Genomic DNA, 288,358 nt, shown 5'->3' with positions numbered 1-288,358 from the left:
TCCTATGCTGTTTGAAACACTGTGACATCAGAATCTACTCTGAAGTAGGATTAGTGACTGGTTAAAAATGCTAGCAGCTGATCTACAGTATCACTACAACTGCAATCAAATGGAGGGGGGGATGCAAATTTCACTACACATAGCAGAAACCTATATAGTGATATCTGCCTGTGTACTTTACCTTCTGAAATTATCTAGATGAACAACTCTAACACAAATTGACCAGTCTTTCCCCACAACTCTGACAAAGTACCTTGTTTAGACCCCCTGAACATCGGTTTTCAGAGCTCTTGCTTGCCTGTCATAGGCAATTGCTCAGATCTAAATATAATCCTGGTTATGTTCTGCATATTCAGCTACAGTTATGTTCTATAATGGTAACTTCGTGTATTCTTTCCCTGTATACCCTCATTACTACACGTTTGGACCTATAGAGCTATCTATTTTGCTTATTTTCATTGTTTGTGGGCTTGGGTTTACTTTAAGGTTAATGCATGTGATTACAGGGTAGCCCTTAGTTTTAGTACAAAGGGTATGCGAAGAGGAGAAGAAACTTTGGACAGAAGTTATTCCAAGAATAGCTTTGTCACTCATCTACTCCTCAAGAAAAAAAAGCTGGTGAGCACAAATTGCCATAGCAAGTTCAGGTAGAAATCTGATATTCACTGTAGCTAAAAGGGCTTAAAATCCCTGAGCTTGCTGTCGAAATAAGACAGGGTCTAAAAAAGCGGGGTTTGCATAGGAAACGTGAAAAGGAACAATGAATGAACAGCAGAGACCCCTGGTCATGTGGAGGAGTAGTGGTGACCCCTGGCGGCGGTGACCCCCGGAGGCAACAGCCAAAGCAACAATCACTGGTGGCGCTCAGCATCAAAGTGGTAGCAACTCTGGTTTTTGTTACTTCAGCTTGTATACCACAGAGGACTCTAACAATATCTTCAAGAGTGCTCCTTAACTTCTACATGTGTTCCTATTTCCCCTGCTTTAAAATAGGATATGAAAAACTGGGTTTCTTTGATTCAGCATTCTCTCTTTCCCCATCTGCTAAGTCTACCTTCTAACCTTTTTGGTGACGAGATAATCTCTTGCTGTTTTCAGGTTCAGCCTCTGTTGGAACAAGCCTCCAGTTTCACTACTGCAGTACAAACAGTAATATTCTTACTATGCAGCTGTTGAACAGGCAAATACAAGGTTAGATTGGTCAAAATGCCATCACAATTTTTTCCATAGAAATTGGCCTCACGTAATAAATCTCTCTGATTCTTTGACAGTGGCTGGCGTATATAAATCTTTGCACGTCCATCTCATTTGCTGAGCACACAGTGAGGACAGGAGTATTATGTGGAATTATTTCTGTGCTAGTGGTAAAACTCACACTGACTTGAAGAGAACTTGGCATGCTTCCTTTTCTATTCATCCAAAAGCTCCACAGATTATTCACCTTTTTTTCTAACAGATCCTTATTCCCATGGAAAGTTCTGCAGCATAGTAGAACTAAGCAGCTTTGCTCACCCTTACAAAATAGTCAGATCTAGGATTTAGGAAAGGACAGTGAAGATGGTGTGGTGCATCATCACAAATAACACAACACATATTTTTCTCCAGTTAAAGGGAAACTAAAATCTTTACAAACACAGTGGGGAGCTAGCATTATATCATTCAGTTTAAGATCAAAGCAAAAGCAGCTATTGGAACGTGCATTTATCTGCTACAGTATATATAAAGTTTAAAAAAGACAACAAACTAGGCAAAATAGTCATAGGGTCCTGTAACATTACTGCTGTAGTTAAAAGTACATTGCTTATTGAAATCCATAAAACCAAATGTAGCTTTCCTGTTTTGAGAGTACTTTCAACACTGTCAGTCATTTCTATATGTGAGTTAATATTATCACACCTGATCTAAAGTTATTAACTAGAGCTAAGTCCACAACTAGAGATGTGAAATAGAAGAGACACATTACCAAATCTCAGGAAAAAGGATAATTTGAATAGTGAAATATTAAAACCATTAAACAGGATAGATGAACATTAACAACTGTGGAGTGCAGAGAAATTAACAGGAATCAAGAGACGATAATGAGCCATGATGTCAATGAACTCTCACCGCATTGCCTCAATAGAAATGCTGATGCCCCTCCCAGGCAGTTTGGGTGGAGCAAGAATCAAAGGGAAACTCCCTCTCCCCCACCCTCCTCTCCAGATCCACCCCTCCTTGCAAACATATGAAGCTGTGTACACACCTCTCTGCACCAGGAGAAATTAAGATGGAAGTAGGAGCCAGGAGTATTTACTGTACTGCCATCCTGGGGTGTTCTACCTGCAGAAATACTTTGTCATTACCTGCCAGGGCTTTGCAGCAGATCAGTTAGCAGATACTGCCTTAACAGGCTTGGATTACACCCATGTGCCTGGTAACCAGTGCCAATCATCTCTGAGGCTATGCTATGTGGCCCTCAGCAGAGAAGGGATAAACACCATGCAAAGTCACATCGCTTCTTTTGGTGGAGCTGCTGCCTTACAGGCCACATATGGTGTTGGGAGCTAGAGGGAGGGCTGGCAAAACATGGCCCACAGGCCAGATCTGGCCTACCAACTGACTGGATCCAGCCCATGGAGGGGACCCATCAATTGACTGGATCTAGCCTGCAGCTGCAGCTGTCCCTGAGGCGTTCCACCTAGGGCCAAGCCCGGCCTGGGACAGCCAGCATTGTGCTGCTGCCACTGTCTGCCAGCCCTGGCCACAGCAAGTGCGCACAGCTTCTAGTGGGAATGCTCCCAGTGTGATTGCAGCCCTGTGGGTGCTGCTCAGCTCCCTTGACCTCCAGTGGCAGCTTCTCCTCCTACCTTTGTTGCACTGCTCTGGGCCAGGGAGGCAGCTGCAGATGGGAGGCTCCTGTCTCAGCATGCCAGGCTCTGGTTCCAACTCCCAGCCACCTTCCACCCATACTGCCCACCCGGTGCAATGAGCAGCCACCTGTGGGTGGGCAGAGCACGTGGAAGGCAACTGGGAACTGGAGCTGAAGCCAGACCCCCATGTGCTGAGGCTAGAGCTGCCTGGCTGAAGCTTCCCCCCCTGCCAAGAGCAGTGCAGCAGAGGTAGGAGCAAGAGGAGGAACCACTACTAGAGATGAGAGGAGCTGCCACACCAGGGGCAGCCCAGCCAGTAAACTGCCTGCTGGCCAGGGCATGGCCAGCAAGTAAATTGCAGTACAGGCTGCCTTGGGTGGGAGTAGCCCCATGCAGAGCACTGCAGACTGCACTACCCAGATGAGCTCTGCTGCACACAACCCCACACCCTCCTGCCTCCCCTCATTCCCCGCCTCCCCTCATTCTCAGCTCCCAAGACCTAGCACCCAGGCGGGTCCCCCTCCCCACACACATACACACATGTGCACAACCCCCACACACACACACAGCCCCCACAATCCCCACAGGCAGGGGTGTGCATTGCCCATCCTGCTCCCAAACATCAGTCCCCACCTACCCACCTGCCTATGGCCCCATCCCATGTAGGGAGTTTTGATGAGTTGTTGCACAAAGAGCGGGGAGGATGGGTGTAGTGCTGACCCAGCCTGCCACAGCTCATCAAAACTCCCTATGTGGCCCTGGGCCCAAATAATTGCCGGCCCCTGAACTAAAGGAATTCAGGCCTTGGATTTTCTCAACAATAGCAAACCCCTTCATTTCTACCTCTCCCAAAATAGATCACTATACAATAGGCTGAAAGTACACTGGCTTGTTCCCTGAGAAAGGTACTCCAAAAATGGATCAAAATTTGAGAATTATAAACTGCATTCAACTGCCCCAATCAAATCCATCTGAATTTTCAGAGACAATTCTTTTCTCCATGTCACAGACCAAGGGACTGAGATGCATGTGTGTGGTATATGGAATGTATGTTTAAGGGGCTAGTAGTGGGATGACTCAGTCTCTCCCCCTGATGCCCTGTGGTGGTGGGTAGTTGTAGTTCTCCCTGCAAGCTGTGAGCATGTGAGTTGATTAATCCTGTTCCTAATAAAGATAAAGCTGTTTACCACCTCACCGGTCTCTGCTGAATGGTGACTCAAGGACAGAACCCCAAAAGCATGGAGGTCTGAGTGAGTACCCCATCCCTATGCAACCCTGGCAAGTTGAAGCCTGCCCTCAAAATGCTGGAAGCTGTGGGAGTCATTACAAAGGTGACTAAACCTATGCCCTGGGTCAATAGCCTTGTGTTCACACAAAAGAAGGATGGCTCACTATGACTTTGTCTAGATCCACGAGACCTCAACAAGGCAGTGCTGAGGCAGCACCTTTCGTTCCCACTGTAGAAGATGTGCGGAAGAGCTTATCAGGTAAGAAGCTGTTCACCATTCTTGATGAAAAGGATGGCTACTGGCAAGTCAAATTGGACAAGGAATCAGCAGAGTTGTGTACCTTTAACACCCCATGGAGCAGTACCACTTCAGTCGCCTTCCCTTTGGTGTTAAGTTAACTAGCGAAGTATTCCAACAGAAGAATTATGAGTGCTTTGGTGACATTCCAGGAATCCACATAATCACGGATGACATGCTCATTGCAGTGGCTACCAAAGAGGACCATGACACTATCCTGAAACAAGTCCTGGAGAGAGCACATCTGAAAGAAGTAAAGTTTAATAAGAACAAAATACAGATTTTGTTGACAGTGTTTGGTATATGGGCCATATCTTCTCAAAAGATGACAAAGTGGAAGCCATCAACAGGATGCCCGCACCAACAGACAAAAAGGCCTTCAGAGATTCCTCAGAACCATTCAGTACTTGGCACAATACATTCCACATGAGTCAAGCCTGACAGCCCCACTTAGAGTGCTTCTCAGGAATGACATTATTTGGCAATGGGGACCCGAGCATCAGGCAGCCCTGGATACGCTCAAGCAAACCATCACAACAGCACCTGTGCTCAGGTACTTCAACCCAGCAGAGTGGCTGGAAATCCAAGCTGATGCATCCAAAGACAACTTAGAGGCATGTCTGTTTCAGCAGAATCAACCAATTGCATAAGCTTCAAGGGCTCTAACACAATCCGAGAGAAATTATGTTCAGATTGAAAAAGAACTCGCAATTGTCTTCGCCATGACAAAGTTCCACCAATATGTGTATGGCACCCAAGTACGGGTTCAGTCGGACCATAAACCCCTGGAAGCGATTTTTGCAAAGCCCATAGGAAAGGCTCTGGCACAGCCACAGAGTATGCTGTTACAGCTCCAAAAATATGACATCCAGATTCACTGTACCAAAGGCAAAGACATGTTAGTGGCTGACACACTTTCTAGAGCCACAATGGTCACTCCTCCTCCTGACCCTGATCTTTTCCACTCAAAAGGTGATTCACAGTCTGATGGAAACAGAGCCACTCAGTGACCAGTTACTCCAGCAGTTACAGGAGCACACGAAGTCTGACAAGGAACTACAAGCCCTGAGAGCACAGCATCTTAATGGATGGGCAAGCAGGCAAAAAGTTAAACCTGAACTAAAGCTCTACTGGCCTCTCAGAAACCAAATCCAGATTCAGGATGATTTGCCTGGGCTGAAAATAATCATTCCAAGTGGTGCGAGGACCAACATATTGACATTGCTTCACTCGCCCCATCGAGGCGTACAAGGGTCAAAAGTGTGAACATGACAAATCATGTATTGGCCTAAAATGAATGCCCACATCGAGCAATGGATTACAAATTGCACCTTGTCAAGAGCTCCAAGCCAGTAATGAGAAAGAGCCCGTGATTTCACATGAGATCCCAGACCTGCCTTGGCTAAAACTGGCAGTGGACATTTTTGACCTACGGGGACAGTCTTATTTGATTATAGTCAACTATTACCCTGAAGTTTTGCACCTGCCAGACAAAACAGCTGGCATGGTAGTATCCAAAATGAAGTCTGTGTTTGCTCACCATGGCATACCTAAAGAGATTGTCTCTAAGCATGTGTCATTTCCAAGCCACGCGATGAAACAATTTGTGACTGCCTGGGGCATAACCATCACCCATTCTAGCCCAGGTTCCCCACAATCCAATGCTGAATGCACAGTTCAGACCAATGTTTAAGAAGACTTTGCAGGACAGCTGTGATCTATATCTGGCTTTACTCAATCTAAGGAACACGTCCATTACCAGTCTTGAGTATGGTCCAGCTCAGCTTCTGATGGGGAAATTTTGTGCAGTATCCCCCCGCTACAACGGCAGTGCTAACTCCAAGACTACCATCAAATGCCTCCCACAAGTTGCGGAACCTTCAAAGATGCTAAAAGGAGCACTGTGACCGCACGGCTGCATTCTTGCCAGCTCTACGAGAGGGAGAGAAAGTAAAGATACAAACAAGTACAGCTTGGACACCAGCATCCGTCACCGCAAAAAGGGATTAACTTGTCACGCTCCAGCTGGACTCTGCCAGCTTTACCCAGCAACAGATGCCGTCAGCACTCTCCTCACAATCTGGAAAGCCCCTATTTGGCTTGCTGCATAGCCGTGGCCATGTGCTGGGGAAACCCCCGTCCCCTGTGGAAAACCCCTCAAACATTTTAGCGCAAAAATGAGACCAATCGGGGCTTGAAATTTGTGCTTGTCATCTGGCCTATAAAAGCTAGGGTTGAGTTTTCTCCCAGAGAGAAGCCAGAGCATTCGCTGCTCAGTGGGTAGGCCTGGCCAGCTTCCCACAGCTTCTCCTGCCTCCGGAACCCATAGGCAATCGTTTGTGCACTCATTTCACTCATTTAACCACTCGTTCATCGTCGTTTTCAGGCTCGGATTCATCGTTCTGTTTTCCGTTCCTTCGTCCCTCACCCGAACCGGGACGGATCCAAGTGTAACCACCTGCGCAGCCACATCCACACCAGTGGTGCATAAGTAAGAAATCAAATAAAATTTCCTGGAACCTTTACGAGTCTACCCCTCCCTCTCACAAACTAACATTAGGGGATAGAACCCACCGGGGCAATAGTTACAACCTGGCTCGCGCCCCGAACAGAACTGTGCTCCTATGCAGTAAAAATCCCCAGCGGCAATATCTACAGGAGGAACAGAAAGGATTACTTGTCACTACTAGCAAAACATGTCGATGTACCTCAGGAGACGGCAGCAGAACAAACTTCAGAAAAAGAACCAGACCACCACGAGCAAGAGTTTCATCACATTCCAGAGAATCCACCAGTACCCACAGAGGAACCTGTTGACACTACGCAAACTAAGAGTAACCATGTGGTGAGACTGTCTGCGAAGTACAAGGACTATATAATGGGATAGCAGTAAAGGCTAGACCCCACTGGTGAGCCAAGTGCTAGCAACCTCTGGCTCCACGATCCTGAAACATTCTGTGTAAAAGTAGCACCTGATGAACATCCAACTATTTAAGAGGAAGCTCCCAGAGTAGAGAAGGGGGGTGTGCTATATGGAATGTACTTTTAAGGGGCCAGCAGTGGGATGAACCAGTCTCTTCCCCTGATGCCCTGTGGGTGTGGTTCGTGGTGGTGGGTAGTCGTAGTTCTCCCTGCAAGCTGTGAGCATGTAAATTGATTAATCCTATTCCTAATAAAGATAAAGCTGTTTACCACCCCACCAGTCTCTGCTGAATGGTGACTCAAGGACAGAACCCCAAAGGCATGGAGGTCTGAGTGAGTGTCCCATCCCTGGAACCCAATGGCATAGAGTCAACATTATAATGTGGGAGATGCAATGTCTCCCTCCCTACAAAGACACTCTACAGCCACTATGGCAAACTCAAGGATGCAGTCACATCCAAACCAACAGTACCTACCCACTCCCAGGTGTAGAAAAACAGTGACCCAAGTTTCCTCTCAGTAATAAACCTTTCCCCAGGTCACACCGTCTTGATGAAAGTGCTGGGGTGATGGCACGCAGTGAGTCCCACAGGAGCTCTGCTCCACAATGTCTGTGGTCACCCCTATACAGACTATCAGAATGTTGCCCTTTCACCACTTCCAGTGCTGTCAAGAACCTCTACACCTGCAAGTGGTTAAGGGAAAGAGCAACATTAGCCATGAGCAGCCATGAACATGAACAGCCATCAGGAGGTGTGGGTTCAGTGAGGACAGCTGTTGCATAAAAGAAAAAAAGTAACACTCACACAAACACTATAAAATCTCTCCTAGTTCCTACTCCTGGAGACATAACACTTAACACATTGTCTATGACCACATCATTCAGCTCAGATATGAAAGAGCCTCATTATATACTGCAAAAGAGGAGTAAACGACAGTACAGAGTATCAGCATAACTAGCACACATAAAAGACACTCTTGTGTAAATAAATTAATAAAGGGACAACAAATGGTAGAAGTTATAAAGGAGGGAACTTGGCTGGATATATGATAAATATGTTCATAAACACAGACATTGTACAAAATAGCTTTGTAATATCTTTGGGGTAGCACTCAGATGACCACTGTTCCTTTAGCACAATGAAAACATGGTGCCCCATTCTGAATAGTAACAAATACTGCTGTTCTGTTCAGTTTTCGGTGGTGCCTCCCACCCATTGTGCAGTCCTTGAGCATGTCTGTCAGATCTGAAGTGTTATTTGCACTAAGGTGAAATGTAGCTCAACAGGAAATCAACAGTGTCCATGAAATAGCAAAAGGAGCAGAGATGAGAACGTATGTGCCACCGCCCTCCTTCCTTATCCTTTCTCAGATTCCGATCTCAGGTCCAGAGGTGGCCCTCCTCTTTCTTTTGATCTAAGATAGATCCCAAACTGCAGGGACCTGTGTAAACCTCGTATCCTCAGCCCAACTGTTGGAAGTGCTTCCAACACTCCACTATTTCTGATCCAGCTTTATCCAAGCTGAAATTGGTTTCAAATGAGCAAATCAAGCTTCTGGTGGAAAACTACTGAAGTCACTGGATATGCAGATCTCCTACTGGATTCAGCAGGTATTGTGTGCCTGTCTGTAGGATTGGGTCTCAATTGTGCATCTGAACTTTATTCAAAGCATGTAAAACTCTTGGACCTACAAAACTAGACTGGAAATCTCATGAGAAGAGGCTTCCCCGTGAGATTTCAAGTATTTCCTGCTTCCAGTTGGGCTGGAAACAACACAAGAACAGCTTTAACTGTATTTTGGCTCTTACATTCTTGGTCTCAGCCAAAGGCAGGAAGTTTAGAGGCATGCAAAGATTTGAAAAAATGATGGCAGTGAGGGAAGTGAATTGACTGAGTTGAATTTTGGGTACCTCAGAAAAATTGGGGCAGTTTTGACTTACGACATTTACTCATTCTGAACTGCTCAGCTAATCCATGTGGCCCTCCACACAACACCCAGGTTTCTCTCAGGCAAGGGTGGCGACCTGCAACACATGTGCCACAAGTAGTACAGGCAACCTCTGTGTGTGGCTTGCAGCATATCAGGGAGGGGGCAGGCAACACAGCAGGTAGTGAGGAGAGCAGAAAGCTGAACAGACGATTGGGCAGGAAGCGCATGGCAGGGAGCAGAAAGCAGAGCTGCAGTTTGGGCAGGGGAGGGGGATCAAAGTGGCACACAGGGAGGGCATGGGGCTTGATTTGTGGCACTTCTGCCAGAAAGTTTGGCCCCCATTACTCTAAGGGAATCAGACTTCTGCTTCTGTGGCTGTTTTGTACCCTTAGAATAACACTAAATGCTCAGGCCAGTCCTGGGATCTGGCCATGTGTTATTCTTTTTTTTCTGGTCACTGTAGGCTTAATTCTCCCTTCCCTTATCCCAGTAAGATCAGGAGACTTTTTTTTTCCCCAAGTCAACAGAGCAATTCATTTTAAATGCAAGCATGACAGTTCCCTTACTCTTTTGCAATTATTCCAGCAGTTAGAAAGCAGAGGGGCAGCATGTGTGTTAGCACAGACCCATACACTTTCGAGGCATCTGAAATAAAAACATAACTCACCCTTGGAACTCATTTTGCACGTACATCTGGAAACAGAAAATGTTTACTTTAAGAGCTGCAGACTGTTGTTGCTTATGAATTTAGCAAATTCTACTATAAACGTATATGATCAAGGGAATGACTGCAGCCTAGCTGTATGTAATATAATTTGTACACGCTTTCTCAACTACTGGTAACATTGTGTAATAGTAGTAGCACCATGCGAAACAACAGGCATTACAATTTTCTAATAATAGACAAGCTGTTCATATCACACCCCACTGTGTTTGAACACAAATCTTACAAGACACTGTACATAACATGCTTTTTTTAAAAAAAACAAGCAAACCCTCAAACCTCCTAAATACTGATGTGGTTATTCATAGAACAGATTAGAGTGTCAAACCTTAAATACCTTAAGACTTTGGTAACTTCTCTGAGACTCATGAAAATGTTCAACAACTTTACCTGACTCCATTTGGTGTAATTCCTGTTAAGTACCAGAGGGTACTGTACCTAACCAGTTCTCTACCACACCAGTTCCCTGAAAGGGATATCCTTCTGTCTAAACCAGAGGTGTCAAACTCACCCTGTGCCCTGGGCTGGATCTGGACAGTGGAGCTCTTTGCAGGAGAAAACCACAGGGCAAGTGGCAGGGGTAGCAGGGGTTGTAGCTGTGGCTGTGGCAGGGTGAGCACCAACTGTGGTGGTGCAAGGACAGTAGGAGCAAGGTAAGCAGCCACAGGGCAAAAGTATCAGCACTGCCCTCACTGAAACTGGTGCCACCAACAACCACAGCAAACAGAGCCCTATAGCACGGGATTCTGCACCAAGCCCTGCCCCCTGCTAACCCAGCCCCTAGACCCATTAAGAGCCCCACAAGCCAGATCTGGCCTGCAGGCTGTATGTTTGACACCCTTGATTCAAACCATTCTGTGACCCAAAGCTCAATGTAGAGACAGTAAAAAAGGAACAGAAAAGCACTCACAAGTATGAAAGAAGTGAATCCCACAACACAGATAACTGAGGAGGCTACAACATTAGTACTTCCAACACAAGGGATATTGATGGGGATTTGACCTCAGTCATGCTGGTGTACATATATCAAATGATATCAGTGGAATCACTCTGGACTTACACCAACATAACTAAGAGTAGAATTAGGCCCGCTATATTTATACCAAAAGTACTTGGGGTTTTATTGTTTTATGATAACAATCTCCTAATGCAATTTAAAACAATGCCCTCACATTTATGTAAAGTATGTAACCAAACATGTGTGTACCATTCCTACTGTCAATCTGGGTAAAATTTCAACTCTGTTGCAATAACTGGTGATGTTTTTTGAAAAAGTCATAAAATCAGAAATATTGATAACATAATTTTTTCTCATGTTTTATACATATGTTTTATACACACAAATACACATGTTTATACATACATGATAAAATACAAACATATATATATGCACACACATGTGTTACATATGTATATTTTTTATTTTTCAAATTAAAATTTAAAAAAATGTCATCAACTTTACTCTCAGTCAAAAATAGAGAAACACCGGCAATTTTTGTGACATTTCCCAGTAAGGGGGCTTGATAAAAATGGGTTATGGTTCTCAACTACCCCAAGTTTTGGTTTTACCAGCACCAACTAAAAGTTTTTGCAAACAATTGCACAGATGCCAGTTTTATCCTCCCTGTTTGTAACAAAGATTGGCCAAACCCCAAACCACTTGATTGGGACCTGAAGCCAAAAACTACCCTGATTTGGGAGTCTACAAATCAAAACATGAACATTTTTTTTATTTTGTACTTCTCGACTGCCTTAGAGTGCTTAAAACTACAGCACTCAAAGGATGAGGAAGCACAAAGTCTCTCCCTGACTGTGATCTTTCTGTAGAGTTTTCATTTAAGAAGACCTTGATTTAGTTCTTCTTGCTACAAACTTCAGTACTACTTTATATCTACTATATTTTTTCTCAAATAAAATTACCACTACTACAGTGGCCTTGCAAAGCCTTTGAGCAGATACCAAAGTCGGTGCCTTTTCTATGACTTTTAACACATATGTGTCTCCCACGTAGATCTATGGTGTTTATTTAATAAGCAGCACCACTTTTTACACTTCTCACTTCTGTTCCCTGGTCTCACTCGTACCAAACTCTTGTCTGGTAATCAAATCTCACTGCAACCCACCCTTCAACTCAATCAAAATGGAAAGCAATGATTCAGTTTTATTTCTCCCAAGCATGACAGTCCTTTATCAAAGGGAATTTTTTTCTTAATATGTTTCACTAGTAAGTTCTTCTGGGTCCTCACTGTCTTTGTAGGCACTAGCCTTGGTAAATCTTCTTCCTTTCTGCCTCAGTGCTCTTCCCTTTCCCACTCCAGCACTTGCCATCTGGAGGCATGTCCAAATAAGCACGTATGTGAGGTTTGTGGTGACATAGACCCATCTGCCGCACCGCTACTGCACATGCCACACATGCAGGTGTTCGCTGTTCCGATAATTTGCAACATAGTGGGGTTTTTTGACACCAGGATCCCCCAGAGTAAAAAGACCCCACACCTGAAAAAAACAGGGTGGTACACATGGCAGCAGTGTACGCTGCTCAAAACTGGAGCCTGGCTGGCTGGAGCCACGCTCCAGCTGCCAGCAAGGCTCTGTGCACTGGATCACTGCCACTGGAGCCCCGGGAAGCCCCTAGGGCCTCAGATAAGGTTGCTGGGGCTAGCCCAGGTGTTGACCTCAGCCTTCCCTACTCCACCCAGGGCAAGTTGCCGAGAACCAGAGTGTACGTGAGTAAGTGTTTCCTGGGAACAAGTAGCAGTGGCACAGCTATGTGCTGCTATTGTTGTCCATGGGGAAATGCAACTGCACAGTCATCTGGACATGCCCTTGGAGACCTTATCTCTTCCTATACCTTCTTCTATTGTTTCTGTATTTACACCTCCCAAATCTTCTCCTCGACCTGGCCCAATCCCCTTTGTTCATGTTCATGTCATCAGAAATACCCTGTTACTTTAATAAATGAATTGGCAAAAAACAAATTTTCATCTTACATTCAAAATCTCTTTTCTGCCTGCTTCCCTTTCTCCACTACGCTTCCTGGAACATAAGACTGCCTATACACATGCTTGGAGGTTCAGGGAAGGAGAGTTTTAATTAGACAGTTTCTGGGCAGCCACTCTAATTAAAACACTGCAGCATCACATGTATTAAGTCCCCAAATTTAAAAATGGCTGTGGGATGCTTTATCTAAACCTCATTCAATTAGGTCTAATTAAAGTGCCCCACAGCCATTTTTAAAGGCATGGAAGCTTAATACATAAGATGCTGCAGCAGTGCTGCAGCATTCTAATTACAATACAAAGCAGACACAATTAATTGTCCTGTATAAGCAGCCTAATCTTACAACTGCATGATACCCTGGACTGCATCCTATATACTGTCTTTTATTCCTCTTTTAAATACAGGCTGTCAGTACCATAGCAAGGAAGTTTGGCTCCCAGGGCAAGGTTGCAGTGGCAGCCCACCCTCATGTCGGGCACAGATCTGGGGGGCACACATCCCCACATGCTTGCCCTGGAATGCACACAGAGGCGGGAGCTGCCCTTCCCACCCATCCCCATGCCCCCCACAAATGAGCCACTTGCAACTCCATTCTGCATCCCACTCCAGCTGGGCAGCGCCTATTGGCACACCTTCACTTTGGCACCCTGGGTGCTTGCCTCCACGCCCCGCTTGCTACCATACTGCCGGTTGTCATCAGATCTTATTGCCTCTTCCTGTGTAAAGTTTCTAAAATTCTTCTCTTCCACACAGGCAAGCCCCTAGCTCCTGACATGGCACTCATTCTTATCTGGACTCTCTAACACCTTTGTCTAAGACTGCTGGGGCCTTTTAGAGAGTTAGGCTTAGTCTTCACCTTTGGCTAATTAGCTGCCTCCTAGGTGATGGGTTTGAGGGAAGGGAATAGAGGATATCCTTAAGAGAAAGCCAATAAGAAGCTCAGGAGGACATTCCTGCATGTGGTTTTCTGCAGTGAGAGGCCAGAAGCTTGAGCAGAAGCCTGCACAAAGCCTGAATATGGGGAAGAAGACTGTTGAACCTAATTCTGCTATGTCTTCAGTACACAGTTGGAGAAAGGCCTGTTTTGATTTAAGTTGTCATTTGAACTTTGAAATTGTGTTTAGACAGCAGAATGAAGAAGACCTATTACAGGACTACCAAGAGTGTGGGTGCTGTTTCTGACAATCCTGAGAAGATCCTTGGGCACACCACATCGAGTATCCTGGTTCCCATTGGCACCAATCCCGTGGGTGCTCTAGGGCTCAAGCACCTTCCAAAATAAATTAGTGGGTGCTGTATGCCCAAGGAGCACTGTTTACAGACATTTAAAAAATGTGCTTTACTAGAAGAAGTAGCATGTTACTTCAACCCAGCTCTGCAGCATCTGTAAAGATTGGGTGCTTCAGCAAGGCTTTTTGGCACTTTCAGCTAAAGCTGATTCAATCAGCTATTAGATAATATTGCCCAAAAAGTCCCACTAAAGCATCCAAACTTGTAACAGACATTGCAGAGCCAGGTTGAAACTGGGTTGAAGTAACTCAGGAACATGCTGAGTTCAAAGTAAAGTGGCATTTTTTTATTTTATTTTTCCACTCCTTTCCCTCCCCACCCCACCACATTTTTTTATTTTATTTTTCCACTGCACTCTAGCATCCTTGACTCAACCTGTTCAGTAGCAAATATGAACCTCCTTCTCTTCTGGTCCTGGTGAGTCTCTTCTTTGGATGCACTTCTGTTTCCATGGAAACATCATGCATGTCCCCTTCTTCACTTTTAAAATGATCTGGACAGAGCCCTGCTTTTACCTCAGTCTCATTCATGATCTCCCACTGACCTCCAAACTTCGCTACTCCCTTTTTCTCTGCCTCCTAAGACCTTTTTCATGCTGTTTAACTGTACCTAAAACATCTCTCTCCTCATTTGCCAAGCTCCCCTTCCTTTTCCTCTTCCAAGCCTCTCTTCAAAACCCACTTAATGTGACCTATTTCTCATCACTGACATCTACTTCTGGGCTGTTTGCTTCTCCTTTCTCACCTTAGTTTAGTCCCTTCTTAAAATATCAGAGTAAATTATTTCCTTAATATACATGATTCACATTCTTTTTAAATCATTTTTCATTCTCATCTTGCTTTCCCTATCAATATCCTCAGAGACTAATTACATTGTTTGCTCTTCTCCCCCCACACTTTTGTTTTAGGTACTTCACTATGCAAGTAGTCCTATTGAAATCAATGGATGCCTTCAGAAATACAATAGCTGATGTGAGTATAGAGAGCAGAATAAAAAGTTTCCTTAGGTTGAAAACTCTTCTGGTGAGGGTCCAGGTTCTTTCTGTTTATCTCTGAAAAGTATCATGTACAATCACCAAAGCTTACTCATAAAAAAAATTCTAAAATATTTTTCCAGCAACCACTTCCAAACTTAGAAAAAAGAAAAGAATGATAGAAAAGCAGGGCTGGAAGGGCCTGCATGAGATGATCAACTCCAAGCCCCTGCTCAAGACAGGATTGTCCCCATGAAAATTATTCCAGAGTAGTTAGCCATGTTAGTCTGAAGTCAGGCAAAAGGCAGGGCAGGGCTGCACCTTAGGACACTTTTACACTTACTTCAGAGATGGGAGCAGGGTGAGGGGAACACTTAATTAGAGTGGATCCAGAAGCCACTCTAAAGCACCGCAGTCTTGTGTATCAGCCTCCTTGCACTTTAAAATGGTGGCAGAGGCACTTGAACTAAAGTTTGCTTGACAAGCTTTAGTTCAAGCACCCCCACCATCACTTTGAAGCACAGGAACAGTGATACACAAGATACAGATAATTAGTTGATTAATCAAGTCTGCTCCGATGCAGTATAATAACAGCACATCAGAGCAGACTTTGCACTTGTGTACAGGCACCTTTAAGAACTAACTGGCTGAGAGCAGCATGAGCACCCACAGGTCTCAAAAAAGGCTATGGATCCTTATTCCATTACCTGGACTAGCTTTTATAACCCCTATGTCCCTCAGTGGGTTAATTGCTTTGTTTATCCCTACTGACCTATTCAACTCACCATCATCTCAGTGGTGCTCCCTTCCTTTATCTTTCATATTTAAATCTTCTTCTATTTAGAACCTTTACTTTCAGCAAGTCTATTCACAGCATCTGACAAAGTGGGCTGTCACCTACTATAGTTTATGCCTTTCTCCACTATTTAAGCTAGTCCAGACAGGTGTCTTACTTGCTCTGAACTTCCACAGATAGAGACAACAGCCTGTCTAGGTAATCTGTTCCAATTAACCACCTTCATCATTAAAAAGTTCTTTCTAATATCCCACCTAATTTTCCCTTTTTTGCAATTTAAGACCACTACACTTCATCCTATCCCTATGTAGCCATAGGGAATAGTCACCATTCAAGTATTTGAAGAATGGTATTAAGTTTTCCCCTCCATTTTCCCTTTACAAACTAAATAATTCCAGTTCTTACAGTCTTTTCTCACAGGTCATGTTTCTTAGACCTCTCTTGTTTTAGCTGCTCTTAGCTGGACTGCTTCTAATTTGTCCACTTCTTTATTTGCAGTGTGGTATCCAAAATGGACACAGTACTCCAGGTGAGGCCTCACCAATGCTAAATAGAATAAAAGAATCAGTTACCTTGACTTGCAAGTGACAGTCCTGTTAATACAACCCAGTGGGCACATCTACATGAGACGCTTAATGCCCACTGGACTAATTCTACTGTGCATTAGCAAAGTAGATCAGTCCAATGAGCATTGTCACAAAAAAGTGTTTCTTTGTGCTAATGCACAGTAGACTTAATCCAATCAGCACAAAGTGTCATAAAAAAGTGTTCATATGTGCTAATGTGCAGTAGTGCCCATTACAGTGCATTAAATTAGTACCTGTTATTACAGGGCATTTCTACACATACATTTTCATGCCCGGATGTGCTGGAGATTGGGCACATCAGAGAAGACTCGATTAATCAGAGAAAATGGTGGCAGTGCACTTTTGAACTAAAACACCTTCAGTGCATTTAAGTCAAGAGTGCACCACCACCATTTTCTGCACACTAATGCACATTTTGCCATTTATACAACTGCAAGTGACACAGCGCTAGGCACTTTTCAAAGCACACAGACCTGCAGTGCTTGGATGTGTAACAATGCCCATAGATACTAAACTTAATGCACCGTAATTATGGCACATTAATAAACATGTAGACACAGTATGTTTCAGGCTTTTTTGCAAGAGCCCACTGTTAACTTCTATTCAAATTACAGTCTACTATAATTCCCAAGTCCTGTACTGCAGTACAGCCAGTGATTCCCAAGTCTGTATTTGTGCATGTGTTTATTAGTCATTTATCCACATAATTTCACTCACCAACTTCTTTTAATTCTATTTGGTATCTCCATTTCCATGTCTTAGTTTTAAACCATGTATGCAAGTTTTCACTTTCATGCAGAGGAAGCACTGGTTTCACTTGATCTGCACTTTTCTTTTCTCCTCAAAGGCCAAAGGATCTCATCCTCTCCGTGGTCTTACATAGAGTTTGCCATCCATCAAACTATACAATTCAAAGACCTGGCCTTCATTTTTAAATCATCTACATACTGAACTATTGTTTCTGCAGGAGTCTGATATCTAGTAATAAATTAAAAGAGACATTCAAATGTCAATTTTTTCTTGAGGCTGAAATAATTCTGGAACAGCTCCATTAGCAGAGTCAACTTTATGTTAGCCTTTTACATTACAAAGCTGAATAGACTTCCAATACATCACACCCAGTCACATGAAGGAAAGCAGATGCTTGTCATTTCTTTCTTCACCTCCTTACTTACACATGAGTACAATTCAAACATTTGTCTCTAACTTCTCCTGTTCTAGGATAAAGTTCTGTACAAAAGTCAAGACTTTTCAGGATGCTACTGCTCTGGCCTTGTTACTATTGGCACAACACAATGACTGCCCAGTTATATCAGCTTCTGTTACCTGGCTGAGCTACACTTGGTGCAGGAGCCAGGTTGGGGCACTGGAAAAATGTGGTCATTGGCCACTATTTGTGGTTGTGGGGCTGGCCTTAAGATGGTCAGGTCCCTGGCATAAGTTATTGATGTTTTTCATGGTACCTTGCTACAGTCATATATGTTGTCATATTCACGCAGCTTGTCTGTGCTAGAAGAGTAGATTATGTTAGAACATGACCCAAAAGAGTTCTGACCAGTAACACACTTTTAAACACTCACCACAGACAGAGGCTGTCATGTTTAATACTCTGGCAGCCGATCAACCCTAAGGCTTAACCACAACCAGCTGATGTGATGTTAAACATAACAGTCCCTGCCTATGATTAATGTTTTAACAGCATGTTTATCATTGTATTAGTTACCATGAATGCTTGAGGTTGCTCCAACAGGCTAGTGCTTTAGGACAAAAGGAAACTTAAGTTATTGCATAAAGTGGCTTCTTTATACCTACAAGAGGAGAAAGAAAGTCTAGATCTAATCCTGAAAAACATACACAACCTGGTTCAAGAGGTATCTGTGAGCCACTCTGTAATAGTGATCATAATATAATCAAATTCATCATCTTAGTGTCAGGGAATAAGCCTAAAAAAAAAAAAGGAGTCCACCATGAAACTTTGGAGGAGGAAATTACACAAAAATGAGGAAATGTCATAGATGTTAGGGGCTGGAAGAGACTTTACAAAATCAATGAGTCCAGCCCCGCCTGCACTTGAGCAAAAAACACTGCTGCAGCATCAAGACACTTTTTGAAGATTTCTAGGGTTGGTTTGAAAGAAGTTAAAAAGAGCAGTCAAAAATGTAAAAGGAGGAAATGCAGTCTGGAAGCTGTATTAAAACACCAAACTAGGAGCTCAGGAAAAGTACTTACTGGGGCATCTACACGTCTCTGTGTTGATGACAATAATATTACTTACTATTTGTGCACTTTCCTGTTTTCCCCATTAGAGCATGCCTTCTATTTTTGAACAATACCTTTTTTGCCCTGCATAACCTCCTTAACTTTGCTGTTAAGCCATGCAGGGTTTTTATTAGACTGCTGGGTGCCTTTTTTGATTTGTGCTGGGTGTGTCTACACATGATGCTACGTAGCAATGCACTATGGTGGTGTAGCATCCACAAGCGTCTACACGTGACCAGCAGCTACTTTGCCACAGTGATGCACTCCCCTGGTATAGCATGCTGCTACAGCAAAGTAGCTGCTAAAAGTAACCATACAGCACAGTATGGACTGTTACTGCTGGGCTGTCCAGAAGGAAGCCTAAATCACAAAGCAGTAACAGCCCATACTGTTACTGAATCAATTCGGGACAGGGATTCAAATCACTGAAAATGAACAGGAAATGTTCTGAGTTACAACAATCTCCTGGACCAAACAGAAGTTCACTGTTGGTTCCAGGGAGAAGGGGAATCTAGCTGCTGGCTGGGAGCCTGAAGGCTGGTTTCCTCTAGCAACAGCCCCTCCCCTCTCCCAGCCTGTCCTTGTTTCAGAATGGGAGGAGGAAGGGATGAGAGGGGTCTTGACTAACATGCAATCCACGCCTCCTCCCTGGCCACCATTCCTGCCATTACTCTTGCTGCTAGGGCCTTCAAGGTCTCTGGGCTACCTCTTCTGTTCCAGCTTCTGCTTCCATCCCCTGTTCCAGGGTAGGCCTGTGCAAAGTGGCTAGTATTCGCTTCGGATTCAGCCAATTCGGGGGACAGTGATTCAATTTGATGATTTGAATCACTGACCTGAATGGATTTGGCCGAATCTGATTTGGAGATTCAGCTGCTTCTGAATCAGCTGAATCTTTGAAACACACAGGCCCCATCCCCTGCCTGCTCTCCCAACACCCCCATGGCTGCCCCGCCTGCCCCAGCTCCCGGCCCTTTCAAAAAACCCCAAAAAAGCCCTGGATTCACCGGTTCCTGCCCAGTGGTGGGGGGTAGTGATTCCCGATGCCTTGCACTGTCCAGCACTGTGTGGGGGGCTCTGCCACAAGCCCCCAGAGGCCCTGAGGCAGCCAGTGAGTCTAGGGTTTTTGTTTTTGTTTTTTTTTAAAGGGCTGGGAGCTGGGGAGGGCGAGGCAGCCATGGGGCCTGGGAGACTGGGCATGGGTCGGGGCACTTGGGGTGGCTGGGGAAGCAGGCAAGGGATGGGGCCTAGCAGAGGTGCCCCCATAGCCCCTCCCCACTCCCCTAGCCCCCCCCCCCCCCCCGCACCCTACTTACCAGCATGGAGTCCGGGTCCAGCTCCCTGCTGCAGCCAGCGGGGACAGCCCAAATCACCAAGCTCTCCAAATCTTTTCTGAATCAATTCGGAGAGCTTTGAATTGATTCAGACCTTTTAATTGGCCCCCTGATTCAATTCAGATTTGGAGATTTGGCCACTGAATCAGGCTGAATCTCCTCCAAATCAAATCAGCACCCAAAGCTTTGCACAGCCTTACTCCAGGGTAGTACAGGGTAGTACAGTCAGAGGGTGGTCTGGGATGGGAAGCCAGGCAGTCCACAGCATATGCACAGCTGAGAAATGAACCAGGCTGTGTATGTAACCAAAAGAGCTGGGTTGTCTGGGCTGTTTATAAAGCCACAGAAGAGCCAAGGTGTCCATGTAGCACATGTGTCGGGGAGAGGAGCTTGCTTTCCACGCTCTGCATTGACTGGGAGAGGATCTGAGCTGTCCAACCTGTGTGCAGGCAAAAGGGAGGGTGGGCTACCTGAAGAGCAAGGCGGGTTGGGAGAGGACTGGAGAGGGCCACCCACAGAGTCTGTGGCCCTTGGAGTGTTTGGCTCCTTGATGCCCAGAAGCTGAACAGCCCTACCCTAACTACTTACTCTAAGAGAGGGACCCTCTCCCAATGTTCAACTTCCTGAATCATCTGAGTTAGGGATCTCTAAATTATCATTCTGAACACTACACAGAGAAAGGCAACAAAGAAGATCAGGGGTATGGACCTGCTGTCATATTGGGAGAGACTGAAACAGCCAGAGCTCTTCAGTGAAGAAACACATCCTTCAGAATGGATTGATAGCAGATTTTTTCCATTAGGGGTCCTCTGTTCTAGAATTATTTCCACACAGCACATCTTTACTGGCCTTCAGGACATGATGGAAAGACATATTGATTCCCTTTATTTTTTTCTGAAGAGGAAGGGTTGATTTAATAGTTGTTTGTGGGAAGCTATTTCATTGTTGGCTAACTGGCACTGGGGCTGTTGCAGTTGAGCAAATTAAAATAACATGGGTTTTCATCCATGGTGTTGTATATTTTAAATAATCGTACAAATGCTTAGATTCACTGTGATTGGAACTTTTAAAATAAATATGAGGAAATCAATAAAGATAAACATATTATATCATCTCATAAATTGCAGTTTACACACTTATTGGCAGCCTTCTTGCAGATGATTAAGGAACAGAGCTGACCAGCCCCAAAATAAACTTTGAAAAAGTTTGGATATGGATCAAAAGCGAAATTTTGTAACTGGCCCTCTTATCAGTTAAAGAGTAAACTAAGTTCTGGATCAGGGCATCCCTGAAATATGAGATGTGATCCTCTCTGTGATGTTTGATCCTCTCTGTTCTTCAGTCTTCCTCAGCAAGAATGGCATAGAACGAAAAGTGATGACTTGAGGATTATAGAGCTGCTCTGCAGAGTGAAAGGATGCTTATGTTCCTGATGCAGATGCAGAACACTTCTCAATGACCTAATACATTCAACTACAAAATTATGGAAAGGTTTTAAGCTCCTTTCTTTCCGTTTCTCTTGCTTAATATACTATGAAAGTTAATTAGGGGGGAAAGGCTATGCTAATTAAATGCGACGGTTAAGGAATCAGGCAGATGAGGATCTTTAGATAGATGTGATATCTTTTATTAGACCACCTAAATAGTTGGGAAAATTGTGCTTTGCAAGCTTTTGGGCATAAACACCCTTCTTCAGACATAAAGAGAGAGAGAGTTAAAGACTTAGACATTCAAAATGAGGAAATGTGAAAAAAGACTGAATAAATTAACCTTACTGTGTCCAATGTGTGGTGTCATACTGGCTTACAGTTCTACACACACAGCCCACCTTTGATATACAAGCCATTTTCAAAGCACTGAAAGCATTGTCTAATGGAAAAATTGTTTCTAGTTATGTATTTGTAAGATATTGTCTATGCAAAATAGAAATTATGCTGAGCCATCGGCTTCATAGAAACCAACCTGAGAAAACTTTTCATTCAAGCACCAAGAGTTCTACAAGACACAACAGACTTACTCGATGAGATGCAGAATGTCAACAACCTTCTGAGAAGCCATGCTTGCAACTGTAGATGTCACCAGCCTGTATACTAATATCCCATACCATGAGAGTACAGGTGCCTGCCTGAAATACCTACAAGAACACAGAGTACACTCATCTGCAACTACAACACTGAAAATCATCCACTTCATTCCTACAACAACTTTACTTTCAACAATCAACAGTTCCTCTAAACTATGGGCACAAGGATACCCCCTCCCCCGTATGCCAACCTTTTCATGAGGCTCCTGGAAGAAGAATTTTTAGAACACTGCATCACCAAACCTGCACTATGCATTACATAAATGATATTTTCATCATATAAACTGAACATCTTACCGACTTCCACCACAGGTTCAACAACTACTACCTTTCAATTGAATTCTCCCTGGAATACTCTTACACTTATATCAATTTTCTAGATATTATGAGCCACATACAGGATGGCACCCTACAAATCACTATATACAAAAAAAACCATAGACCATCATGCTTACATTCACAAAACCTGCATTCTCACAAACACACCAAGAAATCTGTAATCTATAGTCAGGTCCTTCAATACCACATCTGCTCTAAGGAGAATACTTATAATCAGAAGTCCTGGTTTTCTTTGATAAAAAAAAAAAACCCTCCAATTTTTGGATTTAAATAAGTAACCCAAAATCCACATTTTTCCATGATCAAAATGAAACACCTCTCTCTCTCTAATATATATATATATATATATACAAAATTGTATATTACAAGATATATATATATGATTAAAAAGAAATGCCACATATATATCTATCCTTCTATCTATCTATCTGTCTGTCTATCTATCTATCTCCTTATATATGTGTGGCATTTCTACAGAACACGTGGGAACAAAAATTCAAGAGCACTAAAAAACAGACTAAACATACAAATACTGACTTGATAGCTATAATCTACCTGTTAATCTCTCTGCACTCCACAGATGATAATGACCCTCTTCCCTCTTGAATGGTATTGCTCTTCCAGTAAGCAGGTTATCCTTCATACTGCACTTCTCTTGTCTGTTTTTTCCTATTTTGCAGCCCTCTTTGCATTCCTTTAAGTAATTATTTGCTATTGTTTACATATAGAGTTTTACACAGGTTATTGTTCTATCTGCTACTTAGCTCAAGCTGTGGCTGCATCTCTTCCAGATGTGAGGAAGGGTACTTTGTTTTCCAACACTTGTCTAAAATCTCTCGCAACTCTATAGGTGGTTCAACAAAAGATATCATCCCCCAAAACCCTTCTATCTCACATATTCCTGGACCATCCTGGACCACTGCTACAACATCACTCCAACACTATACAAAATAGGGCAGAGCCAGCCATGCATGCAAATTTAACTTTGGCATTTCCTAGTTTCTGAATACGGCTGGCCAAAGGATGGTCATAGGTTTAATCCAAAACCCACTGAACTCAGAAGAAAACTTCTAATTACACCAGTGGGCTTAATGATTTTAAGCGCTTCACAACAATGTGACTATATAGTCAATTGTGTTTTTTATTCCTCAGTTGTTTACCCAGTTCAGGATGCTGGACAAGTAATAACTGTTCACTAATATTTATATATTTTAATATTCATTAATATATTAATAGTATTAATTTTTCTCCAGGCTTTACTTTGATTGCTTAAATAGACTTCAACAGAAGCTACTAGTTGCCAAGTACTATAGAAACTCAAGCCACTCATTTAGAAACTTAAATATATACTGAAAACATTACCATGTGCACCTATTTTTTAAAATCTTGGCCATATGGCGATGACACAATGTACATAGTACACTACATGTTCCATTCTAGTCATTTACATCAACATAAATAGTTATCTGCCAGCTCAGACTTCCCACACTACTAGTGTCACTTATAGACCTACATCATTGTGGTCGACATCCACTAAAACTCTCAAAACCCAAGCCATAAAGAAGGACTTACGTTAAGAGTGATGACGCCTCATGTCTTTCCACAAGAGACAAGTCAGACAGTGGCTGGGCAAGGCAGCCAGCTACATATGCCATTAAAAAGGACTGGTTCTAGGAGAGGATGAGACTGAAATAGCAGTTTTAAAAAAAAACGACATTCTGGTCAATTAAGTAGAAGAGAATGTTTGATTTATTGAACAGTTACATTTCCATCAAAGATCTTGCCTGCAGGAAGCACACAAAAGCAGTTATCGAAAGGTCAGTTTGAGTTGAAGAGCAAGAGTGGAAGCTATGTAATATAAAAAAAATTTTTTTCCTGGAAGACCCACATTCAGAGCTGCCAAAAAGCAGGCAAACTCTTGCCTCCAAAAATAAAAAATGATTATACTCTCTGTAACCAAGTCTGCCCTTAACTACACTACTGTCTATCACAAAGAGAAAGAAAGAGATGTATTTTATGGTACCATTTTTGAAAAATTTTTATTTGAGAGTTAACGTGAATAATGTGAGTGTATTGCTGGTGGTGAATTGATGGCCTTGTTACACCTTACACTGTGAGCCACACAAATGCTGATTGGTGTTAGTGCTAGCTTGGAGTTTGAAGCAGTCACACCTTTAGTCTAGAAGCCATCCCTGACTGGCCCCCACCTGCACAGCTTTGACTTGCCACTAGAAGCCTGGTTAGCAGGGACAGGACAAGAAGCTGGAGCTGTGAGTTGTCACTAGAGGGCTGGTGAGCCAGGACAGGCTTCTATCCCTGTTCTATGGGTGGGTGTGTGAGAGATCTTGAGATACTGGAGGACTTCAACTTGGGCAGTGCATTTGTGGGGAGTACCCACACCTTAACGGAACAGGAGCTTGGTAGTGCAGATCAGAGATAACCCTGTCCTGGAGTGGCATAACTTTGAGCCATATAACGAGTGCTTAAAACTACCTTAAGGTGTTAATGTGTGAACAACCTAGAGGTTAAGAGCTCCAGGAGCCACCCAGACTTACTGTGTAATAAGGCCCTGAATATCTTAATGGAAAAAAACTGTTTCACAGAGTATAAAGAGGTATCTTAATGTTTTCCATGTGCTCTGAAAATAGATTTTCTCCCATTAAACATCACTAAAGACAGTGAGAAAGTCACTTTTCTTATCTGGACATGGAGCTAAACATATCTTTTCAAGCCTCCTGATTTCTTATTGAGCTACTGAGAAAGTATAATCACCCTCAAGTCACTGAGTATCAGTGCCTGAATCCACCCATTAGGGCATTCCGTTTCAATTTCCATTTTGACGTTTCAACAGGACAGTGTTTTGTTTCAAGTTTCATTTAATTTCAAAACCACTGTTCTGTTTGATTTTGTCAAAACTGTTAAGCTGTTTTGACGCTGTTTCAACATTTTGTCCATAGGCTATAATAGGGAAGCATGAAACTGCCTATAACTTTGTAATTTCTTGCCTGATTCAGATAAAGCTTGCAGGGGAGGTAGCTCCTTCTGAATCCATGAAACCTGCTAAGTTTCAAGGAGATAGGTGCAGGTATATCTGGGAAACTGCACCTTAAATCTTGAAAGCAAAACTCATGTCACGTGTGTGTTAAGGTGCAGCACAGTGAAAACTGAAGGCATCTTAGCCCCTTCTGAGACCATAAATCTTCCCAGTTTTCAAGGAGATAGGTTCACAGATTTCTGACACCTCAGGCTGCTGACAAGCAAAACTCATGACATGGGTGATACCATGTGTGTGTTAAGGTGCACCCTCACCCTTTGACGCCTCCATTTCTATTTACACTGACTGGCTTTCTTGCCTGCGTTACATGCCAGCCTCTGGCTTCTTTACTATTCCTTCCATCCAGGAACAGCACACACACACACAGGTGCTTCTTCAGTCTGACAAAAGGTTTTTCAGCCTGAAAGCTGGCATCCCAGGCAGCTAAGCTGAGATCACCTGGAGCCTCACAGCTCTAGTGCAACCAGCAAGCATCAGGCCTGTCACAGATGTGACAGGTCTGGGCTTTCCCCAAACAGGACTCTGTGTGTGTGTGTGTGTGTGTGTGTGTGTGTGTGTGTGTGTGGTAGCTGGAGGTTATGGCACCTCCTACCCGCCTTTCACCAGGGGAATTCTTGGTCCTGGCATTTCCTGGGGCTGCTGCACCAACAGCAGTCCCATCAGGCCTCCCCAACCCTGGCAGAATACAGTTTTAGTGGTCATGCCCAGGACCTGAGGCCTCCTCCTTCCCCACATTCCCAGCTCATACCTCCAAGTTCATCCTCGCATGGAAGCTCATAAGGGACATGTTCTTCCCCTACTGGCTGGTGATGCACTGAGTGCCCCCTCCAGGTCTGAGAGTGGGGCATTAAATGGCTTTTAAAAAATGAAAAAAGGAAACAGGTGCAGACAGAGTGAGGACGGTAGCATTCACTCCATCTGCACCTGGATCTTGGGGAACCCCAGCAGCAGGAGGTTCACCTTTAGGAACATCAGCTATTCCACCAAACCAGAATCCAAGCAGGTGTGGTGGGGTGTCACTACATCCCCAGCAGTGCTGAACACCCTCTCACCCAGAACACTGGTCAATAGATAGGACAGGTGTTCATGTGCAACCGAGGCCAGATCCAGCCACATCTTGCTACAGCTTGCCCAAGGGGTCACACAGCAATGGCTCCACATCCTTGGCAAGATAGGCAGCCACCAAGGCCTGAGTGCTACCTGCCTGTTGGTGGGGTTTGGTGCCTCTGGACCCCACCATGGAATCCATGCCCTTGGCACACATTGGCAGCACCTGTGGTGGAGGAGGAGACTGACTGGAGGATGGCATGCTAGCATGAGACAGTGGTTCTCCCTCTTCCATGTCCCCCTGCCTCCGCTGTTCTGCCTCCCTGACTCTCTTCACCAGCCTCCATCCACTGATTCAGGCTTTGGCTGCTGCATATGCTGCCTTTCACCCTCGGCTCACACATGGTGACTGGACTGCAAGGGATCAAGCCATTTCCTGATGCCCTCCTTCAGCCGCCTCACCAGTGCTTCAATGTCTGGTGACAGCAGCTTGCCCCAGGCAGGAACATTAAGCCCCTGGAAGCTCTCCGTTTGGCTGTGAAGTTCCCTCACTATGGGGATCACCTGGCTAAGGAGGGCATCACCAGTGTTGAGGGCCTCAGTGGCCTCGAGGAAGGTCTTGAGCACCACCCAGATCTGGGAGATGGTATCCCACTCAGCTCTGTTAAGGCAGCCACTGATCCCAATCTCCCCAAGCAAGGTTATCTCATGGATGACCCTCTGTTGCTCCACCAGCATCTCAAGCATCAGGTATGTGGAGTTCCACTGAGCCTCCACATCGTGCATGATTTTGTGCTGCAGGATGTTCAGCTCTGCCTGTTTCTCCAGCTGCATCTGCCCTCCTTGATACTGCAGTAGAAGTAGCCTGCCACCTTCCTGTATTTTTAAATCAGCTGGTGATGGCACCATCACCAGCAGCCCTGTCCCCCAGTGAATCACCCCTGCACCAAGTGGTTCATGGCCCCATAATTGGCCAAGGTCATTGCAAGACCCCTGGCACGGCTTTATGAGCACTCGTGGTGCTCAGGAGTGGTGCTGGAGGACTGGAAGAGGGCCAACATGGTTCTCATCTTCAAAAAAGGGAGGAAGGAGGACCCGGGAAACTATAGGCCAGTTAGTCTTACCTCGATCCTAGGCAAGCTGTTCAAGAAAATTATTCTGGCACACATCCAGGAGGGGCCAGCAGGGGACTGCATGCTTAGGGGCAACCAAAACGGGTTCATCAGTGGCAGGTCCTGTCAGACCAACCTGGTAGCCTTTTACGATCAGATCACCAGATCATTAGATGCAGGGGTAGCAGTGGACATAGTCTTCCTGGATTTCCGGAAGGCTTTTGACACTGTCTCTCACCCCGTTCTCATTCAGAAACTGGGGGGCTGTGGTATAGACATCCACACAGTCAAATGGGTCGCCAACTGGCTGGAGGGCCGCACCCAGAGGGTGGTAGTGGATGGGTCCTTCTCAACCTGGAAGGACGTGGGCAGCGGGGTTCCGCAGGGCTCTGTCCTCGGGCCTGCACTGTTCAACATCTTCATCAGTGATTTGGACGAGGGGGTTAAAAGCACCCTGTTCAAATTTGCTGATGACACTAAGATGTGGGGGGATGTGGGCACACTAGAAGGAAGCAACAGGATACAATCAGACCTAGACAGGTTACAAGGGTGGGCGGATGAGAATAGGATGGGATTCAACACAGACAAGTGCAAGGTGATGCACCTGGGTAGGAACAACCGGTACCATACCTACAGGTTAGGGAACTCCCCTCTTGTCAGCACGGAGGCGGAAAAGGATCTTGGAATCATAATTGACTCCAAGATGAACATGGGCCGGCAGTGTGGGAAGGCAGTCAGGAAGGCCAACCGCACCTTGTCATGCATCCACAGATGCATCTCGAGCAGGTCCAAAGAGGTGATCCTCCCCCTCTATGCAGCACTGGTCAGGCCACAGTTGAAGTACTGCGTACAGTTCTGGGCACCACACTTCAAGAGGGATGTGGACAGCATGGAGAGGGTCCAGAGGCAGGCCACTCGCATGATCAGGGGACAGCAGGGCAGGCCCTATGAGGAGAGGCTACAGGACCTGAACCTGTTCAGCCTCCAAAAGAGAAGGCCGAGGGGGGATCTTGTGGCCTGTTATAAACTAGTCAGGGGGGATCAGCAGGCATTGGGGAAGTCACCGTTCCCCTGAGGACTGCCAGGAGTGACCAGGAATAACGGTCACAAGCTGGCAGAGGGTAGGTTTAGGTTAGATATCAGGAGGCGCTACTTCACGGTCAGGGTGGCTAGGGTCTGGAACCAGCTTCCAAGAGAAGTGGTGCAGCCTCCTACCCTGGGGGTTTTTAAGAGGAGGTTAGATGAACACCTTGCTGGGGTCGTTTGACCCCAATACTCTTTCCTGCTATGGCAGGGGGTCGTTCTAGATGATCTGCTCAGGTCCCTTCCGACCCTAGAAACTATGAAAGTATGAAACTATAATCTCAGTTGCCATGTGGGACTCATCCATCACCTCAGCTTGAAGGAGAGCCCTCCAACAGCCTCACTGGTCACACCAGTGTCCTGTGAGGGACAAGTAAGTGTGATCTCTACCATAGCTGCTCCAGATATCTGAGGTGAAGTGTAAGGCCACTTGTGGACCTGCCTTGCACAGCTCCTCCCCCAAGTACTCCCTGCATGCCTCATACAAGGAGGGCACCACTGTCCTGCTGAAGTTGGTATGTGCGGGCACATGGTAGGATGAGGCCATGAGCACCATGAGTTGCCTGAACCCTGGCTGCTCAACTAAGGAAAAGGGCTGGCCATCGACAGCAAGCATTCCCCAATGCTCTGAGTTATTTCGTTCACCCTTGCAACATGCTCTCTTTTCTATCCACCTTTCCCCCACTGTTCCAGGGTGGCTTGCCTCTGCTTTGGGGGACAGGGGCTTTGGGCAAGAGGGGCATCCCTTTGGGCATGCTCTCACTGGTGCCAGACTGAGGAGGAGCAAGGGAAAGGGGATGGTGCCTGCGGAGATGCATCAGCATTCCCGTGGTGCTCATGTGTGTTGTTCCCTTGCCCTGGCTAGTTTTGACTTGGCAGTGCAGGCAGATAGCATACTTGGGATCATCTGCCAGCTCAAAAGTTTCTCAGACCACACTACCTACTCCCTTCTGGGGTGTGGGTGCGTGTGTGGAAGCTGCAATTTCCCCCTCCTCAGCAGGCAGAGGCACAGCAACAGGAGGAGCAGACTCAGCTGAGCCACTTGCCTCCGCAACCTCTACCTCAGCCTCCTCTGAAGTGCCTTCTCAGGAAGGAGACCTGCTCTATGGGAAACTTCAGGGGTGTGGAGTGGAGCACAAACTCATCTGATTCCCCTTCCTTCCCCAGAATTTCCCTTGCTAGGGCACTCAAATCCAGCTCCAGCTCTTCCTCTAGCACTGGAAGGCTCAGCATGGGAAGTGAAATGGGGGTGGAGGAGACTGTCATGCTGGTGCTGGTGCTTGTTGTCATGGTAGTGGTGGCGGGGTTATGGCTGGTGCCCTTGGACAGAATGCAATCTCAGCCACAGGCAATGGCACTGGCACTGTTCCCCTCTTCTTGATGTTTCTGAAAGCCCCATCCCTGCTAGTTGTAGGAAAGAGTCTGCATCTCAGTTTGGGGAAGAGGGGAGAGATTTACACCTTTCCCTTTACCCCCTCTTCCACCCCTGCCTGAAGGTTTGCCAGCTGCATTTCCACCACGCTTCATGGTGTGTTTCATAGTGTCTTGTTTTTATTCAAATATATTTGCATTCCAATATAAATGCTATAAGGTGTGTAGTACATGCTGCAATGTATAAGTGCATCTCCCTTCCTATATAAATTCTATAATGTATGTATATGCCTCAATGTATAAATGTATAGAAATAAAAGATAAATGCATCTCCCTTCCTATATAAATTCTAAAGTGTAATATCCAATATAATTATAACACTGAAAAAAATAAATCACTTAATATAATAATAAAATTAAAAGGTCTAGAAGAAAGCAAAAGGTATTGTGGAATCCCACTTGCTAAGCTAGGCTAGCAAGTAGGAAATCATTCAAATCAATGCTAGTAGTAGCCTTCATTGTCTAACACTCTGGAGCTGCTAGAAGACAGAGTTCAGTAACTGTCAGACCCCAAGGCAGAAAGCAGGCCAGTTTAAACAATGCTGCCTTTTATGCTGTTTTTCCATCCCTCCTCCAGAGCACTGGGATTGGAAGGGACCTCAGGGAAGGATCACAGTCACTGGCCAGCTACACAGTCAATCATTCCCCACTCTTCCTCCCTCTTCCCCTCCCTCTCCTTATTTTCTGTTTCCGGGCAGGCAAGCCCAGCTTGAGCTTCAAAACTTTTGAAATGTTTTGACTGCCCTCGTTTCATTTTGAGGCTATTTTGAAGCCCTTCATTTCATTACAATTTCTGTTTCAAGCGCAAAATGAGTCGAAATCGCCAGTGAAATTTCGCACAACCCTACTACCCATCTCCCATACACTTGGTTTTCTGTAAACGTGCTTTTGTTCAATCTGGTAGCCTTCCTTGGCTGTCACTCCACAAACAGGCAACCCCCATTTCAAGTTTATCCACCCTTTCCCAGTACCGAAAAACTATTCCTCTCTAAAAGCTGGATCCAACTGAAATCCAAAGCAGCCTTTCCACTGACTTCAATGTGGAGTTAGAACAAAATTCTAAAAATTTCTAACAGAAATTTCTATTGCAGAAATTCTCTCTTAATAGACTAAGTGTTAAAATAAAGAATTCTGGATTATTAGCATGGCTAAAGAGCAAGTGTCAGGGTGGTATTGTGCTACAAGAGCCTCTCAGTACTAACTACATGATTGATAGTTCCCCAAAGTTCTCCTTCTAGGCCACATTTTACCTCTTTTCTGTTACACAAGTTTTCATTCTTCTCCATAGCATTGGCATTAACAAAAATAATCTTTGGTCCAACTTCCAGCTGGTAGGGGGATTGAGTCAACTTTGAATAGTAATATTGTAAACATTGGGACAGAACAGTTAGGCAACTCAAAGTCATTGATTTTCTATGAGTATTTCTGTATGAATACCTACATTCTAGCCTATGTACAGTGAAACTTGTAAGTAAAAAGTTCTACATCCCATTGAAAGTCAGTATTCAACAAAACAAATACTACCTGAGCTCATGTTAGAATTGGCCCAAACCAAAAAAATGGATCTAAACACCCATGAACTTTGGAGAAATTCAGATCCAAACCTGAATTCAAGCTGTGTTCCAAAACAGAAAAAGGGCTAAAAACACTTCTTTATGTTCTGCCATGTCCCTAGATTTTTTTTTCCTTCCTGCATGCAATAATCATCTGCATTCAGGGAATGTCTGGTGACCACTACCGTTCACGAAATTATTAGTTAGCAGGTCAGTTTTTCAAGTTTTTTGAACATCTATTCTTGTTTTTGAAAAACAGCATGTTTATCAAAATGAAGAAACAGTCTTTTATACCTGTCCTTAAACAAGCTTTGGGACAAGCTATTGTGAATAATAGAACAAAATTTTTTAGCTATCCCCACAGCACTTTTCACATTTTGAAAATCTTCACCAAAGATTGCTAATAATGTTGACTTGACAAGCAAGATCAATGCTCGGGATCTCGCTGTATTAGGCAGGAAGGCATGACACAAAATTATATACACACATACAAACTGCACATACAGAACTACCACTCCGTACACATACACACACATAAACAGGCACTTTGGTGGCCATGTGTAAACACTAGGGGGAGCTTGGTGACTAGGGGGACACTTGGGGGCGCTTGGGGCCCCAGATATAGGCAAGGGAAAATCTGGAAGACAGAGAAGCCAGGAGGCCAGGGTGGTAGAGGAGCAGAGCCAGGGAGAAAGCCAGGGTGGCAGAGAAAGCCAGGAGGCAGACAGAGCCTGGAGGTCAGGGGTTGAGAGGCAGCAGAGTGGCAGTGAGCAGAGGCAGAAAGCCAGCAAAGAAGCCGGGTGGTGGGGAGGTGGAGGAGTGGTGGTGAGCCAGGGGAGAAAGCTGGCAAAGAGGCCTGGAGGTTGGGAGGTGGAGAAGCGACAATGAGCCAGGGGGAGAAAGCCAGGAGGCAGAGAAAGCCAGGAGGTCAGGAGATGGAGGAGCAGTGGAGTGGTGGTGAGCTGCAGGAGAGAAAGCCAGATCAAGAGGGAGAGGAGCAGAGGTGAGTAGGGAGGAGAAAGCTGGATGGCAGAGAAAGCCAGGAGGTCATGAGATGGGGGAACAGAGCTAAGGGAAAAAGCTGGAGGAACAGAGCTAAGGGAAAAAGCTGGAGGAACAGAGCTAAGGGAAAAAGCTATGCATTATCTTAATGCACATTAACTTTAAGCCCACCTAAATTCACGTGTAGATATGCCCACTGACTCTAAAAACATTGGGTGGGTTTTTGACAAGGGTTCAACATTAGTCTAAATCTGCTTCTACTGAAGTCACTGAGGGGAAAAATGGAAGTTATTTACATGTACTTATAGAAAAGATTCAGCCTAAAACTATGATTAAACAGTTATTATTTAATTCCTGTTTCTCTAATGTGTAGTTTGAAGGCATCAACTTGATGCTTTTGAGATACAGCAAGATCCAGTGAATCAAATATTAGTGTATGGATCAAGTGACCAGTTTTCTAATTCTGGCTCTGCCTCTAAGTATCTGTGTAGCTTTGGGCAAGATAACTCTATGTGTCGGTTTCCCATCCCTCACCCTCAATCAATTTGTGAGGTCTGCAGGCTACAGGGTTCCAGTAGGCTATGGTTCATTCAAATGAAAGAAAAGTTTTCTTTGTCAAGAAGGTGCACTGCATTCTGCAGTTTGGGTCTTCCTCTCTACTAAAAATTGGAACAAAATGTAGACTGCATTATAGAAGTTAATGGATCACATTTGCCTTTTCAGCAGCAATCCACATTTTGCCAGCCATGAAAGAAAATAGCTTTCATATAAATATTAGATTTATGATTCTGCTTAATTACTATAGAAAAAAAGCAAGTCATGAATGAAATAATGCAAAACTGTCCATTTGTGTTTTATATATTTCTCACAAAGAAATGAGGGATACAACCTTATGATGGTCTCACCTGTAACTGCAGTGTAGCTTACAGATACCAAGCTAACTTGTAGTAGACACGCTGCAGAAGCATAAAAATGAGTGTGAGCAAATTTACCCTGCTTCCCAAGTGGGTTTTGTCATGCTGAGGTATGTTTTACCTTGTCTAGGCTACTACCAGTACGCAAGCTAGCAAGTTTAATTACAATGCAGTACCTGAAAATGTTGTTTCTTTGGTGGTTCTTTTAGAGGGGAAGTCTCCATTTGCAAATAATGCATTGGCCTGTGGACACAAAAGAGGAAGGTTCATTTTTTCTCTCTTCCACAGACTTCGTGTGTGATCTTGGATCAAATCATTGTATCTCACTGCATTTCAATCCCTATCTGCAAAAGGAGAATAAAAATATTCCCCCCATTACCTATTTATCTATTTAGATGGCAAGCTCTTTGGGGAAGGAAATAGCTGTTGCTACTACTCTGTCTCTTATCTCTGTCAAGTTTCTAAGCTGGTCCAATGAAGATAGTAACTTAGACTCAAAAAAAAATTACTACTCTTTGTTTTTTATGGGAGTTTATGAACTTGATTCAGAATTCAAAGTCAAAAATAGTTCCAAAAACAGGCATAATTCAACCCTTGCAAGTTTCACGTACTTGCTTTAGGTAACATTGTATTATTGTAATGGAGAAAAAAATCCTCTTTGTGCAAAGTAGTGGTCATTTTTTCCTGCAAACAATTACCTCCTGTTTAGTGAAACAACATTTTGGTTTTGATGAAACAGGCAGGCAAAGAGCCCCAAACAAAATAGGAAACAGCATTAAACATTAATTTTCCACAAATGCTTAGTTCTAGTTTTCATAACTCAAAAATATCTTCTTAGTAATGATGCTAAGTGGCTTTTGATTTGCTCATAGCAATCTTCCTACATCTTGACTGTTACTAGTTTATTAGCAAGACTGTTCTTTGGGGAGTTTTCCTTTATGCCACTATTTCTGGAAAAATATATTCTTTCATTATATTTTAAAGGTCACCAGTGATACAATGATATGCTGAATTTTGAACTAATTGCTATGAGCAACCAATTCTTACATTTTTACATCTTGTCTGCATACAAAGTTGCATTTGTTTCTTTAACTGTTTTAAAATCAATTTAGTTGAACCACTGTATATAGTCAAATCTATTTAAAATTACTTTATGCTTTATGATTTAGCTTAACTTGGTAAGGAAATGACTTAAGCGAAATTGAAATAGAGCAGATTTAAAACAATTTGGGTGCCTGCACAAGAGTTTTGCACCAGGCTAACTAAATCATTTTAATAAAGTCAATTTTAGTGAAACAAAGGTAATTTTTATGTGCAGAGGATCCCACTTCTGTGCTAAGGAACTTGAGCTGAAGGGACAAATGGAATAACCAGATAAAGGAATGGCAAACACCAAGGATCTGATTTACCACAGCAACTCTCCAGTGTAACTCCACGGCCGAACTGGAGTCATGCCCAGTATGTTAAAGCTGTGGTAAGATGCATGAGGGACTGTGTTTCAAATTCATTCTCCTCCGAGCTTGTAATGAGATTTCCAAGCCTAACCTAGGACTACCTATTTTGGAAATGTCTTTCTTTTTATATACTGAAGTTCTCAGATCCACTAATCTTTTGAGATGCATTTTCACTTCTAACTTTTTATTTAAAAGTCTTGAAAATATCTATCACTTGAGGCACAGGAAAGATAATACTGCTAAGCTGGACTCATTCCTTTTAAGAATTATTACTTTCCAAACAGGGTTGACAGTCTTTCCTTTCTTATATGAATGAGGTAAGCCCATTTTTATAAATAGTATGGTTCCATCCAAGTTCTGTTGATTTAATTTCACATAGGAAAGAAAAAAAAGAAAAAGGATATTGCATTTTTAAATAAAATTCCTCCAAATAAAATCCTAGAAAAGCTTAAAGTCTGAGTGGGTTTCTTGCAGTGCCTTTATATTGTAAACTGTGAGGTTTTAGATTACTTATATGAGCTTCAGTCACCAATAGAGCTGGCATAGAAACCAAAGAACACTGAAACAGCTGTAGCACTGTATATGAGTCATTTGGACCATGACAGAGATGTGGACAGTGAAGGAGGAGCTCCATTGTTCTGCTAACTTCCAATACTCTTTACAGTTAAGTTCAGCTGCCAGACAAAGAATGAATAATGTCTGCTAATCTCATAATAAATTCCGTGCTACTGAAAACCTAGTGAAGCATACAAGTGTATTATTAAGACAGGTGTTTACCAATATAAAATAAGTTAAATAATCCTTACGTTATTCTCAACAGGCTAAGAGAGTTGCTGGGTAGGACACAAATGACATATGTTTTAGAAGCAGAGCTAAATGCTGGATGGTCCAATTTGATTACCTTAATTTGGATCAGGGACACTCATTTAAAAAAGGGTCTGTACTTGGGGAATGAAAAGAAGATAATTTCCATCAAGTCATATCTTCAAAAAGTTTCTTCCAAACTGGCACATGTGGCTCTTTCACATATATTCCCTTGGCAATAATTGCGATGGAAAACTCAGATTTGGAAGCAGTGAACATGCTGTAGTGTTGACTTCAAGATACATTTGTAACTGGGAGCTGGTACTTGTTTACCAGGAATTGCAATCCTTGCTGTCAGGTGGCAATGATATTCCCCTGCTGGATGCATTCACTTTTTAAAAATATTCTGTATAAACTCTCTGTTGGGGGCTCGGGGAGGAGCCCTTACTGAATACCACCCCTGCTACCAAAAATGTGAGTGATTTGGCAGGAGTTTTGTTTGGCACATGCAAATTGGATTAATGATATTTCAGACATACGGCAGTACCACTAAACACATGCATTTTCTGGAGACAGAATACAAGTTATGTCATCCTGCTCTGAAGTGCTTATCAGGGAGCCTGATTTTTGTCTCGTGTTAGCAAGCAAACATTAGGATTAGCACTGCCAGGTAAACCAATGCAAATAACCAAGACTGAGAAGTGCAACAGATTAACAGATGATGTGAAATAAATTTATACTGTGCACTGCAGCATATTGTAAAGATACCCAAGTTAGCTCACATATCTTCCAGAAGCAGTGGAACTGTAGAGCTCCATGAAGGCTAATTTACCTTCCAACTCGGGTACCTCTGCTTAACACTATGGTGTGTAACATGGACATACTCTTGGAAAAGTAACATTGACATGTTTCTCTAGACATCAAAGGCTTCTTTTTCCATTTTCCTGAGAAACGCTGGTTATTAGATGCAGCCAAGGCTGGGGACTTTGACTTGGTGGGTATCAGTGTTCTTGCTGGGAATAAAACCCAGAGGTTCCTAGCTAAAGGGTCTTGCCCCTCTACTCAGGGTCAGACTGATCACCATATTTGAAGTGAGGAAAGAATTTTACCACATGGGCAGACTGGTACAGACTGTGGGCGTTTAGGCCTTCCTCTGTAAAGAGGGCATGGCCCTCTTCCTTGGATCTCTTGAGTGTATGTTAACAACCCCTGCAGTGATAGTGTCCCCTTGCCCTACTTATGGCAGATTAGGGTACTATGCATTATGGTTGTGACAGGGTTGATTGACCATGTAGTTTTAGTAACAGGTTAGATGAAGATTTGTATGGCAAGGTTTGTATAGGGATGCTTCAGCCAGGGGGTTGGACTAGATGATCTTCCAGGGCTATTTTTCTATGATTCTATAATTAGTCAAATAATCCTCTACAAAGATGGAAAGTCCCCTTCTGGTCCCAGTGCCTAGACATGAGGCTCTCAGTAGTTTCACTAGCATGGTAGCTGTACAGTGTTGCCAAAAAGAGATGGTTTTTCACTATGTAAAACTGGGCCAGACTTTCCTGACTCCAAACTTATGCCCATGTATGAATGTTGAGATCAACATATGTATGAATGTTGGTCTCCTGCTCAAGAGGCAAAGTCTGTCCACAGACACAAATGAACAAATAAAATATCCCAACATGCCTCAGGATTTGTATACAGAGATGCACAGGAAAATTAATATAAATGAACTAAAGGTGCAAATCTGAAGCAAATTAGCTAAACTGTGTTAAACCCCTAAAGAAACACATTTATTAAAATTAAAGTAGCCTTAATTTAAGATACCTTATCTTACTTTAATTTGGGCCACTTTATTTCTAAATAATTGTATCTACATTGGGGTTTAACTAATCCAGTCTATAAATTGAAACGGACAGTTTTCTGAATGTCTCTTTGTAGACAATGATTCTTTTCTAAGGTGTTCTTCTTTTTATTGTTAGTAAATCTGTGCTATGCATAGTAAATATATGTGTTCCCTCTAAAACTTTATATCTTCTTAAAACCCATTTCCCAAGGCTTCTGGACATTAATGCCTTTCCCTAACATTTTCTGGAAAGTCATAGACTGAAACCCCACAACTCCTCACCCATACCAGTAGCTGTAAAGGATCATCCATTTTATCCTCCCCCTCTCCCTTCCACTCCTCCCCTCTCTCCTATTCACCTTTTCTTCAGATATCTTAAAAGGCAACTCTTAAGTCAGAGACTCCCACTGCTGCTTCTGCTTGGCTATCAGTTTTACTCTTATAGCTCTTGGGGCTGGATAATCCCTGTTCAGGAGTAGATCCAGGAGTGGGGTGCAGTGGTGCAGATGCATACCTCTTCTGCCACTGCCATTACTCTCCCCAGCTGATCGGGACACAGGGAAACCCTAGACCCACTCCTGCCTCACTCCAGCTTCAGGGTGCAGCAATGCAGGTTGCCAAGCTCAGGGAGACCATCCATCCTGCCTGTTTCTGGCCAGCAAGGACACTTGTAGGGGAAGGAAGCAAGCAAGAAGCAGGAATGATGACACTGTGCTGCTGCTGGGGTCCCCTGGATACCTGACCTCATTATGGTGTTCTGGACACCTGACCCAGCTAGCCTCCTTACCTCATTCCCTAACTGACTCTGGCAGGGCACCCCTACCACTTTAAGGGTAGAAAACAGGCAGCAGTCACGTGCCTGATGAGGGCAGCCATTTTGGCCCAGGGATATAAACTGGGTTGCAGTTTGCTGCAGGAAGGAAGGAGGAAACATCGGGCTGAGAGGCTGCTCTGGCCAGAGTTCAGGAGGTAAGGGCAGGGGCTATGAGAAGCAGGTGACCCTTTTGTCCTGGGTAAGACATAAAACTGCACCCTGCTAGGAAAGGGTGGTCTGGTGGGGCTCCTAGTAGTGTGGGAGCCCCCAGGAAATGTCAGGCCAGTTACCTCCCCAGTGCAAGGTGGGTCAGGACACCTTAATAACCCCATCCCACATTCCTGGTGGTATTCTAGCAAGCAGGGGGCACCTAGGGCTCAGTTAAGGAGCCCTGAGGCAGAGCCCAGGCTGGAGGAGGGACCTGGGGCTGCACCCAGTTACAAGTAAGACCCTGCATGAGAGAGGCGATGGTTAGTGAGACCCTGTGGAGAGGGCCGATGAGTGAAGTGGCCCTGTGAGTGTGGGTGAGTGAGGAGACCCAGTGGCAGCATAGTGGCCTAGCAAGGGGCTAGGAATGAAATAGACCTACAGTTGTACAATTGCTCAGTCAACACTCAAGGGAGCATAGCAGGAGACACCCAACAGACTGCACCGGGGCTGACCAAGGTGAGAAGAGCTAAGCCTGAAGCCAGGTGAGGCCGGGCAGGATGAGTGTGGCCCCAGAGAGAGGGTGGTATAAAAGAGGCTGGCTGAGAGCTGGTGGAGTGAGTGGGACTATGGTGAGAGAGGGGTGGCATGAGAGTGGTCCTCCAGGCTGTAGAAAAGAGCTACAACTGTGTGCCCAGTTTGCTACGCCCATAGGCTGGAGAAGTAACATCAGAGAAACATCTGCAAGGCATGGGACCCATAGAGGGGAGGTTGGAGAGGGTATTAGGTCCTTGTCAGCAGGGAGAGTAATGGGTAGCATCCCACCTTAGTAACAACTCTCATATTTTTCCATCAAGGCATGGTAGGTGAGCAAAACGGGCAGTTACCCCAGGAGCAGGGTAACCGACGAAGACCTGATGAGGAGGCCATCCTGTTACACTGACCCTCTGGACTCAATTCCTCAACTGGATCTTCTGGTTTTAGGCTTCCTGGCTTTCCTACACGTGGACTCATTACACTCCCTCCAGACCTGGCCACCTATGACCCAGCATGACAAAAGCAGCATCAACACATGGGCAGATAGTTTGTCACCCTTGATGTATTGTTACTTCTCAGTGACTGGCAGGAAGGACATCATACAGAGACTAGCAACTGCATGAGCAGCAGTGGAAGATACAGGAACCATACAGGAGAATGAGTCAGGTGTCTTCTGAGCCCATTCCCAGAAATTAAGGATGAAGGAGTGAGCAAAACACTCATCCTGGCCTGGATGCCTATTGGCAACAGAAAGTGTTGAAGATGAAAATTTTGCCAAGATTTTCCGAAGTTAGCAATGGTTTTGAGGGGTTCACCGTATGACAGCCCAATTGAAAAGACCTAATATGGGCCTATTTCTTAGAAAGCAAATGCTCAGCACTTCCTGCAAATCAGGCCCCTTTCAGGGGCCTCATATTGGGCACCCAAAATTGAGGTACAGAATCCTTTGATATTTTTTTAAATGATTTGGCCTTAGAAAGTAGCATAGGAAGTGGAATTATGATGTGTACTGTTTTAGAGGCAGAACATGGGGGGGAGAGAGGCTATCATCCATCCACTCCAATTAAAAACAGAGCTCCTTTGAATCTTTTATGATCATGTAAATACCATTGTCGATGATGGATATTTATTTCCTAAACTACTTGGATATAAATAAGAATTTTCTTGTGTGTTACTGAGGCTGGAGTTGGTTCAGTTTTATCTTCTTACATAGTAGAATTTGCCTGGCATTACTTCAAGTTCCCCACCTGTCTGATTATACCCTAATGTATTCAGGAGAGTCCAACAGAAGCTATTTTAATTCATTTTCACAGACCTTTGTGGGAGGGAGGGAAAGAGGGAGGAGAAAACTTTAACAAAGGTCAAAGTGGGAGGCAAGCCAGTGATTGGCCAGAGATACCTGCTGTGATTTGGACTAGTTCCCTGCATGACCCTAAAAACAATTAGGGTATAGGGAGTTTGGCAGGATGAGAATTATTGAGGACGGAGCACAGTTTAGGTTGGTAACCTGAAAGTCTCTCCATAAGACTTGCGTATGCTTATTTAGACCAAATTTTGAACCTGGAAAATTTCCCTCTCGATTCTTTTATGTATCTTTTTTTCCAATAGCAATGAGGAATGCTTTTGGTTTTCTACATTTCTGTTTAAATGTAGTGTTACAGTAATGAGACTAAGTTCATGCCTGCTTTTCAGCTATAAGCTTACAGTTTTGAGACAAGCTTACAAAGCAGGCTGTTTTGCTCTGGGAAGGCTGGTTTCTTTTCCCTGCTGTATGTAGTCCTGTTGAGTTAGTGCTGAGATGAGCATTGGTTTGGTTCAGGCTAATTTATTTTCTTGTCCCCTGGTGATAAAAGCAGGACAAGAATTATTGAAAGGGGAGAAACACTGAAGTATAAAAATGAGCAAGGGAGCTTGGAGAAGAGTAGAATATTCCATCTTCTTATAGACCATAGATATGAAAATCATTTGCCTTATCCCATTTCTGTTTTCTTTGTAGATGAACAAGTTATATTTGGCTGCTCCTTTAGTATCTGATCCAAAGTCTATTCTAGTCGATAAAAGACTTTCCACTGACCTGGGTTTGAATCAAGACCTAGCCATTAATCTCCTACTACATTCCTCAGACAACAGATAAGTGGGTACAGTCCCATTTTGCCTTGGTTCCCATTACTTTAATCAAATTATTTATATGTTAAATCTATCAATGAAACGCATTATATTCTGTAGTCTAAAAAAATCTGTAATATGCTGCTGAGGATATCTGTTTCTGCTGCCTAATATTTTGTTTGTTGATTTGCTTTTGATGACCCTGCAAGGCTAATTTATTTTCCAAGGTACCTCAAGTCATAATGTGTAGGTGTTGGAGAGGCTACTTGTGTAGAGGATGGAGATAAACATACATAGATTTTGCTGACCAATTTCAGCCTGGCTCCCTCAATAAATTTCATGTAGATGGACCCCTGCTACTGTACAAGTCCCAGGAAAGTCAATGGGAAATGCTGACAAGATAAGAGTCTTAAGTTTTCAATGATTGTATGACAACATTGAAGCCCCTGAACAGATGCTTTTATTCATATGAATTTGATTCATGAGTAAACTTCTAGTTCTGCATGAAATTTTGCAAATCTTGAACTTCTTACAAAAAAGTCTCTTTCTCTGTTATGTTTCAGCCTTGAAATATTCCATCACCACAAATCTTTAATATAAGAGTAAAAAGGTTAGGGAAACCTGAGAAATACCTTCTACTGCACCCCTCTTCCAATTTTTGTTTTCAGGTTAAATCCTAAACAAGAAAATCACTTTACTTCTGTCTAGCTCTATTGAAGAGTTCATGGTCAAAAAATGAAAATATGTCAGGTGAGAAAAAACAGTCTATGAAAAACTTGTTAAAACTAAAAGGTAATAACTTCACAGACTTTTTTTTTTTTTTCAATTCATCAAGTAAAATTGGTAATTCTGACTTTTTTTGTTTTTGAAAAATTCTTAAACACTCAAATCTTCTTATGTTGAAGTAATTTTCTATCTTTGCAATGAGAGGAAATTCACTACAATAAAATTAAAACAATGAGGTGTTTGCACATTTCCCAGAAGTTAGTGTACATGAGTGAAAGGCTTCTAAAATTCTTCTAGAAGTAGATAAATATTTTTACTATAAGTTACTTTGTCAAAATCATAAAACTGTCACCTTTTGTAACGCTTGCTTTAAAAATCTCCTTTAATTCCAAAGGCAAGCCCTTCTATTTTCACCCTTCCACACTTTATACAAAAGAATTGGATAGCTAGCAAAATAGTCCTGCTGACTTCACACACGCAAACTTGCCTACGTACCTAGCAGTTTCAGGATCAGTCTCATACTCTGCCCACAATGTCACATTTAATCTGTCCCTAAAAGCTAGAGACAATGATCCATTTTTCCTATTTATGTTTTCCTAATTTCTAAGAGGTTTCTGCCAGAAATGTGCTGGAAATTGTGCAGAAATTGGGAGCAAAACTCTTTTCTACAGCTCCCACTGTGCTTGTCAGAAGGTGGGGACATGTTTCTGTGTATACAGCGACTGCTAAAACTAATGGTGTGTTGCTGTGCAGACTTTCTTACCAGCTGCAACTTGCTATTTGTAAGACCCTGTTATTACTGGCTCATACTTTATTTTAGGGACATTAACCTGCCTGTATGCTTCTGCTGGTGCCTTACTGGTAACCTTCTGTGCTATGCCAAGCTTAAGACTCCTCAGTGAAAGATTCTTTGTGAGTCTTCTTTTTTAACTTTTTTTTTAAAACCCTTCCTGCTCTCTCTCTCTCTCTCTCTCTCTCTCTCTCTCTCTCTCTCCCTCCCTCTCTCTCTCTCTCAGTGGTGGCCGCCCTGTCAGAGAGGGAACTCGTATTGGGAGTAGAGTAAGGTCATATTGCCTTTAGACATACTGCTGTAAGAGAACTTCTGCGGTTTCCAGAGTGTACCAAAGTCACAGATTCAAATCTACGGAAACGGCCTAGATAGCAGGCTCTTCTTAAATTGTGAAGTAGGGTTCCAGCAACCAGCCTCATGTGTAACTAGGTCCCTATGGGTTGGAAAGAGAATTAATAACTAAGAAAATCACCTCATCCTACCATCACTAGACTAACAATCTACAGTATCTAGTTATCTGAAAAGGAAAGAATTTGTGAATGTACACATCAAAATCACCATGACCTCAAAGATCTTTCTTTTCTCTCCCCATGGGACCCACAGTTAGGTCCCCTCCTCCCTCCATCTGCTCTCCCCCATCCCCCGCCCTACTTTTACAGTTCCTTTTTTCTGGTGTGGGAATGCCATAAAAATAAGAAAAACAAGCCCCTGATTTTTTTCCAGGTTTTTGTCAAATGCTTTCAGATTACTTAACACCTTTGTTAAATTTTTTCATTTAAATGATTTCTTTCAAGCTTCCAAAGTCCCAAACACAACTTTGCTGATTCAGTGTGGTAGAAAGAAATAATCTGGGTATTTGTTCTAGAGAACAGAGCAGGAGAACTAGGTGCTATACCTGGCTCTGCCAACAAGATTTGAGATATGAGCTGTGTGACCTTGGACATGTCACTTCTCTCAGCACTGCTGCACACTTGTTTAGAGCTACTGTTTGACTCGTTTAGACCTACTGTAAATTCCTCGGGGCAGTCTTGCGCTCTATTGGTTTTTACATTGCCTAGCACAGGACAAGACAGCAAGCAGGCAATTAGAAGGATTGAATCCCAGGCAAGGCTAAAATTCACAAAAGGGTTGAAACATCTTGCTTTGTAGGGAGACTTATTGCCAACCCCAGTTGAAATTTTGTGGCAAAACATCATGCTAGTTGGATATGCTCTAAACTGGCAGTCTATTTGAGCATACTTATGGGAACCTAGATAAGAAATTATGTTATCAAATCAGGGAACAGAAACAATACCACATGGCTTACATTTGAAAGAAGTCCACTAAATGGAGTTAAGAAAAATCTTAATCTACCTAAAGAGGTTCCAGAAGTGGGGTCTGTTAAATAAATTATGCACTGTGAATTTTTATCTCAGCATTATTTAGTGTTACATATCAATATCAAGAAGTAAAAGAAAAGAGAGAGAAAGGAAATTCCCCTCCCACACACTTAGAAGATGTATCATTTCTGGATCACTTCAAACTGAAATAAACCCAATAATTATGATTTTGTATTTCCAAGAGAAATAAGACCAGTCCCACACAAATAGCCTCACTATAGTAATATGCTGCTAGCCACTCATGCTAATCCTGAACATGCTGTAAAGAACTGACCCAGCAGGCTACCACTGCTAATTCTGGTTGTGGCTAACCCTTATGTGCTCATTTTTCCTTAACCCTATATTGTATGGTGTGGAAATATTAAGTGCCAGCATTTTCTTCAGTTCATCTGTTATTTTTTTTAAACCCTTGGCATTCTCTCCTTGATATGACCTTAACTGTTAAAATATAGCCTCTATGTGCATGTGTACAGGTGTCTGCATGTGTATTAAAAAAGTCCCAAAATATGAGTAAATTCAGGAGTGTCAAATGGTGGTACTTAAAAATGATGACACCTTGTATATTTCATGCAGTGATATTTCTCATCAATAAAAAACTTTGATCCTACTGCACTTACGTCAATAGCAGAACTCCAAATGGCTTGAGTTGGGACAAAATTGTCTGCTCAGAGGGAAAGGACAATCTTTGGCTAACACAGTCAGAAGATATGGGTTCTATTTCCAATAAGGATGTAAACGGCATTTAAAAATATCTGTTTAACCTACTCTAATTATATCAGTTAAATGGTTATCCAATAATCCATACCTACTTTAGTGACCTCTGGCAGGAATGACCCTGGCCCCAGCTCCTTATGTCTTTGCCATACACCAGTGGGGGTGGGGTGCCATGGGCACAGCCAAGCCACTAGGGGATGCTGCCCAGATGTGGAGCTGCGGCTTCCCCTCATCTTCACGGGCAGGGCCTGGCAATGTGAATGAAGCCGAGGTTATGGACTTCTCCTGTGCCTGGATCCCACCACCACAGGGAGAGAGGGAGAGAGGTGCTGCTCCCCCCCACCCCGGGAGTTGGGCAGAGCATTCCAACAACAGCAGCAAGATTCCCAGATCCACGGTGAGCCTGCTTGGACTTATCACAGCAGTGGGGTCTGGGCAGGATAATAGGCTCCTTGTACCTCCCACCATGCTTGTGCCACCACAGCCCAGGCTTAGAAGTCTCCTCTGCACTGCCAGGCCAGGCCCTTACCAGCTCACCCCAAAGGAAGGGAGAGTCCAGTCCTTCCTCCTCCCACCCATGGTGCTGGGGCCATATGAGGCCTGGCCCAGCCCTGACGCAGGGCTGACTGCATGGCCAGTTCTGTCCACAGCCCCAGCCCCTACCCAGCTGCCCTCACCAGCCCCAACCTGTGGCTCCCTGCCTGTAGCCTGGGGTCCACACAGCACCAGGTGCACAGTGAAAACATAAGAGGCGCATCTACATGAGATGCTTTATCTTGCAGCAGACTACTTTGCTGCACAGTAAAGCATCACTGCCTACACGTGTGTGGCAATTAGAGTGCAGAAGACTAATTTACTGTGCTGCTGGATAATTCCCTCAGATGCAAGCGGTATCCGGCAGTGCAGTAAATTACTGCACGTAAACTCACATGTAGATGGTAACGCGGGGATTAGTTTACTCCAGCTCAAATTGACCCAGAGTATATTCAGTTTCATTAATTCCACGTGTAACCATGCCAAATGGCAGGGGCAGGGGCCGGGGCTGGGGCCATTCCTGCTGGAAACGGTAAACAGTAAGCAGTAAGTGGTATAAATATGATGATCATTTCACTGCTTAACCATTTACATCCCTAATTTCCTAATCAAGGATGTTATGAGGCTGAACACAGTAATATTTTTAAAAGTGCATGATACTACTTTTATACTGAAAGTAATATAAAGGTCTACAGTGCTATTATAAAACAGTTGCATAGATTTATTAACAGCCTATTTAGACATGAAATCTTGCTGCTGTTGATTAGCAACAACAAAAAAGACAAAGGGAAAACTCTGAGATTGTTTTATGTTATTAAGAGAGAGAAATTTTTCTGGTTGCTGCATAATCTGGTTGCTACATGATTCTGTAAATACCAAAGCTCCAGGCAAAAGCTGGCTCATTTCAGCTATACAGGTGGAGTTCAAGCAGTATGGACAATGTTATACTAATGTAAAAGGGTTTTTACTGGTATTAAAGGGGCCTTAAATCAACATACCTTTTAAGATATACTGATATAAGGCAACTTTACAATTGTCTGACTATGTCTACACCAGAAGTTTTCCAGGTATACCTAATGTGGTAGGAAATCCCATTCTTAATCAATACATTTAAATCTGTGCATAGACAGGACTTAATAATATGCATAACTTTATGGATTCAAGTAATGTCACTGGGCACTTTTACATATGTTTCAGGGGTGAAGAGGGCAGCACTTTAATTAGAGCAGTTCTGAGAGCTGCTCCAGTTAAATCACTGCCACGTTTAATGAGCTTTAGCTCAAGTGCCCCTGCTGGCAGGGACACTGATACAAGAGACACAAAGGGCTGCTGGAGCACGGCAGTTGCCACACTCCACCAGACTCGATTAACTGACCCTGCTCTGACACACTGGAATTCCATTGACTATATTCATGAATAATTTAAACATAAATTCAGCTGGTTCTGTGATTGAGGCCTAAATCTCTACATATTAGAAGTCAAAATATTCTGCCAAAGTCCAAAGATATCCAAGCGGTAACACAACACATACTCTTTTGTATTAATATTGCGTCAATATCCCTGCACATTCAGTATCTCTCCACAAAAACTCCTATCTGATAGAATGCCACAACAAAGAGAAACACAGAGATTTTTATGACTTTTGTCATCTTTTAATATTATTTTATGAACTGTGGTTATAGAAGTTTCAAGTTGAAGCCACTGCTTGCTGCTTTTTTTTTTTTTTTTTTTTACTTAACGGGATGCCAAGCCAAAACTACAAGTAAAGCTTGCACGTTTGACATATTTCATCTAGGCTAGAGAAAAAGCTTGTAACTGACTGGGAAGGAAAGGTTGCTTTTTTTTCTTCAGATATTGCTTTTACATAATTATCATTCAAAAGCAATGGTGCATGTCTCTGAGGCTGAATGGTGTAGCTGAACATTGCACAGGCTAGTGTATGCCTCTGATGTGCTAAACACTGATATGTCCTTATAATGATCTGTTAATGTAAGGGGAGTGATTTTGCAAAATTTTATGCCTTATTAAGGAAATGATTCAAGCCCAGGAAATGTGCGGGTTAAGTACTTGCTTTCATAAACATGGGTTACCGTGGAAAAAGATTTTAGATATTATGTGGAAAAATGCAGTAAAAAGCGCTGAATTTGCCCATTCCATTACATTGAATTGTTCAGCAATTATGGTCATCCCTGGGCCTAGAAAATTAAAGTATATGATGAAAACCCAATCTAAAGATATCCACTGCTGTGCTACTGAGGACACGGCATATCATGTTTAAAAGGCATTTAGAATTTCAGTGACCAGAAAAAGTTAGCTGAGGAGTGAGTGTAACTTTATGTGATCATTCAGCCAACAAAGAAACCAGGCCCCACCCAACCCCCTCTGCACTTCTTACAGTCTCTGCTCCTGAAACCACAAAAGTAAATAGGAATTTTGCCAGACTAAGACGTGTCCTCTTCTATTTAAGCTCTTCCATAAACTAATTGTTGCAAAGTGCGGGCACTATTTTACACATTTTAGTCAAGAATGACACTGTTTGAAGTTGGTGGATGCTTTCTGCCAGAGTATAGAGTGCAGGATAAGGGCTGTCAAAGAGCATTAGACTCTTGTTATGAGTCTTGTTTGGAAAGAAAAATGCATTAGGATTTGAGCAGGGTGGAGTGCAACCAATTATTTCCAAGTATTAGTTTGAAACTGAAAGTAAATTAACGTATATTCACAACTCCATTGTGTTCACTTATTACAAGTGTGCCATTGCTAGATGTTAGAGTGCTGATGAAAAGCAATTTTTTGTTCAGTTCCTCAAACAGGGTCTGAAAGCACACTGAATACCTGTTTGTAGTGTGAATTGTGAAAGATCAGTTTAGCAAATTTCAGCTTTGCCTCCATGCAGAGTAGTCAACTATCTGTTTATAGTGTTCAGAGATCAGAAGAAATATGGTGCTTTCTTCGTAAAAGAAGTGACAAAGATAGTAAGAAGTTTTAGAAATTGAAAATGAAGAAATTAAGAAACTAAAAGGTGTTAGTGTTTGCAGACAATCTGGAGGATAAGAAATGTTTTCTGGGCCAGTTTATGACTGTATTTTAGAATCCCTTCACATGCATTTCATGAACAGAAAGAGACAAACATCCTCACATACATTTTTTGTTAAAAATTATTCTCTCAGCTTTACAATCTAGAGTTTACTGAAGACATTCACAGCTACTGTATATTAGTTTAACAGATCTCTTTCGGTGTTAAAAGCCACTATCCTTTTCCTCCCTTTCATTTCCCTCTCCCCAAAGTTTGAAACAGTAACATTAGCCAGAGTCCCTTTTTCCCCCTAAATTTAAAAATAATAACGTGGCTCCTCACTATAAAATGTCTGTCTCCTCCACTCCCAGCCTCCCGGGGGCTGCCGTAGGCATGGTCTGTAAATTAAGTGGAGGCACTCAGCTCTCAGCTCAGTTCTAGTCAAACATTAGCTGCAGTGTTTACCCTTGTGTAATCTTCAGTTTTGCATTAATTTAATACCGCTCAGCACTTTTTCTAACATATTCAGCAAATCCATGGCGCACAGTGCTTTGTGTCTGTATCCTCCCCATCAAACCAAGTTTTGATTCTTAACCAAACTCATCAAAGTAAACTTCTTACAATATTTTTCTCCCCCTACTTTGATCTTTACTTAGAAAAAATGTTGCTTTATGTGGTAATTCAGCTATACTCAAAGAGCTTTTCCCCCCCTTCACTTCAAAGACAGCAGAGGGCAAATTGTTTTCATTTTAATTTAACATTGCTGTTTCAGTTGTTTGCAAGCAACACAAGATAGTAAGCAACTTTAATTAATAACTCCCAGATAAGAGTGAGGGTTTCTGATGTACAAATCTGAAAAAAACCTGTCAAAAAAAAAACCCCTCAGAAAGTCTGGCCAAATGACAGTTACAAAACAGCATAAAATCACTTCATAATTCACAATTAACCTTTGGTCTTTGAACCTTCGCCTGGTACCCCCTGAACAACATGAATAAAAGCAAGCTCTGCCCATTAAGCTAAAAAGTTTCTCATGTTCTATGTTAATAACATTAAAGCCAATTACACCGGGAAGAACAGAAATAGGTTATAATATTATCACAGAACCTAAGGATTTGGCCCCATCACAGTTCAAAACCACATTTGAAAGCTATGAAAGTTTTGCCAGAGCAACAACTAAGTAAAAATAGAATATAGGACAGTGGTTCTCAACATTTTAGACTTCAGGTACCTTTGAATAGGCTTGAGGCATCCTTTGATAGACTTGAGGTACCCCTCAGAAAATGCCTGCTTAGTAGTGGTGTGCGAAACGGGCCATATTCGATTTGGATTCAGCCCGAATTGGGGACAGTAATTCAATTCATTGATTCGCATCACTCTCCCGATTTGATTTTGCCAAATCCAAATCTGAAGATTCAGTGCTGATTCAGAGAATCTGTGATTCAGCCATAGACACAGCTTTAAATGTGTTTTCTACATACCTCAAGGTACCAGGTGCAGCTCGTGAATGCTGCAATGGTGGGGTGGATGGAGCGTCTCACAGGAGCGCGGAGGGACCCTCTGCGTGCTCAGTGGCAAACACAGAAGTGGACCAGAAGTACTTCCAGTCCACTTCCAGGTCTGCCACTGAGTGCACTGGGGGGGCCCCCCCGCACTCCCCCAGCTTGGTGATCAGCCGCAGGGGGATCTCAGGTGTCCCCCCGGACCCAGGAGGCACCAATTGCCAAGCCAGGGGCCCCTCTGCATGCTCCCCAGTGGACCCAGAAGTGGACTGGAAGTGCTTCTGAGTCTGCTGCTGAGTATGCTGGGGACCCCCCCGTGCACCTGTGGGACACTCCATCCGCCCCAGCATCTCAGTGTTCACAAGCCGCCTGGTACCTTTAGGCATATAGAAAAAACATTTAAAGCTGTGTCTATGTCCAAATCATCAAATCTTTCTGAATCTCTCCAAATAGATTTGGAGGGTTCTGATTCAATTCAGAGAAATTAAAGGGTCTCCTGATTTGATTTGGATTCAGAGATTCAGCCACCGAATCGGGCCAAATCTCCGCCAAATCAAATCAGCGACCAAAGCTTCACAAGCCCTACTGCTTAGCTTTCACTTGTATTTTGACTATAGAAAAATAATATAGAGCAAAACTTAGAAAGACCACAACATGTCAGAATGATTTTGACAGTACAGATTCCTACTTCAAATCTGGATTTATCATGTAGATCATGTTTGCACACCCAATAGTCCTAACATTGCATGGCACCCTGTGGCACCCTTAAAAGGATCTTGTGGCACCCCAGTATACTGCAACACCCTGGTTGAGAATCGCTGCCATAGGATTTAGTCCACTGGGATTCAAGGAAAGGTTTGCTCAATAAGGACTAAGCATATTACACCCATTGTACAGGTATAAATTGACAACACATGGTGCAAAGCACTACAGAGAATCAAGCTCCTAGACCATAACTAGAACTGTAAGATCTTTATCTATAATGGAAAGCTCTTAGGCATATATTTGGTACTGTGCAAGTAAATATCAGTAATATAATAATTGATTATTATAACGGTGGGCTAGTCTTGGGAGTACAGCATAAAACAGGTAAGTGTGTTAAGCCCAGTAAGGATGCCATTCAGTTGCATAGGGACTCAGAGCCCAGAACAAAGTTGTCTGTGCTTTGTTGTTGTGCATCCACTTACAGCTGTTTCCTGACCAAATTACCTTTAATGTGCATCCCACACTGGGATTTGCCACACTGCTAAATTTAGCCCTTATGGAAATTTAGCCTGATTTCCCATCTCTGAATTTGGCTCAAAAAATCTAGCTTCCATGATAAGAACAAAACAACCAAAAGACCAACAGACATAGCTGTTTCTTCTTCACTAGGTAACTCCATGTAGCTTACTAATGTACATTTTTTGTTTATATCCCATTTAGGAACACTTACAAATATGGACATGCTGGGTATTTGGAAATAAAAGAACTGTTCTCCCAGACAGTACCCTGTTTGCTGTAGTGTCCCAGGGGAATCCTTGATCTGCTTATGCCTGTCTGAGGCCCTGCAAAAGTCAAAGAGATTAGCGGAAAGTCAGTGCGAATTTAGGCACGCCTGGCTCCAACAAGTCATTTACACCAATTCACAAAGGAGAAATCTTGGAAGCATTTCCAAAAATACAGTCCGGGCGTGTGAGTTAAGGCTGCTAGGGAGCCTAATGCACAGACCTTCCCCGTAATCAGGGTTTACCTCAACTCTGTTTATTCTGTAAATTCTGGTTTCTCAACAGAAACAGCTCATCATGCTACACCCATGTTGTACAGACATGCAGAAAATCTTTATAGAGCTAGCTATAGTACAAGCCAGCTGTTTCTTTTACTGAAACTGTTTGGTAGCAAATTATCTCAGCATTTTCCAAGCATTTGAAAATAAGAATATTAAATACAATTGAAAGTTGCCAGGTTAATGGCACTGAAAAGTAACAGAGTTCTGGTAGCCACAAACCATGTACAGCACAGACAGCAGCAGTGCAACTGTCTGCATACTGCCCAGTTAAGGAGCAAAGACCAGTTCCAGTGAATATTTCAGAGGAAAATATGACAGACTTTTACTTTCTATTAATGAATCATCTCCAAAGAGTTTATGATATTCTCAAATTTGTTTCCTCAAAGTATTCACTGGATGTTTCTATGAGTAATTGTTGGCCTTCAGCTCAGTGCAAACCTGTTCATTTTAATAATGCTCAGTTGCAACAGCATTAGCAGGGTTTGCTATGTAGTGGAGTCACTGGTATGTTCCAGCTACAGTGTCATTTGTGTGGAGTGCACAGCAACTTTGAATTGGCGATCCTGATTCTACACACAGTTACACCAAGTCTACATTGCTGCAGTGTACCTGAAGTCAGCAGAACAACCCTGACTTTACATGGCAGTCCTGATTCTCCTGTCTCTCACACAAGGTTTATTATGCTGCAACCCCACTAAAGTCAGTAGAACCATACTGATTTTACACCCATGTAACCAAGTGGAAAATCAGGCCCCATACATCTCTGTTCCCATAATTCTTGTAATCAGATTTTAGGTTGAATAATTGCATTCATTAATTCAAAATCACTCTACATGCATATTCATTCCAACAGTCACTGAAAATTTGCTGTTTCAGCAAACATTCCTTCCTATAAAATCATCTGCTAGAAGATTAGCAGGAAATAAATCAAGAGGTACATGAACATGAATTCACTTGTAAGAAATATCAGTCAAGTACTTGTGGAATATTTCATATGCTATTCCCTCAGCGATGCTCTACCCCTGTTCAGTCTCTGTGGATGACAGACCTGCCAAGTGTGGGGCCAGGGAGGGAGAGGGGGTCTAATGGACTTTAGCTAAGGCTGTTTTTAGTGCTGTGGACCCATCCATAAAGTACCACAAACCTTTCTAACCTGGTAAACATACCAAAATGGCTAAAAACAAATGGAGGGCAAGACAATCTTGAGCAAAATCCAAACAACTGGAGATTCTTAACTGGAATAACGGCAAAATCTGAGCTACCCAGCCCCCTGACAAAAATGTGTTTAGAGTCCAGACACAAAGCCTACTTGTTTATTAAGGAAGTGGTTATGATGGGAAAATAATGCTGCTGTAAGGGAAAGAACAAGACATTTTACAAGATGTAGTGGGATCTATCATCATCTCCTCCAGGTCAGATCCTTCACCCTTCTGGTCTTCCTTTGGTTTTGTTTTAGATAACTACCAAAATAGAAGCTGTTTCTCTGGCTCATGACAGGACAGTATGCCAAAACCACACAGGATGAGTGCATTGTCCTGATAGTGTGGAAAAATGCTGCCTTTTTTTACTCGTATCCCTACCAGACCTTTGAGTCAAGATGTGGCCTTATTTAACCTGAGTTTTATTCTCAATACACTTAAAAGCATAATCCATCTTATTTTACATCTTGCTGCTGTACCTCAAGATATGTCTATTAAAGAGTCATGCTATTTATGTGCTGGAGCTAGTTATACTTTCGGAGGAAAAATTATGAACTGACTGTTTGAGGTTGTTATTAAAGCACCATTAAAATCCAGAAACATATTAATATATTCTGGTTGTTCAGTTAAAATCCGGCATATTGTGTTTAGTGATACATCAGACTGCATACAGTACTATCCTTCTAGCTTACTTGCAGGACTAAATTCATCCCTCTGTTTGCTACAATGGAATTTCACCAGGAAGAAATTTGTCCCAGTGGGCGCATCTACAAGTAATTAGTATGCTTGAATAAATTCCAGTGCAGTTCACACCAAAGTTTATTGCACCCGGGATCACAGCACACTGAGCCCACCTGGCAGGGAGCCTGAGGGATCAGCCTACCAGCCTAGAGCTGCTCCACCCTGGCTCAGCATGCTACAGATAGACTGGCTGGGGCACAAGTGTGCTACAATGTGGGGCTAGTCCGCAGGCAGCCCCCACACTGTAGCACCCTCATGCCCCAGCAAGCCCCATCACCATCTACATGTGCACTGTGGCAGAGTAAATAACTTCGCTATAGGATAATACTTGTGTCAGGCAGTACTATCCTACAGCACAGTTAAGTAGTTTACTCCGGCCTAATAGCACCATGCATGTAGATGGTGACAGTTTGCTGTGGAGAAAATAAGTCAACTTTGCAGTAAAGCACATATGAAGATGCCCTCATTGAGTCCACAAAGCCAATGAGAATGAATTTCAAATATTAATAATGGAATAAAACAAAATCATCATATGCTCGATCATTACTGAATTTACAGAGTTTGTGTCATTTATCTCATTGCACTTTGATGCAGGATGACTCACAACGATGTTAGATCAAAATGTGTTTTAAGCTTCTGAGCTAGCTCCTGTGAGCAGACTTCTGACTTTAAGCTTCCTATAAGCATATTTTCAAAGCATATTATAAATCAGAGTTCAGAATTACACACCCATAGTTTTGCACAACCAGCTGCAGGTGTTCAAGACTCTTAACTACCAAAGATGTCAAGTCTTAAAAACAGCATATTCCTTCACACTAAAAATTTAACACCAAAAATCCTGTGCACATATAAACCATACTAACACAGTGTAATTCTCTGTTCCCCTCTGCTGATTGGTCCATGCTGGGCTTCATAAGTTTGCTATTAGCTTTGAGCTAACAGCTGGTCTTTTAACTCAAGCAACAGCAGCTTGTGGTTTTAGACCCAGAGGTCCCAGATTCAAACCATTTCGCGGGTGACTCAAACAGGAGCTGGGGCATTCCATTTCACATCTAATTTCAAGCAGTCAGCTGTAGAGGTTGTGTTACAGCCATTTTGAATAATGGCTTTCCATACGAGAACATACACTTAGAAAACTGCAAGAGCTCACCGCTAACCCCAAAGTGGATGCGGGGAGACTGGTGGATGTGGTGTACTTCGATTTAAGCAAGGCTTTTCATATAGATTTCATAGACATTAGAGCTGGAAGGGACCTCGGAAGATCATTGAGTCCATCCCCCTGCCCCAGGGGCAGGAAGTCAGCTGGGGTCATAGGATCCCAGCAAGATAAACATCCAAATTCTCTTGAAGGCATTCAAAGTAGTGCTCGAACCACCTCCGGCGGCAGTTCCCTCCCTTCACACACAGTTTCCTGGGGCTGCTCTTTACATTTTGGTTTGTCAGAAAGTTTATTGTCACCCTTTGGGCACTTGTACATGTGATGGGAGTTTAGTCCCCTAAACTGAAATGGTGGGTTTTTAATTGTCATGATTAAAAACCCACCATTTCAATTTAGGGACTTCCATCACTGTTACAACAAGGGGCATAATCTTTTTTCTTTTTTTTCTCCATGGAGCCTGCCCACATCTCCTGTGGCTACGGAGTGAGCTGCTGATGGGGCAAGTGACCCCTGAGTTGCAGGGGGCCCCGGTCCTTCCCTCCATGGTTGGTGGCACCCCCCAGGCAGGCAGCTAGTGGGCGGGTGCTGTTCCAGCTTGAAGGCAGCACACAGACAGTGCATCCCAATATGCCATTAGGCTTCTTGCCAACGAGGGCACACTGATGGCTCATATTCAGCTTATTGTCCATTGTAACCCCCAGGTCCTTTTCCGCAGAGCTGCTGCCTAGCCAGTCAGCCCCAAACCTATACTGGTATTCTGTACTGGGATTGTACATGGGTTTATTCCATCCTAAGTGCAGGTTCTTGTCGAACCTCATGAGATTCCTCTTGGCCGAATCCTCCAATTTCTCTAGGTCCCTCTGAATCCTTGTCCTACCCTCCAGCATATCTACTACTCCCCCCAGATTACTGTCCTCTCCAAATCTGCTGAGGGTGAACTATAAACCATCTTCCCAGTTGTTGATGAAGACATTGAACAAAACCAGCCCTAGGACCAATGCCTGGGGCACTCCACTTGATACCATCTACCAACTAGACATTGAGCCATTGATTACTACTCTCTGAGCCCAATGCTGCAGCCAGTCTTCCATCCACCTTACAGTCCATTCATCCAGCCCATACTTCTTTAGCTTGCCTGTGAGAATGTTGTAGGAGACCACATCCCCCATATTCCTATGTCAAGGAAAGCTCCATATCCCTGCAAGCTAACATTGGCACCCAGGTGGATGACTGGAGACCCTCTGGGTTAAAATCCATGGGGAACAGAGCACAAGGGACACAATAGTGGAAGTCTATTACAGATCTCCCACCCAAAGTCAAGAGCTTGACCAGGAGTTCACCAGGGAACTGACTGAAGCTGCATGCTCCCGGGTCCATGGTTGTCATGGAAGACTTCAACTACTCTGACATCTCATGGGAAGAACGCTCGACCAAATCCAAACGGTCGTAAAGCTTTCTCTCCTGCTTGGATGAGCTCTATCTGATGCAAGAAGTCTACAGGCTGACAAGAGATAAAGTGCTGCTCGACCTGGTACTGGCAATGGGGGATGACTTAATCAGCGGCCTAACAATTGAAGGGAAGCTGGGTGACAGTGACCATGAGCTGATCACCTTCAGCATCTGCCATAAAGCTGGCAAGTCAGTCAGCAATACAGAAGTCCTCAACTTCAGGAAACCTGACTTTGGCAAGCTCTGGAGGCTTATCAGGGAGGCCCTAAGGGACCATGACCAAAAGGGGAGGGGAGTTCAGGATGAGTAGTTGCTCCTCAAGGGAGCAATACTGAATGTGCAAGCAAAGTCTATTCCATCTTGGAGGAAAGGCAGCAAAAGGGCACAGCAGCCTCCTTGGGCCTCCAGCGAACTGGCGGACCTCCTGCATCTAAAAAGACACACCTACAAAGGATGGAGGACTGGATCCACCTCCAAGAAGGAATATTCTGCACTGGTTCAGACCTCCAGGGAGTGAACCAGAAAAGCCAAGGCTGAGACTGAATTTCAACTAGCTACAAGTATCAAGGACAATAAAAAGTCCTTTTTTAGATATGTGGGGAGCCGGAGGAAAAGCAAGGGCAACACTGGACCCCTACTAAACCAAATGAGACAACTGACAACTGACACCCGGGAAAAAGCCAACTTACTAAATGGGTACTTCGCATCAGTTTTTCACCAGTTCCAAAGGACCCCCCTTCCCATTACTGGACAGAAACGCCTGGGTGAGGGCAATTCCTTACTATCCATCAATGCTGACCTTGTGAAGGAACACCATGAGAGGCTGAACACTTTCAAATCAGCCAGCCCTGACAGTTTACACCCCAGGGTACTCAAGGAGCTGGCAAGCATCATAGCTGAGCCCCTGGCATGGATTTTCAAGAACTCCTGGCACTCTGGTGAAGTGCCCGAAGATTGGAAGAAGCCCAACGTGGTGCCTATCTTGAAGAAAGGGAGGGAAAGTGGATCTGGCAAACTACAGGCCCATCAACCAGACCTCTATCCCAGGGAAGGTGTTGGAAAAGATTAGCAAAGAGAACCACTCTTAACAGACTAGCCAATAGCAGCATCCTTAGGGATAGCCAGCATGGGTTTGTTGCGGGTATGTCTTGCTTGGTCAATCTTATTTCCTTTTACAACCAGGTGACCTGTCACCTGGACAAGGGAGAAGAGATTGATGTTGTACGTCTTGACATTAAAAAAGGTTTCAATCTGGTATCCCATGATCACCACTTGGCAAAACTGGCCAAGTGCAGCCTCGTCTTCACCATGATCCACTGGCTGAGGAATTGGCTCCATGGTCAGACCCAGAGGGTAGAGATTGACAGAATTAAATTGTCGTGATGCCCTGTGGCCAGTGGGGTCCCTCAAGGCTCTGTCCTTGGGCCAACACTATTCAACATCTTTGGGGTGAGGTGAGCACACTAGTAGGGAGAGAAAGACTGCAGCAAGACTTGGATAGGTTACAGGGGTGGGCTAGCAAAAACAGGATGCGCTTCAACACTGACGAGTGCAGGGTGCTACACTTGGGCAGTAGTAACCAGCAGCACATTTATAAGATGGGAAAATCCCTTCTTGAGAGCACGGAGGCAGAAAGGGATCTTGGAGTCATTACTGACTCCAAGATGAACATAGGCCAACAATGCGAGGTCATGGTTGGCAGGGCTAACCGGACCTTGTCATGCATCCACAGGCGCATCTCTAGCAGGGCCAAGGAGGTGATCCTTCCCCTCTATGCAACACTGATCAGGCCACAGCTGGAGTACTGTGTCCAGTTCTGTGAGCCCCACTTCAGGAGGGTGTGGACAACATTGAGAGGGTCCAGAGGAAGCCCACCCGCATGATCTGGGGACTACAGGGCAGACCCTACAATGAGAGACTGTGGGACCTGAACCTGTTCAGCCTTCACAAGAGAAGGCTGAGGGGGAATCTGGTGACAGTCTATAAACTCACTGGGGGGACCAGAAGGATTTGGGAAAGACCTTGTTTCCCCTACCGCCCCCTCGCATAACAAGGAATAACGGCCACAAGTTGCTGGAGTGGAGGTTTAGATTAGACATCCGTAAGAACTACTTCACAGTCAGGGCGGCTAGGAGCTGGAACCAACTTCCAAGGGAAGTGGTGCTGGCTCCTACCCTGGGGGTCTTTAAGAAGAGGCTTAATGCCTACCTGGCATTAAGCCCAGTTTTTTCTCCTGCCCTGGCAGGGGGTCGGACTTGAAAATCTACAAGGTCCCTTCTGACCCTACTTCTATGATTCTCTGATTCTATGATCTTCATTAATGATGTGGACATTGGTGTCAGATGAGGGCTGGCCAAGTTCGCTGATGACACCAAGTTTTGGGGTAAATCGTCCACACCTGAGGACAGGAGGGCGATCCAGGCTGACATTGACAGGCTCAGGAAATGGGCAGATGAGAACCTGATGGTGTTTAACACTGATAAATGCAAGGTTCTCCACCTTGGGAAGAAAAACCCACAACATGCTTATAGGCTAGGCAGTGCTACGCTGGCTAGCACTACAGACGAAAAGGACTTGGGGGTCGTGATTGACCACAAGATGAACATAAGCCTTCAATGTGATGCTGCAGCTAGTAAAATGAGCAAAACACTGGCATGCATCCATAGATGCTTCTCAAGCAAATCCCAGGCCATCATTGTCCCGTTGTACTCAGCCTTGGTGAGGCTGCAGCTACAGTACTGCGTCCACCAGTTTTGGGCTCCACAATTCAAAAAGGATATGGAGAAGCTTGAGAGAGTCCAGAGAAGAGCTACACACATGATCAGAGGTAAGGAAAACAGACCTTATGATGAGAGGCTAAGAGGTATAGGACTCTTCAGCCTGGAAAAGTGCAGGCTCAGGGGCAATCTGGTGGGTACCTATAAGTTTTTAAGTGGTGCTTACCAGAATCTGGGGGATCGATTGTTCACCAAAGTGCCCGAAGGGATGACAAGGTCAAACAGTCACAAACTCCTCCATAACTGTTTCAGGCTGGACATAAGGAAGAACTTGTTTACTGTCTGAGCCCCCAAGGCCTGGAATAGACTGCCGCCGGAGGTAGTCCAAGCACTACTTTGAACACCTTCAAGAGAAATTTGGATGTTTATCTTGCTGGACTCTTATGACCCCAGATGACTTCCTGCCCCTGTGACAGGGGGCTGGATTCAATGATCTTCCGAGATCTACTCCAGCCCTAATGTCTATGAAATCTATATGAAAAGCCCTGCTTAAATCAAGGTACACCACATCCACCAGTCTCCCCGCATCCACAGAGCCAGTCACCTCATCATAGTAGGCAATCAGGTTGGTCAGGCATGACTTGCCTGTGGTGAATTCATGCTGACTGTTTCTAATCACCTTTTTCTTCTCCAAGTGCTTAGAAATGGATTCCTTGAGGATCTGCTCCATGATTTTTTCCAGGGACTAAGGTGAGGCTGACTGGTCTGTAGTTCCCTGAATCCTCCTTTTTTACTTTCTTAATTATGAGCACGTTATTTGCCGTCTTCCAGTCATCTAGGACCTCTCCTGGTTTTCATGCATTTTCAAAGACAATGGCCAGTGGCTCTACAATCATATCAGCAAACCCCCTTACCATCCTCGGGTGCAGCCCCATGGACTTGGACATGTCCAGCTTTTCTAAATAGTCCCTAACCTGTTCTTTCACCACTGCGGGGTTCCTCACCTCCTCCCCAAAGTGTTCTTCCCGGTGCAGTTGTTGAGGAGCTGACCTTGCCTATGAAGATCTCTGTTCCTTCCCTTGCTACTGTCATATTTATTGAAACCCTGCTTGTAACTCTTCACATCCCTTGTCAGCTGCCACTCCAATTGTGCTTTGGCCTTCCTGACTTCATCCTTGCATGCCTGAGCAATACTCTTATACTCTTCCCTAGTTGTTTGTCTAAGTTTCCACTTCTTATAAGTTTCCTTTTTGTGATTTTGTTCACTGAAGAGTTCCCTGCTAAGCCAAGCTGGTCTTCCGCCATACTTCCTAGTTTTCCTGCACATCACGATGGTTTGTTCCTGCACTCTCAGTAAGAATTCTTTAAAATACAGCCAGCTCTCCTGGACTTCTCTCCCCCTCAGACTGGCTTCCTAGGGGATCCTGCCCATGAATTCCCTGAGCAAGTCAAAGTCTGCTTTTCTGAAGTCCAAGGTCCTTACTCTGCTGCTCTCCATCCTTCCTTTCCTCAGGATCCTGAATTTTATCATCTCGTAGTCACTGCTGCCATGTTGTCTTCCACCACTACATTCCCCACCAATTCATCCCTGTTTATGAGCAGCAGGTCAATAAGAGAATGGCCCTTGGTTGGCTGCTCCAGCACTTGCCCCTGGAAGTTGTCTCCAACACTCTCCAAAATCTTCCTGGATTGCCTGCATGCTACTGTATTGTCCTCCCAGCAGATGTCAGGGTGATTGAAGTCTCCCATGAGAACAAGGGCCTGTGATGAGGAAACTTCCACTAGCTGTTGGAAGAAAGCCTCAGCCACCACTTCCTCCTGGTCTGGTGGTCTATAGCAGATCCCCACCATGACATCACCCTGGTTGCTCTCTCCTTTGACCCTTACCCAGAGAGCCTCAACAGGCCTATCTCCAGTTTCATACTGGAGCTCTGAGCAATCATATGGCTCTTTTACATAAAGTGCAACTCTTCCTCTTCTTCTCCTCTACCTGTCCTTCCTGAACAGTTTGTACCCATCCATGACAGTGCTCCAGTCATGTGAGCTAGCCCACGAAGTCTCTGTTATTCCAGTCATGTCATAGTTCTGTGACTCTGAAAGGATTTCCAATGTTTCTGCTTATTCCCAGGCTCCATGTACTTGTGTACAGGCACCTGAGGTAACTAGTTGATTGCCTTGATTTCTCAGGAAGTATGACAGCACCTTCCCTGGTGCTGCTTGCTCTTCCTCCAGGTCTTCCACTTCCCCACTTACCTCAGGGCTTTGGTCTCTGTCCCCCGGCATACCTAGTTTAAAGCCTCCTCACCAGGTTAGCATTTTATGTGTAACTTCCGTCCTTAGCCTGGGAGGCAATAAACACATGCTGTCTCCCAGCAGACACCTCAAAGGAGCAGAACAAGATGAAGAAGCAATTTGGAAGCAATTTTTGCTTCCCATAAAAAAAATAGGTTAAAAAGAAAAAACAAGGTTTTGTTTTTATTCAATTGTTTTCTTTGGAATTTTTATTTTTTGTCGGAAAACAGAAAACCTAAAAAATGTTATTAAAGATAGACATTTCCCATGTAAATCTGTGATCTGATGAGAAAGCTCACTTTCAAGGGGAAAAATAATGTACGGCAAATTTCAGCCACCGCTGATTGAAAATAGGCTGCGTCCCCAACCCATGAACATCAGCTTGGGGTGGCAGAAAGTACAACCCAACCAACCCACAACAGAACAGAAGGAACTAAAGAAAAATATACTTGCATTCATGCTGTTCAAAATCCTAGTATAAAAAAAGTCAGCTGAGAAAGACACCACCAGGTCAAGTAGCAATTCTCCTCTGTACATTTACCAGAATTTTGTCCAGAGTAGCTTTACATTTGCCATAAGATGAGGCTTCCAACAGTTTCCTTAGGAAACCATTTCACAAGCAACCTAAGAACTTTAAGCCTTTTAATTTGCTCTCATATCTCAGTGCCTCCACCCTTCTGGGTTCAGAAAAGCCAAACATCCCAAACTCACAAGGACCGGTTTACTGACAGGCCCATGCCAAATGAAACTAGACACGGAAGGTCCACACCAGTATATTTAGTGGTCCCAATCCTAAGGGACATTTGCCCACATCACAAAACCACCGTGAAATGTAACATACTTGGCTACCTGCCCAGAAGACACTCAGCACTAATAAACAGGAATATTTCAAGTTCAGGATAGAGGCAGTTTGACAGAGCTCAGCACGGAAATGTCAGAGATAACAAGTGCCTTTTCTTCATTATAGGCCCTATAAATCATACCTGCCTTCATCCTTCTCCTCTGCCCACCTTAATAAGTTATACATAAAGAAAATATTTTACAGAGGTCTCATTTTTGCCATGGAAGCATAAAGGGGCATTGCAGAGTCACATCACCTCAAGGCAGCTTCTGAGTAGAGTACTGCACGGAGCACTCCACATCTGCTCCCGACCCTTTTGTGGCACCATGCATCTCAAAGAAGTAACTAGGGAGCAGTTGCCTGAGCACAGACACTGAAATTCTAACCATCTCTTCTTCAGGTTGTACAAAGAGGCTTGAGGCAGGCTCTTTCCCTGTACTCCATGTAAGGACTAATCAGAATCAGCCTGTGAGTACTATAGACTTAATCATCGATCATGGGCTACGGTGTACTGCAATCCCTTGGCAGCTGTCTTGGAATATACGTGTATCACTTCATGGTAACTGGCTTTCTAAGACATACAAGTTCAGGACTAAGCTATTTTTTGATGTACCATGGGATTTCCAAATCTGTCAGCACTGGTCTAACTCTTCTCCCATTGAAAGTCTAAGGTTCATAAATGCCTCAATCACACTCAAATTGATAATTGTTGCTATGCACACGTTCAAACTATTTTTATTGCCCTGTAATTACGTTTTCACCAGCAGGCCATTCTTTTTTTTTTTCTGCACCACCCCATTAGAAGCCTCCTCTAATTTTTTGATGGACATTATAAAATCATGATGCGGATGATGCAGAATGCATATTCAAAGAAACCTTAAGACCATTCATTTTAAACCAACGGTCAGTGGAAAATTTTGCACCTTTTGATTGGACACTCTCTTTTAGTATTACCAGCTGTGGCATGTCACAGTATTTACTATTTGTCTTTGGTTTTAGAGTTACAGGGAAAAGGGAAAAAATTCATCTCAAAATTCAAGAGCTTAACTTTTTCACTGGGTTGAATTTTTACTGCTGCACTGGATACATACAGTACATAAAGAACTAAGCTATGCCTTTATTATGTGTAAGAATTTGACCTTTTCTTCCATTGTGTAACACCTCTGAAACCGTGTGGGCATAATTCTAATTTTACACACACTAGTGATCATCTATGTGATTCTCTTATTTATACCATTTGTGAGAAGAGAGGCAGTTCCCACTGAAATCATTGGGATCTTTGCCTTTGAGTTAAGTGGGGACAAGATGGGGCCCCAATTACAGTTGTCGTCACCGTATGGTGTTTGAGCAGATAGTTAAATTTACTGTTTAAATTTATTTCAAGGTCAAAGAAAACTACCTTCTGTATACATTGGTTTGAGGCATGTTTTGTTTAACAAAATTTATAAGACAACTGGGTTTAACAGTTGTTATGGTAGATTGATTGAGTAATATTTGCTTATGCTATAATTATCTTATTTCATACCAGGGAATGTAAGGAGGCAGCTATGCTTACTGAAGCCAGAATAACAGCAATAAGGAGATTCCCAGCAGGAGGGAAGGTGTTGTACTGTATATACTGTTGTGTCTTGTTATTTATATCAAGCTAAACCTGTTTTTCCAGCTATTTGTGCAATTGACCGGCAACCCAATAAATGACATCATTTCCAGTACTGAATAGCACCATGACATGTTAACTAGGAATTTAAGCACCAGAAAATAATTTTGACTGACTTAAAAGTGGTACTATAAAAACTCAACTGCCAAGCTAATTTCTGTGGGGGGGAGGTGAGGAGAAAGAAGGGCAATGAGACAGAGGCAGAGAGACAGACACACATACACACACACACAGAAGTTTTAAAGAGTCCTAGTCTAAAAATATATACCTTGTAAAAATAAACTTGTGGTGAGACTGGTCTCTCCTCCCCTTTGTTGTGCCAACTCACAGCCCCTCGTAAATTTTCAGGTGCAGATGGTTGTCTGCTCAAAGATGAACTGCAAAGAGCTCACGCAAAATTAAGTTAAGGTAATTTTATGTGCTAGGTGCCCCAAACAGTGGGAACAAGAGGTGCTTTCACCATACTACTTTTCAACTAACTTTGCACATGGCAGAGGGCCAGTGAGGAGAGACACAAGAATTATCATCTTGCCAAGTGGCAGAAGCTTATTAAGCTTTTGACTTCAACAAAAAAAATTATCTCATGGCACCCTTTCCTGAGAGTAGTGAAAATGGGAAAGGCCAGAATCACCAATCTGAAGGGGCCCTCTTTCAGGTATGTTTTCTCTAACTGTCACCACCCCTTTAGGCGGCCCCTTCCCTTGTGATCAGCCAGCCAATCCCAGAATATGACACAAGTGATGGGGCTAAACCAAAGGCATTGCCCTAACATAGGAGGGTTTTCATTGACCCACTATTATGGCAATACAGTAGAGTGTGGTTCTGTTCCCTTGCCTCCAAGCTATAATTCTGACCCCACAAATCTGCTCTCCAAGTTCACCGAGGCTCAAGTAAGTGGTGGGATTTTGGCTGTCACTGGTTTTTGGGGGGACATTTGTTTGTTTTGTATATTGGAGACTTTTGAAACTTGAGTATTATAGCATATAATAACCCATAAAAATAAAATAGCATCAAAGAAACTTTTCAAAACAACACAATACACTTAAAAAAAAAAAGAAAAAGAAATCCTACCACACCATAATCTATATGCAGGAAACCTAAAAGTAACTTGCCCCATTACTTCACTGAACAAGATACAGCCAAATGGCAAACATCACAGCTTGGAAATAAGCTGCAGGCAGTTTTCAAAGACACCTTGGTCTTTAATCACTGTCTTAGCTGTGACCATTCACAATCCCATCCATTTGGAACAAGCCTGCCATGCTAGTTACAATTCCAAAACTGATGTTCTTTCAGATCCTCTTGATGCCTGGGCACCAAAACAAGGAGCAGTTAGTGCCTAATTACTTGAGAAAAGAAAGGGTGTGCTTACACATTACAAGTAGCATCTGCTAACCTGAAGAAATGTTAGGTCATTGTTAAAGTTAGCACATGCTAGAGCAGTTGTACATTAAGGGTTAAAACACTCTGTAGTATGCACAGCTCTGACCTATGGCTAGAGGGCTAGTGAGCAAGAGCATGGATAGGAGCTGACACTTCTTCTCCATGTCTGTTCTGCTCACCAGCTCTCTAGTGGCAATATACCCAGCCTCAGGCCTGCTGCACAGGGCTGCACAGAGCCTACGAGCCAGCCATTGCTCTGCTGTCTGGCCTGTAATTGTGGAGACATCAGAATCCAGAAGAACAGGTAGTCCCCCTGTCAGCAGTACCTCCTGGGATGCTGAAGGACCACAAATTGGTTGTTTTATATCCATGGAATAGGGAGAAATTAAGCTCAGTCAGGCTGTCTAGCACAGCTCAGAGATAACCCTCATCCCAGGTGGCCTAACTCTTATATGCCCAATAATTGCTGCAAAGTTTTTCCCCTCCCATTTGGATGATGACTGAATGTTCTACCTGTCCAGTCATATTTGCTGTAGATTTCTGCATCTTTTAGTTCTTTTTATGTGATTTTACTGCAATGAGCAGCAAATAGCTGAAACCAACAAGGTCTTAGACAGCCTTAGAAGTACTTGCAGTGCCTGGTTTACTCAATTGTTGACACAATTACAGTACTACACTGCCGCCAAATAAAAATTCATAAAATCAATTAGCTGAAGATACAATTCTATCACAAAACTGGAACAGCTTTTGGCAGACAGAGCTATACCTGAAGGATACAGCATAACTAATGATGAGTAGTGCATGTTATAAAGAATAGAACCAGAAGTTACCGGGAAATGAAACAACCCCTCTAAACTCCTTTTTATATATGCCCCCAAATGTCTATTAAATGGTTTGGGCACTGATGACCTGAGTTGCATTTGAACAGATAGCTTAGCAATAAGAAGCTCTTCAACCTATTAGCAGACCTTTCAGATACACAGTTACAGCATGCCTCTAACAAAGCTGCTTTTCACATTACACATATCCCTCAGGAGAAATATTTGTCATGGGACCACGCAACAGCAATCTGAAACCAATTATTCTGCATTTACCAAGACTTTCAGTCTATTTTCCCAATCCTTATGTGCAATATGATTTTAATTCTTATGTCTGTTTAAAAAAAACACACCACCTTCCTCACCAGTAAGAAATAGACAACCCAAACATTTTTATTGCAATATCAGATTTTGCTGGGCTATGCACTCTTTGCATTTTCCAAAGGAGAACATAGCTCAGACATTTGGGAAAAGCCACTACTGGACTTAATTGAGAATTTTTAGAAGAAGAAAAAATTCTGATAGGAAAATAGGAGTCCATTAAAACTGCAAAGTTCTATGGGAAAGATTTCAACAAAATTAATTTCCTAATTGGAAAAAAAATCAACATTCTGAAATTAAACAAAAATCCTCTTTATTTTTGCTTAAAATGGTAATTTACTTAGGGTTTTTTGGAAATTGAAAAAGTTGATTTTTTTATTTTAGGTTGTACACCATCTCTTCAAAAGTATATGCCTTACATTTTTCTACTGGAAAAGGCTGAAAAACAGTATTTTTTCCACATTTGAGGATACTTTCTAGAGTATCTTTTACTTATCTCAATGATAAAAAGAGAGCAAAGTTAGGAAGGGTGAGAAATGAAGACAGAGGGAGAAAACCTGAAAATTAAAAGAAGAAAGCTAAATATTTTCCCTTCTTCAAAACCTAAAAGTACTTTGGTTTTGAAAACAAAACTAAATGATACTTATGAAATTAAGAACCTAATTTCAAAATGAAAATCCCTGAAAAAAACTGACATTACAAAAGATGATTTTTTTTTTCCTTAGGAAAAACACTGACGTTTCTGTGCAATTCTAGTAACCATGGTACTCCTGGTAAGACCTAATTAAGTTGCTCGCTGGATTTCTACCTGTTCTCCATGGAGACCTACAGCAAAAATTGGAAGCCTTCCGTATACATACAAAAGATAAAGTCAGGAATCCTTGTTGACATCTCTGGAACTTCAACTGGTATAAATGGGCAAAGTTTTAAATGATTTCTCTGGGGCCAGGAAACCTGAGATAAACCATTCTGTTTTTGTACTCAGTCTAGAACTAGGGTGTCAAATTCACCCCATCTCCTGGGCCACACACAGATTGTGGGGCTTCTTGTGGTCTTGATCTGCATCACGGCAGTGGTGCGATGAGCAGAAATGGCAGTGTCAGGAGTTAACAGAGGCAGCACTCATGACTCTGCCACTTACATGCATCATGAACAGGGCTCTATGGCCCAGGTTTTGGTACCAGGTCCTGCCCCAAATTCTCAGGCCCTCTATGAGCCCCAGAGGCCACATAACATGGCTCTGTGGATCCAGACAACAAGCTGTCACTTTGCACCTCCAATGTAGAAAATTTTCTGGTTGCTCTAAGGGCCTTGTTACATCATGTGCTGTGAGCCGCACAAATGTTGATCGATGATAGTGCTAGCTTGGAGTCTGGAGCAGTCACACCCTTAGTCTAAAAACCCTCTCTGACTGGTCCCCCACCTGCACAGCTGTGACTTGCCACTAGAGGCCTGGTTAGCAGGTGCAGGACAAGGAGCTGAAGCTGTGAGTTGTCACTAGAGGGCTGGTGAGCCAGGACAGGCCTTTATCCCTGCCCTACAGGTGGGAGTGTGAGAAATCCTGGAATACTGGAAGACATGGGCAGCACATCTGTGGGGAGTGCCCACACCTTAATGGAACAGAATCTGGGTAGCACAGATCAGAGATAACTTTACCCTGAAGTGGTGTAACTTTGAGCTGCCTAACGACTGCTTAAAACCACTTTAAGGTGTTTACATGCAGACAGTCCAGGGGTTAAAAACTCTGGGACCTGCCCAAACATACCATGTAACAAGGCCCCAAGTCTGAAGTCCAGGGCAAAGACACAGGCCTGCATACACACTGCTGATTTTTCACCAACTCTGTTCACAAACTCCTGTCATTCCTGTGGCTTAAAATTGACTGACACCTCGATTTGATTTCTGTCTTTTGCAAGAGCAGCCATTGCAGAAAGCATCCCAAAAATGCACAGGTTAATATGCAGTGATCAAATCCTGGCACTATTTCCCCATACACTAAATCCTTGATAACAGATCAGCACACCAGTCTATGAGCAAACATAACCACTCTTCCCCACTTCATCCCCCAAACGTATGGCTGGAAAACCTATAAATGTGCTAGTTCAGCTGTTTTAAGCAGCTTATCATGATTTTTTGAACGTCTGGCCTCAAGACTTTGGATCCCCTTCTTAATAACATTTAATGCTACCATTATGTAATTGAATCCATTTTGTCCGTGTAGTGGGAATATTATTAAACTATAATCCATTTCACTGTCTTCTTGCATTCAAACTTTCAGGTCCAAGTCTGGAATGCCATGTGTTTTAAGCAAAAAAGAGAGGGGAAAAAACCCAAAGTGATCCCTAATCCATCCAACACCTTCCACTGCCAGCCTGACTTTCTCCCCAAAGGAGAATGATCAGTTCCTTTATCACTCCTGTTCTAATTTTTCTTATTTTTTAACATATGTGCATAAAGTCCAAAGAGCTCCTATTCAGTTGTCAGAGCTTCATCCTTTCCTGATATGGGGAGATTCTTCATTATCCTGCTTTGCTGAGTCCTAACTTTTTGCCAGAGCATATTTGGAAATGTAATCATGTTAGGGGATGGTACTTTTACGTCTGTTGCCCCTTCCACATTAAGTACCTGGCACATTGCCATTCATCTTACAAGTAGCCATATTATTATTGAAACCACATGCTCATTAGTGAGGCTGGCACTGGCTCAACAACCACTGTCCGAGGCTAACATTATATTCCATTATATTCCAGACAACGGGACAGTGTAGGATACAGTTTGGGCAGGAGAACAAACAGTCTCGTTTGACAAAATCTGTATCTTAAACTGTTAGAAATGCGATCCATTTTCTATCTCTGCATAGGTATACATTAGTGTTTCACAGAAAGGCATGTTTTGAAAGAAAATATCATAGCTTTAGCTTATCTTTTTTTTTTTCTTTTTAATTTCAAGGTTTACAAGGGATCATAGGAGTTGCTGGGCCCTTCTTTAGCCAGTCTAATTACTTTATCCCTTGGGAGGCATGCAAGAACATTTCACTTAATATAAAGTCATGACTCATAATCATAGTTTTCAATTAGGATGTCCTGGGAGATTTCTCAGAATTGTGTTCTCTTCTTTTGGAAGAGAGAATGAGAAGGGAGACAGACAGATACAAAGACGCGAGCACACACAATACTATTAATTTTTCCAGGAAGCACATTTCAGACTGAAAAAGCTCTCAGCTCCTTTAACACATCTTATTCATTTGCTTTGCTGAAAACAATTGCAGGTACTTCTGGACCCACATTAGTGTCAAAGCTTATAACAAGAGGTTACTTGCACTTCTACACTGAAGTCCTTGCCTCTTCCTACTTGATCACAGTATAAAACACTACCCTTTCAAAGGTCAGAAGCCTCATTCACTTGGAAAATGGACTAAGACATTTTCAGTGTTTCTTTTCCTGCTGGAAATAGCTACAGTTGAAGGTCAGTTCCTGTTTCTCATGTTATAAACAGGTATTACACCAATGCTTGTGTGCATAAAGTCTCAGGTGCAATATAGTATTTCTCAAAGATTTTTGGATTGGGTTGAGTTCAGTGATTTCTCACAGCAGTAATCTTATTCCATTAAACCACTTGCATGCTGGTGACCAGGACATACAAAATTACATTGAGGTTGCTTTCACCAGTTATTATAGTTTATACAAAGCAAAAAAAAATTATTCTTCCAACCTAATCTAAAATCTCAAAATAATGCATTTGCTCTACTTTGAGAGCAAATTCATTTTCTTTATAACCAATTTCTATACTTTAGCCTGTAGTATTCCAAGGATAAACTTGTCTTGATCATATAATCTGGGAAGGATAAAGACTTAAGTATTACCTCTAACTTTTTTTAATACTTATTTTTAAATGAGTTCTGCTTCTCTAAAACTACAACCTGCAAGAAGATAGTAAGTAAGCTCCTTTCCTTTGAGAAAGGGAAGGGTTAACGCTGACAAATGATGTGCTAAATTTAGAGTCATTTTTGCATGTGGTTGCATGTCTAGTTGGAACCAGTCTGCCAAAACTCATTTTACTTATGACCCTTTACAGCTAGCAGAGAAAGAGGTCCATTGTTTTCTTTGTATTAGTGAGATTAAAAACACAGTCCCACCAACTGAAAAGACAAGCATTGGAGATACTGTCTGAGGAAAAAAAGAAGCATTTTAATTCTTAATAAACTATGTAACATGCTTATGCATGTGTACACAAAACATGCACAACCATACATATATGCTAGAGGGCAGGACCTAATTTTACATGTAGTGTATATTTTACACTGCCTGTGGATAAGAAAAAGAAGGTAAAGGTGTCCCTTGCCCACTGCCCACCCCCATTCAAACACAGGGGTGAAATTTTTCCATAACCACCAGGCACTCAAAAAACATCGTTGGCAAAGGATCCTTCACTGCTCACAATGGGATGCGATTAGAATGAGAAAAAGGTGTGTTCCCATGCAAAGACAGTCAGCATATTGCTACCAGCTAGAAGGAAAGAGCCCATGATAAATGTTGCCTCTTTCTGGTCCAGCACCCCTGTCCTTGAACTTAGCTCAAGCAGACCAAGCTCTAATGGTTCTGCTTGCCATGGATCAGAGATGCACTCAGGTAAGCCAGTAGTCACCCCAGCAAACAGGCACTGAATATTTGACTGCATTTAGTATTTGGCTGCAATAGGGAATATGCTTCTTTTGCTTTTACTGTGGAATTATCCTTGGTCCTATCAAATCTGGCCTGGAGGGCAGAACTCCTGATGAAAAGGGAAACTAGTTTAAACAGCTGCACGGTTTTCTGCTGGAACTACAGTAGCTGAGCAACAGGATTTTATTAACTGCACTATATTACCCAAATGGTTCTCAAATCCTTCACTGATGCAAGAAGGGGTGTTTTCTGCTCATTTTCAGATTAAATATTACTGCTGGCAGGCTGCAAAAGGGACTTATTCCTATCAAGTGCTGAGTAGGCCTGTGAGACAGTAACTTAACTGTGGGGGGGCAAACTAGGCATCAGCCCTGGGTGCCAATTTAGAGGGGGGCACAAAAATAATGGTCACCTCTGGTAACAACCCAGCCACTGCCATAGCCTGTGCACCACTGCCCCACAGGGAAGAACACTACATAGTTATGCCTCTGCTGTGAAGTACTGAGTGATCTCAGCTCTCACTGAACCTTACAGGATTGAACCCTGGATGTCTTAGGCATCTAGCATATTAGCCTGTAATTGGAGAAATTACAATAGCAATTATCTTATATAGAGATAATATGTACAGCAGAAATACACAACAGACAGAACAAGCTACATAGAGACATATTAATTTTTCACATTTTTCAGGTAAAATAATGTTGAGCCAATTTCAGATTTCTACTGTATTCCCATTCTCGGGAAAGAACTCCTAACCACTCTGAATCTGATATGAATCATCCAATATCTCAACCATTTAATGAGTCATTATAATGAATTTCATCTGCCTCATCATGTATTAATCTACAGTATTTATGGGAATTTCACCTTGGTATTAAGGACTAGGTCCAAATCATTCCAAATTTAGGTGTCTAAAGTCACAAAAAAAAGATCCATATCTACCCTGCACAAGGAGCTGCAGAACACCACTTACATGGCTAGAATCCTCAAGGGCATCTATACATGTGCTCTGGGGGGGAGGGAGAGGGCACTTTAACTAGAGTGCCTCTGAAAGCCGCTCTAATTGAAGCGCCAGCAGTGTCATACATATTTAGTGTCCTAAGCATCAAAATAGCAAAGTCCACCAGACTCACAGCAGACTTGATTAATCGAGCAGAGGTCTGTCATGTATAAGTGCCCTAGGTGCCTCCATTTCAAAGATTTCATAGACATTAAGGCTGGAAGGGACTTCGGAAGATCAGAGTCCAGCCCCCATCCCAAAGGGCAGGAAGTCAGCTGGGGTCATAAGATAAGCATCCAATTTGCTCCTGAAGGTGTTCAATGTAGGTGTTTGAACCACCTCCGATGGCAGGTTGTTCCAGACCTTGGGGGCTCGGACAGTAAAGAAATTCTTCCTTATGTCCAGCCTGAAATGATCTCGCAGTAGTTTATGACCGTTCGACTTCGTCATCCCTTGGGGCGCTCTGGTGAACAAAGGTTCCCCCAGATCCTGGTGGTCACCCTGATAAACATATAAGTAGCTGTCAGATCACCCCTGAGCCTGCGCTTTTCCAGGCTAAAGAGCCCCATGGCTCTCAGCCTGTCATCGTAAGGTCTGTTTGACTAACCCCTGATCATGCGCGTGGCTCTCCTCTGGACTCTCTCAAGCTTCTCCACATCCTTTTTGAATTGTAGAGCCCAAAACTGGACACAGTACTCCAGCTGTGGCCTCACCAAGGCCAAGTACAACGGGAGAATGACATCCCGGGATTTGCTTGAGAAACATCTATGGATGCAAGCCAGCATTTTGGTTGCTTTAGTAGCCACAGCATCGCATTACAGGCTCATGTTCATCTTGTGGTCAATGATGACCCCCAAGTTTCTTTCTTCCATAGTGCTAGCCAGCGTAGCACTGCCGAGCCTATAAGGATGCTGCAGGTTTTTCTTCCCAAGGTGGAGAACCTTGCATTTTTCGGTGTTAAACACCATCAGGTTCTCATCCGCCCATTTGCTGAGCCTGTCCAGGTCAGCCTGGATCACCCGCCTGTCTTCTGGCGTGGAAGCTTTGCCCCAAAGTTTGGTGTCATCAGTGAACTTGGCCAGTCCACTCCTGACTCCAATGTCCACATCATTAATGAAGATGTTGAACAATATGGGTCCAAGGACAGAGCCTTGGGGGACCCCACTGGTCACAGGACACTATGATAAGTGACTGCCATCAATTACAACCCTCTGGGTCTGATCATGGAGCCAATTTCCTAGCCAGCGGATCATGGTGGACCCAAGGCCACAATTGGCCAGTTTCGCCAAGAGGTGATCATGGGATACCAGATCAAAGGCTTTTTTTAAGTCAAGATATATGACATCAATCTCTTCTCCCTTGTCCAGGTGATAGGTCACCTGGTCATAGAAGGAAATGAGATTGGTCAAGCAAGACCTACCCACAACAAACCCATGCTTTGGGGCCTGAAAAGTTCCCTGAGAGTCCCAGAATGCTCAAAAACAATCAAACACCTGCCTAACCTCTATTGCAGTGTTTCCCAAACTTTTGTTACTTGGGACACACTTTTTTTCTAGATTAAACTTGACAGCATGCTTCTCCCACTGGTCTGTGTGCTAAATCTGGTCTGTGGGCCCAACCCAGCTGCAGGAGGCCTATGTCACTGGGGCCCCATCCCACTGCAGGAGGCCAGCATGGCTGAGGCCTAATTCAGCCACACAGGGCTGGTCCAGATGAAGACCCATCTAATCCATTTTTCCTGACACACTTCTGCGGTGGCATACCTTTTAGAAATCACTGTTCCAGATAAGAGCTCGTAACTGCAGTAGACCCAGAAGTTGACCAGAAGCAGTTCCAGTCCATTTCTAGGTCTGCTGGGGAGCGCTCAGGGGCCCTCCAGCACCACCCCAGCTCAGCGACTGGTGCCTCCTGGGTCTGAGGGGGGCACTCAGAATCCCCCTACAGCCAATCACCAAGCCAGGGGCTGGGGGGTGGGGCCTGCACAATCCCCAACAGACCCAGAAGTGGACCGGAAGTAGTTACGGTCCACTTCCGGGTTCTATGCCAAGAATATGGAGGGCCCCCCCACACTCCTGAGGGATGATCCATGTGACCCAGCATTGCAGCGTTCACAAGCACTGGTACCTTGAGGTATGTAGAAAAAAACCTTTAAAGCTGTGTCTTTGTCCGAATCACTGATTCTCCAAATTAGCATCGGATCTTCAGATTCATATTTGGCCGAATCGAATCAGGGACAGTGATCCAAATCAACAAATCGAATCACTGTCCCTGATTTAGGCCAAATCCAAATCCGAATCAAATAGGGCCCACTATTAGATATCTCTGGTACAGGAGTGGCCAACATACATAATGGTCACAAGTTGCACAGGCAGCTTCTATGTATAGCTGAAGGCAGATCAAGAAGGGAGCAAACTATGCAGTCATAGATCAGGCAGGGAGCAAAAAGCAAGGCAACAGATTGTCAGAGATCAGAAAGCAGACTGGACAGAAGGTGGGGATCAGAGTGGCACTCAAGGGATAGGAACAGAAATTACACATAAGTGATCAGAAACCAGTATAAATCTGTAACACAACAGAAGTTCTGCATACATAAACCTCTTTCAAAATGTCCAAAATGAGTTTAAGATAAACCTGGATAGATGTAGCATCAGATGTATGTTAAACGTAGTAGCATCAGATGTACGTAGGTTGAATCCATTTATTGAACCCCTCCATATTCAAGTTAACTCACAGTTCCCCAGCATCCCAGGACGCTTTGCACTTCTGCCACAAACCTCACTCCCCACAGGGTGGGAGGTATAACCTTGGCCAAAGCTGTCTGCTCCAGCCAAGCAAGGAGGCATGCTCTAGCATCACCTCTCCCTCCCGCTCCGCCCTCGGGTTCTGGCCTGGGCCACTGCAGGCATGTGACTGCAATTCTAGAATCAAGAGTGAATGTCTGTTCACATGTTTATTGGTTCAACCTATGCAGCTTAGACTAGCCTCAGGCTTTCTGACTGTCTGTATGTAGCCAAGGAGAATGCTAGGAGAATTTTCCAAGGGGATAATTTGTGGCATAGCTGCCAAAAAGATTGGTCCCCACTGCTCTACTAGATCTCCTTACTGTGGAGATATAATGGTGCCAATCTTTTCCATCTCCCCTTGTGTAGCCTGGGTACACCCAGGGGTATGCCCTGTCTACAGTTGGAAGGGATAGGGTCGTCAGGCAAAAGTGCTGTGAGAGGGGTATACCATTAAAGAGCAATTCCCTCTTTTCTCTATAGAGCCAAGCCAGGACAAAACACTCAACTATATACTAATTTATTATTGTTTACCCAAATCCTTAAGTAAAAGAATAACTATTAATATACAATTCAACATTAATATGTACAAATCTATAGAGGTCTATAGAGGTCATAAATGAATAAATACATACAATTACCACAGATAAATATACATATACAATCAAATCCAGATATCTACAAATACATTTACACATCAACTGGATAACACAACCCAAATCACATTAACATCATTACAACATTGAGATTATATATAATGTATATGCATGTATGTATGTATGTATATAAAACCATCTCTATAATATAGCTGTTTACCACATGGGAGGTACAAGTCTTCCCTCCCTTTTTCCACACACCCTATTGGCAGAGACCCTTCAGTATTCCCTTAGGATGGAAAACCTGGCACCTCCCCTCTTCCTGCAGTGGGGAAAAGGGACCCATTCCCCAGGTACTCACAAGCCCAAAGATCTGGCTGGGAGAGGTCTCCTAGAGTTGCAGGTGCCTTGTTGTGCCACCCTGGACCCCACCTTTTGTCCTCCATTGGGGCTTGGACCACCTTGTGTGGGTCCCAATGCCCAGCTTTTGCCTTCTGCCTTCATGAGGGCCCCGAAACCCGGACCCCTAGACTCCCGTCGCACCCTGCTGGTGCCCAGCCTCATGCTGGGGAAGGGCTGCCAACCTGAGTGGCCTGGCACCTCTCCCAGGCTTTGGGATGCCATGCACCACCACATGCATCAGGGTCCTTGGCCATACACTGAAATCAACCAACCAAAGCTGCCACAAGCGGCTCCAGGGGGTCTGATGTCCCTATGCACTGCTCTGTGCACCAAGTAGAACCCAAGCATCTCTCCCTGGTCCCAGGACCAAGTATCTGTGCACCACCATGTGCACTGAGTGTAGCCCAAGCAAGCTACCCTTGCTCCCAGGGCCAAGGCTCCAGCGGTGGCTCCTCCAGTGGTGCCTTCAGGAGCCAAGGGCAACTGCCCGCTGGGGCAGCTCTCCCCAGCTTTTCTCACCTTTGCTCTTCCTGAGTCCCTAGTCACATCTGCTTAGTGTGCCGAGCACACTCTCCTTTTATGCACTTCAGAGGCTCCTCCCTTGAAATCCGGTGGACCTGCTGTGCTGCAGTTCACAATCAGGTCGGCGAGCTCCTCTCCCCCTTCCCTCAGGAAAAGGGCTGCACCCACTTTCCCCAGCTTGTTTCTGTTTGGTGGATTGGCACCACCAATCAGAAGTGAGAATGCTCAAGCCCCAGGATGCGTTGGGGCTTGGTCAGGTAAGTCTGTGACACGTGCATGGAAATCATTGCACATTTCCAAACATTTTTTTCATCCCTGTATTTCCTCGGTTACTGCGATATTCTTTCTAAAATAATGTGATGAGATATGAACCCTGCATTCCAGCTAACTGTGTAAATACTACTAATGCTGTGAGGGTGAGATATATCTACCAAACTGCATGTTCCAGGAGATCACCTCCACTTTGTATTAACTGCTGAACTTGTCTAACTAACCTAAGGCAAAGTTATTAACCGTATTTTCTGCTAAAAAAACAGGTGCATGACACTCATAAAAAGACTGTCATAGAGAAGCCATCAAAGTAGTTTGGAGCCATTGACTGATTGCCTCTCACCTGCTAAACCAGCCCCAGGGAACAAATAGATTTTCTACACAGAGTGTCACCATGAGTGTGGATCCACAGCTTCACAGGCAAGGCAGATGGCAAAAGGAGAGGGATTATATTCAAGAGGTTTTGCCTATGGAAAGGGGGCTATCCATAGCTACAAAACTGAGGGGTCCATAGGAATAACAAAAGTGGAATGATTCTGTCCCTCCTGAAATGCTAACTGGCCTCGGATTCTCAGAAGGGGCAAGAACAGGCGTAGCCCGGGTATACCCGGGGGGTGTGCCCTGTCCTCTGATAACAGGGGTAGTGGTCACGCAGAATACTGAGGAAGGGGTCAGCTACTACAGCAGCTTCCTCCCCTCTCTATAGAGCTAGGATGAAACCAAATACTTAACTATGTACAATTTATTGCAAGAATAAATATAGAAAATATAAAACATAGAATATTTACAAAGCTTAACATATAATACTATATATAATATTCCACAATTCATATATAATACCAAATATGAACCAAATAACTTACAACCTATACAATACAATTAACACATAGGGATATTAACCTATATAACCCAAATAAATTAACAATAATATTTCTTTAAACCTTCACAAATAACAATACCAATATATACAATGAGACATTAAAACACATAAACCATATAAACCGCCTTAAAGAATGCCCCTAGCCATATAGCCCTTAACAAAACAACCTCAAAATAGGGAGTGCATTCAGCACCTACCTGAGGGGTTTCTCTGAAGCCCCTCCCCTTTAGGGCCCTGGGACATGGACACGCCCCTCCCGCAATGGAGGGTGGAGGTGGCAGACTCTCCTCACCCGTGTCAGCCTCCCCTATGGGACCCGCTTCCCCAGCCACTCACACTTCCTCTCTGGAGAAGTCAAGTCTCATCTCCTGATAGCTGATCCCACAAGAGCCTCTCCCCAGCACCACCTTGAGCTCTCCTCAATGGCCTGGCACCCTGCACTGGGCACCCAGGGCTCTCTTTCTCATGCAGGAGCCAAGCCCTTGCAGGCTCCGACTCCTCCGTCTCACACCAGGGGATCTCCCCTTTCCCAGGCCCTGCTCTGGACACCAGGACTCTTTTAGTTAGAAGTGGAGCTGCACTGCAGGGCTCCAGTCACTTTGCCTAGGGCCGGGGCTAACGTGAGCAGCCACGAGCTGCTTCCAAGGCAGGTCTCCATGTGCCAAACCTGCATACTGGGTGAGGCCCAAGCAGCCACTAGCTGCTCCCAGGCCCAGCTCTCTGTGTGCTGATCTGCACACCAACTGCCCAGCTGCTTGCTGCATTCTCAGGCTCAAGCCATCTCGAGTGGCTCCTAGAGCCTGATCCTCATGCACCAGTTTGCACGCTGCTCAAGCAGGGTCCCAAGGATGGCCGTCTTTGGAGTTCCTCTCGTCTCACTCTCCCTCATCATCTCCCTCCAGCTTGCTGAGCACACTCCCCTTCTATACTCTTCAGGGGCTCCATACCCAAAGTTCTCCAGACCTGGTTGGCGCAGTTCCAATTCAGGTCCAGCTGCTCCTTGCCCGCTCCTTTTGGAAAAGGGTGGAGCATTGTTTCCCTTGTGCTGCCTCCAGATTGTTGGGCAGGCTCCACCAATCAAACAGCAGACCCCCAATCCAGGGATTCAACCCAAGTTCCAAAAAGGTAAGCCTGCTACACAGGCTAGGAAAGGCTGCACCTCAAGACTTCTGCTATTTCGCCAAGTACTTTTAAGCATAAGCTGCCTCTAATTCAAAAATTTCTTTGCCAAGCCTCTGTTCTTTGCTTTCCTGTTCCTTGCGCCTGTCAGATTCAACTAAGAAGCAAGAATGTACTCATCAAAATGGAACTCTGTGGAAATGTGTGTAAGTGACTAGAAAGACTCAGGAGGTCGAAGGCAAAGCTTTTGCAAACTAAGGCAGCTGGATGGCAAAACCCATGACCACAGAAAAGACTCAGACAAGAGGTCTAAGCTTGAGAAAATGCCTTGCAGTCCCAGAGCTAGAAACAGCCAAATGGGTACAGTTAAGTTGCTTAAAAATATATTAGAGCCAGCTGGGATCTATTTGCTCCAGGCTGGTGTCCATGGACTGTGGCAATAGACCAGGTGGTGACAGATAGCGCTACAGTATTTTCAATATTTGTTTGCCCTTTTTTGATCACTGTTGCACACTGATCTGGCTAAAACCTAGATCTTTTCCCAGTTTAGTCAAAGTTAACTTAGAATCTAGTGAGGTGTATTTAGTACTTCAAAACTGTCTTTCCTGTGTGTATTACCTTGCCTTCATCAACATTTATTTCAACTGCCATTACACATACGTGCACTGAAGCTGCTGTGCCCCTTTGAAGTTTTGCAACTCCTCTTGACTAAACTTAGTAGTTTTGGGTTACTAGCAGATTTTGTCATTTCACAGTATTCCCACCTTTCCAGATCATTAAAAAAAAAATACACTGAATACCTCCAGTCACATCATCAAGCCATGCAGCTCCTGTAATTAAACTTTCAACATGCTGAAAACTGACCACTTATTGCTACTGCATCATTTTCTTCTATGAACATTTTCTTCATGGAATCCTGATACAGCGATGATGCAGAAGAACAAAATTGTTCACTCTAAAGTGGGACTGGAGGCACAAAGGAAGCAGAAGATACAACCTCAGGGTTTTAAGGGCACAGACAGAAGTGACAATTTTCACCTGATCTGGCCACAGAATGCAGTGTATAGCTGTGACCAAACCAAGTGCATAGCTGCAGACAGCTTAAAAATGGCTTATCAGGGGGAAAATCTGACGCCTCGGTGCATGAAAAGTCAGTTGAAGATGTTTCAAAACAAAGCACCTTCTGTAACTTCTGTCTGCGCTGTAGAGGGTGGAATAAACAAAGTGTAAAGGTCTCCAGAGTTCAGAGGCAACAAAATGGGGAGAGCCCTTAGGGCCTGAAGAAAAGAAGTGGAGTGAAAGAGAAAGAGCCTTTAGGACTGGAGGGGTAAAGATGAAGATGAGGAGAGAGAGAGAGAGAAAGAGACTGAATGTTGATGCTGGCTTTTTTGAACATTGCTGCGAGCTTTGGGAAGTAGTAATCAGCGTTAATTTCTACATATATTTTTGGGTTATGGTATAGCATAGGGGTCGGCAACCCCTGGTGGCATATGTGCCAAGCATGGCACATGAAAGCATTTTGCTCAGCATGCCACAGCCAGCCCCAGCTCTCAGTAACTGCTGCCAGCGATGGAGCCTGGGCTGCTCCCAGCAGGACTTGCAGCATCCCAGCTGCCTGCTGGGAGCAGCCAAGGCTCCCGGCTGGCAGCAGCTACCCAGAGCTGGGGCCAGCTGCAGCCAGGAGGCTCCAAACAGCTGTGCTGGGCTCCGGACTCTGGCATCAGTTCCATACCAGTCCATACACCCATGCTTCGGAGCCGGTACAGAGCTGATGCCGGAGCCCAGCACAGCTGTTTGGAGCCTCCCAGCTGCAACCGGCCCTGGCTCTGGGTAGCTACTTCCAGCGGGGAGCTTGGGCTGCTCCCAGCAGGCAGCTGGGATGCTGCAAACCCTGCTGGGAGCAGCCCAGGCTCCTTTGCTGGCAGCAGCTACCAAAACCCAGGGCTGGCTGTGGCATGCCAAGCAAAATGCCTTCACGTGCCATGCTTGGCACGCATGCCAGGCGTTGTCAACCCCTGTGCTATACCATAACCCCAAAATGTATGTAGAAATTAACACTGATACTACTTCCCAAGCCCTGCTGGGAGCAACCCAGGCTCCAGCAGCTACCCAGAGCTGGGATAGTTGCTGACAGCCACAGAGCCTGGGCTGAGGGACAGGGGCTTTGGGTGGGGGGCACAGGGCAGCAGGGATAGGGGGGCAAGGGGCATCAGGGCTGGGGGGCAGGGGCCTTGGGTGGGGAGCAAGGGGCACAAGCAGGGCATCCTGCCATAATACTCCTTTCCCTCATCTTGTTTTTCTGGCATGTTGACACTCCGGCACCTTCCAAGTTAGGCGTGGTGGCATTTTCAGCACTCCAGTCAAAAAATGTTACCTAACCCTGGTATAACATCTGAGTTTCTTTTCTTTTCAAGTAGTACTGCTGACATTCTATTCCTTTGCTTTTTCATTATTGTGAGATTGTATTTTAAATGTTTCCACAGATTAAGAGAATTTTGTTGGTGGGGTTTTAGGGTTTTGTTTTTTGGGGGGAAGGGACATGCTGAACAATAAGGCCTCCCAAATTCATACTAACTATAGACTCATTTTAAATTACTAAACTGAAGACATTAAAATAAATTAACAACGACAGTGAAAAGCAAGGCTAATTAATCCAATAGTGTACTTTGTTAATTTATTTGGCCAACTACAATTGCATTTTAAGTATTTAATATGCTGTTGTATGATCTATAGATATAGCAAAATGTGGGTCAGAATTACAGCACTGTTTGTTATTTATTATTTGCGGATGTGTAGAGAGAAGCCCCCTCCATGCAAGTCAAAAATAGTAAAAACATGGCTTTCCTGACGTTCCAATGAAGGAAAATAGTATTATTTTCTATTCCCCTCTACTGTCTGCCTTCATCACATGTGAGAGCAATACAAGTGGAGAGTAGGTAGGTGAAAGATTAAGTGGAGGGAAAATGAACAAAGCCTTAAATTCATACATTAAAACAGACAGACCAGTACAGAGGGAAAAGTAATATGCTACTGGTAACTCCCTTCATGTATTCATTAAATGCTTCTATTCAGCAAGAACCACAGAGGAAGTGGGGTGGGGAAACACACCTAGATACTTTTAAGTATGAGCATGGGTGTTTATTTCCACAGGGACAAGTAACAACACCTTGTGCCACTGCTACTTGTCCCTAGAGAATGCCTGTGCACGTACCTTCTGGCACGCAGCAGATTACCCCAGGTGGGGTAGGAGAGTCTGGGGCAAGCAACTGTGCTGGCCCCAGCAGTCTTCCCTGAGGTCCTAGGGGCCTTGGGGACCTGTGGCCATGGGACTCCTGCAGCTGGGAGTCTGGCTGGCAGCCAGAATGTAATTCCGGCCAGCCAGACTCCGGTTTTGGGCAGCACGTGCTCCCCCCACATGTGCCACCCCACTTTTTTTTTTACCTCCCAGGGTCAACCCCCACCCCACCCCACCATCTCTGTGCTGCAAGACAGCAGTGTGGGGAACATCTGCATGTGCAGTATATGGTGCCACAGATGGGTCTGCGGCACCATATACCACATATCCATGCTCATCTGGATACAGCCTATGTGACCGAGCACAAATTTTAGATCCTCAAAATCCCTGCTCAGCTACTACCTAACTGCAGATACACCAGTACATACCAAAGTTGTCAACATGAAGGTTTCCCATTTGCCTGAAATTCTGCTTCTGGGTGTGCCCACAAGCCCCTTAGCCCTAACAGTGCCAAATAGCTCAGTGTCTACCTCATGCCTGAACCCTATTAGGACTTTCAGGCCCTTCCACCTGTCTCAACTGTAGGGTCTGATCCAATAGCCACTCAAAACAAACACTAATGTGTGCAGCCTAAAGTAAGTGTGGCAAGAGTGTTGTAATTGATGGCAGTCACTCATCGTGGTAGCCTTTGACCAGTGGGGTCCCTCAAGGTTCTGTCCTTAGACCCATACTGTTCAACATCTTCATTAATGATGTGGACATTGGAGTCAGGAGTGGACTGGCCAAGTTCGTCGATGACACCAAACTTTGGGGCAAAGCATCCACACCAGAAGATAGGCGGGTGATCCAGGCTGACCTGGACAAGCTCAGCAAATGGGCGGACAAGAACCTGATGGTGTTTAACACTGAAAAATGCAAGGTTCTCCACCTTGGGAGGAAAAACCTGCAGCATCCTTACAGGCTCGGCAGTGCTACGTTGGATAGCACTACAGAAGAAAGAGACTTGGGGGTCATCATTGGCCACAAGATGAACATGAGCCTGCAATACGATGCTGCGGCTAATAAAGCGACCAAAACGCTGGCTTGCATCCATAGATGCTTCTCGAGCAAATCCTGGGACGTCATTCTCCCTTTGTACTCGGCCTTGGTGAGGCCACAGCTGGAGTACTGCGTCCAGTTTTGGGCTCCACAATTCAAAAAGGATGTGGAGAAGCTTGAGAGAGTCCAGAGGAGAGCCACGCGCATGATCAGAGGTCAGGAAAACAGATCTTACGGTGATAGGCTGAGAGCCATGGGACTCTTTAGCCTGAAAAAGCGCAGGCTTAGGGGTGATCTGATGGCCACCTATAAGTTTATCAGGGGTGACCACCAGGATCTGGGAGAACGTCTGTTCACCAGAGCGCCCCAAGGGATGACGAGGTCGAACGGTCACAAACTCCTGCAAGACCGTTTCAGGCTGGACATAAGGAAGAATTTCCTTACTGTCCAAGCCCCCAAGGTCTGGAACAGTCTGCCAGCGGAGGTGGTTCAAGCACCTACATTGAACACCTTCAAGAGTAAATTGGATGCTTATCTTGCTGGGATGCTATGACCCCAGCAGACTTCCTGCCCTTTGGGCAGGGGGCTGGACTCAATGATCTCCCGAGGTCCCTTTCAGCCCTGATGTCTATGAAATCTATGAAACATCCCACCCCACTCAATGATTTATCTATATTAATTCATTCAATTTGTATGATGCCCTTTCTGACAAAGATGCAAGCTGGCTTACAGAGTGCAATAACTTATAAAACAAGCAAATGAGGACAAGAGAAACAAAATAAGTTATCAAAGTCAATTGAGTATTAACTGATAGAGCAACCCCCTCTAAATGTTATCCCAGCTTAGCTTTGCTTACTAACCACCTTCTCCAATAAGAAGGTCATACAGCACTGCAGAAGATGTCCAGGCTTGGGCGTTAGCAAGCCTTCAGGGACAATGAGTTCCAGAACTGAGGAGTAACTACAGAAAACAACCTTTCTTGGTTTTTTCCCCCCAAAGGACTTGACACATTGATGGCACTTGCAGGAGGTTGCTTTTAGCTGACTTTATGGATCATGATGGGGGATAAAGGAGAACATCTCTTAGGTATGTAGGGTTTACCTATTTAAGACCTTATAGGTGAAATCCAGCACCTTCAATTGTGTCTAGAAAGCTATTGGGAGCCAGGAGTACCCCTAGTCTGCAAACTTAAGTCATAAGGTGAGATCAAATCCCAATACTGATATGTGTACTAGGGCTGTGCAAAGATTCGGGTGCTAATTTGATTCAGATGAGATTCGGCCCAATTCAATGGCTGAATCTCTGAATCCAAAATGAATCAGGAGACCATGTTCTCTATATCAAGGACAGCTACATGTCCCTCCAAATTGCCTGGCAGCAGCTGGTGGGTGGGGTATTTTTTTAAAGAGCCAGGAGCTGACTTTTAAGGAAACAAAAACCTGGCTTGCGTCTATAGATGCTTCTCAAGTACATCTCAGAACGTCATCCTCCTGCTCTAGTCGGCCTTGGTGAAGCCGCAGCTGGAGTACTGCATCCAGTTCTGGGCTCTGCAATTCAAGAAGGTTGTCAAGAAGCTTGAGAGTGTCCAGAGGAGAGCCACGTGCATGATCAGAAGGTAAGAGAATAGGCCCTGTGAAGAGAAGCTGAGAGTCATGGGACTCTTCAGTCTGGAAAAGCTTGACCTGGTGGCTACCTATAAGGGGTGTTCATCAGGATCTGGGAGAATATCTGTTCACCAGAGCACCCCAAGGAAAAACAAGGACAAACGGACATAAACTCCTACAAGATCGTTTTAGCCTGGACATAAGAAAACATTTCTTTACTGTCCAAGTCCCCAAGACCTGGAATTGACTCCCTCCAGAGGCGGTGCAGGCACCTACTCTGGACTTATTCAAGAAACGCTTGGATGCTTATTTTCCTGGGGTCCTTTGACCCTAGCTGATTTCCTGGCCCTGGGGCAGGGGGCTGGATTTGATGGTCTTCGAGGTCCCTTCCAACCCTAACATCTATGAATCTATAAACCAATGAAATGAAAAGATTCAGAGAGCTTCGGCAATTTAGATAGTCCCTGCTCACTGCAGCAGGGAGCTGGGCCCGGACTTCATGCTGGTAAGTAGGGGGTGGGGAGTGCTGGAGGAGTGGGGGAGGGATCATGGGGGGACCCTTGCCAGGCCCCATCCCCTGCATGCTCCTCAGCCCCTCCAACTGCCTCCCCCCCATAGCTTTCCCATCCAGAGTCAGCTCCTGGCTCTTTAAAAAAATACCCCACCCACCAGCTGCTGCCAGGCAGGGGCGCGATCCCCACTGCCCCACACTGTGTGGCGGGCTCTGCTATGAGCCCCCCGACCCCTGCCCACTCTCCCAGCCCCCCCCATGGCTACCTCCTTCCCCAGCTCCCACCTCTTTAAAAAAAAAAAAAGAAAGCCCCCACTCACTGGCTGCTGCAGCAACCTCGGGGCTTCTGTGGGCTCATGGCAGAGCCCCCCATGCAGCGCAGGGCAACAGGGAGTAGCAGGAATCACTCCCCCCCACCAAAACCTGGCAGCAGCCAGTGAGTGGGGCCTTTTTTTTTTTTCTTTTTAAAGAACTGGGAGCTGGGAGAGTAGGCAGGGCAGCCATTGAGAGCAGGCGGGAGATGGGGCTGATTTGGAGATTCAGCCGATTTGGCTGTGGCCAAATCTCCAAATGAGATTCGGCCAAATCAATTCGGGACAGGGATTCAAATCACTTAATCAAATCATTGTCCCCCGAATCAGCTGAATCTGAAGCAAATACTAGCCACTTCGCACAGGCCTAATATGTACCCATCCCTGCCAAGTCTTGTGGACTGCCCACCATTAATGTCTCAGTTTTGTCTTGATTCAGCTTCATTTGGTTTATTTACATCCAAATGCAGCTGGGCACTAGGAAAGCATGGAGGCTGTGGGGTCTGAGTCAGATAAGAAAGAAAAAGCTGGATGTCATCAACATACTGATGGCACCTCATTCAGAATCTCTAAATGGTCTCCCCAGCAGCCTCACACACATTAAACAGGAGGGGCAACAGGATGGAGCCTTGGGGGACTCCATAGGGAAGATCTGAGAGGACACAAAGTCTTTCCCATCCCCATCCTCTGGGACCTCCCTGCTAGGAAAGAGAAGAACCAGTTAAGAGCTGTCCCACAAATACCCTCTTGGTCTTGTAAATGCTTTATCAGTACCTTGTAGTCAACTGTTGAAAGGCTGCTGCAAGATCTAGGAAGAGCATCAGGGCACAATTCCCCCTGTCAATCTCCAAGCAGAGATCATCAACCAAGGCCACAAGTATAGTCTCCATGCTATATCCATGGTGAAATCCACGCTGATGTAGGTCTAAGAATCCAACTGCATCCAGATGTGCCTGGAGCTATCAGGCAACCAACCACCTATTCAATGACCTTTCCCAGAGAGAGGAGGCTGGAAATGAGATTTTCACCTACTTATACAGTGTTCCACTCAGTGTGCTGGGTTTTGTCCTAGTCTTAAGGATCTGAATTTCCCTATACAGTACACAAGGGATCTTGATGTTTTGGTTATTATGAATATCATTAGGTTGCTACATGCATAACCTAGGCAATAAAACATTCATTCTTGAAAGGCTTACATCCCTTTTATGGAAGTAGACCCAAGTTCCAGAATTTTTTAAGAATACTAAGGTGAACTAATGCAAATTTTGTGCAGCATTCAGGTTTGCTCTTCAGTGGATGTATCTACACGAGACACTGACTGTGTGCTAGCTGAAAAATATTGCTCAGTAGCGCATCACAGCACAGACAGTGCTAATATGCTACTGTGCAGTATTATTAGCCTACTGTGCAGTAGTGTCACCTTAAAGACATTCACTGGCACTACTCCGTAGTAATTCCAGTTACTGTGCATTTAGTTAGTACTTGTATTAGCATTTGGATTAGCAAGTACTAAATAAATGTGCAGTAATGACTGCACAGTAACATCTCATGTAGACATGCCCAGTGTGAGGCAAAGTCTTTGCCATCCCCTACATCAGACTTCTACAGGGCACCAGGGTCAGCTACATAAAAGGATAGGAAGAAGTTCATCCCAAGCTAACACAGTATATTTAGGGTATCTCTATGGTGCCAGGCAACAGAATGCCACACCAGCTCTGTGCATGTTAGCTCCCAGACACAAAGTTGTATAGCCACTTTAGTGACTTAGTTTCTGTGTATCAATAAGATACATGAGGCAGAGCTTACTGGTACATGCACAAAGCTAAATAATGGCAGCTACACTGCTTTCAGTTCAGGAAGCAGCATGTTCAGGAAGTTCAGTACTACTTGAACTTCAAACATTAAATAAGCAAGAGCACCATGTCTGGGTTCCATAATTGAGTGATATAAACATAACCATGGGGTCAAATCTTTTTTTCAAGTACATTTGAAGAAAGTGCTCAGGAGTCAGAATCTCCCACTGCAAGTAGTGCAAGAAATAGGGTATTATTTCTAAGTAGTGCAAGAAATAGGGCAGAATCTGTAGTAAACCATGATGAAATCAACCCTGATAACCAAGTCTTGCCAGATACTGCAAAGTATCTTGGACAGTGATAAATATTTGACAGAAGCAATAATTTTCATGGGCAATATCTTTTATTGGACCAATTGCATGGTTGGGAAAGACTTAGACAAGCTTTCTATTTGACACAATTTACTGTTAAAACATTACCACTTCCCTTGCATGCTATTAGAACCAGCATGCAAGGGAAAAGAAAAAGATATTTGCATCTTGAGTGCTTCTTTCAGTGGTCATGAAGTCACAGGGACCCCTCTGGAGTCCAAATTTCACAATTTGTTCGGATAAAAACTACAAAAGAAGTTTCTGTATACCAATTTGCAAGTGTGTCACAAGTCTGGGGGGAATTAAGCAACAACATATTTCCTTGACATCATTCTACATAGTGTGATCTCACTTGGGTCTGCCAAGCAATCCGTGTTAAAACCCCTTGGGCCACCATTAATTATAAGCCAAGTATGTAATGGTTTATAAGGTTGGCTTTACAGCCAGTGAAGAGGGAACCAAAGGAGAAGAGGCGAATTCAGTTTCCATGACAATTCTGTTCTAGGCCTCCTTGCTGAGCATGCCAATGACAATGCCATTTAATGCTAATTGTGGTTGTGTGTTTTGTATAGACATGGAGTCTGATATCAATAACTAATTTCCTGGACTTGCCATTAGATAATGATGACTTCTGTTCATGACCAGAGCTCATCAGGAGTTTCCTAATGCAACAATTTTTCATGCAAATTGAAACTTTCAGAGGAAGAAGCCAGCTTCTGTGAAACTATCTAGTAGGAAGAGGTTCATGATAAAGTTTCTGGTCAAAACAGAAACAAAGAGATATGCCCAGTCGAGAGTAGCTAGTATGGTCAGGACACTTGCCTGGAATGTGGGTCATTCACAGCCAAGCTCTTGTTTTGCTGGATTCAGACTAGGGCCTGGAACCTCCATCTTTATATTAACAGATTACTGGCCATTCAGGAATAGGTTTCCCAGTCTCTGCCCAACTAAATTATTTTTAAAAAAAGGTATTGAGGGGGGAAATAAAGAGAAAGAGAAAGGCTGGTCCTGGTATGGGAGGCCTATAACTACTCCAATAAAGAGTTAAGTGGAAAAGCTGCAACAAGAGAGAGTCACCTTGGAATAGACAGGGTTTTCTTACTCACCTTTATATGGGCAACCCAGATTCAAATCAGTCATCCCCCTGAATTTCTCACAGCCCAAGTGAGTGTCCTCATCAGAGGGATAATGGTTATTCTAGGGAAAGTTCCCCTTAGTTTTTCATTAGAAATTTTGAAAAGTTTCGGATTTGGCTTGATGTAAAACAAAAAGTTTGGGAAATCTTGGAACTCTCCATAGGATGGAGAAATTCACTTTCTACCCACCTGTATTCACTGGTGAGTTGCCAGATAAAATTCATCAGCACATACAAATGTGCAAAGGAAAAGAATTCCACTGAGAAAAAATATTTGACCTATGTCCTTAGGCCAAATTGGAAAAATGTCCTCACATTAATACGGCCTGATTCTCAATTCCACTAAGGGCACTGGAAATCCTTTGGCAGTGCCTAGCAGGCATAAAGTAAATAGAAATATAATTTACACCCACCTTATTCACCCCTTGTATGCTGCCAGAGTGATATACCATGGCCTTACTGTAAGTAAGAATCAGGCCTAATAGGTTCTACCGCCTATTACAAGTCTCTGTAAGAAAACATGCACATTTGATTTTAAAACAAAGTAACTATTAGCCAAGACTTCATGGGCAATAATTCTCCTTTCATAGGAAAAAAATATACCTCATATGCATCAGATCAGGCAATCCTCATCAGGGTATGGGGGCAGCAAAGCCAGAAACCAGCTAGTCTCTAGTCAAGGTATCTTATGCATACAATTTGCCAATTGCTAGTGAAAAGCTATTCACAGTTGCCAGATAACATTCATCAACCTATAGAACATGAAAAGAAGAATTCCGCTGAGAAAAAAAATGTTGGCCCTTGTTTTTGTATCGGGCCTGGGGGTAGGGGGGCATAGAAGCAGGACAAATATCTTTCTTCCTTACTGTCTCCATTAAACAAAAGAATTCAGACAGTATTAGGAGACAGAATAGCAGAAACAATGACAGAGCCCCAAAGCTGACTAATATGCTTTTCAACATGGCAGAAGAACACTCTATTTTCTATTTGAAAAGTTAAGCAACACAACCTTGCTCCTTATGGGGCAGAACAGAACTTAGCTACAGCCTGAGTTTTGAGCATCAGAGCCCCACTTCTAGCAATCTGCAAGAAACAGATATGCCTTTCTCAGCAGAGAAAATATTTTCAAGGAAGGTACTTTAATGGCTGGGACAAACCAAGCTATTTCAGTTCTGTCTCCGCCACCACCCTTTCAACCTTGTTCTTTCAACAGGAAAGTAGTACATGATATGATGAGGATAATTTTGTATAATAAGTAGTGGCAAATAAAGCTGGGGCCTGGGCTTTCTGGACAGTCTAATAAATTTTGAATGTTTTAATATAACAAACCTCTGAAAAAAGTTCTCCTGAAATTGTGTGTTTGATTAGGCATCATAAATGTATTTTAAATTGAACTGTTATATTAAGTGTGAGCCTAACCACAGCTTATATGCAGAAGTGCTTTCATAACCTATTTAACACATGAACAAAAGTATGTGCGTGTGTGTGTGTATGCACACATGCACACAAACCCATACACACTACAGCACTACAGCTATCTTCAATTTTACCACTCTGTGCTCAAGAACAGCCTAATCCATTTAAAATAATGGTAACTGCAATGATGATAATGGGAGCAGGATTACACCAATAACATCCAGTAACTCTCTTTGATAAAGCCTCCTCTATTCTTAAACTTCATTAGAATCAGAGACTTCCAGAGACCCTAATGCCCTGCTTCTGCACAACTGTCACAGATTATTCTGCATTTTTTACATAGGGATAACACAAGAAAGCATCATTAGAGTCAATGCCGCAGCATACTGGGAGCTGCCTAAATAGGAGAACATGATTGCTGCTGTGAAGAGCTGAAATCTAATAAAAATGCAGGACAGATTTGTAAAAATGCCCAGAAATATTTACTTTGACATTTACTGGAAATCAGTCTGACTGAAGCTGTAACCCTCTTGTGTTCACTTTGTGTAAGTGCTCTAACAAATACATTAGAAGCAGGATTTTCACTAAAATCACTTGGAGATTAATATTGCAGAATATTTGCACAAAGTACATTTCAGATTTGTAACTGAGAGAAATCGGGCCCCAAGATAATGCACCTATTTCAGGAACATTGTCTGTGATCAGTGCATCCAACTAAGACTACTTGAACTTCAGACATTAAATATATATAACCAACTGATTGCAAACAAACTGAGAAGAAATAGTTTTATAGAAATTGTTTAGCAAATGATTTTGGATAACTTTTGGTAATGAAAAACCTTGCTCCCATAACAAATACTATAAAAAAACCTTCCTTCTACAGAATTTTGTGAAGAGAAAAAGGGATGAAATGCATCAATCAGTGCTTTATCTGCCTGATACATGTATAAAAATGGTTCCATCACAAAAGCAGCTTACAGATAAGAATGCCACGATGTAGCAGCATCTTAGCCACAGAAAGGTAGCTACTAACAAGGCAGCCACAGCATACCAGTGAATCCAGACCAGGAAACATAAAATATTCCTACTGGAGGAGTTAAAAACATTTTTTTTAAACATTTGAAATTGTTCAAGAACTAAAATTAGATTTCTTTGTCAAAGAGGGTAATTCCAGAGTAACTCCACTGAATTCACTGGCGTCATGTTGGTATTATATTGGTGGAAGAAAGGACAGAATTTGGCCCCAAGTGATTTTTTTAATATGTGCAATGCAAGAAGAGAAGTGGATCCTATTTATAGTCTATCTGAAACTTTAAGTCTGCCTGTATTGTAGACACACTTGAGGCATGTCTCTGGCAGTGACTGCAGTATAGTATAAACATATCTGAGCTGGCTTTTAATGAGCAAGCTTGGGTGCCAGTAGCAGCCTAACCCATAGCAGCATGGGACTCAACCCAAGCTAATTTACCCTGCTGCTCTGGCAGGTTTTACAGTCCATGACAAGTTCTGTACTACCATATCTACACTGCTACTTGGGCCTAACTAATTTGTTTAAATCTAGCTCAGGCATGTGCACATTTCCTTGCAGTCAGTGCTGCGACTGCAGGATAACTGTATTCTTTGTTATTTTGGTTTGAGTGACTAATAGGGAAGATAGACATTCTTAAATGGGGACTGGGGGGAGACTGCAGCTTGCTCCCTGCCTGAAAAGTAACCTAGTCTTTCATAAGGATCTTGGCAAGCAGCATTTCTCAAAATTACTTTCATTATAAAATACCTATTTAATGCATTCCAAATCCTTGGCTCTGAAAGAAGGATCTCTGTATAATGAAGGAGGTTTGTATCATTGTTGATTATAAAACCACAATGCACAACTACAGCAAACACTTTGTTTTATTTGTACTCATAAGCCATTTCACTTCAACACTCTGTGGACAGTTTTATTTTCACTTGCCTCTTTATGAAGCATATCCCTATATCTCCACATATATTTACACCAGAAAGCATAGATTGGCAAGTCAGAAAAAGATTTGCACTGGTTTCTCAATTGCCCCAGGACCTGCCAAAGGGTTAATGGACAACTTTTCCTGTGAAATATTAAGCTTTTCTTCCAAGCATGGGTCACAGGTTCAATTCTGGTTCCAATGAAGGCAATGACAAAACCACTGTTGGTTCCAGTGGTTGATTTCAAAGGATCGAGTCCCTTATTTGCTATTTTGGCTCTTTTCAGAGTCCTGTATTTTTTATTAAAAGGAAATAAATCCCTATCTGCATTTAATCACACAACTCGCATGAAAATGAACTCAATGAATAAAAATGTCAGGAGTGGGAAATGATAGGGTTCTCTTTTAGCCAAGTTTTCTGTCTAAAATTAGCCTGCCTTTCTGGATTTACTGCTGTTATTAAGCGAATGTCCTTTTGACAATAAAGCAGTGCTTCTTGGATTTAGACAGTGTTGTGAAGAATACGATAAAGTGCTCTATGATGTATGACTTTGATTGACTCAGGGGACCTTACTGTTTCGATGCTGTGGTCTGTTCTTTGTTCACTTAGACGAAGACTTTGTGTTCATTTAATATGCAGTTCAGGACGAGAACTTGGAGAAGGATGTGCGTAAAGATGTAGAGTACCTTGTTTCTGCCATGCTAACATGATGAATTATGGTGTATTAAGGAAGTGTTGACACATGTGGGAATACACTCTTGACATGCTTGCCAGTAATTAAGGCACATTGTATGTAAAGTTACTAAAAAAAGTTGGAGGCTTGTTCTTTGTTATAGGAACACATTGCCAAGTGGTGTTATTCATAGTCTTGATGGAAAATACTTGTATCTTCAAAATCTTTGTGGTTCACACAGTGATGAAGGCAACAGGGAGAGAGATTCGTTAGTATGAAAACTTTAAAATGTTCCTATAGCCAGAGAGGTAATACTTTTCCTGTTGGAGAGGATACGGCATACTGAGTCCAAAGCTTCACTGATAAATCACCTGAGCATAACCAGTATGATCACAAAGCCTGATGAACTGTTATACAAATGTATGGGAGCCTGTATTAACTTTAAAGGGTCCCATGAATAGGCCTGAGATGTGTGTTCCACCTGTACCTCCCTCAGTCATCATCAAGTCATGTATATGTCCTATGTCAAGACTCTCAAGTCCACCAAGAACAATAAACATGCCAAAGCCAGACAAAGAAGCAAGGAACACTGAGACCTAAAGACTTGCTGCCAAAGAACTGCGGCTCCCATTCCTGATCACAGCAGGGAGAACCTGGACCAAGCTGCACTCCACTCCCAGCATGCAGTCTAGGTTTCAGATGTGAGCCATCCTTAACATTTGTCAAGGCTGGATGCTCTTTGCTTCCAAGTGATCTTCAGAGATCAAAACAATTACTACCTTTCTGCATTTCTTGAGACTAGGCTGTTGGCCTTGTCACTTAACCCCCAGCCTAGAGCACTAGCAGACAGCTTTTCATCTGGCCCTTATCCCTGGATTTGTTTAACTTGGGCCACCCAACCAGGAGTTAAAATGCTTGCTGGAAAAGCTCTGATAGTCACTGGAACATACAAGTAATCCCACCACATCATAATACACACCACCAAAAAAGGCATATTGCTAACAAAGCACAGATTTTTATATACCTAGCATATTGTCTTGCATATAATATGTACTCCTCCTCCCCCCCAAAAAACAGTTTCTGGAAATTGTTGAGCTCTTATATATGAGAGATATGGTAAAAGCAAGTAGTAGGACATAGAGCAAGTGCTGCTCCCTAGCTACTCAATGTCAATTGTTAGTACAAGGAAATAATTTTTTTCTTTATTCTGCCCTTCAGAAACAAAGCATGCATTATATTTCAAAGCATGCTGTATGTGATAAAATATGGTATCTAATGGTACATGCAGAAGTAAATTTTGAAATCTTTTCAGGAGAAACATCAAGAAAAGCATGTTTGCATGCTTCACGCAGGGGCTTATTGTTTCACAGAGACAACATTGGCTGTAAACTACAAAAGCTTATGCCATTCTGAGTGAGTTAGTCATTAAGGAACCACCCTGCCCTGCCTTCAAACTACCATGGCTAACTACCTCATTGTTTCTATGTGTTTAACAATTTGAACCCAAAAGTTATTATCCAAATGACAAGGAAAGAACATTAGCATTGGCTTCCAATTCACAGCATACCAGTGAATCAGAGACACTAGAGATGGGGAAAAAGCTCAGAGGTCACCTCAGTATTATGGTATTGTGTATGAATACACGAATGTCTCTGAACATAAAAAGCCAAATAAGATTGCATCTAATGTACTGAATGTTGCTCACAGGTTTATTGAACCAAATGGGCACTGACTGGTTCAAAAGCATCATGCTAGAGAAAAAATAGATACACTACAGACTGTTGTTCCTGCGTTGTAGACAATAACAGTTCTGTACTATTGCCCTAAACTGGCAAGATGTGCTGCATCGCTCTACTACTAAAACAATAAATAAACTCAATATTTTTAAATGGGAACCCACATCATCCAAATACCTAAGTGCTACATATAGGAAACAACTGCCCTTGCAATTAGGTGCAATCATATTTTACTTCCAAGAAGCTGGTTACCTCCATGTTAAATGTGTCAATCAGTAAATTTGGTGGGATTTTCTTTTCCTTTTTGGGGAGGGATTAGCTGAGAATTTACAGTATTAAAAACTTTTGGTGAAATCATACAGGTCTTCCACATTATTTACTAGGTTCATTGTAGATAGCATGGAAATACCTACTCAGCACATAAAAGCAGGCAAGTAAATATGGTGCTAGACTCTTTTACAAAAAAGAATGAAAGACAATATATGATATGAAAATATTATAATGCCATTAAGTGTAGTGAAGATGTTGCTTTCTGTTACAAAACACAGAAGACAGCAGAAACATCCAATGAGTATAAAGAAAATAGCGTAAGAAACAAATGAAGTGAAGAGAAACCTCTATGTGCAATACCAGTAGAAGAAAGAAAACAAAGGACATATCCTAAAAGTATCTAAAATAGTTTTTGAAGGCAAGCTGGAGTTGGATGCACCCAGAATTTCTTAGGCAACAAAAACAAGAATGTGCTCAAATAAAAAGCAAAAAGCGAAAAAGAAATAACAAGGCAAAAAAAATATGTTTATATGGATTATAAAATTAACCTTTGAAACTTACTGCCACATTATATTGTTGAGCTGAATAATGCAGGTTGTATTTTTTTTCCTAATGAAGTCTTTTTGCCAGAACTGGATGTATCAACAATATTTTTTAGTTGAAAATGTCAGCCCCAAATTGCATGTTTTACAAATGATAAACTGACTGAAATAATATTAAATGTTGAAATAAAAAAAAATCCCTGGGGGAAAAAACGTATTCCCTGTCAGGTTTTTAACTTTCTTCCCACTAAAAAAACAGTATTTTTTAAGTGAGAAAAATCAAAACTTTAAAATAATATCTCTCGTTAACATTCCAAAAAGTAGCTTAATATTTTGTTACACAAAAATGAGGGGGAGGGGAATGATACCCCCAAAAATCTACATAATATGAGATTTTTTAAAAGATTAGGCATTCCTAGAAATACTACAAAACATTTAGGCTACAATTTTGGCAATGTAAAACAGACTGGATGACCTGCTCCACCAGGTTTTAAACTAAGTCAACTGCAGTAGTGCATGTGTAGATGCCCCTGGTAACATGCAATTATTGAGTAATCTATCTTTTGGCTAATTTTTTCCACTTGTGCATTTGTGATTAGCTTGCGTCCTGTTGGTTTATATTAGGTATATCTTTTTCTACCCCCATGCCTAACTGTAGTCGGCTAATAGGAATTGCCATCCTTTTTTTTTTAGGGCTGGAAGGGACCTTGGAAGATTGAGTCCAGCACCCTGCCCCAGGGGCAGGAAGTTAGCTGGGGTCACAGGATCCGAGCAAGATAAACATCCAATTTTTTCTTGAAGGTGTTCAGAGTAGGTGCTTGAACCACCTCCGATGGCAGGCTATTCCAGACCTTGGGGGCTCGGACAGTAAAGAAATTCTTCCTTATGTCCAGCCTGAAATGGTCTTGCAGGAGTTTATAAGTGTTCAACCTTATCATCCCTTGGGAGGCTCTGGTGAACAATCATTCCCCCAGATCCTGGTGAACACCTTTGATAAACTTACAGATGACCATCAGATCACCCCTGAGCCTGCGCTTTTCCAGGCTGAAGAATCCCATTGCTCTCAGCCTCTCAACATAAGGTCTGTTTTCCTGACCTCTGAGCATGTGTGTGGCTCTCCTCTGGACTCTTTCAACCTTCTCTACATACTTTTTGAATTGTAGAGCCCAAACCAGTACTGCAGCTGCAGCCTCACCAAGGCCGAGTACAATGGGAGAATGATGTCCTGGGATTTGCTTGAGAAGCATCTATGGATGCAAGCCAGCATTTTGCTTGCTTTACTACCTGCAGCATCTCATCAAAGACTCATGTTCATCTGTGGTCAATCATGACCCCCAAGTCCCTTTCATCCATACTGCTAGCCAGCGTAGCACTGCCAAGCCTATAAGGATGCTGCAGTTTTTCTTCTCAAGGTGGAGAACGTTGCATTTTTCGGTGTTAAACACCATCAGGTTCTCATCCACCCATTTCCTGAGCCTGTTAAGGTCAGCCTGGATCGCCCTCCTGTCCTCAGGTGTGGAGGCTTTACCCCAAAGTTTGATATCATCAGTGAACTTGGCCAGTCTGCTTCTGACTCCAATATCCGCATCACTGATGAAGATGTTAAATAGTATAGCCCCTAGGAGAGAGCCTTGAGGGACCCCACTGGGTACAGGGTACCACGATGATTGACTTCCGTCAACCACCACCCTCTGGGTCCGACCACGGAACCAATTCCCCAGCCAGTGGATCATGGTGGACCCGAGGCCGCAGTTGGCCAGTTTTGCTGAGAGGTGATAATGGGATACCAGATGGAAGGCTTTTTTGAAGTCAAGATATACAACATCCATCTCCTCTCCCTTGTCCAGGTGATAGGTCACCTGGTCATAAAAGAAGATGAGATGAGTTAAGCAAGACCTACCCGCAACAAACCCGTGCTGGCTATCCCTCAAGATGTTGCCATCAGCCAGTCCGTTGAGGATGGCCTCTTTGATGATTTTTTCTAAGATCTTCCCTGGGATAGAGGTCAGGCTGATGGGCCTATAGTTTGCTGGATCCACTTTCCTCCCTTTCTTGAAGATAGGCACCACATTGGCCTTCTTCCAATCTTCAGGCATTTCACCAGAGTGTCAGAAACTCTAGAAGATCTGTGCCAGGGGCTGAGCTATGATGCTAACCAGCTCCTTGAGTACCCTTGTTCCTTCACAAGGTCTCTGTTCATCACAGGTATTCTTCACTTTTCCTGAGGTAAGTTTTAGACAGAAGTTACTCTCGGGTTCTCCCCTCCCTCAGAGTCTCTCCTTTCATAGGCTCCCAAGCTGCTACTCCCATGTAGCAATGGGCCATTATTGGAAAATGCTATTTAATATTGAACTGACTCAAAATGAAATGTTTCAAGGTAGTTTCATAGTTTTTAGGGGCTGGAAGGGACCTTACGGATCATCGGGTTCAGCCCCCCTACAATAAAGATTTAAAATTTGAGATTGGCATTGTTTCATTTGAGTATGAACCAATGTGTTTCAATATTTCCAAATCAATTTTGGGGGTAATCTTCATTTTATCACAACAGTTGAGACTTCTAAACTTTGTCACATGCTGGAAGAAAAAAGAAAAAGATGAAATGTTGGACCTTCCTGAAAAATGAATATTAAAAATTATGCTTGGCTTTACTTTATAAATACTGACAGAGGTTGTGAGATTTGTGATAAGAGAGGGGTTTTGAATTAAAAGCATAACCAGGTCTAGAAGCTAGACAAATTCAAACTAGAAAGAAAGGTATTCATTTTTAACATTGAAAGTACCATGACCTATTTAGGGATACAGTGATTTCCCATTATTTGAAGTCCAGACTGGATGTATTCCTAAAGGTACACTCTAGCTCAATCAGAAATTATGGGCTTGATACAGGAATAACTTGCTTTAATTCTATAGCCTGACTTAGGCAAGAAGTGGGTTTAGATGATGAAAATGATCCCTTCCAGACCTAAAAGTCTCTGAAGCCATGAAGCAGTGTAGCAGGGACAGAAACTACTGAAGTTCCACTGTCACTAAGATTACAGACGAGTGAAGCATTGAATATCTTTCACTGTCCAGTGACAGAAGCCCAGAATTTAGTTCCAATGTAATAAAAAGCTTCAGGGAAGCAACCTATAATTGCCCTGTGGTTTGAGGCCCAAGTTTTTAGACATGCTTCCTTTGAATCTAGTCAGCTTAGCCAATGACTGTCTTTTCATTCCAGTGACATGACCAAACGCACTTACAGTTGCACTTCTTTTTCTCCTTTTTACTTCTTTTATTTGATTTTTGGAATGAATGAAGGAAGAACACATCACATAGCTTTGTAGTTTCTAAAGATAATAAGGTACTGGAATAAGGTACTGGACAGAAAATGTATTATTTAAATTATGCTAAATACAATAATTGCTGGCGTAATCATTCTCCTTGATACACATTAATTAAACAGCTAGCATTATGTATTACTGAATCCTTTTCCCAATTACGGCAGAGAGGAGTGTCCTGGCAATATATTGAACTGAAAGCATTCTACATAAAGAATTAGATACTCCAGATTCAAGTTAATCTCTCCATGGAACAAGGAAACTCATTTTAGCAATCAAATAGATCTTTTCAAGGGCAATGATATTGATCTTTATGAACGAACAGCGGTGGCTGTAGTTAGATAGAAGACCTCATCATCTGAACAAAAAGGGAACGTAAACCACTGCACTTCTAGTACACCAGTTGTGATTTTTCTTTATTTTGCTAAATTTTTTTTAAAAAGATAACCAATGGTGCAAAGAGAACATGATTCCTCATACAACATGCCTGGACATATCCCATCATGCAAAGTGAAATGACTCCACATTCAGAGCTACTGTATAGCATTTCACATGAAAAAGTGTTCAAAATGAGAAATACATTTTCAGCAATACAACAGGGGCTAATTAAGGTTCCACAATGTATATAATTCCAGCAGGGGCCAGCGTCATGGTAGGTTTTCCCTCCACTCTTGCCAAACAACAAAACATTAAAAGTGCAGAGCATGCAGCACCATTAAACTGAATGATGGCAAAGAGATGTCAGAAAGCACAATTCTGTAAATCTTTCTCTGCACATACAGTTTCAAATTTCTCTCTCTCTTTCATACACACACACACACACACACACACACACACACAGAGCAGAATTTGCAAGAAATCTCAAGCCAGTTTTAAAACTGTACTGCTTTTTCCAGAAAAAAATACAGTACATAATATTTCATGATTCAAAGCAGGTTAGCAACCTTAATTCTCACAAACTAATTAATCTCCCTTTGTGAACTGCCACAAGCAAATAACACTATCCCCGTTATAAAGATGGGGAAATAGAAGCAAAATTAGATGCGACCAGGATCTTACAGAAAGACAGTCTAAAGTGAGACTAGATCTTTGGGGCTGCTGTGTATGAACAAAATTCATACTGAACTCAATATTCCCAGACTTTGGGGGAAGATAAGGTCCCAGCTGTTCTGGGATCTCTTCTCATTCTATATTCAGACTGCTTCCCTAATATTAGAACTATTTTATAAAAGCACATTGCAGTTGTGTCAGAAAGACCCTGTACATACAAGTGTTGCAATATTATTTTTAAACATTATAAATTTGATACATTGCAGTAGCACCTAAAGCCTCTAACCAGATCAGTGCCCTGTTACAGTAGGAAGCGTGCAAAGAATTATAGCAGACAGTCCCCAAAACTGAAGATTTCATCATCTAAATAAACCAGGCAGGCAAAGAAAATAACATGAGGGTTGGTTTTGGTGGAAAATGCCATTTGATCAAAGCTGAAACCAGAAATGTACCTGTTCCAATTAAGCTGTCAGGAAATTTCTCTCAGGTCCAAGATAGAATTTCTGATCAGCAAACAACCCAGGTTGCAGTAATCAATCACATGGGAGATGATGAGCAAAGATCGGGTTTTTCTTCTGCCCAGTAAAAACCATGAAGTTGAACCTCAGATGGTTTCCTGAACCAGAATCTGAACTAGGCTACAATGGTTGTATTTTTTTCAAAGTCTCCTGTTAAAGCAGTTGCATTTGGTCTAACTAATTAAGCAAGCACTTAAATAGATCTCTCACTTCTCACCCCAAGTTAGGAAGTCATGTTTGATTCCTCTCTCAACCTCTCCGGTTCAAACTGTTGCACTTTGTATAACTGACTAGATATATTCCCAAAGACCAGACTGAAACTCTGTCTACACGCAGGTTGCAAAGAGATTTCCATCCTTAGTATCCCCCATGAAGTGGGTGAAAGCTCTAACCAGGGGGACAACGACTTGGTATTGGCCAATTCCATTCTACATGTCAGACAATGTGGTTTGGACAGAGGCCTATCAGAGAAGATCTGCAATGGCCATATCACCACCACATTATACAGGAAGCCAACCAACAGGCACAGCTACCTTCACACCACTAAGCATGCCAAGTCCATCATCTGCAGCCAAGCTCTATATTACAACCATATCTACTCTAATCCCACCAACCAGGATGCATGCCTTAAGGATCTGGAGCAGGGTTCCTACAGTTTAATGCAAACCCCAAACTGTAGCCGCTCAAATCAACAAAGCCAGACTAGACCTCATGCCAACCTTCTACAGTACCAACCCTGGGACATGGACACCAGATTCCCTCTGGTTGTCATCTATAGTCCTCAGTCTGGATACCTCAGATGCATCAGTAATGAACACCAATCCGTCCTAGAAAAGGACAACCATCTCAAGGAAATCATGGAGGACAAACTTGTCCTGGCTTACAGAGAGCCACCTCAACCTCTAATGGCATCTCTCAAGCAACAGTCTACGTAACTCCAATTCTCATCGAGGCATCAGCCCTCACGATGGACCCAGAGGCAAGCTGTACTGCCTCATCAGACACAGACCACATTATCATTGGACCAAATAACACGGATTAGAACGTATGAGGTTCAGTTACCTGCACCTCTACCAATGTCGTGTACCATCACCTGCTTGCAGAGTTGCAGTGCCCCTCTGCTGTCTACATTGGACAGAAGGTGTGTCTGTAAGGTTTGCCCCAGTAAGGTTTGCTGTATTCTTTTCCAAAAAGCTATGAAGTGTAACAAGAGAGGGAAACTGATGCACAGAAAACTGAAGTGATACTGCCAAGGCCAGTTAATCTGCGGCAGTCAGGAATAGAATCTAAATTCTCTGACTCTTGATCTTATGCTCTCAACACACTGATCTAACTGCTACCAGAGACTGGGCACAGAATACCCAAATGACTTCTACAAGGACTCTAGTTAGCTATCAACAATGACAATCCCTAAAATAGCTTTCTAGTTTTCTTTTAATGTACTTCCATGCATCAACTAATGTGGCCTTGAACTATCATTTCTCACTTGAGAATTTTCTCCTAGCTTTTGTTGCTGTAGTTCCTACAGTATGAGAAATGAAATGCTGGACTCTTGCACTTTGTTTCCTCATTTCATTTATTTTGGATTTGATGGGAAAAACATCTGACTGAATATACCATTAAAGGCATACAATCTGAGAATCATTGACCTACAGGACCATGACACTCTAAACTCCATGCATAGCCAGTTCATTCTCATTTTATAAAGTCATGAGGGAGGGAAGGGTTGAGAGGGGTTGTTGTTTTTTAAGGTAGGAGTGGAAAAAAAATGCTGCAGCTTAGATCCAGGATACTCCAATTTTTTTTTAAAACAGGCTTCTAGTACTGTCCGCGTAGCTTGTACCCACAACTAGGCCCGTGCAAATAGGGAAGTACTCAATTCGGACTCAGCCAATTTAGAGGACAGTGATTCGATTCATAGATTTGGATCACCGTTGTGAATCAATTTGACTAAATCAGCTTCAGAAGATTCAGCACTGATTCAGCAGAGATTTGGCCATAGGCTATAATGGGAAATCACTGAAATACCTATAACTTTGTCATTTTTAGGCAGATTTGGATGACAACAGAAGGAATGGTAGCCTCTTCTGAGGGCACAAGGCCTGCTAAGTTTCAAGGAGATAGGTGCAGGATTTTCTGGATAACTGCACCTCAAACTGCTTACAAGCAAAACTGGTGGCATGTGACTGTGTGTGTTAAATTGCAGCAGGGTGAAAAGTGAAGGCATGGTAGCCCTTGCTGAGGCCATGAAGTCTGCCAGGTTTCAAGGAGATAGGTGTAGGGGTTTCTGTGAAACTGCACCTCAAACTGCTGAAAGCAAAACTCATGTCACTTGTGTCTGTTATGGGGTGTAGGTTGTAGCCATGGTGGTCTAAGGACATAACCCAGACAAGGTTCTTAGGGTCAATCTAATATTTTTTATTAGACCAACTGAATACTTGGAGAAATTCTTCTTTGCAAGCTTTTGGGTTTAAAAAACCTTTGTCAGGTTGAGCAAGCATCTAGTTGGTGTGTGTGTGCGCTCCTCCTGGATGGAAGGAATAATAAAGAAGCTAGAGTCTGGCGTGCAATGCAAGCAAGGAGGCCACTCAGTGAAAATGGAAATAAAGGACTCAAGTGATGAGAGAGACAGCTTGAGGTAGGAGGGAAGTGGGGGGAAGAGGGATGTAGCAGGTAAAAGTGGAGAGATACCTGCTGCTACCCGGGGAATCAGATGTTAGGCAGGTTGTAGTGTGTCATAAATCCAAAGTCTATACTGAGTCTGTGAGTTTCTGTATCTAGGAGGTTGATGAAGTGAAGCTCATAGGCCCGTCTGTGAAAATAATTCTATTTGTAGTTGAATACATGAACACACGTATCAGGTTCCATATTTCTGGGGGATTCTTAACTTATTTCATATCATTTTGCTTCTATATAAAAATCAAGCTAATGAAAATAATGCATAAGCAAAGCCAATAACCCTTGGGGCAGTGAAGACTATTCTGCTGTATTTGTTCTCGTTTGAACCTGAGTGTGTATCTTTCAGGAGCACATCCAGTCTTGTTCTTAAAATTTCCAGTGACAGAGAATCTACTAAAACACTTGGTAACTTATTTGAATGGTTAATTCCCCCCACTATTAAAAATGTGCACATTCTAATTAAATTTGTCTAACTCCAAACTTTCTACTTCTGAAACTTGTTACATCCTAGCCTAGTCAGTTAAACTAAAAAGCCCTCTAATAGCAAATTTCTGTTCCTCCTTTGAGTACTTACAGACTGTAATCAGATCACCCCATAACCTTCTTTGTTAAACTAACAAGAAGCCACCTTGGCCACACTGAGACATGCAGGCACGTGCAAGCTCTTTGCAGCACCACAAACCATATGCCTGGAATATTAACACATGCTGCAAATTTGATGGAAATCTGGTAGCAAAAAAAAAAAATCAGCATGAAAAAAAGCGATGTGGTGCCTGCAGGACAAGCATGCAGCAGCTAACATGGAGGCTTAGTCTTCCCAGGATATGTATGCTTTGGCTGCCAGCAAGAGCATCTTCACTCTTTTAGCTGTCCCTCAGCTCCTCCAGCATGCTGGGAGCCAGGAAGAGCAGGGAAAGGGCAGTTTTCCCCAAGCAGGACAATTTGCTCCACACCAAAGTGCATATGCAGGGATGTGCACTGCAGCAAAAATTTGTGCCACTACTATTTTTGCCACTGAAAGCACACACCCCTGCATGTGGGGACATGCCTCTTAAGTCTATCAAAGTAATCCAATCCTTTAGTTATTATCATGGCTCTCCTCTAAACTCTCTCTAGTTTATCAAAAGCCTTTTTGAATGAAGGCAGGGGCAACTGGTGCCTGCTGAGTCTGGGGGGGTAGAATTTGTGGACAAACCCAAGGCGGACCAAAAGCCCCATATCCACTCCTATACTTCTGTGCCATAGGTAGTGCTCCCCCCACCCAACACGCCGCCGGCCCGCGCAGCAAAAAACTGCTCCGTCGTGAGCAGTGCCGAGTCGGGGGCCAAACTCGGGGGGGAAACATGCCCCCCTGCCATATTCCCCCTATCAGTCGCCTGTGAATGAAGGGCACCAGAATTAAACACAACTTGAGTAGCAATAGCACCAGTGCAACATATAGGCTGTGCCAAGGTGAGTGCAGCACAAAAAAAAAAAGCACAGCAGCACATGGTGGGGTTGCACGTGCTGTCCAAAACCAGTCTAGCCAGCTAGAGCCATGCTTCAGCTGCCAGCCAGGCTCCGAGCAGCAGGATCATTGTGGCTGCAGCTTCCTAAGGCCCACAGGACCCCAGGTAAGGCTGCTAGGGCCAGCATAGTTGCTAGCCCCAGCCTCCCCTACCCCATACAGGGTAACCTGCCGTGTGCCAGATGGCGCATGGCACAGGCATTCCCCAGGGAACAAGTAGGAGCAGCACAAGATGTGCCATTGCTTCTTGTCCCAGGGGAAACAAACACCCATGCTCATGTGGACATGGCCATAGAAGACCCCTACTTCCGCTTGGTCCCCATGTTTATACATCCAAGGATCATATAAGTCTTTTTGGTCAGTGTTATGCTGGGCATTCATGTTCAGCTAATTACCCCATTACCCCAACATCTATGTCAGAACTACGGCTTCCCAGGACAGAATCCCCCCATCCTGTTTATTCTTAGAAGTACAATTTTATCTTTGAAATCTAGAAAAACATATTGTTGAAATGCATGCTGCTGCTTATTCCCCACTTGCTAAACAATGCAAAGTATTCTGTATCTGTGACTTGTTTTCTTCATCACTTACCATTCCCTAAATCTGTCACCTGCTGACTTCATCAGTGAAGACTGTTTTCTTTCAGACCATTCATATAGATTTTAATAATGTAGGGCCAAAAAACAGTCCCTTGAAGACCTCTCAGAAACACACCCAATCAATGGTGATTGTCCATTTGCAATTACATTTTGAAATCTGTCAGTTAGCCCAGGGGTGGTAACCTATAGCTTGCAGGCTGGATTTGGCCCACAGAACTATTTTATTCGGCCTGAAAAGTCAGGAGGCTTCAGGAGCATTTCTGCAGTAGGGAGCTTCACCCAGGTGGTAAGAAGCAGAGGCAGCAGCACTGTAGCAGGGAGCAATGACTGAGGCTTCAGCTTCAGCAGTAGCAGAGGCTGGGAAGAAAGCAGCCTACATTCAGAGCTAAGCACCCACTGCAAAAACATTGCTGACCTCTGAGTTAGCCAGTTTTTAACCCATTTAATGTGTGCTGCTGACAATGTATTGCTCTAGTGACTTAAAACATTGTAAAGCCTTACAGAAATCTAAGTATATTACCTCAGCACTATTACCCCTATTAACAAATTCATATTCTTGTGAAAAGTGTTGAACTAATCTAACAGGACCCATTTTCCATAAACCCATGCTGACTAGCATTAAGTACTTTCCCGTCTTTATCGATCAAGGCTTATATCAGCCCTTCCATTACTTTTCCCAGGAGGTCAGGCTGTCAGGCCTTTAATATAACCATTGTTGTCCTTTTTTAAATATTGACACAACTTTTGTTTTTTTCCAACCTCTGTAACTTCCCCGGTGTTCCATGACTTGTAGAAAAATGAATAAAGAAATAAATGTTAGTGGTCCAGACAGCTTCTTGGTCAGCTCTTTTAAAGCTCTTGGATGCAAGTTATTCCAAATCTGCTGATTTAAAAAGCAGAACTGGCTTTGCTAGCTGCTCATTTAGCCATTTCCTGAATGAATGAGCTGTTTTAATGGAAAACGTATCACTAGTGCAGTCTCTCAAAACATCACCTGACTTTTTCTAAATTTAGAGCAAAACATGCATTCAGTGCTTCTATATTTCTGCTTTATTAATGTCAACGTTTTTATCTAGTAAAAATACAATATCATTACATTCCTCTTTAGTGTCTTTAAATCTACTGGCTATTTGGAATTTTGTATCCTTTATCAATTTTCTACAGTTCCCAGCTTCAAATTTATATTCATGACTATCAACTTTCTTTTTTCTTCCATTTGTTACATACAGCATAACCTCATAATTGTGAACCCCCATAGAATCAAGAGACAAATTCAGTAAAATAGATTGTATACAATAATAGGGTTAGTAAATTTGATTGATTATAATAATGCAAAAAAAAATGGTTCCTGATGTTGGAACTGTTAAAAGTAGGATTTGTTCTAATAACGTTTTACTGTATCGCTCTTTTTTTTAATAACCATTTACATTTCCCTCACTAACCCACCTTGTTTTTTTAACCAATGTGGGCTTCTTTCTTGATTGTGGCTTTGGGGTCGCTTAATAAAATCATGCATCAACAATTCCTTATTAGCTTTCACATTTTTAAAGTTCTTTCTACAAAGTGATTTGGCTCATAATTGTTTTCAGCTTTGTGAAACTGACACTTGTAAGGCACTAACACTATACATATGATTTATTTGGACTTCATTCTGTAGCCCACAGCATAAGTCATGAACACTTGCATCTAAGTAACCACTAGTTCTTAGTTTTCTGACCAGTTTCCTTTCATCTATAAAAAAGAAGTGTAATACAGATTTCTCCTAAGCTACAGGCAGTACACAGATAATACTTTTATGAACTCAAAATGATAACTAGAAATTCTGACATGGTTGGCTAGTGACCATATGAGATCTCCAATATGTGACTCAGATTAAAGTTCCCCACAATAACACATTTCCCCCCTCCCTATACCTCTGTGCATTTATCCTGCCTCTAATGCAAGGGTTGGCAACCCGCAGCATGCATGCCAGAGCGTGACATGACAAGCTATTTTGCTCAGCATGCTACAGATGGCCTGGGCTCTGGGCAGCTGCTGCTGGCCACAAAAACAGGCTGCTTACAGGTAGCAGAAAGGCTGCAAGCTCTGCTACAAGCCAGAAGATCATTTTAGACTGAACATAAGGAAAGACTTCTTTACCATCTGAGTTTCCAGAGCCTGGAATAGACTCCCCCCGGAAGTGGTGCAAGCATCTACTCTGGATACCTTTAAGAAATGCTTTGGATACTTATCTTGCTGGGTTTATCTGACCACAGCTGACTTCCTGCCCCTTGGGCAGGGGGCTGGACCTGATGATCTTGTGAGGTCCCTTCCAGCTGTAATGTCTATGAAACCTATGACGCAGCCAGCACTTTGTGGCCAGAGCCCAGGCCAGCTGTAGCAGGCAGCCAGGAGGCTGCAACTGGCGCACTGGGGTCCAGGAATGGCAGCACTCAGGATGCACCATGGGGAAACTGCCCGTCCCTTCCCTGCTATGTGCCCTGAGGTGCACGTGTACCCAACACCAGCGACAAGCTGGGCTGGAGCTTTGCAGACCTCAGTACAAAAGCCTGCAGGCTCCCAGCCACCTGCCACAGCTGACACGGGCTGCTGGCCACAGAGCACTCACCCACCGCTGGGCTGCTTGCAGCAGGTGACAGAGATGCTGTAAACAGCTGCACCTATGTCTGTGGAGCTCCTGCCTGGCCCATTGCTGGTGGCCTCCATGTGGATGGTAGGGGAGCGACCGTGACTGTGCTATACAAACAAGGACTGGACCCCTCCCAGCTCCCCCGCAATCCGCCCCTGGCACACCAACATCTTATAAGTTGAGGTTGGAGTGTTTTTGGCACTCACAAGGCTTTTTTAAAATGAAGCACCTTAGGCCACTTTGCCTAGTCATTTGTTCTTAAACAAGTTATACGTCTTATAAATAGAGCTGGGAAAATATCTTTATGAAGTCACTTAGTCGCCAAAGATGTAGTTTCAGGAAACTGAAATTATTCATTAATTCAATCAAATTTAGTAAATTATTTTGGTTTAATAAACTAAACAAATTAGAAATGCCAAAAAATATGATATTTAATAAAGTAAGTGCTTGGATGTTTTTTCAGGTCAGATCTGAGAAAGGATTGAGGTGTTGTTCACAAAATGGAGACCTTATATCCCACCTGTTAGTGCACTCCCCTAGAATGTGAAAGAGGTGGGTTCGAATTTCCTCTCTACCTGATTAACAGTAGGGATTTGAATTTGCAACATCCCTCTTAGAAGAGCTCCCTAACAACCAGGCACTAGGATATTTCAGGGAAAGTCTTGCTCAGTCTCTAAGAAAGTTAGGGCATTTGTACATATGTTTGTACTTCAGCGCCAAGCACTTTTAAAAGCTCCCACCGCTGCAGGGCATGCATTTGTATAAACAGCGAAATGCATGCCAGTATTGAGAAAATGGTGGTGGCATGCTTTTGAACTAAAACACATTAAAGGTGTTTTAATTCAAAAGTACACCAATGCCATTTTCTGCTCACTAATGCATATTTTGCCACTTACACAACTGCACACAACACAGCGCTGTGCACGTCAGCTCACAGCAAATCTCTGTCACATCACAGCACAAAAAGGTATGTATATAAATGCCGTTAGTAACTTCATAGCCTGGTGGTTATAACACTCATACTCTGCAACACAAGTAAATTAGACGTCCTTCACCTCAAAATGCCCTAGACCACAATGGTTAAGGCACCATTCTATGAGTAGAAGATCCATGTTTGAGTCCTTGCTCAAAAAAGGCAGAGAGAGGACATAAAACACTCATGTCCCACATCCTAGGTAAGTATCCAAGCCAGTATGCTATAGGCTACAAGGACATCACCAGTTTTCAATTTTGTTAATATCACATAAGCCCCATTACTTCAGTATGTACACGTTTATTTTGCTTCTAATAAAAAAAATTAAACACCAAGAATCTAAATGACATGATTTGTTAACAATGAAATGAACTTATCAATTAAAAATTGAAAAGGGGATATCCACCTGATATAATTTTTCATGGTTTTTTCATTTTGGCCATGAAAGTGAAACATCAGTTCTACACACACCTCTTGTTAAACTCATTAATTTAACACTGAATCCATGCAAATCTTTGCATCTAGTTGCAAAAGAGTTGAGGTTCTTCCCCGCAATCAACACTAGCAAAAAATACCCTTGTCTAATATTTGCATGCAGGGGAACCTCATTAAAAACATTATCATTACACTGCTGCCAAAAGCAGCATGGGCCCCGTAATAGAAACCAAGTATGAAGTTGATTAAATGCAGCTAACCCTGAGTATGATTATAAAACATATGATCCATACTGGATAAACATACTGATGAGAACATTTTTTAATATATATATAAATTTTATTAAAAACACACTTATCACCCTGCACTTACAAAGCTTCACGTATTGACCATACTTGTTTCACCAAAATGTCATACCTCAAAAAAAACCCTACATATCGAAAAATATATAATTGCATATATTAAACCCTTAAATGACATATATCAGCTTTCCACAAAAAACCCTTATAGGATTTTTCTTCTTCATAGAGAACCCCATGGAAAAACTATTACCTCAGTAACCACCTGAAAACTCTCTGTCCCTCCCATTAGTCCTCTCTGTTGGTTCAGTGAAACAAATGTGTCCAGTCATTTTTCCTCCACTTCTCCACCTCTTCCACTTCGATCTCTTCCTTGTCCCAACTGATGTAGTATTTAAGTCTATGCAGCCCCAGCTTCAGGCACCCTCTTTCAGTGAAAGCCAACCCCTTAAAAACCCAGAGGTTTCTTACTTCCCATAAACTATTTTTAACACATGCTACTGAAGTCCTTAATAACATTTCCTCCAGTCCCTTTGGTATGAGTCCATATCATACCATCTCCCATGCTAACAGGTTTATTTTGGTGACTCTCAGAAAGTGGTGGACCCTTTCCCACACCCCCTTGCATTAGTACACTCCCAAAACACGTCCCACCATTTCTTCTTCCCCTTTGATGAGCCTGTTTAGTCCCATCTGCGTGCACCTCTCTCACCAGTAAGATATTTCTTACAATCATTCACTCTGGGTCAACATGCCTCCTTTTAGATGTTTGCCTTCCACCACTCCCCACACCTTCACTTGTCCTTCTGTGACACCTTCACTTGTCCTTCCCACCAGAGCCATCCTATCCCTTACTACTTTCATCAATTTCTTATGAACCTTCAAGGCCTCCAGTCCTACTTTCTCTATTTTATACCTCTTCTGCAGGAAGCCTTCCATCCTGATATAATAAATCTGAGGTCGCCATGCCCATGGACTCCACAAAGAGATTTGATATACTCCCCATTTCCTCAAAATTGCAGCTACATGAAATTGGGTGACACACACTGCTTTCCCCTCTTCCTCCATTACTGCCTTGCATACCATGCTTACATATTTTGCATAGACAAACAATCCCAAATCCATCAGTCTCCAGCACCACATCTCTCTTGCTCTGTACAGTTCAGCTCTAGCCCAACTTTCTCTTTTGCCATTCCAGAAGAACAGACATATTTCTCTCTGTACTTTTGCTATCTGGTGCCATGTTGGTAGGAATACAATTCCCATCCATAGAATAATTGGCAGTGGCACAGCCTTAAACGGCGCCACTTTTCCAGCAAAAGACAGTGTCCTTCTGGACCACAACCAAAGTATTTGCTGTATCATTGCCATCTCCTTTTCCCATGCTCTATTATTATCTTTCCCTTTGCCACCCATTGGGATCCCAAGCCAGGGCCATCCCTATAGGGGGCAAATCGAGGCAACTGCCCCAGGCCTTGTGTTTTGGGGGGCCCTGTGGAGCCAGGCTGGCTTCAAGTCAGGCCACTCGCCACCCCCACCCCACCGCCCCCCAAGCCACTGCGTCCAGGCCCTGCACAGGCTGATTTGCCCCAGGCCCCACACCCTGCTACAGTTATCTCTGTCCCTAGCACTCTGATTTCTCCCTCTCTTCTTCGAAGGTCCAACTTATACAAGTCCCTCCAGTTCCCTACTCCATTATGGTATTTTTCAAACTATTTAGTTTAGCCCCTGGTGCCTCTCCACACTCTGATGTATGCTTTAACACCCTTTCCATCAAAAGTCTCTCTCTGATGACTACATTACATCATCATGTACAATAGGCATTTTACCTCTCCCTCTCCTGGTATATTTACTCCATTTATGACCTTGTCATTTCTTATTCTTTATGCTAACAGTTCCATGCCACACACAAAATGTAGTGGTGACAGGAGGCACTCTTATCTTACCCCTGTATGGATTTTAAATTCCCACTTAGATGCCCCCCCCCACACCCCCACTCCACCCCCATTATCTGTGGTCTCTCTCCAACCACATAAACTGTGGGCTTTCTAAGCAGAACCTTCCTCCATATGCACTCTGGTGGTACATATAGGTTGAAAACTTCTAATTCTGGTCCTCTGACTGATAGTATCATTCAATGCAGTCTGCCACTGCTGATATATATCTTCCACCTGCTTTGCTTTCACCTCTGGAGTCTTGAATAGTAGTGCAGTTCCAGACACTGTTTTCATTTGTCCCTGACCACCAGGATGGTCCCCGTTTCCATCTCTTCTCAAAACATTTATAGTCCCTCTCCCCCCATATCCCACATTCCTGTAGTCAGACTATGTCTGTGGTTTCAACATTGGTTCCACTTGTTTCCATCTTTTCCTTGTTAGAGTACTCCTGAAGTTCAGCAAAGCTATGATCAGTCCTCTGGAGCCTGTTGGAAATAGAGCGTGCCCGTCTCTAAGGGTCTTCTGAGCTGGTGCTCATTGCAGTGGAATCTGACTCTCCCTCCACTCTCATGCCTGTAGCTTTTGCAAGCCTTTTGATTGCTTTTGTTTCTGGAAACCCTTGCATTTTCCTACCATGGCAGCCCTTCCCACCATTCGCTCCCCCCTCCAACAGGTAAGTGTAGCCCATCTGGGTAAGATATATAGTTTCATAGTTTGTAGGGTCGGAAGGGACCTGAGCAGATCATCTAGTCCGACCCCCTGCCATGGCCGGAAAGAGTACTGGGGTCAAATGACCCCAGCTAGATGTTCACCTAACCTCCTCTTAAACACCCCCAGGGTAGGAGCCTGCACCACTTCTCTTGGAAGCTGGTTCCAGATCCTAGCCACCCTGACTGTGAAGTAGTGCCTTCTGATATCTAACCTAAACCTACCCTCTGCCAGCTTGTGACCGTTATTCCTGGTCACTCCTGGCGGTGCTCGGGGAAACAGTGACTTCCCCAATGCCTGCTGATCCCCCCTGACTAGTTTATAACAGGCCACAAGATCCCCCATCAGCCTTCTCTTCTGGAGGCTGAACAGGTTCAGGTCCCATAGCCTGTCCTCATAGGGCCTGCCCTGTTGTCCCCTGATCATATGAGTGGCCCTCCTCTGGACCCTCTCCATGCCGTCGACATCCCTCTTGAAGTGCAGCGCCCAGAACTGGATGCAGTACTCCAGCTGCGGCCTGACCAATGCCGCATAGAGAGGGAGGATCACCTCTTTGGACCTGCTTGAGATGCATCTGTGGATGCATGCCAAGGTGAGGTTGGCCTTCCTTACTGCCTCTCCACACTGCCGGCCCATGTTCATCTTGGAGTCAATGATCACTCCCAGATCCCTTTCCGCCTCCGTGCTGACAAGAGGGGAGTTCCCCAACCTGTAGGTATGGTGCCGGTTGTTCCTCCCAAGGTGCATCACCTTACACCTTGCATATGGTAGCATAGGCAGCAGAAGGCCAGGGCTAACAGGGCTTAGCCCACCAAAACTAATTTCACAGCAGCCAGCAACAACAGCAGCACCCAGCACCGTGTAGCTCTGCTGACCCAGTGCCACCGCCATTCCCCACCACTGCAGCACTCAGCACGCCCACTGCATGCTCCTCCACCACTACATAAAGCACCAACACAACTCAGCCCCCCCAAACAGTGGTGTAGCAAGGGGGCAGGGGGGTGAGCAGGGTGACCACCCCAGGTGCCAAAGTGAAGGCGTGCCAACAGACACTGCCCAGCAAGGGTGGGGTGCAGGACAGAGCCGGAAAGGCTTGTTTGGGGAGGCACAGAAACGGGGAAGGGCAGTTCCGACTGCTGCATGAACTCCAGGGCAAGCATTGGCAGGGCATGCACCCCCTGGATCTGTGTGTGGAGCGAAGATGACCTGTCACTACAGGCTCTGCCCCAGGCACTTCACTGCTATGGCACTTCCCCCAAATGATATTTTCTCCCACTGCTTTTGTATGGTACTGCCCATTATGATTGGTCCCCTTCAGTGCTGACTCCTTTTAAAGTTATAGGCCTACAGTAGCCAAACCATGGTTCATGAGCTGCATGTGGCTCACTGGCATGGTACTTGCAGCTCCAGGGGACAGCGCAGCCCTGCACTTCCTGCCACTCCGGCTTTCCCCTGCCGGGGAGGGGACTGCAGCTATGCTACTTACCTCAGGGCATGCTGAGTGGTGCGGGGGGGGGGCTGTGGTCACATCCACTCCAGGTCACTCAGCATCCCCTTACCCCTGCTCTCTGATTTTTGATGTGGCTCCCAGGGTGAGTAACTCTGGCCTGTAACCCCTGTTATAGGCTAAATACAGACATTCAAAAGCCCAAGCTGGGGAGGGCTAGAGCAAGCCCTGCCTTCCCTTCAACAGTAGCCAAGGGAAGTGGCTGGAGGAGCGGGGTGGTGGGGGCATTGCCAGGCCCCAGCAGGCGTGAGCATGATTGGGGAGGGGTTTAAACCCTGACCCTGGCCTGCAGATTCCAGCCCCAGTGTGCCTGGAGAAGAAGGGGGGAAGCAGTCCTTGCCAGGCTTTTTGGAGTGTGGCCACACCTCCCCCCCCAAGCAGGATTGTTCCCCTGTTCTAATCACATCCTCAGCAGCCTGTCTGCATGCTGCACAGCCTGCTGGGGGAACAGGCATAGTGCTTTCTGTGCTGGAAGGAAAGACAGGTGCTGTCTCAACCTCTGGCCTAGGAAATCAGATTATTTCCCAGACAGATTAGAACAATGGCCCTACAACTTGGCTGGGGAAAAGGGGGTGCTCTATGCAGTGCTGCCTCAGCAGCTGGGCCACTCTGTCGCGGAGGGCTGTCCTCCTCCGCCCCCACTGCAGGGCCAGAGGGGGGCACGCTGTGCGGCGCTGCCTCAGGGCTCAGGGCTGGAGAGGCACAGCACTGAGCCCCACCGTGGGGCAGCAGGGGAAAACTGACGGCTTTTGGCCTGGGTGGGGGAAACTGCTCCTAGCTCCCCGCACCCTGGCTGGGCTGGGGTGTCAGGGAGCCGCTGTGGCGGGCAGGGCTCTCACCCTCTCCTGCTCCCCTGCTACACAGAGCACCCCCCGCCCCATGGAGAGAGAAACCGACTCAGCAGGGGCTCCTTGACAGCCCTGCCCACTGCAACATCTCCCTGACAGCCCAGAGCCAGGGCAAGCTGGGCCCAGCCTGGGCACGGGAAGCTGGGAACAATCCAGGCACACAGGTCCCACAGCCCGGCTTGACCCCCACCTCCAGCTGGGAAGGGCCCTGCCAACAAGGCCTGGCCCAACCTGGTTTGCTCCCAGCTCCCCACACTCAGGCTGTGCTGAGCTGTCAGCGAGCCATGACAGTGAGCAGGGCTCAGCCCCTCCCCCTCCTCCTCCCCAGCCAGAGCAGGGGAGGGGGGGGCACTCTGTGCAGCACTGCCTCAGCAGCTCCCTGACAGCCCAACCCAGCCTAGCTTGGGTGCAGGGAGCTGGGGACAATCCAACTGCACAGCTCCTGCAGCCACAACCCAAACTGCAGCCAGCTGGGATGGGTGCAGCCCCTCTACACCTGCCCTCTGCAGCACCCATGAGCTGGCCTGGCTCAGCCCCAGCCCCAGCCCCAGATGAGGTGGATGGATGGCGGGGCCAAGCTGGGTTGGCTGGGCTGGGCTATGGGGCCAGGACCCTTCCCAGCTGGCTGTGGCTCAGGCTGCGGCCATGGGAGCTGTATGCCCAGATTGCTCCTAGCTCCCCAGGCCCAAGCTGGGCTACATGGGTTGTCACAGAGCCGCTGAGGCAGCGCTGCACAAAGCAACCCCTCCCCTGCCCCATGGTGGGGGTGGAGGAAGAAGAGGAGAGCCCTTCCCATGGCCATCTGCCCCAGGCTGGGGCTGGGGCTGGGGCTGTGGGGTTAAGCCAGGGCAAGTGGAGGTGGTGGCAGGGCTGAGAGGGATGGCTATCAGCGGCTAAGTGGCAGCAGCACTGAGGGAGGTCTTGGTGGGTTATGACCACCCCAAAATTGGCCTAAACTCCTGTAGCCACCCCCTGCACACCACTGTTGCCACCTGCATCACACAGGCTACAGTAGCTCTGCTTATCCCACAGCCCCTACTCAGCCCCCCTCCTCCCTCTGGGAAGAGGCTTATGGTCCATGGGACACCATGGGGCTGCTAAGCCATCAGGATCCCTGTCAGACATGGCTAGATACCACCCTGGCTTGCACCCTGAGGCAAAGCGGGCAGAGAGGGGATTCAGTCCCCTCTCCTTCCCATTCCCCACCAGGGGGACCCAACAAGGGTCTGTCTGGCTGGGGCAGAGTAGCCTGTCATGGGGCGCTCAGCCTGCATGGGGTCGAGAGGCTGAGGTAGCAGCTGGAGCTGGCAAACCCTGGCTTCAATCCCCCGGTGGGAGAGGGGATAGAGGAGGGAATAAGCCCCTTCCCTGCCCACTTCACCTCATGGAACCATGCTGAGCAGGCGTCTGGCCACACCCCCGCCCCTGCTCCAGCTAGAGAGCAGAGGGGTGGGCCCAGCCCTGCTCTCTGGAGCTGACAGCACAGCACAGCACAGCTCTCCAGAGCATGCTGGGATGCTGGGGGATTGTGATTTAACTTAAACCAAGAAGGGGTCTGGGGCAGAAGTTTCGTAAACCAGTTTGACCTCAGTCAGTTAAGTCTGATACTACCTTCAACCAGGTTTACCTTAAACCAGTTTTGGCCATTTTGAAACTGGTTTATGTACACTGAACTTTTGTTCTGTTACAGGTTTAAGCCAGTTTCTGATTATTTAAACCATTTTATTGTGTAACTTCTGTCCCTAGCCATAGGTCATTTGTACACATGCTTGCACTGCAGCACTGGGCACTTCTAAAAGCACCTGGTGCTGTGGTGCATGCAGTTGTATAAGTGGCAAAATGTGAGTCACCACTGATAAAATGGTGGCAGTGCACTTTTAAACTAAAACAACTTGAAGGTGTTTTAATTTAAAAGCACACTGCTGTGTTTTAATTTAAATGCACGCTGGTGTACATTTCACCACTTATACAACTGGATGCATCGCAGCACAGTATGTGCCAGCTCACGTGCAGAGCAGACTCAGTTAAAATGTGGTTTGGGATTACTCTTTTAAATCTGAAAATTGGGGATTTTTTTTATCAGAGAAAACCAGGACCCCTGCTCATAAGCAGTGGGTCTTTGGCTCCCAACCTCAGAAGCCTATTGAATCTCACAGTCTTGACCCTCTAATAAAGGTCAAGACTGCGCTTTGCCAACTACTAGGGCAAATCTTTCCTTAAAACTAATTTTACCTTCAGGAAAGCTCACTTGCACAGAATCAAGAGAGCTATGAAATGTTTGGCTACATACAAATCTTCCTACACCAAAGGGAAACATTCTTCCACACTGGAAAGCCACAACTAAGTCTAGGAAATTCTTATGTAAAGCAACCTAAATGGAAAATATGGAAATTAATAATTAGGACAGAAATGTATTGGATGAATTATTAAACAAGGTAATCCAGTCTGCTTATCCATGTACTGCCATACACTTTATGTTCTTCGTTAAGCTTATCCTAATGTGTTTTCCTTAAGGCTTTTTCACTTCCTTAGTTCATGAAATAAAGTAACATTAGCTTGTCTCAGTGTTAAACAGATGTTGCAAGGAATTATATTCAAGTTAGTAGTATCCTGTATCTCTCTCTATCTTTTGGTCTTTCACAACAGAATTTAGGAGCTTTTCCCAGCGAAGAAATATATAGCTTTACACCACATCCTCACTATCATTAAATAAACCTAACATCAAGTTAAATTATTTCAGCCAAAATGTTTTTATATATTTAAGAAAAAGTCATCCAGCATCCAACTGTTCCATTCAGCAGAGAGCTGACTCTGGGATTCATAAACACTACAAAATGCTTTTGAAGAATGAAAGGAGAGTGAGATTTAAGGGCAGGAAGAGGTCACTGCATTCACTAGGCTGTACCTAATAGCTATAATATCACCTGACCAAGCCTGTAGATTCAGCAGCAGAGGGAGAAGCAACAGCAGATAATATCTGACTACTGTTAATCATTACACAGCAGAGACACATTTCCAAGCAGACTGGTTCATCCCGCTCACCCAGAAAACTGGATGAAAGAGAGAATGAAGAAATAAAACTATCACCCCACATTTGAGCGAGTCACCGTTAAACATGTATAAGTTTCAGACATTTGGCAGAATAAAATAAACTTAATAATAATAATAATAATAATGATGATGATGATGTCAGACCACAGCTTTGAACCTAGGGCCTTGGCTTGACAGCATAGCTATCCAGTAGGCTGGTCAAAACTTGTGTGAAGCCTTCAGTAGGTCCTAACCCTCTGTCCACTCCCTGTCACTAGAGTGGCCAGCTGCAGTCAGCTGACCCTCCACATCCAAGATATTAACCCCTGACCTGGAACAGTAACTGTTTGGGCAACAGGGCAACCTGATCTAAAACTATTTTGCTGCTGCCTCTGGGTTAGTCCTTGGCTTCACTCCGTTTGATCTACTGACTTCATGACTCAGCTTGTCCCTGGCATTTGCTCTGGGATTGACCTCCTAGCTTCCTGACCTGGTTCAGCCTCAGATTCTGCTTAACCATCCCAGCCCTGGATGGTGCCTTGGTCTCTGAGTTGTCCCTAAACCTGCCTTCCCATGTCCCAGTGTGACAGGTAAGCAACCAAAAGAAAAAAATTTGGCTACTCTTCTGAAGCCAACACAATGGAGGGAACATCAAGGAATTTCCCAACTAGGAAAATGATCCAATGCCCAGGGAGATCAGTGGAAAAACTCACATTTAATTAAACAGATTTTTGTTCAGGCCTCAGCAGCTTAGGGAAATACTACCTATAACATTCAGCAAAAATTGCACTCAAAGGCCACATCCACAGGAGTGTGAATGTTTGGTTCCCCAGGGACAACTAGGAGTGCCACACATTGCACCACCACTACTTGACCCCAGGGAACTCTTGTGCCATGCACGCTTTCCCATGCAGCGAGTTACCCTGGATGGGGTAGGGGAGACTGAGGCCAGCACTGTTCTGGCCCCAGAAGCCTTATCTGAAATCCTGAAGTCTTCCCGGGGCAGCAGCAACAGTGCGGCTCCAGGCAGCCCAGCTCTGCTTTTGATCCGTTGGATATCCAGGGGTCAAAAAAATCCGCAGGAAAAAAAGATGGAGCAGCTCACACATGTTCTCTGCACTGCAAGGGAGTGCTGCCCATCTGAACGTGCGGTATGTTCACATAGCCACAGACGTGTTTGCAGCAGCACCACATACCTCACAGTCATGCTCATCTGGACATGGCCAAAGGGCACATCTACACATGCAAGCAAGTACTGTGCTGGCCCCAGAAGTATAAAAACCTGCCCTAGTAAGCAACTTAGGGCTATGTGCCCTCAGGAGCTTCTGGGAGAAGAGCCTTTGGGAAGAAGTTGGCCATGCTCATTCCTGTCCCAGGCTGTTGCTGCTACAAGCTTGGTCTCAGGAGCTTCTGGGGAGAAGATGGCCAGACTCCTTCCTGCCTCTGGCTACTACTAGCTCCTGGCTTGTTCTCAGAGCTTTTGGGGGTAAGTTGGCCACAACCCTTCCTGTCTTGGTCTTCTGCTGCTGCTTCCCCTCCCCATGGGGGGTCCTCTACTGCACACTGCTGTCCCTGCTCAGAGAGGGGCCCACCACACTGCACCACACCCCAGCTTCTGCACCCCTGTTCCAGCCTGCTGCCCAGCCCACTGCCAAGCTGCAATCAAGGGACAGCCTGGAGCAGGAATCTGTACTCCCTGTGGACCCCTCCCCCACCATCACTACCAGGGCCTAAAGGTGCCTTGCCTGCTCCAGCTTCCTTGGGAGGCCACCCCCAGTCTTTACCTCTACTTTCTCCCAAAGCACACCCTGAGTGGCTAAACTGGATGGCTGCTATCACCACTACCACTGTTGCTGCTACTGCTGGCATCTGTTCTGCTGCCCCCTCTCAGGACAGAGGGAGATTCCCTGCTGCACCACCTTGCACCACTCAACACCACACCTGCACTGGATTACTCCCTAATTGACTGATTGCTCCTGCACTCCCCCACGCTGCCTCACTGCATCTGATCCTGCTTTGTTTTCCTGTCTGTTGCTCTGACACGGAGTGCCTGGCTAGAGGTCTGAGGGGCTCCTGGACCGATCTTCAACAAACAAATCCCCTCCACTGCTCCAGCCATCATTTACATCTACCTCAGCAGCCATCCCTGTGTGTTTTTTGTCCTTGTGTGGTAAGTCCTATGGTCCACTCCCTCTGCCCTGGTGTTTGTTGCATGGCTGAGTAAGCCTGCTTGAGTCTCCCAAGCCCTTCTGTGTACGTTTCCTCTACCCCACATTTCCCCAAGCATAGCCCTCCTGGTTTTTCTCTTGTGGAGCTGAAGCTCATTGAGCTACAGCCTCCTCCCGCCCCATTTACCCCACAACCCCAGCCTGCGCCTCTTAGATTCACCAACCCCACTATCTATTATTGTTTTCCCCTCCCTCATGTGAAAGCAATGACAGGGCAGGAATCTTCTGGGGGGAGCAGATGCCCCCACAGAGCTTTCTGCAGCACCCAGTATATGGGCAGATCCCAGCCAAGCCCCCAAGGGGATGCATGCCCCTGCAGCTCCCACCCCAGAGGCAAAGTCCAACCAACCTCCCCTGCAGGTAGAAAAGCCTGCAACCTCCACTGCAGGGGCAGATGGAACTCCAGCAGGGAGTCAACAGGGCCAGGGGGTCTCCTCTGGCCAGGCCTCTGCCCCAGGGGGGAATCCAAGCCCCCTTCCCTGCCATCAGGGACCAAGGGCAGTGGGCAGGGCTTCTCTTCAGCCTCCTCCACATCTGGGGTTGGGAAGGACAAGGGCCCCGCCCTCAAGCCTAGAACACTGGTGCCTTAGGGGACCAGGTGCACTACACCAGCCAGCGCACCCACTCAACCTGTCCTGGCTCTAGCCCTAGCCCCAGCCCCAGCCTCACCAATGCAGCCCCCCAGTGGGGGAACTGCAGCTATGCACAGGCAGCTGTGGGGTCTGGACCCTCCACCATCAGCCCTTCCAGCTCAGGTGGTTAGGCCCCCTTTCTGACACTCACCCACAGGCACAGGGTGAAGTGCCAACTACCCAAGCAGGAGAACCTGCACTTTGAGACCTGGGTAAAGGTCCTGGCTTGGGTAATGGGAGCCCCAAAGATCATGTCAGACTCCCGTTTTCATGGCAAGGGTGTCTTTTTCCTCGCCTCAGAGGCTGCCGCACAAAAGACAATGGAGAGGGGGCTTATGGTGGAGGGCAAGTATGTCCCCCTCAAATCCATAGAACAGCTGAGAACCAGGGTGGTCCTCAGCTCCGTCCCTCCCTATATCCCTAATTGGGGCCCTGCTCCCCCAGCTCCAAACCCTGGGGAGAGCTATCTTCCCAGTGGTGGCCTTCTCGCTGAGGTGCTGAGACCCCAGCCTCCACCACGTGTGCTCTTTCCATTGCCAGGTTATGATTCAGCTGATGGTGGTAACATGGCTGGGGGCTGGGCAGTGCCTTCTGATTCCTTTTCAGTGGGACCTGTGATGCATCTGGTGCCGCACCCCAGAGCACTTGTATCACAAGTGCCCCATGGACCAGAAGGAGAGAGCATCCACAGGTCCCACTGGCAAGAGGGTTACCCCTGCCACCAGTAGCCTGCCCCCCTGGCACCCCAGCCACAAATACAATCCCTCCATGAGCTCAGAGGACCTCACCCCCCAACCAAGTTTGGCAGAGTCCCAGGGAGGGCAGCAGCAGCCAAGGGAATAGAGGGAGTGGGGCCCCCCTTCCCCAGTCATGCCCCTGCCATAGCTTCCCCACCCCTGAAACCCTCACGTTCTCCTTATGGAGCCTGTCCATTTGAGGACCACCCCATGACTGAATGGGTGCAGGTCCCCTCTGGGAACAAAACCAAGGGGGAGATGGAGCCCTCTGACATGAAGGACTCCTCTCTCACTCTCAAGACCACCACATGGGGGGAGGGGAAGGAGCAGCCCAGCTTCTGGGAGCCTCCCCAACTGTGCCTGACACCCCACCCCTGGGAAAGATCAAACAGGTGATCCCCGTGGAGGAGGTTTCAGGGCTGCTGGACAGTCCCGAGCAGGATCCCATGGAAGAAGCCCCCCACTCTGCTGGCCAGGGCCTACCCCCTGAGACCATGGGCACTGAGGCTGAAGTCGACCCAAAGAAAGGTCCATCAACAAAGCCCCCTGCCTCCCAGCTCTCTGGAGGAGACAGGGGTGCCAGGGCTCCTGAGTCCCCAGTGAGTCCTGAGGAGGGAGGTCCCCTTTCCCAGGGCCCCAAGGCAGACACCAAAGCCACCCCAGTGCCTGATGGGTCCTTTCCCTTTTCCTCCCAGAAAAACCTCACTTCCAGCCTGCCCCATGGTTCCACACCAGAAAGGGTTGGGGTGGGATCCCCTAATCAACAGGCCAATCTTGTCTGCACAGGGTCCCCGACCCTCTATGGCTCCATCTCTACCCTACCATTTTGTGAAGATGCCCCCCCACCCCTGTCCCAAGGGGGCTGCAGAACCCTCCTAATCCCAACCAGAGTCCAGGGTCTTACCAAAATGGGAGGTTCAGATGGTGCCTAAGGAGTCCAATGAGCCCCAGAACCAGGAGGAGGATGCCTGAGAACCAGCAGGCTCCATGAAGGGCTCCATGGAGCCTGCAGACCTCTTGGTCCCAGCGGTCTCCAGGGGTGAGCTACTTGCATTTCTTGACCATGTCTACAACCAGAGGTCTGCCAGCAAGGTACAGCTTGCCTTGGACTGCTGGGGAGATTTTTACAACATCCTTGCTACTGTGAGGGCACTGGCAGGGGGAAGCAAGAGGCCCAAAAGCTGCAACACCCAGATCTATAGGCCAACCTGCAGTTTCACAGACGCCCTCTATACTTATGAGAGGGTGCTGTGCAATCCAGCAAACCCCACACTGGGCACTGAAATGTGTGAAGCCCCTGCTGAACCATCCACTCCATCCCCCAGCCATGAGTTCATTTAAGATCACAATCCTCAATGTCTGCAGTTGCAAGAAGGGTCTCCAGAGATGCTGGGTGCTCTCCTTCCTTCAGGAGGTGGGGTACCCCATGGTATTCTTGCAGGAGACTCTGATGACTTCAGCTGATGAGCCTAATTGGCAGCTGAAGTGGGGAGGCAAGGTCTTTTTTAATCGATTCTCGGCCACCTCTTCCAGAGTGGCCACCTTGTTCTCTCCAGGCCTGCAGCTAGAGGTTGTCCAAGACATTGAGGTAGTGCCAGGCTGCCTGCTGCACCCCCAGATCCAAGTGCAGGGGCTGGTCCTGAACCTCCTAAACATGTATGTCCCTGCAAAGCACCCAGAGTTGGCAGATTTTTCCAATATGTGGCCACTTACATCGGCACCCTCAACCCTTGCAAGTGCCTGGTTCTCAGCGGGGACATTAATGTCACCCTAGACACATGAGGATGGTCAGGCAAGGAGCAGAACCGGGACACAATAGGCATCCTCAGGGAGATCCTAATGAACTACTCCCTGGTGGATGTCTGGCATGCCTGTCACCCTACCAACCCCTCTGCCTTCACCTATGTGAGGGTGGGGGAGAAGTAGGCGTGCCACTCCCAGTTGGAACAGATTTATATCTCTTTGCCTCATTTTGCCTGGGCCCACTCCTCTGGCGTCTGGCTGACCCCTTTCAGCAGTCACCATCTTGTCTGGGCCCAGGCCATGCTAGGGCCTAGGCATCTGGGGTTGGCCTACTGGTATTTCAATGCCAGTCTGCTGGAGGATGTGGGCTTCAGGGAGGCATTCTGAGAGTTCTGGCTGGCATGGTGAGAGCAACAGGCAGCTTTCCCCTCAGCTCAGAGATGGTGGGATGTGGTGAAGGTGCACATCTGGCTTTTTTGCCGCAGCTACAGTCAAAGGCACACCCAGCAGAGGGAGGTGGTTTGGGAGCAGCTTGAACCAGAAGTGCTGGAGCTGAAAAGGTGCCTGGCCACCAACACAACCAATCCAACGCTCTGCAGAGGATGTCAGGAGAGGCGGGAAGAGCTTCATGCTCCAGATGACCAATGCACCCACGGTGTGTTTGTCTGCTCGCACCTGGTGGGATTCAATCCACAATTGGACAGTAAACACTTGGGGAAACAGACTATACAGGTGGGACAGAATGGGGGGATGGTGGGGGCGTGGCATTCTACGTCAAAGAGCAATACGCGTCCTCAACTAACAGGATGGGGACAGAGGAGGGGCAGGCTGAAGTGCTCTGGGTCAGAATACAAGGGGATCATGAGGAAAGGGACTTAATGGTCAATGTCTACTACAGACCACCCAACCAGGAGGAAGAGCTGGACCGGGAATTCCTGGGTCAGTTCACGGAGGCAGTTAAGTCAAGGGATGTGGTCGTAGGTGATCTAATCACCCAGATGTTTGCTGGGAGGAGCAGTCAGCCTGCTCACGTAGGTTCCTTGCTAGGATACAAGACCTCTACCTAACCCAGGAGATGCACAGTCCCACCAGGGAGAATGCCCTGCTGGACCTGGTCCTGGCAACAGGTGATGACCTGGTGAGGGGACTCCGGGTCTTTGACCACTTGGGTGATAGCAATCATTGCCTACTGAAAATCACCATCCAGCACAGGGTGTCAATGGTCTGCAGCAAGACAATAGCCCTTGACTTCAGGAGGGCCGACTTCAAAAAGTTGAAGTGATTGGTAGGAGAGGCATAGCAGTCCTGGAGAGTAGGGGAACTAGGTGTCCAAGACGAGTGGTCGTTCCTTAAGGAGACAATACTCCAAGCCTAAGGGGTGACAGTCCCAGTGCGAGTCAAAGGGGGCAAGAGTGCTCAAAAACCCCCCTTGGCTCACCAAAGGCATTCAGGAATGTCTGAAAGCCAAAAAGGAGTCGTACATCCAGTGGGGGGGGGGGGCGGGGGGACTATCACCAAAGAGGATTATACCTCCACAGCACGAGTCTGTAGGGAGGCTGTTAGGAAGGCTAACGTGAAGACGGAACTAGAGCTACCAACAAGGATCAAGGACAACAAAAAGTCCTTTTCTAAATACATAGGGAGTAAAAAGAAGGCACCGGGCAACGTGGGGCCCCTGCAGGATATGCTTGGCAACCTGGTGGTTGCACCAGATGAAAAAGCAGACCTTTTTAAAAAATTCTTTACCTCCATTTTTCTGAGCAGGGACTGGGACTTCTCCTCCACCAGGATTCAGGACAGACTCAGGAGTGACTCCACCAGGCCTAGGGTAAGGGAGAACCGAGTTAGGGAACTTCTGCAGGGGCTGAACGTGTTCAAATCAGCAGGTCCAGATGCTCTCCACCCTAGGGTGCTGAGGGAATTGTCAGTGGTCATTGTGGGGCCCCTGGCATGGCTTTACAAGCACTCATGGTGCTCTGGCCAGGTGCCAGAAGACTGGAAGAAGGTCAATGTGGTCCCCATTTTCAAAAAAGGGAGGAGGGAGGACCCAAGCAACTATAGGCCCATTAGTGTTACTTTGGTCCTGGGGAAGCTCTTTGAAAAAATTATCCAGGAGCATATCTGGGAGGGACCAGCAGCGAGGAGGATGCTCAAAGGTAACCAGCGTGGGCTCATTAAGGGCAGGTCCAGTCAGACCAACCTGATAGCCTTTTACGATCAGGTCAAAAAATCATTGGACGCAGGTGTTGCAGTAGCTGTAGTCTTTCTGGACTTCAGGAAGGCCTTTGACACTGTCTCCCACCCCATTCTCATTAAAAGCTAGGTGACTGTGGCACTGATGCCTACACAGTCAAATGGGTTGCAAATTGGCGAGAGGGCCGCACCCAGAGAGTGGTGGTGGATGGGTCATATTCAACCTGGAGGGCGGTGGGCAGTAGCGTACCCCAGGGCTCAGTCCTCAGGCCCATACTGTTCAATTTCTTTATCAGCGACTTGGACAAGGGGCTAAAAAGCACCCTGTTCAAATTTGCTGACAACACCAAGATTTGGGGCAAGGTGGACATGCTAGAAGGGAGGGACAGGATACAACTGAACCTGGAGAGGTTACAGGGGTGGGTGAATGTGAACAGGATGGGATTTGATACTGACAAGCGCAGAGTACTGCACTTGGAAAGGAAGAACCAGCAGCATACCTATAGGCTAGGGAACTCCCTTCTTGAAAACACAGTGGCAGAAAGAGATCTTGGAGTCATTATCGATTCTAAAATGAACATGGGCCGCCAATGTGGGGATGCAGTCAGCAAGGCTAACCGCACCTTGTCTTGTATCCACAGATGCATCACGAGCAGGTCCAAAGAGGTGATCCTCCCCCTCTATGTGACACTGGTCAGGCCACAGCTGGAGTACTGTGTCCAGTTCTGGACACTGCACTTCAGGAGGGATGAGGACAGCATCGAGAGGGCCCAGAGGAGGGCTACTCACATGATCGGGGGCAGCCATTCAAGCCCTACAAAAAGAGGCTAAGGGACTTGGACCTGTTCAGCCTTCGCAAGAGAAGGCTGAGAGGGGACCTAGTGACCATCTAGAAACTTACCATGGGGGACCGGAGACCCTGTTCTCCCTGAGCTCCACCCAGTGTAACAAGGAATAACGGCCACGAGTTGATTGAGAGTAGGTTCAGGCTAGACGCCAGGAGGCACTACTTCACAGTCAGGGCAGCCAGGATCTGGAACCAGCTTTCAAGGGAAGTGGTGCTGGCTCCTACCTTACAGGTCTTTAAAAGGAGGCTCAATAACTACCTAGCTGGGGTCATATGAGCTTAACTTAGTGAAGGTCATATGAGCCCAGTATTCATTCCTGCCCAGGGCAGGGGGTCAGGCTTGATGACCTGCTCAGGTCCCCTCCAACCCTACATCTATGAATCCAGCTCTTTGGGGAGATGGAATGCGTCTCCCACTTATTCTATGCCCTGGGGAGGAGGCAGGGGGCCAAGGAGTACATCACCTGCCTTCTGGTGGGTGATGGCACCCCCCTCATTGATCCAGGTGAGATAAGCCAGCAAGCATGGGCCTTCTACGAAGAGCTCTTCTCCCTAGATCTGACCGACACTGAAGCCTGTCAGACCCTGTGGGAGGGACTTCCACAGGTCAGTGCAGGTGACCAGGACTGGCTGGAGGCTCTTCTCATTCTGGCTGAGTTTTCTGCCACCATCCACCTCATGCCTGGCAACTCAGCGCCAGGCATTGACAGGATGATGGCAGAATTCTACTGGGCCTTCTGGGATGTCCTTGGCCCACACTTCACCCTGGTCTGGGCGGAATCTGAGGGAAGTAGGGAACTCCCTCTGTCATGCCAGATGGCTGTGCTGACCCTCCTGCCAAAGAAGTGGGATCCCCATGAACTGAGGAGCTCCTATGTCCCTCCCATGTCCCTCCTCTGCATGGACTACAAGGTGGCAGTGAAGGCCATCTCACTGCACCTACAGTCCGTGCTGACGGACGTGATCCATCCCAACCAGACACGGTGCCCAGACGTTCCATCTTCGACAACCTGTACCTGGTTTGGGACCTCCTGAATCTAGTGCACCAAGAGGGCCTATCTTTCACCCTCCTGTCCCTAGACCAGGAGCAGGCATTTGACAGAGTGGATCATAGGTACCTCGCAGGCATGTGGTGGATATTTGGCTTTGGGCCCTGCTTCATGTGGGCTTTCCAGGTGCTGTACACGTCTTCAGAGTGTTTGGTCAAGCTTAATGGGACCCTTATGGAGCCCATTCCATTCAGGAGAGGGATGTGTCAAGGGTGCCCACTGCTGGGCCAGCTGCGTGCCTTGGCCCTGGAGCCCTTCCTCATTCTCCTGCAGCATGTGGCCACCTCAGACCAGCAGCTTTACATGGCACCAGCCCAGCTCGACCCACATGCCATTGGACAGATACAGGCCAGCTCCTGCTGTCACCCACAGCTTCCAGCACTGCGTGCAAGGGCCACGTGCCCTTGGGCCGGGCCAGGTTCTGCCTCAATGTGCCGTCGGGCCGGACTGGGCTGGCTCCATGCAGGCAGAACCGAGCCCAACCCGAGGGCGTATGGCCCTTGCATGTGGTGCTGGAACCCCAGGTGACAGCAGGAGCTGGCCTGGTTCTGTCCAAGGGCACATGAGCCAGGTTGAGCTGATGCCATGTGCAGCCACCAGTCTGAGGTGGCTTCATGCTGCCACGGGTCTCTGCCAGGAGCAAGCCTACTAGAGCAGCCTGCAGCTGTGGCTGCAGCTGCAGCTGTAACTGCTGTAGGGGGGCACTGGGCCATTCAGGGGGTGGGCAGGGGACCCACCCCTCCCAAGCAGCCTCCCCATTGCCCTTCCACCCCCACACAGTCCCCCCTCATCCCCATACATACAGTTGTTCCCCCCACATAGCCCCCCAACCCCACACACACAGTCTCCCCCCACCTCCATGTCCCTGCTTATCTGGGACAGCACCTGGGTCTGAGACACTGCTGCAGCCTTGCCCCACTACTATTTGCCCCAGCACACTGAGGCTGTGTACTGGAGCAGCAGGGGAAGGGGGCAGGCATAGAGATGCTCTGGCTGGGTGCTAGATCATCTTTTTGAAGGACCCAGCCTCTGGTTGCCTCAGGGCACACTCCAGGAGCATGCCTGTGCCACTTTTTTGCAGCGTGTTTCCTGGGGGGGTTTTTATACCGGGACTTCCTGGTATCAATATTAGAGCCCACACTGCAAATATTCAGCACAGGGAACATTTTTTTCATTCCCAGCATGCCTCTTGCAGCATCTCAAACTGCTTTGAGATACTGCAACAGGCACATGCTTGCTTGTCTGGTTGTGGCCAAAGGTTTTAATGGATTCTCCTTCAAGTCCCTGTCCTCTTGGTATCCTTCCCAAAGCAGCCACCACAGCAGTTAAATGAGAATCTCCACTGCCCACTATCACTCCTGGCCCAAAAATGTCTCAATGGGACATTCATCATAGTAATACAAATAAGTATGTAATTTGCTCTTGCATAGTGTAACTTTCATTTCCTCCTTTACCATGTGGTCCACCCTGAAGCTTGAGTCTGCTACTGGCTTTCAGATAACAGAGCTGGATCTTTTAGCTTGTGAAGGTGGTAGGGGGAGGGAGGGAAGCATGATTTTAGATTCAAAGGTCCAAGGTCCAGCCTCCAGGGTTCTCAGTTCACCTCCCTGTCATTGAGCATAGGTCAATGAGGAGGGAATTCGTGAGAACAGTTGTTTCCCTCATATAAGATTTATCCCCCTGTGCTAAATTTATGAAGCTGGCTTATGTAATTATCTTTATTTTTTTGTTCCTGACTTAGACTTAATCTTGTGCTGTGCTTTGCCCTCCCAAGACTCAGCTTCAGAAACCATGCTTATCTCAGAGGCACTGGGAGAGAAATGTGCTTAACTAGCTGAATAGTTAACTATCTAGTGAAGGTTGGTACAATGTTTTCAATGCATAATACATTATTTAAGAAGTTGTAAGCACTATTAATTACAAAAGAGATGTAAAAGTGCACATACAATGATTGCTTGAGGGATAAAAGCATGACAAACATAGACAAGGAGCCATATTTCCCTCAATTTAGTGCAGTTGTACTGAATTCAGTGGGATCCATATTAACTTTATGTCAAGGCAAATTTTGCTCCATTGACTGCAGCAGGCTGAGCAGACTTACAATATACTGAACAACAGAGTACTTATGAAGGGCAGACCATAAGTGAATGTGAAGGGCCCAAGCTGGAGCATATTCTCATTAGCAAATGAGCTCTGACATTCTTTAGTCAAACAAAGCAACCAGTGTCAACTGCTAGGATGGCCCCAGGCAGTATTGCTTTAGGTTCTCGAACAGAATCACTTGGTTTGTTGTAATATATGTTGTAAGAGTGCAGACAAACCAAACAAATAAAAAATAAAAGATAAGTCTACCTGTAATTAGGGCTGCCTTGTGAATGGGACCAGAGGGCTTCAATATATCGATTACACATTGGTTACTGAAATATAAACTAGACATAAGTGGTAGCTAACAGCAGCAAAATGAACCAGACATGATTCCTATGTAGTGTCTCACAAGGAAGCACGATTCTCATTTGACTTGTACCTCCAGAAACTAGGAACAGATATGGTATCTCATTTAAAATCTAAGTGAGGGAGGGGGAAATAAAGCCTTCAAACAACACAGAGGATTCATAAACTTTCTACTGACTCCTTCAATAGCAACACAGCTGAAGATAGGCATAGTAGAAAAAAGAAGCCTTAAGAGAAGTTCTCAGTGCACATCTAGTTAAAAATAAAAGTAACTCAAAAACAAACAGCTTACACATCTGTAAGCACTAACCAGCCAATGGACTTTCTGAGTTCTCTCTCTCATGGGAAATGCACTGACAGGTTTCTTAAAGCAAGGTTTCCTCCTATGCCACTTTAATCTAGCTCCAATTCTGGCAGCTAGGAACATTGACAACAATCAAGGAGCACCCAGGTACTGTATGTTTACATTTGAATTTCATTCAGTATCATTTGACTGTGAACAATTAACTGTTTGACTGGATTTTAAGCAGGTCACTTCAGTATTACATCACTTCTGTAATATTCTGTTCTGCCTGATGACTAGTCTTGGCATCCAAATGGAAGTGCTCGTTACGCTGCTCATTCATCATTCCCAGATTACGAACCATTTTCTGTTGCTCACAGCCTCATCTTCCTCTGTCCTATCAAAGAAATTGAGGAGGTTAGGTAAGTTGCAGATAAAGACTAGACAAAATATTAATTCTGAGCATTTTTTTTAGAACCTAGCCATTTGTTTGGTTACAAATTGTTTGCAACCTAGCAATTGTGCCTGCTCCTACAGACAGTTGTGTGAGGGCAGCTTCTTGCAAGCCCAAGTAGTTTCCCTGAAGTCGTTGCAGCTGCTCACTTGTATAAAGGGGCTAGACTTATGTAACAACTGCGATGGTGCAGGAAATATGTGAGAAGGAAGTGGGGGGGTGATAAGCAACCCAAACGAGAGTTCTTTGTGCCTGAAAGCTTGTCTAACATCTCTCCCAACTGTACAGTTGGTCACCAAAAAATCCTTGCATCTCACTTGTATACAAGAGGTTGCTCTTGAGTATGAAGATGGCCCTTGTCATCTTCTAAAACGTGTATTATGTGTAAATGTTAACTTAAAGTTTGAAAATAGTGTACATGAATTCTTAGGTCATATTCAGACTGGTCATTGGCATTAAATGGTGGGTTATCTAACTCACGTATTGATACTGTTTTCAAATAGGATAGCAAATATTTTAAAAGAGGAAAACAATAAATGGCAAATCATTATCCTTGGTATGAATTTGTGGACAAATTGTTCATGTCAGAATGCTGGAAAACCTTTGTGAAAAAAGGAAATACTGAACGATTTGTGAATACCTGGCAATTTTGTAGCTTTTTGTAACAGGGCTCGTGGTACCTTGAGAAAGGGACACAACTGCATGGAGAGCCTCAGATGGGGAAGGATGCTCACTAGGTGCTCTAAACAGCAGGTTCCCAGGAGTTTGTAAGCTGTAAGTGTTAATTGCTAAGCTAATATATTGGCCATAATACAAATAGGTACAGTCCTACAGGGGAAGCAAGGCATCATGGATGCAGCAGCTAGGCAACAGCAGTAAGCTGCCATGGAGTTAAGGCAGCAAACCCAACTAAAGAACACCTGTGGCCAGCCCAGGGAGAGGCATAGACATAGAGGCTGGGAAAGGCATGATACTAGAGTAGGACTAAGTGCTTACTCATGAATAGTTAGTAACACTGTTGGCACAGTACAGGATAGGGCCACAGGCCCTAGTGACCTTGTGCCCAACCAGACTGGGCCATGGGGATGTGGGCTCACGTGATCCAGATACTCAGTGGAGGTCACCCGATTCTCACCTGCCACATCTTGCTCTTGAAGGATACTTTATCAGGAGGTGGTTGTCTCTGCTGTGACTTGACTCAGATGCACTAGGCCTGATTCTTCTTTTGGGGCTCCTACCTTCCCAACACCGCATGCATCCACCACCCAGATGTTAAAGTATCAGTCTTGCTCTAGGAACTCAATGGGCACTATCTCTCTTTTCTTTGACCCTATAGGCTTGTGGTTGTCTTGAGCCTGTGCCCCTGCTATGATGGCCACTTTGGCCCTGTTGAGTTGTCATGAATGTAAGGAGAAATAAAGAACAAAAAAAAAAAAAGGAAACGTGAAACTCGGGTAAGTCTCTCAGTTTGTTTAGCCTTTATGTTCACTGGTGGAGACCTCCCACTGCAGCACACTTTGTTTCTGAGGATGGTGGGATATCTCCCTCTTTCACAGGGCCCATCCACCCCAGTAAAAAATAAAATAAAATACAAGAACCCTATAAGAAAACCTGGTGGGGTTCACCTCTTAGCTGAGTAATTCCCTTAGCCTAGGACGCTTCAGCATCTATTCCAGCATCCCTCAGCAGGGTTCATTCACAGAGGGATGCAGGCTTCTTCCCAGCCCTGATAAACTATGGGGGCCCCGGGTGCTGGAGCCAGCTTTGGTCCTGCATCTCTCTCTGGCCCAGCCAGTTGCTGGTTCCTCTCTCTCTGTCCTGGTTTTGGGGTTCAGCCTAACTGGCTACCCTCTGGTAAAACTGAAAGTAACTGAAAAAAGAGAAACTAAGATAGAACCTTAATTAGAGTGTGGCTGGTTCTCTCATGGCTGGCTTGTCATCTAGCGCAGCTCCCAGCTGGCTCTTCTGCTTCATCACCACTGCAGGCTTGGTGCCTGTGTCTCCTGGCTTATCAGAGCTCCTCTGGGCTCCCACACTAGAAGGCAGACTGCTCTCCAAGTCTCTCTTCCAGCATCCTAGTATTCCCACATGGCTGCTGCCATCCCACCTGCCTTCCAGTCTTGGCAGGCCAGAAATATCAGTGCAGCTGTGGGGCAGACTGAACAGCTGCTAACAAAATGAGGCTCCTACACCATCCTCCAGTCTCTTGACATTTCCAGGTCTAGTAAAACAGGTGAGTCGTTACCTTAAGCTGCTATGAGTTTAAACATGGCTTTTCTCTTGTCTTCTCAAACACCTGCAAGGCATGGACACAGCTGTAGGGGAGGTCAGAGGTGGTGAATAGCCATTAAGGCAATCAGAGTGCTGGAAGGTAAGACTGGGCCAGGAGAGCCAGAATTAGCACCTGAAGGTGGAACAGGGACAAGTGGGGTTTGCCAGGAATCAATAGACTTGAAGAGGATGGGGGCTCACTCTGGGTCCCTGGGGCAAACTTCCTTTTTCCTAAATAAAATATTAACAGCAAGGCATGGCAAGTGAGATCAAAGAGAGAGGGTACCTGAAGAGCCAGAGCCAGGCAGGATTTATGAGGCCACCAGGTGGCATCACGGCCACCCCTGGGACTCAGTCCTGCTATACTGTTCATGAGCAAGAACGAATGACCCCACAATTGATTGTTTTTATTGAAAAAAGTATTATGGAATAAGATTGCTGGGGATGTGTTTTGGGATTATGGAGTTCTTTTGGGGTAGTGAGAGAAGGAGATGCATTTTTTATGAAGTCTGTTCAGCTCTAATGCAGACACCGAATTCTTGCTTGCTCTGTAGTACTAGAATCCCAATGAGCAACTTTTAAACAATAATCACTTGTATGTCTCTTATAAGCACATTTAACTAGACAGTTCACCACCCCATTGTAATAATATGCTATTATCTCGGAGTTAATATTAGTAGAACAGTTGGAATTACTTTAAGTACAAAATTTGTACCTTTGGGATAACAATTGATACAGAAACTATGCTCTTGTTTTGGCAATATACTTGCCAAAAACTGGAATGATGGAGGAGATTAGCTTGCTTTAGTGAAAGGCTGTAACCCTTTCATGCATGAAATATTCCATGTTTTTAGGTCATGACTTGAACCTCTGCACACTGAGCCCTGATGTACACATTACCATTTCTATTTTCTGCACAGCTGAAAGGGAACAATGTCTTTCATAAGTCAGTGGCATTTTTAGCCAGCATAACCTTAACTCTACTCACTTGTGTACATGCACTACAGCTCAGAATAACTATATGATCATGGACTATTCTCTACTAAGCTCCTGCTTATTTCATTGAACAGGTTGGACAGAGTGAGGCAAGGGGGCTTAGTAATTGGTCTGACTTCACAAGCACCATTTCCCTTACTGATAATTAGATTTTATACATGGCAAACTTATAAACTTGTTATAAGTTTCTGTGTATAGAATCTAATTATTGAAGATCATCTTTCATTTATCCACGCTCCCTACCCCCACCCCCGATTGTTGCACAGGGGCAGGTGGTGTGGGGAGTCAAATAGCTAGCCTCATGCTTGTGTCTGCCTCCTGCAACCTTGGGCCCTCTGTTATCCCTCTACTGTCCTCCCCCATGCTCTGCACTGTTAGGCTCCATCCCCCTTCTAGGCTGTGGCACAGAGCAGGATCTCAGCCCAGACCCTGTGGCAGCTGTGTGGGCTGCACACCACTGCTATGGGGCAGACTGTGCGCACCTCTACAAGCCACTCTTCCCTCTCCCCCAGCCTCTGCTCCCCTCTTCCCATTGCTGACACAAAGGAGATGCACGTAGGTGCATGTGCACGCCCTGCGATTGGCTGCTGCTGATGCTGCCAGTGGTACCTGCAGGCAGCTGCTGCTCACCACCCCCTACCCCCCAGTGTCAGTGGCATCTGCAGGTGGTCACTGACTGCTGCTGGCTGCCACCACTGCTGGCAGTGTCTGCAGGTGGTCACCAACTGCTGGTTGGCACTCACCCCCCCACCACCACCACTGACACCACTGCAGCTGCCTGCAGGAGCTCCCCACTTGCCACCACCATGCCCCTGCCACCAGCACCAGCACCATCTGCGGGTGGGCACAGTGCCTCCCCAGCCTCCACGGACATGCATAATTCATGCCTCTCCCCACCCCTACCCTTGCTGTGCCCCAGCATGCTCCATCCCAATTCTAGGCTGGAGTGTGGCCCTAGCCCAGACCCAGTAGCACTGTGTGTCACTACTACCAGTTGGGCTGGAGCTATGCTCAGTACTCCCTGTTGCAGTATGGATAGAGTCTGCTGGCCTGGAGCAAAGGTAAGGGGTCAGGAGAAGTGCAGGTAGATGCCAGAATGCAAACAGATAAACATTGATGCCAGAATGCAAATATCATAAAATGATCATCATAGTATTGGGCTGTAAACATCACAACATCAAGCAAGGTCCCGAATAAGCTTAATTCATCCCTTTAGGCAGCCCTCCAAGAAAAGTAATGGAAAAATGGCATGGTGGATGGAGCAAGTAGGAGCACTTTGCAAGTTCCCAAACAGCTATATTACCCTTGGGTCCCTGTGAGGTATCTGCACTTTACTAAATCTGTTCTGCTCATCATAGATACATACACCTCCGATCAGGATAAACTTCTGCAACCACATTTGTCAATCCAGACAGATTAATCCATTATTTAATGCATTACTCAGATTTCATAACAGGAGGTATGTGATCTGAAGTCAAGTTCTGTTATGCTTGGCTGAAAATAACAACACTTAAAAAAAAAAAAAAAAAAAGCACTTGGTAACTGCACCTGCAAGATGAAATTCACTGGCTTTGAAAATGATGAATGTCTAAATATTTTCTAGCAAGTAATTAAAAGTATATGTTGCTCAATTTGGTTAACATCTCTGTATTGACAATAGCTTTCTGTTAGTTCATTCCTACTCCAATGTTATCCCAGGCAAGAGAGCAGCTCAGGCCCCCTTCTCACTAGTAATTTAAATGGGGGACATTAAATAATCATAAGAGTATTATAAAAGCATAAAGAACCCATGGCAGCTCATTTCAAAACTGACACAGTCGCAAAACAAGATGATGGATTCTGAAGTCAATGCAAAGAAAATCTTTTCTAATGTGTCACAGTCAGGATTGCCATTACAGAAACAAACAAAAAAATAACAGTAAAAGCATATTTGGATATTTTGTGTTAATCCTAAGATTATTTCTAAGAAATTGTTTTCTTGGTGAATAACAAATAAAAGTTGTCCAGCATTGGAAATGGCTTGGACATAAAGAAAACTCATTTTTTAAATAATAAATTACTTGTCTGATGTTGCAGGCAGTAGCAAGTGCCACTCCCCTCCCTCATAAATCAGTGTTCTTGTGGACAGGGATCTTGGTGGTTTTTTGAGACTTGTGTTAATGTTTCTCAGTGATGTTCAGCAACTTGTTCCCTTCAGCCTACTGAAGGTCATCTACAGTAGAACACTGAAACCTATGTTGTTTCAGTACAACAGCCAAGAAGGTTCTTATGGTCTCTAACACTGCCTCAGTATAGGGTAGGATTTCTTTTTCTAGTGATGTTGTTTCATAGGTCTGTATGATCTTTTGCTCTCGCTCATGTGAGCAAGTGAAGAGGCCTTTTACATCAGAGCATCAATAGTTGAGGCTCATGTATTCACTATTGTGTCTAATGGCTCACCAGATCCTTCACACTTGTGCTCCTGTCCCTTAGCAGGCAAAAGGGTTTGATAGAGTCCATGATCTTCATGGTCAAATCAATCATGGATTTTTCTTCTTAGGTAAGAGATATCAGACCTCTACTTAAATGAAAGAATCTCTTCAAGGTAATGACTGGGTAGTAATGCCCTCCTATTATCAACATCTAAACTGACTCTATTCAAAAGCTGTATGAGTTGGATCAGAGATGACACACAATCCTAAGTAAGAAAATGAAAGATGAGTTTTGAGACTTTTGTGTTTGCAGCCTTGTTGATGTGTGTTGAAACCTCCCAGGGTGACAAGTCTATGGTATTTCATCACTGTTGTCAACAAGATGAACTCTTCTATGAACACTTTTGCCTGTGAAGGTCTGTAAATGAACATAAAATCTGTGTGTGACAGGCTAGCTGGCAGTGACCTAGCCCAGGGGTTTGGAAGGGCAAAAGATGATTGGAAGACTTAGGATTCCCTTTCCACACCAATCAGGCCCCCAAAGACTCACACACACACACACCCCCGCCCCCCTGTCTCGATTGGCCCCTTGGGTCACCTTGAGGGGGATAAAAGGGGCAGTGTGGGCTGACTCAGAGGAGGGACCAGCACGGGACAACAAGGAAGAAGCTTCACAGAGCTGGCAAGAGCTGAGTGAGTGGGGCAGGAGCAGTGCCCCGGAAGAGCCTGAAAGAGCAGGACCTGCAGGCAGCAGTGGGACCCTCAGCAGCGTGGTGTGTGGCCGGCAGGAGATGCTCCCCACTGGGCTCCAGGATCCCCTACGAGAGGCTGCAGCCAGCAGGAAAGGCTCCCCAGCTCCAGTGAGGATCTGAGCAGCGACCTGAGAGGTTCCCAGCTCTGCTTCCAGCTCCTCCAATCAGAGGCCAGGCAGCTTGACATGAGCCTGGGGCTCTGAGAGGGTCAAGACCCCTAGCAGGCTGGAACAGTGCCACCAGTGGTGGCTGTGTGGCAGTGTTCCTGCCAACCACATGGGAGATCTGGGTTTAAGTCTCAGCTGAGGTGACTTGGGGTGAGTGAGCTACCAAGAAGCAAATCTCCTTGCAGGAGAAAGGGGCCATTGTGTTTTCTCCCCCTCCAGGTACCAAGGCCCTATATTTCCTTGTCATTTGACATTTTGCATTTTGTGCTTTTTATATTTCACCAACTCGTATTGTTCATTCTGCTGTTTGTGTTTTATATTTTGTTAACCCTGTTTTTTGTCAGTGATTGTAAGTGTCTAACCTTTGTTGAATCCTGCCCCTTGGGGCATTGTAGTGTCCACTATACCCTCTGATTTATGCCTGTTATGTTCCCAGTATTAAAAGGTATATGGTTAAGTCCCCACTGGTGGTCTGACTCTGCTCTATATGGGGAGAAGTGTCCCTTCCCACACTGCTTGTGCACCTGCTTTGTTCCCTTCAATTGGAGAGGGGGTACCTCTTGGAGTACTGCCTGGGTTACATATGTTATCTTTGGCTTAGGTTACTATTGTCAGACAAATGAATTCAAGCCTTCTTCTCAGCCTCCATGAAAGCAGCCAAATCCCACTCCAAGGAACTATCTGGAGCAACTAGCTGCTTTATCAATGGACACCTAAGTGTTCACAATCTAATGTCATGCTTTCAGGCTTCATCAGCTCACCTATAGGTATCACAAAATATTTTTCCCTTACTTACAATTGGCCAGGTTTATTACATTTCACATTCCCCCCCCAGCCCCCTCCAGCCAGAGCTGTGACAACGACATTGAATGTGATAGACCACTGCTCTCAAGTGGTATAGGCAGTTCTTTTTCTTAAGTGTCTAGCTTAGGGGTGGGCAATTATTTCAGCTGGAGGGCTGCTTAATGAGTTTTGGTGAGCTGTTGAAGGCCACATTGGGTAGCCCCACCCCTTGACTATTGCCCTTCCCCCTGGTTGCCATATTGGGACTGGAAGTCCCACCCCCTGACCTTTTCCAATGGAAACCCCTCCCCTTACCCCTCAGAAATACTCCTTTTGGGAGGGGGTTTTCATTTTAGAACCAGAAAAAAAAATCATACACTAGAAGTCTACACCTACTAAAACATAATTTAATTTTATTACAAAAATATTTGTCATGATTTGTCTTTGTGTACTCTACATAGAAGGAATTGCTCAAAAATAAAGTCTCACTCTTTTATATTGTGTGGGGGGGATGAGGGGGTGGCTGTGGGGGGGCATAGGGTATGCTGGGGTGTATGCATATGTCGGTGGGGGTTGTGGGGGCGAGGTGTGGGGGTGTGAGGTTTGCCGGATATGAGGGAGGGTGAGGTGACCCCCCACACACTCCCCCACATGGCGTGCAGCCCCTGCTGCCAGCAACAGCAGGCAGGGGGCTCAGAGCACTCATGCCTGGCACAGATGCTGACACCCAGCGGGGCACAGCTCTGGCCAACACAGGCTGCCCAGCCATCTCTGTCACTGGGGCTCTGTGCCACATGCCTGCAGCTCCCACACTTGTACCGGGAGAAGCCCCATGCTGGATTCCACAGGGAAGCAGGGAGCAGAGCTCCCTCCACTCCCAGCAGAGTCCAGGGAAAGCAGCTGGCTCCAGCACAGGATCTGCAGGTGCACAGCCCCTTGCTATAGAGGCAGCAGCAAAAGCCAGCCAGAAACCACAAGCACCAGGCTGGTTTCTGCTGTGTTCTGGGGCTCGGCACAGAGCCGGCAGCATGCAGTTCCCAGTTGCAACACCAAGACTGCAGAATGCAGCAGGGGCCAGCCTAGCCTCTGTGGTTCCCAGCTGGCCCCTGCTGCCATTGGCCCTGACCCCTGGGGCCCCATGCTCCCACCCAATGCCACTCACCCCACCGCATCTGCCAGCACACAGTTCCCAGCTGCAAGGTTAGGACCACATGGTACAGCGGGAGCCAGTTGGGAACCATACACTGCCAGCTGGGTTGAGCTGGGCTGGTTTTTGCAGCACTGGAGTGGCACTGCCTCTGGGTCCTGCTGCTGCTGGTGCCTTGTCATCTTTGACCAGCAGCTAGGGGCAGATAATTATTAATTTTCTAATTTTTTCAGGGGTCCCTTTGGGCCAAATAGAATGGCCTGGTAGGCCAGATCTGGCCCACAGGCCATATTTTGCCCTCCCTTGATCCAACTGGTACCTCATGCACATGTTCAAAGCCAAATTGGTTGCCAGATTTGGAATCTTGAAGGTATTTTCCTCCAAGTAAGATTGGCTGGGATTAGGGAGAGTTTCATAGGAATGCAAGACATGATTAGAAGGGATTTTCAGAGTTCCAAAGTTCAGTTCCCTGCTCTCCCCAGTAAACATCTGTCTCTGAGCTATCTGGCAGGAGACACTTGCTGAATGATCTGATCACCTCTCCTAATCAATGCCTGGCCATTACACTAGCATCAGGTTTTGATGGCCTGTTATCCTGTCCTCTCTGTGGCAGACAAGAATTTGGTTGCCCACAGAGTAAAAATCTTTTCATGTAATAAATGTCACTGGATCAGTTGAGTGGTCTCTGACCTCTAGAAAGTCATAATAGATAATGTCATGGTCCATTCTGGACCTAAAACTCCATGAAACAAGAAAGTTTTGATCCAAGATTTTCGATCCAACCTATGCCCTTCCTGGTTTGTGACAGGATCATGAATAGTTGGTTCTATTCAGGAGCAAAAGAGCCAAAATGTCTTTCTGGGAAGACTAATCTGGAGAACACTGAAGAAACCTACTTAAATGCACTGCTTTTAGCCAATAACTGCCCAGACCTATCTATAATGGGTTCAGAAATTTGCTTGCTCAAATATGCACAGCCTTTCAGGTTCATTTATCATCTTTCACCATGTCTCTTCCCCCAGAGCAAACTTTCTCCTAGCAGGAGTCAACATAAACAACTCAGTCCATAATCCAAACACTTATACCACATGAGGTCTTCTCCAAGCCCCAAAGAGAGTCCACAGGTTTGGTTCTGCTCCCATTTGTCTGCTCTCTCTCTTCAGCCACAGAAAGGGCTCAAGGGCTGCATTTGTGGCCCTCTGGGAGAGAGGCACTCCTGGTGTGATCCCTGGGCTCCTCCATGAGCTGACCCACCAGCTTTCTCCATCTCAACACTCTGCTCTTGCTTCCAGCCCACAGCTCTGTCTCTCTCTTGTCCTCGCAGAATTCTGACTATGTCTCCTTCAACTCTCCACAAGGGCCCTGGGAACAGAGCTGTTCCCAAGTGCAGGGAGCAGCATTCAGAGCAGCACGGCCCTGGGCATGCACAAGGTGGCCCAGGCCTGCAACTCCCCTGAGAAGGATTGAACCACTGGGAGCTTATGAATGCTGCCCCACCCAGCTCTTTGGGACACTTGAGTCAGTGGGGTCTCCCACCAGGGAATGACACTTGGGGAAAGAGGAAGGAGGAACAGACCCCCTAAAGGAGAGGAACCACTAGAGAACTCTTGCATCTCATATCTTGGAGTGTTTATTGATCATTTGATACCCACTGTGCATTGTTAGAGTGTTTATTAACTGTTAACTGTACACCTTGTATTTTAGAGCATCATTTATTGTTGAACTTACCTGTTCATACTGTTTAGAACCATTATGCTTATCTGTTTGCATTTAGATGTGTATATTTATATGTATGTGTAACCTGTAAATACTCACTTTAGTTCACTTCCTTCTTATATACATATACCATATACTTGGTTAAGACATCACTTTCTATCCCTCCTCTATTGGCTTGACAGTCACCTTGCTGGGGTCATTTGACCCCAGTACTCTTTCCTGCCATGGCAGGGGATCGGACTTGATGATCTGCTCAGGTCCCTTTCGACCCTAGAAACTATGAAACTATGAGACATGATAGGTGGGAGGGAACTGTGAGTAGACTGCTGTTTACACCCCAGCACATATGCTCTGCTGGCTTTCCTCTTCTATGGGTGAAGGGGGACATTCACTTTGAGGATACCCAAGTTACAATTATAATTAAAAAAGATCCCCAGAGGTGCTTGTGCTTTGACTAAACTGAGACTCAGCAAATAACTGACCTCTGGTTCACCAGCCAAACTCCCAAAATTAAAGAAATCCAGATTGGATCAACCTGAAAAAAAATTGTGGGAGATTTTGTCCCTAGCTGTGACAGAAGATTTAACACACCTCTAGGATACTGGAGACCCCAAGCTGACATGCCTCTCTGCCTCCTTGGAGTTTTGTATTCCCATCTTCCACTTGCCAGGAGAAGGTTGTAGGCACTAGGCTACAAGCTATCCAAAGATAACTGAGTTTCTGCTTGTTCCCACATTCTGCTGTTCTACCTGGCATAAAAAAAAAAACTTCACTGGCAAAAACATGGCATAATCAACAGGGAATCTGGGCCTTTAGTGAAGTTAAATCTGGTCCACTGTACCCACTAGGCCCTAGGGCAGGGGTGGGCAAAATACAGCCCGTGGGCCAGATGCAGCCCACCAGGCCATTCCATCCAGCCCACGGAGCCCCTAAATAATTTAGAAAATTAATATGTATCTGCCCCTGGCTGCCTGTCATGCAGCCCTTGATGGCTTACCAAAACTCAGTAAGTGGCCCTTTGCCTGGAATAATTGCCCACCCCTGCCCTAGGGCATATTTTACACTGTGTTAAACAGCTAGGCTACAGTGGCAACCATGAGACAGGAATTGTATTCTTAGCCCTCAGTGCTACAGAATAGAAGTGGGGGCAGGCTACTTGTAGCTCTTTCTAGAGGATGAACTTTTCTATCTCCTTTAAGACAGAGATTGATGGAGCTAGGAGAAGTTCAGTATAGAATTCCAGCACCCTCCTACTGGAAGTACTTTACCTTTATCCTTGCAAAAGCTCAAGTTTCCAAAATGAACTAAGCTTACAGGAATGTCCTATTTTACCTATGAGAGCATGGGGGGGGGGTTGGTGATTTCATTTATTGGATCAGCTATATAGCTGGGAACAATGTTAGATAAGCTTTTGGGCACAAAGGGTGTGGGAAATAGCAGTGGCTATTTGTCCCTTGGTATGCCCTATAAGCATGCTCTGGCACACAGTATGTTGTCCCAGGCAGGGTAAGGGAGGCTGAGGCCAGCACCTGGGGTTGCCCCAACTGCCTTATCTGGGGTTCTGGGAGCGTCCTCAGGTGGTGGCAATCTGGGTACACAGAGCCTGGCCAGCAGCCAGAACACGTGCGTGGCCCCACTTTTCATAGATTCCATAGATTTCATAAACATTAGGGCTGGAAAGGACCTTGTAAAATCATCAGGTCCAGCCCCCTACCCAAGGGGCAGGAAGTCAGCTAGGGTCAAAGGATCACAGTAAGATAAACATCCAAACGTTTCTTGAAAATGTCTAGAGTAGGAGCTTGCACCACATCTGGGGGCAGTCTGCTCCAGGCCTTGGGGGCTTGGACAGTAAAGAAGTTTTTCCTTATGTCCAGCCTAAAACTGTCTTGCAGCAGTTTGTGACCATTGGACCTTGTCATCCCCTGGAGTGCTCTGGTGAACAGGTGTTTTCCCAGATCCTGATGTTCACCCCTTATGTACTTATAGGCTGCTACCACGTTACTCCTGAGCCTGCGCTTCTCCAGGCTGAAGAGTCCCATAGCTCGCAGCCTCTCTTCAAAAGGCCTGTTCTCTTGTCCTCTGATTATGTGCATGGCTCTCCTCTGGACTCTTTCAAGCTTCTCCATGTACTTCCTAAATTGTGGAGCCCTGAACTGGATGCACTACTTGAGCTGCGGCCTCACCAAAGCCAAGTACAGTGGGTGGGTGATATCCTGGGTGTTCCTCGACCTGCAATGGTAGATGCAAGCCAGAGTTTTGTTCACTTTGACAGCTGTGGTATAGCACTGGTTGCTCATATTCATCTTGTGGTCAGTCATGACCCCCAAGTCTCTTTTAGTCATGGTGCTAGCAAGTGTAGCATTGCTGAGCCTATAAGTGTGATGCAGGTTTTTATTCCAGAGGTGGAGCACCTTGAATTTCTCTGTATTGAATGCCATCAGGTTTTCATCTGCCCACCTTACAAGCTTATTGAGGTCAGCCTCGATCACCAGCCTATCCTCAAGTGTGGACACTCTTCCCCAAACTTTGGTGTCATCAGCAAACTTAGCCAGTCTGCTTTTGACAGCAGTGTCCAGATCATTTATGAAGACATTAAAGAGTACAGGTCCGAGAACAGAGCCTTGGTGGATGCCACTAGTCACCGAGTGCCATATTGATTCAGTTCCATCAACTACCACTCTCTGGGTCCAATCTCGGAGCCAGTTCCCCAGCCATCAGACTGTGGAGTAGTCGAGGCCACAGTTGCCCAATTTTTCCATGAGGACATCATGGGACACCAGGTCAAAGGCTTTTTTAAAGTCAAAATATATGACATCAACCTCTTCCCTTTTGCCCATGTGATACGTCACCTGATCATAAAAGGAAATGAGATTGTTCAAGCAAGACCTACCCGCAACAAAACCAAGCTAGCTATCCCTCAGAATTTTGCCTTCTGTTGGTCTATCAAGAATGGTTTCTTTGATCATTTTTTCCAAAATATTCCCAGGGATTGAAGTCAAACTGATTGGCCTATAGTTTCCTAGTCTTCTCTCCTCCCTTTCTTGAAGATGGGCACCACATTGGCCCTCTTCCAATTTTCAGGTACTTCACCTGAGCACCACAAGTTCTCAAATATCCTCATCAGTGGCTGAGCTATGATGTCTGCCAGTTCCTTTAGCACTCTTGGGTGCAACCTATCCAGACCAGCTTCTCAAGATGCTCCCTCATGAGATCCACACCAATGGTGATCATATATTCATCTTCACCCTGGTCACTGGCACAGTGTAGGGTGTGCTGTGAGACTGGCTATGCACCCCCTGGAAGCACCAGCCATGAAACAAGAAGTGCCAGCAGAAGTGCACTTCTGGTTTCACCGCTGGTGGTTCCAAGCTCGGCAACTGGCTGCTGGGGGACCTCCCTCCCCCCCAGATGGTGATTGGCCACTGGGGGACCCCCCCAGACTCAGGAGGCACCAGTTGCCCATGACCCTAGTCATCCCATATTATGTTAGGCAGGGTGCTTCCTTTGGTCTGCTGGAAAACTGATGCAAAATAATCATTAAGCAGATTGGCTTTTTCCTGAGTGTTGGCAGCCAACTGCATCAGCTGGTTTAGCGGGGGTCCAATGTTGCCCTTGTTTTTTTTACGACTCCCCACATATCTGAAGAAGGATTTTTATTGTCCTTGATTTGTGTAGCCAGATGAAGTTCAGTTGCAGCCTTGGCTTTTCTAGTTCACTCCCTGCAGGTGCAGACCAGTGCAGTATGCTCCTCCTTAGTGCTGTTTCCTGTCTTCCATCTTTTATATGCTTCTCTTTTTTAGGGGCTGTGAAAGCTTCAGGTGGTGATTCAATTCAAAGAAGATTTGGCCCAATTCAGTGACCAAATCTGTGAATCTGAATCAAATCAGGGGACCAATTAAAAGGCCTGAATCAATTCAAAGAAGATTTGGCCCAATTCAGTGACCAAATCTGTGAATCCGAATCAAATCAGGGGACCAATTAAAAGGCCTGAATCAATTCAAAGATCTTACGATGAAAACAGATCTTACGATGACAGGCTGAGAGCCATGGGACTCTTTAGCCTGGAAAAGCGCAGGCTCAGGGGTGATCTGATGGCCACCTATAAATTTATCAGGGGTGACCACCAGGATCTGGGGTAACGTCTGTTCACCAGAGCGCCCCAAGGGATGACGAGGTCGAACGGTCACAAACTCCTGCAAGACCGTTTCAGGCTGGACATAAGGAAGAATTTCTTTACCGTCCGAGCCCCCAAGGTCTGGAACAGTCTGCCAGCGGAGGTGGTTCAAGCACCTACATTGAACACCTTCAAGAGTAAATTGGATGCTTATCTTGCTGGGATCCTATGACCCCAGCTGACTTCCTGCCCTTTGGGCAGGGGGCTGGACTCGATGATCTCCCGAGGTCCCTTCCAGCCCTAATGTCTATGAAATCTATTAAATCTATGAAAGCTCTCCAAATCTTCAGAAAAGATTCATAGAGCTTTGATGATTTGAACAGTCCCTGGTGGCTGCAGCACAGAGCTGCATCCAGACTCCAAGCTGGTAAGTAGGGGCAGTGGAGTGGGGGCTAGGGAAGGGGAGAGGGGACCATAGCAGGACCCCTGCTAGCCCCCATCCCCTGCCTGCTCCCCCAGCCCCCTGACCCTCAACCGCTCCCTCATGGCTGCCCCACCTGCCCCATCTTCAGCATTTCAAAAAAAAGTCCTGGTGTTCACCAGGTGCTGCCAGGAGTGGGGGGTGATCCCAGATGCCCCCCACTGGCATGCTGCATGGCAAGCTCTGCCACCAGTCCCCCAACCGCCTCTTGCTCCCCCAGCCCCTCATGGCTGCCCCACCTGGGCCAGCTCTGGCCCTTTAAGAAAAAAAAATGAGAAAAGCCCTGGGAATCACCACTGCTGCAGTGGCCTCAGGGGGCTCATGAAGAGCCCCTTTCATGGTGTGGGGCAGTGGGGGGCAGAAGGGATCGCCCCCTGCTGGCAGGAGCAGTGAATCCAGGGGTTTTTTCATTTGTTTTTTTTCCTTAAAGGAACCTCAGTAGGCAGGGCAGCCATGGGTGGGGAAATGGGGCGGAGGGCTCATGGCAGAGCCCTCCATGCAGCATGGGGCAGTGAGAAGCATCAGGGATCACCCCCTGCCCAGCAGCACCTGCTGAGTCGGATCTTTTTTTTTTAACAAGTGCCAGGAGCTGGGCGGGGGGCAGCCATTACCATGCTGGGAAAGCAGGCAGGGGGTGGGGGCAGCAGCCACATCTTTGAATCAGATTCAGCTGAATCAGTTCAGGACATTGATTCAAATCACCAAATCAAATCACTCCCCTGAATCGCCTAAATCCGAATCCAAAGTGAATACTAGCAGCTTTGCACAGGCCTACTTTTTTTAACATAGAGAGTCCATGAGTTCCCTGTTGAGCTAAGGGGGGTGTTGAGCTCTTTTACCATCTTTCCCATGGGTTGGGATGGACTCCCCTTGTGGTTCTAGGATCACTTCCTTAAGAAGCAACCACTCATTCTGAACTCCCCTCCCTGTGAAATCATGGCCTCAAGAACAAGCCTCTTGAGCTTATGAAAGTCAGCTTTCCTAAAGTCAAGGACTACTGCATTGATGGCTGTCTTGCCAACTTTAAGATTCCTTTTGATTCTTAGGTTGCTGATTAGATCATCCTCTTTGGCCAGTACCAGGTCCAGCAGTACCTTGCCTCTTGTCAGCCCATAAACTTCTTGGGACAGGTAGAGCTCATCCACACATGTAAGGAAGCATTGTGACTGATTGGATTTGGCTGAGTGCTCATCCCATGAGATGTCCAGGTAGTTCAAGTCTCCCAAGACAACCATGCACTGAGAGCATGCAGCCTTGGCCAATTCCCTGGAGAATTCTTGGTCAAGCACTTGTTCCTGGTTTGGAGGTCTGTAGTAGACTCCTACCATTGTATCCCCTTCACTATGTTCCCCTCGTATTCTAACCCAAAGGATGTCCAGTTATCCTCCTTGGGTGCCAACCTCAGCTTGTAGGGACATGTAGCTCTCCTTCACATAGAGAGCTACACCCCCGCCCCTTTTTTCAGCACAACCTCCCCTGTACAGGGTATATCCATTTATACTGGTAGTCCAGTCATAAAAGGAGTCCCACCAGGTCTCTGTGATCCCTATGAGATGGTAGTCATTTTTGTTTAGCAGAAGGACCAGTTCCTGTTTATTCCCCAAACTCCTAGTATTAGTGTACAGGCAAGTAAGTGTGCCATTAGAGGCCCTAGGCATCCTTGTACTCGTGGAAAAGCTCTGTTCCTGGGCTAGGGTAGGAGTGGGTTCCCTCGAGCATCCTAATCTTCTGGTTTTGTGGTTGACGCTTGGTGAGTTTGTTCTGGTGGTTGTCCACCCATGCCCTGGCGAGCTTAGTTTAAGGCCTGGTCAAGCAAGTCAGCCATTTGGGCTGAGAAGAGCTTCTTCCCCAGTGGAGTGAGGTGGAAGCTGTCTCTTCCCAACAGACCACTGCCTCTTTCTCTGAAAAGCGGGCTGTGGCCGTAGAAGCTGAAGCCTTCATGGTGGCACCAGCACCACAGTCTTCTGCTTACTGCCTTGATTCATCTCTCCCTCCTCTGTCCATGACCTGTAACCAGAAGGATTGAGGAAAAACAGGGGGCTGGGGGGTCCCAGGGCTGACAGGAGTGCAATAGGCTTCCACCAATGAATCTTTCTCCGAAGCTGGGGGCCAAAGTGTAGCTTCTGCCATTGGCAGGCCCTTTTAAACTCTGCACATGCTCAGTAGGGCCTGCTGGCACCACAACACTTTTGGGGGGTTGGGCGGGGTCCCTCCCCCACCCACCAGAGAACAGGACAGATGAGTGCCCCCCCCTTCCCCTGCCTCATGCTCTGGGTGGCACCCATTGCGTGGCTCCCTGGGGGGCTGGGCCACTTGGTAACACTCTGTTCAGACTAACTTGTTCAGAAAAGTATAAGCTTTCATAGGCTAGAACCAAGGCTGGCCTGTCCTAGTCTACAAAACCTGCAGCCACAGGGGCCCCACAACCAAGGGGCCCCCTGCATCCAGCCACTCAACACCTCCCCCCTCAACCACCGACACCACTACTGCTGGCTTCATGTCATAGTTTCACACTTGGTAGGGTTGGAAAGGACCTGAGCAGATCATCAAGACTCACCCCCTGCCATGGGCAGGAAAGAATGCTGGGGTCAAGCGACCCCAGGTAGGTGATTATCTAGCCTCCTTTTGAAGACCCCCAGGGTAGGAGCAAGCACCACTTCCCTTGGAAGCTGGTTCCAGATCCTAGCCACCCTGACTGTGAAGTAGTGCCTACTGATATCTACCCTGAATCTACTCTCGGCCAACTAATGGCCATTATTCCTTGTTACTCCTGGTAGTGCTCGGGGGAACAGAGACTCCCCCATAGCCTGCTGGTCCCCCTTGGCCAGTTTGTAGACAGCCACCAGATCCCCTCTAAACCTTCTTTTGTGGATGCTGAACAGGTTCAGGTCCCACAGCCTCCACTCATAGGGCCTGCCTTGCTGCCCCCTGATCATACAAGTGGCCCTCCTCTGGACCCTCTCCATGCTGTCCACATCCCTCCTGAAGTGCAGCGCCCAGAACTGGACACAGTACTCCAACTGCAGCCTGACCAGTGTCACATAGACAGGGAGGATCACCTCCTTGGACCTGCTCGTGATGCATCTGTGGATGCATGACAGGGTGCAGTTAGCCTTACTGACTGCGTCCTCACATTGGCAGCCCATGTTCATCTTGGAATCAATAGCGACTCCAAGATCCTTTTCTGCCTCTGTGTTGATGAGAAGGGAGTTCCCCAGCCTGTAGGTATGCTGCTGGTTCTTCCTCCCCAGGTGCAATACCTTGCACTTGTCAGTATTGAAACCCATCCTGTTCTCATCCACCCACCCCTGTAACCTGTCTAGATCTAGTTGCAGCCTGTCCTTCTCCTCCAGTTTTCCCACTTCTCCCTACAATTTAGTGTCATCTGCAAATTTGAAAAGGTACTTTTTACCCCCTCGTCCAAGTCGCTGATGAAGATGTTGAACAGTGTGGGCCCGAGGACCGAGCCCTGGGGGACCCCACTGCCCATATCCCTCCAGGTCAAAAAAGACCCATCCACCACCACTCTCTGTGTGTGGCTCTCCAGCTAATTTGCAACCCATCTGTAGGCACTGACACCACAGTCACCTAATTTCTTAATGAGAATGGGATGAGAGACAGTGTTGAAGGCCTTCCTAAAGTCCAGAAAGACTACGTCCACCATGACACCTGCATCCAAGGATTTTGTGGCCTGGTCATAGAAGGCCACCAGGTTGGTCTGACAGGAACTGCATCTAATGAACCCATGTTGGTTGCCCCTAAGCATGATCTCCCCTGCTGGTCCCTTGCAGATGTGCTCCTGGATAATTTTCTCAAAGAACTTCCCCAGGACCAAAGTAAAACTAACAGGCCTGTAGTTTCCTGGGTCCTCCTTCCTCCCATTTTTGAAAATGGGGACCACATTGGCCCTTTTTGAGTCATCCAACACCTTGCCAGAGCACCATGAATGCTCGTAAAGCTGTGCTGGAGTCCCGCAATGACCTCTGCTAATTTCCTCAGCACACTGGGGTGGAGATCGTCAGGACCTGCTGACTTGAATACATCTAGACCCACCAGAAGTTCTCCGACTAGGTCCTCACTGACCCTGGCTGCTCCCCCCATCCCATCCCTCCCCCACCACCACCGCCAGCTTCACATCCAGCCACTTACCACCACTCCCGCCACCAACACTGTTGCCACTGCTTTCTTCAGCCATTCACCACACCCCATCCCCTTGCTGCCACCACTGGCTTCTTCACATCAGGGAGCCCCATAACTGTTTCTTGCAGGGGGCCCCAAAAAACTGGGCCGGCACTGGCTACAGCCTACTTTATTAGATGTGACAAAGGGACTTGCAGAGAACTGAAGTATTAAACAGAAAAGAATAAAGTAATTTAAATACAAAGGATAGGGAAAGATGGGACAAGTCTTCAAGGTGTCACCTACCCTGTCTTCTGCCTGACTTCAAACTAACATGGCTAACTTCCCCTCTCTGCTCACGTATATATCCTAGAAATCATTACAAGCAATATTTAAATAGCAAGGGAAAGGAAGAGCAACCTGGCAATGAGCAGCCCAAAAACCTACCCACAAAATTAACTGCTTTCTAGTATGTGCCTACTGTTCTTCAAGCATGATAAAATGCATGTGCTTGTGAAATCCTGCATATGCATGTTAGTTATGAGACAGAGGATATTTCTTAAAGGAACATACACATCAGCATGTCAGCTGACCTTTGCTCAAAATATGCATCACTAACTTGATATGTTTTCCTAGGTTGTAATGCTTATATTATTATAACAAGAGTCTTACAGCATCATTATGGCTAATATTGTGTCAGCATTTCCATTACAGCTATCCCTTTTCAGGAATTTCTGGATCAAGCAGGATGTATATAGGGCTGCTAAGGGACTGAATTTCAGACTTAACTTGGACTGTGTTAAATCCAAAGTACATTGCCAGGCTTTGAGACCCCAAATCTGACCTATCTTGGTGTATGTACTGCTGTAGAAGGTTTCTTGACAGGGAAGATTTTTAGTGGTGGGATTACTGATACCACTAGATAAGGAAAACAGGTCTTGGATCTGAGTGAGGCTGTAATGTATTCACCCCTTTTTCAAGTTCCTGAGAAAAACCTGAAATGTAAACCCTCAAGATTCTTGCACCAGAAGTCACATAAAAAGGACCCTGAATTTATTATTTTTAATTGATTATTTTCACCCAATATTTTGTGATTTTTTTTTAAATGCTGGAGTTCACAACACTGAAAATACTTGTAACCACTAGAAACATAATATCTAAGTGTAACTGGATCGAGGGACTTTAGATTACAACATAGTTAAAAGTAGTAGGTTCTTTCTAACTATGCCTATACCAATCTCAGGTTTGAATTCAGTTGTTAGTACATGGTTGGGTTTCAGCTACATTACAGCTATTAACCATATTGTAACCTGTTTCCTTGCTTCCATTATAACTGAAGTCATGGAAGGACCTAGTCAGACAAAGCTGTGTTACACTGAAGAATTTCTGGTTAAATGTGGTAATGATCTATTGCTGATACAACTATCTTAAGTCTCCAGGAAATAAAAATGTTCAAACATCTCTGCTGTCAAGGCACATCAAATAAGCTTCTCCTGATTTAATAAATGAAAAAAAAATTTGAAACACTTTTTAATCAATTTAAACAGGAAATTCTGACTCGAGAATGAAACTCCTTTCTGATGAAACGCCTTTCTGATGAAACTGCATCCAAACCAAACAATAATATATTTCTTGCTTTAAAAAACAATAGCAAATCCTAAAATGTGCACTATTTCACATCTTTGCAAAATATGCACTATTCTTTGCATTTTTCTTCCCAAAACAAATGCCTCAAAATTATTTTTATACAAAATGTATGACAGTCACCTGAAAGTGCTATGCAAAATGATGAAATAACAAGCCAACATGAACAGGCAATGGGTAAGAACAAATTTGATGCAAAGAAAAATGTACCATGAATATTTTAAAACATGGGTAGTGGAAGTGAAAGAGAACTCTCTTCAAAATGAAACCCACCATAGCTGTAAGTTTATGACAAAAGCTTCATTTTTGACAAGGTTCTTTGAGTGAATCTGATATATTTTATTAGACCAACTTAAATAGTTGGAAACAATTATTACTATTATTAAGCAAGCTTTCAAAACCCCTTCATCACGCTAAGGAAGTTTCTGCAGTTGGTGTGTGCTCTTCCTAGATGGAATGAAAAGTAAAGAAGCCAGAGGCTGGGTTGGTCTGCATACAAGACAGGCAGTCAGTGAAAATGTAGATTGAGGAGTCAATGGGTGAGTGATAGGTGGGGTGGGGTTGGGGAGAGAGAAGGAGGATGAATAGTGGAGAGGTACCTGGGCAGTCCAGATGTTAGGCAAGTTATAATGTGTCATAAATCCAACGTCTATATCTAGTCCCTGATTTTTAGTGTCCAGGAGGTTGATGAAGTGGAATTCATAGGCTTGTGTCTGGGAAGTGTTTTGTAAGCTTCCTTTGAGGATCAGGACTGAGAGGTTGGAGAGAAAGTGGTTTACTTGTGAGAAATGTGCCCCCACAGGTCATTGGGTATTCCTGTCTTTGATAGATTTCCAGTGTGCATTCATTCTGGTGCGTAGTTGTTTGGTTTCTCCTACATATTTTCCATCAGGGCATTTGGTGCATTGGATGAGGTATATTACATTTCTGGAGGTGCAGCTGTAATATCCATGAATGCTGATGACTCTATTGTGGGGTATAGTAATTGTGGGGAGGGTGGAGATATGTCGGCAGGTTTTGCATTTCTTGTCATGGCATGGTCTGGATCAATTGGGTGTGTTCTGAGCCTGGGGAAGTTTGCTTCTGGTGATGAGGTTAGCAAGGTTTGGTGCTTGTTTGAAGGTTAGAATGGGTGGCTCTGGGAAGATCTCAAGAATAGGGTCTCTTTCTAGTATGGGTTGCAATTGTTTGAGGATTTTCCATACAGCTTCAAGGGAGGGGTGTTATGTCATAACCAGTGGTGTGCGATTTGTGGGGGGCTTTCTTCTGTACCGCAGCAATTCTTCATGTGGTATCTGGGTGGCTCTTTCAAACATGCAATCTCTCTTTCTGGAGGAGTGTCCTTGTCGGGTGAAAGCCTTTTTAAGACTGGTGAGGTGGCAACCCTGGGTGTTCTTTTCAGTGCAAATTCGGTGGTATCTGAGGGCTTGGCTGTATCTCACAGCTTTTTTGGTGTGTTTAGGGCAATTGCTGGTTCTGTGCAGATATGTATGTTGGTCTGTGGGTTTCTTGTATAACGTTGTCTGTTTTTTATCATTCTGGATACTGATCATTGTGGCTAAAAAGGAGATGTTGGTGCTGGAGTATTCAGAAAGTCAGATGGAGGGATGGTGATTGTTGAATTTCTAATGGAACTCAATCAGAGATTGCAGGTTTTCAGTCCAAATGACGATGTCATCAATATATCTTAAGTATAACAAGGGTTTGATGGTGCAGTTCTTGAGGAAGTCTTCTTCCAGGTGGATCATAAAAAGGTTAGCATAGTGTGGGGCCATTTTGGTGCACATAGCTGTTTGTCATTTTTTACAAGGTTTTTCTTCCTTGCAAGAAAGTCTTTTTCTTGATCCTATACAACTTTTTCCAGCTTTAAGTCAGGGCTGTCCGACTTCAAATAGGCCAGAACATCAAATAGGCACCACCAAGCGGGGAGGGGGGAGGTCTGCCAGCGGCCAATCACCAAGCCAGCAGCGAAACTGGAAGTACCAGTGGCATTTCCACCAGTACTTCTGGTTTCGCTGCCAGGGCTTCTCTTGGGGCAGGGGCACACTGGTGCTTTTCTTGCCACAGGGGAGGCATGCCAGCATTTCTCTTGGCACCCCCACTTCCAGCAGCCAATCTCAGGGGGTGCACGTGCACCCGCGTGTACTCCCTACATATTGCCAATGGGCCAGGGGCTGCATGTGGCAGTAGTTGCAGGCCCCGAGGCTGCACAGCACAGGGACTGCATGCCAGTAAGAGTGTTGCCCAACCCTTGCTGCCATGAGGGGAACTGCTGCTGCTATTGTATTTGCAGGGAAAGCTCCCCCACCCGAGTTCCTCTGGATTCATGCAAGTTAGAGTGCTGAACCAAATTAGTCGCACCGGAGAAAGAATCTGGAATATTTCTGTGCAAATTGCATTGTTCAACCATTCCCCTAATTTTTACATGAGTATTTATAGGAAAAAACAAGAATGTGTACAGTATTTTAAATTTCATATAATCATTATATCTCATACTGACAAGCCTAAATGTTTCATTAAATCCAGTGGATATGAAGTATTGTTTAACTTTTTGTGAAGTGACAGCATAAAATTCATCCTTAAAGCAGAAGCCGTGTACATTTTGTGTACATTGGCAGGGGGGTGATTTTATGTCATAACATAAATTGTATCATCTATAGAAAGAGGGAAAATTAACAAGACAGGCCTTTTTTACTTTTTAAATCTTTATCATAAAAATATCAAAAACAAAAAGGTAAAAGTTCAAAAAATGTGTAGCCCCCCCAGGGGCTGTGAAACACTTGTCAGCAGCAAAAATGCCATATCATCAGAGACTGGAGAGGGAAACTCATTACTGAGCAAAAGATGCCCATAATTAGCAGTTCTAGAAGGTTCAAACTTAAATATATATGTTTATAAACAAACACAATGGGAAAACAGTGGGAAAACTTTATCTTCCTGCTATGTCACAACAGAGTCATTGAGCTACTCAGGAACTTAACAGACCAAGAATTCCTGGGGCAGTTAACGTCAAATTTGTAAGAAGCAGCCTGATTTCATACTTCACTCCTGTTCTAGGAGACTAAAGCTACACCTTCTTTTTGAGACAGAAAGCTAAAGCTATTCCTTTTTTAGGTAAGAACTATAATGCTACTACTTACAAGCCTCTGAGAAGAATTTAGTGAACAAGTGCAAGTCAAATATTTGTATATTCTGATTAGACAGCTGCAGAAACAGATACAGCTAGTCTCTCCCAAAATTTGCTAAAGAGCAGGTCAAAGGGTGCACCATAAATGGAAGCTATGCCTCCTCTTCTCCCCATGCAAGACTGAGTAGTTCCATTGCCTTTGGTCCTGTGGTGAGAAAGATAAGCTCTAGGTCTCCTGATTTGTGCTCTTGTCCAATCCTCTGAAAGATAAAGCTTCCCATTCTCCTTCTTTCAGTTATGCAAAAATGTATTAGAGCTTACAAGTTCAGAACTGGGCCTGCACAAACCTGGCTTTCTGTAATTTAAGACAGAATTAGGCAACTGTGGCTATCCCATCTTGCTCATGAGAAGTTAGCACTCAAAATTTTAAACTTCCAGTACAGTGAGGCAGATAGTGACCACTACCCTACAGCCTGCTCCCCACAAAACAATGAACTCTGCATCTGCACAAAGGTCCAATGCTTCATGACAGTTTGGGATCCACCTAAAGAGTGGTTTGAAAGATTGGGCCTGGAACATCTCCCAAAAGTAAAACAACAGAATACAGCCCCAGGGCTCTGATCCTGCAGACATTTACACACACTCTTCACACTTCACAAACTGACTGGTTCCCATTGATCACACTAAGATTACTACTTATATGCAAAAGTTTCAACACACTGTTTTTGCATGTTTTTACAGCAAAAGATAATGCACCATTGCAACAATAAAACCTTTGGAAAATACACGTACATCCATTACAGCTGTTGTGGCTGCTTTGTAGTAACATCCTAACTCTTCATTAGTTTTTGTTCAAGTATGATTAGTCTTTGAAACAAATCTCATAACATCACTGTTCCAAAGTGAATCTCCACCTCCCCCTTCTCCTCTGAAAATAATGCACATTGCAATCTTCTTGGTTCCAATTAATTGATTCTAAAAACATTCCAAGAGTTTTCATACACATTAATAAAACCAAAAGAAATCACACTAGTTGGTACACTTCTTTCTTCATTCAGTTTGTATTTGTAATATGTTTACAATGAATGTAAATCTTAGTGTCAGTGTAATTCTTTATTAGATGGAAAGGAGCTCTTCTAGTCTTATAATGAGCTTCATTGAAAAGCAAAGCCACTTCTTTGCATTTATTTAAGCTCAGAGCTAGAATACAGACCAGCATGATGAATTTTAAACATAGTTCACATCTGGTCCAAAAACCACAATCAATTTATTGCTGTATCTGAAACATTTTCAGCATCTGTCATATAATATATTTTCACACGTTTCTAACAAGACATTTTCTTGGACGTAAAATAGACAGGTATATCTGTCAGTTCAATTTCATGCAAACGAAACAGAAGAATTTTTGGCATGGATTACTATACTGTCTTTGGAGCAGTGTAACTATCATGTGAAGAGGGTATTATTTAAGGATGCCAAAAGCTCAGCAATTTCTTCCAAAATGTGGAACTACTGACTACACAGCAGATTTTTCTTTTTTAAATCTATACCTTCTTTTTTCCTTTATTAAACGTATATGAAAAGGGGACACACATCATTGTTAAAACCCCATCTCCAATTTCTGGAAGGTTTTGGGGCTTTTAGGGGGGTTGAAGTAGGGAGGGTTGGTACTTTGTGTTAAGTGGAATCTTTCTATCATGAGAGCATTTTAATCAGAGCTTTATTCAAAGTTTTATTACAAATTAAAATGCAACAGAAATCAGATTAAAAATTCTTAAAACCACATTTTCACCCAAATCTCCTCATGGGCATGGACAGAGAACCACAGATGTATCAAATAGCTCAAAAGCACTGCAATGTAATAAATAGGCATGCCAATTTGCCCCTATATTGGCCCCAGTGCAACCATTTACCACCTCGTTTTTGGCTACATAAACTACCTCTAAGAACTCTTTCATTTGGAAACCCTAGGGTTCCTGCAAGAGCACTGCATCAGCACACAATCTTGAGTTCCACCTCCCCTCCCACAAGCCCATATATGATCATACAAAACATGGCCTTTCCAAAGAGATAAATAAAAGACAGACAGCTTGGATGAAAGTCGTATTCAGGTGGCAGTCTAATTATTTTATTTCACTTTCTCCTTTTTAATGGGAGAATAAAGAGGTGGCAGTGCAGGGACATTCTAGAGACTATTCTAAGGTAAGAAGTTCCACATTCAAGCTACAGAGTGCTTTTGAGAACGGGAGAATGAAATGGTCTTATTTCAGTTGGACTGAATTAGTACTAACTACCAATGACCACATGACATGGAAGGAAGAACTTGAAATGGTTGGCACCTATCCTTTTCAAATTAGTATCTGCAATTCATCAATTTAAAGTGATAGTTTGGTCCTAGGTCTGTGAAAAGAAAGTACACTACTGTCCCAAATTAATGAAAAAATCTTGTACTTCAATAGGGCTTTTGACTGAGAAGGGGCTTAAGGATTGGGCCTTGGAAGTTGCTTTGACAGTGGCTCTGAGAAAGAGCAAACTATCATGTCACTATCACTCTGCAAAATAAAACTCAACATTGATGAGAACAGGTTTTCAGTAACAGAACCTCAGATGTTCTTTCACATTCTCTCAATATCTTTGTTTAGCAGCATTATTATTGTTATTTCCATAGTGCTACCAAGGGGCACCTATATACATGCAGCGAGGCTGCTCCAATGTGCTGTAATTACATACAGTAATATGAGTCTATGCTGCATTTAGAGAAATGACTGCAAGGTAGAACAGACATGTTTCAGCTAGCTTTAAACTACCTTGGGTATTGGTAGCAGTCTAGCCAGAGCAGTACAGTTCCTGCAGGCTGCAAGAAATCAGTACAGGCTTCAATAAGGGGATGGACACACACATATTTGGAACCATTTCAAAGGGGGAGGGGGTACGCTTGCTTCAGAGGGTGCAGCTGTTCTTAGATTCAGACAGTTCCATGTGGACAAGCCAAGAGCAAAACACTTGTAGCTAAACAGCTCCAATTTTAACACTGCTTCATTCGCAGTTGGAGCTGTTTTACTATATTTGTATTGTTCACAGTTTTCCACATGTAACTTGGGATAGAACAGCTATTGCATGGTCCTGATCAGCTGCGTTCCCTTTGGAAATGGCTCTAAATGTATATACATCTATACCCTCTAACTACAGTGTGCACAGGCTTCACTGGTCATAAAAAATGTGCATCCCAGTGAGAGGCTTGAAGAAGGACTAGGCACCCACGCTAGTCCAGTGGCGTATGCTGGAGTAAGCAAAAGGAATATCTATAGGCTGAGAAGCAGGGTGAGTTAGCAAACCAGGAGCCATGTGCTGTTGCAGATAGGCTGCTTCAGCTACTCGAAGCACCTTGTTTAAAGCTAACTCCTGGATCTCTACACATGACTGCAGAGTAGAGTGTGGACCTACCCCAGGACAGTGACTCTCAAGCAAGGTACTGCAGGATCCTAGGGTGCCCCGAGATACTTTATGGTGCCATATTGTGCCATGAAATGTTAACCCTACTAGCTATGGAAACACCTCCACAGGATTCACAAAAACCCAGACATTTCAAATAGAAATCCAGTGTCAAAACCCTTTTGACCTGTTCTGAGTTCTTGGCAACAGAAGAATTGCTCTGTTATTTTTCTGTGATCAAAAATGAGTAAAAACTAAGAGGCTGCATTTTCCAAGTGGTGCCTCAAGTCCAGCAAGGGGTGCCTTGAGTCCAAAAAAGGTTAAGAAGCACTGTCATAGGAGATAAGAGAGTATAGTTAAGAGCTATATTCTTGAGCAAGGATCAAAACGGGAAAAGCCAGCAGTAGGGATCTAACTGAACTCACAGTGGTTTCAAAGCAGCATAACCTAACTTCAAACAACTATACACCAGGGATTGGACAACAACCTAATTCTGACATCAGCATAAGGAGAGATGAATAGTTTCTTGTACAACAGTTTCTGCATGTAGGGGAGACTGGAGCATTGGTGTAATGTTAAAGGGCAGATTACTAAAGAAGGGGTTGATTCTGCCATCACCAACTCTGCTTCAACAAAGATATAATGCCACTGACTTCACTGGAGCCACTTCCAATTTAAACCAATGTACATGAAATGAGAATCAGATACAGCACCTTGAATATAGCATAGAAGGAAGGGCAAGACTCAGATGGTGCATGTTAATGTAATGCTTGTAAAGAAGCCCCAGGTTTTTCAATGAGAAAGTGCTTAGAAGCTGTTCAAAAACAAGGTGGTAAATGATTGCACTGGGGCAAATATAGGGGCAAGTTGGCATGCCTATTTAGTGGGTTTGTGCCTATTTGTTGGATTGCAGTATTCTTGGGTATTTGATAGATCTGTGGTTCTCCCTGCAGATACCCAAGAGAAGTCTGAATGAAAAAGTGGAGTTTTAAAGAAATGCTAATATGATTTTGATTGCATTTTAATTTTAAAAAAATATTTAATAAAGGTCTGAATAAAAGATTGTGCTACTTGAAAATCTTGTTTTATTATATAGAGGTACTTAACCATCTTAAAAACCAGTGTTCTATTAAAGCCTGGGAAAGTGCTGCATACTACATTTTTCTTATTTTGTTTTTCTTCAGCATAATAAACTACAATTGACTAGTGCAAAAATTACAATATAACATGGCGGAAAATGAGTTAAACCGGCACTCTGTGCAAGTGATATGCACCAACTGGGAGAAAAAAAAAAGAAATCCTTCATGGTAGAGATCAGGTGAAATACACCATTTATTTAGAAACAAACTCATTTTCAGTTGAGCAATATACATTACTAATTTTTAAACCCTAAGAAAGGATGCACTCAGCCTTGCTTGTGGTTTTGAAGGACTTTTAAGTTCCCATTCAACAGTGATCTTTTAAATAACTGCAGATGGGCTTCCAAGTTATTCAGTAAAGTGTAGAACTGATGGGATATACAAAGTCACCCATGGAATGAACAGATTTTATCTTTCTGGAAACACTGTGATACATGTTGCCAAGATTTATAACTTTCCTAGAAGTTGGAAATCTAGCTGTCTGCAAAGTCAGTGATCACTTAGAAATGGGAAAGTTAAATCTGCAGAAGAAGAGAAAACATAAGGAAATGGGAACCCTTACATGTATTTACACATCTGCAGACATTTGGGACAGCTGACATTCAATAAGAAAATTCTCACATTTTCCTCCCACTTAAGCCATAAATAGTTAAGACAGGGTCCTCACCTGTCTTAAATTTTGTCAGCTCATTATAAATAGGTCACAAGCAGTCAGGAACTGACTTCAAAAGACATCAGTGCCATGGGCTGCAGCTGCATTAAACAGGACAGAGGAGCAGCAGGTGAAGTACGATTTGGATGGCACAAAGCATAACATTTTGGCACATGGAAGGCAAGCATTTTAATGATCAGTTATGATTTAGAGCCTTTATTTAGCCTGAAGTTTGAGCCTTTAGCATGAGGTCAATGTGTTGTGCCAGCCTGTGTCAGATTAGAAACTGTATAATATTTTTATGCCAGAAGCATAAACCAAAACACCTTCAGGCAGCAAGAATCTAGCCAGCACAACTGGTCTCAACGTTCATCAATGTCACTCTGTTATGTTACCCACAAACCTGCAGCAGCAGCAAATCAAACCAGAGAGGTTTCAGGCTATAAACTATTCCAAATAAACTAGAATGATCAGCTTTCCCTTACCCTCCATGTGTGCAGTTTTGTAAAATACTCCCATTTTATAAATTGCGAACATTATTATTCAACATATGTACATGAGGCACCACAGTTATTTCTTGGCTAAGGTCATGGGAATGAGAGTGGTCTCAGATATCACAGTGGGGTTACTATTTAATGTTGATATAATGGTGACCACTCTGTGTTCAGTCTTTCTTACTTTCTCCACTCGTGCATTTTAGTCTTGTTCATGTGTACTGTATGTTATATTGGATTCATGACAATTTCACAGATGTAGTATTTGGCCTATGACCATTAGTGTGCTCTACAAGGCAAGATTAAATCTATTCAGAAAATGTCTCAAGCAAGAATCCAGCACATATATCTCAGTACTCAAAAAGATGTACTCATAAAACAGAAATATAAATGAATGTTACTCATGCTACCCATTATGTAGTCATGCCTGTCAAGCATCCAAAAGTTACCACCATTTTCTTTTATTCCTGTTTCAGATGCACGATAACCCCAATGTTTGCTATATCCTCTCTCAACTATGAATCTTCAGATTCTCCGGCCATTTCTGCCACTGCTTGAGACTTTGTTTCCACAGTACTAAGATTGAAATAGGTACCAGAATGTTCACTGTTAGTATACACAGTATCTGGTGTAATTTCTTGTCATCTTGACAAGATTCAGGCCTTAAGATACACTTTTGGGGAAAATTAAGGAAGAAAAAATGGTCAGTTGTAATAAGGATTTGCTCTGGCCAGCAAATTATTGCTGGTCTTCATTACATGCTGTTCTTAACAGTATCTCAGAGATGACTCCATTCAGTTCATACGAAGCACAGGGCTGATGCCACAGTTTGAAAATTATCTAAATGCCTGTGGCATCAGGAATAGAACTAGCTTAAAAATAGGTTCTAGTTGAAAAAAAATTGTCTCACATTAACCCAAAACTGATTCTTTTTCCAGTTTTCACTCTCAAACACAGAAAAAGCCCAACACTTAATTTTTTATTCAATTGAACATTTTGCTCAAATTCATATAAAGTTTTCCATTTGTTTATTTTACTTTCTTTAAAGATAAAGTGTAAGTAAATTTTGAACTGAAAGTAGTATCATATCAATATAAAATGCTTGGAATGTATTATTTACATTTTAAAAGTTGAAAAGAAATGTTTTGATATTTTTGGCCAAAATAATCCAATAAGTTTGATATGATTCTTCATATAGTTATGACATTCCAGAGGCGGAAAAGGATCTGGGGGTCATCATTGACTCCAAGATGAACATGGGCCGGCAGTGTGGGGAGGCAGTCAGGAAGGCCAACCGCACTTTGTCCTGCATCCACAGATGCATCTCGAGCAGGTCCAAAGAGGTGATCCTCCCCCTCTATGCGGCACTGGTCAGGCCGCAGCTGGAGTACTGCGTCCAGTTCTGGGTGCCACATTTCAAGAGGGATGTCAACAGCATGGAGAGGGTCCAGAGGAGGGCCACTCGTATGATCAGGGGACAGCAGGGCAGGCCCTGAGGAGAGGCTACGGGACCTGAACCTGTTCAGCCTCCAAATGAGAAGGCTGATGGGGGATCTTGTGGCCTGTTATAAACTAGTCATGGGGGATCAGCAGGCATTGGGGGAGTCCCTGTTCCCCCGAGCACTACCAGGAGTGACCAGAAATAACAGTCACAAGCTGGCAGAGGTTAGGTTTAGGCTAGGTATCAGGAGGCACTACTTCATGGTCAGGGCGGCTAGGGTCTGGAACCAACTTCCAAGAGAGGTGGTCCTGGCTCCTACCCTAGGGGTTTTTAAGAGGAGGTTGGATGCACATCTTGCTGGGGTCGTTTGACCCCAGTACTTTCCTGCCATGGCAGGGGGTCAGACTAGATGATCTGTTCAGGTCCCTTCTGACCCTAGAAACTATGAAACTAAGCATTTTCCAGGATTTTCACCCAGCTCTAACTATGACCTTGGCTTTTAAATATAGAGCCCTCTGCTATTTAACCAAAACTGAATTGTACAAGCACACCTAGCTTCCCATCCCAGTAAATAACAGAAACACATCCTGATGGCCTGTTTCTCCCTTAGTTTTCACTGGTTTTATAGGGACACAGGGGAGGATCTAACCCAAATGAGCTTAGTCAATCTCATCACTATGTCGTGGGACATCTATATTTTATCGGTTCCTTTAAGAACCCTGTTGTATCTTGCAATTTATTCATTATAAAGGAGTTTTTCTACATGCCCAGAAAATAGTCACATACGTCCAAGGATGCTCTTTCAGCAGTTGAGCTCACATGGGAGTCCATGTTTGTTCTCCCTGGGTCTGGTTCAGAGGTGACAAAAGTAACCTGGATGAACCAGTTGAAATATACATTTTTTTAAAAATGAAGCCTTCAGCAGATAGGCCCTGCTCTCCAGACTGGCAGTTGCAAGACACATAAGTGGTCCTGGAACCCATTACTCCCAAATGAGCCATAGTAGACATCATCCTCGATTCAAGGGATTGACAATGAGTCCCACTGCAAGGTGAATGCCCTAATCCTTAGTTATGAGAATTAGGGTCCCTCTTGTGCTTTCTCCATCTAGCTCAATGAACCTTGCATTCTTTTCTGCAAAATGACACTGCTTCAGCAGGGAGAGTAAAAAGTTCTCTCTCTCACCACAGTCTACCTGATGGCCTAAAGTTTAATTCATTCTCATGGAAAGTGAGAAAGATGAGTTTGAACCTTTTCACAGTAAGAGGGTCATTGACCCTAGGTCTTCTGCTGAATGCTGTAACAACTAAACTATTGTAGTAAAAGGTGTCCACCTATATGTGAAGCTGTTTTGGAAAGAAATAGATTATGGCTGATAGGTTCTGTGCTGAACTTAATAGTCATTACGTTTGAGACATGGTCTGGGCCCATCTACAGAATCAAGCCCCTGAAGTACTTAGGTGAAGGAATGTCTGCTTTGCAAAAGGGTATTACTTCTGGGTACACACTATAGAGCATTCATTCTAGGTACCTGAAGAATACAAAGGTTCCCATGGCCTTTTGGGCAGCTAAAGGGGTTTGTAAGCAGTGCTCTGGGACTCAAGTACATACGTCCCACTTCAGGCATCTCTGTATTCTTATTAGAGTGGCCATCATAGAGGACATTTTGGTTTTCTGCTACTCTGTCCTCTGTCTTCTATTGATACGAAACCCTTTTCTCTCAAATTTCTCTTTTCAAGAGAAAAATAGAGGACATAAAGGCATCTGGTTTTGTATCAATGGCGGACTGTCCTCTATGATGGCCACCCTAATTCTTGTGGAGCTGGGCTTCTGCGCTTCAACCTCCATGTGAAAGCAGGGACAAGTAGTGCTGGAGCATGGCAGGAAATGTTTTTTTCATCCCACAAAATTTTTTCAAGGACCACAATACAATATTTCCATTTCACATCAAGATGACAAACATGGCTTTCCAATGGTTTTCATAAGAAATACAAGAGAAATCTCAAAAGAGCGAACAGACAGGATGCAAGGTATTGAAGACCTTGGTACAGTCCCTGCTCAGGCCTTAGTCTGCTGCATCCCATATCAATGCCCTGATCACCAATCTGTTGGCTATTTGGAGAGGATTCAGGCAGGCAAAGTTTTGTGACAAATTGGAATTTCTGACAGAAGAGCATCTTATCAAGTAACTTGTGACCAGCTCTACCTCACAGCTTGATTGTGATGTTAAGCATATTAAAGAATACGAAGTGCTCAGATACTTCCATGACAGTGGGAATTCTGTAAGTATAAACAAAGAGATTCTTTGATTTACAACCTGCATGATTTTGTCATTGGAGCAGAATAGTTTCTGAAAAAGGATGGAGTACCTGGAGGTAGCTGCGAAGGCTATATAATGGATAGATTTGTCTAGGCAAGAATTCTACACTTCTGCCCTTACCCATCATCTCTTTCATGTTTTCTAATTACATTCTGTTAAATTCTTACTGCCCTGAAGTTCCCAAATCATACAGTGTGAAGAGCAAGAAGAGAAGAGTTGCAGCACTACATTGAAACATAATTGAATCTAGCAGGACCAGGGACATTTTCCATGAAATTACTGAGAAACTTCATAAGCATCTGAAGAAGTAGGCTGTCACCTATGAAAGTGTATGCCTCTCTGAATGAGTTAGTCTCAAAGGTGCTACCCTGCCCTGCCTTCCGATAAATTTAAAAGATTTACAGTATATCTGATTGGGCTGTAGAAGCTTTATACAGATTGTATAAAGCCAACAGATGGTTGCATCTTATGGAAAAGTAACAACTAGAAATCATGAATACTCTAGTCCAGGTGTTCCCAAAGTTTTTATACTGCTGCCCAGCAGTCACAGCCAACTACAGCCAGAATTTCCATCTGGAAGACAAGTAAGAATATCCCCACCCACTGCCTGGGTGGGGGGGTGGGCCAAACCCTGCACTGCTGTAGGCCCTCCAAAAGGAGCTGCAGCTTCTCCACCTGACTCTTGGGGGCCACGGTTTGCCAGTCCATGTCCACTGCCAGTCTGGCAGCCAACCATGCTGCAGACCAGCAGCCAACCCGCCATGGTCTGGGGACTGAGAACCCCTGCTCTAGTCAACAGTTTGAGAGACTGAAAACTGGTTATTGAACTGTCCTCTGCTCTTAGAAGTCGTCCTTTCCATGTTAAACTTGAGGTATAGTGACAGTGAAAGAAAGGTGGTACACTGCAGCTTCCAGATGTGTAACTATTATATAATTACCCAGACTGCACTGGTCTTCAGTGCTGAAATCTGGCACCCTTCACAAGCACTAAGTTAATGAAAAGTCTTAACAGTCCACAGAAAACTCCATTATAACCACGTTCTCGAAACCATAACTGTGGAAGCTGAATAAACTGTATGACTTCAGTATCACTGTAGTTAGTGAATAATCAATGAACTAGAATCTCTGCCCAGAAAAATACTATGTATGTGGAATAATGCTACAAACACCCTTGAACAGATGGAGTAGAAGGTCCCACAACATCCAGAGATGAAAATAGCAATAAGGAGAAAAAAATTATAATTTCTGATTCTGATCTCACCCTTCTATAAATCACAGCTCACTTGACTTCAACCAGACTTACATTAGGGTAAGTGAAATTGGTGTCAGAACCTTCATTTTTAGGAGAGGATAATTATTTTTCTCCCTCCTTTACAAATTGAAACAGCCCACCAGGCATCCAGCTGGCTGCGGTCTATAAAAGAGCATTTAAAAAAAATACGAAATCACCCTCTCTCCCTCCTTTAAATCCCCTTCCCTGCAGTAAAACACTTGAGGAAGGTGTAAAAGCTATTTTTGTTGGGGTTTGCCCAGTTGTCCCAGACATAATATAGACCGTCTCCCAGTCCAAAATCAACTCAAATAGCCACTGTGAAGTCGGAGACACGCTGCCTGAAGTAATAAGAGAAATGCCTTTTGAAACAAGAGGTGGGTCTTTCCCCTTTTCACAGTCAAATCACCTATACTGGGCAAAAAAATTAGTGAGTAAATAACTACCAAACCTACCATTGGAATCTGAAGAGTTCCTACTGGAAGGTCAATATGTTTAAGTTACCTCCTTTTCCCAAACCAATCTAGTTCTTTGCAGTGAATTAAATACTTCACAACTGTTTTATACAGCTGTCAGGTTCATTACAGGGGTCATTCTTGGCATATCAGTTGTCTGGGCTCTGATCTGACCTAGAAGTACAGTGACCCAATATTATGTTGAGCTAGATTAAGGTATTACCAAAGTTAATATTTAAGGGTTGAGTTTTCAATCTGGCCTCTGAACCAAAACTGGAGAAATTGCTGAGGGAGAGCTAAGGTTTCTATCTATCTTTAATAGACCATTTTAATGGATTTCAACAGAACCAAACCCAGTTATACTAGGGGGAAATTTAGTCTGTGTTAATAGAAAAGTTTCCCCCTTTACTGTTTAGTTTTATGGAACCGTAGGGCCATATCAATTTGCCCTACATAAATGAGTCACAGTGGGCATGTCTACATGTGTATTTGCACTGGCTTAAAGTTACTGTGCAGTAATTTACTGTGCAGTAAATGGGAATACATGCGTGTCTACACATGCAGGCATTAAAGCACATTAACACTGTGTGTGGACTGACTTTTGGGACTAAAGTTAGTCCCAAGTCAGTCCACACACACAGTGTTATTGTGCAGTAAGGCATCTACATATGCATTACAGCGCAATAACTAATCGGATGTAAATTTGATATCTGCATGATGCCCAATTCGGCATAAACTGCTATGTTTACTGCGTAATAAATGTGCATGGGTAGATGCACCCAGTGTATACTGAAGGAGGTACCCAAAAAGAATTGTATATCTTGTGTCCTTTATTTCTCTTTTACCCATAGGATTTGGGGTTTGGGGGGAGATTTAGGAGAGGGAGGGTAGCATCTGCCTGTGTGTACTGGGCAATCAGAACTTGTTCCTCATGCTCAATTTGTGATTTTACTTTCATTTCTACAGAGGTAGATCATTCCCAAAACTTACTATACTAACTTTACCACAGAATCTAACAGCATAAGCCACATTGTGTAAGCTAAAGGTATTATCTATATAAAAAAGTATCTAAAATAACAGCAAAGAAAATACATAAAGTTACTGGAAAAATAAACTGTTTTCAAGGGGGTTCTTTAATATATGTTCTCTTCCAATTTTTTTTCTACTGCAAAACATACCTCCATTTAATAGATAATTACCATCTTCTTGTTTCCACTCCTGATCAGAATATGCTGTAAACAGTAATCTTGAGTGCTCAGAAAAGCCTGGAAAACTTTGCAGAAGCAGATGCTTCTTGGTCAAATATAATAATTGCATTGCTTAAACAACAACAAAAATTACACAAATTTATGATGCTTCATTATATGGTATGCATCCTGATGATTGGTATTTACTTGCATTTAACTGTACTTGTGCCACTCTGAAATTTTAGTTTATTTTCCTCTCAACATTATCATATAATATGGTTATAGATTTTAACAATATAAAAATGTAGGAGAAAATTGTGAGGAGGGATTCAAATGTTAAGAATATAGCAACCACTTTATTTAGCTGTACGCCTGGCTTTGTGAACATTTGGGCATCTTCTGTGGACCTGAAAGATATGGTGATTTTCCAGGAAAAAATATGTTACTAAAGTAAAAATCTGTAGAAAACTGCCTTCATAGAATCATAGAAAATTAGGGCTGGAAGAGACCTCAGAAGGTCATCTCGTCCAACCTCCTACTCAAAACAGGACCATTTCCAACTAGATCATCCCACACAAAGCTTTGTCTATCCGGGTCTTGAAAACCTCCAAGGATGGAGATTTCACCACCTCTCTGGGTAAGCTGTTCCAGTGTTTCACTATTCTCCTAGTGAGAAAATTCTTCCTAAAATCTAACCTAAACTTCATTTGCTGAGACTTGAGACCGTTGCTCCTTGTTCTGTCATCTGCCACCACTGAGAACAGTCTACCTCCATTCTGTTTCAAACTCACCTTCAGGTGGTTGAAGGCTGCTATTAAAATTCCCCCTCAATCTTCTCTTCTCTAGACTAAATAAGCCCAGTCCCCTCAGCCTCTCCTCATAAATTATGCCCCCCAGCCCCTCACCATTTTTGCCACCCTCCCCTGGAATCTCTCCAATTTGTCCACATCCTTTCTATAGTAGGGGTCCCAAAACTGAACACAGCACTCCAGATGTGGCCTCACCAGTGCTGAACACAAGGGAGTAATCACTTCCTTTGACCTACTGGCAACACACCTACCAATACAGCCCAGTATGCTGTTAGCCTTCTTGCCAACAAAGGCACGCTGCTGGCTCATATACAGCTTATTGTCCACTGTAAACCCCAGGTCCTTTTCTACAGAGCTGCTGCCCAGCCAGTCAGCCCCCAGTCTGCACTGGTGCATGGCATTGTTCTGTCCTAAGTGCAGGACTTTACACGTGTCCTTGTTGAACCTCATGAGATTCCTTTTGGCCCAATTCTCCAATTTGTTTAGGTCACTTTGAATCCTTGCTCTACCCTCCAGTGTACCTACTACTCCCCCCAGCTTGGTATCATCTGCAAACTTGCTGAGGGTGCACTCTATCCCATCTTCCAGGTTGTTGATGAAGACATTGAACAAAACTGGGCCCAGAACTGACCCCTGGGGCACTCCACTTGATACCAGCTGCTAACTAGACATCAAGCCATTAATTACTACTCTCTGAGCCTGGTGCTTGAGCCACTTTTCTATCCACCTTACAGTCTATTCATCCAATCCATATATCCTTAGCTTGCCTGTGAGAATGTTGTGGGAGACTGTATCAAAAGCTTTGCTAAAATCAAGGTACACCACATCTGCCAGTCTCCCTACATCCACAGAGCCAGTCATCTCATCACAGAAGACAATCAAGTTAGTCAGGCATGACTTGCCCTTGGTGAATCCATGACGACTGTTCCTAATCACCTTTTTCTCCTGCAAGGGCTTAGAAATGGATTCCTTGAGGATCCGCTCCATAATTTTTCCAGGGACTGAGGTGTAGCTGACTGGTTTGTAGTTCCCTGGATCCTTTTTTTAAATAAGGGCACTAAGTTTGCCCTTTTCCAATCATCTGGGACATCTCCTGATTGCCATGAGTTTTCAAAGATGATGGACAGTGGTTCTGCAATCCCATCAGCCAATTCCCTCAGCATCCTTCGGTGCATCTCATCCAGGCCCATTGACTTGTATATGTCCAGCTTTTCTAAATAGTCCCTAACCTGTTCTTTTGCCTTGCTGATCACCTCCCCAGACTGTGTTGCTCAGTGCAGCTCAGTGCAGTAGTCTGGGAGTTGACCTTCCCTGTGAAGACTGAGGCAAAAAAGGCATTGAGCATTTCTGCCTTTTCTGCATCCTCTCTCACAAGGTTGCCTCTGTTATCTGCCACCAATGAGAACCATCTAGCTTCATCCTCTTTGTAACCACCCTTCAGATAGTTGAAGGCAATTATTAAATCCCCCCTCAGTCTTCTCTTCTCCAGACTCAATAAGCCCAGTTCCCTCAGTCTCTCCTCATAAGCCATGTGCCCTAGCCCCCTAACCCTTTTCATTGACCTCCACTGGACTCTCTCCAATTTGTCCACATCCTTTCTGTAGTGGGGGGCCCAAAACTGGACATAGCACTTCCAACGTGGCCTCATAAGTGCCAGATAGAGGGGAAGAATCACTTCCCTTGATCTACTGGCAATGTTCCTACTAATGAAGCCCAGTATGCTGTTGATGTTCTGCACAACAAAGGCATACTTGTGGCTCACTGTCCACTATAACCCCCTGGTTCTTTTCTGCAGAGCTGCTGCTTAGCCAGTCAGTCCCCAGGCTGTACTGGTACATGGGATTGTTCTGTTCTAACTGCAGGACTTTGCACTTGTCCTTATTGAATTTCATGAGATTTATTTTGGTTCAATCCTCCAATTTGTTGAGGTCTTTCTGAATCCTAGCCCTACCCTCCAGTGCATCTACTACTCTTCCCAGATTGGTGTTATCTGCAAACTTGCTGAGTGTTTACTTCATCCCATGTTCCAGGTGGTTGATGAAGATATTGAACAATATAGGCCTCAGAACTGACCCCTGGGGCACTCTACTTGATACTGGCTGCCAGCTTCCCTTTACTGTCTTCCAAATCTAACCCACGTTTTAAATAAATTCATTCAGGTGTTCAGATACAAACTTAAATTTTTTATCTCGGAAGTCCTTCTATAGCATCGAATGTGTGACTCCTCTCCTCCCTGTGCCCCCTGTATAATAGGTACTTACGTGATTCTCATTACAGCAGTAACAATAAAGGCCATACTTCGAGTTTTGCTCACATTTTCTGAAGTAGCAGAATATTTTGATCCCCATTTTACACACGGCAAACTGAATCACACACCAACTGCCTTACTGAATGTCATGCAAAAATGTGAGGTGAAGGAGGAAACTAAAAACATAGCATATAAAGTGATTCTTTGATCACTAGGTCCAGTCCCCTACTGTCAGAAGCAACTAAAATGGAATTTCCAGAAGAAATAAACTGAAAATGCCCCAGAGACTCGAGCAGAATTTAGAGAACAGTTTGGACAAAAGATAGAAAAAATTCAAAATGTTGAAATGGTTTGCTTAAGAAAAGCTAAAATGTTTTACTGTAGTCTAAGAGTAATGCTGTAGCAGTAATGGTCCAGGAATTATGCAAGAGACAAGGGTCTCTTAGGATGATATCTTTTATGTGACTAACTGTGTAGCCAGGATAGGTTCAAAAGCCTGTCTAAGTCTATCCCAGATATACAGCTGGTCCCATAAAAGCGATCACCCTAAGAAACCCTTGCCTCTGGCAGTGTATTTCATTTTAGAATTTACAAGATGAACTTTTAATTTTCTGCTTCAATGGCAGCATTTGTTTCTTTTTAAAATAACCTAAAATAAAAGAAAAAAATGTTTAACTAAAAGGCTTCAGTAACCCCAAAATGAAGAATTTGAGTTTGACCCAAAATAATGTCTTATTTCACTACAACAACTCAAAAAAAAATCTATTTGGAGTAGTCTGAACTCATTTTTCTTTTCCCCTATTTTTTTAGTTTGGCCAATAAAAACAAACAAATAAATAAATATTTTACCAATTCTGTCCCCTGTGCATCTTGCTTTTGGTCTGTATGGGGCAATTCCTGTTTGTCCCTAGGACTAGTCCTTACCACAACTTCTCATTGTTTCAGGCAATAAGACAGAAAGAGCCATCACTTTGGCATGCTTGCTGAATTGCTACCCAGTTCTAGCTCAGGTGCCTGAAGTACTGGAGTTACAAAGGAAGCATGGAAGGCTCCTATATCTACCTTTGTCCCAGCCAGAGCCACTGACCAGTCAGAGTAAGTTGTATCAACTTATGGAGTTCAACTAAAGACTAGCTTCCATTTCCCTTTACAGCAAGATGCTGCTTTGCATGACCTTCCTAGAAGGCACGTCTACATGTTGCCCTATGGCGACATTGTTACTGCAGCAGGCTTTAGGACTTCCTTTTCGAAGTCCTAAAGCACAGTGCAGTAACCACCTGTATTACATTGTACATGCAGCGCACAGTTATTTTTAACAGCTACTTCTCCGTAGCAGTGTACTATAATGGGGGGAGCCACTAGTCACTTGTAGACACCCATGGACACTACATCACCGTAGCATCACATGTAGATGCACCCAGAGATCATTGCCTATAGCAGTGGTCTCCAACCTTTTTTGATTGTGCACCCCCATCAGTAAAAAGATTTTGAGCACACAGCCCCTATCAGTGAAACATTTTTGAGCACACAGCCCCAATATATGTATATTTATATAAATAGAAATAGAAGCTCTAATATTTTCTTCCCACACCCCAATGGATCGCTTTGCGTACCCCATAGGGTGCGTGCACCCCACTTTTGAGACCACTGGCCTATAGAAGCTTGAGGAGGCTAGAAGTGGGAGAGGAATAAGTGAAAAACCTTGGTCATATCATGTTCACTCTCCCTTTCAGCATCCACTCTCTACCCCTCTGACACAGTCTTATATGACGTGCCAGAAGATAATGGGCTTAGGCCCATCACAGACTACTATAAGCCTCCCTTAATAAAGGAGGCCCCCTGAGGACACATGGACTAATTGCAGACAATAAAGAAAAAACAGGAAGGGAAGGGAAGTCATAAGTTAATAACGAGGGAGGTAGAAGGAAACACTGAGCACAGCACACTGGTGAGTGCTACTGATGCCTGAATGAGTTGAGGGAGCCTGTGTACACCAAGCAGTGAAACTCTGTCCAAAGATGTGAGCAAAAGAGTGACAGGAGGACAGCCCCACACTCACCTCAGTTCCTTGGCCAGAGCCAGGAGGAAGTTGACCAGGAGGTCCTGGAGCTAGATGGGGCCATGGGTGGTGAGTATATAAAAGAAAAGCTGTGGAAAGAACTGAAGCTAGAACCTCAGTAGAAGGTTCTGGAGAAGGTGCCGGAGGAGCTGCAACCTGGCACACTTGAGGTAGGCATGTGCCAGTGTCTCCCTCTGTTGGCAAAAAAGGCAGCTGTTGGGCGTGTTCATAAAGCGTACCAGATACACACCCACGGCAGTGGCCCCATGAAGGAGCCACCAGATAAGGTCCCTGGTTATTCTTGGAATCAGGGTCCAACAGGGACCCTTGTCCCCAACCTCACCTAGGATTTCCTGCCACTTGTTGTCAGGGCAGGATGCAAGGATACAATATGCAGAGCATTAGCATGTAGAGCTGGTAGTAATGAGCTGCTCAGAGGTGAACCAGCTTGGTATCACCAAGCCTGCTAAGATGGTGGGGCAGAGAGCACTAGGGGCTTACCGAGGCAGCAGCATCATGACTAGCTCTTCTCTGCCCTCTTGCTAGACCTGGTTGAAATAGGTGTGGGCAGAGGCAATAGGGCATCCTTTACCTCCTAGAGCAAGAGGCAGGGAGCACACAGTGTGGGCAACTCCAGGTGCCAGGCCAGTACAAAGGAATCAGCTCACCCCTGCCTGTCAGTCCAGATAGTCCCCAGTATGAGTTATGTGGGCCAGAACCATCCTTCAGCACACCCAGGGCACCTCCATCAGGACCATGCCCAGCTGAGGGTTTTAAGCAGAGGCTCAGTGAAGAGATCAGCATCCAGGGTGACCTGGAAGCAGAGACCACCCTCAATCCCCTAAGGATGTCCTGACAGAAATCCAGCAGTTCCTCCCAGTCAGTAGAGAAAGGCACAGCTGATCAGGCACCATGTCACCTGGCTACCAGCAATGTGCAGGGACCTCTGCAGGGTCTGAAAGCAGAAGATGTGGACCTGGCTGGGGAGGCAGACCAGGCCCTGCCTACCCTCCCACAAGTGGAGGCTCAGGATCCCTTCAGAGACTCAGTGCTTTCCCAGCCAGAGAACCCCAGCTCCTGTCTCTGGAGACTAACCAAGCATTCTGGGGGCATGAAACAGTGCCAGAACATGGAAAGGACCAGCTGGCTGATGACCAGTGTCACCCCCCCACCATGAAGGGAGAGACTACAGCAGGCTTTCCCATTCCTACCGCTCCTCAGACAGCAGTGAACCTGTACTCCATCAGGTATTTTGAAGCACAGGTGGACATAAGCCCACCTGCCACCTATCTTCAGGCCAGAGCTCTTGACCTGGTTGACTCAGGCAAAGGATACTGGTGAGTAAATGGATTGGCAGACCTCCACCTGTGCCAGGTTGCCCAGGACTTGAATGGCAAGGAGCAGGGCATCAGCATTTGCTGACAGGGCCACCCTCAAGGCTGACTTCTCAAACACAAACCCCACCCTTGCTTGTGCAGGAGGCAGAGGAATGGCTTGAGGACAATGGTACAGAGCTGGCGTGACAGCAGACAACCTTGATGTACTCCCCCCAAATGGGATAAACTTGGGCAGCATCCAGTTGAGTGTGACCATGCACTCTGCAGAGGCATACAGCAACTGGAAAGACTGCACAAAGTGAGGACCAAAGCTGAGCACCCTCTATGTCTGTGAAGCACCTGTAATCTACCCTGTCAAAAACTTGCTCCTGGTCAAGGGACCAGATGGAAAATGACAAGTCATCCCTCTGAGCAAGCTTAAGGAGATCCTGTACCATGTCCATGTTATCAAAGACAAAACACCTTGGAACAGTATACATCTGGTTGGGGTGAAATACATCCACCTGCACAGACCTCAGGGGCAGTGAGGTAGCTTTCACTATGACCTTATAGTCTCTACAGAGAAGTGAGACTGGGTGCCAGGTCCTTAAGTTGTGGGGGTTCCCCTACTTGGGCAGCAGGGGGGATCTCCCCATCACCTTCAGGCTCAGACCAGACTATGGTGAGGCTTGGAGAGAGATCTCAGAAAGTGTGGTAGAACTGCATGGTCAGCCCATCGATGTCTGGCGCTTTGTTGGTGGACATCAGGTGGAGGGCATGCAACAGCTAGCCAGCATGAGAGGACCTTTTAGGCAATCTGGGTCACCCACACTGACCTGTGGCAGTCCCTCCAGAAGAACATTGTATAGAAACCCATCACCCTTACTCACAGCACATGGGTTCCATGAGAGGGTTGCTGTGTTCCATCAGGAGGCACTTCTTGGCACCCTTCCTCTTCTCCAGGGCATATGAGATAGCTGGCAGATTTGGGGGTTTCCTCCATGGGCTCCTCTACCACAGGACAGCCATGCTGTTCTGGGCCCTCCCAGAAGAAGGCTGGACACCAGGGAGGGGAGCTCTTGCAGGCACTTGAAAGGGACATACTTGTCCCACATTGAGTCCCTTCTCCATTGCCTCCTGCATGGCAGCCTCCATGACAAGGTAGAAGACACCCTTGCCATAGTATCTGAAGGCCATCAATGTTCTTTGGGCCCCCCACTGCCCAAAGAAGCATACACACATATGTGTCAAAGTGGGGGAGGTGGCTCTCTCAGATATCTTGCAGCACACCCCATGGTGTCTCCTCATGCCATGGAGGGTTCCTGATTGCCCGAGGTGGTGTAGATAGAGGCAGCAGAGGACCCAGGCTCCCAGGATGCAGATTTCCTAACAGTTACCTGGGTGTATCCATCTGCTGGGTTGAGCAGCTGGGCTTGCAGAGCTGGGGGAAGGCTAGTGGGTGGGGCACTGCTGGTTCCTGCAGGCGTTGCTGATTTGGTCTCTCACAGGTCTCTTTCTTTTCCCACACCCTGTGGAGGAGGAGCCCATGCCTTTTCCCCTGCTCTAGTTGGATTTGGGGGGGACCCTGTAACCCTGTCCAGGGGAGACTGGCCAGGGGGCGGCCCTGCAAGGTCTCCCGCATCTCACTAGCTGCCCTCTGGTTGAGGACTGCTGGCCTGGCAGCTCCCTTACAGGGTTCTTGCCCTGCCATGGGAGTCTAGGTGGGAAGGGGCCAGGTGGGATGCTCCCCCTCCACCTGGGTGGAAGAAGATAGCTTGCTGGGGGGAGGACTGGTCCAGGGTGCCTCCTCTGGCTGCAATGAATGAGGTGGCTGTTGGGGGGGATTGCACATGAGGGGCTAGGGATGGAGGGGTAAAAACACAAATAAGGACACACACCAGAGGGAGGAGGGAAAGCATGCTGCCGGCTTACTCCTGCCCCTAGAAGAGAGGGAGTGGAGCACAGGATTTACCCCAGCAGGGTAGACACAGGGGTTGCTGCCAAAACAGCTAGCAGGAACACAGGTGATTTTGCTGGTGAAGAGGTCCCACTAGTATTGTGAGGTCCCCTCTCATGGTAGGTGGCTATGGCAGAAGGCCTCCCATCCCCCCCACCAACAGGGGAGAGGGATTGCACATCCTGGCAAAGGTGGTGATGGTGGTAGTAGGGAGAACAGGAGTCCGCAGCAGCTTATCAGGCTCCTGCTGCTCCCTGGCCCAGGAGCTTTAGCAGCTGCCAGGGTGAAGTGATGGTATCGCCCTTCCCCAGTGGATGCAGTTAGCTGGGCAAGAAGGACCTATGGTCTGACCCAGTAAACAACAGCTCTTACATATGTCACAACAGAATCCTTACCTATTTTTTACAAACTCATTTGCAAAGCATAATCAACTATTCATCTCCCAATGATAAAAAAAATGAAATGATAAAGCAGTGGAGTACACACTAACCAGGAAGAATTCAAATCCTAAAACTATAGGATGCTCAACCTTTTTCAAAATTCTAACCCTAAAATCAAATTTAAAATAAGTTTATCATGTTGTAACCAAAAGCCTGGGGCTCCCTGTTCCTTTAAGGTAAAAGCAGCCCAGCCATGGATCATTGCAGGCAAGGCAGGGAGCAGCAGCTGCAGGCTACCAGGGGAAGAGGGAAAACGAGGCAATTAGCAGGCACCTGTGGGCAGCCCAGACAAACTGCTGACTGGAAAGGGGCAGAGCTGTAGGGGGATATAAGCCTGGGCCTTGTGCTGGCAAACTAGTCTAGCCCTGCCAGCCGCAGGGTTAGGAGCTCCCACCCAGGAGAGCTCTCCAGGGATGCTAGACCAATTGCTTTTCTGCCTGCAGGAACAGTGAGGCTCAGAGAGCCTAGGCTGAGAGCTGGGGTGAGGGAAGGTTTGTCCTCTTAAAAGAACACAGCTGTTTCCATTCTTGTTGTTTATGTTAAGCCCAGGGACTTATGGTTTGTTAAGTTTATACGGACACTTTGGGTTAGAACTGTAGGGACAGTATACAGAAGTCCCATTGGTGCCTGAGGGGCATGCAAGCACAGGCTCAAGGCTGGAGTGACTATTGATCCTGGAGCAGGCATAGTGCAAGGCCACAAAGCCAAACCAGGTCTGGAGGCCTGATGCCCGAGAGACACGACCAAAAGGGCCAAACTAAAGTTAGTGCTTCAAAGCCAGGTCCATTATAGCAGGCCCAGGCTAGAAGGCCTAGCTAGAGTAAAGGGGTAGAGGCCAAGGAGGCTGAAGCCCCAACAAGGGAACAATGTTAATGGTAATACTCACGAGACTTGGGGCATGGTATAGGGAAGGACTGGAGCCATGCAATTAGCCCCTAAAGCTTTAAGTGCCCTGCAGGGCACAGCTGATGACAGCAGTTGGGTGAGGGGCCTGGGATGAAAGCAGTCAGGTGAAAGGCCTGGGGTTTAGCAATTAGGAATAGTGGAATGAGACCGGTAGAGTGCTGAGGAACCCCAGTGGGGGTCCTGTTATACTGGGGCTAATGCGAAGGCCTGTGCGCAGTTAATAATAATAATAATAATTCCATAAAGGCATGGCAGGTAAAAAGGAAAGGCACCCTAGGGCAGAGTAGGGCACAGTCGCGGAGCCACCAGGGCATCATGGTGACCCCAGGACACTAATGTGCTACATGTTTAATGGTTTCTACTGCAAAAGCCTGAAACTAAGCCAATATGCAAAGAAAAAAATTTAGAAAGCTACTGTATGTGCAAGGATGAATCAACAACTGTAATTTTTACTTCCCAGTTAACAGTTAAGCTAAACTCTATCCAAGGATCTCACACTGCTTTACCACTAGGAATGAATTAGGATAAGATTTTGAAAAATGGTGAAGTCACGTTGTCAAATCCATTTTTAGGCCCCTTAAGAAGTTGCCCAGTTTTCCAAGTGTTCAATATACAGCATATCCTACTGCACTCCATATAGCAATTATTCATGGAAATATCAGTTAATATCTATTGTGATCTGTAGACAGATGAGTCTGTGATTTTGTTTTAAAAACTGAACCTGGCAATCTTACACTTCAGTTTCTGCATCCTCTCCAGCAGTAGCATAATGAGCAGTAGGTAACTGAGCCTCAGGCATGCACTTAGATGGGCGTATGAGCTGCATCTACTGCTTCTACCAGCCCAACTGCTGCAGCCAACCTGGCCCCTGCCATGGATGCTGGTTGTTACACTGCTGCTCTTCAGGAAGGTTAATGCAAATTTTGCATCTGGATCCCTCGATTACATTTCACCAGGGTCACAAGTGCTTTCCTTTTAAAAAAAAGAAGGTTTGAATGAGTAGAATAGGTAAGTGATATTATAAAATGAGAACACACTGTCCTGGATTATTTACTGCAATACATTTTGGCTGTTTAGTTTATACTGTCCCTGTTTCACCATGTTGGTAATGATGGCACTTCACTGTTCAGAGTTCTTCGCAGCTGGTAGGCAATAGTTCGGCATGGTGAATAAATCCATTAGCAAGATGTTTATCATTTCCCTACTAGCCTTGTTAGTTGCCATCACTAGATTTCAGAACAAAACCAGCAATAAATGGGGCATCTTCCAATCCTCAGAGCTACTGCTTTGGGCTTGCTGAGGAAGGTAACAATGCAGAAGTTGCATGGGTGAACACTGCGTTCACATTTTCAAAGTCATCTTCATAACCACAAGAAACAACATTGAACAATGGAAGCTCGTATTCTGGAACACAGTGAATTCTGTGACGGATTCCCTATCCACAGAATGCCAGGGACTGGGAGCACGGGGGAAAATGATAATTCAAGATAATAAGCCAACCAAATACATAGCTCTAATATTAGGGAACTGATGCCAGGCCCTAGAGTTTTTATTATAACCTTGGTCTACGTAACGGACTCTGTTTGCCTTGTACTTTTAATTACAAAGTCTCCGGTTATAAATTTGTTTTTAACTGTATATATAAATGACTTAAGATGGGCAAGTGGAAAAAAATCAAAAGGGGGAAAAATTTTAATAGTAGTTATTTGAATTGGCTGCAGCATCTGTCCCCATGAACTAGTGAGGTTTTAATTAGCACTGAAAACCATAGAAATTGCAGATGGAGGAGATGGATTAGATCATACTGCCCCATTCCCTGCCAGAACACAGTGGTGCCAAACAGTGGCACCAGCATTTTGTCAAGTGGTATTAAATGCCCCAAGCTTGTTCATTACGAGAGTATACACCTTTGTAAAATAAACAGGAGGGGAGCTGCACTGAAATCTCAGTAGGTGTTTCATACAATTCTCACACAAAGAAAGAAGGACATGCAAAGATGCAAGCTAAAATACATATTTTTAAGGCACGATGCTAAAGCATCTGTCAACCCCATTATTCCAAAGAGGAAAGTCTGAAGTGGCCTGATAAATACAACAGATGGGGTGAATGACACAGTAGGGTAGTGGAAAACAAGCGCAATGGCTCCATATAACTGGTCCTGAAGAGACCGAGCTCTCTTGAGCTCTCTTTAATTAGTCTCTATTGATCTCAGCTGCTTTTTCTCCCCATACCAAAACATCTCTGCATTCTCTCCTCCTACCTATGAAAAGTTCCAATCAGGGAAAATAAATGATACCACGTGACTTAGGTAAACAATCCCAAAAGTACAAGCAACAATTGAATTGTCAAGGTGGCTGCCAGTGGGGTCTGCAGTAAACCTCCGGATTCTACTAGAAAGCAGGGCTGCCTTGCACTTAACCACTTGTCTGTAATAGGCAGAAAGAAAAAAGTTGTTATGGAGATCTTTAATTTGGATGATGTTTGTAGAAGATCGCATGCAGCCAATACCAAAAGGACAGTACTTTTTATACACTCTGTAATGATAAAAGTTGTAATTTAAAGATGATCCCTAACTATGGAGAGTGAGGAAGCTGGTAATTGGGAAATGATACTTAAGTACTAGTTAGGCAACAGTTATTCAGGTAAAGGTGCGATTGGATCCAACGTGTGATCCACACAAATCGCACTTCCTGCCATGCTACATGTGCATGGCAGGACACAGGATTGTGGAATTACACACTAGATCCAATCACACTTCATTGACAGTACAGAGGTTCCCTCTGCACTGACAAGAAACAAGCTCCCACAGCTGGGATCCCCCTTTGCTGAGGAGGTTCCTAGCCATGGGGCCACACACACCCAAGGCCAAGTCCTACAACTGACAGGGCTCTCAGCCCCAGCTGCCCCTCACATGCAACTGAGACCAAAGTACCCTGGAACTAACAGGATTCTCAGTCTTGGCTGTACATGAGGTACAGCCAGGACCGGGAGTCATGTCAGTTGTAGGGCTCTCAGCCCCAGCTATGAGTGAGGTACCACCAAGAGCTCCTGAGATCCTTTCCAACCCTAAGTTTCTATGATTCTATAAGACCACAAGCCCCATCAGTTGTAGGGTTTCTTGTTCCCAGCTGCATGTGAGGTGCAGCTGGGACCACAAGTCCATGTGGGTTGGGGGTTACATGCACCCCCATGCCTTGGCGATCATAGCAGTTGCAATCCCTAGGGTTTGTGGGGCTTCAGGATGGGTAAGCCCCAGCTGGACTCTGCTACTTGTACAAATTTAAAAGCTCAGTAATAACCAGCTATAAAGTCAGTCTGAGGTCTAATCTGTAGGCCTCTGCGAAGCAGCTAGTATTTGCTCCAGATTTGGATTCAGCTGATTTCAGGAACAGTGATTTGATTTGGTGATTCAAGTTGCTGTCCCAAATCGATTCCTGCTGCAGCAGTCAAATCTCTAAATCATACAGGCCCCATCCCCCACCTTCTCTCAATGGCTGACCCACCCACCCCAGCTCCCAGCTCTGTGGAAAAAAAGCCTCGCACTCACCCAGTACTGCCAGGTGGGCGGGGAGGGTGATCCCCACTGTCCCCCACTGCTCCATGCCACATGGGGGGCTGTCACAAGCTTCCCAACCCCCACCCATTCTTCCAGCCCCCCCATGGCTGTCCCCTCCTCCTCCCCAGCTATGGCTTTTTATAAAAAAAACAAAAACAAAAAAAAAAAACCCCCACTAACTCACTGGTTCCTGCCTGGCAGGGGGGCAATCCCAGCGGCCCCCCACTGCCTGCAGTGAGTGGGAGGCTCCTCCATGAACCCCTAGAAGCCCCGAGGCTGCTGCAGCAGCCAGTGAGTCTGGGGGTGGGGGTTGGTTTTTTTCCTTAAAGAGCCAGAGCTCAGGGAGGTGGGGCAGCCATGGGGGGGGTTGGGAGAGTGGGCAGGTATAAGGGGGCTCATGGCAGAGCCCCCCCATGTGGCATGGGGCAGTGGAGGAGCAGCAGGGATCACCCCCCTCACCCAGGAGTACCCAATGAGTAGGAGTGGGTTTTTTTGTTTGTTTGTTTGTTAAAGGGCCATGACCGGGGGCCAGGTGGGCAGCCATGGGGAGGGCTGGGGGAGCAGACAGGGGATTGGGGCGGTACTGGGGGAACAGACAGGGGATGGGGCCTGGCAGGGGTCTACCCATGGTACTTTCCCTGCTCCTCTAGTCTCCCCTCCCCCTCCCCTACTTACCAGCACAGAGTCCAGGTCCAGCTCCCTGGGTCTACCCAAAATCACCAAAGCTCTCTGAATCTTTTCTAAAATTGATTCGGAGAGCTTCAAGTCAATTCGGACCTTTTAATTGGTCCCCTGATTTGAGTCAGATTTGGAGATTCAGCCACCGAAATCAGGCCAAATATCCTCCAAATCGAATCGGCACCCAAAACTTCACACAACCCTACTAGTTGGAGCTTTTTATCATGTGATAGCTACTTTGCACATGTTGCTGGTTTAAGGTAATTGCACAATTAGCCAGTTAGTTACCCAATACTTGTAACATGTAGAGGAGGCCTTAGAGAAAGAAAGGGCATGTCTACATTGCCCTAAAGCAATATTGGTACTGCACCATGCTTTAGAACTTCCTTTTGGAAGTATTAAAGCATGGCACAGTAACCACCCATACTGCTCCATGCACATGGCACATGGTTAGTTTTAGCCACTACTTCACCGTAGCAGCACGCACGCTAAAGTGGGGGAGTGAGCTGCTACAGTGAAGTAGCTGCTGGTCATGTGTAGACTCACATGGTAATCGCTACATCACTGTAGTGCATCATACAGTGATGTAGCACATTGGTATGGCGACATGTAGATAGACATGCCCAAAGTGTCTGTTGGGGTTGTCTACTGCTCCACAATAAAACTTGTTGTTTAGTCCTTCTCATTCATTCCTGACTGTCTCCACTGAACCCAATGAGCTGTACACACATTGTGCTTTAAAAGACCAAATTTCCCAAAGCAGAAAAAAAAAAAAATCATCAGTACTGACTCAGAAGAAAACTGTGGACAACTAGAAAATGTAAAGGAAAATTGGAAGTTCTTTACAAGTTTTTCAGTTAACTAAAAGGCTGTGGTTCTATAAATTAAGAGAACAACTCTGGCTAAAAGTCCATCCTGGTTCAGTGAGCTAATGAGGACAGAAGCTACAAGTAAAAGAGCATTACATGACAAATGGTGGGGAGAAAGAGAAATGGATAGCACTAGATAGAAATTAAAAGTTGTCAATTAGAGACAACTGAGAGGAGAATCTAAAGAATTCAAGGCAAAATCCATAGGTGGCAAAATAAAGGAAAATAGGGAGTACTTTAGGATCATTATAGGAGCATTCCAAGATGGCGATAGCAAACTTGTTTTGTTTTTGGAAAGAAAGCTAATGAATATATTCATATCAACCAACATCCCTACTCATGATTTACCATAGAGTTCATTGGGCTGTGCCGCAGAAGATTCAGCATCATTTCTAGCAATGGTGACCCCAGGACTATTCTGTAGTTGCTCGGGGATGTAGGGGGGTAGTTAGGAAGGCCAAGGCAGAGATGGAACTGGGACTAGCTTCCCAGATTAAGGACAATAAGAAGTCCATTTTTAAATATGTAGGGGGTAAAAAGAAGGTCCCAGGTAATGTGGGGCCCTTGCAGGACGTCATGGGAAACTTGGTCGTCACACCAGACGGCAAAGCTAACATGTTTAACGATTTCTTTGCCTCCGTCTTCCTAAGTAGGGGCCAGAACAGCCACCTCCCTGCTGGGCCCCCCTCGGGCCCCAGGGGAGGCACACCTGGGCCACGGGTTAGCGAGGATTTAGTTAGGGAGCTTCTGGAGGGGTTGGATGTATTCAAGTCAGCCGGCCCGGATGATCTCCACCCTAGAGTTCTAAAGGAACTGGCCCAGGTCATTGCAAGTCCCCTGGCACAGCTTTATGAGCACTTGTGGTGCTCTGGAGAAGTACCAAAGGACTGGAAGAGGGCCAACGTGAACCCCATCTTCAAAAAAGGCAGGAAGGAGGACCTGGGAAACTATAGGCCGGTTAGTCTCACCTCGATCCCAGGCAAGCTGTTTGAGAAAATTATGCTGGCACACATCCAGGAGGGGCCAGCAGGGGAATGCATGCTTAGGGGCAACCAACAAGGGTTCATTAGTGGCAGGTCCTGTCAGACCAACCTGGTGGCCTTTCACGATCAGATCACCAGATCATTAGATGCAGGGGTAGCAGTGGATATAGTCTTTCTGGACTTCCAGAAGGCTTTTGACACTGTCTCTCACCCCATTCTCATTAAGAAACTGGGGGGCTGTGGTGTAGACACCCACACAGTCAAATGGGTTGCCAACTGGCTGGTGGGTCGCACCCACAGGGTGGTAGTGGATGGGTCCTTCTCAACCTGGAAGGACGTGGGCAGTGGGGTTCCGCAGGGCTCTGTCCTCGGGCCCGCACTGTTCAACATCTTCATCAGCGATTTGGATGAGGGGGTAAAAAGCACCCTGTTCAAATTTGCTGATGACACTAAGATGTGGGGGAACGTGGGCACATTGGAAGGATGCAACAGGCTACAATCAGACCTAGACAGGTTACAAGGGTGGGTGGATGAGAATAGGATGGGTTTCACAGACAAGTGCAAGGTGATGCACCTGGGGAGGAACAACCGGCACCATACCTACAGGTTGGGGAACTCCCCTCTTGTCAGCACAGAGGTGGAAAGGGATCTGGGGGTCATCATTGACTCCAAGATGAACATGGGCCGGCAGTGTGGAGAGGCAGTCAAGGAAGGCCAACTGCACCTTGGCATGCATCCACAGATGCATCTCAAGCAGGTCCAAGGAGGTGATCCTCCCCCTCTATGCAGCACTGGTCAGGCCGCAGCTGGAGTACTGTGTCCAGTTCTGGGCGCCACACTTCAAGAGGGATGTCGACAGCATGGAGAGGATCCAGAGGAGGGCCACTCGTATGATCAGGGGACAACAGGGCAGGCCCTACGAGGAGAGGCTACGGGACCTGAACCTGTTCAGCCTCCAAAAGAGAAGGCCGAGGGGGGATCTTGTGGCCTGTTATAAACTAGTCGGGGGGGGGGGGGGGAAATCAGCAGGCATTGGGGGAGTCACTGTTCCCCCGAGCACCGCCAGGAGCAACCAGGAATAACGGTCACAAGCTGGCAGAGGGTAGGTTTAGGTTAGATATCAGAAGGCGCTACTTCACAGTCAGGGCGGCTAGGGTCTGGAACCAGCTTCCAAGAGAAGTGGTGCAGGCTCCTACCCTGGGGGTGTTTAAGAGGAGGTTAGATGAACATCTTGCTGGGGTCGTTTGACCCCAGTATTCTTTCATGCCATGGCAGGGGGTCAGACTAGATGATCTGCTCAGGTCCCTTCCAACTCGAGAAACTATGAAACTCAGCACTGCTCAGTATGTGTGTGTGTGTACCCTATACCCCACCACAAAGGAGTAGTGGCTGCCTGTCCTTCACCCCAGAGGCCTCCATTGCAGCCATTCCTGGCTGTTCTTAACTCCCTGCTCTTGTAGGGGCAGGCCCTTCTGCCCTGCCCAGGCAGCCAGACTTCCAATTGCCCACAGCTGGGGGCACTTCCTCAGCCAGGACTGCTCATTGCAGCTGTGCCTGCCACACAGGCTGCCAGCCGGTCTGTGCACCCATGGCCCAACGGTACCTGTCTTGGGGGGCGGGGGGAGAGGAAAGGCTGTCCCAGGCCAGAGGTGGCTCATGTCCACACTAACAGGGCCAGGCCCCATTACACCTCCCAACTCCTCTTTCTCTTAAAATATCAAAGGTGTGGCAGACAAATAAAAAGGGAGAGTTCCAAGACCCAGAGGTGGAGACTGAGAGGTCACTAGGGGAAGATCTCATTACCTCTGGCCCACCCCCCCCGCCATCCTGCTATACTGACACTAATTCTGGGTAAAATATTGGAAAAGTGGAAGTGGGATTCGTCTGAAAAAGAATTACATAATAAAAATATAATTAATGCCAGTCAACATTGTTTTCCATAAAATAGGCCTTGTCAAAAAAACCTGATATTATTCATTGAGAAGACTGCATGTTTGGCTGCTAAAATGAACTTGCCCAATGCAATAGGACTTTTGAGGCACTGAACGTAGTAAATTATTAAGTCAATAAAGTATACGGTAAATTGGTTAAAAATTGGCTACCTGCCATCTCAAAAGTAGTTATCAATAGGGAAATCATCACTGAATGTTATATTTACTGGAAAAGTATTGATGAAAACATTGCATATTGTCAATCACAGCTAATAAAATTTGCAAATGACAGCAAAGACTCCATAAAAAAAAAGAAGTGAGGCAAAGGCAATCATACAGAATGGTTTGGATTACTTTGTAAACTGGACCCGCCCAAATAAAATATTATATTTACTACAGCCAAATTAAGTTTTGTACATCTAGGAAGGAGGAATGCAAGCCATGCCTATAAAGTGGGGAAATACCCTGGAAAGCAGAGAGTCTTAGAAGGACCTAGCTGAGAAGCAGCTCAACATCACTAAGGGCATGGATAGATGACATCAACATAATCTGTACTATACTAATCTAGAAAAAGGAGCAGACAGATGACACAAACTCCTAAACAGAAGTAGCTTCACCCAGTCTGGTGAAGAATTACCAGTACCTTGTTTCTTTCAGAGGTAAAACTCTATCAGCATATGCTACACTGCTTTAGGTATTGTCTGCCTACCTATTCCAGAGTAACCATTTCCTGATGCAGAGACAATTATCTGCTCCTAGGTGTCCAGTGGCCAGCTGGGGCGCTCACCCTTCCAAAAGTCCTTGCGACCTTTTCTTTTGTTTTCTCCTCCTCCAGAGAACTATGCACATATATAGATATATGATCTAGATGTGTATTTCCATAGGACCTCAGCCCGCTGGCTGAAGTGAGGGACAAGTCTTAGACGGAGATCCACAAACCCACATTCTCTCCTGCCACATCTTTGGTGTTTATAGGAGTATGTTCAGTAACTGGATGTGCAGTTCCGCCTGGTCATCATCTGCTGTCCTATGATGATGAGGGCTCTACCACCCCTACACCCTTTCCCTGTCCACCAGTTGTCTCAGCGTCCTTGGGTTTGTATTCAACCACCAGGTTCCTCCCCAGGGCCTTTACCTCAACAAGAAAACAAAAGGAATCCACACCTCCTGTCCTGGAGGATTGTCAACTGTCTTTTGGCAATAAACAAAGAAACAAAACGTCAGTGCAACTACTCTCTCCTTCCCTTGTTCATGTCCTTATGATCGCACCTCTTACACCTTCTATTGGGGTTATCACAGTACCCTCATCTCATTGAGGTCATCGTTTATAATTTTTTCTTGTACCCCTTTTAGGGTCATTACGGTACCAGGCTTCAATAGTGCCCCTCTATTAGAGTCTTTATGGTACCTTTTCTCTGTCAGGCTCTGCCAGCTGCCGAGGAAATCGCGGGCAGTTCCTGACCCTGCCGCTCCACCGTACCTTCCTCTAGAACTCTTCCAGGGAGTTCCCTCTCTGCAGAAGCCTCCTGCCAGCCCTCCATGTGGCTCTCACAGATTCCTCCTGCGTTGTTTGGCCTGGCTTCTTTGCTTCTGGTCCTGCGCTCTTCCCTACTGCCTGCTCCGGGCTCCTCTTTATACTGCGGTTAGAGTTCCCATCTCCTCTCCTCCAGAAACACCGGGTATGAAGGGTTTCAGCTGGGTCCTTTGGGGCTGTGGGTCTAGGGTAGCTGCCTCTGGTTTTGGCACAGGCTCTTTCACTCTCTCACACTAGGGTGTGTGAAATTTCAATGGGTGGTTTCACTTCAAAGCTGTTTCAATGCATTTCCAGCTCAAAACAGCAAAATCAAAATGAAACAAAAGGCTTCAAAACAGCTTAAAAAACAAACAAGGGGACTCAAAACATTTTGAAACATTTCAAGTTTCAAAGCAAGCCTTGCTTGAAGTTAAACAGAAAGTAAGGAGAGGGAGGAGGAAGGGAGGGAAAGGACTGCTCTGATATTGACATGTGTATGTGATCCTTCCCTGAGATCCCTTGCAATCCCAGTGCTCTGGGCAAGGGATGGAAAAACAGCATAAAAAGCATTGTTTGAACTGAGCTTTCTCTGTGCCTTGGGGTCAGCTTACTGAGCTGTCTTCCAGCAGCTCAGCAGCATCAGCCCCTATGCACCTATCTCCTTGAAACCCCTGCACCTATATCCTCGAAACCTGGCAGGCATTATGGCCTCAGTAGGGGCTACCATGCCTGCATTTTTCACCCCGCTCCACCTTAACGCACACACAGTCACACGTCACGAGTTCTGCTCGTCAGCACTTTGAGGTGCAGTTTCCCAGAAACCCCTGCACCTACCTCCTTGAAACTTGGCAGACTTCCTGGATTCTACAGGGGCTACCATTCCTGTTTTCATTCAAATCAGGAAAGAAATGACAAAGTTATAGCCTAGGTGCGAAACATTGAAACGCATCAAAACAGCATTGAAACAGCCAAACAGTTTTGACAAAATGAAATGGAACAGTGCTTCAAAACATCAAAATGAAACACTGTCCCTTCTAAATGGCGAAATGGAAGTTGAAATGAAATGGGGCTATTTCACACAGCCCTTTCTGCTGCATAGCCATCTAGTGATGAAGCACAGTAAGTCACCTATTGTATGCAGCACTCAAACACCCAAAAAATGGTTCTTCTGTCTGTTCCTACTTCTGAAGTATTTTATATTGCTATGCAAATCAGCTCCTAAATGCTAAAGTAAAGTAATAAGTAGTAACAGTAACAATGGCCGTGCATACACTAAACACAACAATAATATATATCTTGGTGTGATTTTTCATTGAAAACTTTCAATTTTGTATTGGCTCAATAAACATATAAAGAGGAACAACTCCATCAGGAAAGATTGAACATGTAACAGGTAAATATAATGACTGTGATAAACAAGATGTTGAACTGGATGACCTAGGCTAGGGACAGACATTCAAAAAGCCTGAGCCTAAACTGATTATATCTTTTCAGGTTAATCTAACCTACAAGGCTAGAACCAAATTTGGAGGTGGATAGACATTCCCTTCTCATTTTAGAAATGCAAGCACATGCCTGCAGTGGCTCAGGCTAGAAGCCAGGAGACTCTAGAGCAGCCTTCCCTTCTCTTCCACAAAGCTAAGCTGAGGCGGGGTGTGGCCAGCAGGACACTGTGATTAGGGAGGGTTCCCCACCCTCCTGAGCAGCCCAGCAGGGAATGTTTCTCCCCCCTTAACTCAGTGTTTATTGACCCACTAAGAAAACAACAGCGGGACATTACCAGCTATCTGTTGATTCTGCCTTTGCCCAGTGTGCCACAGCTCGGAGGTAGCCAGCATGTGGTCTGCTAGCTAATGCTAAGAGGTGCCTGTGAGGGACAAGAGAATGCCTGCTCAGAAGAGAGTTGGAAGGGGAGTGGGGAGCAGAAGCCAGGTACATGCCTTCAGTCTCTGCTGGAGCTGCAGCCAGGGAGCAGAGGGGAGGGGAGGGGAGGGGCCAGCCCTGCTTTGGAGCATTTCCTCCCAGCCCAAACAGCATGCCGAGATGCTGCAGGAGTCTGGTTCATCTTAAGCCAGCAAGGGGTCTGGGACAAACATTGCATAAACTGGTTTGTGCCAAATCAGTTAAGTCTGATAAATCTGGTTGAATGTAGTATCTCAAACCAGTTTCAGACATTTTCAAACTGGTTTATGTGCACTGAACATCTGTTCTGTTACAGGCTTAAACCAGTTTCTGATCACTTAAATCAGTTTATATGTAATGTCTGTCCCTAGTCCTAATCGTCTCTTCTGGCTTTAGTCTCTGGTTTAGTTTATAAGGTGCACATCTACCCTGTCTTCTGCCTGACTTCAGACTAACACATCTAACTACCTCCCTTTAAAGTTTATGAAATACTTAAAGCTGTGGCCAAGAATCTGCAAGGTGACACAGAAGCAGAAATATATTTTTCAAACCACAAACAAATTAAGAACAATCAATTCCTTATCACAAAAACAAAGAAGAGACAAAATATTCCTCACAAATAGTTGACACAACTCTAGTCTTGAGCAAAACTATACAAAACTTTTGAGGAAAAAGGTGCCTAGTATTTTTATTGAATCAGGCCTTGATTTTACAAGAACAAAAATGACTTACATACTTAAAAGTCCATTTAATGCTTGGCATAAAACTATAGCGTTTTACATTCAGTGCAAATATACTTCAAGGGCACTGGGATCAAATTACTATCCTGTGAAATGGAGGGATTGACTGAGCAGCCCAGGAGTAATTCAAATACCAGTGAATCTGGCCTGTTCCCTGTCCATAAACTACACAGAAAATGATCCCACTTACTGACGTTTTTTCAGCTGGGACAGCTGCTATAACAACTCAGAGCTTTTCAATCTATATACAATACTCATGTATAACCACTTCAAATTTTCAATGTGGAGCCATTTTTCTTTCTAGGCAGTTTTGCTTGAATGACGAGAGCTTAGGGAAAAGATGCTTTGATAACCTTGCAGGGGAAGGGGTATTTAGCTCAATGGAGAATTTAAAAAAGAGGAAAAATAGGGTAGAAGGATTTGCAGCGAAAAACAACATACATCTTGAATCAGGGTCCAGGCAAAGCCACAGGGGGCCGGTGCCAGTCATTGCTGATAAAAGGATTTGGATTTGTCAAGAAAAAAAGATGCTGTGTAAAAACTGTATTGAAGCAACCGTGAAGCTGTTTTAAACGGTGGGGGGAGGGGGGGGGGAAAAAAATCAATCAGGATGTTTCTTGAGCAATGACAGAAAGTTTGGGCACTATGGGAAGCATATCAAATCTCTCCTTTATGTTCCATTCTTTAACAATAGACACTAATACAGTAGACCTTATTCAAAGCTGTCCAGTGAAATAAATTGGAGTTTAAAATTAGTAAAAATTTTAGGATCAGGCTTTTGGTGCCTGGACTTTATTGCTAGGTAATATTAGGCATGGCCACATGTTCATCAATGCTCAGTATTTACTGTGCATTTAGTTTAGTACTTGCTTAATGAAGTACTAATTAAATGCACAATGACTACAGTTACTGCACAGTAGCACCAGCACCCTTTTTTTTTTGTGATGCTTACTGCTCACTAGTCTAATAATGCTGCACAGTAGCGTATTAGCATGATTTTTACCGGCACGCTACTGCATAGTATAGATGGACGCGCTACTGCACAGTAAGCATCTTGTGTAGACACACCCATTTTGTCTCCACTTTGTAAGGGTTTTATATGAACTAACTCCTTTATCCATTTTAGTCATGGTCCAGCCCTTTTTACTCTTAGCAAAATATATGGTAGTGGCAGTTAAGCAAGTTCGTTACCTGTTTTTCTTAGGCTATGCATAGTGTATGCGTCTACGAGACACTAACTGCACAGTAGCCTAATAACACTGTACAGTAGCATGTTGGGCAAAACCTGTGCTAATACACTACTGCACAGTAGCATTAGGCTACTGCACCATGTTAGTGTCTGTAAAAACCCATGCACCAGCACTACTGCGCAGTAGCACCAGTTACTGCACATTGATTTAGTACTTGGTTATCCAGGTACTAAACTTAATGCAGAGTAACTTTGGTGCATTAACGAACATGTAGATGCACCCACTGGCAGCTTGTTCTAGACATTTCCTGCAGAAAACACACTTGTGTAGCTATTCCCAAAGAGGAACGTATCATGATCTGCATACTGAAATGCTAGAAAACAGGTTGGAAAAAGTTCATTATACTAAAATAAGAAGTTTCTGGTCCTTCAGGCACCTTGTGCAAATGGCTGCAAGTATCTATACCTACTTTTTCATTCCTTCCTTCCTTCCCTTATTCCTTTCCCTCAAGGCACCAGAATTTGTCCCTCGTTAGGATCTTTTTTTCCATATAGTGTTCTGAATGTTGTTGCTTTCCCTCTGTTTCCATCCATGAAACCTGAATTTAACCAGCTTAGATTTTAATTCCAATGATACAAGACCAAGTCACTGCAAGAGAGAACACAGTGACTCACTCTGCAACTGAACTAAAACACAAAACTCAAAACATAAAGTCCTATTTTACTAAGCACAAAAAGAATGAAACAACAGGAGGCAGTTTGCTTCCAGCTCCAAACCTCAGTGTAGCCAGCCCTCTCCCCTAAAAGTGTTCCCATGACCCTGAGAGAAAGCTTAACATGTAATTTTCTGTCTGTTTCTAGTTGCTTCTCTCCAGACCCACACACCTAAGAAATAAAATCGAGGCTCACACATTTACCTTCAGCTCCCACCAAGACTCTTTACCCATCTCACTCAGCTTTTGACCACCTAATGCATGATGTCTATGTTGGGGAATGGTTCCTGACATTTTATCTACCATACTCCAAACAGAGCTTGATTACTTCTTAAGTTTATTCTGAACAAAGGCAGCTAGAACAGCAACCTGCTTCCATACAACGTCCTTCCTACTAACAAGTTTAAAGGTGCAATATACAGAATAGAATTTTGTCAGAAATATTATTAGTGAAAGGTTTATTCTGCAGAAAAAATCTCAATTGGTTGAAATCAAAATTGTTGAAGAGAACATGCCAGGTTCACTGAAAGCTTGGTTGGAATGGATTTCTTGAATTGCAAATGGCATTTCTGGACCAACATAGAGAAACTGATCCTCCTTCACATCAGGAAGGCCAACAGCCCAGTAGCTAGGACACTCCTGGACTGTGGAGAACCTGCATTCAAGTTCTCACTAGTTAGGAGAAGGGCATGAAACCCTGTCATAAGCTATCTGGCAGTGTGGTAGATCAGTCTATTTTTGCTGGGTTTTAGCAAACCAAAATACATATTCTAAAGGATTCAAGTTCATCACAACGCAGACTTGAACAAAACTCAAGACTCAAACAAATTCAAAAATATTTTTGGGAAAGGAAAACTGTTCCCAGATCTAATAGGACAATATCTCTTTTCTGTCACCCAGAATCATATACTACACTACCTCATCTAGAGATCTCCCCTTTATCTCACTTTCTAGCCTTTCCAAGTTTCCCCCTGATAAAAATAACAAACAGCTCTCTAATATCAAAGTTGCCAGTATCAAGGTTAAGTGGTTCAAAAGCTGGGGCCTATATATAGGATTCATAGCCTGAAATAATTCACTAACAGGATAATCAGGCATATATATTGGGTCTGAACCTGCTTGCGTCTGCACTGGTTTTACACCAATGCAATTCTACTGATTTCAATAGAGCTACCCCCATTTTACTTTGGCATAAGAGAGAACAGAATCAAGCCCTGTGTAAAAACACAATTAGCATGGTACTCTTATTTCCAGAGAGATCTTCAGCAACACAACTCCTCCATCTGAGAACTCCTAAATTCTTATTTAGATCAAGAGCTAGGTTCTCACTTTTTTCCGCCCCCCCAGTTGACTTGCAGTGTCATGACTGGCATAAACAGCACTGACTTCTCCATCAGCTATTTCCTTCTCCACTTCCTCTTTTACAGAGTGTGTTTTTCACATTTGTACAGAACTTGCAAGCTCAGAAAAGATCATCTAACTGTTACTAAAATTCTGGCATCTACCTCAATTTTTTTTTCCTTTTACTAAAGTAATTGTTGCACAACATACTGCCAATTTCACTGTTCTGTTTCCTTCCATATAAACAAGTTATTTCTTACACATTTACTAAAATGTTCTGCATACATAAGATGAATCTAGCCCAATTTTATATCTATTTCGCATAATACAATAGAGCTCTCTCTGCTTCAGTACAATGAAAGCAATGTATGTCATTAAGAGGTGTCATATGCACTTAATTTGAATATATTCCAGTGATTGATTGTTTTAGTTATAACTAATGAAGGCATAACTGAGTAAAAACGAAACACTTTCCAAAACATGTCTTTTTATTTTATAGGAATGGATTGTATGGGGGTTTTTTCAAGATATATTGCTTTTAAAAGTGGCACTTCTGCAAGTTTATGGGTGTTAGCTTTAATTCCCTGATCAGATTCCGGCATGGTTGATTACATTTCACATACTGGAAAGCCTGTCATTTAAGATTCAACGGGAGAAGCTATTTGCCAGTTCCCCCAATCTTCAAAAACTTTTGGGGAGTTCTGCTATATGCAAAATGGCTGCTTTGTTCCATCCCAGAGGTGGCTCTATATTAGCCAACATATCTATCATTAATAATTTATTTGCATTGCAGTTGTGCCTACTGATCACTTCCTATTAGATTCTGTGCACCCCTATACAAAGATGACACCTGCTATGCCAGAGAACCTATGGTCTGTACTGGTCTTGATTTAGCCTGTAGCAGTCTTAATTTAGCAAGTCCCTGTGTTGTGAACTGCTAATGAATACTGTTCTAATGAATACCAAGTTATGCCATGTGGCACAGCTTCAAAAAAGCAAAAGGATGATACCACAAAGCCTAACAGGCATTATAAGCTGAAAACCTAAGTTCAAACTATTGTCTGTAGGCAATGAAAGGATTTAAACCCAAATCTCTGACATCCTGGAAGAGTACCCGAACCACCAGGGCTATAAGGGGAATATGCTTTTCTTCTTAATAGTTCCTAAATTCCTATCTGAAACATAGCCCTTTATTTCTAAACACCCTTAGCTCTTATTTAAAAAGTGGTTTCAAATGCCCTAAAACAAAATTAAACATTTGGTTTCAGGTCAAACTAAATGATTTTTTTTCTTCATACACCAACCCAGCCTTTCTTCCTCTCCCACCACCACACTCACACAAACCTGTATGTGCCAACCACCAATAAATGATTTTGTTCCAGGTCAACCCAAAACTAAAGTTTCATCAGATTTTCAGTTCAGTAGCTAAACTGAAAATTCAGTTACTCTGCTACTGAAGGGGCACTTTTACACATGCACTGCATGTTCTCATTAGAGCACATCAGAGCAGACTTGATTAATTGAGTCTGCAGGAGCGTTACAATCAGAAAGCTCCAGCATGCTGCAGTCTCTCAGGTATTTCAAAATGGTGGGGGGGGGCGCTATAATTAAAGCTCAAAGCACCCCCAACTCCAATTTTGAAATGCAGGGACACTGAATACACGAGATGCTGCACTTGTTTTAATTAAAGCACTCTAATTGAAGTGCCCCCCCAAAACTTAAGCACATGTATAGGCACCCTATGCAGCCTGGTCCATCTTGGTAAAGTAAATATATTTCATCCTATGGCAAAAGTTGTTTTTCTGGTAAGCAGAGAAGTACCATGCATATATCATACCTATAGTTTCCTATGAAAAATTCACATATATACAGAGCAGACTATAGTACACATTTATTTAGATAGTAAAAATAGTGAGACACTGCCAATTTTGTGAAGCTGGAATTTTTTGCTGGCTAGGCTGCCAGATAACCAGCATTAGTGAGAAGAGACAAGACTATCTCAGCAGTATTTCCACTGAGAATAACTCCCTCTCTCCATTTATTAAAAATTTGTCAGGAATAATTTTCTTCTCTATAATTCTTCAGTTCCATAAATGAAGTCTTCACAAACACTATACTTTACAATGCACTGCTAAGATTAAGATCAGACGTGTCAAGAGTGCCTTTCAACAGAAAACCACTGTTTGGAAGGTCAAATTCTTCCCTATAAAAGCCTACATCGGCAAAACAGGAGCACTCCTTTGACCAAGAGATAAATTCAGTCCATGGGGAAAGCTCTTATCATATAAGTTAAACTGTTCCCCACTTCCCTAAACAGACTGAGTTAACTTACTGTGAAGCTTACAAAATTTGTTCACAATAGCAGTACTGTAGCAGAAGTTTTATAGGTAGGTATGACAAACTTAATGTTTTCCAACATGGGACCATCTGGGGCATAAGAAGAACTTTTCCCCTTCCCCCTCCCCATTTCCCCCTCCCTGCTCTCCCTCCCCCCTCTACACACACACACACACACACACACACACACACACACACACACTACTTAATCATAACCTGTTTTGGGGGTTCACTATATGTTATACTAACTTTCTCTGGCAAATTTTGGATTTTAAAAGCTCCAATTCATAAAGTTAAAAGCTACCATACTTCTTTTAAAAATTCTTTATCATCTCCCTGATGATCTTCATATATTTATATTGGCTGAGATGATCCTGTCTTGAACAGGACATTGAACTAGATGACGTTCTGAGGTCCCTTCTAACCCAATTTTTCTGTGATATGCTGATTGCCCCAAAGGTGACCCTCAATGTCTTTTGGGGCTTCCAGACTTTGCTGTTACACAAATAAATGAATGACACATACAGTAATAACAGACAGTAATAATAAATATCCACACTGATGACTGATATGACCAGTATCACAGAAAAAAAAACAACCATGCCTAATAAGTAGATAGCAAACAATCAATACACCAAATCCTGCCTAAACGTGAAGTGGAAGTTCCCTCCCAGCATGTTTATTTCCCCATAAGTTTCATGAAATAACTTTGTAAACAAGCCACCACAGTTGACGGCAGAGACACTACTATAATTAGAACCAACTTGTCTATACAAGCCTTTGGGTTCCAGGAAGTTGGCAGTCCAAGAACTATATAGCCACGCAGGCTGTCTGCACATGCTACTATTGTGATCTCATAGCTAACCTGAATTAATTATTACATTTGCCCCACTTCTACTTGCAATCTCAAAAGTTATTCTTAAAAGGAATGAGTGCAGCTGCAGGAAACAACAGCTTTTACAATTCGTATCATCATAATGCATAAGCAAACAGTTACAGGAGGAAGTAACATCAGTCAAGCAACGATTAACACAAAGGGATTGGATAACAGAAGCAAATACAAAAATGGACTTCACGAACCATTCTCCTCCTAGGAAGAGTATTTAATTTGGAATAGTGAAAGAAATACTGTTTAATTTTTCCTATAAAAGAAACTTCCTTTCCTGCAACTTGAGACCATTGCTCCTTGTTCTGTCATCTGCCACCACTGAGAACTGTCTGGCTCCATCCCCTTTCCTTTTGAATCCCCCTTCAGGTACTTGAAGGCTGCTATTAAATCCCCCCTCAGTTTTGCAGCCTGCTAGAACCCTGCGGGACTGGCATTGCTGGAAGAAAAACACCCTGAAGGGTCCAGGCAAGCCATGCTTCCCCAGCGCACTGGAGAAGAGCTCCAGGGGGAAAAGTGCCCAGCAGAGTCCAGGTGGGCCACACTTCCAACACACTGGAGAAAAGCTCTGGGGAGAAAAGTACCCAAAGTGGTCTGGGCAAGCTGTGCCTCCCCAACATGCTGGTGAAGATACCCCTGGGGAAGATGAAGAGGCAAGCCAGCTCCAAAGGCCAGGGGAACATGTGCCTCTGGGAGCCAGCACCAAATGGCCCAGGAGGAAGCACATGCTATTTAAAGAGAGATGTCAAGAGAGGCACAGCATCCAGCATCTTCAGGATGAAAGGCATTGCAGCAGGACTGAAAGACCAACAGCATTGCAGACCCAGCCAGCCGAACACTCGTTGGATGCCAGGATCCAGCGACCACAAGTGACCTACCCACCCAGCACATCCAGCAAGATAAGTAGTGCCGAATGGCACGGTAGTGGTGAGTGGCCCCACAAGCCAGGAGGCAGGAGACATACAAAAGTAGTTCCCCAGGAGAGGAATAGAAAAGCCCAGCAGGGAAGAGGGTTAAAACAGACTTCCAGGTCAGAGTTAGCCTCGAAGGACCCCTGAATTAACCCAGACAAAGGAGGGATCTATCTGGTCAGACTGAGTAAATAGTCACTAGGTTGAAACCAGCTGCAGGGATTTCATAGACATCAGGGCTGGAAGGGACCTCGGGAGATCATCGAGTCCAGCCCCCTGCCTAAAGGGCAGGAAGTCAGCTGGGGTCATAGGATCCCAGCAAGATAAGCATCCAATTTACTCTTGAAGGTGTTCAATGTAGGTGCTTGAACCACCTCCGCTGGCAGACTGTTCCAGACCTTGGGGGCTCGGACCATAAAGAAATTCTTCCTTATGTCCAGCCTGAAACGGTCTTGCAGGAGTTTGTGACCGTTCGACCTCGTCATCCCTTGGGGCGCTCTGGTGAACAGACGTTCCCCCAGATCCTGGTGGTCACCCCTGATAAACTTACAGGTGGCCATCAGATCACCCCTGAGCCTGTGCTTTTCCAGGCTAAAGAGTCCCAAGTCTCTCAGCCTATCATCGTAAGATCTGTTTTCCTGACCTCTGATCATGCACGTAGCTCTCCTCTGGACTCTCTCAAGCTTCTCCACATCCTTTTTGAATTGTGGAGCCCAAAACTGGACACAGTACTCCAGCTGCGGCCTCACCAAAGCCGAGTACAAGAAGAGAATGACGTCCTGGGATTTGCTCGAGAAGCATCTATGGATGCAAGCCAGCATTTTGGTCGCTTTATTAGCCGCAGCATCGCATTGGAGGCTCATGTTCATCTTGTGGTCAATGATGACCCCCAAGTCTCTTTCTTCTGTAGTGCTATCCAACGTAGCACTGCCGAGCCTATAAGGATGCTGCAGGTTTTTCCTCCCAAGGTGGAGAACCTTGCATTTTTCAGTGTTAAACACCATCAGGTTCTCGTCCACCCATTTGCTGAGCTTGTCCAGGTCAGCCTGGATCACTCGCCTATCTTCTGGCATGGATGCTTTGCCCCAAAGTTTGGTGTCATCGGCGAACTTGGCCAGTCCACTCCTGACTCCAGTGTCCACATCGTTAATGAAGATGTTGAACAGATGGGGTCCCAGACAGAGCCTTGAGGGACCCCACTGGTTACAGGGCACCACGATGAGTGACTGCCATCAGTTACAACCCTCTGGGTCCGACCACGGAGCCAGTTTCCCAGCCAGCGGATCGTGGTGGAGCCAAGGTCACAACCAGCCAGTTTGGCCAAGAGGTGATCGTGGGATACCAGATCAAAGGCTTTTTTGAAGTCAAGATATATGACATCAATCTCTTCTCCCTTGTCCAGGTGATAGGTCACCTGGTCATAGAAGGAAATGAGATTGGTCAAACAAGACCTACCCGCAACAAACCCATGCTGGCTATCCCTTAGGATGTTAGCCTGGGCCAGTCCCTCAAGGATGGCCTCCTTAATAAACTTTTCTAAGATCTTCCGCAGGATAGAAGTCAGGCTAATGGGCCCGTAGTTAGCCGGATCCACTCTCCTCCCTTTCTTGAAGATCGGCACCACATTGGCCTTCTTCCAGTCTTCGGGCACTACACCAGAGCGCCAGGAGTTTTCAAAGATCCGTGCCAGGGGCTGGGCTATGACGCTCGCCAGCTCCTTGAGTACCCTGGGGTGCAGATTGTCAGGGCCAGCTGACTTGAAGGTGTCCAGCTTCTCAAGGTGTTCCTTCACGAGGTCAGCATTTATGGAGGGTAGGGGATCCCCATCACCCGGATCTCCCTGTCCCATAGCAGGCATGGGCGTCCCATGGGACTGATGAAAGACTGACGCAAAGTACCTATTTAATAGGTTGGCGTTTTCCTGGGCGTGAGTTGTCAGTTGCCCCATCTGGTTTAGCAGGGGTCCAATTTTGCCCTTGCTTTTCCTCCGGCTCCCCACGTATCTGAAAAAGGACTTTTTGTTGTCCTTGATGCTTGAAGCTAGCTGGAGTTCAGTTGCAGCCTTGGCTTTCCTGGTTTGCTCCCTGCAGGACCGGACCAGTGCAGAATAATTCTCCTTGGAGGTGAATCCCATCCTCCATCCTTTGTAGGCTTTCCTTTTTAGCTGCAGGAGGTCCGCTAGGTCTCTAGAGAGCCAGGAGGGCTGCTGTGCCTTCTTGCTGCCTTTCCTCCGTGTTGGAATAGATTTAGCTTGTGCACTGAGGATCGCTTCCTTGAGAAGCAACTACTCTTCTTGAACTCCCATCTCCCTGGGGTCACGGCCCCTGAGGGCCTGACCGATAAGCCTCTTGAGCTTGTCAGAGTCGGCTTTTCTGAAGTCAAGGACTTCTGTGTTGCTGACTGACTTGCCAGCTTTACGGTGGATGGTGAAGGTGATCAGCTTGTGGTCGCTGTCACCCAACTTCCCATCGATCACTAGGTCGCCAATTACGTCGTCCCCCGTAGCCAGTACCAGGTCGAGCAGCGCTTTGCCTCTCGTTGGCCCGTAGACTTCTTGAGTCAGGTAGAGGTCATCCACGCACGAGAGAAAGCTTTGCGCCCACTCAGATTTAGCTGAGTGATCTTCCCAGGAGATGTCCGGGTAATTGAAGTCACCCGTGACAACCAAGGTCCTGGAGCAAGCGGCCTCAGTCAGTTCCCGGGCGAACTCCTGGTCAAGCTCGGGACTTTGAGTGGGAGGTCTGTAGTAGACTCCCACCGTTGTGTCCCCTGTGCCATTTTTCCCACGAATTTTTACCCAGAGGGTCTCTAGCTGTCCATGCTGGTCACCAACATCAGCTTGCAGGGACATGTAGCTTTCCTTCACATAGAGAGCTACACCCCCGCCCCTTTTGTCAACATGATCCCTCCTGTATAGGGTATAGCCCTCTATACCCGTGGTCCAGTCATGGGTGGAGTCCCACCAGGTCTCCGTTATCCCAGTGACGTCATAATTCTTTGCACTGAGCAGGAGGACGAACTCGTCCTGCTTGTTACCCAGGCTCCTGGCATTAGTGTACAGGGAGGCAAGTGTGCAAATGCAGAGCTCCAGACAGAGAATTCAGAGGCTATAATGAAGAGAGTGCATGAAAGGGAAGAAGAAAGAGGATCACAGACTAGAACAGAACATCTGTTTGTGGGTGATACTAAATTATGGGGTGAAGTGCACACTCCAGAGGGTAGGAAATGATTGCAGGCAGACTTGGACAGGTTGGAAAAGTGAGCAGTACACAATCGGATGCAGTACAACAAGGACAAATTCAAAGTGCTGCACCTAGGGCATGGAAATATCCAGCACACTTACTGGCTAGGAAATGACCCTCTCAGCAGCACAGAAGCAGAAAGGGATCTCAGAGTCAAGGTGGACTCCAAGATGAATAGCGTGATGCATCAGCAAAGCTAACTGCACTTTATCATGCATCAGCAGATGCATGACAAATAGAACCAAGGAGGTGATGCTTCCCCTCTATGTGGCATTGGTCAGACTGCAGTTGGAGTACTGCATCTGGTTTTGGGTGTCATACTTTAAGAAGGATGTGGATAACCTCGAGAGGGTCTAGAATAGGCCCACGCATATGGTTAAGCATTTACGGGCCAACCCTTATGAGGAGAGACTAAGGGACCTGGACCTCTTCAGTCTCCACAAGAGAAGGCTGAAAGGTGATCTTGTGGCCACCTACAAATTCATTAGGGAGGCACAGCAAGGAATCAGAGATGTTCTGTTCACCAGGGCACCTTTAGGAGTAACAAGCAACAATGGTCAGAAACTGACAGAAAGCAGATTTAGGCTAGACAGCAGGAAAAACTTCTTCACAGTAAGGGTGGCCAAAATTTGGAATGGTCTTCCAAGGGAGGTGTTTCTCTTCCCTACTTTGGGGGTCTTTAAGAGAAGGCTGGATATCAGGGAGGGAAGACAAGGCAAAGGTCCTGATAATCATAACTGGACACAGAGGCAAAAGTACACACATGCCCACACCAAGTAATGCTCTTATAGTCTTCCCTAGTTGTTTGTCCAAGTTTCCACTTCTTATAAGCTTCCTTTTTGAGATTTAGTTCACTGACGAGTGCCCTGCTAAGCCAAGCTGATTTTCTGCCATACTTACTAGTCTTCCTGTGCATCAGGATGGTTTGTTCCTGCACCCTCAGTAAGGCTTCTTTAAAGTACAGCCAGGTCTCCTGGATTCCTCACCCCCTCAGACTGGCTTCCCTGGGGATCCTGCCTGTGAGTACCCTGAGTGAGTCAGTCTGCTTTTCTGAAGTCCTGCTTCCTTATTCTGCTGATCTCCATCCTTCCTTTCCTCAGGATCCTGAACTCTATCATCTCACTGTCACTGCTGCCCAAGTCACCAGCCACTGCTACATTCCCCACCAATTCATCCCCATTTGTGAGCAGCAGGTCAAGAAGAGCATGGCTCCTAGTTGGCTGCTCCAGCACTTGCACCAGGAAGTTGTCCCCAACACTCTCTAAAAACTTCCTGGATTGCCAGTACACTGCTGTATTGCCCTCCCAGAAGATGTCAGGGTGACTGAAATCCCCCATGAGAACCAGGGCCTGTGATCAGGAAACTTCCACTAGCTGTTGGAAGAAAGCCTCATCTATCACTTCCTCCTGGTCTGGTGGTCTATAGCAGATGCCCATCATGACATCACTGCCCTTGTTGCTCTCTCCTCTGACCCTAGCCCAGAGACTTTTGACAGGCCTATCTCCAGTTTCATACTGCAGCTCTGAGCAATCACATGGCTTGTTTACTTAAAGTGCAACTCCTCCTCCTCTTCTCCTCTCCTTCCTGAACAGTTTGTACCCATCCATGACAGTGCTCCAGTGACATGAGCTATCCCACCAAGTCTCTGTTATTCCAATCACATCATAGTGCCGTGACTGTGCGAGGACTTCCAATTCTTCCTGCTCGTTTCCCAAGCTCTGTTCATTCATGTAAAGACACCTGAAGTACCTAGCTGATTCCCCCAATTTCTCAGGAAGTATGAGAGCACCTTCCCTGGTGCCCCCTCCTGCTTGCTCTCCCACCAGGTCTCCCACTTCTACACTCCAAGGAAAAAATTTTTGAGAGAGTCTCTTAGATTATAAAGTCATCAGGGCAGAAAGACTGTTTCCCTTATCTTACTCTTTTGTCTCTCATTATATACATGTACAATGTCTAACAGAAACACCAGATCTTTTCTGGAACCTTTGGACACTACTGCAAAACAAGTAAAAAGTCAAAGCAATTATGAGAGAGGCTAATTTAAAATGTTTTCCCTCCCCAGCACCATTTGAAAACTACAAAAGGTGTGAATGCTTTTAAAATTCCAAAAAGTAAAATCAAGCCTAGAAAAATAAAATAGCTGATCAGTTTTTAAGGACCAAAACAAAAAAATCCAATTGAAAAAATAGTTTCACTTATATTTTTAATAAAAGATTTTATAATTTATTTTCCAGCAAGAAATTTTGAAACAATTATATATTATATACTTCCAAATGGATTTTTATTTCATGTTCTGATTGTCAGATTGGGAGTATTGTTATTCTGCCTCTCTTTGTTTATCATCCTCCCCTCTTCTTTCCACTGAAAAAGGAAAAAATGAAAGGGAGATGTATTTTGTCCCCACCCTTCCCATTTTTTCCTTTCTTTTCCAAAAATTGGAATATAAGCATGTTGCCAGAAAAATCTCACACATAAAATATAACAAATACAAACAAAGATGTTCTGATAGCTAGGAAATAGGCTTGCTGGATGAAGAACAGCAGTGGTTTAAAGAAAGAATGTTACTAGAAAGAGTTACTGATGGAGAGGCTATACAAAAATAGGAGGGCCTTGGAAGTAAGGTTGCATGTATTGGTTGATGAGAGATTAAATCTATCTGGCGCTAACCAGCTGCTTGAAGTATTTGCTCAAGCCATACCAACATGAATCAAACAATGGTCTTTTAGTCTGAGTCCAATCCCAACTCTTCAACTCACACTGCATGCTCTAGAGGCCTAAACCTTCTACAGAGTAATAAAGCTTAGAAGAAAAGTTGAATTACGCATTTGGTAGGATCAAATGGGAAAAGGGTCCCCTTTTTTGCAACAAGAAATTGCGTTTTATTTTCTGGTTGGGTAAAAAAAGGCTTGGAAATGTAAAAGGAAAAGAAGAACAATATTAGCCAGAAAAAGTAAGAGGAGAAAAATCCACAAAGCAGAGAAAGGACAGCCACTAAAAATTAAAAGTTAAATAAATATATATCTAGTCAGCCAGTAAAACAGAATGCCCCAAATTTATTTAAATTTGTGGATCAAACCCTAATGATTTTATGCAGATTTTACTCTTCCTGTACACAGACAAACTTCCGAGGAAGTCAGAAGTGAATCTGTGGTCTAGTATCTACCAGTGCTATCTACAATATATATTTTCTTGTCTTGTGAGAAATATAAGAGGGGCAGAGCCTGGGCTAAATTGAGAGCCTCAGTGTTTGGCCCTTGTAGATGTTGTTTTATTCAATATAGCACTCAGGCTGATGAATTCTGAGAAGTTTCCACTTGGAAAAATAATATGATTACATGGGGGGAGGAGGAGAGGAGAAATAAAAACAATGAATCTGAATGGTCCTCAATGCGTTCATAAAACTAAAAAAATGTTCCGATTCCCACTTTCCTAGTTCACAACTCAGCCTGTGTATTTACAACAGTAGCATTTCCATTCAAAAGCTTGTGCGGCAACATTAAGAAATATTGGCCTGAAAACAGCTGTGGAGACAGTAAAAGTCCGAGACATTGCTAAGCATTTTGACATTTGTGGTTGCTAGTGTCTACATGATGATTACCCATGCTCTGTTCCAGTTATTCAACAGCAAACCCAGATTGAAACCCTGGTCACTATGTGGTCTGAATTCTGAAAGAACAGAGCATTTCATACTACATTGCATTTTGTAAACAATGATTTGTTGCATACAAGAAACCATAAATATTATTTTCTTGACATAGGCCTCAAAACATCCAAGAGCCAGAGCTAATTAGGGTTCAATAATTGACTCAATAGGCCAAGCCTGTTTTTCTGGTTTTTTACAACAAACAAAGCAATGGTCATTATGTTCTAATTTGTAAACACTTTATTTGATGGTTGAGAGTGGAAAGTATGTTGGCGTTTTTTCTTCTGTTGAAAATTTTGGAATGATCTGAAGCCTACTGAGTTACATCTGTTGCTATTTACCATGTTTTCTTGCATTGCTGATATCATTTATAAAAGGCAGAAAAATCTTAAACATCATTATTAAAATGTAATGTGATTTTCCTACTAACAAAAATAAACAGAGTTTTAATAGAGTTTCAAAAAAAAATAAAGAGTTCATAATATTAAAAAATATATATTTTCTTTTATCTGCTTTGTGGATGCAATATCTCCTAGTGGTTCTCATGCACAGTGGGACTGAAAGCAAGGAAGTGGAGCTTGTTGACTGGTACAATTTTATTCCATACAGGTTCTTACACAGTGCTCATTACCACAGCATTCAGGTACCTGTGCTGAGCAACATGACTAATGCAGTATCTGTCACACTGTCTGTTCTTTTATGCTCTCGCCAGTGAGAGACCAGGTATAACAAAAAGCCAAGGTCAATGGGCATAAAACTAAAAAGGCAATGTATTCCTTCTCCCTTTCTAGGTCTTCATATGGACCTAATCTGTATCCAGGCAACTGAAATCATTCATGAATATTTTTCTTTCAACAATCCTGTCAGTGAGGCATGTATCCCAGTTGTACCTCAGCTCCTGTCTGAACATGATGAATTAAGCAACTTATTCAAGGTCATGAAGACTCAGCCAGGAACTCCTGAATCCAATTCCAGTGCAGTATCCCTTTGATCATCCTCCCCATCCTCTGTCACATTTTACTTGTCTTAATGTACACACTGTGCCCACTTTCATGTCAAACCCAAGGAAGAAGGTAGCCCTTTCCTTCAGAGTTTACATAACATCAGGGAAGCTGAACAGATTGTAAAATGCAGAGATGGATTTTTAAAAAAAGTATTATCCTTTCCTTTCTTCCCAAATAAACTTAGGGTCTGCAGTAACTATGGGTGTAGTAGAAGGAGTGGGTTTTTAGAAGGAATTTGAATGCAAGGATAGTGGTAACTTTCAAAAGGGTGTTGAAACAAAAACATTCAGTAGAAAGGAAACAACTTGGAAAAAACAGTGAAGGCAGACACAGAAGGCAACGAATTGGTCAGCAAGAAAGATAGGCATGACTGGCAGAGTAGAAGGATTAGGAAGGATGGCACAAGAAGTCATTTGTACTAAATACAGGCAGTCCTTCACTTAACGGTGTTTCAACTTATGGCGATTAGCACTTGCGGTGCTCTGCCATTTACACCCATGTTATTACTTACGACACTAGATCCTTGCACTTAGGGCACTACGGGGAAATTTACAATGAGAAAAAGAGGGTAGCAAAACAAACATCTCAGGATCAGTTTCTCAAAAAGCCATCAAGTAGCCCTAAATCTCCACAAAATCTCCCCAAAGAAGCCCTTCTGAATTCCAGGACCCTAATGAAGGTGTTCCTTCACCTTTTGATTAAATAACATTTTATGTGATTAGTTACTGTATTGCCCTGTTTAATCAATTTATATACAGTATATTTTAGAAAGCTTTGTACTATACAGTGGATAACATTTATAGGTGATTAAATAGTTGATTTAAAATATGGTGTTTATGGCCATTTCTATAAAAAGTTGGGCATCAGACCCTTGGTGAGGAACATAACCCCCTAGTAAAACATTGTTTCTATGGGAAAATCAGATTCGAGTTACACCATTTTGACTTACGGCACTTTTTCCAGGAACATAACCCGGCGTAAGTGCAAGGACTGTATCAAACTAGGGAGCAAGCTATTGAAATAAAAATAATGCAGCTGGGAGGCAGAGCTGTAGGAAAGGAAGAGTTAATAATTGTATGGAAAGCATTGCATGCTTGGGCTCAGGTAAGTAGTATGAGGAAGGTGGGAGTATGCCTCTCCCTCCTACCCCTGCTTAGAAGACACGAGACCTCCATAAACCTTTTGTCCTCCTTGGTTGCTAAAATTAAGATGCTCATGGGGAATCCCTTTCTTTCTGGCAGTAGCAGAACCTGACAGAAAGCAAAGAGAGGTCTCATGCCTGGGTCCCGCTCTCTGCTGAGTCTCTTAGAAGGGGAGAGAGGAAGGTGATCTGTCCCAATCTGGGGAAAGCAGATAATTCAGACAGGAAACATAGATTTTAGACATATACGGGTGAAATCCCAACTCCACTAACATCAATAGCAAAATTTATTTAGACTAAAATGGAAGTCAGATTTTACCCGCTGTTTTGAGATGGTGATGCTCTAAAATGCAGGGATTTGCACATAGGAATTTTAAAATATTCTGGTGGGGGGGGGGAAAAAAAAAGTCATGGAGCTGCCAAGTTTGTTTTTAGATCCGTGGAGACTCACCAGCATCATAAAATCTAAATGACAGTTTTTATAGCAACAAGGGTAAGGACTCTCAGAGACATGCCTTTTTGCACAACATAGCCAGACAAAAAGCAGTGTGGCCTGCTCAGAAATGCAAACCCTTTGCACATAAATTAGTTATCATATCCTCACTTCCGTGTCCATTGCTGCATCCTGTATGGGCAAATGTGCCATGGCCTCTACCTCTAGAAAGGGGAACCAAGAGAGCCACCAAGTATTTACCAGCTGTGTGTGAATGAGTTTCATAGTTTGTAGGGTCGGAAGGGACCTGAGCAGATCATCTAGTCCGACCCCCTGCCATGGCAGGAAAGATTACTGGGGTCAAATGACCCCAGCAAGATGTTCAGCTAACCTCCTCTTAAACACCCCCAGGGTAGGAGCCAGCACCACTTCTCTTGGAAGCTGGTTCCAGACCCTAGCCGCTCTGACTGTGAAGTAGTGTCTCCTGATATCTAACCTAAACCTACCCTCTGCCAGCTTGTGACCGTTATTCCTGGTCACTCCTGGTGGTGCTCGGGAAAACAGTGACTTCCCCAATGCCTGCTGATCCCCCCTGACTAGTTTATAACAGGCCACAAGATCCCCCCTCAGCCTTCTCTTTTGGAGGCTGAACAGGTTCAGGTCCTGCAGCCTGTCCTCATAGGGCCTGCCCTGCTGCCCCCTGATCATGCGGGTGGCCCTCCTCTGGACCCTCTCCTTGCTGTTGACATCCCTCTTGAAGTGCGGCGCCCAGAACTGGACACAATACTCAAGCTGCAGCCTGACCAGGGCCGCATAGAGGGGTAGAATCACCTCCATGGACCTGCTCAAGATGCATCTGTGGATGCAGTCTATCGATCGTCTGGCTGTGTTACTCATAGTAACATTTTCCTAGCCAGTCCCTCCTCCTCAGTCCTCATGCGCCGAGCTCGCCTGCCACAACTTTTATGTTTTCCACGGTTCAGTGGACATGTGTATGGCGCGTACCAGATTGTCCAAAATTGGGACTGGTGGTCCCTGCACTTAGAAGGCTCCTCCACCCCTACACCCTTGCCCGTGCCTCCGTATAATGTCCTGCCCACTCTAAGTCAAATCTGATCCTACCAGAAGTGTTAGGGAACAACGCCCCAGAGGCTTCCAGTCTTCGTGCAAGGAGTTCCGCCCGTCTCCTCCTCCAAGTCTGATCCTGCCACTTGTGCCTCTTCGAGTGAGGGCCTCATGCCCCTCCTCCGTCCTCTCTTGGCTGAGTCGCCATCTGGGGTCCTGGCACCTCGGTGGGTTCCAAGGCTCTCCTCTGCCCTTCCCCCGCCAGAACCAGGTGCCCTTGCACCCCCTCAACAGCCATCTCTCTGCTGGACCCCGGCTCTTCCGTGGTTTGCCCCCGGGGTGCCTTACCACTGCCCCAGAACATCCGAGTGCCGTGCCAGGCAGCATGGATCTGCCCTTTCGCTCTCCCGACCTCCGCCCCGGCGCCTCCGGTCCCGCCGCTCTCCTGCCGGCCGCCGACCTCCGCCCCGGCGCCTCCAGTCCCGCCGCTCTCCTTCCCGGGATTGACTCTGGCCCATCCTTTAAGCGGGCCGGGCCGTCCGGGGACCTATAGCGAGTAAGTGCTCGCTCTGCCCCCCTGGCTCTGGGGTAAAGGGCTTCTCGGGGTCTCCCAGTCTGGCCAACTCCCAGACACTTCCCGCCCCTCAAGACGCTACCTAGCGCTCTTGCATTTTGCTCTTCCACCCCTGCCACCCTGTGGCCTCTCTCGCCACACCTTGACAGGAAGTCGGCCACAACATTCAGCTTCCCCGGCTTATATACTACCTGAAAGCGGAAGGGTTGTAGGGCTAATGCCCAACACATTATCCAGGCATTATCAGTCTTGGCTGTATGAAGCCATTTCAGAGGGGCATGGTCTGTGACCAACTTAAACTCTCTCCCTAGCAAATAATATCTGAAGTAGCCGACCACCCACCAGATTGCCAGACATTCCCTCTCAATAGTGGAATACCTTATTTCCTGCTGATTCAGCTTCCTGCTGGCATACGCCACTGGTCGTTCCAGTCCGTCCACCTCTTGGGACAATACCGCACCCAAGGCATATGCGGAGGCATCCGTCTGCAAGGTGAATGAGGCAGCAAAATTGGGCATGTGTAGTACTTCTTGGGACAGGGCCATCTTTAGCTCTTCGAACGCCCTTTGTCATTCCTCATTCCATTCAACCGTCCCTCTCCTTGGGCCCTTCGTAGCCTCCACCAGTGGCCTGGATAATTCTGCAAATTTGGGAATAAATTGCCTATAATAGCCTGTTAAACCCAGAAATGCCCACATGTGCTTTTTGGTAAGTGGGAGTTTATAGCTCTTAATAGCCACGACTTTGTCTACCAATGGACGTACTCGTCCCTGCCCAACCAGGAACCCTAAATATTTCATCTCGTGTCGGGCCAGAGAGCATTTGCCTGGGTTGGCTGTCAGGCCCACCTGCCTTAGTTCCAGCAAGACAGCCCGGAGTGCCTGTAAATGTCACTCCCATGTATCAGTATAGATGACAATATCATCCAAGTAGGCGGCCGCATACCCTTGATGTGGTGCAAGCACCCAGTCCATTAGTCTCTGGAATGTAGCTGCCGCCCCATTAAGTCCAAAGGGCATTCTTTTAAATTCAAACAGCCCCCAAGGGGTGCCAAAAGCTGGTTTCTGCTGATCCTGCTGGCGTAGAGGAATTTGCCAGTAACTCTTGGACAAATCTAAAGTCGAAATAAACTGCGCGTGGCCGATGCGCTCCACTAAGTCGTTCACTTGTGGCATGGGAAACACGTCGAACCGGGTAAAGGCATTGAGTTTTCTAAAGTCCATGCAGATTCTCAGAGAGCCATCCAGCTTCTCTACTGGCACCAAAGGACTGCACCAAGGACTACGGGAGGGTGTTATAACTCCTTGTTCTAGCATCTGTTCTAGCTCCTTCTTAATCTGTTGGCATTTGTAATAAGGGATGCGCCACCATCTTTCGCTTACTACCTGACCCTCACCTGTGATAATTTTATGTTCCACCCCGTGGGCTCTTCCAGGCAGGTCTGAAAAAACATCTCGGAATTCTTTCACTACCCTCTCCAGTTGTTGGCGTTGTGCCATTTTCAACTGTTCCCCTAGCTGTACCTCTTTTTTGTTCTTTTGACATCCTGGTTGACCCTCCAGGCCATTTTCCCATCCCTCCCTCTCGGGATCCGGAGACACAAGGAGGCCCTCCGGCTCATGCCATTCTTTTAATAGATTGACATGGTAAACTTGCCTCTCTCGACGGGCTCCCGGGCGCCTTACCTCATAATCCACTGGTCCTACCTGTCTCATGATCTCAAACAGGCCTTGCCATTGCATCAGGAATTTACTCGTGGCATCTGGCAACAGTACAAGTACCTTTTGCCCGACTACAAGCTCCCTCTCTTGCGTGGATGTGTCATACCTCTTTTTCTGCTTAACTTGCGCCTGTCCCAACCTGTCTTGAGCTATCTCCCGTACTGTCTGCAGCCAGTCCCAGAGATCCCGTACTAGCTCCTGTACCCTCCGACCTGGGCTAGGGTCTGCCTCCCAACCTTCTCGTTAGAAGTCTAACAAACTTCAGGGCCGGTGTCCGAAGACTAACCCAAAGGGGGAATATCCCATTGAGGCCTGTGGGGCATCCCTCACAGCAAACAAGAGAGGAGGAATCATTGAGCTCCACTTTCTTGGCTCTTCCTGGGTACATTTCCTCAACATGCCCTTTAGAGTGCCGTTAAATCGCTCAACCAAACCATTAGCCTGCGGATGATATACTGCTGTTCTTAGATGACATATCCGCAGTACTTTACACAGTGCCTCGAATACGGCTGACATGAAATTAGCCCCCTGATCTGTGACGATCTCCCGGGGAATCCCGAACCTAGATACCCACTGCATCAGTATCTCAGCAATTTTAGGGGCTGTAACGGTTCTCAAAAGGTACGGCGTCTGGAAACCTGGTCGCGTAATCAATGAGGACCAATATGTACTGATGGCCTGCCACCCCTCGGGGTAGCGGTCCCACTACATCTAAGGCTATCTTCGCAAAAGGTTCTTTTATCATGGGCATTGATATCAATGGCACCTTAGGAGGTTTATGGGTGCTCACCCTTTGGCACTTTTTACAGGTTTGACAATACTTTTCCACATCTTCATACAAATGTGGCCAAAAACACCACCGGGTCAACCGTGCCTCGGTCTTATTCTTACTTAAGTGCCCGGCCAGTGGGTTCTTATGGGCTAACCATAACAGCTGTTCCCGATACATCAGGGGAATCATTAGCTGTGCTATTTCCTTCCCCTCAGACTCACCCCATCGGATCCTATACAACAGGCCATTCTGGAGTTCTACCCTGGGGAGTGTCCCACCACGTTTGGCATGCCTTACCTGGACCCTGTCATCTGCTGCCTCTATCTCCCGAAATGGCTGTAGTTCTGGATCGGCCTCTTGGGCTGCCTGGAATCGGCTGCCTGGAGCCGCCTCTTCTAGCACCAGATGCCTCGGTCCGTCATCTGCAGCGCCCACTAGCCCGTCCCTAAGTTTTCCCGTCTCTTGTTGCATCACTATCAGGTCAAATATCTCTGGCCAGTCTCTGCCTAAGATCATTGGGTACAGTATCTCTTCTCTGAGGCCTATGGGTAGGCTCCGCTGAATGCCCTGCACCCGTACTGTCAACAATCGCCACTCTACGTAACTCTTTTGCCTAAGTAGACAAATCATGTTCACCCCGGGACACCAGGGTGCCTTCTCCCACCAGATCAGAGAGGGCCGAATCAAAGACTCTGCGCACCCCGTATCTACTGCTGCCAGAACCTGCACTTCTTCCACCCACGCCTGTACCTGTGGCAACGGCTGTACGAGGTCTTGTCCCTGGCCACCTATCCCACACTCCATGGGACTCAACCCCTAAGGGAAGTCCCTGTCCTGCTCACCCTTCCGACATACGGGGTTCCTTAGCGAGGCCAATTAGACGCCCCCCCAGGGCAATCCCTAGCCATGTGTCCCTTTTGCCTGCATGTAAAACAGGCTAAACTGTATGGGGTCTTCTTCCTCCCCACTTTAAAGTCTGTGCTCCTGCTCACAGAGGCCTCCATTCCCTTCATGGCTTTTGTATGCCTAGGCTCACCCTAAGCTACATCAAATTGTTCAGCTAGCTGTAAAGCCTCTCTCGATGTTGTGGGACAGTGGCACTTTACCCACTTTTGAGTATCCTCCTACAGGTCGTTAATGAATTGTTCGAGGAGGATTTGATCATAAATTTGCTCTTTAGACAACAACTCCGGCCTAAGCCATTTGTTCAGGAGGTCTGCCAAGCCTTGCCACAACGCACGTGGGGACCTCTTCTCCCCTGCCTTCTTTGCTCGGAAGGCTTGGCGATGTTTTTCCAGCGTAATTTCTAGTCGGTGTAATATCTCCGCTTTCACTCTATCATAGTCCAGTGCCTCCGTCTGTGACATCTCCCTATAGGCCATCTGTGCTTGACCTATTAGCAAAGTGCCCAGTTGGCCCACCCATTTAGTTTTTTCAATTCCTGCTGCTAATGCTGCTCGTTCGAATATTTCTAAGAAGGCCTCTGGGTCATCCTCCTTTGTCATTTTGGGCATCCGGCACTCACCGAACCCCTTGTGGGCCCACAGCTGCTGCTGCAACATATGCTCTTGCAGCAGCATCTGGCACATGGCCTGTTGCTGCTGTTGAACCTGTACCAGCAGGCTCATGACCTGCTGCAAAGTCTCTGTCCCCGCTAAACTCAGATGGTGCTCCATTGGCCCCTACTAACAGCGTCAGGGAGGCCGCTGCCAAGACAACAAGCCTTTTTCCCGGCCAATGCACCAGTTGTGAATGAGTCTATCTATCGTCTGGCCGTGTTACTCATAGGTCCATTATTTTCCTAACCAGTCCCTCCTCCTTCTCAATCCACACACGCCAAGCTCGCCTGCCACGACTTTGATGTTTTCCATGGTTCAGTGGACTTGTGTACGGCGCATACCAGATTGTCCAAAATTGGGACTGGTGGTCCCCACGCTTATTGAGGGCTCCTCCACCCCTACACCCTCACCTGTGCCTCCGTATAACGTCCTGCCCACTCTATAAGTCAAAGTCAATCTGATCCTACCAGAAGTGTTGGGCAACGACGCCCCAGAGGCTTCCGGTCTTTGTGCGAGGAGTTCTGCCCGCCTCCTCCTCCAAGTCTGATCCTGCCGCTTGCACCTCTTCGAGTGAAGGGCCTCGTGCCCCTTCTCCGTCCTCTCTTGGCTGAGTCTCCGTCTGGGGTCCTGGCACCTCGGTGGGTTCCAAGGCTCTCCTCTGCCCTTCCCCCACTGGAACCTGGTGCCCTTGCACCCCCTCGACAGCCGTCTCTCCGCTGGACCCCGGCTCTTCCGTACTTTGCCGCCGGGGTGCCTTATCGCTGCCCCAGAATGTCCAGGTGCCGTGCCAGGCAGCATGGATCCACCCCTCCGCTCTCCTGCCGGCCACTGACGTCCATCCCAGTGCTTCCGGTCCCACCACTCTCCTGCCGGCTGCCGCCATCTGTCCTGGCGCTTCCGGTCCCGCAGCTCTCCTGCCGGCCGCCGCCGTCTGTCCCGGCGCTTCCAGTCCCGCAGCCCTCCTCCCCGGGCTTGACTCTGGCCAGTCCTTTAAGCGGGCCAGGCTGTCCAGGGACCTATAGCGGGTAAGTGCTCGCTCCACCCCCCTGGCTCTGGTGTAAAGGGCTTCTCAGGGTCTCCCAGTCTGGGCAACTCCTGGACACTGTGCAAAGGAGATACAGCTAAGGGAGCCACAAAATGGCTGCAGGTGCTTGGCTCTGCCAGGTTTAAAGGACAGACCTTAACGATGTCCAGGGAAAAGTTCCTAGAAAGAGCATTGTAGAGAGTCATTAACAATCAGAAACTAACAAGGAAAGTACTCTTACACAATGGAGTTGCTTTGAAGTTATGTCCCACAGTTCTAATAAAGGTAGTCCTCAAACTTACAATGCAATTGGTTCCTGAAAACTGTGTCTTAAGTTGAAAAATCATTAAGTCAGAACAGTTTTCCCATAGAAACAATGTTATAAATGGGGGATTGGTTCCTTTACCACAGTTGACACAGCTGCCTCCAGCTGGTAAGTCTGTTGTGGTGGGTGGGGGCGTAGATCAATGCCCCTGCAGCAAGGGAGGGATTGAGGCTGGGGCAAGGACAGGGGCTGGGGCAAAAGCTGCCTAGATGATCTGGTGGGGTGCAAGGAGGGGGTGGACAGCTCCTGCCACTGCAGGCCACCAGTCCAGGAGCTGCATATCTGGCAGCTCATCCAGCACCTCTTGCCACTGCTCTCACTGCTGGTCTGGGAGGGCATGGGGGGGGGGGGGGCATGTGAATCCAGATATGCACGGGTTGGGCAGGACCGGGGCTGCACCAGGCTGCTCTCTGGGCCAGCAGCAGAAGGCACTGGGAGTGAGGGCTATTCCCTCCTGCCACTCATCCAGCTGGGGCAGGACAGAGCAGCTGTGTTGCCTATGGACAAGTGGCAAGCAGCAGCTGGAGCCACCCTGGCCTTCCCACACCTCCCAGATGAGCCATGGCTTCATCTCACCCCACCCCAGTTGGGTGAGTGGCGGCAGTGGGGGGGGGGGAAGTGTGCCCCCAGATCTGTACGTGGTGGTCAGCAGAGCGGGGGCTATGGGAGGACTGCAGCCACCCTAAAATTCCCCATAGCCCCCATCACCCACCTGGATCACAACCTGATGTAGTCCCTACCCGCCCCATGCAGATCCAGGGGCACACCAACCCCCATGTCCTGCCACTGCTCACCCAACTGGGGTGGGCCCAGGAGGTGCAGGGTGGCTGCGGCGGCTCCAGCTGCTGTGCACCACTTATCCAGAGGCAGTGCAGCAGCTCCTCCCTGCTCTAGCTGGGCGAATGGCAGGCGGGTACAGCCCCTTCTCCTAGTACCTTCTGCTGCCGTGCAGCCGGGTGCAACCCCAGCCCCACCCACCCAGCAGAGATCCAGGGGCACACACCCCACCATGCCATCCCAAACTGGCAGCGCACAGTGGTGGGAGCCACCCCACACCCTCCCTGTGCCCCCCCACTCACTGGGCTGCCCCTGTCTCAGCCCCATTGGAGATGCATAGGGGTGCACACACACACCACCTGAGCGTGGCAGTGCACCCCCTATGAAAAGGCGTGCCAACCCTGTTAGTGGAACCTGCAGGCAGTCGCCGCTCACCACCCCACCCTCGTTACCAACACTGCTGGCAGCATCTGTGGGTGGTCAGTGATCAACACTGGCTGCTGCCGACACTGCCGGCCACATCAGTGGCTGGTCACTGACCCCTGGTCAGTGGGAGCCGTCCCTCCCCTCCACCAACAGCGCCCACAGTGTCAATGGGAACTCCTGGCTTACCACCACAGCGCTCCCACCACCGCAGTCCTGCTGTCAGCACCAACCTCCCCCCCTAGCCTCTAAGGGCACGTGTTGTTCATGCCCAGCTCAAATCCCTCTCTCACCACAGGGGCATTGATCTGCCCTGCACCACACCCCACCACAACAGACTTAGCAACTGTAAAGTTGAAACCCTTTGGAACCTCAAAACAGTGTTGTAATTTACAAAGGTCATAAGTGCCATTTGTCGTAACTTGAACACTCATAAGTCGAGAACTGCCTGTAAAACAAAGGGTTTAATCCATCTGTCTGTCTGACCGTAACACTCTTGGAGCACTCTGATTGGTTACTGAAACAACCAATCAGAGTGCTCCAAGAGTGTTAAGGGCAGGAGGCGGTGGTGGCGGCACAGTAAAGTGCTGCCATGACAGTGGGGACAGAGGGGATGGAGCAGAGGGGGCAAGGCCAGCACCACTGGCCAGCACCACTCCCAGCCCTACTACTTGGAGGTGAAGGCAGTGCAGGGTGCTGGCAGAGAGGGACAGAGGGGATAGCAAGGCAAGCTTTCCCCCACCCCACCCCCGCTCCTGGGAGGTGGCAGCAGTGTGGGGGGTAGTTAGGTTGAGTTAGGGTCATTCTTGATGGACAGTTCACTAGTATATGATAATGGCATATTGCATAGTGTCCAAAAATGGCAACATTTTTCCTCCTAGCACAATTTACTGAACTAAGTATATGCATATTATATTATGCCATTTCACTCCTTTTAAAAGCGATTTCCCATGCTTTACTACAGGCATTAATGATCAACATGTTTCACCTCTCTTTTAGTACACTTACCACTGCATACTAAGGGTTTTGAGGCACAATCCAAATAAAGAAGAGACAGGATTCCCTTCTAATTATACAGGTCCTCAATCAGCAGGATTGTATTGGGATTAATGCTAAGTAGTATCAGGCACTCCATTACATCAAAAGGCAGCTGGTCAAGATAATTGGCAGGGGAGGCAGTGAAAAGAACAATGCTGTAGGAGTAAAAAAAAAAAAAAAATCAAATACAAAGAACACTGGGACAAAAATATGTGAAAACAATTTAAAATGCTGCTGTAGTGCATTGTGGGAGTTGCAGTTTGGATATCTTATGGTCTTTCTCCTTCGTAAACCAGGCTGCCTTATGACATGACTTCATCTCTCATAATGCATTGCAGTCTCCCTTCTTAGAGATGTGAGGTAGTAATTAATAGGAGTCCCTGGCTCTGCTGTCTTAGTGGCAGGTGAAATTAAGGCAGACAGCCTGGTCCATCAAAGAGAACAGAGTCATGAGGCAACCAAGCTACAACTCCCACAAAACACTCCAGCAGGATTTTCACATCAAAATATCTTCTTTTTAGGCTGAAATATGTCAGGTTTCAGTCAAAGTATTTTGTTTCCTGACAAAATAAGATATATTTCCACAGAAAACTGATGCTTTTTGCAAATAAATAAATGAATCATGTAGTGGGCAAACCCAGTTTTCCTTGAAAAATATTTGACTAGCTCTAGTGAGCATGCTGCTTCTGCCTTATCCTGTTATTGAGGACCTGTGAGAGAGGCCCAGCAAGAAAACCTAACCAAGCCACTTGACAAGCCTTCAACAAAGATTTTTTAAACTGTGAATTGTATTTATGAATTGTGAATTAACGTAAATAATAACATCAATAATAATTATATCTCATGCATCTGGCCTTCAGCTAAGAACCTACAGGGATGGTGAAGGGACACTTCCCCCAAGAACACACTTCTTCCCAGCCCCCAGTAATGAATAATTTAGCTTCTGAGTTGTTATCACCTTTCTCTAAATGCCAAAGATTGGCTATACCTGCAGAAAGAGTTGACCAGTGCTGTGAGATTGTATTGAAAATCCTCTCAAGCACTTGACAGGCTCGGCTCATCTTGTTCATATAATTAGGGTCATATTGATTACCACTGTTGGTGCCAGGAAGGAATTTTCCCCTACCCAGACAGGCATGGACCTTCCTAGGTTTTTGCTTTCCCCTATAACATGAGATCTGGTTCACATGTGGGACCATCAGGCCATACCTATTTTCTCACATACAGCATGCCTCCAATAAAATATATGCTTTGTTTTTGGAAAAGTCTTCCAGAGTCATGCCCAACGATGTCACAAGGCAAGTCCTTTTAGGAGCGTACAATGTCCAGGAAGTATGGCACCAAGAGGTTCCAGGAGGAACTCTATGTCATATAAAGTTAGACCCCAGGTCCTAAGAAGGCAGTAGCAAGGCTGCTACTTCTTTAAGGTAAATAGTTCTTTACGTAAGTTCTGGAAATAAAGCATGATTAACACACCACAAGCTTCATCAAGATACTACCAGAAGATCACTTATTTCTTCAGGTACCAGCTACAGTGGTCAGCCAAAAGCCTCTCCCATCAGCTTGCTGAGCCCAACACAAGTGGCAGCCATCTTGGCAGTTGCATGGCTTGCACAGTGTCTCCAAATCAGCTTTTCCACTTAGGACATCCACCTCAATTTTGGGAGACTAATTTTGAGGGAATAGGTGCATGTAGCATGCCAGTAAATATGTTAATTACCCTGGGAGGAGGAACAACAATTTGCATATAAGTTGAAAGTAAGGACAAATTAGCCCAAGGGGATAATAAGAAGGGCAACAGATTGTGAGTCTAGAACGCATCATTTTGTGGAAGGGAAAAGGAAAGGGGGACCTGGCAAGCCGAACTATCATATAAGCTGATGTTATAGAATTCCATCCGTTCATTAATCAACAGGCTCCATAAAAAGCTAGTAAGATGAAATGCTACAGTGTGAAAAGGGCAGCTGACCGTTATACTTAAATTACAGAACAAACTTTATCTTTTTCAAAGCTAAGTTCTTAGACCACTGTAAGAAGCAAAGCAGACTTTTTGACCAAACTGTTCTTCTGAAAATCTGTTACGGAACCACTGTAGCTGATACAGTCCGAGAATGAGTACAGTATGAATTAGCTGTCCCATTCATGTATGTTACTAATTTTATTAGCTGCTTAGTGACAGATAGTAATAGGCAGCAACTGAATTCTCTTAAGAACAAAGTACTTTGTTCTGTGTCTGATGCAGAGGCCTGATTTCATAAAAAATAAGTCCAGAAATGATCATTAGATCATCCAGTCTGACCTTACATCAGGGACCTCTAAGGAGAACCCTAATTCTCTAAAATGCAGAATATTTTAATCTGGAAAAACGTTAAAGTCTGTGCCACAGATATAGAGTAAGACATGGTAAATGCTCAAAGCCCTTGCAATGGCAATGAATGAGTTAATTAATATGTTGTGTTTTCTCATGTATAACATGTTCCTTTTCCCCCACAATAGTGGGAGGGTGTGTTTTAAGTGGGGAAGCATTTTCTTCACTAGAAAAGAAGTCTGGAGACACTGCATGCCATGCAGCTTCCAAGATGGCAGACTCCTGTGTTAACCCTCTCATAGTCATAGTTATTGGCTAAACCCTGTAGGCTGCTTTCTTATAAGCTTCCCAGAATACTTTACTGTTGAGCCAAAAGTTCACACACCTCTGTGGCAGGACGGTCCCTAGCACCGCCGTGACCTCCCCTAGCGCCCTTGCCTACCGTGCCAAGTCTGGGTCCTGAACGCACCCTCTATCTCACCCACCACATCTTTGATCTTATTATTATTAATGGGAGGCTGCCTTCTTGCCCCCTTGGCATGGGGCCGGTCTTGCTATACCATGATTCCGGGGCTTCCCTTTCACAGGCAGTGCCCCACTGGGCCTGCCCAATGTCCAATATACGTGCCCTCTCCCAGGGCCTGCTCAATGTACTTGCACCTCACGTGCTTCCCTGCCCACACTGGGCCCTTGCTCGCGCTCATCGCCCGCCCTGGGGCCTTCTGTGCCCACCTCAGGCTTCCCAAGATTGGGGCTCAGGCTGCCTCAGCCTCACCTGGCCCCAGACCCGCCTCTTCTCAGGTCTATGCCCCACTGGGGCTCTTCCCAATTAGGGCCCATCCCAATATCACCCCACTGGGCTGGGGGCAGGATCCCCCCACTCTCAGACCCGCCTTCCTGAGCCTGCACCCTTCTGGGCTTCTGCCTCTCACGTGCCTGCCCCCATTGGGGCCTTCTCTGCCCAACTCGGGTTTCCCAAGGTTGGGGCTCAGGTGGCCTTAGCCTCACCTGGCCCCCCAGACCCACCTTCTCAGGTCTATGCCCCACTGGGGCTCTTCCCATTTGGGGTTCCCAATTGGGACCCGTCCCAATATTGCCCCACTGGGCTGGGGGCGGGATCCCCCCCACTCTCAGACCCGCCTTCCTGGGCCTGCACCCTACTGGGCTTCTGCCTCTACCAAGCTCTTCCCAAAGCTGCCCACACTAGGCTGGGGTTGGGACACCCCCACAACATAGCACCCTCAGGGGTGCCAGGAACACCCCCACTTTACTGGGGAGCTCCTGATGAGGCCTCCTCCACCCCTACAGCCTCGCCCAGTCCTCCAGTGTAACAATAACTAAACAGAACCACAAGCCACACAGCTGTAACATAACAATAAGCCTACCGGCTAAAACGTACACTCCTGTCAGGGTTCTCTCCCCCCATCTCATCATGTACTCTCAGTCAGATGGCTGTGCCATGCTCTGCTCCACAGCAGAGTTGCTGCTTCTCCAGCTGCCAGAGGGGGACTGGCTCTGGCTTTAGCCTTCTCTATTTATAAAGGCCAGGCCCTGCCTCCTGGTGGTCAGCTGACCCAATTAGTTGCCCTAGCAACTGGCAACTCACAGCTGTGCTGCCCTATTGAGTGGCAGCTAAGCCTATATCACCACTATCAGTAGCAGGATCCTTAGTGCCCTGCTACACACCATTATCTAGTAGCAGGCACCCTGGTGTCCTGCTACAACCTCAAAAATACAGTTCCCAGAATTCCTCTGTTTTGCACTGAACTGAGTATGAAACAGCAAGATGTCTGATCTTATTTAAGGGCCCAGTACATACTGTAAGGGCTTGAAAAAACTCAAAATAGTTTTGAGTGCAGGCTTTCGCTTTTAGGTCTCCAAACTGACCCTAACCCAGGCCAAGAGTAACCAAGAGTAACCAGGCCAAGAGTAACCAACTATTTTATAGTTGTGGCCTGTGATCTAAGTGATACGAGACTGGGAGGTCTCACTGTTGTTACTACGTGTGAGAACTGTCCCTCTCATTGAACAATAGCTGAAAAGACAGTATAAGTAGGAGTATTCTTCCTAGAGATTGTCCTTCCTGAACAAGCTCGGCCAAACTGGAAGTAGATCATGGAAGCTTATGCTGCAACCACCTATGAGTCTATGATTTGCTAGTTATTTAAGGAAACAAAAATATTTTAATGTCAGGGCTGTCAAGATAGCATACTTCGCAGAAAAATAAATATAAGACTGAAGTGGTGGGATTTCAGGTCAAGGAGGAGTATGTGATCTTCTTTTCAGCCATTCCATTGTCATTGCCTTTATAATTTTTTGTTGCTGTTGTTTTTGTTTCTTCCACCGTTGAGTAAATCTGAGATAGAAAAAAGATGTGGTCTTCATCCACTATAGCAAAGAACTTAAACAACAAATAAACGTAAGCCTTTTTGTGGGGGCTTTCTCCCAGCATCGTCTTTTGAAGCACTGGGATGCTCCTGCATATGAATAGAGTCTGGAAGTCAGAAGATCTGAGTTCTATTTTTGACTCTGCCACAGCTTTGCTTTATAGATGAAACATGCAGACCTGGACACAGGCATGGGCAAACTGGGTGGCCGCCTGGGGCCCAGACAGAAAAGGGGCCCAAAAATGGTAATTTTTTTTCCATGGTCCAATTAGTCTTATCATTATCTCTGGCAAAGTTTTCACAGGGCTGCCAGGAGTCTAGGTACAGTACTGCCAGCACTTCAGTTACCTGTTTGTAAAATGAAGGTCCGTGGTACTGACATTGGGAATGCCTTTTGAAAACCTCAAATGAACAGTGTGTTCTGAAAAGAAGATGAAAAATTCTCTTTGCTGTATTCCTTCTAGATATCAATAGAAGTATGACCTTATCTGGACATTGGAACAACCAAACAGAAGTCACTTTTTTCTTACAAAGTGTTTTGTTGCTTAAAAATCATTGACATTATTTTTTTCACATTTAAGTACCTCAGTCAATATTGAGCTCATGTGCAGAACAAAATAATATATACCAGTTAATGCACAGAGCAGAGCATTCCCTTTATATTCCACACATCAGAGCCTTAATCCAAAATGTAACTGAAGCCAATGGGACTGTTTCCACAGACGTTGATGGGCTGTGGATTGCATGCCCTAAGAGCATTTTTACATGTGCATCAGGAGTGGGGGGGAGGGGGTGCTTTAATTAGAGTGGCTTTGAGATCCGCCCTAATTAAATCACCCAGAAAGTCACATGTATTAGCATCCCCATGCTGAAAAATGGTGGCAGGAACACTTTAACTAAAGCTCTTTGAATGAGCTTTAGTTGAAGTACCCCCACCACCATTTTTCAGCGTGAGGACACAGATACACATGACACTAGATTCTTCTAGAGCACAGTAATTACCACACTTCAACAGACTCCATTAATCAAGTCTGCTCTGACGTGCTGTAATTACAGCATGTTGGAACAGCATCCATGCATGTGTATAGGTGCCCTGAATGTCTACCCAAGTAAATAGCTGCTCGTGTGCACTGCACTCTCATTTCACATCCAAAGAAAAGGCCTCAAAAATACGTGATGCTTTATTCTCTAATTTTGTTCTCCTAGGCTAGGGACAGAAATTATATATAAACTGGTATAAGTGATTGGAAACTGGTTCAGATCTGTAACACAACAGAAGTTCAGTGCACATAAACTGCCTTTAAAATAGCCAAAACCAGTTTAAGACAAACCCAGATGCGTGTAGTATCAAACTTAACTGATTTAAATTACTGAACTTATGTCCCCTCCAGATTCAAGTTAACTCACACTTCTCCAGCATCCCAGGATGCTTTGTGCCCCCTCTCCAAAAGCTACCCCCCTCACAGCATAAGTGGGCTAGCTTTGGCCCAAGCTGTCTGCTCCAGCTGAGCAGGGGAGCATGCACTAGTGACCCCCAGCTTCTGGCCTGGGCCACTTCAGGCATGTGGCTGCATTTCCAGAATCAAAAGTGAATGCCTGTTCACTTGTTTATCAGTTCAGCCTACACAGTTTAGACTAATCTGCAAAGATTTAATCAATTAATAGAGGGCTATACCCTGTACAGGAGGGATCGTGTTGACAAAAGGGGCGGGGGTGTAGCTCTCTATGTGAAGGAAAGCTACATTTCCCTGCAAGCTGATGTTGGCGACCAGCATGGACAGCTAGAGACCCTCTGGGTAAAAATTTGTGGGGAATTCGGCACAGGGGACACAACGGTGGGAGTCTACTACAGACTTCCCACTCAAAGTCCCGAGCTTGACCAGGAGTTCGCCCAGGAACTGACTGAGGCCGCTTGCTCCAGGACCTTGGTTGTCATGGGTGACTTCAATTACCCGGACATCTCATGGGAAGATCACTCAGCTAAATCTGAGCGGGCGCAAAGCTTTCTCTCGTGCGTGGATGACCTCTACCTGACTCAAGAAGTCTATGGGCCAACGAGAGGCAAAGCGCTGCTTGACCTGGTACTGGCTACGGGGGACGACCTAATCGGCGACCTAGTGATTGATGGGAAGTTGGGTGACAGCGACCACGAGCTGATCACCTTCACCATCCGCCGTAAAGCTGGCAAGTCAGTCAGCAATGCAGAAGTCCTTGACTTCAGAAAAGCCGACTTTGACAAGCTCAAGAGGCTAGTCAGTCAGGCCCTCAGGGACCATGACCTGAGGGAGATGGGAGTTCAAGAAGAGCGGTTGCTTCTCAAGGAAGCGATCCTCAGTGCAAAAGCTAAATCTATTCCAACATGGAGGAAAGGCAGCAAGAAGGCACAGCAGCCCCCCTGGCTCTCCAGAGACCTAGCGGACCTACTGTGGCTAAAAAGGAAAGCCTACAAAGGATGGAGGATGGGATTCACCTCCAAGGAGGATTACTCCACACTGGTCCGGTCCTGCAGGGACCAAACCAGGAAAGCCAAGGCTGCAACTGAACTCCAACTAGCTTCAGGCATCAAGGACAACAAAAAGTCCTTTTTCAGATATGTGGGGAGCCGGAGGAAAAGCAAGGGCAATGTTGGACCCCTGCTAAACCAGATGGGGCAACTGACAACTCACGCCCAGGAAAAAGCCAACCTATTAAATAAGTACTTTGCGTCAGTCTTTCATCAGTCACACGGGATGCCCATGCCTGCTATGGGACAGGGAAATCTGGGTGAGGGGGATCCCCTACCCTCCATCAATGCTGACCTCGTGAAGGAACACCTTGAGAAGCTGGATACCTTCAAGTCAGCCGGCCCTGACAACCTGCACCCCAGGGTACTCAAGGAGCTGGCGAGCGTCATAGCCCAGCCCCTGGCATGGATCTTTGAAAACTCCTGGCGCTCTGGTGTAGTGCCCGAAGACTGGAAGAAGGCCAACGTGGTGCCGATCTTCAAGAAAGGGAGGAGAGTGGATCCGGCTAACTACAGGCCCATTAGCCTGACTTCTATCCTGGGGAAGATCTTAGAAAAGTTTATTAAGGAGGCCATCCTTGAGGGACTGGCCCAGGCTAACATCCTAAGGGATAGCCAGCACGGGTTTGTTGCAGGTAGGTCTTGTTTGACCAACCTCATTTCCTTCTATGACCAGGTGACCTATCACTTGGACAAGGGAGAAGAGATTGATGTCATATATCTTGACTTCAAAAAAGCTTTTGATCTGGTATCCCATGATCACCTCTTGGCCAAACTGGCCAGTTGTGGCCTTGGCTCCACCACGATCCGCTGGCTGGGAAATTGGCTTCGTGGTCGGACCCAGAGGGTTGTGATTGATGGCAGTCACTCATCGTGGTGCCCTGTGACCAGTGGGGTCCCTCAAGGCTCTGTCCTGGGACCCATACTGTTCAACATCTTCATTAATGATGTGGACATTGGAGTTAGGAGTGGACTGGCCAAGTTCGCCGATGACACCAAACTTTGGGGCAAAGCATCTACGCCAGAAGATAGGCGGGTGATCCAGGCTGACCTGGACAAGCTCAGCAAATGGACAGACGAGAACCTGATGGTGTTTAACACCGAAAAATGCAAGGTTCTCCACCTTGGGAGGAAAAACCTGTAGCACCCTTATAGGCTTGGCAGTGCTACGTTGGTTAGCACTACAGAAGAAAAAGACTTGGGGGTCATCATTGACCACAAGATGAACATGAGCCTCCAATGCGATGCTGCGGCTAGTAAAGCGACCAAAATGCTGGCGTGCATCCATAGATGCTTCTCGAGCAAATCCCGGGACGTCATTCTCCCCTTGTACTCGGCCTTGGTGAGGCCGCAGATGGAGTACTGCGTCCAGTTTTGGGCTCCACAATTCAAAAAGGATGTGGAGAAGCTTGAGAGAGTCCAGAGGAGAGCCACGCGCATGATCAGAGGTCAGGAAAACAGATCTTACGATGACAGCCTGAGAGCCATGGGACTCTTTAGCCTGGAAAAACGCAGGCTCGGGGTGATCTGATGGCCACCTACAAGTTTATCGGGGTGACCACCAGGATCTGGGGGAACGTCTGTTCACCAGAGCACCCCAAGGGATGACGAGGTCGAATGGTCACAAACTCCTGCAAGACCGTTTCAGGCTGGACATAAGGAAGAATTTCTTTACTGTCCAAGCTCCCAAGGTCTGGAACAGTCTGCCAGCGGAGGTGGTTCAAGCGCCTACATTGAACACCTTCACGAGTAAATTGGATGCTTATCTTGCTGGGATCCTATGAACCCAGCTGACTTCCTGCCCTTTAGGCAGGGAGCTGGACTCGATGATCTCCCGAGGTCCCTTCCAGCCCTAATGTCTATGAAATCTATGAAATTAGCCTCAGGCTTTTTGACTGTCTGTACTTATCCCAGATCTCCTTACCACAAAGACAACCACCACCTTATTTTGCCAAAACAGAGCACATCAAATTCTAACTAAGTTTTCAGGCATACAACATTTGCTTGTTAAAAACTAATCTAAGGCACAGTAGACAAACCCATTTGCAATGTACAATAAATTGAATTTGCCCTGAAAAATCCAACTATACTATTTATCTTTGAGCACCATCAACTGGTACCTGAATACAGAGAGAGAGAGAGAGAGGATACACATACATATATGTACACACAGCTATAGGACATGCACAAATGCACCTGCAAAGCCCCTCACCAAATTCCTTATCTGCTAACTACCAGATGGAATGAGACAGTCAACTGTTTAAGCTTCTCTTGAAGCTCCAGTGTACTTCAAGACCCTGGTACCTCATGGAAAAGCATTTGAACAGATACCCTTAATGCAGTAAATATAATGTTGATCAAGGCTACATTAGCACATTAAATCTCACCAGACAATTCCTTTGAATGCATACTTTAAAAAATGCTTAGAACTTCTCTAATTAAAGTGCCGTCTCCCCCACCCCAGAGCACATGTAAAATTGCCCTTCATTTCTCAGTAAACCTAAGTTAGTATGGTCTTTGTCAAAGACTGAAAGTTTCATTGACTTCAGCAGGAACTTGGAGTTCCCAAAACCTCTGTAAAAGCTACTAGTATACCTATTAAGCATCAATAGATGCTTAAATAGGGATTTATGATCCCAACTGAGGCATAGGGTTGAAATTTTTAGCCATTATAAAGCATATACAGAAAAAAATAACGTTTCAAAAACTAGAGTGCAACCAGGAAGCAAATGGGCACAAAATTAAAATCTTTGTAGTAATCTATAAATCTGCCAGATCAGCAGGGATCCTGGTTTTCTCTGATAAAAAAGAAATCCCCAACTTTCTGATGAAAAAAGTAACCCCAAATCCACATATTTCCATGATTAAAATGAAACTCCACTAATATATATATACACTAGTGAATTACCTGTCAAGAATGATGAGCGGTGGGGGGGGACAGGCAGAGGCAGAGCGCTGCCACCCACCACCCCACGCTGTTGCCACCTCCCAGAGCGGGAGGGAGGGGGGAGCTTGCACGTGGCAGACTCCACCACCACCCACCACCCCGCGTTACCACCACTCCATGTCCAGCCGTGTACCACATGCCACCCCCCCCGCTCTGCATCCAGCCCTGTGCCGCCCCTCACCCCCTCCTGCTGTTCCACATCCGATGCCGCGCCACTCCCGCTCTGCCCCTCTCCATGTCTGCCCGGCCCACTCCTCCTGGCCTGCTCCACTGGAGCCATGCCTTGCCCATCATTCTTGACACAGCACTGGCTGGAGCCATGCCCCACTGGGAGCCATACCCCCCAAGAGCATAATAGACAGACACACACACACACACACACACACACACACAGATGGACTAAGCCCTTTATATATATAGAATAGTGGTGTTTCATTTTAATCACAGAAAAATGTGGATTTTGGGTTACTTTTTTCATCCAAAAATTGGGGATTTTTTTTATCAGAGAAAACCAGCATCTCTGCAGATCAGTGTTCCAGGATTTTTTTGTACCCAGTCTTCCTCAGGAATGGAATCAGTACTTCCAGGCATACATTTATACCAATACGGCTCAGGGCCCAGATATCTCACTATAAAGTCCGTTTTCCCTGAGGCAGCATCTGACTCTAGAGTTAGATTGAATGAGGAGGATTCTATGCTGATCATTTTGGAACAGCTATTGCTGATTCACGTTTCAGAGGGGATGACTAGACCACTTTGTCTTTCTGGATTGCAGTGCTGTTTCCTTTGAAGACATTTCTAGCTCTCTGACTTCTTATATGGATGCAAAAATTTCAGCATTCCCAGTGGAAAATTCACAGAGTTTCTCAGTTTTGAAAACAGGTGAGTCTTGAAAGGAAAATGATTTTTGCCAAACTGACAAAAGACCTGGGGGACAAAACACAGCCCGCTGTACGGTTGTTCTCCTGCGTGCCAATTTTTTTCTAACTGCAAACTATGCAGCTTCTTTCTGTAAAAAAAAAATACAGAACACCATTTGGTGACCACATGGGCAACACAAAAAACATCTAACAGAATTGCCTCTCATGAAAGCTGAGTCATATCAGTCAGTCACGGTTTTCGGTTCCCTTGCATATTGTACAGACATTTGCACTAGTGTGAAGTAGATGTAAAATGTTATTTTCACTAGAAGAAAAGAAGGTCGGAAGGCACATTTTCAGCATAGCAGTGAAGACTACCTTGGTGCAGACTGTGCCTTGAAGACCCGAACTCATGTGGGGCTGTATTGAGAGACCTTTCCTCCATGTGAGTTCCAGAAAAAACTGTGCTTTCCTAAGGAGTATACATGTTCCCTCTTGCCAGCAGGCCATGTCTTCAACCCCTTTGAAGGGGCTCAAAACATTCACCATTAAACTAAAAGAATGGAGACTGTATTTTTGCTTAGCATTTGGCATTAGACTTTGTGTTTGGTTTAGCAGAGGGACTGTTTTTAAACTGACTTTCCCTACAAGGCTTTGGCAAAGGGGGGCTCCTTGTATATTCCCCACATTATCCGTTTGCCCAAGGCTCCTCACAAACATATACCTTAACTGTATTTTAAGAACTTCTCATTCATGCATTTATTTGCTTTTTTCCCTGCCTATTCTTTTTTATGAATCAGACTCCAGATGCTTGGCCCAGCCCAGATACAGGTTTCACTCAGAGAAAACATTTTAGTGCAAACATTTCACTATTTTTCTTGCTCCCTTTTTGCCAGAAAAAGTTAAGGGTTGGGAGCAGAGGACAAGGAACTCAACTTCTAACTACAGCCAAAGCAGATGCAATATCTCTTTTATAACCTACACACATGTAATTGGTAACAGTGCCTGGCTCTTGGACTAGGACTACACTAATTTCCTCTAATTTAGCCAACCAAAAATACCTCCCTCTAAATCAGATCTGGAAATTCAGGAAACCCACTGGCCACTACATCTAGCAAAACATTTGCAAGTCATCCAGAGACTCAATTTCCTTCCTTCAAAAAATACCACATTTATTTTGTAAGGAGAAGATGACAATCCCTTTCTGAGCACTTACAGTAGGTTTGCTGTCTTTTTGGCTTAGCCCTGTTGGTGCATCCAGGAACTGAGAACAACTTGTTCACTTTCTAATGATTATTTTATCACTAGCTTGCCACTTCCAACTGTGGAAAATTCCTAACATTATGCTGCTAACATCAAACAAAGACTTCAGTCATTTCCACATCCCAACAAGGACGGAAGAAAAGTGATGATAGTAGAATTTTATTGGCTTTATTTAAACAACCTTCTTCTCCCCCAACAATACTGTGCTACCACTATAAAACTTTTCTGACACATTACTTTAAACATTAACGCATGGACATGCCCACTCTTTACTTCAGGAGCTACAATTTGAAGCCAAAAGCTAAGCCTATTCAAAGTATACTGAATACAGCATAAAGAGTCTGAATCTTCCTGCTTCTATAATCTATTGCAACTTTACACACAGCCCCCTTTTTGCCTGAGGCCAGACTGGCGGGCAGGAAAACTGAAGGGGACTTCATATATAGGAACAGCATTTCTGCTTTTTTGCTTTCTCAGGCTAAGAAAAGCAAAACATTTACACCATGCTAAAAGCAGGGTGGGCTGATCCACCATAACTCGTTCAAGTATCCTCTCTCTCCTGCAGTGAGTGAAGCTAACTGGAGTGGCTTACCCCTGAATGAAACAGCTTCTAATTTACAGCAGTTTTGCTTCCACATAATTCAGGAAACATCACACGCCCACAACAGTCACATAAAAGCATCTGACACACAGTAAATCCCTCACCCCTTTTAATTCTGTATAATTGTTTCTTCTGCCCATGTGCTCAGTGACCATATACCACTGTAAAGATAACTGTTGTACTCTGTGAAATCAGTTACCATCATTGGGTGCAGCTGCAGTCAGCTGAAAAAGAGTGATAAGGAAAGATAAGAATAATAAAATTAAGCAAACGGGAAGGTTTAGCTTAGGTCTGGGAAAGTTGCTAGTCTGACTACATAGTTGCTCCCTTTTAAACGGATCATTGCACCATAGATTCAATGAAAAATGCATAGCAGGGGCCAAAATTTGCCTGCTCTTCTTACCAAAACAGTTCTCAAAAGTGCAGAATGTGTCTCTATGTACTTTTTCTAGCACTATTCCAAAAGAAATAAAAAGGATCAATCACTTTAATATTGTTACTCATATACTTACCTGTGTTGAAAGAATGGTATTTAAACTCATTACTCAAAATCAGTATTGATAAAATAGGGCACTAACCATGCAAAAGGAAGTTATTGGAAGACCAAAATTGGAAATAGCCCAAAAAAACTCCTAGACACGTCACAGAGTAGAAACACAAGTCACCTTTCGCTGCCTCTGTGACATCATAAAAACTTTTATGGCAGCACAAAAGTGACAGCAAATAAACATCCATACCTTTTATCATGCCACAATGTGGCCATGACAGAAGACAGTAATAAATTGTGTCACTTTATTGCAGTAGGCACCCATTTACAGCCGGAGAGTGCAGGCAGCCCAAAAGCTAGGACACTCCAGTACAACCTGGGGCTCAAACTCCCAATCAGCTGATTGGTGGCTCCAGTCCTAGGACCACACCAGAATGTCAAACTCCCTCTGGTGCAGTCCTGAGGCTGTCAATCAGCTGGCTGGTGACCCCAACCCCAGGACTGTGTACCACTCTGGAGTGTCCTGGCTTTCCCCACATCCAGGGACATGCCCCTGGTAGTCTGCAAAGTTCACATGGCCCAATGTCCAAGATCAGCAGGAGAGACAATAGGCAACATGTGTTTCACCCAATGAAGAGGATCAGCTATGCCAGGACATAGTCTAGCACAGTTTATCTGCTTCATTTGGGGACCTCTGTTTCTAGCTAAAGGCTCAGCCAAGCCAAAGTATTAGTAAAAGTCCAGGAAAGAAAGAGGGGAGGGAGTGCTAAAAGGAAATCAGGCAAACCACAGTAAGACCATACTGTTGTCTTAATTTTATACTTTAAAAAATAATGTTAGCTTTTAGTTTTTCATTTGGTACAAGTACATTCCATTACTGATTTTAGGCTATGCCAGCTAGTGACATAATGCCCATGCTGTAATATGATAGGGTGAGTTCATATACAGTACATGAGAGGCTACAATCTGTGAAAGTGAATGTTGTGTCCATACATCAATTGAAATGGCCTGCAATTCAGGGAGTAATTGTTTTGAAACAATCTCACATGAATTCACCTTCACGAGATTAGAGGCTGATGTCACTATGAGGATGAAGTCATCAGCAATGACTTAAGCTAATGGGCTAATGCCAGAAGAACTCAGAAGTTGTGCAAAATTTAACTCCTTCCAAGAACAGAGGAATGCGTAGAACTCCCTTTCTTTTGTTCATGGCATTTTCTTGATCATTAGTAAGTTTTAATCTAGGAAGGATAGTGATTGGCTAATGGAGTTGAGAGCATGTTCTCTCTTATTTTGCTGCATATACTCGGCGTTTGCAGTTTTTAATTTCATGTCTCTGAATTCAAGTTATGCTTTGAAGTCACAGAAAACTGTCAATAAAGCTCAGATGCTGCTTCAGGATTTTCTGTCCATTTCTTATAACACTAATTTAGGGGAATAATCCTGACTTCTAAAGCCTCTGAAGTCAGTGGAACCATGCAAACGAAAGAGAATCTAACCTTATACTGTTTAGAAACAGAAAGGTGGGGAAGAGATCTTGTTAATTTAACAAACTTTTTGCAGGAGCAAAGCTGTCTACCAGTAGTTTTCTGTGGTATGATCAAGGCAAAATCAGAACAGCATACCAACTCAAAAATGGTGTATTATAGTGAAATAAAAGAGAAGTATGTGATTTAGAGCATCAGTGGCATTAGATCATCAGAATCATCTTGGAAAGTACAGATATTTGTGTTTGACTAATGTAACATGCCTGTCCTAAGGCTGTTCTGTTTTCATTATGTTAAGAGTTGAGGTGTAACAAACTAGAATTCACAAATATACTCATTAAACAGTCCTAGTGATGCCAAAATATGGCATTTGTTACCCATCCCAAATGAAAAGTATTTTCAAGTACACTAAAAATGAAAAAGCACCAGGCCTGACCCCACATACATTATTGTAAATCAGGAGTAAGGGAAGTTACTTAGACCAGTTTTAAAGCAGTGTAACTATGGGTGCAGGCAGAAGTGCAGCTCCCTGGTTTAACTCATAGCACTTCACAGAAAGCTTCATGAGTGACACCAATCCTCCCAACCCAACAGATGTTAGCTGATGGGTCAGGAGGATGGGGGATTGAGCTCCACTTTGGAGCCAATCCAGGGAGAAAGGCTACGTATCTGCAGCCCCTTCCCCTAGTTTCACCCCCCACCCTCCAGCCCCTGGTACTGTCCCAGAATGGGAAGACGAGAAGGCAGGGGAGAGAGGTCCATTCTGAGGTTTGGCCAACTTGCACTAGAGTGGGAACCTCCCCACCTCAGGGGGGGTCCAATCTACTCGCCCTACCCTCCAGGACCAGCTGAGCAACCCCCGGAACAAGCTCCCTCCACTCTCTTCCCCCACTCCCTCAACACTGCTCCCAGTGTACACAGACACAAGTTAATGAAGGCGCTCCACTTTGACGTGACTTCATCTGAACCTGCATTACATGTCATGGTATTGGGCCCTTTTAAAGCACTCTGCAGCTGTGAACTTGTGTTAGGTCATGGCTGTAGAGCACTTTCAGGGGCCATATTAGGTGAAAATTGTCACTTCTGTCTGTGTCTTTAACTGACTTCAATAGGCCTATGACTTTTTAGATAGGGAAAGTAAGCTAGGGCATGAATTTACATTATATCAGCTACTTCTCATTTACTCCACATCCAGATACTTTTAGCGCACAGTAATAAGGAGGTACAAGGCAACTTATTTTGCACTTACTATATGCTGAGGCTCCATATGGAACTGAATACAGAGTAGGTAATGCACTGTAAATTCACATCCCACCTTATTACATTCTATATGGATAAGGCCTAAGCCTTCATGAAGGCAGTTACATTATTCTGCTCTTAAACTGCTGTCTACAAGTTTAGAACAAACCCCTATACTTTTAGCAAATTATTTATCATTCAATAATTAATAACATAGGAGGAGAGATCTAACACACAGGAGCCAGTAGGTTGCATAGAAGTTGACTCTTCAACAATAAAGATGAGAAGATACAGTTGAACAAATTTATCCTTCTTCTCTTGTATGATTAATTTCCCCCCTACACATGATTAATAATTTTTACATTGTATAACAATGCTGACATGACATCTTCAATCACATATTTTCTTAAACAGGAGATACATGTTTAAAAAAATGAAACTACAGATGACAAGATTTTACACAATTTTAATACCACCTTTGTCTCTTTGTTCATAGATTTCATAGATTTCATAGACATCAGGGCTGGAGGGGACCTCGGGAGATCATCGAGTCCAGCCCCCTGCCCAAAGGGCAGGAAGTCAGCTGGGGTCATAGGATCCCAGCAAGATAAGCATCCAATTTACTTTTGAAGGTGTTCAATGTAGGTGCTTGAACCACCTCCACTGGCAGACTGTTCCAGACCTTGGGGCCTTGGACAGTAAAAAAATTCTTCCTTATGTCCAGCCTGAAACGGTCTTGCAGGAGTTTGTGACCGTTCGACCTCGTCATCCCTTGGGGCGCTCTGGTGAACAAACGTTCCCCCAGATCCTGGTGGTCAACCCTGATAAACTTATAGGTGGCCATCAGATCACCCCTGAGCCTGCGTTTTTCCAGGCTAAAGAGTCTCATGGCTCTCAGCCTATCATCGTAAGATCTGTTTTCCTGACCTCTGATCATGCACGTGGCTCTCCTCTGGACTCTCTCCACATCCTTTTTGAATTGTGGAGCCCAAAACTGGACGCAGTACTCCATCTGCGGCCTCACCAAGGCCGAGTACAAGGGGAGAATGACGTCCCGGGATTTGCTCGAGAAGCATCTATGGATGCAAGCCAGTGTTTTGGTCGCTTTATTAGCCGCAGCATCGCATTGCAGGCTCATGTTCATCTTGTGGTCACCAGGAACCACTCCCTGCCTGGGACTCTATGCAATGCAGAGAAACATCTAGTGGTTGGATAAGATATTGTACCCAAACATATCACTGCAAAAGCTTTACTCTCCTGAGACATGAAGTTTAAGGAGCTCATGACCAGGGATCTGATAAAAAAATCCCCAATTTTCAGATTTAAAAAATTAACCCGATAGATAGATAGATAGATAGATAGATTAATTTTAATCACAGTAAAATGTGGATTTCGGGATTTGGGTTTACTTCTTTTAATCTGAAAATTGGGTTGGGTTTTTTTTTTTCAGAGAAAACCAGGATCCCTGCTTATGACACTTTACAATAATTAATCTATACATTTCTAGAGTTTAAGGCAGAAGGTATCATTAAACTATCTAGTGTAACCTCCTGCTTTTACATTCCACCCAGTTGCCATTGCATTGATCTCAATTCCTTATATTGAACTAAAGCATATCTTCAATAAAGAATAAAGGTAACTACTTTTAAACTGAAGCAATCAAAACATGGAAAATTCTTTCATTTTGAATGGCTCAGTTTTTGTGCAGCTCTCAGAAAAGCATTTTCTAGGAGTACAAAGTCAGGTGTTTCCATTTTGTAATAATCTAAATCAGGGGCAGGCAGTTATTTTGGCTGGAGAGCTGCTTAACAAGTTTTGGCAAGTTGTTGAGGGCTCTAAGGTTAGCCCCACCCCTTGACAGGTGGCCCATCCTTGAGCACCATCTTGGGACTGGAAGTCCCACCCCCTAAGCCATGACCTTGGCCACTGGAGGTCCCTCTCCTTCCCCCAAAAGTACTCCATTTAGGAAGTGGATTTGCCATCTTGGAACTGGAAAAAAACAAATTATATACTAAAAATGAAACATCCACAATAAAGTATTTCAATTGTATTTAAAATATAAATATTTTTGTCCTTATTTGTGTGTGTTTGTATTGTGTATATAGAGGTGATTGCATAATGGCTCAAAATAAAATCTTACTCTTGTCAATTGCAGGGGGTGTGGTGGGGTTTGGGGGTATGGCTGGGGGAGTTGGTATGGGGTTTATGGGGGGATTTGTATATGTGTGTGTGCATGCGTGTGTATGGTGGGTGGGGTTGTATGTGGATGTAGGTGGGTGTTTATGGGAGGTTTGTGGGGGGATTGTGGGGATGTTTGGGTTTCATAGATTTCATAGACATTAGGGCTGGAAGGGACCTCGGGAGATCATCGAGTCCAGCCCCCTGCCCAAAGGGCAGGAAGTCAGCTGGGGTCATAGGATCCCAGCAAGATAAGCATCCAATTTACTCTTGAAGGTGTTCAATGTAGGTGCTTGAACCACCTCCGCTGGCAGACTGTTCCAGACCTTGGGAGCTCGGACAGTAAAGAAATTCTTCCTTATGTCCAGCCTGAAACGGTCTTGCAGGAGTTTGTGACCGTTCGACCTCGTCATCCCTTGGGGCGCTCTGGTGAACAGACGTTCCCCCAGATCCTGGTGGTCATCCCTGATAAACTTATAGGTGGCCATCAGATCACCCCTGAGCCTACGCTTTTCCAGGCTAAAGAGTCCCATGGCTCTCAGGCTGTCATCGTAAGATCTGTTTTCCTGACCTCTGATCATGCGCGTGGCTCTCCTCTGGACTCTCTCAAGCTTCTCCACATCCTTTTTGAATTGTGGAGCCCAAAACTGGACGCAGTACTCCATCTGTGGCCTCACCAAGGCCGAGTACAAGGGGAGAATGACGTCCCGGGATTTGCTCGAGAAGCATCTATGGATGCACGCCAGCATTTTAGTCGCTTTACTAGCCGCAGCATCACATTGGAGGCTCATGTTCATCTTGTGGTCAATGATGACCCCCAAGTCTTTTTCTTCTGTAGTGCTAACCAACGTAGCACTGCCGAGCCTGTAAGGGTGCTGCAGGTTTTTCCTCCCAAGGTGGAGAACCTTGCATTTTTCGGTGTTAAACACCATCAGGTTCTCGTCTGTCCATTTGCTGAGCTTGTCCAGGTCAGCCTGGATCACCCGCCTATCTTCTGGCGTGGATGCTTTGCCCCAAAGTTTGGTGTCATCGGCGAACTTGGCCAGTCCACTCCTAACTCCAATGTCCACATCATTAATGAAGATGTTGAACAGTATGGGTCCCAGGACAGAGCCTTGAGGGACCCCACTGGTCACAGGGCACCACGATGAGTGACTGCCATCAATCACAACCCTCTGGGTCCGACCACGAAGCCAATTTCCCAGCCAGCGGATCGTGGTGGAGCCAAGGCCACAACTGGCCAGTTTGGCCAAGAGGTGATCATGGGATACCAGATCAAAAGCTTTTTTGAAGTCAAGATATATGACATCAATCTCTTCTCCCTTGTCCAAGTGATAGGTCACCTGGTCATAGAAGGAAATGAGGTTGGTCAAACAAGACCTACCTGCAACAAACCCGTGCTGGCTATCCCTTAGGATGTTAGCCTGGGCCAGTCCCTCAAGGATGGCCTCCTTAATAAACTTTTCTAAGATCTTCCCCAGGATAGAAGTCAGGCTAATGGGCCTGTAGTTAGCCGGATCCACTCTCCTCCCTTTCTTGAAGATCGGCACCACGTTGGCCTTCTTCCAGTCTTCGGGCACTACACCAGAGCGCCAGGAGTTTTCAAAGATCCATGCCAGGGGCTGGGCTATGACGCTCGCCAGCTCCTTGAGTACCCTGGGGTGCAGGTTGTCAGGGCCGGCTGACTTGAAGGTATCCAGCTTCTCAAGGTGTTCCTTCACGAGGTCAGCATTGATGGAGGGTAGGGGATCCCCCTCACCCAGATTTCTCTGTCCCATAGCAGGCATGGGCATCCCGTGTGACTGATGAAAGACTGACGCAAAGTACTTATTTAATAGGTTGGCTTTTTCCTGGGCGTGAGTTGTCAGTTGCCCCATCTGGTTTAGGGTCCAACATTGCCCTTGCTTTTCCTCTGGCTCCCCACAAACCTGAAAAAGGACTTTTTGTTGTCCTTGATGCCTGAAGCTAGTTGGAGTTCAGTTGCAGCCTTGGCTTTCCTGGTTTGCTCCCTGCAGGACCGGACCAGCGCGGAGTAATCCTCCTTGGAGGTGAATCCCGTCCTCCATCCTTTGTAGGCTTTCGTTTTTAGCCACAGTAGGTCCGCTAGGTCTCTGGAGAGCCAGGGGGGCTGCTGTGCCTTCTTGCTGCCTTTCCTCCGTGTTGGAATAGATTTAGCTTGTGCACTGAGGATCGCTTCCTTGAGAAGCAACCGCTCTTCTTGAACTCCCATCTCCCTCGGGTCATGGTCCCTGAGGGCCTGACCGACTAACCTCTTGAGCTTGTCGAAGTCGGCTTTTCTGAAGTCAAGGACTTCTGTGTTGCTGACTGACTTGCCAGCTTTACGGCGGATGGTGAAGGTGATCAGCTCGTGGTCGCTGTCACCCAACTTCCCATCAATCACTAGGTCGCCGATTAGGTCATCCCCCGTAGTCAGTACCAGGTCAAGCAGCGCTTTGCCTCTCGTTGGCCCATAGACTTCTTGAGTCAGGTAGAGGTCATCCACGCATGAGAGAAAGCTTTGCGCCCACTCAGATTTAGCTGAGTGATCTTCCCAGGAGATGTCTGGGTAATTGAAGTCACCCGTGACAACCAAGGTCCTGGAGCAAGCGGCCTCAGTCAGTTCCCGGGCGAACTCCTGGTCAAGCTCGGGACTTTGAGTGGGAGGTCTGTAGTAGACTCCCACCGTTGTGTCCCCTGTGCCGAATTCCCCACAAATTTTTACCCAGAGGGTCTCTAGCTGTCCATGCCGGTCGCCAACATCAGCTTGCAGGGACATGTAGCTTTCCTTCACATAGAGAGCTACACCCCCGCCCCTTTTGTCAACACGATCCCTCCTGTACAGGGTATAGCCCTCTATACCCGTGGTCCAGTCATGGGTGGAGTCCCACCAGGTCTCCGTTATCCCAATGACATCATATTTCTTTGCACTGAGCAGGAGGACGAGCTCGTCCTGCTTGTTGCCCAGGCTCCTGGCATTAGTGTACAGGCAGGCAAGTGTCCCCTTGGGGGCTCTTGCCTTGCCCACAGATTGTGCCAGGGCTGGGGCAGGGATGAGCTCCCTTAAGTGCCCCCTTAAGTGCCTTGGTCTGCTGGCTTTGCAAGGGCCGTTCAGCGGGCCAGCAGGGGCAGTAGTCCCCCCATCCCCCAGCGGGCTTAGTTTAAAGCCCGGTGGAGCAGGTCAGCCAGCCTGGCTGAGAAGAGCCTCCTCCCCAGGGGAGAGAAGTGGAGGCCATCTCTTCCCAGCAGCTCGCTGCCTCTCTCTCCAAAGAGCGGGCTGTGGTCATGGAAGCCAAAGCCTTCCCGATAACACCAGCGCCGCAGTCTTTGGTTCACCGCGTGGATCCTCCTCTCCCTCCTCAGCCCGTAGCCCGAGACTGGGAGGATCGAGGAAAACACCACCTGAGCTCCCAGACCCCTAAGCCGCGCTCCCAACTCCCTGTAGAGCCTCATGACCTGGCTGGGGGTGCTCCGAGCCATGTCATTGGTGCCCACATGAATAAGGAGCATGGGGTAGTGGTCTGTGGGCCGGAGGAGCTGCAGGATCCTCTCTGCAATGTCTCGGATGTGGGCCCCCGGGAAGCAGCAGACTTCCCGGGCTAAGGGGTCGGGGCGGCAGATTGCCCCCTCAGTGCCCCGCAGGATGGAATCTCCCACAACAAACACCTTACACTTTGTCCTGGGGAGAGCGGGGCCAGTAGCTGCGGTCGAGCCTGGGTTGCCTGCGGGAGCTGGCAACTGCATGGGCTCTGCTGGGGCTGCAAGAGGTGCGAACCTGTTGCTAAGCTCCGGCAGGGCAGCGGCCTTGGTGCGGCAGGCCTTGGGGCCCTTGACCACCTTGGTCCATGCCCCTGACTGGGCAGAGTGGGAGGTCCCAGAGTCCTCCTTAGTCGCGGAGGGAGACGGAGCTCTCCCGTGCGGCTCCCGGGGGAGAAGGGCCTGGCAGTAGGAGTCTATCTCCTGCTCACAGTCCCTGATGGCACGCAGTCTCTGGACTGTGGCCTGGAGCTCCTCCAGCTGGCGCGCCAGAGACCCCAGTAGGGAGCAGACCCCGCAAGGGGAGGGGGCTATGCTCCCGGGCCCCAGAGCCTGAAAAAGGGACAGGCAGCCCCCGCAGCCAAGAGCCAGGGGCTCTGTCTGCATGGAGTCCGGAACCATGGGCTCCGTCTGGGTGGCCGTCTCTGAGGTGCCCAGTGGAGGGGCCGCAGAGCCCGAGGGGACCATCGGGGTGCGGCGCGTGCCCATCCGTGTCATGCCTCTGGTAGGCTGGCTACGGCTGGGGCTGGCTATGGCTGGGGGGGGGGTCGCAGGCAGGGTCTCGTGCCCTCCCACACCCTCCCCTGCACGAACTCCGCACTAACTCAAGCGCCTGTTTACGCAGCCTGTTCGCGTGGCTCCGGTGGCGGGGCTCCCTGGGGGGCTGGGCCAAGTAGGGGCCTGGGCGGGGGCTTGACCCGGCCCGGCACCAGGCAGCGGCCTCCTCCCAGCAAGCGAGGAGTTAACCCCTTCCCACCACGAGCCCGCTTACCTCCGGCTGTGCTGGGGGTCGGCAGGGGGCTCGGCGGCTGCTGAGGGGGTGTCTGGGGGGCTTCGGGGGAGTGGGGGCGCAGCAGGCTTCACCCGCGCGTCTCTCACCGCTCCAGAGCCTACCTGAGTGTGTTTTTTTTTTTTTTTTTCCCCTGGCTGGCGGGCCCTTTTAAACTACGCGCATGCGCAGTGGGCCTGCCGTCGGGGAATGCTGGCTTCTCAGGCCAGGGGGGCCCTGCCCGGGATTTGGGGGGCCCTGCCCTACAGGAGGGGGACTGGTGAGTACCCCCTCCTTCATTCCTCTCTCCCTGGGGGCTGGGCCAAGTAGGGGCCTGGGCGGGGGCTTGACCCGGCCCGGCACCAGGCAGCGGCCTCCTCCCAGCAAGCGAGGAGTTAACCCCTTCCCACCACGAGCCCGCTTACCTCCGGCTGTGCTGGGGGTCGGCAGGGGGCTCGGCGGCTGCTGAGGGGGTGTCTGGGGGGCTTCGGGGGAGTGGGGGTGCAGCGGGCTTCACCCGCATGTCTCTCACCGCTCCAGAGCCTACCTGAGTCTGGGTGTGTGTGTATGGGTGAATATGGGGTTTGTGGGGTGTGTGGAGGGGGAGAGTGGCTGGGGAGGTGTGGGGGATGGGAGTGGGCTGTCCATAGCGGGTGTGGTGTATGTGTGTGGTGGGGTGTTTCTGTATAGCAGTGAGTGGGGCTCCCCCCAGAGCTCCACAGGTGTGTGGGGAGGTGTGGGGAAGGGTTTAGGGTTAGTGAAGGAGGTGTGGGGGAGGATGTGGGAGTTGTGGTGTTTGTGAGGTGTGTGATTGTGTGTGGTGGGAGGTTGTGGGATTTGTGGGGGAGGGTCTGTGGGTATGGTGAGTGTGCATGGGAGTCCCTATGTGCGCCCCCAAGAGCCAGTCAGCTCCCACCCCTGCCTCACAACAGCCTGGATCCCACACACTCTGCGGTGCCTCCCCACCACTGCCAACAACATGCAGCCTATGCCCTGCACCATGCCTGCTCTGGATTGACTGTGGCAGGAACAGATCAACCAGAACCCTGACACAACCCCAACCTGGTACACCCCGAGCCTGCTCCAGACTCACCTGCTCGTGCTAAATAGTGGTAGCAGCAGCACCAGCTGGACAGAAACTGTTGCTGAGCTCAGGGGAAAAGTGGCCTCTCCCCCTTGTTGCTGCCCAGCACTCCCTGCTACAGCCGCCCAGAGTCTGTGCTGGGCTGCCTTGTATCTGCTCTGTGCTGCCCCTGTTTAGCATGAACAGGTGAGTCTAGAGGAAGCATGCGGTGTGCCAGGTCAGGACTGTGGCATGGGTACCAGTACTACGGGGCTGGGGCCAGTGGTTGCATCAGACACAAGAAGCTGCCACCACCTGGTCTGCCTACAAAGGCAGTCCAGCTGCAGAGATGCACTAGTCTCACTGCAAGCCCAAGACAAGAAGTGGCAGGACATGCCACTGCCTGACAATGCCTGGACCAGGCAAGACTGAGGGATGCGCCATGGGCCGAACAACGGCCCTCAATTGCCTGGATCTGGCCTGCAGGCCATATTTTTCCTATCTAAATAAACCATCATTGTTTGATCTTTTGACCTACATGATCTATTTAAAGACACATAGAAGACCTGTGGCAGGACTAAGAAGATAGCTCTAGTCTTTAGGATTCCTATTTCTCTGCCTAAAACACAGTACTGCCTACCCCAATCTTCCTTTCAGTGGTGGTGATGTTTTTATGGTACACTTGCAGCTAGGGAGCTTGAATGATTCTCCATATCCTCTCCTACTTCACCAATTAGGTACTTTATCCATCTGTCAGGAAGTTAGTGAAAAGACTACCACTGATTTCTGCCACACCTGGGTTGAAACCTAGATAACTGCACCTGGAGAGCAATTGGTACTCACTTCACTATACAAGAAGTAGGCACAGAAAGTTGAGGCCAGCTCCCAATGAAATACTGTGAACTGTTTTTTTCAATATGTGAGACCTCTGACTTGGAATATATATCTGCTGGGAAGTGAGAGTGGTAATTCTATGCTTTTAATTATGCTAGTGTGCCATTTAGATCTGCCTAAATTTAGATCTCCTAAAAATAATACCCCAAACCTTGTATCTTAAAAATCAAATCCTGAAAAGGGGAAGTTTCTACATTCTTCATTATAATTTATTGTAAGAGCTCCAACTCCAGCTTCAGCTTTGTGAGGATGGTGGCAGCTGACTTATTATTCTAGCATGGTTGATAGAAATACAAAATTGCCTATGCTTCTTTGCAAATGATTTCTGTGACTCTGGGTTGCAATGGCTGTCAGTGGATTCTGTATTGATTTTTTTTTATGCCACCATGTAATACAGGGGAAGTTAAAAAAAAGAGCTTTTCAGGAAAACAAGTCCATTCATATTAGGTTTTATAAGACTAGGTTTGGGATGCCTACGTATGGTAAATTACCTGAGGACAGAAAAAACCCCCAGTCCCTCAGAAACTGACATAGGTAGCAGCTATTAATTGAATCCTTAGTTTGCACGCGAAGGCCAGAAGTGTCTAGCACCAACAATAGTCAGTGACCCCAAAGGATATGAGCTATAACTTTGCCCCCTTCCACACCCATCAGCAGAGCAGGGCAGTTCAAAAGAGAAACATATGCTACACCCTTGCGAAGGGGATTGCTCCCAGTATCGTTCCGGTGGAATCAACCAGAGTGGCTGTGGAAAGTGCTGCTGGAGTGCCTCTCCCTCCTCCTCTCATACTTGTATATGCCAAAACAGAGCTGTTAACATTTGGATGAAGCTTCTGGGCAATGTCCTTTTAAAGCTTGTCAAAGACTGTGTCAAGTTGCTGTATGCAGCAATATGTCACACACTACAGTCCGCCCCAAGCAAAATCACACTGTATGATGTAAACACATATTTAATAGCACCCACCTTTTAGGATATCATCCTGTAAAGTGCTGAGTGCCTCAGGAAGGATGATGTATGTCTTCATCCCCCTTAAACTAAGCTCGTAGGAAGCCTCTGCTTCCTAAAGGATTCAGCCTTTATACAGTAAGTAAAAGACAGGGCAGCATGGCACTTTAACCAGTTAGTCTCTAATAAGGCTGCTTGTACATGCCACAGGGGTTTACTTTCGTTTAATTCTCCCTAAATTGATGCGGTGGGTTTTTAAAAATTAGGAAGAAGTAAACTGAAGTAAACCTCTGTGGCATGTACACAAGGGTCAGGCTCAATCCTTACCTGCCTCTCTGTGGTGGGGGAGAAGCTGCTGGCAGCCAAGCAGTCCCTGAGCTGCAGAGGTCTCTCCGCAGCTGCACGCCCCCAGGTGGCACCCACCCACAGGCACCTGGCCTGGGCAGTCTGGGGGGCACTACAGCTGTGGAAGGAAGCACTGCCCCCCTGCAGCCATAGAAAGAAGCACCAGGCCCCTGCATAGTTCAGGCAGGCAGGCAGGCTCTGGGGAGAAGAAAAAAAAAAAGATCAGGGTCCTCACTTTTTTTTTCTTCAGTGGAGCCTGCCGGCACGTACTGCCACCGGACTGCCTGCACGGGCTGCCTGCACAGTCCCTAAGCTGGTACTACCCTGCCCTACCTTCTTCTTGACTTTAGCCCAACGCAGCTAACCATTTCTCTCAACAGAAAGTAAAACCAAGAAAACATCTACCAAAGGAAGAAAGTAGACAGAGGTAAAGTTTCGCATGCACTCCCATGATTGCGGTAGGTTTTGAGAAGGATTATACACTCTTGGTATCAGCGTTCCTTCTAAGTTGTGCGGTGTGCGTGGCCACGCATATGCCCTCATGCCACACTGCCAGGTGCGCCTGCATGGCTGCACACGCCGCACAGCTTAGAGGGAACATTGCTTGGTATATGCCTATTCTGGATCTGACAGGAAAATCCTAAGTATTTTGTCAAGACAAATAGTGATTTGCATAGGTGCTAGCAAAAACCAACCATGTTTAATCTGAATACGGCATCCAGAACTGAGCAAATAACAAAGGCAAGAAACAGGTTGAACAGAACAGCTGCTTACAAGTGTGAAAAAAAGACAAACACCTTGGCGTGCCCCTGCACCAAGCACAGTGCATGCCCAGAAGAGGCATCGCATTAGTTTGACATGGCTCACCTAACATCTGTATAGATCGCGCACTTCAGCAGGGCTTTTTGGTGCTTTTATCTAACTGATTGAATCAGCTTGAGACAAGAGCACCAAAAAACCCCGCTGAAGTGCCGAATCTATACAAACACTGGGGAGCCAAGTTAAACTAACATGCTTCCTCTTCCAGTAAGGCGCTGTTTTGGGGGAGTTGTACACATCTGTCAGCACCCTTTGTTTTGTTTTAGGGTTTCTAAAATAAATATAGTGAAATGTCCAAAATAATATAATTTTGAAAAGAAAATATAGCACATCTCATTTTAAAAATATCAGAATGAAACATTTGACTTTTCAAAATTGTTTTCTGTTTTTCCTGTCAAAATAATTTGATTAATTCAATACAAATTTGCAAGGAATTTCAGCAGCCCCAAATCTGCATTTCTCTGCATATTTCATCCAACTCTAATTGCAGCTTTTATTTCTGAAAGGTGCCTGTTTCATTTTCCATATTATGTCATGCATTTTGTTTGCTTGTTCTTTGTTCCTTCTTCTGTATGAAGGAATTTGAATAATAAACTTGTAAAAGAAAAGCTTAGTTCTTGTTATCTGATCTTTAATCCCAGATTTTGCCTTTGTACATGATGGCAGGGGAACTATGTTTTCAAAACCATAATGGAAACTCATCTGCTAATCTGTCAACGGGCTGTCCATGTGTAATGTCTGCTCTACATTTGTTTTGTAATGTCACTATTCACTGAATGTTTGATACAGATGTTTTGACACATGAGCAATAGAGCAAAATTAAGTTTGTTTTTTCAGCCCTCCCCCTATGAAAGATTTATTTAAATAAAAGCTGCTATATTTTTCTTTAATAATAAATAATGGTACACTCTGTGCTCATGAATATTCAGTTCAATACACCTCAATATTTCTTTATTTTCTGATATACTGGCACAGCAAAACGTAGTGAGTCTTCAGAGTTCAGTTTTTATAGTAATTAACAGGGATCCTGTTTTTTCTGACAAAAAAAATCCCCAATTTCCAGATTTAAAAAAGTAGCCCCAAATCTACATGTTTCAAGGATGAAAATGAAACACCACTAATATATAGCTATCTATATAGTGGTGTTTTATTTTGATCCGGAAAAATGTGGATTTAGGGTTACTTTTTTTAAAATCTGAACTGAAGATTGGGGATTTTTTTATCAGAGAAAACCAGGATCCCTCGTAATTACAAACAAAAGTCACTGTCTTCCACATTCGATTAAAGATGGCCATAAAATATTTGTAAAAGGTACCAATAAAATGCTAAGTAAATCCAAACATTTCAAGCTAGAGCAGGAATTTTCTTAATTCTCAACCCTATGCTTTATGCTAGTTGTCATACCAGAACTCACACCACCTAAGAAGAGATGAAAGAATATCTGCTTTCTTTCAGACAATGTATTACATCAAATATTAGCCTCTGCTCTCTTGATCAACTTTCCTTAGCTATTCCTGCTTCAGGAAAAAATGCTGCATTTTTAACAAATTTTATACTAGTGACACAAGTAGAGGTGGTCCAGGAGATATATAAAGCTCACACTCACAGGCCTCATACAATTTTGGGACTCTATGGGAGCATCTACACATGCACATTTACTGCGCAGTAACCAAAAACTACTACACGGTAACTGGAAATTACTACACAGTACGGGTGTGTGTCTACATGCGCACATCCATACCACACAGTAAATATTTATTATGCCAATTTATACCAACTTGGGCATAAGTTTTATACCTGCATCACACAAGTATCAAATTTATGGCCGATTAATTACTGAGCAGTATTGCATGTTTAGATGCCTTACTGTCCAGTAACGTGATATGTATGGGCTGACTTGGGACTAACTTTAGTCCCAAGTCAGTCCACATACAGTGTTACTGCACTTTAACACCTGCACCTGTAGATGCTGCCCTAAAAACTACTTACTGTGCAGTAAGTTGATGTACAATAAATTTAATGCTCAGTAAATGCATATGCAGACACACCCTATGGGTAGAATCCTATTTCACCTCCTGGATAACCAAAGTGCAATCTGAGACTAACTCTGGAGTTAGCCATCTATTATCCCCTCTGGGTATATAAGTACCCCCATTGCAGAATAACCCTTCAGAGATGTGCAAATATCTCCCTATACAGTCTGAGAGGGTAAAAGCGTTGCTCCTGCTCAATAGTCAGGTAACTACTGTGGTTAAGATAACTCAAGAGTTGTTCACAAGCTGTACTTGGGTCATTCAAGAGGTGAAACAGGATTCAGTGCCAATACTGATATCTACAAAATGTAAGATTCTATCCTCTTCACTGCAAAAGTAGCTTTGAAATAACACACATTTTAGCCTGTTATTGGATCGTACTGGATCCAAGGCTTTAAGAAAAGCATCAAATATTGCAAGACCTGTGACAAAATCACAAGATTTGGCAACTCCCTCATTCCCTTTACTAACACTCATGAGGCATGTTGTACACATTCTGTAGCATGTGTGAGATACAGTAAAAAAAATCCTACCAGACTGTAAAAGGCAAGGATTTCTGTAGGTGATATCTTTTATTAGACCAGCTGCATGGTTGGGATAGGTGTGGCTAAATACAGACTTTCAAAAAGCCCAAAGAGGAATCAATCTAAATTACATGGTTTTCTATAAGTGGCCTAGCTTAGCTGGGTAGCAATTAGTATAGATGTTCACACTTTAGGGCAAGACGGATATGCAAGCTGCCTGCACTAGCCAAGGCCTGCAGGTTGGGCGTGCTCCTGCATACCTCCTAGCATACCCCACAAGCTCCCTGGGCTGCCAGAGACTGCCAAATGCAGCTGAACACCTGAGCCACCTCTGTTTGGCTGCTGGGCATGAGCAAACATGCCCCCAACCCTCTGCCATGTCATCATGGACCCTCCCCCACACCCAGCCCTAGGCTTCCAGAAGAACCCCAGTGCAAGCGCCTGCCATCGTGAATTGCATGTGGCTCCATGCCCCAGCCTGCCTGCACCCTGCCATGGTGTCCCCCTACTCGTGCCCAAGCAAACCCAGGAGCTGTGGCATGTGGCATGGCCTGCATGTCACCCTGTGCAACACTAGTTGGAAGCTGTGGGACATCATGTATGCCCACCTGGACATGACAGGTCAGCTGGCCACCATGGGACATGGCTTTATGCCCCCACATGAGCAGCCAGACATCCTGCACAGGGCCACTGCCACACCCTGTGCTCATCAAGCATCCTGGACTGGGCCACCAGCTGACAAGGAAGAGGCCACCCAGGATGCCATGGATACCAGGGTGTTCTGGCACCACTTCCAGACCATCAACTGCCAGTTCTTGGCTAATGCCAACAACAGCAACTGGCAGGACTGAATTGTTCAGGACTTGTGTGTGTGCTGAGCCACCTTCATGGACATCATCACCCACCTAATCCCCCACATCACATGCCAGGATGTCAGCATGCTGCCACCCATCACTCCAGACAACCATCTGATCAGGCACACCTCCCAGACAACCTCTGTAGCCATGGTCTTGCCTGTGCCAAACTTGTTGGCAACATAGCGGTAACAGACAGGGTGGCCAACTTCATGACTGCTCCTCTGGCCCTGCATCCTGAGCAGCCCTACCCACAATCCAGGCTGCCTGGACAGCATTCGCCATCCCATCCCCCCATTCCCTCTGGGGCACACACCAGGATGTGGGAGGAATGCAGGGCAAAGAAAAGACATGCCTCAGTTTACAGTGTTGCAGTTGCCAAACTATTCTTGTTTTTAATAAAAAAAACCTGTTGAATATTACCCGTGGCAGAACTTGGTCCCTCTTCCCATTGATAAAAAACAGCAAACCTCTGGAGGCAGCAGGGGCGGCTTGTGAAGGGCAAAATAACCTGGAAGGGCCAGTTAGGGTGAGGAAGGGGAAAGAGGTTGGGGGAATGCCACACAGGCTGTACTCAACAAACACAAGACCTTGGAAGGGAGGCACGGGGTAGGAGGTTTAGATCTGGCATACTAATTGCTAGGTACCTCTCCATATAGGAGCTGGAGAGATGTGTGATCCCAGATTCACTGTTTGACTGAGAAAGCTGCGGGGTAGAAGTGGGAGTGGGGGAGGGGCACGGATGTGGGGAGAAGGCTGCATAGCAGGAGGCATCACCATAGTGGGGGTCATGGACTCCTGGCTCTCCCTCTTTGTGTGCCAAACTTCTATACAGTTACGGGTTTAGATCAATTTCCAGTCACTAAGTGTGATGTCTGTTCTGGCCTTAGATAAGTTTTCAGATACCACAGTACTCATCCTCATATCTCGTGGCTACAACATCACTTCAACAACTCCAAAACTCTACCAAAGTATAAGTGTTTCTAACTTTGATTTCCAAAACAATCCTTTTGGGGGGAGAGGGCAGATGGAGTGACTTGGAAATATGACAACTAATTTATCTTTCTTTAATGCATGTTCCCCAACCAAGGTCCATGCAGCAATGGCATCAGGAAATTCAAATTTATATTTTATCTCCATCATTAATATTTCCTATTTTCCTCCTCTTTCCTTCAACAAACTAAAGAAATGGGGCCTATTTGATCCTTTTCCCATCTGATGTAAGTTAGTATAAACTTCCTGTCCCTTTCATCAAAATTTGTCAGGTTGCTACTTTGACTAAAATTAATCATTGTTTATTTATTTGTCGCTATTTCAGTGGTGCTCATTTCTAACAGTTAAGGCCATATATTGTTTTCATTTAGCCCAGATTTAAATAACCAGTCCTGCCACTGCCTTAGAAAAAAACTATCTGAGCTATACTTATGCATATGAAAACAAATATGCCCCATTGTGTTACCTTGCCAGTTCTTTACTTCTTGTTTGATTTGTTTAACAGCTATCAAGTGGTGGTGATTTCTGAATCAGAAACCCATTCTCAAAAGTGGAAGTAGTTGCAGCGACAGCAGGCCTTTCTAACTCTACTGGGTGAAATAGGGTTGATAGGAAAATGAAAATCCACAGACAACCCTCAAAATTATGAGGGAAACTCTGTAGGTGAGACAGTGGTGGAGTAATATGGAATTCTTGAATGAGCGAGCAGATTTTGTTCTCCAGCACCTTTCTGTTTACTACAGCTCCTTCCCTAGCTAACCTGTTCCCCTTCGACAAAATAGAAGAGTAGTAAGAATGCTCGTGTGAAAAGGATATGAGCTTCCAACATTACCAGTGCTTGTAGATGATGTCATAAGGAAAGAATCCTGCTCAGGAAAGAATGTAGATGATGTCACACCTACAAGTGAAACTTCTAAAAAGTTTGCCACTTACTAGCTTCAAGTCTCCAACCTACAGGTTTTTTATATAATAAAAACTCTTAATTCTTCTCTAAACACATACTGTTTTCTTTGTTACAGGCAGCGAGTTAGCTAAAAGACAAGATGTAGGATAGACCCTGATATGTACATCTGCTCTCAGCCCTCCAAATCTGCTGTAAATAATGAAAGTAGCAGCATGAAATTTGAAGACTTTTTGCTGTGATTTCACACCAGACAGGGATGGACATAAGGCTAAAAGCCCAGTGGGAAGTGAACTGGAGTGGAGTCAAGGATGGCCTTGGTGGGCCCAGAAGAAATCTATGATGGTTTGAGGGACAGATCTGCATTAGATAGAGAGGCTTCTATAGAAGTACACTTTCAGGGTTTTTTTGGTCTTTTAATTAAACCAGCTCTGGTTAAGGAAAAATATGATTTCCATTGCTGTAGAAGGAAGGACATGGGGAACAAAACCTGCTTCATTACAAGCATAACGAGAGGCATAAACAAACCCTCTTCAGTGAGAGGTATGCTCATGCAGCAGCTGTTGGACTCAAAAACAAGAAGGGAGGCCACAAGCTCTCACACCTCTCCCTTTCCCACCAGGTTGAAACCGTAGTCCCCACCACAAAGCCATTTCCCCAACCTCTCCCCCTCCCCCTCCATCTACACCCACACCTGCACTAGCACTGATCACAGGAGAGTTTGATTTTGACTGGCAATGCTTAATGGAAGACATGAGTAAAAGTCAAATAAATACGTGGGTCACTCTCCTGCCTCCCCTTTCCTCCCTAAATGCTACCTCCCTACCCTTCACCCCAGAGTCTCTCAAAGTAGTCTGCCAGGGCTTCCCTCACATGAGATGCCTGGCACTAGACCAGCCCACTTGTCACTCTGTTTCTCCAGCCTGGGCTTTGTTAGACTCCTCCTGGGTCTCACAGATGTCATGCAGGTTGCAAAAGGAGATGCCAAACCAGGGCACGTAGCAGTTACTGAATTCCAGGAAGACCTCCAGTGAACTCCAGTGCAGTTTGAAGCACCCAGATGTGTACTCCACAGTCATGCAGAACTTGCTGAGGCCCCTGATTAGCAAAGGGAGGAATAGTAACTGCCTCCACCTTGATGAGGGGAACCCCATGGCCAGACACTCCCTGCTCCATAAATTTAGGGAGCCAAGAGTTCCTGAATACCCTGACATCATGGACCTTGCCTGCTGGCATTAACATGAGTAACACATCTAAGGTGGTCCACTACATCCTGCATCATAACTGAGAAGAATTCCTTGTGGTTTATAAAGTCCTGGGCACCATGCACAGGGGAAAGGATGGTGATGTGGGTTCTTGTAGCATGACCAAGGCCCCAGGAGTTCCTGTGATGCCCCCTAGTGGCCAAATGCTTCCTGCCCCACTCCAGCTCCTTCAGGTACCCTCCATTTACCTCACCTGACACACCTTGATGTAACTAATGATACTTAAGGAGGCTGCCCCAGGGTCCAAACATGAGCCTCAGTCTCGTGCTGCCTGTTGACTCAAGTGCCATCTCAATCTGAGTCATGTCCCCATGGCTCTATCTGTGCCCTAGAGCACAAGCTGCCTTAGGGGTGATAATCATGGTCTCCATCTTCCCCTGTAGCCATGTCCATGCCTCACAGGTTTTATTCAGACAACATCCTGGACCTTCCTGTAGGGACATCTTCCCTCTTGGCTTTAGCCCACCGTTACTTTGGCTGCCAACCTCCAGCCATGGCCCACTGTTATATTGGCTTTCTCAGCCTCAGTTCTATCCTTATGTCAGTCTTTGGGCCCCATGGCCCCTGTCTGTTGTTTCTGGCCTCCCCCCCCCCCCCCCGCAAACCCTGTCTGTTGGTCTCTTTAAATTCCCTAACCCATAGTCTTGACTTTCTTGGGCTCTGAGCCCCCTGGAGTCCCAGACTCAGGCAAAGCTGCACCTTTTACTTCCCAGGCCACTGGGCTCATTGACTGAGGCAAGGCTGCTTATGCATCCCTCAGCCCCCTGGGTCCCTGACCTAGGCCAGGTGGTTCTGGCCTAGGGCTCTATGCAGGCACCCCTGTGGCTTCCATGCTGCCCTGTATCCACAACACATTCCTCCAGTCCCAACTCAAATGCAACACAAATATAAGCTGCAACTTTCAACAAAAATCTCCCCCAACTCAGGTTTATGCTTTCCTGCAAGCACTACCTCCCGTTCAATCTCATGTCCCGGCTCTCATGGGTGTCTAGGGTGCTTGTCAGGCTACCTTCTGCAGCCCCATTCCCCCAGGAGATCTGCTCCCTGTAGCGTGCAGTGCCACACTGCCTACCTTGCTTCTAGTGCTGGGCTAATATGCTCAGGAGCACTGCCCCTTCTGGTTAGGTGGCTCCCCCAAACAGGCACAGGGATTCAATTCTCAGCCTGCCCCACTCTGATGCAGCTTAACCCAGCTGCTTGCTGCCCTTGCATTCAGGCTGCCTGGAATCTGCCCCACACAGCCCATTTAGTGCCGTGCAGCTAGCCCATGCTCAGCTGCCTGCCTGGTTGGCCTGCTGCATATTTTCCTTAAAGTAACAGAAGCCTCTGGCTCCCTGTTACAGTGCCATCCATGGCCTCCATTCACTTTACAAATCCCATGTGGGCAAAACCAGCCACGACTTCCCACAGGTTGGTGTGGTGGATGAACTGTGATGCCAGCCCCTGCTTGATCACCAGGCACACTTCTCACACTGCTCATCCCATTGTAGATTTGCCAGTGATGAACTGGTTAGCCAGAGACCAGAAGCTATTGGCAATAGCAAGTTTCCACATAGTGTTTGCAACACATTTCTCCACTGTCATGGGTGCTCCATTCCTGGTTGCTGGGCATTTAAGGATGGGGGTCAATTCAGCACAGATCTTCATGATGGTTACCCAGGACATGCAGAAGTTTATCTGCCACCACTTGTCATCCTCAGTAGGCAGGATGATTCACTCCCACAAGTTGTGACTTGTTTCTCTGGACCAGAAGCACTATTCCACACTTTGGAGTTGCACCCTAGCAGACTGGACATGTGGTCTCCACCTCCTTGTAGAAGTTGGGGTTGGCAAAGAAGAAGACCTGGAAATAGTCAAGAATTCATCTTCCTGTATCCTTAGCACATGTTTATCCATTCAACCAGAGAAAATACCTGCTTTCCCTATCACTTCTTTGAGCATTAACGTTTCCATGATTTCCCTCCATTTGAAAGCTGGTTTCAGATTATGCTATTTTTCACTCGGTGCTGAAACTACTGTATCGCAAAATAAATCTGATTTTGTAATGTTTTGTTCATATGCCTAAACTCTCTGAGTCCATTTACATATTTCCCACTTCTTACTGTTGTTTGTAACAATGTATCATCCCCTACTAATGTTCATTTTACCTTTCTCCCAGATCATTAACAAGGACAGCTCTAATACCAGTTTTTTCAATCTTTAACTCCTATAACTGATTGTTTTCTATATAAAAATTAAGCTAACATTGTGGCAGCCTTAAAGTAAGTGAAAAAGTAATTCACTCTCACTTTAAGACCCATTTATACGTATAAAAATGGTAAAAATAACCTATGGGTTGTCTACATTTAAAGGTTTTGCTATTTTAACTATAGTGAAAGCAGAAAACCTCTCTTGCTAAATCAATACCTTGTACTGATATAAAAATGCTTGTATCTGTTTTGTTTTTTCATAGTGTAACTGTATCTACAGTAATGGTTTTACAAAATAAAATTATGGTGGCAGAAAAATTATGTCCTAACTTACATAGTCATTTCAGTACAACTTTTGGGTATAAAACAGCTCGTAGTATGAATGAGGCTCAATACCTGTTCCACAGTTCTCCAAAGCTACATACACAAAGCCCATGCATGAATGATCTCCAGAAGCCCAGGGGAATATCACATTCCCATTAACACTGATAAATGGCTGGGTAGATTTTCAGAATGACATTCAGTACAGCAGTGTGGGCAAGCCTGTGATCTGCCACTTTTCTGTTGTCGGTATTTAAAAATAACAAGATAAGGAAATATCTAATGCTGTATGCTAAACATTTGAAGATCAAACATTGTTGAACAAGCAGTTATAGATACCTTGAAATTTTGTCATACTCTCTCTTTAGTGGCATGGATAGATACAGAAATGTAGTACTTGAAGATATTCAGTGCTTACATTCCTGACTTTTTTCACCTGTTTATATATGTGAACCCTCTATAAAGTTATTATTTACATTATTTTGCCTATAATGAATAGGGCTGTGTGAAGCAGCACCATTTCATTTCAACTTCCGTCTTTCCATTTTGATGGGACAGTGTTTTATTTTGAATTTTGTTTAGTTTCGAAACCATTGTTCTGTTTCATTTTGTCAAAACTGTTTCCCTGTTTCAACGCTGTTTTGACATTTTGCCTATAGGCTATAATGAGGAAACACAAAACTGCCTATAACTTTGTCATTTCTTGGCAGATTTGGATGAAAACAGCAGGGACAGTAGCCCCTTCTGAGGACATGAAGCCTTGCAAGTGTGAAGGCACAGGGGGGTGAAATAACAGACATGGTAGCCCCTGCCGAAGTCACGAAGCCTGCTAGCTTTCAAGGAGATAGGTCCAGGGGTTTCTGGGAAACTGCACCTCAAGCTGCTGACAAGCAAAACTCATAACATGAGTTAACACACCCAGTGTGTGTGTTAAGGCAAGCCCTCACTGGTGCTGGAGCCTCTATATGACATGGTAGTGTGCCCCAATGAGGTCTCCTCCTCCCCTACAGCCTCAGTCCAGCCCACCACTTTAAATAACAACAGGTAAAATAATAACTTAGTGAGGAGCAGCACAGTAGCACCAGCAGCATTTCAGACAGCCAAACTATCAGAGAGCCTTCCTTTCCTCTCCTGCAGGAGCTTCTTCTCCAGCATGTGTGTTAAGGCACGCCCTTAGTCTGTCCTTCCCCCGCCCCGCCCCCCTTCCTCCTCCCTTTCCTTACTTTCTGTTTCCCTGCAGGCAAGCTCAGCTTCAGCTTTGAAACTCAAAACATTTTAAACTTTCAAAACATTTTTGACTGCCCTCATTTTGTTTTAAGGCTATTTTGAAGCCCTTTGTTTCATTTCAGTTTCACTGTTTTGAGCTTGAAACAAGTTGAAACAACGTCAACATGAAACAGCCAGCAAAATTTCGCACAGCCCTAATAATGAAGTGAATGTAGTAAAATTCTAGGTGACTTTCTGGATTACCGTTTCCAATCTTGGGCCTCAATTTTTCTCCCCACATTTATGCTGATGTAATTTAGTGTACTTCAGTAGAACTATGCTTGATTTACACTGATACAAAAGTATTTGTATGCTTGGAATTTTCAAAAAGTGTGAGGAAAACAGCTAAGTGGTGTTACCTAAAAATAATGCTAATTTCTTAGAAATGAAGCCTGACAAGCCTTTCATATTATGAAATGACATTCAGAAAAATCTAAGAAAAACAATCTAAATTGTGCTTACTGGAAAATACTGAAATGAGTGTGATCTCACTGAGTAACCTACAGAATTCTCAATATGCACCTAAATTTCTAATGTCATCTTAAAATAATTGCTGATAACAATAGTGTCATGCCTACTGGTTCTAAGGAACTAGCAATCACTTCTCAAACAACATCCTTATTCAAAAAGCACTTATGCAGAAGTTTAAAAGCTAGGTATATATTTAAATACATTCCTAAACATGGGCCTAGATTTGATGGAATATTGCATAAACAATGTTCAGAAAAATGTGTTTACTTTTCCATTGGTTTGATCATGTTCATTCCCTTATTCATCCAGTATGAATTGTTAGTGGAGTTTTTTGTTCACCTAAGTGTTTTAAGAACTTCTGCTGTGCATACCAGTAATTATTTTTGCAGGTGAAGAATAATATTTGCTATAAGCCTATAATTATTTTTCTCTCATAATCTTTCACTGACCTAATCAGTGAAGAGAAACAGTCATGTGACACAGCACAAATAAAAATATACACTACTAAACATGTTAAAGTAAACAGCTGATGCACTGCCATGTCTACATTCAAACTATTCAGCAAAATCCTGCATGGAGCAAATACCTAGTAAAACTTCTGGTCACTCCCCAAATGATTCACAAACAAAGAAGGGCTAAATTTATTGGGAAATTTACTCACAGCAACCAGCTCTACTAGGATTGAATTGGAGTGAATGCAGCAAAATCTTTTCAATTCAGAAACATGTATAAGTTATCCCCCCCCCCAACTGGTTGGTTTGCCTTGATAATAAGCAACAAGTCTGAAAAATGTGACTATTTCTCTCTAAAGTATTTTGTAATTACTTTTATTGTGGTGAGATCCAGGCATGAACCAGGTCTTTGTATACTAGTTAGTATTTAAATACAAAATAAGGAGATGGTATTTACCTCATACAGCCATATATTAATGTTAAAACTAATCTGCACATCACTTTCTCTAAGAATCTGAAAAACATTTCTAGTGAAGTTATCAGTAGCATTTCATGGTCTGGGCTATTCAGATAATGGACTAAAAAACCCCTGGGAAGTCTCTAAAAATGACAACATGCATTAGTATTTGACATAGTAGATTTAAAACTCTCTCTCATATTGTCTAAAAGATTTGCTTTTCCTGAAAGTGAAAATGCCATTGAGATATTCTTTTTCCTTCTTTTATTTTAATAAGTAAAGGAAAAAATTCAGAGAACTAAGTGCTCTTATAATTCAGTGATATAGTGTCATATTAAACTGTTACCAGGATTCCTAAAATGAATCAAACTGAAATAATTTCCATTTATGATTCACAGAAACACGTGTTATTGTTAACACTCTACAGACGAAAGAAAGAACATGTAGAAAAGCTGTAGAATGTTCCTTTACTAGTTAGAGCTAGAGTTTTGTGCATATAAAGCACAAGAGAAGCCTCTTTATTTAGATTCCTCTTTAGTAGCTGAGTCACGTACAGATAGTTGGACATGAAGGAAAGTTTTAAATCAGCCTTGCAAAATCCTACTCCCCTAGAGTATTTTTTTTTTCAATCAGAAATATCATTAGTGCTTTCATTATTATGGTAAAGGACAAATAAGTAGATTTGTTCTTTGACTAGCATATTTCCATGGCAAGTTTGCATCAGATATTGTGGCCATTATCTGCGGGAACATGATTAGAGATTAAATCAGTTACCCTTGCTCAATTTTGGCATAATATCTACAGCTCCCATTTCTAGAGTACTTGAGCCCTTCATAATCTGTTCCCTATGAGAAAAGGAAGTGCATTTATTTCTCTCATATAAATGGGGAATCCAGACACAGAAAAATTAAGTGACCTTCCTAGGTCACACAAGAGTCTGTGGCAGAACAGGAAATTAAATTTTGGCTTCTAAAGACCCAGACTAGTGTCCTAAACACAAAATCATCCTGACTCTATAGTTCAGTTACTATATAATATTGAGAAATAAGATGGACTCATTCATAGGACAGTAGGTTTCTCACCATGACTATAATGGGAAAATAACAGAAGTCTACCTTTCCTAATTTATGAACATCTTTTAAGATCACACCCTATATGTCCCTGACTCCCACAGAGTTACATGAAAGCCAAGGAGGCTTGAAACAGCATCTGAAATCAAGTACTCAGTACCCTCAGGAATGGATCACTAGTGGAAACCTGGTAGCAAATACATGGGATGTCTTAAAGCAAAGGTAAAGAAAGATTATTTTAGTTGCAGTGTTTTATATGGAAGGGAGGGGAAACAATGAGTGTCAAGGAGGCTAGAGAAAAGCAAAATCTAAATACCAATGCAGATGTGAAGGGCCTGAATGAGAACTGAATGATCAAGTCAGGGTCCTTTGTTAACAAGCCAGGGAAAACTCCTAACCAAAGATGCAAAGCTACTCAACAGTTACTTTGCCTCAGTCTTCACAAAAAAAATAAGCTGCTAGACACCTAATAGTGATTATTTGGATAAGGCATGGGGCAAGCTGAAGGAGACAGTAACACAAGAGATGGCCAGAGAGCATTTGTTGGGTCTGAATATATTCAAGAGAGCAGGGCCAAATGAGTTTCATCCCAGGATCCCAAGAGAACTGGCAGAGGAAATCTCAGAACACTTGGCAATGATATTCATGAAGTTGTGGAAAATGGGCCAGGTGCCAGAGGACTGGAAAAGGGCCAACATAGTGCCCCTCTTTAAAAAAAGGCAAGAAGGAGGACCCAGGGAACTACAGACTGATTACCCTTACCTCAATACCTGGGAAGTTACCATAACATATCCTAAGGAAGACCATTTGCAAGCATCTGGAGAAGGAAAGGCTGATTGCAAGCAGCCAGCATGGAGTCACAAAAAAACCCCAAATCATGTCAAACAAACTTAATCTCCTTCTTTGACAAAGTAACTACTTGAGTGGATGAAGGAAATGCTGTTCATATCAAGTCCTTTGACAAGGTCCCACACAACCTTATCATAAACAAATTGGAGAAGTGCAGGCTGGATAAAATGAGGTAGATAGATGACTGTCTCAATAGCTGCAAGAAAAGGGTAATCATTAATCAGTCAAAGTCAGAATGGCAGGAGGTTTTAAATGGAGTCCCACAGTGGTCTGTCCTCAGCCTGATACTGTTCAGTGTGTTTATTAACAATCTGGATGCTGGCATAGAAAGCTTCCTGAGCAAGTTTGAGGACAACATGAAGCTGGGAAGCATTGTGAACACATTGGAGGATGTAAGCACAATTCAGAAGGATCTTCACAGATTGGAAAGCTGGGCTAGAACTAAAAGGATGAAGTTTAATGCAGACAAATGCAAGATGGAACCTTAGCTGGAATAAACAAAAACACAAATACAAAAGGAAGACACCTGGATGGATGGCAGCTCTATGGAAAAGGTCTTGGGAGTCTTTGTAGACCACAGACTCAATATGAGTCTGCAGTGTGATGCAGCTGCAGAAAAGGCCAAGGCAGTTTGGCCGGCATCAAAAGAAGCATCATATGCAAGAAACAGAAGATGATAGTGCTTCTCTACTCAGTACTGGTTAGGCCTCATCTGGAGTACTGTGTGAAGTTCTTGGCTACACATTTTTTAAAAGACATGGAGAAGTTTAAGAGGGTCCAGAGGCAGGCAACAGAGGTGATCAAGGTCTTGGAAGGCAAGTCATATGAGGAGAAACTGAAAGAGCTAGGTCAGGTCAGTTTGTGGAAAGGGTGCTTAAGAGTGGACACAATAGCAGTCTTCAAATACTTGAAAGGCTGCCATAAAGACAAGGGAAAGCACCTTTTCTCTCTTGTTGCAGAGAGGAGGATGTGGAACAATATCTTGAAGTTGCAGTGAAGTAAATTCAGATTGAAAAAGCTTCTTCACTGATAAAATAGTGAGCTAGTGTAATAGACCGCTTAGGGAAGTTATGGACTCTCTGTCACTAGGGCTAGGGACAGACATTCAAAAACCTGATCCTGAATTGATTCAATCTTTGCAGATTAGTCTAACCTGGCTAGGCTAAACCAGTTTGTAACTGCACAGACATACCCTCTGGACTGAAAAAATTCAGGCACATGCCTGCAGTGGCTCAGACTAGAAGCCAGGGAGCACTAAAACAGCCCTCCCTCCCCTTCCACAAGACTGAGCTGAGGGGGGCATGGCAAGGACCTAGGAGGATGTTCTTATATCTGTCTGTCCATCCCCCAGCAACCCAGCAGGGAATGTTTATCACCCCTAACTCAGTGTTTATCAACCAATTAAGAAAAGAAAGTCTCTCTCTATTCAAGCTCTTCTTAAATAGCTTTTCCAAGGACAGACATTACCAGCTGCCTGCTGATTAGCTCCTAAAAGCTTGTCTGCCTTTGTCATCTCCCACAGCATGGAATTTAGCCAGCATATGGTCTGCTAGCTAATGCTGAGAGGTGTAAGGCAGAGGGGTGGGGGGAATAATCCCTGTTTAGCAGGGAGAAGCCAGGCAGATGCCTGCAGTCTGTGCAGGAGCTCCAGAGAGGGAGCAGAGGAGAGGAGCCAGTCCTGCTGTGGAGCAGAGAGCCCTGTCCAGCCCAGCCCAGAGAGCATGCCAGGATGCTGGGGGGGTCCAGTTTCTCTTAAATCAGCAAGGGGTCTGGGGCAGACATTGCATAAATCAGTTTGACCCAGATCAGTTAAGTCTGATACTACATTCAATCAGGTATATCTCAAACTGGTTTCAGCCATTTTCAAACTGGTTTATGTACACTGAACACCTGTTCCGCTACAGGTTTAAACCAGTTTCTGATCGCTTAAACCGGTTTATGTGTTAATGTCTGTCCCTAGCCTACAGGTGTTAAAAAGGTTAGACAGTCTCTCATCAGGGATGATCTAGGTATAGCTATGCCTCTTTCCTACCATGGGTATTTCCCATGCTTCTGCAATTTGCTGGTTGCTCCCACCCTCCCCCACACCTCCCTTTTTCTATTATATGTGTCAGGGTGCTTTTAATCCTCCCCAGAGGCATTGGGTGTTGGCTACAGATAAAGCTGGGGGCTTCAATTGGGGTATGCTGATGCTCCTGCTAGGAACAAAGCCAAAGTTTCCTGGCTAGATGGTCATGTCCTCTGCTCAGGGTCAGACCTATCACCATATTGGGGGTTAAGAAGGAATTTTACCCCATGGTCAGATTGGTATGGTCTTTGAGGGGGTTTTCCTTCCTCTGTAGCTGGGGGATGTAGCCCTCTACGTGAGGCCTCTTGAAAGTATGTTGACATTTTATAGAAGCAGGACATTGGCTGTCATGGCTCCCCTGCTTTACTTGTGGCAGATTAGGGTGTTATGTCTATGTTGTGTCAGGCTTGAAGGTAGTCTTCTGTAGAGTTCAGATTTTGATTTATGGGATGGTTTGGATAGGGATGATCCTGCCTCAGGCAGAGAGTTGGACTAGATGACCTCTGGAGGTCCCTTCCTGCCCTAAGTCTCTACAATTCTATGACTCTATAACTTCGTTCACTTACTTCAGAGAGGTAGTAAGAAAAAGGATGGATCCTGCAAATACTGGAAGCAATATTCAGATCTGGCTTCAAAATATGGACACCAGACAGGAAGGAGCCAGGGAGAGCCCTCAGCTTCCATGGCTGAATAAACAGAAAGGTGATCAACAGCAGAAGCAGTGACTTGCAGGAATGCAGAAAAAGTTGAGCAGAAAGATAAGTTCATCATGGGTTAATCTGAGTTGAAACAGGTGAGACCTATAGAAATACATGTCACAGAGACAGGAAGAGTGTGATATTGGAAACCAGGATGGAGCAGACATCTCAAAGGGAATGTGGTGTACAGCAGAGTGTATGTTGCACCCATTTAGCTTCCCTGTCCCACTGCATTGCACACACCAGAAAGATGGAGGTCACTGGCTGGCTGATAGAACAAAGAAGGTATTTCTGGGTCCCCATTTCTCTCTCTTCCATCTCTTCCCTTTGTTCCCCTCCAGGGCTCAGAGAGAGGCCTATGAGGAAAGCAATGGAGCTGTCTAGAAGGCATTAGCATTTTCAGATAGAAGAAAGAGGTTGAGGAGAGAAAGGGAGAGAGATTTTGGTATGTTGTATTATTCACCAAGGAAGAGAAGGAGTCAGTACTGTAGCAAGGATGGTGTCATGCAGTGGCAGCAAGTGCCATCGCACTGGCCCAGATGCTGACCAGGGTGGGAACAGGGCAATAAAATTGTATGAATTGCAGTCATGGCAGGAATTGGAAGTCACTACTATCCCTGTGCACCTGTCACCTGGCCACATCCGCATACTGCTGGAAGGAGTAGATCCTGTCCTGAACAACTGGGCTGTCTTTGCAGATTGTGTTGGTCTCATAGTTACCTCTGTCTTCTCCCCCTCATTATTCAAAAGTATACTGTCAGCTCCAGGCCTTACCTCATAAGCCTCTCTATCCCCTGGGAGAGGCTGGAAAAAGCATGACCAGCAGCTGCCTTAGAGTAAAAACACCAGTGTTGATGGTGGGGGAGAGGATGGAGATTACAGGTGGAGGTATGTTCAGCATTACATGTGAAGGAAGGCATTACTTGGGAGGCAGAATCTCATCAGCCTTAATTGTTTGTAGATAACTGATAGAGTGTCGGAGGTGTGGCAGCTGAAAAGTATGTCTGTGTGATAAAAGTGCTTGCTGAAGGTTCTATAAAGATTAGACCAAGTGTTTTTCTGTATTTGTTTAGATATTAAGCTATAAGTTGTTGCTAAAAGCCTAATGATAGTTTAAAATGTAGTGAGGCCTTGTATAAAGTAAGGCCTAATAAATTTAGCAAAGCCTAGAAGTAGTAAGGCCCTGTGGCACAGTTAAAATTACCTTATCAAAGGAATGCAAGGCTTATACTGCATTGGTCAGTCTAAGGACAGTTGAAGAAAAAGGAATCTAAGTGGTTGTATGTTATCAGTGTCCTTCAGAAGCTATAAATTAGCTGAAATATTTGCAAACCATTCAGAAGGAAGATGCAGCTCTGTGAAAAGGATTAGTTAGCTGTTGCCTGGATCAGTGGGCCCGTGGACCTCGAGGAACCCAAGAACTGCATTCCAGGGTCGTTCCCGGCACCCCTCAGACAGCATTGTTTGGGGACACCTGACTTCACTGAACTTTGTGGAAAGAGAAGCTTGCTGTGTATCGGGCATCAGAGGGACTGCCGATAAGTTGCCAATGCGAATTGCTTTTGTCTGTCATCATTTGTCTTGTTACTACACGTAGTTGTGTTTTTCTCAAGTCAATAAATCTTTCTTACCTTTCTACCCCCGACCATACTCTCAATCTAAACCCTCCGCAGGCGGCTGGGACAGGAGGGTGAGTCTGAACTAGCTGGTAGTTAGTGTAAATGGCAGATGAGACCACTAATGTTCATTCATTGTAGGTGATGCCCTATAAATTAAATTTAGGAGTAGTGTATGCAATAAAAATCCCTCCCCTTCTGACTGAACAGAACTCATAAGAAGTCCAGATAGAGAGCCATTCAGTACACCAATATGGAAGCTGTTTTTTAAATTATTTTAAGAATAAGACCCGTTATAATATTTAAGGACATTGTTTCACTGTGCAAATCACTGACGCACGCTGTGGCTGACCCTTCATGCACCAGTTAACCTGTTAGCCCTGAAAAAAACTAGGTCATTTGATTCACACCACTTGGAAAAAGGTCTAATGTCTATAAGCTCCTTCTCATCTCTCTCATAAAGAAAAAGTATCTAACAAAATTCAGATGTCACACATTTTAATCATGTATATCATTGGTTTGTGGCAAATTTTCAAGCCATCAGCACAGAGAAGGTAACCAAAGACCTGTAAGTAAATAAGACTATCCCTGCAGAAAATGTACTCAGGAAGAGGAGGTGGCATCAGTCAGAGCCCTCTGAAACCTTACAGATACCTAAAGAGAATCATAGAATCATGGAAGTAGGGTTGGAAGGGACCTTATAGATCTTCAAGTCCAACCCCCCTGCCAGGGCAGGAGAAAAAAAAACTGGGCTCTAATGATCCCAGCTAGATAGGTATCAAGCCTCCTCTTAAAGACCCCCAGGGTAGAAGCCAGCACCACTTCCCTTGGAAGTTAGTTCCAGATCCTAGCCGCCCTAACTGTGAAGTAGTTCTTACGGCTGTCTAATCTAAACCTACTCTCCAACAACTTGTGGCCGTTATTCCTTGTAGAGGAGGGCAGCTTACCAAAGGAGATACTGCAGTAACAATACAAAGGAAAACAGAATGGCTTTATATTAAAAGGCCTCAAAATCAGTGACTTTCAGAGTCTTTTCTGTCACATATTCTTTTTAGGTTTGCTCTACTGCTATAGACCCTTGTGACTATGCTACAAATTTAAAAAAAAATAACAATTTATGTCATTACAACCACCCTTGCAACTTCTCTAACAACCTAAGAGATATTGGAGAGTTGTTCTTAGTTATTTTTCTTCATTTTCCTCTATTTATGTCTCCCCTTTCCCTTTTTCTGCTGTCCCTTCTCTGTTCTCACATATCCTGCAGAAGCTTAGCACACACCCAAGTTTTGAGAAGCAAGGACAGCTCTAAGGTGAGAGACAGAAATGACACATAAACTGGTATAAGAAACTAGTTCAAATGTGTAACACAGCAGAAGTCCAGGGCACATAAATCACTTTCAAAATGGCCAAAACCAGTTTAAGATAAACCTAGAGAAATGTGGTATTAGACTTAGCTGATTTAGGTTAAATCAGTTTATTGAACTTCTGCCCCAGATCCCCTCCAGATTCAAGTTAAAGTGAGTGTGGCTAGGTACAGACAATCAAAAACCCCAAGTCAGAATCACTTCAATCTAGGCAGCTTCCTCTAAACTGTGTGGATTGAACTAATAACCAACTGAACTGATGTTCAGTTTTCAATTGGGAAAGACAGGGGGAGGCCTGAACTGACCCAGGCCAGTAGGTGGGGGACACTAGAGCATGTCTCCAGCCTGCTGTCTCCCAGGCCTCTGAAGTCCCCCCACATGGAGTTAAGGACCCCCTGGCCACCTTGTGGGAGCCTCCCCCTGTGGAGCCATGGGGAATTTCCCCTTCCCTTTCCCAGCTGCTGATTGCTTCAGCCACTGCCACAAGAAGGAGGGAGAAGAAGTCCTCGGGGCTGGGTGCCTGCCCATGTAGCCCAGCATGGGGGCACTGAGGAGCCCCTGCCTTGGGGGGTTCCCCCCTACCCCAAACCAGGGTCCCCCAGCCTGGGGCAGCCTCAGGGAGCTGAGGGGAATTCTTCCTCTCCCAAACCCTGCAGCTACTTGCCTCAGCCCCTGTGAGTGTCAGGGATAGCCCAGGGCAGCCTCAGGGAGGCAGAGGGAAATTCTTCTACTCCTCTGCAGCTTTTTTTGCCTCAGCTGCTGCAAGTCTCAGGCAAGCAGCTGTGAAGGAGCAGAAGAATTTCCCTCCACTCCTTGAGGCTGCCCCAGGCTGTCCCTGAGACTCACAGTGGCTAAGGCAAGCAGCTGGGGGGCTCAGGAAGAGAAAAATTCCCCTCAGCTCCCTGGGGCTGCCCTGTGATAGGAAAACCTGGCTGGCATGGGAAGAAACCCCCTGAGGCAAGAGTCCCCATTGCCTGCACCCCTGGGGCCTTGGAAACTCCTTCCCCCTCCCTCCTTTGGCAACAGCTTCTCCCCCCTTCCCCCACCCCCGCTGTGTAGACCTGGGCTAGGAGGGTCTGATGGTCTGTTCCCCTGCCATCCACCCCTCCCTATGTACTGACAGACACAGGTAGGATGCAAGCTATGGAGCAGAGGGGTGAGGCAGTCCCTGCTCCACTGGAGCAGACATCACAGCCCAGAGCTGCAAAGCATCCTGGGATGCTGGAGGACTGTGAGTTAACTTGAATGGGGAAGGGGTCTGTGACAGAAGTTCCATAAACCAGCTTGATCTGAATCAGCTAAGTCTGATACTACATCCATCCAGGTTTATCTTAAACTGGTTATGGCCATTTTGAAAGCAGTTTACTTCTGTTCTGTTACAGGTTTAAACTGGTTTCAGATCACTTAAAGGGACAGAAGTTTATGTGTAACTTCTGTGCCTAGCCTGTCTGTTCACTTGCTTATCTGTTCAATCTATGCAGCTTAGACTAACATGTGAAGATTGAATCGATTCAGCCTTGGGCTTTTTGACTGTCTGTACTTAGCCCAAATGGGTATCTGTGGAAAACTATAGGCAGATGTGCATTTTAAATACATGTTTTCAGCTTTTCTCACATCAAATAGTTCCTGGTGACTATATATAAACAAAAAATAGAAATATTCTCAGCCCTAAATATGGCTTCTGCTTTTATTCTACAAAAAACAGGGTACATAGTTGTATTCTCTTCATTAGTTCTAGATACCATTTAGACCATGTAGATGTCCAATAACCTGATTTGTAGATGTACTCCGTTACTCAGATGACCTAAGTTGCATAATTATTTGTACTGGCCAACTACAAATGTAAAACTGAGTCCAGGCCATAAAAAACTGGTCCATTGTGTCCATAGAAATAATAAAACAGTTACTGGAGGATGATTGATTATAAGAATATCAACATGCAGCAAAAGGATAGTTTGCAATTGCATCAGCCTTTCATATTTGGGGAATGAAATGACTGCTAATATCGCAACATGTTTATCACTTTGAGGCTGAACCAGTTGTTATTGTGCAGATTCATTCTGTCCTGTAGCTGACAAATGTTATCATGCCCTATAAAAATCACATATGGATTAGTCTTACAGCTGTAATAAAAAAGTAAAACAAATATAATAACCCTTTCTCGTCTAGGATTACAGCCCCAACTGGAGGTGGCAGCCAGTAAGTCCATCACTAAGAAACTTATAGGGGACTTCACTGTAATTGTTGGTACACAGGTTTTATGCCAGTGTAATTCCATGAATCACAATTGAATTAATGCTTTACGTCAATGAAAGAAAGAGCAAAATCAGGCCCGCTGTGTTTTGAACATATGCTGTTTGGCTACTGCGTCTTTGCTAAGGTTTTGGGGGTTGTTTTTCCTTCAGAGAACCAAAAATGCCCCATAGCCATTACATATATCTAAAGTTTGTTCTTCAGTGTGTTCCAAGCAAGTAAAACATCTCTATTTGTCTGGGTCAGTTTGCTTGTATGTCTTCTGTCTTCTGAATATGATAAGTGTTCTTTTTTTCCTGAGCTTTCAATCCCCCTGGGCTGTCTCCCAATTAAAGGGAAGGTATTCCTGCTTCAACTTACACAGCTTTATGAGCTTTGTCATATATCACAGTCACCTCACTGTAGAAACAGAATGGCATAGAAGTTACCCACACACGGTTAATTTACACCTTTCTCACGGACACCTAAATTCACAGTTCCACCCACTTTCCACACAGTTTGGAAAGGTGCAGAATTTGTCACACAATCTTTCTTTTCATTCCCTGTGCACTGATGTGAAAATGCTCAAAATATTCCTTGATTTCAATTACAAGAACTAAATCAGGAGCATTATACATTTCTCATTTAGCTTCCTGAATAAAAATGCACAGTTCGTGCCTTATAGTTCTGGGTATAAGTTGCACTGAAAGATGCAGGTGGCCTTAGTTTAAGTTTATAAAATGACAAGTGTGCTCAGAGCAGTGAATTACTAGTTTTGTTTCAATTTTTTATTTTATGATACAAGGATTTCTAAACCCTAGAAGCATGTCAGCGAAGATAAGAACAAGAGCGCTGTGTTAGTATAACATGTCACTGTAACAAGGGTCTCCTGACTAGGGCTCAGCCTATCATATCACAACTTAAGTGACCTCAGCTGCAGTCTTTGGTGGAGGGAAAGTTGGTTTGAGGACACTCAGCCCTTCACAGGATCAGCCCTCATGTGGCAGGACTATGGGGATGTTCTATACTGGTTGTGATGGGCAGGATAAAACTAGGTGGGATGAAATGTGAAATCTTCTTTTCTTCTTCAGCAATCCCTCACAGTCTTTCATGATTATCTTATCTGTGTGTGCAAAGAGGGCTGATGAGGCCTATCTGGGATCAACAGACTCTGCTACAGCTCAGACACGTGTTTCCGTGTGGGGTGGGTGGCACTGGATTCTTGATTTAGGCTAAGCACATTGTTTCTGCCACTCATGCTTTTCCATCTCCTGTTGTTGTTGTGTTGTTGTGAGGTTTCAAAGTACTGAGATCCCTGCAGCACACTCTTCCTCTATTTTATGAGTCCTGGGCAGTAGTCTCCACAATTTGACATCGATGTTACATTTTTTTTAATTGGCCTTGATGACTTCCCTGAAGTGCTTTCTGCCTTCCTCTGGAGTGTACAGCTTGGCTGAGCTGGTAGAATAAAATGTGCTTCAGGAGTCTGGATTCAGATATATAATTACATGGCCGGCCAAACAAAGTTGATGTTGGATGATCATTGCCTCAATACTCTGGTGTTCGCTTGCAGGATGAAGCTAATGTTGGCACATCTGTCCTCCCACTAGATTTGGAGGATCTTCCACAGGCAGCATTAATGGTACTTCTCCAATAACTTTAGATGTCTCCTGTATGTTGTCCATGTCTCAGCTCTGTACAGCAAGGTAGGGATCACAAATGCTTGATAAACCATGAGCTTGGTTTTGGATCTGATGTTGTGATCCCCAAATACCCATTTCTTCAGGTATCCAAAGTCTGCACTTGCACATTTGAGGTGATGTTGGATTACTTCCTCGACGTCAGCCTTTCGCAAGAGATGGCTTCTGAGGTACAGGAAATACTCAGCGTTCTCCAGAGTCTCACTGTGTATGTGGATGTGAATGTGAAATATTTGTTAGTAAATATACTAATCTGGGAAATCATTTCAGGAGCATACCACACAGGTTAAAAGGGGTTATTTTTCACAGTGTTCTTCAAAAGGCTTTAAGCATAAAACCACCATCATTGTTATTTGATTGTGGATTAGTTCTTGGATTCTCCTCATATAACCAAAGCCCCTCTGAATAATTCAGCCTGGCTAATAAAGGGCCTGCTTTCTTCAAGACATAGTTCTGGATAGGTGATAGTCTAAAAAACATCTAGAATTTTATGGAAAAAATAACACATATCATCTGTAATAGAAATGGAGCTGCTCTATAATAATGTATGAATACTGTATACTTGACCTGGTTTTTGTGAAGTTTACTGTATTAGCCTGTTGCTTTGGCTTCATAGGTGGTTGTAAGGAATTCTGAATTAAGGATTAGGGATTGTGAAGTGACTGGGTATTACAGGTGTAACAACTGAATTATTGCAAATCCCTATAAAGCTTTTCAGAGGACCAGCTATACAAACATACATGCCTTTTGAAATGTTCTAAAAGTGGTTGAAGTGCTTTTGAAGCATTTCTTACATGTGCACAAGATGGCGCAGCTTTATGCATGTACAGACATGCAGGTGGAACATTCGTTGTTTTTCCTCTGAATTGCTTTATTCCTGCCATCCAAATAAACAGTGTCTTGGTTTTAAGAAGGCCATCTGATCACTGCTAACAGACTCCTAGAGGGAAGAACCAAAGAGTGCTAAGCCCTGTGAAGCCTGCTGACTGACATACAAGGCACTGTAGGCAAGATCTCCCCATGGAAGAACAGCAGAATCCCACCCGAGTAGATATAGAGGCATAAAACCTGACACCTCAGGTAGTAAACTTTGAGGGAGAATGAAGAGGTCAGAGGTACAGCTAGCCCTGTAACCATCTTTCCCACCTTTTTCAGTGAGGATATAAAACAAAAAATATTTTTAAGCCCCTTTCATTTTCTTCCCTGAGTTGCAGAAAGAAAACCACATGAAATACTTTAGTGCTGATTGGCAAGTTTCTGTATTGATTGGCTTCAGAGCCTGAGTAGATGAGTCAGAGTCTGCTAATGAGAGTCTCTGGAAAAACCTGGTGAAGTATTATCTACTCATGAATAACTCTCAAAACCACCAAACCAGTCCATTTAATATGGGTGTTATCTAAATACATCCCAGAACTGCATGAATACTATTCACAGACAAAACCTAGGATATTGTCCAAAAAGCATTTTGTAAACATGACTGAGGCCTAAATTATCACTGGGAGAATAAGCATGTTGATTATGATTCAATACACAAGTAGTCTAACGGGATGGTGCCCAAACAATGTAGATACTACAGTCTTGATTCTCCTCTGCTTTCCAAAAGCAAAAAAGGAAGTTCATGGAATATTTGTGTTGCACTGATTATGCCAATTCATGCCAAAGTACCCGCCAGTTAGCATCTCTCTTCAGTGAAGCTTCTTGATTTCAGACTCTTGTCTAGTGACCTCATTTTTCTAGTTATTTTCTTTTGTTTTCTTCTCCCTAGCCATTTTCAGGTAGTGCACTGAAGTCCTTATTCCATTTTCACTCGCTCCCCTTTTCAGGTGAAATTCCTATCAAGTGTGACGGGCTAGCTGGCAGTGACTTAGCCCAGGGGTTTTGAAAGGGCAAAAGATGATTGGAGGACCCTTTCCTCACCAATCAGGGCCCAGAGACTCACCCTCCATGTCCCCTGTTTGGCCCCTTGGGTCACCTGGAGGGGGATAAAAGAGGCAGCATGGCTGAGTCAGGAGAGACCAGTGAGGGACCACAAGGAAGGAGCTTCAAAGAGCTAGCAAGAGCTGGGCCAGTGGGGTGGGAGCAGTTGCCCCAGAAGCACCTGAAGGAGTGCCACAGACCTTTCATTGGGAAAGAAAAGAATGCTTCTGTCAATATCAGGCATATTATTATTTTGTTAGGTAGCCCCCCAGCTTTTACACCTTTGTCTGAAGCCTAGAGACATGCTGATATTTATTATTTTAAAGATCTAGTCTGGATATTTAGTCTGGATACGGTCCCCTAGCACAGAGCGCATTTAAAACAGGCACCCAAGAAACATTCTAGCCCTCTCTTGAGACAATGTAGGAATTTGAAATAATTGAGAGTAAATCTAAAAAAAAAAGGCAAAAGGAGTCTGAACAAATTGTTTTCTTTGAAGTTCCTCATAGCAGCTCACTTGAGGAAAGCTAGCAACCTTTGTCATTCTCCCCTGAATCAGAAACATGAGAGATTAAGAGGCAGACACCGTCCATTGTGCTCAAATGGAATAAGCAATTTTTAATGCCATTATCTGTTTAGAAACATTGCTTCAAGGGAACTCTTACTTTATCTTTCTTTGTTCTAGTTACTTAGAATAAATGGTAGAGTCTGTCAGTATCTGGAAATCACGTATCAACAGGCACCCATTCAAAATGTACAAAGCAAGTGTGCATGCATGTGTGTGCGTATGTGTGTGTGTCTGTCTATTTACCACCACCCCCCCCCAAAAAAAATGTCAGTTTCCTGTGGAGGCAAATGCTCCTGGAGACTCTGATGACAAAATAATGTAAAGTGTTCTTGCAAGTGATTATGAGGCATATGTGGCCATGAAGATAGAAGTCATGTGTAGTGTTCTTTCCCTCCAGGGCTGTCATCACATAGGTTAAAGGTCTTTTATTTAATATTTTAAGCCCAAAAATTCCAAATAATCCAAGGAAAAGCTCAAATGGCTTCAGACAGCTCCTTCCTTTATTTATGATACAGTTTGTGATAAAATGAATTGAAATTTTCTGTGCACATCACAATGCACTCACACTAGTAAGAGACACAACTAATAGTTTCAGTCATGGAATGTTGATGCTTCCTGCAAAGGTCACTTACTACAGTTATTTCTTCATGAGGTTAACCAGTGAATAGATTCCTTAGATAAGGAGGAAAGAAAGTTCAGTACATTTCTAATGCCTCCAGACAAAAAACTCACAGGAAATAGCAAACTGGATACTGAAGAACTTCCCCCACCAACCATTATTGTGTTTTAGATATCAGGACAGGCAAGCAAAGGTTTTTCTCCTTTCTGTTCCTAAGAGAGCTATAGTAAATGTTTGCAGCTTTCACAACCTTAACAACCTCCTAATAAAACCTCGGGCTTCCATGCTAAATGAAAGGTTATCAACATATTCCCAAGGCAAGCATTCACTGTAAATCTATAGAAGAGCCCTGCTTGTTTCTATCCAAAGATTTAATTTGTTTAGGAGAGAAATTTCCCAAAAGAAGAGGCAGCCTAAAATTATCAGAGTGATTTGCACTTCAGAACTAAATGTAAATTCTACTATCTGGGGAATCTTCAGAAGACAACCAGATAGTGGACCATCACATACATCATAGCCAATGCCCTTCACTTTACAGGAATTGTATGCATATAAGTGAAACAAGAATTTGACCTATTCCTACAGTTTCTGGAGATAATGGCTTACTGTACGGACATGGTATTTCCTATTAGATTTCAGTGAGACGTATTAATTTATAGACTGCAGATTCACATATGGAACACTATTAAAAAGAAAAAGTCTTTTGACCCACCAGTGATTCATCTCTCAAGGGATTCCAGCCTTGGGTATGGGAGCTCATGTAAGAGCCACTAATATCAATTACTATTTGGAGGTTAGTAGGCTCTGTTACTCTCCTTTCCCCTATCTAGAAACATGGGCCAGATTTTCAAGGACCCACAGCTGAGGTCAAATTTTCAAAGGAGCTCAGCAACCAATGTACAAATCTGCAAGTTTATTTTGGCTGAGAGATTTTGAAAACTTGTTAGTCATTGTAGGAGTTCTTCAGAAAATCTGGCCCTTGTGCTGTTGAATCATTGTATATTTTACTATCAACCATAGGGTGAAATTATGGATAATATACATACTAGAACTGTTGCACTGTGCAAAGATTTCCTTTTTTTATTTATCTTGTAAACTACTGTGTTTTTTCTATGACTCATCTATATCTAAACTGCAAGGTCCCGTTTTCTCTGATTTATTATCTGTGACAAGTAAAATCACAAATATTTATGTTAAAAAAGACACAGTAGAAGGAATTCTAAAACATCAGCAAATGGCTAAAGCTCTGAAACACTCTGGAGCCAACCCTAAGAGAATGGAAGACGAGACAGTCGTCTTGCATATAATAAAAAAGGTGGCACAAAAATATAGACTGACTCCAGAAGTGCTTTACATCCCAAGTGGGATAGAACAAATGAAAATGAGAGTGTGTCTGCAATCTAAGTTCAGAGGAAACTGAGCTTGAGTTGAAATTGGCTCAACAGATAGCAGTTAGGAGTAAAAGAATGGGAATTACATCAGGTCATATTTAAACCATGTGTCCCATGATGAATTTAGTTGCAGCCAACAAAAACAAGAGTCCAACATTTTGTTCTAGTATATACTGTGTGCTGTGGGGTGTCTAAAAATCCTTCATTCTTGAAGCAAGTCATTGCTGGAATTTCTCCTACTTTACCTTATGAACTTGACTGTGTTTTTTAATCAATTACATTCATTCAAATGAAATAATTCTTTGATTTGGACATTGTGGAAAACAGTGGAACCTCAAAGCCACTTTTGTTACCAGATTTATCCTTTCCATGTAAAAAGGCATTAAACTGCAATAGAGACTGAACAAATTCCAGGTATATGAAAAAATCTGACAAATCATTGCAGAGTTGTAAGTGAACCAAGAGTGTGAAATTGCCCTGCATTAACAATAAGATGGTTTAAATTGATATCTGTTGCTGATTTATCTCCTAAAGTTACATAGATAGTGATTCTGGTTCCCTTTTTTTAAAGAGTGTTGCTGTTCTTGCTGAGTAAGACATTTCCTCTTGAAACCTTTAATGTTACCTGACCCTTTTGTCATGAGAGTCTTTGTTTTGTCTTCTTTGCCTACTTACCTTGTCACATACTGTTTATATGTTGATTCTGATCAGTCATTGATATACTAGGATGCATTATGTAGTTTTCTTAATACCTGCTTTATTTAACATACATGATGGAAACTGTGATGGATCTATGTGCATTCTTGATACCTGCTGTATTTAACATACATGAGGGAAACAGTGTTCTCAGGTGTGTGATTTCTGTTTGCAGTATTAAAATCTAATTATTAAAGTGCAGTGTTGTTTTGAGCAGAGAAATAAAATTCCATTGTTGCAGTCCATCAATATTGTTACAGTGACTTCCAGAACATGTTTGCAAGGTTATAAAGCAAAGATTCTTTTTTTGATCTTAATCCTGCAAGATACTATTACATCAGAAAAATAGCTGCGTGTTCTTTCTCAAATGTCAGTCATCACCAGAATGGTGACCCAACTGAGAAATATATGTTAAGGTACAACTGAGGTGTAAAAATAGTAGATGTAAATTGGTGCTCATATACTGAGCTGGATTTTCTGATTCCAGAGTGGTCTTCAGGCCCAGCAGTTACAAAAAGCATTTTGTACTTCTTACCTAAGTACATTTGCTCAGGAGTAAGTAGGAAATATGGAACCTCATTGCTTATATATACATACTGCTAAATTAGAATGAAAAATGACTCAAATTTAAAGAAAAATAAAATTGGAATCATAACAAGTAGGCCTGTGCGAAGAGGCTAATATTCGCTTCAGATTTGGCTGATTCGAAGAACGGTGATTCAATTTGGTGATTCGAATCACTGTCCCAAATCAATTTGGCCAAATCTGATTCAAAGATTTAGCTGCTGCCGAATCAGCCAAATCTCCAAATCACACAGGCCCCATCCCCCACACTCTCTCAATGGCTGCTCCACCCGCCCCAGCTCTTTGAAAAAAGAAAGTGTCCACTCACTGGCTGCTACTAGGTGGGGGAGCGATCCCCGCTACCCTCACTACCCCACGCCATATGGGAGGGACTCAGCCATGAGCCCCTTCCCCCCATGGCTGCCCCACCTGACCCAGCTCCCAGCCCTTTAAAAAAAATTTTAAAAAACCTGGGCTCACAGGCTCCTGCCCCCACCCCCACTGCCCCACGCTTCATGGGGAGCTCTGCTACAAGCCCCCATAAGCCCTGAGGCTGCTGCAGCAGCCAGTGAGTCCAGGATTTTTATTCTTTTTTTTTAAAGGACAGGGGGCTGGGGCGGGTGGGGCTGGGGGGCGGGGGCTGAGAGAGCAGACGTGGGTCAGAGTGGCTGGCGGATCAGGCAGGGGATGGATCCTGGCAGGGGTCCCCCCATGGTCCCCTCCCCCCTCCTCCAGCCTTCCCTCCCCCACCCCCTACTTACCAGCATGGAGTCTGCGTCCAGCTCCCTGCTGCAGCCAGTGGGGACTGCCCAAATCACTGAAGCTCTCCAAATCTTTTCTGAATCAATTTGGAGAGCTTCGAATCAATTCAGACCTTTTAATTGGTCCCCTGATTCAATTCAGATTCAGAGATTCAGCCACTGACTTGGGCTGAATCTCCTCTGAATCAAATCAGCACCCGAAGCATCATGCGGCCCTAATAATAAGCACTTTTTCACATTGGATTGGGTAATTCCACCATGTCCATTGTGCAACAGTCTGATCGTCTGATGTGCTTCTGCTTGTTGGATCAAATTCTGAAGTCCTTCCTTAATTTTTTTACAAAGTTCTCAGCTCAGCAATTTCAACTGACTTCAACATAATGAGTGAAAGGAAAGAATAAAGAGCTAAGGCACTGGCCCTGTACTATGCGGCATCCCCCTCCCTCCAAGATTGGGGTTCAAGGAAGACCTCAGTATTTGGCTCTTTATTTGTTTATTTATTTAATAAGATTTTCTGAAACAAAATGTGATAGATCCTTTTTATAACATCTGACTATAAGGGAGTGGGGGCAACAGAGTTCAGGCTGCTGAACACTACCCTGAAGAATTAGAATCTACCCCGCCTTAGAATCATAGATTCAGGGGTGACGCATAGGGGGTGCATGAGGATGCACATGCACCCCCTGAGAGCACTAGTGCATGCCCTGTCAGGCCGCGCTCCTTCTTTAGCCAGCAGGCAGGTGGGCAGGTGGGAGTACCAGTCCCCCCACTGTGACCACTGACCAGGGAGCAGGGCCAGCCACAAAAGCAGCCATGCCACTTCCAGAAGTGACCATGGGAGTTCCAGAAGTGATGTGGCCACTTTTACAGTGAGTGAGATCGCCTGCGGGGGAGTCCTTCTCTCCGCTCCAGACACCCATGCATAGATTCATAGATGCTAGGTTTGGAAGGGACCTCAAAGCGTCATCGAGTCTGAGCCCCTGCCAGTGGCAGGAAAAAGTACTGGGGTAATGTGACCCCAGCCAGGTACTTGTCCAGTCTCCTCTTGAAGACCCCCAAGTTAGGGAAGAGCACCACCTCCCTTGGAAACCCATCTCAGATTCTGGCAACCCTAACCATGAAGAAGTTCTTTCTGATGTCCAACCTAACCATACTCATCATCAGCTTGTGACTGTTGTTTCTGGTTATTCCAAGGGGTGCTCTGGTAAACAGAGCATCTCCTATTCCCTGCAGCCCTACCTACCCCCTGCCCCGGTGAATTTGTATACTGCCACAAGATCCCCCCTCAGCCTTTCCTTGCAGAGGCTTGAAAAGATTTCATAGACATTTGGGCTGGAAGGGACTCCGGAGGATCGTCAAGTCCAGCCCCCTGCCCCAGGGGCAGGAAGTCAGCAGGGATCATAGGATCCCAGCAAGATAAGCATCCAAATGTGTCTTGAAGGCATTCAAAGTGGATGTTTGAACTGCCTCCAGCAGCAGTCTATTCCAAAACTTGGGGGCTCAGACAGTGAAGAAGTTCCTTCTTATGTCCAACCTGAATCGGTCGCAGTAGAGTTTGTGATTGTTTGATCTTGTCATCCCTTGGGGTGCTCTGGTGAATAGACGTTCCCCCAGAACCTGATGAGCACCTCTGATAAATTTATAGTTGGCCACCAGATCACCCCTGAGCCTGCATTTTTCCAGGCTGAAGAGCCCCATGGCTCTCAGCCTGTCATCATAAGGTCTGTTTTCCTGACCTCTGATCATGCACGTGGCTCTTTTCTGCACCCTCTCAAGCTTCTCCACATGGACGCAGTACACCAGCTGTGGCCTCACCAAGGCCAAGTACAATGGGAGAATGACGCCCAAGTCCCTCAGCCTTTCCTCATAAGGCCTTCCCTACAGGCCTCTAACCATATGAGGGGCCCTCCTCTGGACCCTCTCAAGGTTGTCCACATCCTTCTTGAATTGTGGTGCCCAGAATTCTAGCTACTGCCTGACCAGTGCTGCATAGAGGAGGAGCATCACCTCCCTTGACCTGTTTGTGATGCACCTACTAATGCATGACAAAGTGCAGTTAGCTCTGTTAATTTCTTCATCACATTGATGACTCATATTTATCTTGGAGTCAAGAACGACACTCAGATCTCTTTCTGCAGCTGCGATGCTGAGACAGTCATCCCCCAGCCTATAGATGTGCTGATGATTCCTTCTCCCTAGGTGCAGCACCTTGCACTTGTCCTTGTTGAACTGCATCCTGTTGTTCTCTGCCCACTTCTCTAACCTGTCCAGGTTCACTTGGATTCACTTTCTTCCCATAAGTGGTATCATCTGTAAACTTGAACAAAGTGCTTTCCACAGCCTCATCCAGGTCACTAATGAAAATATTGAACAGCACTGGCCCAAGCACCAAGCCTTGAGGGAACCCACTTCCCACATCTTTTGAGGTAGCTAATGACCTGTGAGGGACCAGAGACCGCTTACCCAGGGTGGAACCCATCCCAAGACCATATGCCCGGCTGAAACTGGGTAACCACTCTACGGTGGGAGCTCCTGGTCTGCCGCAGCTCGAGTTTACCACATCATCCGGTGAAGCAGATTGGTGTATCCAGGCAGCCAGGGCTACTTCCAAGGCAAAGTGGGAGAGAGGTGAGGAGTGACAGCAAACATGACACAGGCAAGTGGCGGTTTCTGTCTATGGTCTGAGACAGAAGTCCCTGGGAATGGGGCAAGGGACCAAGCTGGTCCTGTGAGCTCAGAGGAGCTCTCACCAAAAGAAAAAAAGACTAAGGCAAGGAGAGAATGGAAAGAAGCGTGTTCTCCCTGATTTTTTTTTTTTTTTTTTTTTGCTGTTAATCAGCCGATGCAGGTGATCAATTAAGCCCGGCAGTTAAGGGCAGAAGGAAGAATTCCCTCTGCTGGCTCCCAACTAGGGCAGCCCAGTGCTTGGGTGAAGCTGGGTCTGGGAGAGGGATTTCTCTGAGCCCTTCATGGAAGAAGGAGACCCAACGCTGAGAGAGAAGAGGGAGACATTCTCTTCTCACCTATCCAGCCAATCTGAGCAGCCACAGCGGGTGCCCAATCCAGCCTGCGCGGCGGCAATCACGAACGGAGGAAAAAAATAATCCTGCTCACCTGCAACGCTGGCAGATAAGCATTTGGGTGAAGACAGGTAAAAGGAAAAAGGGTCGTTCTGAGCTCAGACAGCTGGGAAGGAATCTCAGCAGTGCCGACAGGCTTTGCCTTCCTTCCTCTGTGTGTGTGTGTGTGTGTGTGTGTGTGTGTGTGTGTGTGTGTGTGTGTGTGTGTGTGTTTACTTTTTACCAGAACTGGGCCCAGCAGCGTGATCCAGGTGCTGGTTGTAGTTGGGGCGAGGAGTCATCACCCCTCCCTTTTTTTTTTAGTTTATTTACCATCAAAGTCGTGGCAGGCAAGAGCAGACAGAACCAACCCAACTAGACTGGAAGGGGAATCAACACACACAGGAAAGAAGTTTGTGAATGTCAACTGGGCGCAGAGGTGTGCACCCGTACCCGGTGATCCCCCAATATGACTCATCCACCACCTCTCTCTGAGTACGACCTTTAAGCCAATTCGCCACCCACATGACTGTATAATCATCTATGGCACAATTGTTCAATTTGTTTACAAGAATAGGATGGGATACCATGCTGAAGGCCTTCTTAAAGTCCAAGTAGATGACATCTACCTCGAGACCTGCACCTAAGCTTTTAGGTATCTGGTCATAGAAACAAGGTTAGTCAGGCAGGATCTACCTGTTATGAACCCGTGTTGGTTGCCCTTCAGCATTATTTTACCCACTGAACCCCTACAAATGTGATCCTTGATAGTTTTTTCAAGGGATTTCTGAAGGATAGAGTTGAGACTAACTGGTCTATTGTTACTTAGATCTTCCTTCCTTCCGTGCTTGAAAACAGGAACCACATTGGCCCTTTTCCAGTCCTCAGGGACCTCACCTGAGCACCATGAGTGCTCAAACAGTCATGCTAGTGGCTCTGCTATGACACTGGCTAAATCTTTTTGCACTCTTGGGTTGAGCTCATTTGGTCCTGGTGATTTAAACACATCCAGCCCCACAAGTGTGTCTTTATTAGGTCAATGCTGACAGTTGTTGGGCTGGTGTTTCTCCTGCTTCTGTCAGTAATCCATTTAGGAGGTTTCTCTAGATCAAGAATACAGAGCCAAAAAACTCGTTGAAGGGCTCTGCTTTATCCCTCCTATCTGTAACTGGCTGCCCTTGGTTATCCTGCAGTGGTCCTATGCTGCCCTGTGCCTTTTTTTAGCTCCCTATGTACCTGAAGAAGGACTTTTTGTTGTCCTTAATTTCTGTCACTAGCCTGAGTTTTAATGCTGCTTTGGCCTTCCTGACTGGTTTCCTGCAAGTGCAAGCCAAGGAGGTATACTCCTCCTTGATAGCTACCCCCTGCCTCCACAGCCTGTATGCCCCTTTTTTTTACCTTAAGCATTCCTAGATTTCCCTGCTTAGCCAGGAGGGTTTCTTAGCCCTTTTGCCCCCTTTTCTACACAGTGGAATTGCCTCCTTCTATGCCTGAAGGATCACTTCCTTGTGGAATGCCACCCTTTCTGGGCCCCCATTTTGTCAATGCTCTGGAGCCTTAATGCCCCACTAACTAATATCCTAAGCACCCTGAAGTCAGCCTTTTTGAAGTCTAGCACTTCTGCCTTGCTGGTTACTTTTCCCACCCTTCACCAAATAATGAATTCAATCAATTCATAGTCACTGTCCCCTAGGTTGCCTTATACCTGCAGATCCCCCACCAGGTCATCCCCCTGTAGCAAGCACCAAGTCCTGCAAGGTGTTCCCCCTAGTGGGATCGTATACCTGCTGCATCAGGTGGAGGTCCTGTATGCACCTACGTGTTAAGAACCTACGTGTGCAATTAATTCTGGCTGACTGATCCTCCCAGAAGATGTCAGGGTAGTTTAGGTCACCCACAATAACTACATCTCTTGACCATATGGCTTCTGAGAGCTGGCCAGAGACTTCCAGGTATAGCTCATCCTCCTGGTGTGGCAGTGTATAGTACAGCCTCACTACCAAGTCCCTTTCCCTTTGCTCCCCTTGTATCCTAACCCATAGTACCTCAGTTTGGCCCTCCTCTGATCCCATCTTGATTATAGAAGATGTATATTTCTCCTTAACATACAGAGCAACACCCCCACTTTTTTCCCCACTCTATCCCATCTATGCAACCTATAACCTTCAATGCCTACTACCCAATTGTAAGTAGGGTCCCATCATGTTTCTGTTAACCCAACCAGGTCAAAGTTGTTGCTTGCAAGCAGGACTGCAGGTTCCTCCTGCTTGTTCCCCATGCTCCTAGCCTTAGTGTAGAGACATTTAAGCCTCCCAGTGGGTGCCCTTGATATCCCCTTGTTCTGATGTCTATCAGACCTCTTAGTGCTTACCTGGGCTGATCCATCACATGGCTTGTGATGCTCTGAAACTTTGTTCCAGTGTGAAGCTGAGCAAGTCACTTAAACAAGGTGATTTTCTAAGTGTCACTAATTACCCATTCCTCATTTTCTGGGTGCCTAACTTGGGAGTCTTTAGGTCTGATTTATAGATATGTTGAGCACTCAATAGAATCTGTGTTTGAATATATGAAGTGATGCATAAGGCTAAGTACTCTGAAAAGATCAGGTCCTAAGTGTCTCAAATTGGGAACCCAAAATTATTAGATACTTTTTTTCTTAATCATGGTGGGTATGCCTTTATGGCACAACAAAGCTCCCTGAAGTGCTACTTGAGCTAGCTCTAATTAACTCTGGTGGAATGCCATGCTAACATGGCTACACCACTTCTGATACCCATTCTAGCTTAGGTACGTCTACACAGCATTGCACTGCATACGTACCCAGTTCCTCTTCCATAAAATGGGAATAATTAGTCCACCTGCAATCACAAGGATGATATGAAAAATAATTAATACTTGGGAAGCCCTCTCAAACACCATCATAGAAAAGCATACCAGTAAATTAATAATTCTGTCATCAGAGCAAGGCTTGAATAGTATCCAGTAAATAAGGCCTAAAAGTTTTCACAGGCAGCTTTAGTTGTAGCATTCCTAACTTTTAACGCCTGACTTGGCAAACTTAATCATGATCTTTTAACATAGGTTGTGGGGGCTGGAATGGTAGGCACCAAGATGCACAGTTGATAGCCCAGAGATTGCTACATCCTTATGATGTTCCAAGGCAGTTGTGCTTTACTGTGACAATACAGCTGCAAATACAAGTCTACGACTTAGTGTGAAAACAGACATCACTAAACAAAGCAGATCAGCTGGGGTGGGACACATTCCACCACAGCTGATCTGCTTTACTGGGCAAAACAGATCACCTGTTGTCCTGCATTGGGCAGAGGCCACAGAGTCTCTAACAGGACAACAGGTAATGTGCTCTTCTTTCATGGGGATACACCATGTCCCTCATTGCCCCGCAACTTCTTGCTGGGACCCACACCAACCTCTGCCTCATGCAGAGGTATGGGTCAGTGCAGGTTCCAGAACAGGGTGGCCCAGAAACACAGGGTGGGGCAGGACCTGGGAAATTCTCAGAGCCTCATGCTTCTGTGGTGGGACCTATGCAGCCCCATGGCTCTACACTGGGATCTGCTTCACGTCCCATCCCAACCCATTCTTTATGTGAAGACAGAGGTCAGTGCAAAACTCCGTGTGGAGGCATGAAGTACTGGGAATTCCCCAGGTCCCAAACAATCCCATACCTCCTGGTCAGGACGCACACTGACCTGTGCTACCATGTAAAGTACAAGTTGGCAAAAGACCTGGCACAGGTACCAGCATTGAGGCATGGAGCTGAACAGGTCCCGACGTGGAGGTACAGCCCACTTACAGAGACACACCCCTGGAGATCCCATGGCAGGTCTCAATGATGGGGAACTCCAACATTCCATGCTTATAGGCAGGCATCCCAAGATTCTCTGGGACATATGCCTGAAAGCAGAGAAAACCAGGCAAGAACTTGCAAGGCTTGCAGGCCCAATCCTGCATGGGAATTCCCAGGGTGTGCAGGATGAGGCCCCTCAAGCCCCCCAAAGCATCTGTCCAGAGCAGCTGGAGAGTGTGGGTGGCTTGAGCTACCCTCACTGTCTTGCCACAGAGCAAATAGGCATCTACCATAATAAAGAGCATTATTTTATACTACCTTTTGTCATGGCCAGTAATGTGGTGCAACAAAGGGAAGGGACATCTATTTGCTTGCCATTTGTGATGTCAGGTGACAATTGTTTCTACCTTTAGATTGTGGGGGTCAGAGATAAAATTTTCTCTGTTAAAGGCAGATAACTTTGGGAAGAGCTACTGGAAGAGCCAGGATTAAGCCAGTTTTGCCATTTCCCAAACACATTGTAAACACTCATTTAATTATTGGCCATAATCTTTCTGCCATAATAGGAAACAAAACATAATAATGTAAGAGAACATAAGTGCATAAGAGATTCCATACTCTGCATATTTAGAACACAGATCCATCTAGCCCAGTGTCTGTATCTTGCACTGGCATACAGCAGATGCTAAGGAAAAGAGTATTATTTATGCAGGGTCTGTTCAGACTGATGTCTACTGCCCTTCTTCCTCAATAGCTTCCTAAGAGACAGTGGCTTGGAACTCGATTGCCAGTCCCAAATCTGTGCCAGCCCCCACTCCTGTAGCAAGGAAAAATGAAGAAACAAGATAGCAGCAGGGAAGGCAGCTGAGGACGGTGCTGTTGAAGGGGTGGGTTCCATGCTGCCCTGTGCTGGGTAGGAACTTGCTGGGCCAGATCCAACCTCCTAATGGACCAGATCCAAAATTGGAGCTGTAGGCTTCTGACCCATGACCTAAGAAATCAGGGATATAGACAGATTTTAGGTATTTCCCAAACTAGTTTGGATCACAATCAAACTTAGGCAGCAGTTAGGCCTTTAAAGTGGCTGCCTTTTTAAACCCTATGTAGCTGTTCACAAAAATGTGTTTGGAGCTGGCCCTTAAATATTATAATGACATTTACTACATAAGATATGGCTAGCCATGTTAGTCTGAAGTCAGGCAGTTGGTAGGGCAGATGCCAGTCCTGGCATCTGATGAACTAGGTTGTTGCCTACAATAGTATATGCCACTCTGAGCCTGTTATTCTCTCAGATGCCACTCTGCCCTACTTTCTACATAAGATAAATAAATTCAAATCCAATATTTCCACATGAATTAAAAAACTATTCATCTCTAGACCACAGAAAGGCATATCATCAGGTTTGTACAGTCTTTAGTTTTTGTACTGAATCATAGTAAATGAGGAAAGACCTGGTATTTAGGAAAGTATAAGAATATAAGCCTGGGTAGCTCAGATTCCATTTAGGCACCCAAATTCCTGCATATGAAAACTGTGAATGCTTGGACAGTGTCTCTTGCACAAAAATGCAAGGCAACAGCTGGGAAAAGGCTGGGCTGTGGTAACAAGACTGCCACAGGAAAATCAAACTTTGCTAATGGCTTGCAACCCATTAGGTGTAAGAGAGAGTGGAGTGCTTGCGGTACCCAATACCAGACCCATGCTATGAGGTAATAAAAGTCATAATAACAGTCCTCAACCTTCTACCACACTTGAGCCTAAAAACATTAAGTGATGGTTACAAGTATTGGCAAAGATCTAACACACTCATTACATTAATGTAACAAGACTCAGAGAGCAAGCCAGAAAGCCAAGGGGCCTGGAGAGAACCCTACAAACTACATCTACAGCTCAATTAAGTAAGCTTAGTGTCACTAAAGAAAACAAAAGAACTAAAATATCTACTTCAAAGCAAAGTCTGTAAGAGACAAAAAAAAGCCAAGGTACATCGAAAACAGGACTGTAAAAATATCCCGGTTAACACATTCCCCCTTTGATTAAGACCTATTTCCCAAAGCAAACATCCAATATCTCTCTAAAGTTTTATGCTAAGTCAGTATACTGACTGCATCTAACCCAAAACTGACTCATACTTATTGTCCCCAGTGGCCTTTAATCCTCACTACCTCACATTTGCATTTATTAATTAAGGTATATTTCTCAAAATAGGCAGTCAGTCTCTAAACGTTTATTATGCTAAACCAGGGTATTTTCCCGAAACTCACACCTGTTGTTCTCATTACCTCCATTTACATTTTAACAAACCTGCTTCGGTCTAATAAAAGGCATCCCATACAGTCAAAGAAACTTGTAAATCAAGACACATCTCTCAAAACAGTCATTTAATGTCTGTCATATACCATTTGATGCAGCTCCATTGTTAAAATAACTACTGAAAGATAGTATTCTGTAATCAACTTCCTGAAGGCAACTCATTCAATCAATGCCCATCCTATTTGATTCCAAATTGATCAAAAGCTTGCAAATGTCACAAACACACAAACAGGATACAATTGTAATATGTTAATTCTGTCCTTGCCTGCTTTGTTTGGACTTGGATTAACCACTATCAAGAAGGAATGTTTTGAAGCTATACAATTAAAACAGTATAAAAAACAGGACAGAACTGCCATCAAGATGTCTGTGCAATCCAGGGAAAATCAAGAAGCCATACTGCACCACCAAGCCAGAAGTGAAGGATCCACACTGTGAGACTGTACAAGAACTGTTTCCTGCCTGCATTGGGTAAAGTTCTCTTTGCAGCTAAGATAATACAAGGACTAATAGCTCATTCTATATTGGGAAGGTCTTTTTCTGGCATTTAGTTTTGTAAACTGTTGGTAGTTATTAAAGCAAGCCTTTCTGCTATCCATTGACCAAATGTTGTGTCAAGTCATAAAGTGCTAGAATAAAAATTCAGCTTCTAAGTGCAACACAAATGAAAATCATTAGATTTTTAAAAGTGCTAAGTACCCAAAAAACTCTGATAGAAAACAATCAACTGGATCAGGACAACAAGATTTCGCCCTGGAATTTTAACATAAATCAGCAGAGATTGAAGGTTTAAGTGATCTAGACCAGGCTTGTCCAACATATGGCCCGCGGGCCGCCATGCGGCCTGCCAAGCCGTTTTCTGAGGCCTGAGGTACTGTGACAGGAAACGAAAGTAAACACTGTTTACTTTCATTCCTACCCCTTGTCCCTCCCCCAACCCCTCAGCAGCTTCCTAATGGCTGCTGAAGGGCTGGGGAAGGGTGACACGGTGTGGCTTCTCCCCTCCTCCCTCATTTCTCAGTGTATCTTCCTAGCCCCACCCCTCCCTCCTAATTTGCATGCCGGCCCCGCCCTGTGCTGGTCCCCGCCAGCTGCAGGTGGGCGGGTGCGGATGCCGGCTCAGAGGGAAGCTGCATCCTGGCCCGCAGGAGATGCTGCTGCTGCTGCTGCTGCTGCTGTGGCTGTGGCTGTCAGGGCAGGAAGCTGCCTCCCCGCATCCCCTCACGTCCACAGACATCAGTGAGTCACAGGCCCCGGGGAGGGAAGAAGCCCTGCCAGCCGGGCTCAGGCTGCCCCAGGGGAGAGGGAGCAGGAGAGGTCCCTCTGCACGTCCTGCACCCCCCCATAGGGTCCCCCTGGCATGTCCCCCTGGCATGTCCCCCTGGCTGCTGAGCCCAGGCACACAGATATGGGAGCATCCTTGAGGCCACCCAGGTGTCAGGGAGGACATGGCATGGTCAGGCGGCACCCCCCCTTGACCTCTGTGCCCCCAGGCTGTGGCTTGACTAGACAGGCTGCGTGAGTGCCCGCTCCTGCCAGCCCACTGGGTGATAAAAAGTTCATGATCCAGCCCCACATTCAAAAATGTTGGACATCCCTGATCTAGACTAAGATATTAAATGAATGTTTGCAAGCTTTGAAGTAGGTCTCACATACACACACTACTCTGCACTCTTGAAATCAGTGGGTGTTTCACCATTGGTTTCAAGGGGGTAGTTCAGATTAATTTAAGAACAAACCCTGAAGGATTTAGACAATTCTCTTATATTTTAGGGACACATCTTGCAGTCCTTTGGCAATTTTCATTCAGAAAATTCTCCCTTTGACTTCCAAGCTAGGGAAGGATTCTCAGTATCTTGTACTTCCTTGTGGGTATGTCTACACATGCATTTACTGTGCATTAAAGTTACTGCACAGTAACTTATTGCTCAGTAAGCAGGAATAGGGCCAGTGTCTACACATGCAGTCAACCTCAGACTAGATTTAGTCCCAGGTCAGAGCAGCCTGCCATGTGCCCCTGTGGCCACCAGGCAGAGCTCCACCTTACCATCACATGGCTGCCAGCACTTGGCAGACATGCTGACACCAGAGGCAGCTGCCAGAACTTTGTGGCCATCTTAAAAGCTTCTCCTGCCCTCTGATGCCTGTCCAGCCCTTCCCTGCCTGGGAGCTGCATGCCCAACACAGGGCCAGCACATGGCAGCTCCTTCCCTATCCACCTTTCCTCCTTGCACCATCCCTGCCCCTGCCCCTGCCCCTGCCCTTGCCCCTGCCAGTGGCAACCAGCACCTCGCTGCTCCAATCTGGCCCCTGCCAGCGATGACCAGCACCCTGCGCTGCTGCTGGCCATGGTGCTGGCCCTGCTGGCCCTACAAGGCTCCCCCACACCCAGAACAGCTGCATACCTGCCAGCCAGGCCCAGGGCTATGGCCACCCCCCTCATCCTGCACTCCCCACTCCAGTACACCTGCCCTGCCATCCACACACCCTTGACCCGCTGCCCATCCCCAGCACCACTTCAGGACACGCATGTATGTGAAACGATACAAACTTTATTAAAACAGCAAAATGTCCCCCATCCCTCCTCCTTCCCCCCTCTATGAACACAGCCCCCTCCCTCTCCCCACCACACACAGCACCCCTCCACCCCACCATCCACCAACAGTAAAAACCCTGCTCTCCAAATGTAAAAGTCCATGTGTGCAGGGCTGAGGGGTGGGGCCACCCAAGGCAGAGAGCCCAGCAGCAGGCAGAAAACACCCCAGCAGCACATGGTTCCTCTGCAGGTCCAGGGGCCACATCAAAGCCTGGGGATGTCTGCAGCAGGCATCACTGCAGCTGTTCCAGTGTGCTGCCAGGGGCCTGCTGCAGAGCAGCAGGTAAGACCAGAGCTCTGAAGGGCTGAAGCAGGGAGCCAAGCATGGGGGAATACAAGTATAGCCACTACTGAGTGGCCCTGGGCAGCCAGCTGCTGCTCAGCAGCTACACATGGCACCGCACCAGGGCCTCCAGCTTGTCCCAGTGGCCCAGCAATCCCATATCTGCACCTTCTCCTGGATGGCCACCCAGGTAAGGTCCTCTGCTGACCATGCCTGCTGGTCTGCCACCCAACCCTTCACAGTCACCACCAGCCATTGGAGCGGGGAGGTCCCATTGAGGCTGTGCTGCTGGTGCAGCTGGTGCCTCTGGGCAGCTCCAGCAGCAGATGGTGGTGAGGCTGTGCGGGCTTCTGTGGCATCTCCTCTGTGTTCAGATATTGGCCCTGAAAACACAAGAGATAGAAGGCTTTTGTGAAAGTTTGCAACATTTGAGAAATAAGATGCTCTACCCCAGACCAGAGGCCTTGTGCTCCCTGGCCTCAGATTGGAGGTCAGCCACGTGTGGGTGTCCAGGAACCATGGTAAACTGGCTGGGCAGGCCTGGGCCCAGGTGAGTGCCACCCAAGCCCCCTATCCCTGTGTCACAGACCACTTAGGTGCCCTGCGCCTGAAAGCAGAAACGGCTCAGGAGAGACCCCTAGTGGCTAGAAGGGGGAGGCTTAGGTACCAGTCACCAGGGCAGCGCAGGTGCTGGTTGCTAGGGCAACCAGTGAAACCAGCTGACAGGAAGGGGCAGGCCATAGCCCTTCTTAAGCCCAAGCAGGGGGCGAGGAGGGCAGTTCTCCTCCGGCAACTGAAGGAGAAGGAACTCGGCCAGTACAGATGAAGGGGAGAACTCTGATGGTGGGAACAACCCCTGGTCACTGCTGGGGTTGGAGTACTCTCTCTCTAGTAGGGATTGAATGTTGTTTGACCAGACGGTCTAGCTTTTAGGTTGTAGCCCTGGGGCTTTGTGTTCTTGTGTTTACTGTTTACCAGAGGATCAGGTGAGGCTATTAGGGGTCAGAGGAGGCCTTATAGGAGCTCCACAGTAGCATGGGGACCCTGGCGCCAGAGAGGGTGCAGCATTTGGGGGGCATTGACTCCAGCCCCAGAGCAAGGGGGCAGTGAGGAGCCCCAGAGCAAGGGGGGCAGTGAGGAGCCCCAGAAGTAAAGGAGAGGGCCAAGGCGTAACAGGGCCCAGGTCAAACTGCGTCAGTACCATCTGCAAGACTTGGGCTGTGGTGTAGGGGAGGAAAAGGAGCCACAGGTAGCGCCCCCTGGCACTGGGGCGCATAAAATGGGCAGTCTCCCACTAATTACATCAATCAACTAATCAATTAAGATCAAGTTGTGGCAGGCGAGTAAGCAGATGATTGGCCCATAACAGAAGGGCGGAGTCACTCCTAGAAAGGCTGCAATAGCGATACTCCTGTCACACCCTGCTTGCTCCCCAAGGGATGGCCACAAAGTGCCTGCCTCCCCTGTCCCCGTCCCACAGCAGGACAGACCAGGCTGCTGGCAGCACCTGCTGCCATGGCTCCAGCCCCTGCTGACCCCCCAACCTCTGCAGGCCCACTGCTCTTCTGCACTGTCACCCAGACCCTAGTCCCCAAGTTTGGGGAACATGGGGGTCCCAAAAAATTGGGGTGAGGGACTGGCCATGTCCCCACCCTCCCTACTGGGGGCCTCTCTGGGGAGAGAGGCCCCCAGTACCCCAAGCTGGTCCCCCACCATACTAATGTTGCACCCTGAGCATGCTCCTGCTGCTCATGCTGTGGCCGATGCAGGGTGGGCTGTTTGTATAGGTGTAGGGCTGCCCAGGTCACTATACCCTGCTGCTGATCCTGCTGCTGCCCCAGGCACACCTGAGCTCCTGGATCAGGACTCTGAGCTATGATGGCACAGGGGGCAAGCCCAGCATGCGCTGGAACCTCTGCTGCCATCTGTCACAGTGCTATATGCTCCTGTCCCCAGCTGCTGAGGAGATCACCATTGGGATCAATGCCTTCCTCAGTGCATGACAGGCCCTTACCCTCCCAGCTGCCAGGACATGGGCTGTCCTGTGTTAATTCCTTCTACATGCTGTGGTGGGAAACACGGGACCAGTGGAGTGTAGGTGGGCTAGGCAAGGAGGGGCCACTGGGGCCAGGGCTTGGGCTGGGGCTGGGCCCAGGGGCTGGGGCCAGGGCAAGTGTGGGGACTGGTGCTGGGAAGGCCCACCCCGCAGTACCTGCCCCTCAGTGCAGGACTTACCAAGGGTCTAAGGCTGGTAAGGCTGGTGGCTCATCACAGGGCCCCCCACACCAGGTGGTGTCCAACTCTGCCTGGTGTCTGTGGCCTCCAGTGACCTGGGAGCCAGTGCCCAGCCAGGGACTCCCCTCTTCCTCCCTGAGGAGGAGCTGGTGCTGCTGGCAGCCGGCACCAGCATGGCTTGCTGCTTCTCAGTAGCTCCGGGGTGGGGCCAAGGCTGAGGCAGTCAATGGCCGGGGCTCCCTGGACTGCCAGTAGTTGCAGCAGCCAGAGAGGAGTGCAGGGAGGGGTGCTGAAGGCCCAAGGTCCCCTCCTCCAGTAATGTGTCACCAGAAGTGCCAGGGTGAGGTGCAGGCACAGGTTCCCATGGCACCAGAATGCAGGTCAGCTTCCACACGAAGTCCATGGTCTTGGGAGCCCCACCAGACCAATGACTGTGGCTGGTCATGGCCACCCACAGGCCCTTGACCTTAATACAGCACTGTCCCACCAACCAGAAGTGACCCTGCACATGCATTCCAGCCACTAGGGCCTCATTAATGTGGGCATTTGAGTGCCCACCTTGGGTGAACTGCCTCAGGATGTCCTCCTTACCCCATAAGGTGTGCAGTTTGGCCCCCTGGGGCTCTAGACAGGTGGAAGCAGGCAGACGGGGGTGGGGTTGGACACAGGGAAGGAGGATGATGTCATGCCCCACGCAGCTGGCTTTGTGATGCCGGCTCTGGAAGGCTGGCAGCAGCACCCCTGACAGGGGCACAGCCAGGGAGTTGCAGCTGCATGGCTGAGGTGCTTCACCATGGTCCTGCAAAGAGAGACAGGGTGGGGGTGAGCAGCAGGAGGCAGCAGGTGCTGGCAGCACGTGCTAGCATGGACAGCAGGGCCAGCAGCCCTGGTGGGATCACAGGGCTGGGCAATGGGTGCAGAAAACTGCAGACTTTGCAACACTCATCTGTGGCCAGGCAGCAGCTTGGGACAGGGACAGCCAGGCGAACACAGACTGTGGGCTGTCCAGGAGGCACACGCGGCCTGCTGGGGTGCACAAAATAGCTGCAGGCTTTTATACCCTACAGCTAGGGACTGCCAGAAAGCAGCCTAGACCAGCAGCAGGAGAGAGAGCCAGGCAGGAGCCCTGGGGCTGGGCTCTGGCTGGACCCGTAGTGGCCGGGCAGACCCAGACAGAAAGCTGCTGTGTTACTGAACAGTAATTTGTCTACACGTGCATTACTGCACGTGTACTACTCATGCATAAATTTGCTACCAGCATCATGAAGGCAGCAAATTTACACCCAAGTTGGCATAAGCCACCATAGTTACTGCACAGTACAGGAGTGCATGTGTAGACACACTCCCATACTGTGCAGTACTTTTTGGTTACTGTGCGATAAATGTGCACATACAGATGTAAAAATAAGTCTCTGTCCATGGAGTGCAGAACTCAGCCCCCAATGAATACTTCATTCAGGGTAACAATACCTTTGGGTTATTTTGTATTTCCTTCTCTTTCTTATTATTTCATTTTTGTCCTTTTCTGTTCTGGCCTGCTTTCCACACTGTTGATGCCATATTTAGTTTCCTTAACTTCTACAGGATTCATTCCTAGCCAACCTAGTTGCCTGGCATCAGTTTTCTCTTAACCGGGGGAGAGATGGTTGCTTCCATTATGAGCAGCAGTGCCACTCTAGAGCTCTCTTGATAGGTTGCACAGCTTGAGAATGAATCATTATTTCTGACACTTAATCCTTCTTCGTTTTACAGTTCAGGTCAAGGAGAGGAGGTAGAAAAGGTGCCAGCAGCTTCCATGTTTATCTGCATACAAAGTCAATATAAAAATGAACTTGATTGTAAGTCACCATTAATGCTAATGCTACAAAATAATGTTGGTTAATTGGCTGACAGTGCTGGCATATGACTGATTTTTGACAGAAACCAAGAACTTGTAGATGAACCATATCATGTTGGCAAGGCAGAAGACATAGCCTGCTTCTCAGAAGGTATATCCTGTTACAATATGTATTCCTAAATGACTAAGGATCATTGCCTTAAATTCCCCTGTTCCACTGGTTTTGCTACAACTATTTTATTTGGCTTCTACATACATAAGCTGTTCACCTTCACTGAGAAGTTGCCCCTCCCAATATCTAACTATATTTCATTCCTTAGCTTTAAAGTGTGCTCACAAAATTATGCCTTTTCTTTGGATTATGCTCTCTATCTTGCCTTAGATCCTTAAATGAACCCCATAAATCATATTTAGTGCCTTCATTGTTTATACACTGTTACTTCTTTTAAAGCTTCCCCTTTCACAATTAAAAATGGAATTATAACAATATTTCAGAATAATGTTCACAGCTGCTATTGCAAAGTATTTGGCAGACATTGCACTTTACAATCAAACATTGTAACTTGCTTATACCAAGTTATAATACATATATACAAGTCAGGTACTTTCATTCCCTGACTGATTTTGCACTCTCAAATGTGGACCCAAACCTGTGTCAGTGACTCTCACAAGATGAGGGTAAGGTCTGAAATAATGTAAATGTGTCTCATGTCTTGGCTTTTGAGGGTCAGCCCCTAACCTCACAAATCCTTCCTCTTTGACATTATAATCTGTGGTTGTAAAATGGATTTAGTGGTTTAACTTTAAAATTTCAGGCACAGTTAAGACAAGGATTGCAAAAGAGTTAATAGGGAAAATACTTTAACAAACCTTGGCAGAGAGGATTGAGAAAGCTCAACTGGTCTCCTGATGCTGATATTTAAGTCCTGGCTTTGCCAGCCTTTCCATTAAAAACTCTCTTAAAATATTTTTTTGTTTTTGAATTTGACCAGTTTTACTGCTTCTGAAAGTAAGAGACCCCTAGCACTGGTGAGAGCCAAGCAAACTGCAGGTAATCACTTTGCAACTTTCCTCCCACTTCTGCCAGTATATCTCAACCTTGACTTTAAGATACAAAGTGTCGGCTCAAACACAATTTTCCATAACAGCATTGATCATATGAGCCAGTTTTCAGACATTTTCAGTTGAGGCCCACATGGTATTACAAATGGTGGTTCATCTTCAAGAGACACTGCCTCTATAATGACACCAAAATGTTGCCGCCACATGTCTCCTTTCATTGCTACTGATGCTTACCTTCCCCTCCACAAACACATGAACAGTGAAGGAAAAGGAGACAAGAAGCTTTTGGTGCTGTAAAAAACAGCACAATGATGGTGGTGGGTGGAAGCACTGTTTGAAGTCCTGAACCAGTTCTGACTG

General features: G+C 45.4%; 2 long non-coding RNA genes across 3 annotated transcripts; both read right to left on the bottom strand.

Moving 5' to 3' along the window:
• Positions 1-121,179: 121,179 nt before the first annotated feature.
• LOC149875030 (uncharacterized) lies at positions 121,180-237,157 on the bottom strand. Of its 2 annotated transcripts, XR_016440002.1 has the most exons (4): positions 236,900-237,157; positions 214,085-214,269; positions 124,441-124,517; positions 121,180-123,369 (listed from the first exon to the last, which is right to left on the bottom strand). It is a non-coding gene; the product is annotated as an uncharacterized LOC149875030 (long non-coding RNA). The 2 variants fall into 2 exon arrangements; XR_016440003.1 differs by lacking the exons at positions 121,180-123,369; positions 124,441-124,517 and adding an exon at positions 211,329-211,731.
• Positions 128,377-211,202, bottom strand: LOC149875031 (uncharacterized). Its single transcript, XR_016440001.1, has 3 exons — positions 210,995-211,202; positions 206,854-207,115; positions 128,377-129,914 (listed from the first exon to the last, which is right to left on the bottom strand). It is a non-coding gene; the product is annotated as an uncharacterized LOC149875031 (long non-coding RNA).
• Positions 237,158-288,358: the final 51,201 nt, after the last annotated feature.

The sequence above is a fragment of the Crocodylus siamensis genome, chromosome 1 (genome assembly GCF_052110815.1).
Source record: "Crocodylus siamensis isolate JL-2025a chromosome 1, ASM5211081v1, whole genome shotgun sequence".
Classification (NCBI taxonomy): domain Eukaryota; kingdom Metazoa; phylum Chordata; order Crocodylia; family Crocodylidae; genus Crocodylus; species Crocodylus siamensis.
Note: the sequence above shows the minus strand (reverse complement) of the source record. Positions and strands in the feature narration are given on the sequence as shown.